General features: G+C 43.3%; 1 protein-coding gene across 1 annotated transcript; it reads left to right on the plus strand.

The window, feature by feature from the left end:
• Positions 1–34173: 34173 nt before the first annotated feature.
• Positions 34174–159612, plus strand: LOC124743682. Its single transcript, XM_047248858.1, has 8 exons — positions 34174–34327; positions 65554–65776; positions 84362–84540; positions 105347–105474; positions 106943–107118; positions 119592–119785; positions 140527–140801; positions 159424–159612. The coding sequence occupies exons 1-8, from the start codon at positions 34174–34176 to the stop codon at positions 159610–159612; spliced, it is 1518 nt and encodes a 505-aa protein (XP_047104814.1).
• Positions 159613–288358: the final 128746 nt, after the last annotated feature.

Below are 288358 nucleotides of genomic sequence, written 5' to 3' on the forward strand. Positions count from 1 at the left end.
CTGATACCAGACTCAATTTACTTCTCCATATTCAGCAAACATTCTACTCTACCGTACCTGTTGTGTTTAATAACAATGACATAGTAGTAGCGGTATTCACACCACATAATGCGACCATCATCTGGACCCATACAGTCAGTATACATTTCACTAAACACAATCAGACCACAACATGACACGCTTACAAAATATGAAGGAAATCCTCTATCTGGTACTGTTGTCTCTACTTGACGTAAAGGATTGCAACAAGCAAAGTAATTCTAGTTGTATTGGAGACAGAACACTGAGCCCGAGTTTCAGCACACGAAAGCAATTTCGCAACGACGCACACGAGTCTCCACACTCATCGGTCACAACGGCACAGCTGAGACGGTGACGCAAGTCGTGGAGCTACAGGTAATAAAATTACACTTACTTTCACTCATACATCGAGTAAATAAGTGTAGTGGAAAGTGTACGCCTGTCAACTCAGTTGCTGTCACCTCACCTCATTCCCTGTGGCCGCAGCTGACGCAGCTCGCCGCTCCCCGCCAGTCCGTGGCTCCTGCCACAACTGTCAGCGGCCCCTCTGCTTGTGAGGCGCCAGCAGGCAAACGGCACAACAGTCCGTGAGGCCGTCACTCACACTTCACTCACAAACAGTACTGACAAGGCGCAGACACAACATTGCCTTCACGAATCTTTTCAACAGTAAAATTTCTTCTCCGAGATCGTCGTTATTAACGTCTACACTGTAGCAAGATTCGTCGTTTTCCACAAGCTCTTGGACCGCAGAATCGTTTTCGCTTACGTAGTTCCACGGGAAACGGAATGTCTCCGTGTTGCATGTGGCTGCACGCGGTACAGTCAAGTTCCCTACAGCTGTGTAATAACGTGTCAAACATTTAGTTGAAAACTGTCCCTCGAGCTATGGTTTAAATCGTCCCCTGCTGCTTCATCAACAAAGCGTTTTCTTCTGCCTTGCCGTTTCTCTCCGTCATCAATCATTACATTCACTTCAGGTGATATTCTAATATTTTCTGCTACTTGGCAACTTCCTGCGTAAATACACTCCTGGAAATGGAAAAAAGAACACATTGACACCGGTGTGTCAGACCCACCATACTTGCTCCGGACACTGCGAGAGGGCTGTACAAGCAATGATCACACGCACGGCACAGCGGACACACCAGGAACCGCGGTGTTGGCCGTCGAATGGCGCTAGCTGCGCAGCATTTGTGCACCGCCGCCGTCAGTGTCAGCCAGTTTGCCGTGGCATACGGAGCTCCATCGCAGTCTTTAACACTGGTAGCATGCCGCGACAGCGTGGACGTGAACCGTATGTGCAGTTGACGGACTTTGAGCGAGGGCGTATAGTGGGCATGCGGGAGGCCGGGTGGACGTACCGCCGAATTGCTCAACACGTGGGGCGTGAGGTCTCCACAGTACATCGATGTTGTCGCCAGTGGTCGGCGGAAGGTGCACGTGCCCGTCGACCTGGGACCGGACCGCAACGACGCACGGATGCACGCCAAGACCGTAGGATCCTACGCAGTGCCGTAGGGGACCGCACCGCCACTTCCCAGCAAATTAGGGACACTGTTGCTCCTGGGGTATCGGCGAGGACCATTCGCAACCGTCTCCATGAAGCTGGGCTACGGTCCCGCACACCGTTAGGCCGTCTTCCGCTCACGACCCAACATCGTGCAGCCCGCCTCCAGTGGTGTCGCGACAAGCGTGAATGGAGGGACGAATGGAGACGTGTCGTGTTCAGCGATGAGAGTCGCTTCTGCCTTGGTGCCAATGATGGTCGTATGCGTGTTTGGCGCCGTGCAGGTGAGCGCCACAATCAGGACTGCATACGACCGAGGCACACAGGGCCAACACCCGGCATCATGGTGTGGGGAGCGATCTCCTACACTGGCCGTACACCACTGGTGATCGTCGAGGGGACACTGAATAGTGCACGGTACATCCAAACCGTCATCGAACCCATCTTTCTACCATTCCTAGACCGGCAAGGGAACTTGCTGTTCCAACAGGACAATGCACGTTCGCATGTATCCCGTGCCACCCAACGTGCTCTAGAAGGTGTAAGTCAACTACCCTGGCCAGCAAGATCTCCGGATCTGTCCCCCATTGAGCATGTTTGGGACTGGATGAAGCGTCGTCTCACGCGGTCTGCACGTCCAGCACGAACGCTGGTCCAACTGAGGCGCCAGGTGGAAATGGCATGGCAAGCCGTTCCACAGGACTACATCCAGCATCTCTACGATCGTCTCCATGGGAGAATAGCAGCCTGCATTGCTGCGAAAGGTGGATATACACTGTACTAGTGCCGACATTGTGCATGCTCTGTTGCCTGTGTCTATGTGCCTGTGGTTCTGTCAGTGTGATCATGTGATGTATCTGACCCCAGGAATGTGTCAATAAAGTTTCCCCTTCCTGGGACAATGAATTCACGGTGTTCTTATTTCAATTTCCAGGAGTGTAGTATCCCAACATTTCTCAGCTGATTTAATTCTTCAGCGTGACTCTTATTAATACTACTTGAAACATATGTTTCTCCGGTTTGAAGTACAACTTTACGTATGTTTATTGCAGCCAATAATTTCAAATACTTATGAATGCTCCTTAGTTCAGTGTGTTGCTCCCGCAGTCCAAGTTATTAGCAAGTTCAACCGCCCATTGTAATCCTGGCCAATTCTCGGCAAATGGACGCATGGCACCTACCCACACAGACCCTCTCGTTGCCGATATTTTCTTTCAAAATTGTCCGTAGCTGCCACTTTCATTTTAAATGAGTTTCTTAGAAACAGCAGTTGTACTGGAGACAGAGGAGAAACTTCATCGGGAAGTATCGCAGTTAACTCGAGTGCTTCTTTTTGCCGCGCCTTCCCCACATGTGGCACATGTAAGCTGACGTTTCGTTGCTCTGTGTGCAACTACGACTTCCACATCAGACACAATCTTACACGCCTCCGCCGTGATATTAACCGCTCTTTGTGGAGGTAACAGAGGGCCATGTTGTGCATCTCGCCGAAAGTTCGGGACGCGCCTGACGCTCTCCACCTGGTGTTGTCTGCTACTGCGGCTCACTGGAACGGCACAGCACGCTACAGCAGAGGGGAAACATCCCAGAACTCCATCCCCTTTCCTCGCATCGTCAAACACAACGGCATTCACAGCATATATGTTGTGATAAAAGTAAAGTGATATCTTTTGAAACGTGTTCGTATTTATGTAAACTCGTCTTTTAAAGTGTGTCTGGTATCTGAGTAATTGTTGAAATTTGATACCGAAATACTGTAAATCTCAATACAGTGCAACAGAACTGTATAAAAATGTATGTGAAGGACACGCTGCACGATGCGAAATCCCCTCTAGCCAGTTCATCAAACAATTTGCCTGCGAGAGAGCAGACCGTTTTGAATGTAATTTATATACGCAACTTGTCTACAAAACTAATGACTTAGATTAAAATCTTGGCCCTGGATACTGTTAATCCTTATCTATAGACATGGAAACAATGACTGTGCCAGAAATGCTTTTGTACTTATAATGCAAATGAACATAAAATTTAACACATCTGAGTTTGTGTCAAACTGCTTATAAATCGACAAATAACACCTTTCTGAAACAATTTACCGATCAGAAACGTCTGAAATGATACGATATCTTCACAGATGCATTCTGGTGTGTGGCGGAGGATACTCTGAGTACCACAGGAGTTTCAGCCTTTTCCTGTTGCAGTCGCCAATGTGTTGTACTCTCATAAAAAAGTTTGAAATCGACTGAAAAATTTCCACGTCCACAAGAGTTAACAGCTTTCACAAGTTTCAGCTCAAAGTATCATTTCCCATTACGATTAGCAGAAGTGCCGAGCGCATCCTTCACGTACTTCCGTTCAAAATTTAATTTTTGTACAGTTCTGTTGAACTGTATTGAGATTATGAAATTGCATTGTCCTCCTTTTCCAAAAAGCTGCTTCACAACTGTAGTGGACAAGGTTCATTCTGACGCTAGGCTTACTGTAACTCAGGAACCAATCGAGAATGGAGCTGAAATTATGCCGTTTCTGTTGACATGCTTCCCATGTATCAATGATTCGGAACGGAGGACTCTAGAATATTTGGTAAGTGAAATGCTGTGGCAGGCTAGCCCTCAGGGACGGTGCGAGAAATATCTTTGGACTACTCGTCTACTAAGAGCGTCCTTTGGCGACAGACCGACGTTGGGCGGCCATTGCTCCCAGAATCCACTCAACTCGTGACGTGTTTATTACAACCGATCCAGCGCCGTCACGCATGCAGCACGCTATAATCTGGATAACTTGGCCTTGAATTGTTCTCACTGTCTCAACATGGTATTAGTTAACTGCAGGAGCGTCTACGGAAAGTTCTCAGAACTAATCTCGCTTATAATCAGTAACAACGTCCACACAGCTTTAGGGACAGAAAGCTGGGTGAAACGCGACGCCAGTAGCAACGAGATTCTAAATTCCGGTCGAAACGTAGGTCGTAAAGAGAGGTCGATCGGTGCTGTTTAAAGCAGTGAAAAGTAGGATTACATTAGAGAGATCAGTGGAGATACCCAATGTAAAATGATTTGTGTCAAGACAAGCATTAAAGCTGGATCAAACGTGGTGATGGGACGCTTCTATAGACTCAGCAGCAACAGTGACGGAACAGTTTGAGGAGAACCTGGAGAATATTTCGCGTGAATTTGCTGTCCATGTTACAGTTTTAGGTGGAAACTTTATCCTGCCATCTATACAGGGAGACTGATGTGGCTAAAAATGGTGGTAGGGCCAGAGAATCATAATAAATTTATCCAAGTGCTTTATCCAAAAACTACCTCGAGCCATTTATCTGAGAAGCGACTGGTGAAGATAACATCTTAGGCCTGCCGGTAACAAAGAGACCCGAACTTTTCGAATGTGTCAGGGTAGAACTGGGAATCGGCGATCACAAGGCCGTTACAGCATCTCTGAAGACGACTGTAAACAGGAATACAAAGAAAGGTGGGAAGGTCGTTCTGCTCAGCAAGAGCGACGAGAAACAGGTTTCAGGTTACCTGAGAAGTCAGCGCTAAAATTTCCTCTGCAGCGCAAACAGCGTGGGTGTCAGTGGAAGAAGTTGAAGAGCATCGTACAGTACGCTTTAGGATCACAACGATGAGTATAAGGCACCGATTTCCATACAAGTGCGCCTCGGCGCACGCCAGAACACGAGAGAACAGTACACAAATGTCAGAGATCCGAATGTCAACATGGAACTCGAGCCAAAGAAAGAGTTCTTTGTGGGAAGCGATCCACACCTGTAACATGTTGCGTTACTCTCTACGTGACGAAAACCTGCGTAAACATTCGGTCTGGTGGTTTAGGCAAAAATGCTTACGGCACTTTTATCCACGTACAAGTAGCTTCAGGGGGCGACATTTACGCCCCGTGGAAAAAGTCGTAGGTGGGGGCGCGACGCGGAATGCGGGCAGCGAATCCGGCCGAGGGCCGCGCATGCGCAGAAGCGGCGGGCGGGGCGGGAACAGGCGGTAGGGGCGCTGCGAGCAGAGAGAGAGAGAGAGAGAGAGAGAGAGAGAGAGAGGAAAGACCGGCCACGCGACGGAGAGGCCGAAACTAAATCGGGATTATCACTTAGCATATAAAATCTGCAACACGGTTTAGCGATACGAGCTCCAGTTGCACTCGACAATTCAAAATTCAGCCATGATTGCACACACCAGCGTCCGGCTGGCAGTTAATGTCACGATATTACAAAGATATTTTCTCCCGATCTACCAGTAATTTCGCAGTTGTATCTCAGCAGCTTACATCTACCTAATGGCCGTATACGGTGTACAAACACTAAACACTATTTTGATAAGAGTTGTTTCACTTATGAGACAAAACGTTGCATTATAAAATTTCTGCTGCAAACTTCAGACATACGCAATGTCATAAAAAAAGAAAACTACACAGTTTCAAGTATGTGAAATACGGACATTTTTCCATTACTCGAAGTATGTCGGTACAAAATCCCCCTGAGCTAACGCTGTCTCCAGCACACGGCAGGCCGAGTACACAGCCAGACCGCCCGACACACACACTGCCTGCTACTGCCGTGAAAGGAAGCAACACCCGTGCTGTTGGCAACAAACCTACTACGAATATGATTACAACGATACTACAGATATTGAGTTCATTTATGAAATTCACAGGTTCATTCAGATTTGTGGCCCAGACTTCAACAAAATTGACACAGAAAATAAGACACCCTGTTTCCATTTCTCATTTAAGCGCCGACACGAGATATTTCTGCATTATGGGAATTTTCCAAAAAGCGTGAGCGTCCAGTTTAGCGGCAGTATCAACTCCTGAATCCAGTCGAGGGTGGAACGGAGTGGAGTACAGTAGAAACAGACCAGCACTTCACCACCACTTACACACGTAACTTCATTGCCGCATCCTACACATTGCAGGAAGGCCATCCTTGGATAAAATATTGCCCGGTTTCGGCCGACAGTTGTGAATTCTGTATGTCTGGAGAGACGCCCACACGGATGTACCTCTTTGAATACACCGATTCTCGTCCGCCGACCCAAGTTACGCTACTCTGGATGGCGAGCACCTGTTGGCTTTAGTCTTGTTTTTTCGCGTCCTCTCATATTTATACCCAATATTGCGATAGGAACTGCATTACACATTTCGTACCACGTCGCACGCAATCTTCCACACCGTCGCCGTGGTACTGAACACCCTGTGTAGAGGTGAGACAGCGCACTCCTGTACCCAGCTGCCGGCTGTAGCGAGGTGTGAGAGGTTACGGCAAAACACACACCGTGTCCTCCAGAACTCAAAGTAGTGCCGTTAAGTCGATCTCACGTCGTACACAATTCCCGCCACGCCCACTGCTTACACGTTTCGTCATTTATCCACAGCCACAGCTACACAACGCCCAGTAGGGAATAAATCCTTACCAGCACCTCATGAGCGTAATTCGTGTTAAAAAAATTCTTCGCATTCAGTCTCGCCACCCAGGTCATAGGGAGTGCCGTGAATGTTTCGCAGCTTGCTACGGAGATTTAGGATTGGCGCCAACTGAATGCATCAAAGTGAAACACGCATCAAAGGCAGACACCTGTAAGGACTGTGTGAAGAACAAAATTGTTGTTAACCTCCCAGATGAGCGTTTAAATAGTCCAGCATGTGGTTCGTTGGGACTGAAATGCTCGATAAAACCGACTGCTGGTTCTCCGAAGTGAAGAAATCGTAGGCAGTTACTCTCGTAAAGAAACGGCCAACCATAGTGACTTAGATGACCAGCAAATGTTTCCGAAATAAATTTAAGAGTTAAAATTTCCATGCCGCAAGTACAGAAAGTATTGGTGTATGGGATGAAAGAACGTGCTGAGAACTGGGTCGTAAGGAATGCTTACATACTGGTAGCCCTGATGGAAAGCAATCCGATGAATAGGAAGATGCAGGATAACGTGAAATCCGGTCGTTAATAATCGCGACGTTTAATGTACACAGTTTGGACCTATTGCTATGAAGCAATAGAAAAGTCAATCAGTGACAGAAACACCATCTTGCATGACATGATTTCCGATATTGCTAACGATATAAGGAGTGAAAGCATTTGTAGCTTCACCAAGTTGGACTATCCGCTCCCAAAACATCGCAGAAAATCACGTCCAGAAAGATAATAAAGAAGGTACCGAGAAGAAGGTCTTAAAAGTATATAATTCATATTTAGCTGTTGGTACGTTTTGTTTGATATGTAAAGAATAGGACCGCTGTTCACAGTGAGTCTACCGTGAACAATGAAACCAGTCTCTGAATTTGGGATAAAAGGACGCTTTCATTGAGAGGCGTGAAGAGGCGGATACAGGGTAACACACATTATCACTCTGGGTGGCTCAATGTCCATTGTTACCTGTGTCAATCGGCTGGAAAGTGCAGGACTTGTGGAAAGGTCAACGTCACCCACAAAGTAGTGATAGACTCATCGACATCTGGAAAAATGGCAACATGAGTGTTGTCACAGTTGTAATGCGTCACGCTTTCCTTCCGCTTTCACGAACCAAATCCCTTTTCTTTCTAGATTTGTGTTTAGCTGAACGGAATGAAACTAAAAAGCTACCGTCTTTCCCAACCAGAATTAATCATCGAAGTGTTGCCAGAAAACAGTTCCACTCTTCCGCTAAACAGCTACCTTGTACATTCCGCGTCATACGCTGATAAACATTAAATTAAGTTCAGCCTGTGTCACATCTGTAACGGAAAAAAGTATTTTCTATTTATGGCGACAATTTTGTGGGGCCTTTCGTCTTGCTACGGCTGCTTACGTCCGTCTGAGCAGCTGCCAGGGAGCGCCAGGAAACAGGCGTCACTGCGCACGCGCGGCGGCGACTGCGTAGCAAGCCCGAGGTTCCTGTGAGCAGTTGCCAGCGCGTTCGTGCGCATGCGCAGAGCTGAATTCGCGTATGAGCAGTGCCTTCTCCCGCTCCTGGCTGCTTGAGACGCGGCTGTTTGCCGTATGAGCAGCAGCAGCGAGCAGCCAGATGGTACCCAGAAATTTTTTTTTAATAATGCCAGATTCGCGCTTGCGCAGAGCAAGCTGAGTTACAGTGCGGGGTCATTCTCCACGTGACCCGTGTGTATGTTTCGTGATATTGCCGGTCTCTCTTCGTTTACAGCTTCCACATCAAATGAAAACAAAACGGATTTGTGTGTCTGGCAGCCATCAAGTGAATTAATATACATTCTTATGATAATGAAAGACTAAAATAAGTCAGTAGTTTCAATTTTCTGATTATATATTATTTCGACGTTATTAACAATCAACCATTAATCTCTTAATTAAGCTATTTCTGTCAGTTTTGTGGACAAATTTGCATCTATTAATTTTCCGGAAGTCTCGGAACCGAGGTGATGCTTTTAGTATATAGAACGTAATAGTAAAGATGTTAACCAGATGTAATTACTTACCGAATGAAAGAAGGACGTACTGATTTCTGTGTGTTTAAAAGCGTTCTTTCGGGCAGAGCATCTTCATTTTGCAAATAAAACACAGTTGTTGACAGAAAAAATAGTGGCAGCCAGAATAAATTCATAAATGTGCTGAAAAACAACAGGAGAACAATGCTATTAGTGCAGTTCATAAGGGAATCTGTAGACAGCATTCGAGATAGCAGAATGTAATGTTAAAAATGTAGCCACACGTAATTACTTACCAGAGTAAAGAAGGAAGTAATCAGTTCTCTACATTTGAAAGCCAGCTTTGCAGCAGCGCGTCTTCCCTTTGCAAATAAAACGCAGTCGATGGCAGAGTAAGTGGCGGTACCCATAAGATGCTCATTAACCTGCTGATAAAGAGAAGGCGAACAAAGCCATTGCTACATTTCATACAGGAATCTGTAGACAGCATTCGAGGTTCCAGGATGTAATATTAAAATCGTTAATCAGATGTAATCGCTTAGCAGATGAAAGACTGAAGTACTTATTTGCCCATTTCTCAACGCCAGTTTTCCAGTAGCTCATCTTTATTTGGAGTTAAAGCCCAGCAGGTGACAGAGTAAATGGTGGCAGCCAGAACACACAGCTTAACTTGCCGAGAAAGAGCAGGAGGACAAACCTGTCACTGGACAGGTCTACTGGGAGTCTGTTATTTGCACTTCTGGATTTTGTACCTACTACGTATGGCTAAGACGCTGAGAGACACTTCTGAGTCGCTTATTATTCGCTCGCAGTCTTTCCTCAGGGCAACTGTGTCGCTGGAAGGTGTGTTCGTTTTTATCATCGCTGCTGGGATGAAGGAAACATTTTTTTATTTGGTGGCACTGCAGTCGCGCGTAGTTAGATTCATTGTTGAATTAGACAGCCATGTGAAGGGAATTGAGATTTTTCATTAAAGATTGCTTAATTTTCACTGTAAGGGTTTTTTCATGTCTGTCAATTATTTTTCTAACAATTGTGAGAGTAAGCATTTGACATCAATGTTGTCCTTTTTCAATGTTAATGCATGTTGTAGCATAAATTTCATAGAATTAATAATGTATCAGTTAATGTAAAAACTGTTTGTCGGGGCATATTTCACCTAAGAGCATTGTCCACATCCTCAGTCCAAGTCGTTTTTATTTAAAGGAGTCTCCCACTCAGTGGTGTGTACAACACAGTTTACTTTCTGGCTGGAGCATCGGCAGTAAGCTCTCAGCAACTGCAGTCAGAACTTTGCAACTGGCACGCGCAGAGAAGCAAGCACTGCGTTTCCAAGCAATTACATTACGAGGTGACACATTTCCATTTCACGATCTGTTTGCTACGAAAATGGTCAGCGCAGAGGGGCAATTTCATGTACAACATTATTTGGCAGACCACTGAAGCACAGGGACAACTTTGTTTAATTCAAGAGATTAACAGTACAGTTCAGGATTTAATGAGTTTGCACATTTTTACAATATGAACAAAGTAACAGAACGTATCATCTCGTTGGAAGACATAAGACACACGCTATTGCAGGGCAAAGAAACAGCAACAAATGAATGTGTACCATCCGGTTATAAACGTACCAACTGACTCACATAATTTCACCGCAGCAACTGACTGTGGCTCTCCAGTTACACTGTTTTGTGATGCAGCATGTAATGAACGCAATGCCAGTAATTCTTGCTCTACGATCCCGTTACAAAAGACTAAAGTTAGAGGACACTTAAAATTTACTCTTCATGGCCACACATTTTATGCAGGGTTTTTGATCATCCCACATTTCATAACGGAAGTTATGCTGGGTATGGATTTCTTGATAGAACATGAAGCGATTTTGGGCTTTAAAGACTCTTCTATTCTACTATGCAACAATAACCAGCAAGTTGCATTAGAGTTTGAGAAGAGCATTTCCATCGAGGAATAGGAAATTAACAGATTGGAGCTTTTTTCACACACAAACAATACACAATGGTATACACAATTTTTCACCGACACATCTTTTGCTCTCGCCAATACGGGTGAAGAATCAAAGCCAAGGTAGACACTTGTGAAGCAGCAACAGACGAACCAAACAACGCACTGAATGGGACAGATATTTCAGCACAGCGTTAATAGAATTCCTAATGATTCAACTTTGCTCTCGCCACATTCAGTTTTGAAGAATAAAAATCCGCCAGACAAAATAAAAGAACTTGTTTCTCTCCGCAAGTCACAATGTTTACGTCATCGTGAATTGATTGACATTGCAATTACTAATACAAAAAAGGCAGCTGAGAAAAGGAAAATGCTAATAAAGAAGGTAAGTCACAATAGAAAATTCAAAGTTGGACAAAAAGTTTTAGTTCGAGCACACCCTTTGTCTTCTAAAGCAAAGAATAGGTGTCAAATATTTGTATTCCTCCATAACGGACGATTTCGGAGTCGACGGATCCCACTTCCGAACGTAGTACATCTTGAAACACTCAGAACGAAAGTTTCCAGAGGTTTCCATCACCTCGCCAATATAAAACCTTTCATTGTATAATTATTTGACTTTCTACTCTTCCTTGAGATGGCTACACCATACCAAAATATAACACTTATGTTCTGACAACACGTATTTCACTCTCTTATGACGTCAAGCGTTTGCAAGTAGTAGTTAAGCTTTTTCTACAGGTTTTCTTTCACTGACATGTATGTGTACATGAAAATAACAATTTTTTCTCATACGGTGCTATAAGTACAAGCCACTTTGTATGTTAATTTTCACTGTCATTATTTTTATGTAATAGATACATAGATAGATGGGTAGATCACATAACTAATGAGGAGGTACTGAATAGGATTGGGGAGAAGAGGAGTTTGTGGCACAACTTGACCAGAAGAAGGGATCGGTTGGTAGGACATGTTCTGAGGCATCAAGGGATCACCAATTTAGTATTGGAGGGCAGCGTGGAGGGTAAATATCGTAGAGGGAGACCAAGAGATGAATACACTAAGCAGATTCAGAAGGATGTAGGATGCAGTAGGTACTGGGAGACGAAGAAGCTTGCACATGATAGAGTAGCATGGAGAGCTGCATCAGACCAGTCTCAGGACTGAAGACCACAACAACAACAATAGATACAACAGAGCACATACCACGTCATGCTCTAACATAACTCACCCCGATCTTTACATTACATCATTTTACAAGCAGAGATCACTTAAAAGAAGACAGCAATGATTTTTCCCTCAGTGACAATGGCATCACAGAAGATAAAAGCAACACGAGAAGCAATAAATCGAATTTTGCGCGTCGCAAAGCATTTTCTCTTACAGGCTAACGTACAGAAGTATGCAACAACGGATTCCAGACAGTACTGATAAAACAGGTAGGGTATATATTTTTTGACACGTATAAGACGTACTGTCAGTAATCGGAGGAGATATTCAATTTAAGCGCCTTGCACTGAGATACTCAAAAGACTGAGATATAACCAGGATTTCTTCATTCACTGTCAGAATTTTATTGTAGGTGTCGTATGTGAAGCGAAGACTTAAGGCTTAATTATAGATGAAGTATGTGTAGCAATGATTTATAGATTTTTATAATGAGAATACGATGAGATAATAGGAAGTGAGAATAGCGAACTTTTTATGATTATTATGCAGACGTTTATTATTTATGACATGAAATGGCATATCGATGTTAGGGATTGTCACGGACTACGTGATGATTTTGCCCTTGTTGCATTCCTTGTTGATTATGTTTTGGTGTGTATCTCTGACGAGTAGTACTTCTAATGGTTTGAGAAAAGGTGTTGCAAAACGATAATAGAAGGCTACGAATTTACAGTAAGATAAACACATTGTTTCAAAAATATGCATTTTTTTGTGAACAGCAATGAGAAGGTTTGAAGACGCTTATTACGATGTACTTGTTTTGATGAATTTCTGACTTTGCTTTCGCTAGTGTATTTTTTTCTCATTTACAGGATAATACCATTTCTCATTCTTTTTCGCCTCTAGATAATAGACTTAACCGGAAAGAGATAAATTCTTAATTGTTTCCGTACTGCACCTTGACTTTACTTGTTCATTGATATTACGTACTCTTCCTGATAATACTTAAATTTTGCATTTGGGGCAGTTTTAAGTAATTGGCACGTGGATAGGTTAAGGTTTCTTGAACACATTTTCATTTGCTTTATGTTTCGTGGTTCACAGGCAAAAGACATTCATAATAATTTCTTTTTCTTTTCTTTACAGAAGTAAAATATTGTTCACATTTCATTCCTTCCCTTCCCTTTAGCCTGTATCCTTATGGGCATCTACTCGAGTATGTAAAAACATACACGCTGCAGAAATCAGTATGGTGCGCTTGCATAACAACACGAGTGGCAGACGCATGCTCGTGTGAAAAGTAAGAAGACAGACGGCAATGTTGGCCTATTGATACTCTCACAACGCATTGTACGTGTAGTGGTTACTGTATTTTAATGTTTCTTTTCTTTCAGAGCGTGAAACCGATTTTGATTATGATTATTCTGTCTGACATGTCACGGCCGACACAGCAGTCTATATTGTAGTTTGAATATTCGTAAGAAATGCTTGTTATCCTTTATTTTTTAATCTGAGAATTCACCATATGTAGTTTTAGATAAATGTAAAAGATTTATTTTCTTTCACTGCGTTGTAACAGGATACACGTACAGGGTGAGGCAGTGAAACGGTACGATTTTGTAAAACCACCAAAGATTTATTTACAAGTAAAATCATAATAGTTGAACATGGATCTCAAGTGCAAGAGTGGAAATTAAAGATTTAACTTAAAAACAATCATTTTTTAAATATGGTGTCAGTGAGGTGTCGTCCTTGGTTTTGCACACATTGTCTAAGCCTGAGATGAAATTGTCGCATGACGTTTCGTAGCATCTGTACTGGAATGTTGTTAATTTCCTGTCGAATTCGCTCCTTCAGGTCTTCTTTTGTTCATGGTGGATTTTCCTGGAAGACTTTGCACTTGAGGTAGCCCCAAAGAAAAAAGTCTGGTGCCGTCAGATCTGGTGAACGGGCAGGCCGGGGGAAATCGCCATTCCTGCTGATTAGACGTCGTGGAAATGCAAGTCTGAGCAATTCCATTGAGACATTAGCAGTATGGCTTGTTGCGCCATCTTGCTGGAAGAGTGTTTCAGCATCTGGATCATGTCGATCAATTCCAGGCAGACCAAAAATGGTCAACATGTCAGCATAACGTCCAGAGTTTACCGTCACTGTGTTGCCATCTTCATCTTCAAAAAAATAGGGCCCCACGATTCCACGAGATGGCATTGCGCACCAGACTGTTACTTTTTCAGAATGGAGAGGTTTTTCATGAAGTTCGTGCGGGTTATCTGAGGACCAATATCTGAAGTTTTGCTTATTTACGTACCCACTAAGATGAAAGTGGGCTTCATCACTCATCCATAAGTTATGCACTCTTTCTTCATTTCGTTCAATAACGTTAAGCATTGACTGGCAAAAGCGTATACGGTTATTGTAGTCATTAGGTTTAAGGGCTTGCACTACCTGAATTTTGTATGGATGATAGTGAAGGTCACTCTTCAAAATCCGTCTTACTGATCGATTGCTGAGACCAAGTTCTGCGCTGTGCCGTCTCGCGGATTTTCGCGGACTTCGTCCCAACGCTTCGCGCACACGATTAATGTTCTCGGGTGTCCGGATTGTTTTTGTGCTGCCGCCTGTTTTCTTTGTTGTGCTAGCAGTAGCTTCAAAGGTTTTAACCCAAAGGAGAATGGCTTTCCTTGATGGCACGGGAGCCCGTGGCGGCAGGTTGAATTCACGACGAAAGGCGCGTTGAGCACCAACCACACTATCCGCGTTTTTGTAATATGCCTTTACGGCATGTGCACGTTGCGCACTCGAGCAACGCTCCATGGCTACTGAAACTTCCACCACTCTAGACGCCCAAGGCCACTTCCCCCACTCTCGCAAACCCCCCTCCGCGCCCGACAACCACTATCGAAATCGTGCCGTTTCACTGCCTCACCCTGTACTTTGCGAAAACAGCACATTGATGGACTCGAGTTTAGTTATTCTCTGCACAGTGAGACAGTTGGACGTATTATGGACGTTTTCTTTACGACGGCATGCCACATCGATTATCGTGATTTTAGATGGCTTCACAGACATTGTGTTAAAGTGACGTGGAGGTACCTTTTGTGAGCGGTCTGGCTCTGAGTTGTCACTGGGTTCATTATGGACAGGTACAGCACCCACTGAGTCCGCCCTCAGCCGCCTCCCACACAGTCACGGTACGACGCTCTCACCTGGTCAGATATTACAGCGTTGTGAGTGCTGGAAGACACTCCAGCACGAGCTGCACAGCGTACTGTGAACACTCGTGCCAGCAGCTTCGTGTACGAAAACCACGAAACTTGTGCACACTGCCTTCAAACGGAATGTAGCGCATTCTAAATACACCTGAACACCAATGTAATTAGCATTATATTTGGAGTGCAGCTGAGCGCGAAATGTACGATGATTTTTGCAAATTAATTTATGAGCGACAGAGCACTGCTACTTACAAAACTTCTTTATAGTGCATATATGCACTTAACATGTATATATTGCATATTCTGTTATCTCTACATATTTCTTTATAGTATACTCTTCCACTTCCTAGCTTACTACTATTTTCGTGTAATATTACGTAGACGAAGTTTCCAGTACAATCTTTGGCATGTGTAAAAATCCTCCTGCAAAGTTCTGCCCAGAGAGGCTGTGAAGTAGTGAAATAGACCTACTATGAGTTTCTTCTTCTTCTTCCTCTTCTTTAGAATAACCAATTCGGAGGGTACGATGAATCAACTTTGGCTACTCTTCATTGTATTAGATTTCCTTAGTTGTCATATTTCCTTCCTCCTTTTAGAGTGTTGTTCTCTTTCTTGTTGAGTCCACTCTCGTCTAGTTGTTTTCTTTCCCTCCTGAAATTCTGCCTTTTGTGCTGACTTTCTGAAATGTGTTCTGTTTTCTGTTGTGTGTATTGTAATTCCAGTGTTTTCCATGCCCTTTCCACTCTCTATGAACCATGCGGGTTTGGATTGGTAGCTACAGAGTAATGAGATTCTACGTTTGGTTAGTCTGTTGTTATCCATTCCGAATATACCTCCAAAAAACTGTATTCTTCTCCTCCACATTACATCACTTAATTTTTCAGTTTTCAAGTACAGTAACCTGTACTCAGCATTAACGTTTCTTTTAGCTCCCAGTATTTATCCTTAAAACTCTTCTTCCGACCTTCTGTGAGTTTGTCGTTTGCATTTCAGTATTTTACACGTACTATGTGTGTCTGAGACGCTAAACGACAATCTTGAGTCTGTTATTCTTCACGGGCAGTCTTTGGCCAGAGTCTGCCTGGCAGCGAGGAGTGCGGGAGTTGTGACGTCAGAGGGGTAGCGAGGCAGGCGCCGAGCAGCGGACTCGTGGCAGAGTAGGCGTGGAGGTGGCCGTGGGTGCGTCTGAGTTAAAGTGAACTGTGTCTGGATATTGTGAGACAGGGGAGCAAGATTTGACTAGTGATTTGGAATGAAATTAGAGCAGGAAAGAGTATGAAGAGGAATGAAGGCAACATTACTTATTTAGTGACACCGCAGTCGCACGTAGCTAGATTCACTGTTGAATGAGACATCCATATGAGGCAACTTTAAATTCTTCATTAGAGATTGTGTAATATTCACTGTGAGCTGTTTTTGATGTTTATTAAATATTTCTCTAACGTTCGTGAGAGTAAGAGTTTGTTATCGGTGTCGTCCATTGCCACTGTTAATAAATGTTGTAATATGAACTACATACAAGTAATAATATATCAGATAATTTTAAAAAAAATATCGTTAAAGGCATATTTCACCTAAGAGCATTGTGCACATGCTCGGTCCAAGTCATTTTTATTTAAAGGAGTGTATCACTCAGTCATGTGTATGAAATGGTTTACTTGCTGTCTGAAGTACTGGCAGTAAGCTCGCAGCAAGTGTTCGGAAGCGTGAGGTACTTTGTCTCGGTGGTATCTACTCCGAATACAGTATAAAGACGCACACTGCGTGGAACAGAAGTTGCAACGTAATATCGAGTACGCATCTAACACACGGGTTTCCAAACGTTTCCTCTGACGGAACACTTCGGGAATGCTGGTACTTTTACGGAACGCCTTGTTCCTTTTGACTGTTAATGAAACTTTAAAAAAATGAGAAGGATTTGTTTTATTCAGTGATTACTTCAACTTAGCTCATGACTATTAACACAGGAACCATAATAAAATGAAATAAAAACTAATATCGTCAATTTTGGTAAACATTTTTGGAATACAGTGATCAATTGTTATATTTAGATTAAAGTTCAGTCTTGATCACGTTATGTCTGTTTTAATGAGTAACCGGTTTCGGTTTTTTCTATAAAACCATCATCAGACCCATTGGCTCCCTTGGGTTGGTAGGTGGAGCTCTCCTTGCTGCTGTGCAGTCAACTGCACAGCAGCAAGGAGAGCTCCACCTACCAACCCAAGGGAGCCAATGGGTCTGATGATGGTTTTATAGAAAAAACCGAAACCGGTTACTCATTAAAACAGACATAACGTGATCAAGACTGAACTTTAATCTTAATATCGTCAAGATGTTAGCGAAAAAAACGCCATGTTATAAACATTTTTTCGTGGAGCACATTTTCTGTCCTCGCGGAGCACCAATGTTCCACAGGACACAGATTAGGCAACCCTGCTCTAAGAAAATGCTCTGTGTTGAGTGCAGGGTGAAAGAGCACCGGTTAGTTTGAGACGCACTGCGAATCTGGTTGTCATCCTCAGCAAACTAACAAAACACAGTTGCACAGGTGCGTCTAATTTTGGCTTCCAGAATGAGATTTTCACTCTGCAGCGGAGTCAGCGCTGATATGAAACTTCCTGGCAGACTAAAACTGTGTGCCGGACCGACATCGAATGTCGGCACAAGTTTTAATCTCCCACGAAGTTTAATTTTGGCTTAATGAAAAAGACGCACCGTCCAAAATACAGGGGCGAAAAATTCATTAACTGGATAGAATTGGAGTAACATTTTTGCCAATACGTATACTGGGTAACATGGGACTAGTACCATCGACAGTTCGCTTAACTTTTTGTTATGACTGACAGTAAACATTGAATGACGATCGCTACGAGACTGTTTTTCCCGTCCCGGGCTACTTATCGTTACAACGCAGGAGCACTATAACAGTGTCTGTGGGTGGGTGGGGGGAGGGAGGGAGGGAGGTTTTGGTGCTCGGTTCCTGTCTGAGCTGGCTGCATAGGGTTAACTGCCTTTGGTTTACTTGGAACCGGCGGCCATTTGTGTAGCCATTCGACATCTGTCTCACTGCAGCTACGTTACAGTGTACTGTATTAAGCGAGGTTCGAACGACGACCCCGAGCTGGCGCCCAGGCAAGTTGTGCAATGCGATTAATTCGTTTTGCAAAAGATTTTAATTGGGATGAAACTAATGCACAGCTAATGACACCATTTGTAGTTGCACCGATAGCACTTTGTGTGCAATAACATGCAGATAACACGTTTATCCCGGAATTTTTTGAAACGTGCAGCTTCTGTACTTTTAACTTGCATAAATGGGTTCAAATTTTGCACGAAGGTAGGTAAATGGATAAAGTCAAAACGAGCCAAGATACTAGGTACACCCGGTTTGAATTTCCATCTCTACGTGCGCCAGTTGCTACGACGTGCTATTTTGGTCGTCCACACGCGCACCTTTACATGTGTAAGTCGACGTGCGCGACCGATACCTGCCCGTGTAAACCCCGCTTAATGTACCACTCTGTACCTCCCGAGGTCTTTAGCAAACTAAAGAGAGACAAATACGGTGTAGTTTTTTTAGTTGATGCCGATTTTTACTGCACTACACACGCTGCCTCTTGTGAAAACTGTGTTGTAAGTCATCACACACACACTACTACCGGCTCTCATCCCTTATCGTCTTCAGGAGTGCAGGTTACTGTCCGCTTGGGGCGCTGCCGTCGCTGTGCATAAGGAAAACGGGCACCAGTGTGGTGGGAGTAACCTGTTAACTCCAGACTGTGGTTAGACAACACGCAGCCGCTGCGACGCGATATACACAAATACACGTCAGGTGTGTCGTAGGATCCTCAGCGCCTTCTGGTCTTCCAGCAAACGGCCTCGCTGCAGTGGTAACACAGGTTCCCATCAGATCACCTAAGTTAAGCGCTGTCCGGCTTGTCTGGCACCTGGCTGGGTCACTGTCCGGGTCTGCAGAGTGCTGTTGGCAGGCGGGGCGCACTCAGCCCTCGTGAGGCCAGTCGAGGAGCTACTCGAGTGAGAAGCAGCGACATAGGTCGCCAGAACTGGCAACAGCCTGGAGAGCGGGGTGCTCTCCACATGCCCATCCCTACCTGCATCCAGTAATGCCTGTGAGGCTCGGATGACACGGCGGCCGGTCGGAACCGTTGTGCCTTCAAAGCGTGTTCGGGCGGAGTCCTTTTTGTTCCCGTGGTCCGCAGATAAAACATCTTGACCACAAAAAATTTATTGCGAAACCATTTCTTAGAATAGCTGAATTCGTAAGAAATCACTCATCATTATTACAAGCATGTTGTATGAACATAATGTGTTCGCTTTTCTGCATCTACGAGAAATGGTCAGATGCAGGGGTGTCACGTAAGTTGGTGTGCCAAAGAGTCGGAAAGGTCGACAAACGCGGCTCTAACAAACAGTAAATCTTATTTATTCCTTTTCGGCATTTGTCACGGATGTTCTGTAATAGACATCTGCATTAAAAGAGAATTCGAAGTTACTAGTTTTCTTTTAAAGAAATCGGTAACACGAGATTTGAATTTCAGTTCTCAGTGTGGACAAGGAAGTTTTCTCGGCGTAAAGGTAAGAATAATTCACCAGTCAGCAGGAGAGCGGAGACAGCTGTGATGGTAACCAGTCGCAGTTGCGAATTTTTGCGGTGTGAGTTACTCGCCTCCAGATCAGGTGGGAACTGAGCTGAAATGTTCGTATGTCGTTCGTGACATTTGTCTTACGCCAGTTAACATGTATGAATCACATAAGTGCTCGAAAAGCAGATAGTTTTTAGCGTTCTGTCTCTCTCTCTCTCTCTCTCTGTTTCTCCCTGTTCCACAATAGTCAGTATACATTACAATCTTCATAGGCAGACCCGATACAGTAACTATTGATTGTCTTTCACAACAAATAGAAAACTTTGATGTGTTGTCGTCAATACCATAACAGCATGCCTTTCTAGTCATATCGAATGCCTTTTGTGGCTTGGGTTTTTCTGATATGCGAATCAGGAAATACAAGGTACGAATTTGATGGCACCTACCTTGACGCTGATGACAGTTTTATCTTCATCATACTTGCGCGGCACACGAATGATCTGAATTCGAAAACGCTGTACTGAACGAATCGGTAGCTGTGGTGCTGTGGTGTCGGGTTGGTGCCAACCAGTTGGTGCAGCAGTGCCGCCAACTATATTCTATAGCCTGAAGTGACTCTGCCAGGTTACTGTTAGCGCTACAATATACCTGACAGACACAAATGCAGAAGGTGTCTCAGCAGGGACGTTCGATATTCGCGGATATTCCAGCGGCAATCATTCGAAACAAAAAAGCCTTAGCAAACGTGTGCTCTGAAGCGCATACCTTAAGAGCTGTGACCTCTTCTTCATCTTCGATACCGTGAAGCAAATCGCTTCTACTGCCAGCTCTTTACTTTCCGTATTCTGAGAGGAGCTGTAAATAGCGATCCAAAAATTTCAGTATGATGGTATTGCTGCAAACAATATGAAAGCCAGCATCACTCCGATGCTTGTATATAATCACCGACGTGTAATCAAGGGTGTAGCGTGTTGATACAAACAATTGTATTATAGTGATAAGTGGACGTTTCGTTATGCTTCCTTTCGAACTGTTACCCAATAATTGTAATGTGCTACGCCTTAATCTAACAGGTAGGTTAGAAAATTTAAAAAGGGAAATGGATAGGTTAAAGTTAGATATAGTGGGAATTAGTGAAGTTCGGTGGCAGGAGGAACAAGACTTTAGGTCAGGTGAATACAGGGTTATAAATACAAAATCAAATAGGCAGCAGGTTTAATAATGAATTAAAAAATAGGAGCGCAGGTAAGCTACTACAAACAGTACAGTGAGCACATTATTGTAGCAAAGATAGACACTAAGCCCACGCCTACCACAGTAGTACAAGTTTATATGCCGACTAGCTTCGAAGATGACGAAAAGATTGATGAAATGTATGATGAGATAGAAGAAATTATTCAGATAGTGAAGGGAGACGAAAATTTAATAGTCATAGGTGACTGGAATTCGATAGTAGGAAAAGGAAGAGAAGGGTAAGTAGTAGGTGAATATGGAATGGGTGTAAGGAATGAAAGAGGACCCCGCCTGGTAGAATTTTGCACAGAGCATAACTTAATCATATCTAACACTTGGTACAAGAGTCGTGAAAGAAAGTTGTATACATGGAAGAGGCCTGGAGACACTGGACTCCTTCAGGTAGATTATATGATGGCAAGACAGAGATTTAGGAACCAGGTTTTAAATTGTAAGACATTTCCAGGGGCAGATGTGAACTCTGACCACAATCTATTGGTTATGAACTGTAGATTAAAACTAAACAAACTGCAAAAGGGTGGGAATTTAAGGAGATGGGACCTGGATAACCTGAAAGAATCAGAGGTTGTAGAGGATTTCAGAGAGAGCGTTAGATAACAATTGACAACAATGGGAGAAAGAAATACAGTAGAAGAAGAATGGGTAGCTTTGAGAGTTGAAATAGTAAAGGCAGCAGAGGATCAAGTAGATAAAAAGACGAGGGTTAGTAGAAATCCTTGGGTAACAGAAAATATAGTGAATTTAACTGATGAAAGGAGAAAATATAAAAATACAGTAAATGAAACAGGCAAAAAGAAATACAAACGTCTCAAAAATGAGATCAACAGGAAGTGCAAAATGGCTAAGCAGGTATGGCTGGAGGACAAATGTAAGGATGTAGAGGCTTATCTCACTAAGGGGAAGATAGATACTACCTACAGTAAAATTAAAGAGAACTTTGGAGAAAAGAGAACCACTTGTATGAATATCAAGAGCTCAGATCGAAAACCAGTTCTAAGCAAAGAAGGGGATGCAGAAAAGTGGAAGGAGTATATAGAGGGTCAATACAAGGGTGATGTACTTGAGGACAATATTACGGAAATGGAAAAGGTCGTAGTTGAAGATGGAAAGGGAGACATGATACTGCGTGAAGAGTTTGACAGAGAACTAAAAGACCTAAGTCGAAACAAGGCCTGGGAGTAGACAACATTCCATTTGAACTATTGATGGCCTTGGGAGAGCAAGCCCTGACACAACTCTACCATCTGGTAATCAAGATGTATGAGACCGGCCTCCAAGACTTCAGACTTCAAGAAAAATATAATAATTCCAATCCCAAAGAAAGAATGTGTTGTCAGATGTGAAAATTACCGATCGATCAGCTTAATAAGTCATGGCTGCAAAATACTAACACGAATTCTTTACAGACGAATGGAAATACTGGTAGGAGCTGACCTCGGGGAAGATCAGTTTGGATTCCATAGAAATGTTGGAACACGTGAGGCAATTCTGACCCTACGACTTACCTGAGAAGATAGATTAAGAAAAGGCAAACATACGTTTCTAGCATTTGTAGACATAGTGAAAGCTTTTGACTATGTTGATTGGAATACTCTCTTTCAAATTCTGAAGGTGGCAGGGGTCAAATACAGGAAGCGAAATGCTATTTACAGTTTGTACAGAAACCAGATGGCAGTTATAAGAGTTATGGGGCATGAAAGGGAAGCAGTGGGTGTAAAGGGAATGAGACAGGATTGTAGCTTATCCCTGATATTATTCAATCTGTATACTGAGCAAGCAGTAAAGGAAACAAAGGAACAATTTGGTGTAGGATTTAAAATCCATGGAGAAGAAATAAAAACTTTGAGGTTTTCCGATGACATCGTAATTCTGTCAGAGATAGCAAAGTACCTGGAAGAGCATTTGAGCGGTATGGACAGTGTCTTGAAAGGAGGATATAAGATGAGCATCAACAAAAGCAGAACGAGGATAATGGAATGTAGTCGGATTAAGTCGGGTGATGCTGAGGGAATTAGATTAGGAAACGAGACACTTGAAGTAGTAAATGACTTTTGCTATCTGGGGAGCAAAATAACTGATGATGATCGAAGTATAAAAAGTAGGCTGGCAATGGCAAGGAAAGCGTCTCTGAAGAAGAGAAATTTGTTATCATCGAGTATAGATTTAAGTGTCAGGAAGTCGTTTCTGCAGGTATTTGTATGGAGTGTAGCCATGTATGGAAGTGAAACATGGACAATAAATAGTTAAGACAAGAAGAGAATAGATGCTTTCGGAATTTGGTGCTACAGAAGAATGCTGAAGATCAGATGGGCAGATCACATAAGCAATGAGGAGGTACTGAACAGAATTGTGGAGAAGAGAAATTTGTGGCACAACTTGACTAGAATAAGGAATGGGTTGGCAGGACATGTTCTGAGGCATCAAGGGATCACCAATTTAGTATTGGAGGGCAGCGTGGAGGGTAAAAATCGTAGAGGGAGACCAAGAGATGAATACACCAAGCAGATTCAGAAGGAAGTAGGTTGCAATACGTACTTGGAGATGAAGAAGTTTGCACAGGATAGCTGCATGGAGAGCTGCATCAAACCAGTCTCTGGACTGAAGATCACAACAACAACGCATAATACAATTCCTCGAGTAGAAGTGGATGAATTCAACAGCTGAACACAAACCGTACGTTTTCGGCCACGGGTTTTTGTTCAAAATATTATGTACCCACTCCCCTCTGCAAGTATTAGAAGTTTGTAACCGGAAATTCCGAACAACCTGTAGCTCAATGCCATTATCCGCGATCGCATTTATTACGGTAGTTCCAGATTTTTAGTATGTTATATTAACTTACCCCTGCTGTAAAATCTAAGGTCTCGACATTAGAGCGGACGTGTGCATGTGGTCACATTCGAAAAACCAGCCGAAATCGCGACAGAAACTTTTTCCCTATATATCTAATTTCCAGTGGAAATTTCGGTAAAAGCAGTGTCAATAGATTTTGAAGAGCATTTTTCTCCAGACTTGCATCTACGATTTTTTTCTCTCTGTTATGGGTTCCTGGATATTATGCCTTAAAAATGTGTATGAGTTAGGAGAAACACGCATTTTTCACGAATAGGTTTGATTTGTCGTGAGTAGTTCTTTTCAGGGAAATTTTGAGAAAAATTAACTGACAACAATGTAGTACAGCATAAAATATCCATAACACTTATAAGCTGCAATGTGTTAATCCTGACGCCTTGTTAGAAATACCAAAATAATGGAAAAGGAAGAAGAGCAGATAGTTTAAGTCTGAACGCCATTTTAGTTGACATGTTACAATTTCCAGTCGGTAACATCCCAAAACAACGTTAATACATTTCAACTCCTGTTTTTCTGCGAGTATTAATCCACATACGACGTTTTGCTAATCACTGCAGATAATTTTCGATAGCAGGTGTTCCAGACTTAGTGGCGTTGGAATTACTGATTAAAATTGCCTTATAAACCGCTGGTGTGTTTTGTGACCAATCACTAGCAACAACTGCTGGTGACATTGCCAGCGAGATATTGCTCATGTGTAGGCTGCTAGATGAACTCGTCGTCGGCGAACCTGTCAGATAACAGGATGCACAAGTGTGTAAGAGGTCACAGGTAAGTGATGCTCACTGCTGTACTTTACATATCACCGAAATGAAACACAGCTTTAATCAATGACGATCACAGCTCTTGAATGATATTTCCGCCTTCTGACTGTACAAACTTCCTTGTTCTATATTATTATCATGGTTTTGTTCTTAAGTCATTATCAGGTTCGGTGGGTATAATTAGACATTGTTAAGTGATGTCATCGTCAATATCTATTGAAATGGGTGTGCAGCAAGCAGAAAATCCAAAATCGTCTAAATATATGAGAAACAGGTAGCAAATATGTTTTCCAGTCATTAAACAATCGAGCCACAGAATGAACATTAGTACAGTAGTTACATGTGTAGTGAATTTGGTCTGAAAATATACTATGGAAGATACTGATTGACTAACGCCCAAAGATGAATAGCATAGGTTGTATGCCCCTGTACTGTAACACATGCTCACAGGAAGATCATAGGTACATGAAATCATACATCTTTGGAAGAACTATGTTTTCTGTGAATACACTTACAAATACATCTTTGGAAGATCAGTGTTTTCTGTGTCTACAAGGTGTAAACAGCATGTTCATAGCATGAAAATGTGACACCATGCCGAAAGGAATACCCACATCATACACAGGTTTAAATGAGAAACATGTCCATGTGTGATACGTACCATACTACAGAAAATTACGAGAATTTGCCTTTGCCAAAGTCGACAGCGAAATGAATCAAAGTATCGGCAGCTCGAATTCGTGCAGTCTCTACTATTTCAATTCTAGGGAGATGAGAAGCCAACATAACGTGACAGTATTGCACAGGTGTTAAGGATGCGAATTTCATTGGCGCAACGACGATAAAGACGCCTCATTTAATGATACACAAACGGTAAAAAAGCAGTGAATGAATTCTAGTGCCCCGTTTCACCCTCGGTTTTGACCACAGAGTGAACATTCGGATGGACGGATTTGATTTTCGGGGCGGCGTATGTCTGTCCGTAAAACGTCCCACAAAGTTGGAATGCCGCCATATCCTTAGTACCGACAGGGTCCCTTCGTATGTGCTGTGTATTTGGGACAGGTGTTTTGTAGACGCCATAACAATTTGCATTCGATACCTGGAATAAATTCTTCTCTCAGCTTAGATGAGTAAAATGAGCGGGCGTCGTCTCACTGCACCGTCACGTCAGCGTGTGTTCACACTGTCTGTTATCTCATGTAACGTCAATTCGCTTAGTCCGTGTGAGAGTATAGTATTGCAACTGAGGAAACAAAGTTGTTAATGGCCAAAGAAAACCTCATAAGGTATGTTCTTGATCAGTTTTGTTTGTGCTAAGACATGAAACAACATTTCAAAACGTCGACATTTCTGTGCTGTGGGAAAGTGAGCATCTGTTCTGTTACTGTCAAACATAAATAATTTTGTCGCTTTCGGATATCTCACACTGCTTGTGTAAAAACATCCAATGCAAAAATTTGCAAGTCGGCATGAAACATTTACAATTTGCCACGAAAATAAAGCACAATAATAAAAAGAAATATTAAGAAGATACAAAGCACAATATCCACTACTATAACACGCGTGAGTGCGGCAAAATAGGTTAACTTACGATGTTAGCAGACGATGACACTGTCAACATTTTCTTCCCGAAAATCGTTGACCTGCCGTGACGTGACGAGATGTGACGGTCTGTTGACGACTTGACTGAATGCCGCCATTTGAAATGCATTGTGCAACGTTTGGCGGGACTCAATGGCCAAGATGAACTGTTCTTAAAAAGAGTCATGCCGAGATCACGTGATGATTGCTGCTTAATGTTGACAACGTGAGCATCACGCAGTGCACACTGCAGAGATTTTTCTACTCTATGGCTTTGACCGACGTCATAGCTAAGTCACAGACGCTACATATGAAGGCAATGAGGTTTATTCCTAAAGCAAAGAATGTATGGCAGAAAAGAAAGATAATACACATACATACAATAAAATTTCATAGCAGCTCACGCGAATTAAATAGCCACAAGTTACATCGCAAAGAATTTGAGGTAAGAAAAAAGAAAGTAACAACATTGAAAACAAACAGGCATAAAATAATTCCAGAATGAGATTTTCACTCTGCAACGGAGTGTGCCCTGATATGAAACTTCCTGGCAGATTAAAACTGTGTGCCGGACCGAGACTCGAACTTTTTTTTTTTTGAACGTATATAGACTTTTATTTACAAAATAACAACTTTCGTTTTACAATTACAGTTCGCGTTTTACTTCTAAAGACGAGACAATCCAGTCTTTGCTTTTATTTTTCTGTTACTGTACTGTCCAGGTAATTATTTCATTTGGTGCTTTTTTTATATATATATATTTCGAGAGTCTGTCAGTCACATTTCGTTAGTTGTTTCTTGCACTGTTTATTGTTGCAGTTTAGCTTTTTCTGAGTCTTTGTACACTACATCTGTACGTGTGGCAGAATAGATTGGGAATAAGCATTGATTGTACGATCTAGTTATTTACAGAGAAAAATTAGCAAAAAAAAGTTATTTTATGGAAAATTTACTCATTACTAGTTATGGTATTATTATTATTGTTATTATTTTTGTAGATATTTTGAGTTGTGGATGTGCTCTATTCATTTTACAATAATGTTGAATTATTACTATCTTCTTAGAAAATCTTGTGTTAGAAAACAAGGGGGAGGCATTTCACGTTGGGTCTTGAAAACGAGACCTTAGTGGGACATGCACTAGGCAGGAATTCAGTTTGACAGAAATATTAACGAGTGTATCAATTGTCCGCTGTTGTTTGATGAGTGAACTCGGGACCTTTGCCTTTCGCGGGCAAGTGCTCTACCGACTGACCTACCCAAGCACGACTCACGCCCCCTCCTCACAGCTGCACTTCTGCCAGTACCTCGTCTCCTACCTTCCAAACTTCCTGTGTTTGCAGGAGAGCTTCTGTGAAGTTTGGAAGCTAGGAGACGAGATACTGGCAGAAGTAAAACTGTGAGGAGGGGGCGTGACCGAGCGAGGTGGCGCAGTGGTTAGCACCCTGGACTCGCATTCGGGAGGACGACGGTTCAATCCCGTCTCCAACCATCCTGATTTAGGTTTTCCGTGATTTCCCTAAATCGTTTCAGGCAAATGCCGGGATGGTTCCTTTGAAAGGGCACGGCCGATTTCCTTCCCAATCCTTCCCTAACCCGAGCTTGGGCTCCGTCTCTAATGACCTCGTTGTCGACGGGACGTTAAACACTAACCACCTACCTACCTACCGACGGGGCGTGAGTCGTGCTTGGGTAGCTCAGTTGGTAGAGCACTTGCCCGCGAAAGGCAAAGGTCCCGAGTTCGAGTCTCGGTCCGGCACACAGTTTTAATGTGCAAGGAAGTTTCATGCATTAAATTAATTATTATCACAGTTTATGCAAGCAAGTGAAAGAACCATAGACGGCCTTTTAAGTCCGTAATATCACTCGTAGTAAACCCTTAATCTATATTTACACCTACAGGGATACTTTGCAAATTACATTGACGTGCCAGGCAAAGAGTTTATCGAACCACCTTCACGATAATCCTCTATTATTCCAGTCTCAAACAGCGTGCGGAAAAAACGAACACGTATATCCTTCTGAGCGAGCTCTGATTTCCTTATTTTATGATGATAGCTTGTTCCCGTGTAGGTCGGCGTCAAAAAATATTTTCGCATTCTGAGGCGAAAGTTGGTGATCGAAATTTCGTGATAAGTTTCTGCCGCAACGAAAAACGCCTATGTTTTAATGATATCCGCCCCAAATCCTGTATCGTGTCAGTGACACTGTCTACCCTGTTTCTCGATAATGCAAAATGTGCTGCTCTTCTTTGAACACTCTCGATGTAGTCCGTTTATTCTGTCTGGTAGGGATCCCACACCGTACAGCAGCGCTCCAGAAGAGGACGGACAAGTGTGGTGCGGGCAGTCTCTCTAGTAGATCTGTGGCATCTTCAGCCAATAAAACGCAGTCTTTGGCTCACCTACCCACAACATTTCCTATGTATGGTTTCCAATTAATGTTGTTCTTAATTGTGATTCTTAGGTGTTTAGTTGAATTTACAGCCTTTAAATGTGACTGATTTATCGTCTAACCGAAGTTTCACCGATTCCGTTTAGCACTCATGTGGAGAACCTCACACTTTTCATTATTTAGGGTCAACTGCCAATTTTCGCAACATACAGATATCTTTTCTAATCGTTTTGCAAATTGGTTTTGATATTCTAATGACTTTACTAGATGGTAAATGACAGCATCATTTACAAACAAGCCGGCCGGAGTGGCAGAGCGGTTCTAGGCGCTTCAGTCTGGAAGCGCACGAGTGCTACGGTCGCAGGTTCGAATCCTGCCTCGGGCATGGATGTGTGTGCTGTCCTTAGGTTAGTTAGGTTTAAGTAGTTCTAAGTTCTAGGGGACTGATGACGTCTGAAGTTAAGTCCCATAGTGCTCATCTACAAAGAACCTCAGACGATTCATCAATTGTCTCCGAAATCGTTTATATAGATAAGGAACAGCATTACCTTGGTATCATTAAGTGCATAAGAATCACGTTGGGAAATTTATAACGGAATGCAGAGTTCAGTAAATAGTTCATTCGCATATTGCCTCACGGCATCAAAGCAGAACTCGGAGGTCGCTTCCGAGCAGAACAGGTCGAATCGCCAGACTGGCGTACAACTTAGCAGTCAGGGTGCATTGAGTAACCACGAGAGTGATCCAGCCTTCACACGAAGCCACACTGCAGACCGTAACCCCGCGTGTCTAGCAGGCAGGCGGGTCGGCTGCAGGCACTCAAGTCGCCTCCTCCTAGTCGACTCCGGCCATCACTGGCACCGAGGTGGAACCAGCCTCCACCAGGAAACACACGACACCTCCACCCTGCTGCGCTCCACTGAGTTCTCGCTTGACACCACTCAACTCTCCAATGTCGCTGGTCTGTGGGTAGTAGAATGCACGCTACAAGACATCCACCTCGGACGTGTTCTTGAAGTAACCACTTTGTAACAGCTCATTGTGTCGTTGTGGTGCCAACTACCACCTAAGCTGCAGCTGCAGATGCAGTACGGTACGCCAGAGCCATACGACAAACACAATTGTTTTCCCTCTCTGTAGTTGCACGAGGCCGTGTGGAGTCCAATCTTCTTGGGTCCGCAGTACATTGTCGTGACCGCTTGTGGCAACAATGATGTACAGTGGCAACATTCCGGCCAAGTTTTCCTGTAACGTTGCACAAGGAACACGGACCTTCTTGTAGCCCTAATACACAACCTCTTTCAGCAACAGTGATGATAACGGACGCTTTTGTCGCCTTAGAGGCGTTCTTGACAAACATCAATTCGCAAAGTCCAGTTTCAAAGATAAATGAAATGTCATGTGACTAGGGCCTCCCGTCGGGTAGACTGTTCGCCAGGCGCAAGTCTTGCGATTTGGCGCCACTTTCGCGACTTGCGCGTCGATGCGGATGAAATGATGATAATTAGGACAACACAGCACCCAGCCCCTGAGGGGAGAAAATGTCCGACCCAGCCGGGAATCGAACCCGGGCCCGTAGGATTGACATTCTGTCGCACTGACCACTCAGCTACCGGGGGCGGACAGTTTCAAAGGTAATTAACGCTCACGAACGTTGCAGAAAGTATTTAAACGAAACTTGATTTGCATCCCCATAGAGGCGCTGCTAGCCACACTCTTGTGCGACTGGCACTGCTCTTAAATCTGGATAGACATCATCATTCCGAAGCAGAAAGACGCCTCCCAACTTACGTTTCAGTTGCAGAACAGCTCCTTGGTGTTGCGATTTTCAGATCCGCCTATAGGGGTGCAGCTTTCTCCATTTCGAAGGAATCCCCCCGAGGCGTACCCCCCCTCTCCACCCCTCCCCTCACAACCACCACCTACTCTCCCCTTCCCCCCCCCCCCCCCAGCTGATGTGGCGGCTTTCTCTTTTCAACTAATATCCTAATAGCGCAGTTTTCTCGCCAATAGTAGCCATCTCGACACCTCACACTTACTACAATATATACACACACTAAGCGGTACCTGGCGGCAATCAACTTCCCGGACTGCCGTGGTGGTCATGTGTTCGCTCATTAGCGTATTTCCTGCATAACATGTTCATCAACAATCATTCTGATCAAAAAATTTATTTTTGTTACAAACGCAGTTATCGACGGGTTTATAAAACGATACGATATTGCAGTGCCTGTGTTATTCCGAATTACAACGTGAAGCTTGTTTCGACGTGCCTACATCGTAATTCGGAATAACACAGGTTCTGCAATGTCGTATTCATCATCCGACTGTAGGCAGGCGACTTTATACAGAAACGTCTCCCCTATGTTGGAATACACATAATGGAGGTAAGAGTACAGCTTACAGACACATGGTTGACAACAAAAAAGGTGTTTGCGGCTGGCCGCGGGTCTCGCTCGGATAGCCTAACGGTAAGGCGGCCACTCGCGACGAGTGGGACGTCCGGGTTCGAGTCCCGGTCCGGCACAAACTTTCACTGTCGTCACTCCACTCCACAGCTTATGGTTGTCCATATTCCCAATTTAGAATACATTTAATGCACAAAGGGCGTTCAAAAAGTTTTGCACAGCCGTCTTTGATTTTTTTTTTATTTTTTGCAGGTGGAGAATCAAATTTTTTGTGAACATACTTGGAACATTTAGCTCTACATTGAGCCTACACTATGTAGCCTCCATCAGCTGCGACGCATCTGGCCCAACGTTCTTTCCATGATGTAAATGCACTTTGGTAAAATTCTGGGGATTGACTTTCACACCATCGCGTGACACAGGAAATAAGTCCCACTATCAAATGTTTTACCGCGCAGGCGGGCCTTCTGACGATCAAAGAGGTAAAAATCAGATGGAGCCAAGTCCGCACTGTAGGGAGGATGAGGAACAATTTTCCAACCCATTGTCCTGATTTTTTTCTGAGGCATAAGAACTGTATGGGGTTTGGCATTGTCACGGTGTAGTCTGAAGAACTGACGCTGAAGCTGTGGTCTGTGGGTCTTGATGGCACACCCCAGCTTGTCCATTGACAGTAATGGTCCCGATTAACTGAGGAGCTAGGTTCCAAAAAGTCGATGAAAACGACACCACACTGATCCCAGAAGAACGAGGCCATCACCTTTCACCCTGCTGTTCGTGAACGTCTTTGTTTCTACTTCCGAGGGGAACCTGGATGGCGCCGCTCCATGGATTGGACTTTGCTCTCAGGTTCGGACAAAAACAACCATGTTTCATCCTGTGTAATGACGCCGTCAAGACACTGTTTCCACTCTTCAGTGAAGGTCTTCATGAGACCCTAGCACACATTCTTCCTCATCGTTTTCATTCCGCTTGACAGTATTGTAGGTACCCAACGTGCAGAGACTTTTCTGTACCCTAGTGACTGTACCAGTGATACCACACTACCCAATGACAACGAGTCATTTCACCAATCTGTCGTGTCGTCAAACATCTGTCATTTTGGATGATTTGATCAATGGTCTCCTTATTCACGTCACTCACTGCCGTCGATGGTCTACCGCACCGTGGATTGTCCAGTAGAGAGAAATCAACTTCTTTAAACCTCTGCAACCACCGCTGGATACTGCTGCGATTCACAGTGCCCTGCCCATTAACAGGGAGAAACTTCCTGTGAATCAATGTGGCAGAGTCATGGCCTGTTTTGAAAGGGGAACTCCATCATCGACCGTAGTCGCCACCTGACATCTACTTCACGGTCCATTATGGCTCACCTGTAAATGAAAGGAAATGCTTTTATACACCAACTTATAGCTGAATGTTCCAAGTATGTTCACAAAAAATTTAACTCTCCTCTTGCAAAAAATAAAAAAATTTGCGACCATTGTGCAAAACGTTTTGAACGCCCTTTGCAGATCTACAATGAAGCGCGAAAGAAACCGGTATAGGCATGCTTATTCAAATACAGAGATATGTAAATAAGCAGAACACGGAGCTGCGGTCGGCAGCTCCTATGTAAGACAACAAGTGTCTGGCGCAATCATTAAATTGGTTATTGCAGCTACAGTGGCAGGTTATCAACATTTAAGTGAGTTTGTACGTGGTGCTATAGTCGGCGCACGAGCGATGGGACACAGCATCTCCGAGGTAGATTATGAAGTGGGGAGTTTTCCCCATACGATCATATCGCGAGTGTGCCGTGAATATCAGGAATCGGGTAAAAGATCAAATCCCTGACATCGCTGCGGCCGGAAAAACATCCTGCAAGAACGGTACCAACGACGGTTGAAGAAAATAGTTTAACGTGACAGAAGTGCAACACTTATGCAAATTGCTGAAGATTTCAATGCTGCACCATCAACAAGTATCGGCGTGCGAACCATTCAACAAAACATGATCGATATGGTCTTTTGGAACCAAAGGCCTACTCGTCTACCCTTGATGACGGCACAACACAAAGCTTTACGCCTCGTCAGGGCCCGTCAACACCGACGTTGGACTGTTAATGTCTGGAAACATGTTACCTGGTCGGACGAGTGTCGTTTCAAGTTCTAGCGACGGATAGATGTGTACAGGTATGGAGACAACCTCATGAATCCCTGCATGTCAGTAGCGAGGGGTCAAGCTGGTGGAGGCTCTGTAAGGATGTGGGGCATGTGTACTTGGAGTGATATGGGACCTCTGATACGTCTATATACGACTCTGACGGGTGACACGTACGTAAGCACCTTGCCTGATGACCTGCATCCATTCATGTCCACTTTGCATTCGGACGGACTCGGGCAATTCCAGCAGGACAATGCGACGACCCAAACGTCGAGAATTAGTACAGAGTGGCTTCGGAAACACATTTATGGGTTTAAACACCTCCGCTGGCCACCAAACTCTGCAGACGTGAACATCACTGAGCACATCTGGTATGTGCTGCAACGTGCTACCCAGAAGATATCTCCACTCCCTTTTGCGGATTTATGGTGTTCATTCCTTCCAGCACTGCTTCAGACATTAGTCGAGCGCATGTGGCACTTCTGCGTGTTCGCTGGTGCCTTACATGATGTTAGGCAGGTGTACCAGTTTCTTTGGCACTTGAATATGCATCAGTTCCCAATTCATTATTAAAGACTGGCACGTCATGAGATTTTTGTGTCGGAATAGTAAACCAGTACGCCTGGACATCTGCTACAAGTCTCTTAGTGTAACTCGATGTCGTCGTAAGCCCACGTTGCAGGCGTATTTGTGAAACAAATACTCTTTTGTGACGAATGCGTGTCCGCAGTTGATGTCTGGTAAGGTAAAGGGAAAAATGAGCGAGTCACGGGTGGGAGACGTCACGCTTCCTGCGGTTTAACCTTCCTGCGGAAACACTTCCGCTGCACGTAGCGCACACTCAGTCAGTGCTCCCTGCGGTACGCACCGCGTGTGTTCGTTCCCACCTCTGCGTGAGTAGCTGACAATGGACCCAGCGGGCGTAGCTACTTCGCTGCTGGTTTTGCTGGCAGCAAATAACACCTCGGTGCTCGACTGTGTCTGTAACCACGTCGCCAACGTCACCGACGAAATGAGTTACGGCGATGGACTGATGTGGGAGACGTACTGCCAAGACCTCGGTGAGTACATCTTCGTACAGTGTCGACTCACTTGACGTTACGCCGTACACAGTTATTATCTGCAAACAGGCTGTTTGACTTACATGTAGTGCTGTCAAACGTTCGCAGCCCACCAGCGAAGGAGTACATCATACGTCTACATCTGTATGATCACTCTACAGTTCACATTTAAGCAGTTCATCGAACTACATTGTACCTTCAAGTTACGTGGATAGTGTTCCACTCTCGAACAGTTTCCGGGAGAAATGAACATTTAAATCTTTCCATGTGAACCCTGATTTCTCTTCGTCTTCTCTGTGTAGGTGGGCGCCAAAAAAGATATTCCCATACTCTGAGGAGAAAGCTGGTGATTGCAGTTTCATGAGAATAACCTGCCTTAACGTGAAAGGTCTTTTTTTTTCATGACAGCCACCCCAATTCCTGTATTATATCCGTTCAAGTGATTCAAATGGCTCTGAGCACTATGGGACTTCTTAGAACTACCTAAACCTAAGTAACTGAAGGACATCACACATACCCATGCCCGAGACAGGATTCGAACCTGCGACCATAGCGGTCGCGCGGTTCCAGACTGTAGCGCCTAGAACCGCTCGGCCACCCCGGCCGGCTATTATATCCGTGGCACACTCTCCCCTATTTCGTGCTAATACAGAACGAGTGCCCTTCTTTGGACATTTACGATGTCCGTCAATCCTACCTGGTAAGAATCCCACTCAATACAGCAATATTCCGGAACAGGACGGACAAGTGTAGTGTAGGCAGTCTCTCAAGTGGACCTGCTCCAGTTTTATAATCTTCTGCCAATAAATAGACGCCTTTGGTTAGCCTTCCCACACACATTACCTATGTGAGATTTCCAATTTAATTTACTCGTAATCCTAATCTCTAATTGTGTAACTCAATTATATTTCCGCAATTTATCGTGTTACTGAAATTTCGCGGACATATTTTACTGCTCATGTTAATGACTTCACACTTTCCATTATTTAGAGTCAGTTGCCACTTTTCAAATCACACAAATATCTTGACTAAATCATTTTGAAATTGTTTTTGATCATCTGATGACTTTACGACAATAATAAATTACAGCATCAGCAGCAAGTGGCTTGTAGTGAAATAGCGTGCTGACGGAATATCGTTTCAATTATGCGACTGGATTCGTGATTTCCTGTCAGAGAGGTCGCAATTCGTAGTAACTGACGGAAAGTCATCAAGTAAAATGAAGTGATTTCTAGCGTTCCCCAAGGTAGTGTTATCGGACCTTTGTTGTTCCTCATATACGTAAACTATTTGGGAGACAGTCTGAGCGCCGGCCGGTGTGGCCGTGCGGTTCTAGGCGCTTCGGTCTGGAAGCGCGTGACCGCTACGGTCGCAGGTTCGAATCCTGCCTCGTGCATGGATGTGTGTGATGTCCTTAGGTTAGTTAGGTTTAATTAGTTCTAAGTTCTAGGGGACTGATGACCTCAGAAGTTAAGTCGCATAGTGCTCAGAGCCACAGTCTGAGCAGCCGCCTTGCAGATGATGTTTATCGACTAATGAGGTTATCAGAGGATCCAAACGAATTGTAAAACGATTTAGAAAAAAATATCTGTATAGAGGGAAAATTGGTAATTGTCGCTAAATAATGAAAAGTGTGAGGTCATCCACATGAGTGCTAAAAGGAATTCGTTAAACTTCGGTTACACGATAAATCAGTCATATCTAAGCACCGTTAAGTTCAACTATATAACTAGCAATCACAATAATCAACAATTTAAATTGGAAGGAACACACAGAAAATGTTGTGAAGATGGCTGACCGAAGACTGCGTTTCATTGGCAAAACACTTGGAACAAGTAACAGGTCTACTCAAAAGACTGCCTACACTACGTTTGTCCGTCGTCTTTTAGGATACTGCTGCGCGGTGTGGGATCCCAAGGACCAGATAGGATTGCAGAGTACATCAGAAGAGTTCAAAGAAGGGCAGCACGTTTTGTATAATTGCGAAATATGGTAGAGAGTGTCACTGAAATGATACAGGATTTGGGCTGGACATCATTAAAACAAAGGCGTTTTTCGTTGCTACGGAATCTTCTGATGAGATTTCAATCAGCAACTTTCTCCTCAGAATGTGAAAATATTTTGCTTACGCTGACCTACGAAAACCATAATAAAATAAGGGAAATCAGAATTAGCACTGAAAGATATAGGTGTTCGTTTTCTCCGCGCTGTACGAGATTGGAATAATAGAGAATTATTGTCAAAGTGGTTCGATAAACCTTCTGCCAATCACTTAAATGTGATTTACCCGTGTAGATGTAGATGCAGATGAAAAAATCTTTGTGGACTGTTCAGATTGTCTCCTAAATGATTCATGTAGATCAGGAACAACAGAGGTCCTATAAATATTCCTTGGGAATTACTCGATGAGTTTCCGTCGATTACTACGAACTATGAGCTTTCCGACATGAAATCACGAATCCACTCGCGCAACTGAGACGATAATCCATACACACGTAATTTGATAATATTCCGCCTGTGAGGAACAGTGTCTAAAGCGTTCTGAAAATATAAAAATATTAAATCAATTTGACATCCCCTTTCGATAGCAGTTATTACTTCGTGAGGATAAAGAGCGTGTTGTTTCTTCACAAGAACGATATTTACTGAATATGTGTTAGTTATCTCTCGATAAAACGCCTTCTTCCAGGTGATTCATAATGTTCGAACACAGTGCATCTTCAAAATCATTCCGCAAATCGTCGTTACTGATGTGGATCTGTAATGCACAGGATTACTCCTGTTTCCGTTCTTAGTACTGGTGTGACTCGTGCAACTTTCCAGTCTTCGGGTACGGATCTTCCGTGGAGGGAGTGGCTGTATGCGACTTCTAAGTACCGAACTGTTGCATCAGCATACTTTGTAAGGAACCTGGCTGGTATACAGTCGGGACTAGAAGAGTTCCGTTTCTTAATAGATTTGAGCTGCTTCGCTACAGCGAGGACAACTACTTCTAAGTTACTCATGTTGACAACTTTATTCGAATTCTGGTATATTTACCTCGACTTCTTCGGTGAACGAATGTCGGAAAACGATGTTTAGTAACTCTTATTTACTGGCACTGTCATCAGTAACACCACCATTGTTAACGCGCAGTGAAGGTATTGATTGCGTCTTGCTGCTACTGTACTTTACATATGACCGGAATCTCTCTGTTTTCTTTCAGATTTTGAGAAAACTATTCAAGACATATCCCATCGAGGTTCCCGCTAAATTTCGAGCTTCTGTAAAACTTTGACGATCTAGGTGTTCTTTCCTTCTTTTAAAAATTTGCGTGGTTTTTTTCTGTTGCTTCTGCTACACCGTTCTGATATGTTTTGTGTATCATGGGGAAACTGTTTGATAAGCATCGCTCAACTGCGGTCCATGCCATTTCCTAGCATTCAAACCCCGTCTTGTCTGTATTTAGATATTGAGATCGAAAAGAGTGGAGACTGCGTGAAGCGGACTTTTATCTGCTTCTTTAAGTAGATGTATTTTGCATGTGCACTATGTGCTCAGAAGTATCCGGACATCCCTAAAAACATACGTGTTTCATATTTGACGCATTGTGCTGCCACCTACTGCCAGGTACTCCACATCAGCGACCTCAGTAGTCATTGGACATCGTGAGAGAGCAGAATGGGGCGCCTTGCGAAACTCACCGACCTTAAACGTGGTCAGGTGATTGGGTGTCACTTGTGTCATACGTCTGTACGCGACATTTCCACACTCCTAAACGTCCCTAGGTCCACTGTTTCCGATGCGATAGTCAAGTGGAAACGTGAAGGGGCACGCACAGTACAAAAGCGTACAGCCCGATCTCGTCTGTTGACTGGCAGAGACCCCTGACAGTTGAAGAGGGTCGTAACGTGTAATGGCCAGACATCTATCCAACCATCACACAGGAATTCCAAACTGCATCAGGATCCACTGCAGGTACTGTGGCAGTTCGGCGGGAGGTGCGAAAACTTGGAGTTCGTACTCGAGCGGCAGCTCATAAGGCACACATCACGCCGGTAAATACCAAACGACGCGTCGCTTGGTGTAAGGAGCGTCAACATTGGACGATTGAACAGTGGGAAAACGTTGTGTGGAGTGACGAATCACGGTACACAATGTGGCGATCCTATGGCAGGGTGTGGGTATGGCGAACGCCCGGTGAACGTCATCTGCCAGCGTGTGTAGTGCCAAGAGTAAAATTCGGAGGCGGTGGTGTTATTGTGTGGTCGTGTTATTCGTGAAGCGGGCTTGCACTCCTTGTTGGTTTGCGTGGCACTGTCACAGCACACGCCAACACTGATGTTTTAAGCATCTTCAAAAATGGTTCAAATGGCTCTGAGCACTACTGGACTTAACTCCTGAGTTCATCAGTCCCCAAGAACTTAGAACTACTTAAACCTAACTAACCTAAGGATATCGCACACATCCACACCCGAGGCAGGATTCGAACCTGCGACCGTAGCCGTCGCGCGGTTCCAGACTGTAGCGCCTACAACCGCTCGGCCCCTCCGGCCGGCTTTAAGCATCTTTGTACTTCCCACTGTTGAAGAGCAGTTCGGGGATGGCGATTTACGCTTAAAACACGATCGAGCACCTGTTCATAATGCACGGCCTGTGGCGGAGTGGCTACACGACAATAACATCCTTGTAATGGACTGGGCTGCACAGAGTCATGACCTGAATCCTACAGAATACCTTTGGGATGTTTTGGAACACCGACTTCGTGCCCAGCCTCACCGACTGACATCGATACCTTTCCTTAATGCAGCACTCCGTGAAGAATAGGCTGCCACGGTATTCAGTCTCGCTACAACAGCCTTGTAGTCACTAATCTGTGTATCCGCCATTGTGCTCTCTATTGGCTCACCATTATTTGTTGCTAAGAGTTAAAATATAGTTTCGCAACCATTAACACTTCGAGTGCGCTCCTGAACTAACAGTTCGAAATAGTTTTCTAAGAAAGCATTCAGTGGTATTTCGAAATAAGTTTCTTGCATGCCACCGACTGTAAACATACATTTTTTTCCAACGTATCGAGGGTAGACCGAAGTCACCATCACCTATAATTGAACGTATGGGGTGCCTGTTTGAAATGAGACTCAAGCTTCCTTTGAAGGACTACGTTTATTAGAACTGAGTTTTTTAGAGGAAACCGACACCTCAGTTTCAAGTCTACAGATCTATGGACTTTGTCTAATCTGTTTTTCAGGCGAGACGATATCTTGAAGTATTTTTGGGAAAGCCTGCAAATTACCCGTGTAGATCAATCAGAACGAAAGAAATTGCAGAAGGTTGTTGAAGATTGCGATCTTTTTGCAGGGTCAAGGAATCGGAATTCGGTGCATGCGCAGTGACAGACAAATATAAATTTCCGTGTCATAAGCGAAAATGGCGAACGGCATTCTGCGTGTTACAATTGATCCGTCTGTCATGACAGTACTGAGCAGGTATCATCAGCGACTCAGTTAAGCGCCTCCTAATGCCGACAATACGAGCATTCTCAGGCGGCATCGGCAGTCTGAATGGCAGAACGTTTGTAGAAAGAAAGAACAACCGGCCGGCGCGAAGCAGATTATCGCTAATGTGTTCTCCATGAAACCCGCACATAACACCTGTTAAGCATGAACGCTTTTTTGATGTCTTTTACACTGAAAAGCCAAAGAAATGGCACGGCAGCCAAATATCGTGTAGGGCCCCCGCAAGCAAGCACAAGCGCCGCAACACGGCGTGGCGTCGACTCGACTAGTATCTGAAGCAGTGCTGCAGGGGACTGACGCCGTGAACCCTGCAGGGCTGTCCGTAAATCCGTAAGTGTACCAGGAGACGGAGGTCTCTTCCGAACAGCACGTTGCAAGCCATCCCAGATATGCTCAGTAATGTTCATGTCTGAAGAGTTTGGCGGCCAGCGGAAGATTTTAAATTCATAAGAGTGTTCCTGGAGCCGCTCTGTAGCAATACTGGACGCGAGGGCGTCACATTGCCCTGCTGCAATTTTCAAGTCCGTCGGAACGCACAATGGACATGAATGGATGTGGGTGATCACACAGGATCCTTACGTGCGTGTCACTTGTCAGAGTCGTGTCTAGACGCATCAGTGGTCCCATATCATTCCAACTGCACATGGTCCACGTCAGTAGAGGGCCTCCACCCGCTTGAACAGTCCACTGCTGACATACAGGATCCATGGATCCGTGAGGTTGTCTCCATACTCGTACACGTTCATCCACTCGATACAATTTGAAACGAGAGTCGTCCGACCAGAAAACATGTCTCCAGTCATCAACGGCCCAATGTCGGTGTTGTCCACACCACTTTCTTTGGCGCTCCAGTGTATACTCTCTGCAATTCCTGTCGGTATGTACTGGTGTGCATTGAACAGCTACAGCCGTTTCCAACAGCTGTATTAGTTTTCCAGTGCCCTCTGTTATTTCGAGCAGTGGTTTGTACAGCTACCAGTGTTTTCCAATGGCCGGTGAACGTACTTAGCTGACATGGTGAGTCAGACTGCGTGGTGCTTACAGCAGGCCGTAGTTGTGGGGTGGAGCGGTACTTGAGAAGACCTCCTGCCTGCATACAGTCATGTAGATCGCGGATCACCCAGAGAAGGGACGCCAAACATCATCATAGTTATAATAATCTATACACACACACACACACACACGCACACATATATATATATATATATATATATATATATATATATATATATATATATTGTGGATCATAATTACTAGTGTAAACGCATGTAGTTCAAAGTACACGACACTAGAAGTAAAAAAGTCTCAGTAAACATAGCGTCGTAAATGTATACCTTAAGAGCTACGAGCAATTCTCCATCTTCGATACTGTGAAGCAGGTCTCACCTACTGCAGGCTCTTTGCTTTCCACATTTTGGGAAGTATGTCCAGTAACATTTGCTATAAAATGCAAACCTGTAAAGTTATAAGCAATTGTTCATTAGAAGAGTTGTGTTTCCAAGTAGCGAAGATGAGCACGTGTTCATAGCTCTTAAGGTGTACATTTTAGAGCCAATGTTTACTGGACACTTTTTCTTGTTTTGGTCCCTACTACTACTTCCCAAAATGTGGAAAGCAAAGAGCTTGCAGTAGAAGAAGTTTGCTTCATAGTATCGAAGATGAAAAACTGCTCGTAGTTCTTAAGGTATCCATTATCGACCCCATGTTTCCTCAGACTTTTTTGCTTCCAGTATCATGTACTTTCAACTGTATGCGTTTACACTATTAATCATGATACACGGTGTATAGTGTTCGTTTCATTGTAATTCATACAAATCTACAGTATTATTCCGATCTTCATGAAATTTTGCACACTTTACCTTCAAGGGAAGAGGAAGGTCACTGTCTGCATAATATTTCGTAATCTGACTTTAAATATATGTGTTTCTGGTACATATAGAGGAAAGGTTTTTGCGAAATAACTCTAAAAGTTCTTCGCCGATTTACTTCAAATTTCTACATGATCCCATAGTGAACGTTTGGGAGGACGTAGGCTACATATATTTTTAGCAAGAGCTGGTATTGTCATTTGGAGAGCGAAACCGGTAGATACATAATACTAACTGCGACTTGTGGCTCTTTTCAGAAACTTGTATACATACCTACACACGGCAGTGGCGGATACAGGAAAACCTCAAGGAGGGGCGCTAAAGCTATCTTGAGCTATCTTTACTTTTAGCTTAATATTAAATAATCGCCAGCCGGAGTTGCCGAGCTGTTCTAGGCGCTACAGTCTAGAACCGCGCGACCGCTACGGCCGCAGGTTCGAATCCTGCCTCGGGCATTGATGTGTGTGATGTGCTTAGGTTAGTTAGGTTCAAGCAGTTGCAAGTTCTAGGGGACTGATGACCTCAGAAGTTAAGTCCCATAGTGTTCTGAGCCATTTGAACAATTAAATAATCAAGTCACACGGAAAGTTTAAGAAAGTATCATTTGAACTGATTTATACGCATATACAACAGCATGCCATCTTACGATATAAAAAAGTTACAAATGTGGTTCTCTTCCTCAAATGAAGAATTGTATGCGCAAATTGATTAATTCGCATAACATACATTACTGGGCAACTGAAAATCCATGTTGGCTGCGGCAAGTTGCACACCAAAAACCGTGGTCGGTTACTGTACGGTGTGGGATTCTGGACAGAATTACAGGCCCCTATTTCATCGAATGAAATCCTAATGTTAGGAAGTACACCATGTTACTGGAAGAAACATTAGGTCTGTTATTGGAAGAAATACCTTTAGGAACAGAATGTAGTATCGACACTTTGCGTGTCCGACACATTTTTCGCTGATGGCCAGAAACGAGTTGCAGAGACAATTCCCAGATGGTTGGATTGGACGCGGAGGAGACGAGTCGTGGGCGGCTCGTTCGCCAGACTCGACACCCTGGAGTTTTTCTTGTGGGGATTCATAAAGGACATTGTTTATAAAGACGTTCTACTACAGCTGAAGATATGCGAGAGAGAATTGTCAGAGCATGTGGTTCGACAAGTGCCGAAGTGAGAAGGAATACCACTCAATCCATGATAAGAAGATTGCAGCACTGACTTGATACCAATGGTCATCAGTTCGAACACCTTCTGTACATGGACGTTCGTGCCGCGTTTTTGACCTTCGTTGATCTTCAAAGACCTTACTGTTACACGTTATTCGATTCGTCTCGATAGCCGCTGTGAGCTAATAAGTGCCAAACTATAGCATCCCATTTAAGAAAACGAAGTTGTCCTTCATATCTCTGACGCGACACCACCTAGCAACAAAACACCAACGTCGTATTATGGCCGCCGTTGTCCCATGCAACATCTGCCCCACAAACTTTTCAGCTACTATCGTACTTTCGGAGTTATTCTTGGTGGCAATAGTTGGTGACTCACCCTGTATATTCGTATGCGACTCTCATTTTCGATTCATCTGTATCTGTAATTTAATTAATTACTAAATCAACTTCCTGTATTTTGACTTACATAGCTGTCGATCTGTCTTTTATTGCAACTGCTTTTGTAATACTTTTCTAAAATTTTTCCTCTCATGTGACTGAAGCCCGGCAAATAGTGTCCCCTGACGATCCAACCAAAGCCCATACATTGGGGGGGGGGGGGGGGGGGAGGAGGGGGAAGCAACAGTAAGGAAGAAAAAAAAGTTGATTGCTGTTTCCCAAGCGCGGTTGCTTTCGCTGTGGGTATCAACAAGTCACAGGGCCAATCAATTTCTTGACAGATATTAAAGATCTTGGGCAACGTCGGGAACTGCAGTTACTTACAAGTATTAATGATTAATTATGTTGTAAAAAATGTCAGTCAATGTCTTTCAGTCACTGCGACGCTACTCCGATCCAGTACACTTCCAGCCTTCTCCAAACAGATGACGAGGACATTGATCAGACGAGAGGCCACGCAGTCGTACCAAACTACGCAGTGGGCTGTGCTGCGTGCGAAGTGGATTCGCTGGCTCTTAGACACAATGCAGCCAAGATCTGTGTGTCGATTAGGACCTCGAAGCTTTCTGCATTTACAAGTTTAATAATATCTCATGAACATTACTGTAAAGCTCGCACTGATTATCTGCAATGTACACACTACGATGGCATCCCGATGTTTCGGCTGTTGATGATAGCTGCCTATCAGAGGCCTCGCTTCATGAGTTTACTTCACGGCAGTGCTACCGACTGCGAGGAACATCACAACGAACAGTAACACGGAGCAGGTACGAAACAGCTTAAATGTTATCTCGCGAGATTATCTCTCAACCGAGATAAGCTTTATCGGATGGCTCCGAGGTCGCTTCTCTCGGACTCAGCGTTGTTTGCTTTCTCCTGTATTTCTTAGTCTAGGGCTCTTATTGCTCTTTCTTGGTGCTTTTCCTAAAGGGGACTTGAGTCGCCCTTTTAAAATATTCTCCTATCCTTCGTAACGGAACTAGCGGGGAGAATGTCTTTCGCGTGCTAGAATAATCTGACCATAAATTTTTAGGCAGATGAATATAATTTTTTTATTTTTTTTTTAATTTACTGTGGGTCCACTTGCTGCCATTCAATCCTCTGCTGCTTCATTTTCGGCGTGTCTCGTGTGTCAGCCACACTACTACAAATAAAGGCAGATCTTGTTGGATTATTGTTTTAACCGATCCGAAGACTGTTGAGTAATTAGCTATCATATTAGCTTACTGTCAACCGTGTAAGTGTACGCGGAAAAAATACTGTAACACTGTGACTCTCTTACACGAGCAAAAAACGAGGAATGGCAGTGCGTCAGGTAAATATACCTGAGGAGATATTTAACGTAAGCAGCTCAGCGGCGCATCACTGAAATTAAAACCACTACACTAGGGGTGTTCAATAAGTAATGCAACACACTTTATCTCGGAAAATTTTGATTGAAATTTTGTATGGTACATATTCTCGCCTATTGCCTCATGGAGCTCCGATAGTTGGTGGGGGACAATACGTAGCTTTTAAAATGGCGTCTGTAACAGAGGTGCGATCCAAGCAGTGAGAATTTCTAATTTCTATTGGCGGAACACCAGAGCGTCGCAGACACTGACAGGCGCGTGCAGAATGTCTACGGTGACGTGGCAGTGTGTAACCTCCCTACAGTAAAATAATATGAATAAGATTCACATTCAGTGTAACCCCTCAACAGTAACAGTTCCGAAACCTCCAAACAGTAAAAAACATAACCATAACATTGACATTTAGCGTAATCTACCAACACATAAATTCCGTAACCTACCAATAATAAAAATGTGACTAATCTCTCAATAAAATTGTCGCTGACTTATAACCTTTCAATATTGACTGTGAATGGAAACTGGTAAATTTTGGACGTCAGCAGTGCTGCGTCATGGCCCTGAAAATTCATTCTGAATAAATTGAAAAATCTTACCTTAATTAGGTCGCCGGATAACGCGTATATATCTGCTCCTATAAGAAATTTTTCTGGCGCAGCCAAGTGCAATTCTGGCCGATACATTTGTCACGTATAAAAAGAAACAAATGATTTTTCTTTTCAATAATCGGGATGACCAAGGATTGGAGAAGTTAGTAAATTCTTTAAATTGAAATGAATGATTGTCAACAGTTACTTTTTATGAGAAAGATTATTATTAAGAGATTTCTTTTTAAAACATTTACATGGGACTTGATATAACAATACTACAAATGCGCGAGGCTGCTTTTACCTTATACTACAACGCTCAGGCTCCGCCATCGCTCCACCACGACCGGCCCAGCCAACACGATACACCAGACTGCTAGCTAGCAACTACTTACTCCTGCTGCCACACAGTTCCTACTGCAGTCATCACTGCTCTTTGGTCTCAGATTCTCTTATAGCTTACATATCGCAGGCAGCGCGTGAGCAATCCATCGAAATTACATCTGCTCGAGTGCGCCAGCAACAAGTTCCTTAATCATGGACCTCTTACAAGTGAACGAAAGCACGGGGAGTCGTTGGGCGAGGCATCTGACGTCATCGCAACAAGGTCGCGCAAGACCTTCCGATCTGCCCGTGCCGGCCGTCCACACACAGCTGTGACTCCTGCAGTGTTGAAACGTGCGGACACTCTCATTCGAGATGATGGACGGATCACACTCAGACATCTCGCTGCAGAATTGGACGTCCGTGTTGTTAGCGCTGACACACTCGTCCACCACGTGAACTACTCAAAGGTGTGCGCCCGCTGGGTTCCTCGTCACCTAACAGAAAGAGTGTTCTAGCAGCAGTGGACACGGGAAGATCCTGAAGAAGATCCCAGCAGAGGGGTCGAAACGTCGATTATTTTAAAGGAAATATGAAGCGGCCTAATAGCCCAGAAGATTTTAACTTCACGCAAGGACCGTCTGTGCGGAAATGCTTACACATTACGTAACTGATAGTTACAATTTTTTGTTGGACATCGTCACATGCTGTGAAACTTGGATTCATCACTTCGAAACGAAAACAATACGGCTGTCCATGGAGTGGCGCCACACAACCCCACTTCTGAAGAAAAAACTGAAAGCCGTACGGTCAGTTGGTAAAATAATGGTGTCGGTCTTGTCGGATTCTGAAGGGGATATTCTGTTTGATCTTCTACCACGTGGTGCAAAGGACCAATCTGAAGCGTACTGCGCTATATTCAGCGAACTGAAGAAACGACTTCTGCATGTTTGCCATCACAAAAATGTAAACGTAATATTACATCTACGTCTAAATGGATACTCTGCAGATCACATTTAAGTGCCTGGCAGAGGGTTCATCGACCAACCTTCATAATTCTCTATTATTCCAATCTCGTGTAGCGCGCGAAAAGAACGAACAGCTATATCTTTCCGTATGAGCTCTGATTTCCATTATTTTGTCGTGGTGATCGTTCCTCCCTATGTAGGTCGGTGTCAACAAAATATTTTCGTATTCGGAGGAGAAAGTTGGTGACTGGAATTTCGTGAGAAGATTCCTCCGCAACGAAAAACGCTTTTGTTTTAATGACGCCCAGCCCAAATCCTGTATAATTTCAGTGACACTCTCTCCCCTATTTCGCGATAATACAAAACGTGCTGCCCTTCCTTCAAATTTTTCGATAAAGTCCGTCAATTCTATTTGGTAAGGATCTCAATGCGCAGCAGAATTCTGAAAGAGGACGGACAAGCGTAGTGTAGGCAGTCTCCTTAGTAGGTCTGTTACATTTTCTAAGTGTCCTGCCAATAAAACGTAACCTTTGGTTAGCCTTCCCCACAGCCTTTTCTCTGTGTTCCTTCCAATTTAAGTTGTTCGTAATTGTAATTCCTAGGTATTTAGTTGAATTTAGATTTACTGATTTACCGTGTAACCTAAGTTTACCGGATTCCTTATAGCACTCATGTGGATGGCCTCACACTTTTCGTTACTTAGGGTCAACTGCCAATAGTCACACCAATCAGAAATCTTTTCTGAATCGTTTCGCAATTTCTTTTGATATTCTGATGACTTTATTAGTCGATAAACGACAGCGACATCTGCAAACAACCTAAGACGGCTGCTCATATTGTCTCCCAAATCGTTTACGTAGATAAGGAGCACCACATGGCCTATAACACTACCTTGGGGGACTGATGACCTTCGCTGTTTAGTCCCCCTTAAACATCCCAACAACCACCACCACTACCTTGGGAACGCCAGAAATCGCTTCTGTTTTACTCGATGACTTTCCGTCAGTTACTACGATCTGTGACCTCTCTGACATGAAATCATGAATCCAGTTACATAACTGAGATGATATTCCATAGGCACGCAATTTCACTACAAGCCGCTTGTGTGGTACAGTGTCAAAAGCCTTTCGGAAATCCAGAAATGCGGAATCATTCTGAAATACCTTGCCAATAGCACTCAACATCTCGGGCGAGTAAAGATCTAGTTGTATTTCACAAGAACAGTCTTTTCTAAATCGATGTCGACTGTGTGTCAATAGGCCGTTTTCTTCGAGGTAATTCATAATGTTCGAACACAATAGGCTATATGTTCCAAAATCCTGCTCCATATCGACGTAAACGATATGGGCCTCTAATTTAGCGGATTACTCCTACTACTTTTCTTGAATATTGGTGTGACCTGTGCGACTTTGCAATCTTTGGGTACGGATCTTTCGTCGAGAGAACGGTTGTATATGATTGTTAAGTATGAAGCTAATGCATCAGCATACTCCGAAACGAACCTGATTGGTATACAGTCTGGACCAGAAGACTTGCTTTTGTTAAGTGATTTAAGTTGCTTCACTACTCCGAGGCTATTTAGTCATGTTGGCAGCTGTTCTGGATTCGAATTCTGGAATATTTACTTCGTATTCTTTCGTGAAGGCATTTCGGAAGGCTGTGTTTAGTAACTCTGCTTTGGCAGGACTGTCTTCGATAGTATCTCCGTTGCTATCACGCAGAGCACACATTGATGGTTTCTTGCCGCTAGCATACTTCACATACGACTAGAATCTCTTTGGATTTTCTGCCAGGTTTCGAGACAGTTTTGTTATGGAAACTGTTATAGGCATCTTACATTGAAGTGCGCGCCAAATTTCGAGCTTGTAAAAGATCGCCAATCTTGGGGATTTTGCGTCTGTTTAAATTTGGCATGTTTGTTTCGTTGTTTCTGCAACGGTGTTCTGACCCATTTTGTGTACCAAGGAGGATCAGCTCCGTCGTTTGTTAATTTACTTGGTATAAATATCTCAGTTGCTGCCGATACTATTTCTTTGAATTCAAGCCACATCTGGTCTACACTTATATTATTAATTTGGAATGAGTGGATATTGTCTGTCAGGTAGGCGTCAAATCAATTTTTATCTGCTTTTTTGAATAGGTATAGTTTTCGTTTATTTTTGGAAGATTTGGGTTTTACAATATTCAGTCTCGCTACGACAACCCTGTGTTCACTACTCCGTGTATCCGTTTTGATGCTCGTTAGTAACTCAGGATTATTTGCTGCTAAGAGATCAAGTGTGTTTTCACAACCGTTTAGTATTCGTGTGGGCTCATGAACTAACTGCTCGAAATAATTTTCAGGGAATGCGTTTAGCACAATTTCGGATGATGTTTTATGCGTATCTCCGGAATTAAACATGTATTTTCGCCAACATATCGAGGGTAAATTAAAGTCACCACCAACTATAATCGTATGAGTCGGGTTCATGTTTGAAATCAAACTCAAGTTTTCTTTGAATCTTTCAGCAACGGTATCTTCTGAATTGGGAGGTCGGTTAAAGGATCCAGTTATGATTGTATACCGGTTACCAACAATGACCTCCGCCCACACTAGCTCACAGGTAGCATCTACTTCAGTTTGGCGGCAAGTTGAACTACTTCTGACAGCAACAAACACGCCGCCGTCATCCATGATTGTGTAAGGCCTTAGACAAGTCTACACACCAGAAATGAGCTCACAGACCTTCCTCGTGCATACTACATCACTGAGTTCACACATTCCGATTGCCATCTGTTTGGCCCAATGAAGGGTAACCACTGCAGGAAGCAGTGCGTGGATGATGGGGGAATTATTGGTGCAGCAGGAGGCTGGCTCCGTCATCACCCAGTAGAGTGGTGCCACGAGGCCCTCCCAATGAGGCGGCGTAAGGGTGTCGCACTGAACCAACGTTGTGTTCAAAAATAGGGTTTAGGAGCCAGACAACTGGGGAATAGTATGGTGTCTTGGTACCCTGAATAAAACATAACTGTTGGCATAGAAACAGTGTTGCGTTACATACTGAACACCCCTCATATGTCCACTATAATCATCAGTATTTTTCTTTTCCTGTATGAATGTGGGCAGACAGGACATGGTGGGGGATGTAAAGAGGGTGTGATTCCGGGAGGTGAGAGCATGTTGGGAGGCAGGCGGGAAGTCGACGGCAAAGGCTGCAAGTCTGCAGAGCAGGCCGGACTCAAGCTCTGGAGTTGGCGGCACCCACCCCCGCTGGCCGCCAGCGTACAGACGAGCCAAGTCTTGGGGCTCCTGCGAGCGGCAGTTCAGGTGCCACAGGTGCAGTGCAGCGTCTCTCATGAAGCCTTGAACAGACCTCTCGCTCACTGACGTACCGGTATTTCATCTCATCCCATCAGCGCGCGCATACATCTGCCTAGCCAGCCCAGGTTCTCCAAATCGCCAATCAAATCACTGAACAATAGCTACGTTTTCGACTTGGAAAACACTCTCTGTGCTCGCATTAGATATTGCACTAGTACGAGATATTTCGGGTAACGCTGCAATTCAAACTGTGTGTAGACTGCCAGTCGAAATATCCCTGTTCCGTGCGATCTGAATCCACTACGTGAGTGGGTATTAAAATTATCTGTTTAACACTGTCCTGTATTTAGTACATACTGTGTCGAAACATCTATCAACATTTAACGCGTGTTGTCAGCCTGCCTTCATATTTCTGCAGATATTTTTCCAGTAGCACTTCGTCATATACTGATCGGCCAACACATTGTGACCACCGATCTGCTATCGATGTAACACCGTCCAGGCGACAACAGCGCCACCTGGTGGTCAGACACATGCACAGTGCATGCAGTATGAATGAGTCTGCTGTCCACGTCTAGAATGGGGAAGGCGTGCAATCTATCTGGGTCTGACCGAGGGCAGCCTGTGAAGGCCTAGAAGCCCAGCACCAGCATTTCGGAAACGGCACGACTTGTCGGGTGTTAGAGGAGTCCTGTGGTGAGTGTCTTCAAAACGTGGCGAAACCAGAGTGAAGCCACATGCAGAGGTTGGGCAGCCACCCCTCATTACGGGTGTCGGACATCGTAGGCTGGGCAGGTTGGTAAAAAGGACAGGCAGCGAACTGTGGCGGCTCTAGCATCAAACTTCCATGCTGGGTAGAAAATATATAGATACAGCAACAAGGAATATCTCAGTGGACAGTGCAGTTGAAGAGGAAAGGACGTCCCTAAAAAGGGCGATAACAAAGGTTAGGAAGGAAAACACAGGTACAAATAAGGTAACTGCGAAGAAACCAAGGGTAACATAAAAAAATATTTCAATTGATCGATGAAAGGAGGAAACAGAAAAATGTTCTGTGAAACTTAGGAATACAGAAATACAAGTCGCTGAGGAGCGAAATAAATAAGAAGTGCAGGGAAGACGAAATGGCTGCATGAAAAATGTGAAAGAATCAAAGAAGAAATTATCGTTGGCAGGACTGACTCAGCATACAAGAAAGTCAAAACAATCTTCGGTGACGTTAAAAGCAAGGGTGATAACATTAAGAGTGCAACGGGAATTCCACTGTTAAATGCAGAGGAGAGAGCGGATAGGCGGAAAGAATACAATGAAAGTCTCTGTGAGGAGGAATTTTCTGATATGATAGAAGGAGAAACAGGAGTCGATTTAGAAGAGTTAGGGGACCCAGTATTAGAGTCGGAATTTAAAAGAGCTTTGCAGGACTTAAGGTCAAATAAGGCAGAAGGGCTAGATAATATCTAATCAGAATTTTTAAAATCGATGGGGGAAGTAGCAACAAAACGACTATTTACGTTGGTGTGTAGAATGTATGAGTTTGGCGACATACCATCTGACTTTCGAAAAAATATCACCCACACAATTCCGAAGACGGCAAGAGCTAACATGAGCGAGATTTATCGCACAATCAGCTTAACAGCTCATGGATCCAACTTGCTGACAAGGATAATATACAGACGAGTGGATAAGAAAATTGAGAATGCGCTAGATAACGATCAGTTTGGCTTTAGGAAAGGTAAAGGCACGGGAGAGGCAATTCTGAAGTTACGGTTAATAGTGGAAGCAAGACTAAAGAAAAATCAAGACATGTTCACAGGATTTGTCGACCTGGAGAAAGTGTTCGACAGTTGAAAATGGTGCAAGATGTTCGAAATTCTGAGAAAAATAGGGGTAAGCTATAGGGAGACACGGGTCATATACAATATGTACAACAGCTAAAAGCGAATAATAAGAGTGGGCGACCAAAAACGAAGTGCTCGTAATAAAAAGGATGTAAGACAAGGATGTAGTCTTGCACCCCTACTGTTCAATCTCTACATCGAGGAATCAATGATGGAAATAAGGTTCAGGAGTGGAATTAAAATTCAAGGTAAAAGGATATCAATGATGCGATTCGCTGATGACATTGCTATACTGTGTGAATGTGAAGAAGAATTACACGATCTGCTGAATGGAATGGTCTGATGAGTACAGAGTATGGATTGAGAGTAAATCGAAGAAAGACGGAGGTAATGATAAGTAGTTGAAATGAGAACAGTGAGAAACTTAACATCAGGATTGATGGTCAGGAAGCAGGTACAGTTAAGAAATTCTGCTACCTAGGCAGTAAAATAACGAGTGGCGGACGGAGTTAGGAGAACATCAAAAGCAGACTAGTAATGGCAAAAAGGGCATCCCTGGCCGGTAGAAGTCTACTAATATCAAATATCGACCTTAATTTGAGGAAGAAATTTCTGAGAATGTACTTCTGGTGTATAGCACTGTATGTTAGTGAAACATGGACTGTCAGAAAACCGGAACATAAGAGAATTGAAGCATTTGAGATGTGGTGCTACAGACGAATGTTGAAAATTAGGTGGACAGATAAGGTGAGGAATGAGGAACTTCTGTGCTGAATCGGAAAGGAATATGTGGTAAAAAAGTGGTAAGGAGAAGGGACAGTATGATAGGACATTGTATAGGAAGACAGTGATAGGAATACATCCAGCAAATAATAGAGGACATAGGTTGCAAGTGCTACTCTGAGATCAAGAAGTTAGTACAGCAGAGGAATTCGTGGAGGGCCGCAACAAATCAGTCAGTAGACTGACGACCTCCCCCCCCCCCCCCCAAAAAAAAAAAAAAAGAGTACAAGTATGTCTGAACACACAGTGCACTGAACACTTCTAGCAATGTGCCTCTGTAGCCGACAACCCATGCACGTGCCAATGTTAACACCATGACATCGGCAGCTACGACTGAAATGGGTGAGAGGTGGCATGAACCTCCTCTCATATTTCTATCTTACGATTCTCCTCTCTAATTGCCTGCGGTGGAAAGTTGCTATTCCTTCACACGCGGACTTCCCACGCAGCGTCTCTCGTCACCCGGGTGGTCCAGTGACAGGCGGGCTCAGTCTGACTTTGAAAGGATAAGCCGACAGGTGTGAGGGGGTCGAGTGAATGCTTTCCAGACGCCGACATTGTCAAGAGGCACACCCACAGGGCCAGAAGTAGCGTCTGGGCTAGAGGTTCCGTTACTTCGCAGAAACGTAGCGAAAACACTTTCTGGCGGGCTACCAGCGAGGCGTGGGAATGACTTGTGTACCCAGGCAGCTGTGGCGGGAAAATTCCAGCGCTTTCTGCAAAATAGTAACTGTGATTGGCTTGCTCAGGGCATAGCTCTGTGACGTAGCAAGATCGGCGCAGAAATTGGCGCCAAGAATCTCCATTGGTGGAATGGTAGCGTTCCGGCAATGGAGTGGAATTTTCCGCCGGTTTTCGAGTTGCTGATTGGAACGTTTAACCACGGCCACTGTCGTGGGGGCGGGAATGTTCTGTGTTCGGTTTTGTACGGGTGCTCTGGTGGGTAGTTGGCTCTCGCCTTTCGGTCGAGCACGTCGAAGCAACCAGCCAACGGCTCCGGTACGGCAGATCGTGTCCTGGGAGTCAAGAAGTCGGTTTGGTAATGTATGTCCGCAGCACCGGCAGATAGGGATTTTCCTAGGTGATAATCAGAGCTCAGCAGAGCGCGCCTGTTCGTCTTTTCTAACTTGGTTCTGTCTTGGGTAGCAGCAATTACTGTTGGGTTGGCTATGTGTTTTCTCTAAGAATTGAGTTGCTAGGAATTGGCTGCACATATCACTTCGTCATAATCCTCACAATCTAGTTTAGGGCCAACTTCACATTCACAGCGTTTGTTTAAGTATCCAATTAGAGCCAGTTTGATGTATTGTTAATGTTTCATGTGGTGTTGTTTATTATTTTGTGTTTAGTCTTAATAAATCATATTGTTATTTTGGACAGAACTTTCATTCTGTTAATAGGTAGAGCAACCACATCATTCCTCACTATGTTAATGAAACCTTCGCTTAATTAACTTATTTATCAAATCAAATTATTGCAGGGGCCAAACTCTCTTCTACTCCACTGGCAGGGTTGATTAGAGTCAGTTTGCGTATATTTCTATCCTTGTGCAACAGCAAAAGTTGGAGTTAGAATAGGGGGGGCTTAGAGCATCATGTACATATGTAGATTCTACACTGCTAGCCCCGGCACCTCGCATGGGCACATGGCCACTGGCACTGGAGGTTGGCGCAGTGGCAGAGCGTTGCACGGCCTCGTGACTCCCGATACCTTCTTCATGATGCCGATGGCAGGGCGCGAATCCGTCACCTTCTGGGGACAGCTCCTTGACTTCTGTACTGTGGGACGGAGACAAGCTGGCAGCCGGTCTGTTTTGCTCTCGGGGACGTTCACGTGGGAATCTGTGGGTCCAGTGGAGCTCGGGCAAGGCACCGTGACACCCAAGGAGTATCGTAACTGGTTGCAGACCATGTACACGATCATGTTTCCCAACACTAGTGGCATTGTCCAGCAAGATAATGCTCGATGTCACAAGGCCTGGAGTGTGATTGAGTAGTGCGGGAAACAGAGTGGCGAGTTCCAGTTGATGGACTGGTCCCCATGCCACCAGATCTGAACACAATCACACACATCTGCGATGTGACCGAATGTGGAGTCAGAGCTCATCACCCCACTCCCCGGAATTTATGCGAATTAGGTGACTTGTGCGCGCAGATGTGGTGCCGACTCAGTCCAGCGACATACGAAGGCCACACTGCTTCCATGCTGCGATGTGTCGCCGCTGTTATCTTTGCCAAAGGTGGACATACCGGCTATTAGCTAGGGGATCACAGTTTCCTGGCTGATTAGTGTAGCTGACTGCATCACCTGTGCCTACTGTTAATATTTTCTGATGGGTAATCGACATACAGTTTAGACAGTAAGGTTCCTGTAATGTTCCCTAAAGATCATTCTGTTTAAGAACGTAGTGAATTCCTTTACGTCAACCACGAAAGAATCTGAAATATGTGGGACATGCATGAACAGACTAAATCTTTATATATGTGTCAACTCAAAGGCTACGACCCAGGATATCAGGTAAGGTATTTACGTATCTTAAAATAAATTCGAGTAGTCATCAAACCAAAATTTACTAAAAAGGGTTCTGTGATGGGGTATCATTCAGGCTGCAATAACGCAGCTAGGACTGAGACTAATTCGACAGATGCAGAGGTAATCAAGCGAATTACACCACAAAATAAATACGACGCACCAAGAATTATGCGAATCGGACGGAAATCGGTAGATGTGATGTACATAGAGAGACAAACATGTAGTTTAAGAAAAATTGGATGATTTATTGAAAAAAAGCTTCACAAGTTGAGCAAGTCTGTAACACGTTGATCAACCTCTGGCCTTATGCAAGCAGTTGTTTGGCTCACCTTACCACTGTCTGGGGCGCCTCCAGACACCTCTCCACTGGCCATCGGGGCCCAGTTCGAAGCAGAATTCATCAGTGAAGACGATTCTACTCCAGACACTGAGCTTTCAGACCAAAGACGTGTCTACAGACGTCCCGCGCAATGGCGGGACACCAACCAGAATGTCGCCCGCCACATGGCGCGGCACCCAGGAGTGGTCTGGGGCGACGTTTCTTTTCTCTTCGTAGCAGGAACTCTTTGGTAGGCATCTGCACCGCCTTTACTGCACAGTAGTACGTCGACGATTTCCTACGCCCACTTTTGTCGCCTTTCATGGCAGACCATCCTGGGCTTATATTTCAGCAAGATAATGCTCTCCCGCAGACGGCGAGGATTTCTGCTGCTCGTATTCCTGCTTGCCAAACTCCACCTTGGGCAGCAATGTCGCCGGATCTCTCCCCAATAAAGAACGTAAGGAGCATTGTGGAAAGAGCCCTCCCACCGTCTCGAGGCTTTGGCGATCTAATTTGCCAGCTGAGCAGAATTTCGCACGATGTCCCTCAGCAGGTCATCCAACAACTCTGTCAGTCAATGCTAAGCCGAATATCTGCCAGCATGAGGACCAGAGGTGTACAGCACGTTACTGACTTGCTCAGTTTGTGAAGCTCTTTCTCTTGAAAAAACTATCAGTTTTTTTTGCTTCACTTGTCGTCACTTGTTTGTTTATATCTGTACACCACATCTACCGATTCAGATAATTTCTTCGTGGTGCGTCGTTTCTTCTTTGTGTTAGAGTGCACTTTGAGAAATTTATGTTCGTATTGAATGTTGATTACGCAGTGGAAAATATTGATATTAACCTCCCATGGCGCAGTTATCTATAATGAAGTGCTACCCGAAAGAACCGGCACAAACATCTAACCATATGTTGAAAATCGATATGATTTCAAACTGGCACAAAGAATGGCAACTTGCATTAAACGTTCAGAAGTATAAAATCGTGCACTTCACACATAGGAATCACTCATCTCGTAGAAATAACTGGGTGTTACAACTTGTAAACATATCGGAATGATCACATGTGCTCAGTCATATGCCAAGGCGGTGGTGGACAACGGTTAACTGGTACGGTACAGGGAACGTACAACCCATACATATATTACAGATGTAAAAGTAACTCTGTATATTACATTGTCATGACTAAATCGCTGAACCAATTTGGATAAAATCTGGTATGGAGATAGCTTGGACCCCGAAGGAAAACGTGGTAAACTCAGGGAAGAAGAAAAAAAATCCTGTTAAATTGTGTAGCTGTTGAGCACCTAATGTTTCTTTGCTTCTCTAACACTATCTTTTTTTTCAGCTTCTAAAATGTTTTCAATATTATCTATTTGTAGAACATCCTTTCCATCTTTTTTTAAGCTGCGTAGTTGTATTATCTTTAGGAGTATTATTCACATTTTTAAACATGGTATACGTTAGTATCACGCAGACGACACTCCTGCAGATGTCGACGACTACAAGTGTTTATAGATTAAACCGTTACAGTGCGAAACCGAGGTCTGCTCATGCGTGCGCTTTCTGCAGTTTTAAAAATAACTGCTACACCACCTGGTGAAGCCATACGATTTTTACGGCGTAATATTGTGGAGATGCAATGATAAAATGCTAATGTAAGCCCGAGAACCATGTTTAAAACTATTACACCGGTTCAAATGGCTCTGAGCACTATGGGACTTAACATCTGAGGTCTTCAGTCCCTTAGACGTAGAACTACTTAAACCTAACTAACCTAACGACATCACACACATCCATGCCCGAGGCAGGATTCGAACCCTCGACCGTAGCGGTCGCGCGGTTCCAGACTGAAACGCCTAGAACCGCTCGGCCACCCCGCCCGGCTATTACGCTGCGAAAGCTATGAGAAACATACCACTAGCAGTGGAAAAATGGCTCCTATCGGAGCACAAAAAAATCATTTCCATAAAAGGCTCTCATTCAAAAGTGGGTTAGCAGCTACTGTCTTTGCACCTGTAAAATTTTACCCAAAAATATAGGCATGCGAACAGATTCGCTCTTTTTTTTTATTGACATGCAGACTTCAACAAGTTCCACTACCTGTAACTCGCTCACATCCAGTAGTCCTCCCCTGTAAACGGCTAATATCCACTTCCAGATGTCCTCCGTCACCCACCCATTCAGCCCATCTCATCGCTGTTATAACTTTGTGTATCTCTGTCATTCTCTCCTCCCTCACAGCCACACTCCCCTTCATTCTGTCCTACTACTACACCCTTCTGTCACTATCTCCCTCTTGATCTTTCTTATTGCTAATATACTATTTCTTCCTCCCCACTGCTTGTGTCTCTTCTTCTTTGTCATTGTCATACACTTCATTCTGTCTGTCTCTTAATATCGCTGGCTCTCATCCACTTCCCCCCCCCCCCCCGCCCCACCACCCTGGGACTGTCTCCTTCACTCATTTCAAAGAACTGTTCTGTCACTCTCATTTCTGCTCTACTGGCTCTGAGCTTCTCTGTTCCCCCCACACTGCCACTGTCTCGTTTGAATTTTCTATAGCACAACCACTTTCTACCATTTTTCAGTATTTATTACTTTTCTGTCTCTTCGCCACTGTCACTTTCTGCTTCTCTCTCAGAATAAAAGAGCGTGAGTATGTTTGCATGTCAACATCTTCAGAGGGGCTGAGGAACGTAGAGTGGGGCAGATAGCACTCAGTTTTCAGTCAAGAGTCTTTTAATTAAACAGGGACATAATCGCATTTTTTCTGTCCGATACGAACATTTCTCAGTTGTTTTCTTTCCTTTCCCTGCTGCAACAGGGCATGTAACTTATATGAAAATAAAGTTATTGGCCAATAAAATATAGATACTTCACTTACACTACGTGATCAAAAGTATCGGGACACCCGGAAACCATACGTTTTTCATATTAGGTGCATTGTGCTGCCATCTACCACCAGGTACTCCATATCAGCGACCTCAGTAGTCATTAGACATCGTGAGAGAGCAGAATGGGGCCCTCTGCGGGACTCACGGACTTTGAACGTGGTCAGGTGATTGGGGGTCACTTGTGTCATGAATCTGTACGCGAGATTTCCACACTCTTAACGTCCCTGGGTCTACTGTTTCCGATGTGCTAGTGAAGTGGAAACGGGAAGGGATACGTACAGCACAAAATCGTACAGGCCGACCTCGTCTGTTGACTGACAGAGACCGCTGACAGTTGAAGAGGCTCGTAACGTGTAACAGGCATACATCTATCCAGACCCTTACACAGGGATTCCAAACTGCATCAGGATCCACTGCAAGTACTACGAGAGTTAGGCGGGAGGATTTCATGGTCGAGAGGCTGCTCATAAACCACTCATGAGGCCGGTAAATGCCAAACGATCCTTGGATTGGTGTAAGGAGCGTAAACACTGGACGACTAAACAGCGGAAAAACGTTGTGTTTAGTGACGAATGACAGTACACAATGTGGCGACCCGATGGCAGAGTGTGGGAATGGCGAATGCCCGGTGAATGTCACCTGCCAGCGTGTGTAGTGCCGATAGTAAAATTCGGAGGCGGTGGTGTTGTGGTGCGGTCGTGTTTTTCATGAAGGGGCTTGCACCCCTTGTTGTTTTCGGTGGCACTGTCACAGCACAGGACTACACTGATGTATTAAGCACCTTCTTCCTTCCCACTGTTGAAATGTAATTCGGGAATGGCGATTGCATCTTTCAACACGATCGAGCACCTGTTCATAATGCACTGCCTGTGGCGGAGTGGTTACACGAGAATGGCATCTCTGTAATAGACTGGCCTGCACAGAGTCCTGACGTGAATCCTATAGAACACCTTTGGGATGTTTTGGAACGCCGACTTCGTGGCAGTCCTCACCAACTGACATCAATACCTCTCCTCAGTGCAGCACTCCGTGAAGAATGGGCTGCCATTCCCAAAGGCCCCTGATTAAACTTATGCCTGCGAGACTGGAAGCTGCATCAAGGCTAAGGGTGGGCCGATACCATATTGAATTCCAGCATTACCGATGGAGGGCGCGACGAACCTGTAAGTCATTTTCAACCAGGTGTCCGGAAACTTTTGTCCACATAGAGTATGTGAAACTGAAATAACGCAAAACTGAGTTTCGCCTTCAGACCTGATTTTTAGGAGCAAATGGATTGTAGTTTCACAACATGAAGTTCCCAGATGATAACGGAGACACCTTACAGCATATTTCTTCTTGTTACGTCACTTTATGTATCATGGTTTCGTCTCAAACCGGATTATAGGTGCGTATTTTGCATGTACAAGTAGGATATCTTTTAACCTCTCTGTATCTCGGAATGTAAAAAGTTATGAAAACAATTTTCAAGGTTGTTCGAGACCGGGATCTTTGGGATATTTGCTGTGCATCGCTGTCTTGGAATCCTCGGCTGGGTTCTGGTCAGCCAGTGCAGGCGAAAATATAGTAAAAAGCCTTTTTTGTATGGTTTTCCAAGGAACCGCATATAAACTAACGGTGCCTCCATCAGTTTCATCAAACACATTATAAACACTCCGTCATCAGGCCACAAGTGCCCCATCGCTACCATCCGACCGCCGTGTCATCCTCAGCTAAGGTTGCGGATAGGAAGGGCGTGTGGTCAGCACACCGCTCTCCCGGTCGTTACGAGGGTTTTATTTCACCGGAGCCGCTACTATTCGGTCGAGTAGCTCCTCAGTTGGCATCACGAGGCTGAGTGCACCCCGAAAAATGGCAACAGCGCATGGCGGCCCGTATGGTCACCCATCCAAGTGCCGGCCACGCCGGACAGTGCTTAACTTCGGTGATGTGACGGGAACTGGTGTATCCACTGCGGCAAGGCCGTTGCCCAAACACATTATAGACCACGTCAAATGCAAAAAGAGCCACCCGATTTGCTCCATTTGCCTAAGCAGGATGAAGTGTGTACTATTCGTACTTTGACCTTGTACTGTAGGATAGTGGCGCTGAGAGGATCCTTCTGCTGGGTATGCAACTGGCCTCTAGCCCAAGGTCCATCCACAACACTGGGCCCTACCTTTTTATCATAAACATAACCTCAGGTACGAGAACACTAAGGTCGTGTTTTTATACGCAGAGTTTTGGAGTATATTAGGCTGGCGTGCTGCAAGATGCACACCGATTATCGTTTATTTCATGCTACGCTTCGTTACCGTAAGTGTGATTTAGAGTATTTTTCTAAGATAGCTCTGTCTGCGAAAGTTTCTGGAACTCATCAAGCCTCGAAGCAGTCTCAGAGCCGCCGGACCTTACATGCAGAACATCACGCGGCAGCAACAGCTGCAGAGACAGACCAGTCACTAACACGCTGCATTTTAGACACTTACAGCTTCCGAGACGCTTAAACACTCTGAGCAACGGCGTTATTTAAATGCGATATAAGAAACAGAGAGACTACGTACCTTTACATGTAAAATGTGAGAAGCATTTAGTGAGTTGCATTTAATTATGAATCGTTTAACCGACTCCGTTAATCATCGATTGGTCATCTTAGGGAGGATACATCAAAAATGTAAACATCGTAACGAGTTGAAATTGTTGGAAGAAGTGGTTGGTCTGATTTGCTCTGGAGACGAGCTCTCACTTGAATTCCTAGGAAAGCCAGAGGAACCCCTAAAAACTGCTTTTTTGACGGAATGTAATGAATCAGTGTGTTGTTAAAATATAATTGGGAAATGCAATGCATGCTTTGAGACGACTTCATTTGCTACGGGTATGGAGGTAAAAATGCGAGGTTTTCACCTACTCTTACGATTCAAGGTGAAAATTGCCGTAATTGCCTCTTTGCGTCCTCCACTTAACCATCACCATCAGTCCCTACAGACAGGCATAGTGGGGAATGGAACCAATGAAGCAGCCTGTAGGGATAAATATATCCGAGGCGTGGAAAAAAGAGAATGTTGCGTGAATACAATCACCTAATTACCAATTTTAAAACTGCATTGGAGAAAATGCTAGGAGGAGATTACAAAGAAGTGATTCACCCTGTCCATGCACTGAGGGCCGAACTGTAAGATCGGTATACTGCTCCGTTACTCATCACAACATAACCACGGGTATGGGGGTACAGCTGTGTCTAACGACTAATTAGTCTACACGGGAGCTTCCTTACAAAACGGTCGTGCAACCCAGCCCTGCTTACTGGTCAAATGAATGGGATGCATACCAAAAACCATTAAGTGGGGATACCGAAGGTAGGCGAGGAGAGCAAAGGAGGGTATAAGATGAACATCAACAAAAGGAAAACGACGATAATGGAATGTAGTCGAATTAAATCAGATGGTGCTGAAGGAATTAGATTAGGAAATGAGGCACTTGAATACTAAACTAGAAATTAGTTTTGCTGTTTGGGAAGCGAAATAACTGATGATGGTCGAAGTAGAGAGGATATGAAATGCAGCCTGGCTATGGTAAGAAAAGCGTTTCTGAAGAAGAGAAATTTGTTAACATCGAGTATAGACTTAAATGTCAGGAAGTCCTTTCTGAAAGTATTTGAATGTAGCCATGTATGCAAGTGAAAAATGGCTGGTAAATAGTTTAGACAAGAAAGGAATAGAAGCTTTTGAAATGTGGTGTTACAGAAGAATGCTGAAGATTAGATGGGTAAATCATGTATCTAATGAGGAAGTACTGAATAGAAAGGGGAGAACAGAGATTTGTGATACAGTTTGACCAAAAAAAGGGATCGGTTGGTAGGACACATTCTGAGATATCAAGCGATCACCAATTTAGTATTGTAGGAAAGCATGTGGTGTAAAAACCGTAGAGGGAGATCAAGAGATGAATACAGTAAGCAGATTCAGAGGGATGTAGGTTGCAGTAGTTACTCGGAGATGAAGAGGTTTCCACAGGATAGAGTAGCATGGAGAGCTCCATCAAAACAGTCTCAGGACTGAAGACCACAATAACAACAACAACGAAGAGAGCAATTCGAATGGCCACAGGCTTCTCTGAGTCGCATAAGAGCATCAGGGGAACGCTGTAAAGGCCAAACTAGTCTCAGCTATTACTCGAAATTCTATCTATATAGGGTGACGATCCAGTAAAAAGTTTGGAATCAGAGATTAAACTAGAGCCACCTACGTATTTCATTCTTCCCGTGTACAATACGCAAAGCATTGAGGAACCCCTCGTGTGTAGTACAAGGGAAAGCAGCCTGTAACAAGCATTTCATCTACATCTACGTACGTACTGCCCCGGCCAATACACGGTGAATGCAGGAGGGTTCAGTCCGCCACTATTAGTCAGTTCCATTCCACTTGTGAATTTTATCAGCAGGTTTTCGCGAACAGAACATCGTCTTCCCTCCACGAATTCCCGTTTGACGTCACCAAGTATCTTAGTAACAATCGCGTGTCTATCGAACCTACCGGTAACAAGTCCAGGAGCACTCCTCTGATTTGCCTCGACATCTTCCTACAGTTCGACTTGGTGGACGTACCACACACGCGACCAGTACTCAAGAATGGACCGCACAATTCTTCTATACGCGGCCTCCTTTGCAGGTGAGCTACACTTTCCTGTAACCGAAGTCGACCATTCGCCTTACCTGTTACCGTCCTTACGAGCTCCCTCCATTGCCCATCGCTTTGCAGCGCTACTTCTAGGAATTTCACTGATCAGTTCTTCCGTTACTGCTTCAACATGGATACAGGTTCTCTCTCCCAAAATGTTAGCTAACCACACACATAACAATGTAGATTAGAAAAAGACGTTACGAAAATTAACATGGAAAATACCGCCAACAGTTCCCTATCCACAACAATGCCAACCACAACATCTCATTTCTTTTACACTTAAGAGACGAAGAAACTGGTACACCTGCCTAATATCGTGTAGGGCCCACGCGAGCACACAGAAGTGCCGCAACGTAACGTCGTATGGACTCGACTAATGTCTGAAGGTGTGCTGAAGGGAACTGACACCATGAATCCTGCAAGGCTGTCCATAAATCCGAAAGAGTACTACGGCGTAAAGATCTCTTCTGAACAGCAATCGTATCATCTAGACGTATCAGGGGTCCCATATCACTCCAATTGCACGCGCCCCACATTACAGAGCCTCCACCAGCTTGAACAGTCCCCTACTGACAAGCAAAGGTCCGTGGATTCATGAGGTTGTCTCCACACACTCACACGTCCATCCGATCGATACACTTTAAAACGAGGCTCGTCCGACCAGCCAACATGTTTCCAGTCATCAACAGTCCAGTGTAGGTGCTGACGGGCCCAGGCGTGGCGTCAAGCTTTGTATCGTGCGGTCACGAGGGTACACGAATGGGCGCTCTGCTCCGAAGGCCCATATCGATGACGTTTCGTTGAATGATTCGCGCACTGACACTTGTCGATGGCGCAGAACTGAAATTTGCAGCAATTTGCAGAAGGTTGGGGCTTTCGTCACGTTGAGCTATTCTCTACAGTCGTCGATGGTCCCATTCTTCCAGGATCTTTTATCGTTCGCAGCGGTGTCGGAGATTTGACTTTTACCAGATTCCAGATATTCACGGTACACTCGTGAAATGGTCGTACGGAAAAATCCCCACTTCATCGCTATCTCGGAGATGCTGTGTCCCATAGCTCGCGCGCCGACAGGAACGCCACATTCAAACTCGTCTTGATTAACTGACATTGTAGCAGCAGTAACCGACCTAACAACTGCGCGAGACACTTTTTGCTTACATAGGTCTTGCCGACCACAGCGCCGTATTCTGCCTGTTTACATATCTCTGCATTTGAATACGCATACCTATACCAGTTTCTTTGGCGGTTAAGTGTATAATGCTTCACTAAGCTGAAGCGTTATGCGTCGGAGATGAAAGGTATGGTACTGAACGTATCATTAGAGTCGACGCTGAAGAGTTTTAACGAATGACGACATTTGAGACTGTTCTTGAAAATGCTGCAGTATTGAACAAGATTTTTGTTTAAAAAAGACGAGTAATTCATGTCACACCTCAAAAACTGCAGAAAATGTGCAAAATCAGAAAAACTGGATGAAGCAGGAGTGCTAATCCCGTAAGTTTAGCAGCAGGAAAACTTCTATGAAGTACTGGCGGAGGTAAAGCTGTGAGGAGGGGTCGTGAGTCGTGCTTGGGTGGCTCAGTCCGGAGAGCAAAATGGAAAGTTTCCGAGTTCGAGTCCCAGTCCGGTTCGCAGTATCATTCCTTCAGGAAATTCCAAGTAGCTGGTTTGCTGTACATCAAAGTCGTCGCTAAATTATGGATGTAGAAGCCCACATTTGGTTACTAGAATCGTAACAGCAGAAGGTACAGAAAATAACTAAATTGTACTTTCTGTGTGTATTCTGAATACAGGCAGATTATACGATTGCGTTGTTAGCTGACTGATGACTATACAAGCTGTAGTACGCAGAGCCTCCAGTTGTGCCATCAACAGTGGCTGTCATCTGACTGGACGTTGAGTCGAACTAAAGCTTAGATGACATGTATAGTTACATTCTAGCCCTCTTCAACTCTGTACCAGAGCTCAATGGCTGGTGAGTTTTGAAGTGCCCGTTTCTTAGCAACACGTGACAAGGTGCTTTCAATGGGTGAGAGGTCTGCAGAACGTGCTGGAGGTAACAGCCCAACACTCTCTGTATCGATGTACGTTGGGACAGCATGGGTAACATAGAATGAGATTTTCACTCTGCAGTCGAGCGTGCTCTGATATGAAACTTCCTGGCAGATTAAAACTGTGTGCCTGATTGAGACTCGAACTCTGGACCTGAAACTTCCCTGCAGATAAAATCGGTGCGCCCGACTGGGACTCGAACTCGGGACCTTTGGCTTTCGTGGGCAAGTGCTCTACGAATCGAGGACTTGCCCGCGAATTCAAAGATCCCGAGTTCGTCCGGGACACGATTTTCATCTGTCAGGAACTTAATATTTTGCTGGAGACAGAATGACGCAGATCTCGAAGATAGAGAACACTGACCAGTCTTAACATGTCAGAAATTTAACGATTGTTGTGAAAGTTTCCAGCCATTTACTGTGTAGCAAATGGCTCCGCGTACGACGACACCAGGTGCCGGAGATATATGAGAGCGATCAGTTCAACCTGGCAACCTTCGGTCTCGGTGGAGTCGATTTTTTTTGTGTTGCAATTTCAATGGCTGCTAGTGACCGTCTAGGCAGTAGTAGTCAAGAAGAACCTGTGTGATCAGTCAGTGTGCCAGCCTAATGGGTACTGGAAATCGTTTCGCAGGAAATTATTATCTGTTCGAAACGTGCGAGAACCTGGAGGCGCCGTCCGTCGCGGTGCCGGCCGCCACACGGCTGGTGCCGCGCAGAGGCCACGAGGAGGACGAGGAGTGCGGCCGCGCCCTCGCGGAGGTCCGCCACCTCACGGAGGACAGCTCCAGGGAGCTCACCAGGGGCCTCATCCGCGGCGTCGCTGCCGACTGCATTCGCTCTTGCTCCGTACAAGGGTACGTACGCCACTGAAAGAACCAACCCATAGTCGTACGTGTAATCCTCTTCTCCAGTTCTCATATTTGTTCTCTGACCTATCTTTACTACCTCCATTTTCCGAGACTAATATTAGTTAGTGAGTAGACGGGACGAAACTTTGGTCACCTAGGAGACATCAAGGTAAGACCTTGTGACACCGGCTGAGAACTTGATAATGACAGCTGGAGTTCATAAGACTCTTCAGGTTTCTCATACAGAGCTGAACTTCCCTTAAAGTTACCAGTTGAGCAGGTGGGAAGGGGAATGGCAAAGGGAGATGAGAGGAAAAAGAGTAGTGAAGGGAAGGCATTGATGAAATAGAAGGCTGTGTAGAGCTGGAGTGGGAGCAGCAAGGGGGTGCGAGTGTGGAGCAAAAGGAATAGCAAAGGCTCGGCCAGGGGGCTTATGGGAAGGTAAGATAATTGCCAAAGAGTTCCCACCAGCTCAGTTAGGGAAAATCTGGTGCTGTTAGTAAGGATCCAGATGTCCCAGGCTGCGAAGCAGTCACTGAACTGAGGTCCAATGTATTGGGCAGCGTAATCAGCAACTGGGTGTCCAGCTGCCTGTTGGTCACAGTTTGTCATGCGGACTGACAGCTTGTTTTTTGTCATGTCCCCATCGTATTCCTGCGTGTTCCCACAAGCAACACTGCACCCTCCCCCACCGCTTCCATGCTATCCTTCCTCCTTCCCCACCCTCCTACTTACCACCAGCACTCACGGATTGCTTCTCCCATCAGACACAGTGGTAGTCATATGTGTGTAGGTGAGTTTACAGTTATACTCTGCAACAATACTTCTGCACTCAGTGGTCCACCGAATGGGACTTAAGTCCACAAAGTCCACATGATTTTGGATCTGCTGGTAAGTAATAACATGACACAAACCGATTTAAGCCTGTCATCATGACCAAGAGGCCACGCACGATGATATAGTCACAACATTCACCCAGTCGACAACTTGGCACCCTACATCGTCCTATTTACCAGTTTGAGTTGGGGTGATGGTGCATTTCACTGTGTTAGCTTTGCATCTTTTAAGTCTACGTAGATTGTCACAAAACGAAATATACTTCATCAACCTCAAACAGAACCACTTGCTATGAAACTGTATTTGATGACAGGTTGTTAACTGGGAATGAGCAAGAAAAGCTTATTATGCCATAGAGGTGAAACACCAGGTTGTTGCCTGTCCAGTTTCTTGTCATATCTGGCGCGTTCTCACTGAAGAACTGGTTGCCATCCTCTCTGCTCACATTTTTTGGCTGCAGTGACATCAGACAGTCCACTGTAGGACAAACAATGCTTTTCATACTATAATGGCCTAAATCGATGGCCCCACTGAAACACTCTCCTGACCATCCATTAAATAATTTTTTATACCTCCCAACGCTGACAACGTGGGAGGGACTATTTTTCCTTTCACTTCTACACTGCCTGTGACTGTTTCACCTGTTAGCACCTCAGGGGGTGTCTGTCTCTGCAAATTACACAGTATTTTTTCCCTCCACTAGTATTCTTAGGCCAACCTTCCAGATATCTTGATGCCACATGCCAAACTACTGCCATGATTGGGATTTTTGTGGGCACTGTCTTCCTCCTGCGCTTCAATGAATTCTTGTAGCTGTCGTATTCCGAAAATTAAGCAGTTAGAAACAAAATTGAAATCCCTCGTGATTCCAGGTTTGGATCATGATGTAGTTTTCGCTAACCTCTCTTTAATAAAAGTTTACATCCATCTACATACACTATGTGATCAAATGTATCCGGACACCCCGAAAAACAAACGTTTTTCATGTTAGGTGCATTATGCTGCCACCTACTGCCAGGTACTCCATATCAGCAAACTCAGTAGTAATTAGACAGCGTGAGAGAGCAGAATGGAGCGCTCTGCGGAACTCAGGGATTTGGAACGTGGTCAGGTCGTTGGGTGCCACTTGTGTCATATGTCTGCACGCGAGATTTCCACACTCCTAAACATCTCTAGGACCACTGTTTACAATTTGATAGTGAAGTGGACACGTACAGCACAAAAGCGTACAGGCCGACCTCTTCTTCTGACTGACAGAGACTGCCGACAGTTGAAGAAGGTCGTAATGTGTAATAGGCAGACATCTATCCAGACCATCACACAGGAATTCCAAACTGCATCAGGATCCACTGCAAGTACTATGACAGTTTGGCAGGAGAATTTCATGGTCGAGAGACTGCTCATAAGCCACACATCACACCAGTAAATACCAAACGACGCCTCGCTTGGTGTAAGGAGCGTAAACATTGGACAGTTGAACAATGAGAGAGACAAACCACGGTACACAATGTGGCGATCCGATGGCAGTGTGTGGGATGGCGAATGCCCAGTGAACGTCATCTGCCAGCGTGTGTAGTGCCAACAGTAAAATTCGGAGGCGTTGGTGTTATGGTGTGGTCGTGTTTTTCATGGACCGCTTGTTGTTTTGCTTGGCACTATCATAACACAGGCCTACATTGATGTTTTAAGCACCTTCTCGCTTCCCACTGTTGAAGAGCAATTCGGTGATGGCTACTGCATCTTTCAACACGATCGAGCATCTGTTCATAATGCACGGCCTGTGGCGGAGTGGTTAAACGACACTAACATCCCTGTAATGGACTGGTCTGCACAGAGTCCCGATCTGAATCCTACAGAAAACTTTTGGGATGTTTTGGAACGCCGACTTCGTCCCAGGCCTCACCGACCGACATCGATACCTCTCTGAGAGCAGCACTCCGTGAAGAATGGGCTGCCATTCCCAAAGAAACCTTCCAGCACCTGATTCAACGTATGCTTGCGAGAGTGGAAGCTGTCATAAAGGTTGGACCAACACCATGTTGAATTCCAACGTTACTGATGGAGGGCGCCACGAACTTGTCAGTCATTTTCAGCCAGGTGTCCGAATACTTTTGATCATATAGTGTAGGTTTCCTCTGCTTCCTACTCTTAACCATTATTTTAATTTGCAAACTTAATCACAGTGAATAGAACGTGTGTAGTAAGATGACACATCACTTGTCTGACATTCACTGACAGCAGCAGTTGGTGTAAGGTGTGAGACGACTCATCATTCACTCAGAGTGACAGTCGTTCTCAGTCCTGGCGGTTAGAGTCTCTTTAAGAACAGTACTGTTACGCTGACTTTTGTCGCTATGGCTGGCACATCGTTCCCTCCAGACACATGCACAATGAGCGTTGACAAACCAGTACCCTGGGTAACTTCATTCATGGTCTGTTAATGTGCTTGTCCAAAAGTGATAGATCACTTCTGCCATTCCGTAAGATCTACACGTCGACCCGCCTTAATTTACTGATCTGTCACAAGCGACCTGCACGAGCACACCACGATTACCACCCCAGTGTTGTGGCTGAAGTCAGTGGCGGGGGTCACGTGACTGCATGGTACCAGTCCTGCAATATCTGTAGCATTCCAAAGCAACACGTGTGCTCAGTTAAGCTGGTAAACAACATTTTGTCTGGTGGGTTTATGTCACGTTTTGCAAATTGTATGAGGCTTGCAAAATTTTTGAGTACACCTATTTTGGCTAATAGTGAGCATCGTGTTGGAAATCAAGAAGTGATTGCCCACTTTGTTTTTAATTTCACTCAGAAAAGTTATCAACAGGTCAGTTTCTTTCTACAAAGACCAAAGCAGATCAATGCTCAGTTTGTAGACCTGGTATAGAAGGGGTCTGTGTTCGGTTCCAAGTACTGCGAAGTATTTTACCTCGGAGGACTGGAATGGGGTGCCCTCAGCCTCGTGATGTCATTTCACGAGCTGATTGCGTCCGAAAGACCGGCTCCAGGTCCTGGATGTCGACAGTGTGCTGGAGAGCGTTGTGGCGGTCGCACACTCCTCCACGCCCCTCCCACGGCGCCACTGGCAGAAGATGACGCGGCGACCGCTCTGTCCCCACTGGGGCGCCAGGACAAGAGCGCAGAGTTTGTTAGCGTAAGTTTATTCTTACTGCTAGTGACATTCGTATATGAGTGAGGCTACGACAACTGTTCACCGAATATTTATAAATTTTGTGTCTTAGTTCCTCATTCGGACATAACTTTGCTTTAAAATCATAAAGGAAACACCTTCCTGACGTTCGGCAGCTGTTATTCGCTTAATATCAAACTGGCTTTCAGCTCCTTAACTCATCGTCAAGTGTCAACGTGACGCTGACCTACAAACTGAAAGCCGGATTGTGATTAAATAAACACCAAGAAAGTGTTTGCAGTACGATTTTCCTGTCGTGTTCTGTCAGACACTGAGTACTGTTAAGTTAATTCATTTTCTTTTCTTTCAAATGGTCTTATATCTCAACGATATTAAATCGTAGAAAACAAAGTTACCTGTCAGGTTATTAAGTGAAGAAATCAGTCTGAACTGTGAAATGTAAAGGTGTAACTTAATTAGGAAATGAGTCACTAGACGTAGCTGACGGGTTCTGATACTTGGACAGCAAAATTACTGAGCTCGGAAGAGGTAGATCTACATGTACGTGATTACTCTGCTATTCACAATAACGTGCCGGGCAGAGGGTTCAATGAACCACCTTCAAGCTGTCTCTCTACCGTCCTATTTTCGAACGGTGCGCGAGAAAAACGAGCACTTAAATTCTCCTGTGCGAGCCCTGATTTCTCTTACCTTATACTGATGATCGTTTCTCCCGATGTAGGTGGGTGACAACAGAATGTTTCCGCAATCGACGGAGGGAACTGTTGATTGAAATTTCAGGAGAAGATCCCGTCCCAGCGAAGGACGCCTTTGTTTTAATGATTGTCACTCCAATTCATGTATCATGTCTGCGGTACTATCTCCCCTATTTCGCGATAATACCAAACGAGCTGCCCTTCTTTGTACTTTTTCGATGTCATCCGTCAGTCCCACCTGATACAGATCCCACACCGCACAGCAATACTCCAGAATAGGGCGGACAAGCTGGTGTAAGCAGTATCAGTAGTAGACCTGTCGCACCTTCTAAGTATTCTGCCAATGAATAGCCGTCTTTGGTTTGCTCTACCCACAACATTATCTATGTGAGAGTTCCAGTTTAGCTTATTTGCAATTGTAGTCCCTAAGTATTTAGATGAATTTACAGCCTTCAGATATGTGTGACTTACCGCGTAATAGAAGTTCTTCAGATTTGTGTGACTTATCGCGTAATCGAAATTTAGCCGATTTCTTCTATTACTTGTGTGAATAGCTCCACACTTTTCTTTATTCAGGGTCAACTGCCACTTTTCGCACCACACAGATGTCATATCTACTTAATTTTGCAGTTCGTTTTGGTCATCTGACGACTTTAGAAGACAGGAAATGACTGCTTAATCTGCAAACACACTGAGACGGCTACTCAGATTGTCTCTATAGATCAGGAACAGTAGAGGGCCTGTAACACTTACTTTGTTCAAAAATGGCTCTGAGCACTATGGGACTTAACTACTGAGGTCATCAGTCCCCTAGAACTTAGAACTACTTAAACCTAACTAACCTAAGGACATCACACACATCCATGCCCGAGGCAGGATTCCAACCTGCGACCGTAGCGGTCACGCGGTTCCAAACTGAAGCGCTTAGAACCGCACGGCCACACCGGCCGGTAACACTTACTTGGAGAACGCCGCATATTACTTCTGTTTTACTCGATTACTTTCCGTCTGTTACTACTAACTGACCTTTCTGACAGGAAATCACGAATCCAGTTGTGTTTCACAAGAACGATATTTTCTGAAGCCGTGCTATGTGTCAATAAATCGTTTTCTTAGAGGTAATTCGTAATGTTCTAATACAGTATATGTTCCAAAACTCAACTTCAAATCGACGTTAGTGATAAGGGCCTGTATTGAGCTGATTACTCCTATTTCCCTTTTTGGGTATTGGTGCTACTTGAGCAATTTTCCAGTCTTTAGGTACGTATCTTTCTATGAGCTAAATATGGGGCTATTGTATCAGCTTACTCTGAAAGGAACCTGACTGGTATACAATCTGGCCTGGAGGCCTTGCCTTTTTTAACTGAGTTAAGCTGCTTCGTTACACCGAGGATATCTACTTCTATGTTTCTCATCTCGGCAGTTGTTCTTGATTGGAATTCAGGAATATTTACTTCGTCCTCTTTGGTGAAGGAGTTTCGGAAACTCTGCTTTAGTGGCACAGTCATCAGTGTATACACCGTTTTTATAGCGCAGTGAAGGCACTGGTTGCGTCTTGCCACTGGTGTGATTTATGTATGCCTAAAATCTCTTCGGGTTTTCTGCCAGATTCCGAGACAGAGTTTCGTTGTGGAAATTATTAAAAGCATCTCGCATTGAAGTACGCGCTATATTTCGAACTTCTGTAAAACTTTACCATTCTTGGGGATTTTGCGTTCTTTTAAATTTGGCATGCTTTTTTCGTTGCGTCTGCAACAGCGATCTGACCCGTTTTGTGTACCATGGGGGTCAGTACTATCACTTATTAATTTATGTGTTATATATCTCTCAGTTGCCGTCGATACTATGTTTGATATCATTCCACATCTTTTCTACGCTTACATGATCAGATGGGAAGGACTGGAGACTGTCTCTTCAAAAGACGTTAAGAGCTTTTTTATCAGATTTTTTTTAAATAGGTATACTTTGCGTTTCTTTTTTATGGTTGTAGGTGTTACGGTATTCAACCTAGCAGCAACTACCTTGTGGTCGCTAATCCCTGTTTCGACATGATACTATTTGTGCAGGATTTGTTGCTCACAGGTCAAGTATGCTTTCGAAACAATTTACTCTTCGAGTGGGCTCATTAACTAATTGTTCAAAATAATTATCTGAGAAAGCATTCAGTAAAATTTCGGATGATGTTTTATTCCTGCAGCAGGCTTTAATCGTATAATTTTTCCAGCATATCGAGGCTAGATTAAAGTCACCACCGAATATAATTTTATGAGTGGGGTACTTATTGGAAATGAGACTCAAGTTTTCTTTGAACTGTTCAGCAACTATATCATCTGAGTCGGGGATAGGTAAAACGATCCTATTAATAGTTTAGTCCGATTGTCAAGTACAATCTCTACCCATACTATTTCGCAGGAACTATCTACTTCAATTTCGCTACAAGGCAAACTACTTCTGACAGCGATAAATACTTCACTACCAACTGTGTTTAATCTATCCTTTTTGAAAGGTCGATTGAAAAATTTTCGGCTGAACTTATTTCCGGCTTTAGCCAGCTTTCCGTACTATTTCAGCTTCAAAGCTTTCTATTAGGGCTTTCTGGTTCTTTCCCAAAACAGCTACGACAATTCACAACTACAATACCAACTGTTACCACAATTGCCTTACTGTGTTTTACCTGACCCTTTTTAGACAAACTCCTTTTCTGTGGTTTCCTGAGACCCTCTAACCTAAAGAAGACCCTGTAACCTAAAAAAGAAGAAACAGGAGTCAGTATAGAAGAGATACGGGATCCAGTATTACTATCGGAATTTAAAGAGTTTTGGAAGACTTAAGATCAAATAAAGCAAAAGGGGATAGATAACACTCCATCGAAATTTTTGAAATCATTGGGGAAGTCAAAAGTAAACGATTATTCACGTTGGTGTGTAGACTGTATGAGTTTGAGGACATTCCATCTGACTTTTGAAGAAGCATCTTCAACATAATTCTGAAGATTGCAAGACCCGACAAGTGCGAGAATTATCGCACAATCATCTTAACATGTGATAATCCAAATTTCTGACAAGAATAATATTCAGAAGAAACAAAATTAAAATGGAGGATCCATTAGATGACTGTCACCTTGGCTTTAGGAAAGGTAAACCACTAGAGAGGCAATTCTGACGTTGCGGTTGATAATGGAAGCAAGGAAGAAAAAATCAAGACACTTTCATTGGATTTGTTGACCTGGAAAAAGCGTTCGACGAGGTCAAATGGTGTAAGATGTCCGAAATTCTGAGTAAAATAAGGGTAAGCTATAGTGAAGAGCGGGTAGTATACGACATGTACAAGGATCAACAGGGAACAATGAGAGTGGAAGACAGCGATGTACTCTTTCGCCCCTACTGCTCAATCTATTCTTCGTAAAAGCAGTGATGGAAATAAGAGAAAGGTTAAAGAGTGAAATTAAAATTAAAGGTGAACGGATATCAAAAATAACATTTGCTGATGACCTTTCTGTCTTCAGTGAAAGTGATCAAGATTTACAGGATTTTCTGAGTGGAATGAACAGTGTAATGAGTGCAGAATATGGACTGAGAGTAAATTGAAGAAAGACGAAAGTAGCAGAAATGAGAACAGCGACGAACTTAACATCAAAATTGGCGGTCAAATTAAGGAATTCTGTTACCTAGGCAGAAAAATAACCCATGACAGATGGAGCAAAAAAGGACAAAAAATGCAGACTAGCATAGGCGAAAAGAGCATTTCTTCCCAAGAGGAGTGTGTCAGTATCAGACATAGGCCCTAATTTGTGAAAGAAATTTCTGAAAATGTACGTTTGGAGCATAGGATTGTATGGTAAGTGAAACATGGACTTTCGGAAAACTGGAAAAGAAGAGTATCGAAGCATTTGAAATGTGGTGCTACAGAAGACTGCTGAAAATTAGGTTGACTGATGAGGTAAGGAATGAGGTGGTTCTCTGGTGAGTCAGTTAGGAGAGGAATATATTCGAGCACTGACAAGAAGAGGAGACAAGACTGTAGGACATCTTTTAAGATATTGGGGAATAGCTTCTGTGGTACTAGAGGGAGCTGTCGACGGAAGAAATTATAAAGAGAAGCAGAGATTGGAGTACATCCAGCAAGTAATTGAAGGCAAATGTTGGAAGTGCTACTCTGAAATGGAGAGATTAGCACAGGAGAGGAATTCATGGTGAGGTGATTCAAACTAGTCAGAAACCTGGTGGCTTAAAAAAAGTGCCTGTCGTTTAAGAATATAGTATACCACCAGACACGAGAACACACTGTGTCCTGATGCATTACTCACACCACCATTGTAGGAGTTGAATACGAGAAAAGACATGTTCATTCACAAGAAAGTGCATGTACCTGCTTTTATTTTATCAGCCTGTTCGCAATGAACCAAAAGCTACTTCCTCCTGAATATAGTTTACTACATTATTCAGTTCCTAATTCGAGTGTGTAAAGATAGTGTCTATCCCATCCACAAGAAAAACGTCTCCAGAGTCATCTGCTGCAGCTGTTACATTGTCATTAAGGTATATTAGAAAAAGAAACGGCTCTAGCATGTCAAGTTACTTAGTGACGTGTTCCATACATCATAGTCACGATAAATAAATAAATAAACGTTTTGATGATGTGAACCATCTCACAAAATAGGACACAATTTTTAAACTAAAATATTCACATGACTATGGGCTACTCAATTGAAGAATTCCACTATGTGATAAAAGGAGTTGTTAAGGAGACACATCTTGAATCTACATTGAAAAACTCTTCTATGATCTGAAATTTTTCTTCAGATGGTGTATATTTCAGTTTTTCTGTGCCAAGGTTGCATGAAGGGCAAAGCAAATCCTCCTAGTGTTATGAATATCTCTGTCACTTTCAAACTCGGATTCATTTGAATGTAACAAGTTTTAAAGTTCATAAATGAATTACGAGGCTGTGATTAATATTCTCGGGTTATTAAAGGGATACTTTCTGGACGTATGTGTGAGGACCACTCACATGATTGTAAGTAATTTCTTTGGGGAAATGAATACTTCTTGCCTCTGTGAGAAGTTAGGCAAGAATATTTTCCATTAAGACATCAGTAAATGGAAATATGGAAAGTATATCAACTTACTGACTTCTATATCCCTAGACTTGGAAATTATTCTCATTGCAACAGTAAACAAAGCTAAACATCTTAGCAAGTCTACTCGACGGGTTTTCTAGTTGAACTTTTCATCAGCATGGGCACTCAACAACTTATAACGTCTACACTGTTAACTATTTCTTGTCTGTATTTTCGGTTAATCAGTGGTAGGATGCTTTTGACAGTACAAAACTAGTCGGTGTGTGTGTGTTTCCAAATTTTAAAGGTAGCTCATTAGTGGCAACAAGTCAGTAACTTTTACAAAAGCACAATTTACTATTTTTTCTGCTGTTGATTTTTTACTAGCCTTCACAATAATGCATGTATCACCTGTGAAAATCACTGATTCTGTCTGCTGATGCCAGTAAAGTAATAGATCATTAACATGAAGCAAGAACAGTAGTGAGTACATTTATCAGTCAGTTAATTAGAGCAGAAATTGCTGTGTTCATGAACATGGGTATGTATCGAGGAATAAAAATGTCCAATAGATTGCTTAAGAAGACAAAAGAGACTATAAACGAAAATATTTACAGAGGCAGTTAATAACCACCTGTTAAGCAGTAAGTTCTATACAGTGAAGGATTATTTCATAACACAGAGGTTTCCTAACAATGTAACACAAGTAAATTATAATAACACACCACAGTCATATTACAGCACATTTTCGATCTGCATTTTGTTTTTATGGAAACTTCATCTCAAAGTTCTGTACTGGAAAATACTGACATGCCTCTGAGTCCAATATCTCACTCATTGTGGAGGGATGTTAGCTCAGTATTTTCCGGCAAGCCGATGGGAAGTTATGGTACATGAAATTAAAACCTAACATCATCGTCATACTGTTGATTGCAGTTGATATTGTGTACGTAGAGTATGCAGGTCTGTTGCTAAGAGATGAACGGACAGTACACCACCAGTCTGCTCTATTCACCACCCAGATATTCTAACGTCAGTATTCTGTTTCCCCTAAATCACTTCAGGCAAATGCCCATATGGTTTCTGCTATGAGGCCCCGGCTGACTAACTGCCCCTTCTTGTCAAAATAGATGTGCAGATATCTAAATGTCTGTCCATAAGAATCGTAAGAATTATGTTTGTTGTCCTCAAGCTGTAAAACAACGACATGTAAAACATCCTTAAAATATTGATCCACACAGGCATAAAACTACCATTCCAGCTGTTACATGAACCAGGTTGAGCATGCTTTAGACTGCTTGAAAGTGTGAGTCTACCATCACGAGAACTCTCTGCATACTCCTTCGATGGTGTCAGGAATGCCTCCATGGAAGAGTGTGGTAGGCCTGGGCAGCGATGAATCGGCCACTTTGCAGACAGCATGCCAAGAGTCACTAGCAATGTGTCCCACAGAAGCGTGTCAGGGCCCTTGTTGTTCATGTTTGGTATTAACGACCTTGGAGCATAATTTATAATAACCTCGGGCTTTATGTCAATACTTACTTACTTTACGTGTCCAGATTGCTAACTGTTCTTTAGATCTGATCAGCCAGAACATTGTGACCACCGACCTACCAGTGATATAAACCCACCCAGGCGATGGAACTGTCACACTGTGAGGAATAATTGCCAGTCGACACACGCACAGTGCATCTCTAGTTTTTTTTTTTTTTTTGGTCATCAGTCTACTGACTGGTTTGATGCGGCCCGCCACGAATTTCTATCCTGTGCTACCTCGTCATCTCAGAGTAGCACTTGCAACCTACGTCCTCAATTATTTGCTTGACGTATTCCAATCTCTGTATTCTTCTACAGTTTTTGCCCTCTACAGCTCCCATGGAAGTCATTCCCTCATGTCTTAGCAGATGTCCTATCATCCTGTCCCTTCTCCTTATCAGTGTTTTCCACATATTCCTTTCCTCTCCGATTCTGCGTAGAACCTCCTCATTCCTTACCTTATCAGTCCACCTAATTTTCAACATTCGTCTATAGCACCACATCTCAAATGCTTCGATTCTCTTCTGTTCCGGTTTTCCCACAGTCCATGTTTCGCTACCATACAATGCTGTACTCCAGACGTACATCCTCAGAAATTTCTTCCTCAAATTAAAGCCGGTATTTGATATTAGTAGACTTCTCTTGGCCACAAATGCCTTTTTTGCCATAGCGGATCTGCTTTTGATGTCCTCCTTGCTCCGTCCGTCATTGGTTATTTCACTGCCTAGGTAGCGGAATTCCTTAACTTCATTGACTTCGAGATCATCAATCCTTCATGTTAAGTTTCTCACTGTTCTCATTTCTACTACTTCTCATTACCTTCGTCTTTCTCCGATTTACTCTCAAACCATACTGTGTACTCATTAGACTGTTCATTCCGTTCAGCAGATCATTTAATTCTTCTTCACTTTCACTCAGGATAGCAATGTCATCAGCGAATCGTATCATTGATATCCTTTCACCTTGTATTTTAATTCCACTCCTGAACCTTTCTTTTATTTCCATCATTGCTTCCTCGATGTACAGATTGAAGAGTAGGGGCGAAAGGCTACAGCCTTGTCTTACACCCTTCTTAATACGAGAACTTCGTTCTTGATCGTCCACTCTTATTATTCCCTCTTGGTTGTTGTACATATTGTATATGACCCGTCTCTCCCCATAGGTTATCCCTACTTTTTTCAGAATCTCGAACAGCTTGCATCATTTTATATTGCCGAACGCTTTTTCCAGGTCGACAAATCCTATGAAAGTGTCTTGATTTTTCTTTAGCCTTGCTTCCATTATTAGCCTTAACGTCAGAATTGCCTCTCTCGTCCCTTTACTTTTCCTAAAGCCAAACTGATCGTCACCTAGCGCATTCTCAATTTTATTTTCCATTCTTCTGTATATTATTCTTGTAAGCAACTTCGATGCATGAGCTGTTAAGCTGATTGTGCGATAATTCTCGCACTTGTCGTCTTCGGAATTGTGTGGATGATGCTTTTCCGAAAGTCTGATGGTATATCGCCAGACTCATATATTCTACACACCAACGTGAATAGTCGTTTTGTTGCCACTTCCCCCAATGATATTAGAAATTCTGATGGAATGTTGTCTATCCCTTCTGCCTTATTTGACCGTAAGTCCTCCAAAGCTCTTTTAAATTCCGATTCTAATACTGGATCCCCTAGCTCTTCTAAATCGACTCCTGTTTCTTCTTCTATCACATCAGACAAATCTTCACCCTCATAGAGGCTTTCAATGTATACTTTCCACCTATCTGCTATCGCCTCCGCATTTAACAGTGGAATTCCCGTTGCACTCTTAATGTTACCACCGTTGTTTTTAATGTCACCAAAGGTTGTTTTGACTTTCCTGTATGCTGAGTCTGTCCTTCCGACAATCATATCTTTTTCGATGTCTTCACATTTTTCCTGCAGCCATTTCGTCTTAGCTTCCCTGCACTTCCTATTTATTTCATTCCTCAGCGACTTGTATTTCTGTATTCCTGATTTTCCCGGAACATGTTTGTACTTCCTCCTTTCATCAATCAACTGAAGTATTTCTTCTGTTACCCATGGTTTCTTCACAGCTACCTTCTTTGTGCCTATGTTTTCCTTCCCAACTTCTGTGATGGCCCTTTTTAGAGATGTCCATTCCTCTTCAACTGTACTGCCTACTGCGCTATTCCTTATTGCTGTATCTATAGCGTTAGAGAACTTCAAACGTATCTCGTCATTCCTTAGTACTTCCGTATCCCACTTCTTTGCGTGTTGATTCTTCCTGACTAATGTCTTGAACTTCAGCCTACTCTTCATCACCACCATATTGTGATCTGAGTCTATATCTGCTCCTGGGTACGCCTTACAATCCAGTATCTGATTTCGGAATCTCTGTCTGACCATGATGTAGTCTAATTGAAATCTTCCCGTATCTCCAGGCCTTTTCCAAGTGTACCTCCTCCTCCTCTTGTGATTCTTGGACAGGGTATTCGCTATTACTAGCTGAAACTTGTTACAGAACTCTATTAGTCTTTCTCCTCTTTCATTCCTTGTCCCAAGCCCATATTCTCCTGTAACCTTTTCGTCTACTCCTTCCCCTACAACTGCATTCCAGTCGCCCATGACTATTAGATTTTCGTCCCCCTTTACATACTGCATTACCCTTTCAATATCCTCATACACTTTCTCTATCTGTTCTTCAGCTTGCGACGTCGGCATGTATAGCTGAGCTGTCGTTGTCGGTGTTGGTCTGCTGTCGATTCTGATTCGAACAACCCGGTCACTGAACTGTTCACAGTAACACACCCTCTGCCCTACCTTCCTATTCATAACGAATCCTACACCTGTTATACCATTTTCTGCTGCTGTTGATTTTACCCGATACTCTAGTAATAGCATCTCTAGTATCAGTGAGTATTCTGTCCATGTTTATAATGTGGAAGGCACGTGATATACCTTAGTGTGACCGAGGACAGAGTGTGATGGGCCGGAGGTCCAGCACGGAAACTGCACGACTTGTCAGGTGTTCTGGGACTGCAGTGGTGAGTGTGTTCAACATGTGGCGACACGAAGGTGAAAGCACGTCCACACGTCGTGGGGTTGGGTGGCCACCCATCATTACAGATGTCGTACGTCGTAGGCTGTGCAGACTGGTAAACCAGGACGGGCAGCGGACAGTGGGGGAACTAACATCAAACTTTAGTGCTGGGCTGAGTTCAAGTGTGTCTAGACACACAGTGCACCAAACACTCCTAGTGACAGGCCTCCGCAGCTGACAGCCTGTGTCTCTGCAAATGTTAACGACGTCAGCAACTGCGACTGAAATGGCCACACTACCATCGACTCTCGAACTTGGCGTTATGGTATGTTGTGGCATTATCTGATGAATCTCGATATGCCGCTGGAAGGGCCCCAATCCGTCGTCTTCCAGGGCAACAGTTCCTTGACACGTGTACTGTGGGGTGGAGACAGGTTGGTGGTGACGGCTCCATTATGCTCCAGGGAACACTTACGTGGACATCCGTGAGTCCAATGGAGCTCGTGTAAGGCACCATGACCGCCGAGGAGAATAGTATACTGGTTTGCAGACCACATACACACCTGCATGACGACCATGTTTTCTGAAAGCTTTCTTTTCAGTTAGATAATGCACCATGTCACATGGCCAGGATAGTGATGGACTGGTTCAAGGAACACAGTGACAAGTCCCAATTGATTTGCTGGCCCTCCAACTCACCAGATCTGAACCTGGTCGAAAACATCTGGCATGTGCTTCAACGTGGCGTCGCAGCTCATGGCCCTCCTCCCCGGAATTTACGGGAATTGGGGATTTGTGTGAGCAGATGTAGTTTCAACTCTGTTCAGCGGCCTACAAAGGCCTCACTGCTTCCATACCATGATAAGGCTCCACTATTATCCATGCCAAACGTGAACGTACAGGCTATAAAGTAGGTAGTCATAATGTCCTGGCTGATAAATGAATTTCCAGTACTGAGACACATGGGTGGCTTTGTCATTTGCCATCATAATGTATGCCACTGTGATCGTTTTGCCTGTTTTTGGACATATCGTTAAGTCTTGTGTTGCAACACATTCACAGGAGTTGTTCTTCTTTCATCTCCATTTTCTCAGATTGGTATTGCAGTGTGTGACGGTAGTTCTTAAGTGGTGAAGCACCTGCCATGTCGGAAACAACAGATGATTCGCAGCAGCCAGTGGTTCTTCAGGCTTTATGAGCATCTGATCAGTACAGTTTTGCAATAAATTTTTCATCCTATTTCAGGAGGCTCGTTTACAGAATTAGTCCTTCGCATTAAACTCCACTGGGATATCAGTAGCCTGTGCTGTATTTCTTAACCGTATAAATGGTGCCGGTGATAATCGGACTGCAACTTACCATCTGTTTATGGGTCGAGCTATGTCGAAAGTTGGGTAAATTTGCCGAACTAGCGTTGAATTTAGGAGCCAGACACTACGCGCTCTTTCTCATTGTTTACCACGTCGGCATAAGTGGCAACTGCAGAATGGTACCAGGCATTTGTCGCATTCTCAGCTGCAGAGAAACATAGGACGAGAGCCGATGTTTTCAGAATTTGAGGATGAACTCCCCAATTCGGTCCGCTGAATTTTTGGATGATGTTGTTATTCGCACACACTTTTCCCTTAACGTCCAAAATGTCACATTGTTGTCAAGTCGGATACCCAAATATTTCAGCGGTTCATCGTGGTTTATTTCCTGACCCAGCCTCGCCACTTTAAATTGTATATGTGCGTCTTTATTTCTAATGTGAAAGGCACACATGAGAGTTCTACTGGGATTTAATGTGCAGAACTGTTCTCCATAGTATGTCTTTGAGAATTCACACCACAAACGATTTTCCTTGTGAGCCCATGGCAATATCGCCGATATATATATATATATATATATATATATATATATATATATATATATATATATATATATATATGTGTGTGTGTGTGTGTGTGTGTGTGTGTGTAGACCGGCCGAAGTGGCCGAGCCGTTCTTGGCGCTACAGTTTGGAACCAAGCGACTGCTACGGTCGCAGGTTCGAATCCTGCCTCGGGCAGGGATGTGTGTGATGTCCTAAGGTTAGTTAAAGTTGTTGTCCCATAATGCTCAGATCCATTTGAGCCAATTTTGTGTGTGTGTCATTTCTTCGCCTTCTCCTGTGCCTATTTCTTGTTTGTTGCGTCAAATAAACAGTCTATTTTGAAATAGACGTTCCCCTAATTTTGTCATTCGGAAGTCCTTATTATAAAATTTATCGAGCAGCCGTTGGTGACTGACAGTATCATAGCCAGCCGAGAGATCTGTAAAAGCGAGTCCCATTATCTGTTTCTGTTAGAGGCCGTCCTCTATATGTTGAATGAGACTGAGTATTTTACCGCAACCACCAAGCATAAATCCTACTGGTTCTGGTATGAATTTGGTCTCTAATGCTACAAAAAGTCTTTCAAAACGTATTTTTTCAATGGCCCCATAGAGATGACACAAATGCGACGAAGACGAGAAGTTTGAGGATCTGTAGGGTTTTTAGCAGGGCTACCACTCTAGCTTTCCTCTAGAGTTTCGGAATGTGCATGCTAGTGAGATAGCTATTCATTAACCGTACATCACATTTTAATGCTGTAGTACCAAAATGCTTTATTCCTGTATTGCAGATATGATGCAGGCCAGCAGCCCTGTGTTCCCCCAGTTCTTGGTTTGGCAAAGACGACTGTTTCATTATTCATATCTCGTTCGATTTTCAGTCTTTTTAATTTTATACTTTCCCGTTTAATTGAGGGCGATAAGATGACGTGTAGGGAGTTGCTCTGGTTTGATCAGGTGCTGGAGTTGTAGGATGTCAGGATGTGTTTCCGCCTTAGCGTCGCCTCGCATTGAAGACACTCCCGCAGCACTCCCGGAACATCCGTCGAGTCGTGCAGTTTCTGAAATGCTCGTGCCGAGCCTCTGGGCCATCACAATCCGCCCTTGGAGGAACTCAGGTGGACTGCGTGCCTTCCCATTCTACACACAGACAGCTCGCTCACTGATACCACATGAAGCGTGCGTGTGTGTGTGTGTGTGTGTGTGTGTGTGTGTGTGTGTGTGTGTGTGTGACTAGCACACGTCCCTTGCCAGGTAACGCTGCTACAGTCTGGACGGTTTCATATCGATAGTAGTTTGGTGGTCACAGTGCTTTGGTTGACCAGTGCGCTGACTGTGGCCAAACCCAAATAAAATAACTGCTTCTCTAAACATCTACTGTAGGTGTCTCCCTTATCTGTCTCTGTCATTTGTGCTGCACTTAATGAACCTGACAAAGTTTTTTCTTGAAATGAGAGGGGATTAAATGCAGATATGCTACGCAATGCCACAGCATGAAAATGTAGTGACGATTATGCACAATGAGGCCTTGAGAACCGTTAGTGGCACTGCCGGATCAAGTGCCACACAGTGGTTGCCTGTCCTATCCAACATTGCTCCTGCTTACCTGAGATCTAAACCGACCAATGTGCAAATTCTGAAGCACCGTATGAACTCAGTTCTAAATACCGTATTCCATAAATCCACTGATTGCACACCTGAAGAAAGCCACACACACCACTTTGTGTTTATTTTCGTATTTATCTTCGATGTCACCGAGATGTAGAAAGAATGTGGGAATGAACACCCAAAAGGCGCATCTTATTCAGAAACCAACGGTGAAGCGTGCAGAGTCTCATCTTCGTTGTGGTGAATGCTCATGACTCATCTGCACTCGAATGGCGCAAGGGAGATGTGGCCACCTCCTGATGAAGTGGTGGCTTTATAGTGAAAGTGTTGCATGTGGCTGTGCTGTGGAGGAACAGATACTTGTAGAGAACTGTCGACGCCATGTTTCGAAACTTAGCCTGAAAGACTTGTGTCAAGTGAGACCGAGTGCTATGGTATGATTATGAAATTTGAACATTCACCAATGAACACAATGTACATGTTTGTATGTTATATAAGGAGTACGCTAATAATGATCTATCTATAGCAGGGCCTGTACTTGTTCTATCATTGTATTGGATGAATTTGTGCAGAAGTATTCTTGTATTTCAACAAAGGCCGCTCACTTTACCAAAACGAGTCAACAGCCTCGCATACCATTCGCAATTCACGCTGGATTAACTCATTCTAATATCTTGATTCATACCTAATGACCTGGATATCAGTATCGAAGGGCGACATAAAAACTTGAGAAGTGACTGGCCGAGTTTGGTTTCATTGCTCTGTTCAAGAAAAGACGGTCTAGTATGAAAATGTAACTTGTTACAACAGGTGACCACATTTCATTGTTTAAGGTTGGATGACATTGAATGGAACCTGGAGACACTGCAAACGGATCGGCTGAGGAGTGCGACCCTCACCAAGTTACTGCACGCTGTACAGCAGATCACAAGAGCCATAAACCACAGGAATCGCCTTGTCTTGGATTATAATTGGGAATTTCTTCATAATGACCACAACATCAGCAAAACTGGTGAGTATCTCCTTTGACAGTTTGTTATCTCTGTATATGAAGGGCAATGTCCTGAGTGACTCACTTGTCACAATCCAGCCTTAACCGCCAACGATAGAAATTCGAAATTTGGAGAGTGTAAAGAAACAGTGTTTCAGCACTTACAGGAATTGAATTCCTGTGGGGGGAGAAATAGTGTGTGACTGTCTCTTTTTAAAAATAAATCTTTATTAAAGAACTGTTAAAACAGTTATTGAAGTTACATCTATGTTACTTGAATTTTTGCTTAGAAATAAAAAGAAATACCGTTTTCATCGTTTTTGGAATAAGCAGTGAAATGTTTTATGAAATTATTTCATTATGGAAGCATTTTAAAGCTAAATTAATTAAAATTTGTATTTGGGTTCTCGATTAGAAACAAGAAATACGTGTTTCGGTGTTTTTGGAAATTCAGCCCCTAAGTGAATGAACTAGTGTGTGACTCATCATTCACTAGCCCAAACTGCTAATGAGAAACTTGAACTACTAGAATGGGAGCTGGTCTTATACTGTTAACACCATTTAGTGAGGCATTGTTCGAAACTGCATCCCTAAGAGGGTCAAGTAGGGGCTGAAATCTTTTTTCAAGACATGTCACTCTTATGTTAATTGTGATGCTAGAGCTTGAAAACTGGTATTTGGTTTCTGAATCAGAAATAAAAAAAATACATGCTTCAGTATTTTTGAAAATTCAGCTACTAAGGGGTTAAAATAGTGGGTGAAAGTTTATTTTGAAAATAAATCATTATTACAGTACTAATAAACATTTTTAAAGATGTATCTCTGAAAAATGGGATAGGACTTCTTCGTTAGTAATTAAAAAGTATGTGTTTTGGTGTTTTTGGTATTTTAGTCGCTAAGGAGGTGAAACAGGCAATGAAAATTTTTATGAAAGTATTTTATTAAGTAATCCTTTTTATAGCTAAATCGAAGAAAATTTGTATTTGTGTTCTTGGTTGGAAATTTAAAAAACTAAGTGTTTCGGTGTTTCTGGAAATTCAGCTGCTAAGGAGGTAAAATTGGGAATGAAAATGGTTCTGGAAATATTTGATTACGAAAGAATTTTTCAAACAAAATGTTGAAAGTTTGTATTTGGCTTCTTGGTTAAACGTAAAAAAATTGATGTTTAAATATTTTCTGGAAATGGAACCCCTAAGGGGTTGAAATAGGGGACGTTAGTTTTTACAAAAAATTTCGTTATATTAAAACATATTTAAAGTTAAAGCTATGAAAATTGGTATTTGACTTGTAAAGAAATATGCGTTAGGGAATGAAAATTTCGATGACAGTAAATATCACCGAAATTACTCAAAAGGGTGGATTAACGAGGATCTCTGACTCCAGTTACCAGAATTGATTTCTGGTCGGAAGTGCATTCGGAAAAGACCATACTTCTACGGCCTTAATTAGCGTGAAATGCTTAGAAGATGTAGTGATTTCTGAACGACGTAAAAATCCGATGAAGAAATAACCGGTGTGGACCATACACTCCACACAAGAGAAGCGGTAGGTGCTAAGATAGTTGTTAAATGAAGCGGAATGTGCCCTTTAAGTTATGTTAGGACGTAAATCTTGTCTAAGATAAAGAACACATAGATTATGGGGCTGTGTTTACCGCAGACTCCTCGATGTGACACGAATGGTACACTACCCCTTGCCTACATGTCGGTGCTTATATACCCGCGTTAGAGTCATGCTACATTGGAGATATGCTGTAGCAAGACCTTTCAGATGGAAACTTTTTGCAAATGGAAAAATGTTTTAAAAAGTCTGATGTCAGATGTGGCTTTCAGGTTAATAACACCCTAAAACTACGAATAAAACATAAACTGAAAGGGAACTATGATAAATTTATAAATTTGATGCCTCTGGAGTATAAAGGATTGACTGCAGTAATTGTGACAAATATTATATCGGTCAAACGGGCCGCTCTTTTGAATTAAGGTTTAAAGAACTCTGACTGAAAAAAAATGGCTTTGGGACAGCATTTATCTGATACTGGTCGTTCCATAGAGAGCTGTATGCGTATTCTTCACCGATTGGGAAAAAGCCGTGCTCTTAATTTGTTAGAGTAGCAAAAAATAGAGAACCAACTCAACTGCTTAACTGGCAAAACGACTTTGCGCCTAATGCCTACTTTGCTTAATTTGACAATGTTTTACTCTAATCACTTCACGCCTCTGTTATATATAGTGTGTTGACAAGTTCACCTAGTATTGAGTGCATCACATATTTACTTCGTTTTCATACGTTTTACGCATGACTCTAGTATGTTCTTGTTCCTTCTCTATTCATTTCATAGACTACATTAATCAGATGATGTAGATCATCCACTGTTACGGACTTTTTATCGTTCTTTTCTTGCAACGGAGCACCGCTGGGTACGAGATGCCCTCTGCCGGTCACGTCCCTCCAGCCACCTCCCGCCTGTGCGGAGTTCTGTGGTTAGCGGGGCAGAGGGCGCTGATTATGTGCTGCACTATGTTTTCTTTCATTTGTGGCTTCTTTAGTGATTTGTGTTATGGTTGTTTAATATTACCCGGTGCACTATCAACGGTGTTTAATATTTATGTCATTATCTAGAATATTGGCACTAGAGCACAAGTCAACCACTGTTTCTTAACTCTTCCCCCCTTTTAGCAATATTAATTTTGTCGTGTTCTTCTTTTTATTGCTTTTTATTAATGTAATGCCTGTTATACGTTATAAGCTTATTACAGACTTCAACGTTTGTACCAGCCCTTTATTTTCGCTATTTCAATTAATTATTGAAAACTAGTGTGTGCCGACATTAGCGACATCTGGTGAACTTACAACACAAACATCTTGTGGCTACTGTACGACAACTTGTTTACACAGTAGTACTACTGACAAAATGACTCGTGCGTGTGATGTTATTTATATGTATTTGACGATGCTGGTGCTGATTCCGCATTTAACATTTGACGATGCCACTGTGGCTGCAGTACATTAGGACTTTGTTTCTATGAAATAGGTATGCCTCTTCATATTCAAAGTGCACAAATGTAAATTTTGTCAGCACTACTTTTCATTATGGTCTGTATTGTTCTTAAGCTGCATATAGTTTGCGAGTGAATTTAAGTTTTTCCCATTTTTGCTGCAGATCTAATGATGGTCATTAAAGACCGAAACCGATAATCTGTTAACAAAAAGTTTGTGACTATAGACGTAAATTAAAGGAAACTTTTTGATCGCCCCTTATATAAATCAGACATTATTTCTTCCTGTACTTGCCCTCTATTTGTCTGCAGCACCTCTTGCAACACTGCAATTATCTGCGTTTTCCTGACACATTTCCGAGAACCTCTTTTTCTCCTCAATATACACGACGTTTTATACTCTTTTTATTCAATATTGCTCCATACACCATCATTATGCTGACCCCTTTCAACATACAGGGACGTCTCCTTCATTAAGTCTTGAGTTCTTTTACGTAATACCTTATAACTACACTTAGTTGAATGTTCAGGCTTTTACTAGCTTCATATTCCATGCAACGTACATAGATATGAGATAATATGGCTCTGTGTCTCCATACACATCACGTTCTCTACTATCTAGATCAGATATAAATGTATATATATTTGTTAACGTTGTTCTCAGATGCAAACTCTCGTTTCAGATTTCTGTCTTGATTCAAAGTGGTCAGTATGAGCTAATTGTTTCAGCTGCGCCATTCTAGTCAAGATAGTCAAAAATAAAGACAAATAACACTTAATTAATAAGAACGAAAGATAAACGGAAGTATGATCCTTGAATTTGGAAATAAAGTTCCATCCAGTTCAGGCCTCTTAGTTCGCCAAACAGTGTAACTACGATGCAGAAGTACCTTCCCAACAGACTCTTAAATACTGTTATCTATAATTTTTTCCAGGGCTATAATGTTCCTGAGTCTCAATTCCTTCCAGATTTTCAGATATTCGAGAGACATTCACGTGAGGTTTCGTACAATTCTGAGTGGTTGCTTATATACCTGCATATCCATTTTAGTTTGTGCCACTCTGCTTTATTCATTACTCTTTACTAGTACCAGTTATCCTACTTTGAAATTAGATGGGGTTACAGATTTTACATCATATCACCATTTCGCATCTAACATTCTTTCCCCTATGTTTACTCTTTCTTGTGCTTGATTATTGCCTAATGAGATATCGAATAAAACAAGAAAGTCAGTCAGCTCTGGTTTATGGTTACATATTAATTTGTATGATGCAAATACTGTTGCATCAGGCTTGTGGTTGTTAATGATGGCTTCTAATTCCTTAATATTATTACCCCATGTTGAATGTTTCCTCTACATCTTCTGCAAAGTCCCCTATAACCTTATTTATCTAAGGGAAAATCCTAAGATAATTATGTATCATATCCTGACAACATTTCTTCACTTTTTTAGCATCAAACCGTTTACCGCCGACCGGAGTGGCCGAGCGTTTCTAGGCAGGTTCGAATCCTGCCTCGGGCATGTATGTGTGTGATGTCCTTAGGTTAGTTAGGTTTCAGCAGTTCTAAGTTCTAGGGGACTGATGGCCGCAACAGTTAAGCCCCATAGTGCTCAGAGCCATTTGAACCATTTTTTGGAAACCGTTTACCATTACTCACCACGACATTCTGAGGCCTACCTAACTCAACAAAATTGTTGTTACCCAGCTTTTCTGTAGGTGTTGTGGTATTAGCTCTTCTGTCTGGAAATAGCTTAATGTATTTACTGAATCCACTGAAGTAGACCAAAGCACACTCCTCTAGAACTAGGCGTAGGTCGAAAATGATAAACTGCTAATAATTCCACTGTGTTCAAGGGATTGCATATTCCCTTGCACAGTGCTATTTACTAATCTTCTATTTAACTCAAAACGCATATTTTCTAAAGTTACTCTCTCATTGAAGTTTGTAATGGATTTCTTAGTCCCTTAATGCTCTTACTCTAAATACACTTAGTCTATTAAAATGGCAGATTTTTGGAGGGGAAGCATATTATCCGTTCTGGCAAATCCATGTTCGTCCTCTTGCACCAAATTCCTTGATGGATATTGTAATATTGTGCTACTATGGGATAATTAGGGTCTCCCAAATGATGTTTTACTGATCTCCGAAGATCACCCTATTCTGTTCTCTTTCAGAGTACCGACATATTTTCTTCAAAGCAATTTCCGCTTTGATTTCATTTATAGCAAAAGTGGGTACCAAATCGTTTTTAGTTAATGTAAGTTCAGACGCCTTATATAGTTCAGCATTCTAGGCAACCTGTTGGCCGCCAAAGTACACTTTCTTCATATGTTTTTAATTTCATGATCGAACTGTTGCAGGAACATTGCTCACCTGGCATGTTTTAGCTGACAAGTTTGCAAAAATGTTAATGCTTTAAAATCATTGCATATTATTACTTGGTGATTCAACAAAGAATGCTCAGATTTCTTCATTCCAAATACGATGGACAGTGCGTCTAGCTCTGATACTCCTTTATTATGCTCCACTGATTGCAGTGATTAAGTGGTAAAAGCTATCATCTTACACACTTCAATACCCCTTCTTTTTATTTTATACACTCTTTTACCATATGCACCAGAGTTCAATAAAATAAAAGAAGTCTTCTCAAAATGTGAGTGATTCAGCAGCGGGTTATTTACGAAATGATTTTTTAGCTTTTAAAATGTGGGCTGATATTCTTTAATCTGAACCCAGGGGCTATCCTCTTTTAACATCTGATGTGTGTAAGAAGCGTAGAATGACTCCTTCTACAAAACGCCGATAAGACATAAACAAGTTAAACATGGCTTTACGTAGTTGCTTTTTCTTTGACGTTCAAACAGCTCAGTCACGGAGAACCTGGATGGTTTTGCTAAAATACGTTCTCCGTTAAACACATGGAGCAAGAAATACAATTGGTTCTTAGTGCATGCCATACTTTCTTAATTCAGTTTTGAGCCACCTTTTCCTACTTCATCACATACATTGTCCAGAAAATTAAAATACTCTTCCCAAGTAGGGCATGCAACTTCATGTTGTCTACGTAAAATGTCACTTGCCCTAATGCTTCCTGCCTCTGTAACAGCGCCATAGATCTTAAAATATTACAGACAGAGGGAAATACTCTATACCCATGAAAAAATCCATTATATATACGGGACACATAATTTCTTCATTCTTTTGCCAATGGAAAATTCCAGTAACCACAAATTATATCCAACCATTCATGTGAAACAAGTAGCTCCTCAGAATTATTGCAATAACTTCGTATATTTTGTGCTCTATCCCTCATTAAATTTTGTTTAAACTATAAGAATCCAGTACCAGCCTTACAATTCTATCGCATTTCAGTGCTACCACCAGTGGATTTTTAAAAATATGTATTGCCTGTTCCAATATTCCCCAATCTAACGTTCGTTGAATCATTTTTTAAGAGGTTCTTGGCAACTGGTCATCATTAGATATGGTTTCTTGAAAAATATTTCCAACTTCTTACATTTAAATTGCATTATTAATATGTTTCCATACATGTGAAAACACATTGTTATGCTTGACTAACACTTGCCTAAGCTCTTCTCTCTGTTTACATGAAACTAGATGCTCACACTGAATTTTATGTTCAGTACACAGTGGATCCTGATATTTGTAATTCTATTATAGGGTGGCTCAACTTATTATGAACTACACTGAAGCGCCAAAGAAACTGGTATAGGCTCACGTATTCAAATGCAGAGATATCTAAACAATCAGAATACGGCGCTCCGGTCGGCAATGCCTTCATAAGACAACAAATCTCTGGCGCAGTTGTTAAATGGGCCTTCGGAGACAATGACTGCATGACACAAAGCTTTACGCCTCGCCTGGTCCCGTCAACACCGACATTGGACTGTTGATGACTGGAAACGTGATGCCTGGTCGGAAGAGTCCTGTTTCAAATTGTATCGAGTGGATGGATGTGTTCGGATATTGTAATGTTGTTGACTGGAAAGATGTTACCTGCTCGCAAGACTCTGGTTTCAAATTGAATCGAGCGAATGGACTTGTACCTCATGAATCCATGGACCCTGCATATCAACAGGGGACTGTTCAAGCTGGTGGAGTCTCTGTAATGGTGTGGGGCGTGTGCAGTTGGAGTGGTATGACCACTAATACACCTGGATACGACTCTGACAGGTGACACGTACTTAAGCATCCTGTTTGATCACGTGCATCCACCAGGACAATGCAACATCCCACACATCCAGAATTGCTACAGAGTGGCTCCAGGAATGCTCTTCTGAGTTTAAACACTTCCGCTGACCACCAGACTACCCAGTCATGAACATTGTTGAGCATATCCGGGATGCCTTGCAACGTGCTATTCAAAAGAGATCTCCAATCTCCACCCCCTTGTAATGTTACGGATTTGTGGACAGTCCTGCAGGATATATGGTGTCAGTTTCCTCCAGCACTACTTCAGACTGTAGTCGAGTCTGTACCACGACGTGTTGTGGCACTTCTGCGTGCTCGCGGGGCCTTACATGATATTTGGCAGGTGTACCAGCTTTTCTTTACCCTTCAGGTAAAAATGGGAACCTTCATGGGTGGAGGATGGATAGCTACCGCACCATACAACTCCCTTAATTGTACTGGGACTCGTTTATGAGTTTCAGGGACACACATATTATGCACTTACTTCTCCAATACATATTGATTATAAACCACCTGCATGAGTTTTGTACTCGATAAATCATATAAATCATATATAATATCATCAACGATTTTACTTAGAAATATTGAATCATCTTTGGTGATGTGTCATCTCTCTCACCGTCCATGGTCGTGTTGGGAGTAAACAGGAAAGACGGTCTGCTTGTGTATTATAACTTACATCAAGTACATGTCTAATTAATTACATCTTCTAGTAATTCAGACTGTCTGTCTGTGAGTTTGTCTGATTAGCATGGTATTTCAGTTAAGATGTATATTCCGCGTAATGAGCCTGGTCAAGTTAGACCAAGTTAGGCCAATTTGAAATTATTTAAGCATGATTGTGGCAATGGAATTCTTACTTTAGGCTTCAAAATCTTGTTTTGGAACCAGTTTCGCCGCATATGTGTGTGTGTGTGTGTGTGTGTGTGTGTGTGTGTGTGTGTGTGTGTGTGTGTGTCTGTGTGTGTCTGTGTGTATGTGAGTGTGTGTGTGTGTGTGTGTGTGTGTGTGTGTGTGAGAGAGAGAGAGAGAGAGAGAGAGAGAGAGAGAGAGAAAGAGAGAGAGACTGAGAGACAGAGGGAGGGAGAGGGAGAGAGAGAAAGAGAGATAGTTCGAGCGTTTGTGTACAAAAATGTCTTACGTAACAAACTTTGACTTCAATGTGAAAGTTATGGAAATAATGCAGCTTGACTCCATTTTTGCGCGAGATTTACACAATAAAGTTATTAAATACAGATAAATGTGTGTGTGTGTGAACGAAATATTACTGTCAAGCAAATGATGCCTGTCTCTCACATTGGTTCCCGTTCAAGTTAATGTTACGTAATTCTTTACTGCATATCTTTGAACTTAGCGACATCATTATGCTTGATTTTAATACCACGGTGTGGCTGTTTGGAGAGGCTGATGAGACGGTGGTGGGAGGGGAGAAGGGGGGGGGGGAGGGCGTGGGTTGTAACTTGATAGACAAGGGGGCGTGGCTGCCGCTATCTTAGATTATGACGTGGGTCACATGATGTAAAGAAAGTGGTCCAGAACATATGTATAATGTAATGAAAGAGGCCCAGCATCCCCATACACTGTGCGACTTACACTTTTGTTGTTGTTGTTGTTGTGGTCTTCAGTCCTGAGACTGGTTTGATGCAGCTCTCCATGCTACACTATCCTGTGCAAGGTTTTTCATCTCCCAGTACCTACTGCAACCTACATCCTTCTGAATCTGCTTAGTGTATTCATCTCTTGGTCTCCCTCTACGATTTTTACCCTCCGCGCTGCCCTCCAATACTAAATTGGTGATCCCTTGATGCCTCAGAACATGTCCTACCAACCGATCCCTTCTTCTGGTCAAGTTGTGCCACAAACTTCTCTTCCCCCCAATCCTATTCAATACTTCCTCATTAGTTACGTGATCTACCCATCTAATCTTCAGCATTCTTCTGTAGCACCACATTTCGAAAGCTTCTATTCTCTTCTTGTCCAAACTGGTTATCGTCCATGTTTCACTTCCATACATGGCTACACTCCATAGAATACTTTCAGAAATGACTTCCTGACACTTAAATCAATACTGGATGTTAACAAATTTCTCTTCTTCAGAAACGCTTTCCTTGCCATTGCCAGCCTACATTTTATATCCTCTCTACTTCGACCATCATCAGTTATTTTGCTCCCCAAATAGCAAAACTCCTTTACTACTTTAAGTGCCTCATTTCCTAATCTAATTCCCTCAGCATCACCTGACTTAATTAGACTACATTCCATTATCCTTGTTTTGCTTTTGTTGATGTTCATCTTATATCCTCCTTTCAAGACACTGTCCATTCCATTCAACTGCTCTTCCAAGTCCTTTGCTGTCTCTGACAGAATTACAATGTCATCGGCGAACCTCAAAGTTTTTATTTCTTCTCCATGAATTTTAATACCTACTCCGAATTTTTCTTTTGTTTCCTTTACTGCTTGCTCAATATACAGATTGAACAACATCGGGGAGAGGCTACAACCCTGTCTTACTCCCTTCCCAACCACTGCTTCCCTTTCATGTCCCTCGACTCTTATAACTGCCATCTGGTTTCTGTACAAATTGTAAATAGCCTTTCGCTCCCTGTATTTTACCCCTGCCACCTTTAGAATTTGAAATAGTGTATTCCAGTCAACATTGTCAAAAGCTTTCTCTAAGTCTACAAATGCTAGAAACGTAGGTTTGCCTTTCCTTAATCTTTCTTCTAAGATAAGTCGTAAGGTTAGTATTGCCTCACGTGTTCCAATGTTTCTACGGAATCCAAACTGATCTTCCCCGAGGTTGGCCTCTACCAGTTTTTCCATTCGTCTGTAAAGAATTCGTGTTAGTATTTTGCAGCTGTGACTTATTAAGCTGATAGTTCGGTAATTTTCACATCTGTCAACACCTGCTTTCTTTGGGATTGGAATTATTATATTCTTCTTGAAGTCTGAGGGTATTTCGCCTGTTTCATACATCTTGCTCACCAGATGGTAGAGTTTTGTCAGGACTGGCTCTCCCACGGCCTTCAGTAGTTCCAATGGAATATTGTCTACTCCGGGGGCCTTGTTTCGACTCAGGTCTTTCAGTGCTCTGTCAAACTCTTCACGCAGTATCATATCTCCCATTTCATCTTCATCTACATCCTCTTCCATTTCCATAATATTGTCTTCAAGTACATTGCCCTTGTATAGGCCCTCTATATACTCCTTCCACCTTTCTGCTTTCCCTTCTTTGCTTAGAACTGGGTTTCCATCTGAGCTCTTGATATTCATACAAGTCGTTCTCTTATCTCCAAAGGTCTCTTTAATTTTCCTGTAGGCGGTATCTATCTTACCCCTAGTGAGATAGGCCTCTACATCCTTACATTTGTCCTCTAGCCATCCCTGCTTAGCCATTTTGCACTTCCTGTCGATCTCATTTTTGAGACGTTTGTATTCCTTTTTGCCTGTTTCACTTACTGCATTTTTATATTTCCTCCTTTCATCAATTAAATTCAATATTTTGTACCAAATCGAATTTACTGCAAACTAATAGAACGGCCTGGCACCAACATGGAGAGAAGCGATTAACTGATCAGTGATAGAAGGAGTTACAGTGAACGTTTCGCAGCTATGTGGACATACAGTGTCGAAAATGGAAATTGTTACCGTAAAACACCAGTAAGATTTTTGCTTAACTTTGCGCAAATGTTTATCATTAATAGGTATTAAGGTGTTAAACATTCGGTTTATTCGAGACTAGTGTCCATCATGATAAACGCTCTCCAAATGTCCTCTTGAAGAACTTATTGCCATGCTTAAAATATATGATATGGCATTTCATACGTATGTTTTGGCTGGAAGTTGGTATGAATTAATGTCATCCTATCGCATCATAGTTTTCAACTGCTGGGAAAATTAATTTTTCTTTATTTAAAATCATAGGTGTCACCACCGAATGTGGGGAGAGAGGGCGACAATGGGGACATGTGGGAAAAGGTTTCTTCAAAAGCAATTTCAAGTTTTTGAGTCTCACGAGGATAGATCCCCAGCGATGGGATCGACTTTCTGAAATCATTTACACAGTGATATACGTCAAGGTCTCAAGTTTCAGACGCTGCAGGCAGTCACCATCACAGGCATTCATTTACGAGTAATCGACGAAAAAAATTCGGAATTTCGCCTAATAATCTTCAACTTTAAAGAAGACACTTTTAAACAGACTGCTTGCACAGGCCTCACATGTAGGAAGTTAAGAGTTCAGAACTAGTCAGGTAGATAAAATTTTTTTATTTTTAAACGTTTTTTGAAACGACTTTAATCATTATTTTTGCTAAATTAATTGGGTTCTATTTCTTTATTTCCATTCCTTTGTAACATAATTTTAATCAATATATTTTTAAAATTGCTCTCACTTTTTCTGATGCGTTTTGAACTTGGAATTTATTTACATTTCATTTTATTATTTTTGTTTATTAATTCCGACTCAAATTCTTCTTCTTTATCATTCTATGTTTCTCACCATGTTATTGCATTCATTATTTCCATTCCACATTTGGCTTAGATTTCGTTTTATTTGTAATCCCTTCTTTTGTTTAAATCACCATTTTACTTAGTCCCTAGTGGAATAAGAATAAATTTTTAAAATGTTTTTATCATTTAACCATCCAAAGAAGGAACATCTTAAATAGAAATATACATTTTTGGCACAAATGCACAGCCAGTATAAAGAGACTATTTCGTCTTTTGTTGTTATACGATTCATCCGTTGTTTCAAATGTTTAAACATTATGAGTGATAAATAAAAATAATGAAAACACTTGCGAAATGATCCCAGTTGGAAAAAGAACGTAAAAAAGAAGAGAATGAGACAAATTGTAAATGTTGATGTGTTGTTGTTGTTGTGGTCTTCAGTCCAGAGACTGGTTTGATGCAGTTCTCCATGCTACCCTATCCTGCACAAGCTTCTTCATCTCCAAGTAGCTACTGCAACCTACATCCTTCAGAATCTGCTTACTGTACTTACCTCTTGGTCTCCCTCTACGATTTTTACCCTCCACCCTGCCCTCCAATACTAACTTGGTGATCCCTTGATGCCTCAGAACGTGTTCTACCAACCGATCCCTTCTTCTAGTCAACTTGCTCCACAAACTCCTCTTCTCGCCACTTCTGTTCAGTACATGATCATTAGTTACATGATCTATCCATCTAGTTTTCAGCATTATTTTGTACCACCATTTCAAAAGCCTCTTCTTGTCTAAAACATTTATCGTCCATTCTTCACTTCCATACATGGTTACACTCTGTACAAATACTTCCAGAAAAGACTTCCTGACGCTTAAATCAATGCTCGATGTTAACAAATTTCTCTTCTTCAGGAACGCATTCCTGGCCATTGTCAGTCTACATTTTATATACTTTCTATATCGACCATCATCAAATATTTCGCTAATAAAATAGCAACTCATCTATTACTTTAAGCCTCTCATTTACTAATCTAATTCCCTCAGCATCGCCTGATTTAATTATGCATTCCATTATCCTCGTTTTGCTTTTGTAGATGTTCATCTTATATCGTCCTTTCAAGACACTGTCCATTGTATTCAACTGCTCTTCCTGGTCTTCTGCTGTCTCTGACAGAATTACAATGTCATTGGCAATCATCAACCGTTTTATTTCTTCTCCATGGATTTTAATTGGTACTCCAAAGTTTTCTTTTGTTTCCTTTACTGCTTGCTCAATATACAGATTGAATAACAAAGGGGATAGGCTACAACCGTGTCTCACTCCCTTCCCAACCACTGCCTCCCTTTCATGTCCCTCGACTCTTATAACTACCATCTGGTTTTTGTACAAATTGTAAATAGCCTTTCGTTCCATGTATTTGGCCCCTGCCATCTTCAGAATTTGAAAGAGAGTATACCACCCACATTGTCAAAAGTCTTCCCTGTGCCTACAAATGCTAAAAAAGAAGGTTTGCCTTTCCTTAATCTATTTTCTAAGATAAGTCATAGGGTCAGTATTGCCTCACGTGATCTTCCCCAACGCTGGCTTCTACCAGTTTTTCCATTCGTCTGTAAAGAATTCGTGTTAGTATTTTGCAGCTGTGACTTGTTAAACTGATAGTTCGATGATTTTCACACTTGTCAACACCTGCTTTCTTTGGGATTGGAATTATTATATTTTTCTTGAAGTCTGAGGGTATTTCACCTGTCCGATACATCTTGCTCACCAGCTAGTAGAGTTTTGTCAGGGCCAGCTCTCCTAAGGCTTTCAGGAGTTAATGGAATGCTGTCTACTGCCAGGACCTTGTTTCGACTTATATCTTCTAGTGTCCTGTCAAATTCTTCACTCAGTATCAGGTCTCCCACTTCATCTTCACCTACGTCCTCTTCCATTTCCATAACATTGCCCTCCAGTACACCACACTTATATAGAGCCTCTATATACTCCTTCCATCTTTCTGCTTTCCCTGCTTTGCTTATAAGAGGTTTTCCACCTGAGCTCTTGGTTTTCATACAAGTGGTACTCTTTTCTCCAAAGGTCTCTTTAATTTTCCTTTAGGCAGCATCTATCTTATCCCTAGCAATATATGCCTCTGCATCCTTACAATTGTCCTCTAGTCATCCCTGCTTTGCCATTTTGCACTTCCCTTTGATCTCATTTTTGAGACGTTTGTATTCCTTATCGGCTGCTTCATTTACTGCATTTTCTCCTTTCATCAGTTAAAATCGATATCTCATCTGTTACCCAAGGATGTCTACTAGCCCTCGTCTTTTTACCTATCTCATCTTCTGCTGCCTACACTATTTCTTCTCTCAGAGCTACCCATTTTTTCTTGTACTGTATTTCTTTCCCCCATTCTTGTCAATCGTTCCCTAATGCTGTCTCTGAAACTCTCTACAACCTCTGGTTCTTTCAATTTATCCAGGTACCAACCTCTTAAATTTCCACCTTTTTGCTGTTTCTTCAGTTTTAATCTATAGTGCATAACTCATAGATTGTGGTCAGAGTCCACATCTGCCTCTGGAAATGTCTTACAATTAAAAACCTGGTTACTAAATCTCTCTCTTACCATTGTATAATCTATCTGAAATCCTCCAGTGTCTCCAGGCCTCTCCCACGTGTACAACCTTCTTTCATGATTCTTGAACCAAGTGTTAGCCATGATCAAGTCATACTCTGTGCAAAATTCTACCAGGCGCCTTCCTCTTTCATTCCTTCACCGTATTCCAAATTGACTTACAATATTTTTCCTTCTCTTCCTTTTCCTACTATCTAATTCTAGTCTCCCACGACTATTAAATTTTCGTGTCCCCTCACTATCTGAATGATATCTTTTACGTCATCATACATCTCTTCAATCTCTTCGTCATCTGCGGAGCTAGTTGGTATATAAACTTGTACTACTGTCGTAGGCATGGGCTTCGTGTCTATCTTGGCTACAATAATGCGTTCACTATGTTGTTCATAATAGGTTGACTGCACTCCTATTTTTTATACATTATTATTAAACCTAGTCATTACACGTATTTTATTGTATTTATAATCCTGTGTCCACCTGACCAAAAGTTCCTCCTACCACCGAACTTCACTAATTCCCACTTTATCTAACTTCAACCCATCCATTTCCCTCTTTAAATTTTATAACGTGCCTGCTCGATTAAGGGATCTGACATTCCATACTCCGATCCACAGAACGCATTTTCTTTCTTCTCATAACGACATCCTACTTAGTAGTCCCCGCCTGGAGATCCAAATGGGGGACTATTTTACCTCTGTAATATTTTATCCAAGAGGTCGCCACCATCATTTAACCATACAGGAAAGCTGCATTCACAAGGGAAAAATTACAGCTGTAGTTTTCCCTTGCTTTCAGCCGTTCGCAGTACCAGAACAGCAAGGCCATTTTCAGTAATGTTACAAGGCCAAATCAGTCAATCATCCAGACTGTTGCCCCTCCAACTACTTAATCTGTTTGATCCCAAGAAGGTTTTCCATTCAAATGTCTTACGAATTCCTATTTAAATCGAGTGAGGATAAACCATAAATACCACTTTCATGATTTTAACAACATATTTAGTGTAAAAAAATTGACGTTCCCAAAATGGAACAGCGTGAACGGGAGGGTGCAGGTACCATGCATGGTAATACTGTGAGAAACGAATGTAAATTTTTCATATTTACGTTTATTTTTCTCACTACATAGTTGATACAGCTCATTTACAGATTATCCAAAATGTGGATGTGTAACCAAATAAGGCATAAACAAAATTAAACTGTGATTTACTGAGTTCAGTTTCAACTTTAGTTTGTATGAAAGTGCTCAAAACAATTTGCATGCAAAGGAATTTTACATTTCTTACATTGTTTTGCTGTGTTCTTCTTGCACTGGCCACATCTTAGTTGTTTGCCTAATGGTACAATCAGATGATCTTGTCCATCATAGTGTACATCATTGAGCACCCTTTTATGTAAGGCTTTTGGATTTAGTACTGGATGGGCAGATGATTGTCATGAGCTGTACTTTTGAAAGTAGCTGTTGACCACATACCTTCTGAAGCCAAGAAGATTGAGTGGATTGCCCTTATACTGTATTGTTTGTCTATACAACAACCAAGCATTGTATGTTGATGCAGTTAGCAGAAAAGCAAGAAGTTGGTAGCACCATTTCTTTGTTCTGAAATTAATCCTTTAGTTTACAATATTTTCATTAAGTCTGTCCACTTGTCCCATGTAAGTGTTGTAGTTACCACCTGCAGCAGGAGTAATTATATCAATAAAGTTTTTCTCACTCCTACTGTATCATTTGGATTGTCCAGTTGGTTGAACTCCAGTTCTGTTTGACATGATGATAACAATACTGTTGTCATGGTAGCGAATCAGATTATTATCGGTTACTTGGTCATATGTTCTCCCTGGAGCGTTTTTCATTTTATGAAGTTCTTGCAGAGAAGCTCCCTCTGTTCTACTTGAGCGAATTGTTCCTGTTCCAGTGCAGCCCTTTCCTTTTAGTGCATACAAAAGTGGCAAGGAAGTATAGAGGTTATAAAAAAAGAAATCATATGTCTGTTCATTCTCAAATGGAAGTTTTGATACTAGGACTAACAGAACTGAACCACATACAACAAGCTCAGGTCTTGTGTTTCCTGTTGCAACACCCTGGTATGGTTCTGCTTGAACTAGGTACCCTAGTCTTGTATGAAGACAATAAATATTATAACCAAACCTAATCGGTTTACCTGCTATTTCTTACTTTGTTCCATGTCTACCATAATACAGAATCATAGCCTCATTAATACATAGCAGTCTTTCGTTATTGAAAGCTCTTAGCCACCTACTATACAAGAGCTTCCAAAGGGCTCTCAATTTTGAAAATCTGTCATATTTGGATAAGCTGTTGTTATCGCAGACATGTATGCATTTCACAATTTTGTCAAATCTTCCCCTTGTCATTGCTTTTGACACAGATAGATTATGGCAATCCTCGTTCATTTCTCAGTACATTCTAAAGGTAAAGGGTTGTAACCTGTCAGAAGAAATATGGCCAGTAATACTCTTATTTCTACACTTGACACACTGAATGATGTATCTCCCTGCTGATGAACGTAAATATTTGGGTAATGGGCTAGCATGTCAACAATAGTGTCATCATAAAACAGTTCAAGTAGCTGTACTGGTGACATTTCTTCCATCAAAAATTCTGTAAGTGTCCATGTCTTCATCTGCACTTCATTTATGTCATTCTGAGCCATCTCATATCAGCCCTCTTTCTTCTGCCAGTAACAGGAATAGTATTTGATGTAGAACTTTAGGGGCTGAGAACATTATCAACATGGGCAGCACCAGAAGCTGAACATGATGGCTCATTAGGCTCCCTATGACCCACCTGTAAAATAAAACATCAACTTTCTAGAAACTATAAATAATATTTAAAGTTACAGATAAATAATGTAAAAGATTGTAATAAGTGTATTTACTAATCAAAATCTTCAATTCATAGTACTGTCTAGCATTTACTTATTGGGTAACAATGTCCCATTCACAATACTTCGTAAGTTTTGCTTCTGCAACAGATTCTAGCTTTTTGCCACTATGATTTATATCAATTTCACACTCGTCACCTGAATCTTCATCTGAGCACCATGGGTCATCAGGGGGATTTATGTACAAGTCTGCATCACAAAAATCAGTATCCTATTCCAATAATGCTATAATTTCATCGGCAGTCAACCTAAAATGCAAGTGTTTTACTGTTATTTCAATGCAACCACTCAATCCTACTGTTCCAAAAATGTAACACTCAGCTGTAATGCATTATAACCCATTGTTGAGAACAGATATGAACAAATAAAACACACACAGACTATCATTATTGTATTTATACGCCATATTTAGAAAATATAATGTCGTTATCCACTGTCAAATATAGTAAAACTTATTTGCCCTTTCCTTGTAGCCATTTTTCCATAAACAGCAATTACTACAGCACTAACACTGTTTCTACACAGATGCTAGCAGCGCAGCTGGCAGTTTTGTGTAAAAGCAAGGAGCATGTAGAAGGCCAGCAGTGTAACAAACTTACCAGAAACTAAAATCACTGTACACAAAAAAATTACAAATTTTTGTTCCAGAAATGGAACAGTGGGATAAAATGGGTTAATATGCTGGTGCCCCTCTTCAGGAGGGGCCTCTCAGCAGATACCCCTCCGTTGTGGTTGCACCTATGGTGCGGCTATCTGTATGGCTGAGGCACACAAGCCTCCCCACCAACGGCAGCACTTGACGCCTGTAGCTTCACCGTTACACTGCACAGCATGTTATCACCGTACAGAAGTTTTCTGAAAGTCCATGACACCACTTGTAGACGTTTCCTTGTTAGCTGACAAAGAAAGAATGACGTCGTTGAACGAATATTTCCAAACTCTAACGAATTACACATATCGAAAGCTCTTATGCAGTGATTAGTAATGGTTTGTAGGACTGACTAACGTGTCAGTAAGAAAATTCTCTTATATTATTCAATAAAAAGAAAATATTTCGAGCTGTGTTGGTATGACTACGTGGGACGAATGATGAGGGTAGATGAACGTGAAACTGATTGGTTTTGCTGAAAGCTTTTTCGAAGGGGTGGCAAGGAGGCACCCAGCTGAATTCCATGCAACAATCATTTACAACCTGATGTTTGTATAATAATAATGTTGTAGTTAGTGCTTGTGTCAAAAGCAATTGCTATGAAGAGTGTTACAAGCAACTGATTGCTACTTCCTTTCCTGAAAGACAAGGGAGTGACTACTAAGCTTGTAGGAATTTATTTTTAAAGTGACTGAAAGACAGCGTACTGAAAATTACATTTGTACATATTATCATTCCTTGAATGTTCCCTAGAAGAAAGTTTATAATAAACTAGCGCTTTACATATCGCAGCTTCGTCCGGCTAACACAGAAAAAATATATTCTTGTAAAATAACAGGTTTTCAGCGATCTCCATGCTTTTAAAGCATAGGTCTGTACTTGAAACTATGAAGTACATTGCATTTTCTGACGGGTTATTTTCACTTTCTTAAGCTGGTTTTAATAATGAAACTAATACAGTATTTAAAAATGCGGTCTCCACCTCTTACTGTTTTACTCGACCGACTGAGACGAAATCGTGGATGAACGAATCTTTTATTTGCTTTCAGAATGGTTTCCACGTTGGTTTAGGAGGTAATACACTTTACTCATACGCACAGCCTCAAAAGTGCATATGTTAATATCATATATGTTTTTATACTAGATAATAGCAAAACAAGTTTTAATCTGGGCTTAAATTGGAGAGCTGTAGAAATTTAAAAAGCTACTGAAATAAAGTGACGGGAAAAAAAATTTCAACACAAAAAATTAATTAATGTAGACTTACTAAATTTCGGGAATACAAAAGTCTAGGCACCATATTTAGATGATTAGCGCTGGTAGATCTCAGCTTAATGTAAGCAGGGCGAAAGCCATTCCAAATGTGAAATGCTTGTACATTAATAAACGTGTAACTCCCGAAATTTAGAATGCAGGCATGCAAACGAGCATCCGTTGTGTCGTACAGGTGCCACGTTTCAGTTTGTCGGATGGAGTTCCGTGCCTATTGCACATGGTCACTCAATGCAGGGACGGTTAAAGCTTGGTGTGGATGACACTGGAATCGTCTTCTGATGACGTGTTATACGCGCTCGATCGGAAATGTGATGGTCGAACAGCCCAAGGCAACATGTCGACTGTAGAGCATGTTGGGGTCACTACAGCGAGCGATATCCTGTTGGAAAACACTCCTTAGGATGCTGTTCGTGAATGTCGGTTCAACAGGTCGAGTCATCAGACTGACGTACAAATTTGCGTCAGAGGGATGCGATAACCACGAGGGTGTTCCTGCTACTATACGAAATCGCACCTCCTACCATAACTCCAGATGTAGGCTGAATGTGTCTAGCACACAGACAAGCTGGCTGCAGGCCTCTGGGCTTCTCCTAACTGACACATGGCCGTCACTGGCACCGCGGCAGAACCAACTCTTATCAGAAAACACGACAGATCTCCACCCTGCCCCCAGCGAGCTCTCTCTTGACAGCACTGAAGTCGCAAATGGCGGTGGTTTGGGGTGAGGAGAATGCACAGTACAGGGAGTTTTGCTCGGAGCTGTCCTTGAAGTAACCAATTTGTAACAGTTCATTATGTTACTGTTGTTCCAACTGCTGCTCACATTCCTTCAGCCATCTGCTGAACACAATGGTTTTCCCTCTCCATAGAGCCACGTGGTCGTCTGGAGCCCAGTCCTCTCGAGACCGTGCATTCTCGTGCCCACCGTGGCCAGCAGTCATGTACAGTGGCTACCTACCTACCTGTCAAGTCTTTCTGCAATATCACAAAGGAACATCCAGGTTCCCATAGCCCTATTACAAACGCTGTGAGGTGTTGATAATAGCGTGTCTGTCGCCTTAAAGATATTCTTGACTAACGTCAATGTGCCACATCCAGTATCAAAGGTAACTGACCATCATAACAGTTACAGTGTGTGTTTAAATAAATGTAATTTGTATCGTCATACGCGACTGGCGCGAAATGGCATAGGCGTCATCATTAAGATGTACAAATACTCCTACTTTCGTTTATGTCACACAGTTCTTTCTTGGCGTTGCGTTTTTTTTCCGTCAGTTTATGTGGTCTGAGACCTTACCAATCCTCCAAAAAATGATTTTAGCTCCTAGTTTTTGTACTTACTTCAAGGAGATCTCCCATTTAGAGTCTTTTGTGATGTAACCCTATCTATTTGGTCCCCCTCCCCCCCCCCCCCACCCCCTATCCCCCCCTGTAATTTAGTGCTGGTGACGCCAGTGTTCAAAATGCTAAAAGTAAGCTTACATAGAGATGGCATTTCCATCTACATACGTTACAGGCGCAGATATACTACTCGTGTATCGCTTTGGTTCGAAAGAGGTGTCTATACTGTAGTGTGACTGTAGTCTGACAGTGTATACATATTTAGTAAATTTTACTTTCATACCCTCTTTATCCTTGTGAATGCAGAAAGTGAATGTTGTGCTCGCATAGAAATCTGATTCACTGACCTCTTCACCACTTTGTCGTCTGTCTTCTTGTCCAGAATTCCAGGCCGAGATACCGGTCTTCCTGGAGCACCTCTCTGACTACTGGCGGGACTCGGCGCAGCTGCTCTCACTGGGTGTCAAACATTTCTCTCAGCTGCTCGTCCCCCTCGCTTTCGAGCAAATGGTAAGTGGAGATTCTTTTCGTGTTTTATGTTATATGTACGCGGGATGAGAAAGTGATACACACAGCCACGATTACGTGGTCAGTCCTCTTAGTCTGTTTACTGGCTTACGTGGCTCACACTGTCGCTATTTCCGCCGCTCTGACTGCAATGTTAACTCACTGCAAGAGATCGGACCCCCTCTACCTTGTGCGGTTATTAGGCAAAGCAAGCACAGTGGGAACGGTTAAGGATAGCCAAGAAAATCATCCGTACCTTTCTCGTTCGTAGTTTCTCGTAACTTCCTAAACCAGCAGGAAAACTTCCTGTCAGATCTTACAGTACAAGCCCAAGCCTGATGGCTACGTATTTCTTAGGCAATGGTCCAGATGTAACTAAACCGTCCTTTATCTCACTATCTGAGAATCTGCTTATTTGGAGTCTATTACTCTGTAGGTAATACGCGGGAGAGGCGGGTCAGGGATTACGGTCTGCTATAAAGATCACCTTGCGTAATAGAATTTGACAGCCTATGTTGATTTTTTAAAGGCTTCATCGTTCAGAAATAACTTGGAGAATGTCTATCCACATATGAAGAATTTAATGGGCGCAAACTTAAGCTTATGCACCGTGGACATCATGACCAACCACTACCTACCTCACACTCCAGTATTCCTGCTCCTTCTGCGAAATTACCCTGAGGTGACAAGGCACGGGGTAACGATGTGCTCACTTACTGACGGTGGTAATGTCGCGTGCACAAGGCGTGGAAGGGCAGAGCATTGGCGCAGCTGCCGACTGCACTCAGGTGATTCATGTCTGGCGTGGTTATGATCGTACCACGGCAGTTAACAGGCTTTGTGCGCGGAGTAGTAGTTGGAGCTAGATGCACGGGCAATTCCATTTCGGGAATCGTCAGAGAATTCAGTATCCTGCTGCCTACAGTATAAAGACTGTGCCGAGAATAGCAAATTTCAGGGATTTCCTCTCACCACGGACAATGCAGTGGCTGACACCCTTCAGTTGATGATCGAGAGCAGCGGCGTTTGACTACAGCTGTCACTGCTAACAGACAACCAGCACTGCGTGAAATAACGGCAGAAATCAGTGCGGGGCGTATGACGAACGTATCCATTAGATCCATTTATAATCTGTTTAGGGAAAGTTTATCTATAACTACCCATACACATCCATAGCTAGTGTGTGTTAACGTCGAATGTAGGTGGTGGTCACATTAATTCGACTCCATTGTGTACAAATAAATGCAACTCTCTGAACTGACTTTGTAGCTTGAGAATCGTGTGTTTGATAAGACATCAACACAACCCACTTTGCATTAATGTTATAATATGTTGTACAAAACTGAATATTTAGTCATAAGCTGGCATTAACTTAAGCATTATGCAATAGTCGCACCTACACGTGTAACTTAAAGTTGGCTGCTAATTGTGAATGTTGTAAGTAATTTGAACCACCTTCTGTGTGTCTCAGGGTATCCACTCAAATGATCTGCAACGCCATGAATGGATTAACAGCATGAAACATCTGAGAGACATGCTGCACACGAAATTAAGCGGCTGGGTTCATGATGTGCAATCCGTCAGCGAGCAGATGGCGTACTACAAAGTGGAAGAACACAAGAACAGGCCTGGGACTTACATACTTAGGTAAAAGCGAGTATACTTTGTAACTTTTGTCGAACTCATTACGATTCATGAATTTTTATTCCATTCCTTCCCCTCGTACGTATTTTTTACAGTTACGTAAACAGCTGCGATAATTTAATTCAGGACTGAGCAGAAAATGTGACTACTGGACAATAGTCAAATACCGTTGCTGCCAGATACTACATAAGTTTACATAATTTATGGAAACGGTGAGAACCTCTGAAAATTTGTGGTACTTGACACATAAACCTAGTATAGAGGTCAAACAGGGCTAAAACAATTTGTCTAATCGAGGAAAGTCATGCTAATAACGTGTATTTCCACGTCTAGCCTAGATGATGGCACCAATTAGGGAAGGAAGAGCGTACAAAAGTTATATTAATCTAAGGGCTAACCAGCGATAACGATTAAACAAAAGATGAAGAGGTGTCGATAGGAGGGTGTGGGGTGGTAATTGGTCATAGTTTTCATGTCTTACACTGTGACGTGCGGTTTTAAATCCGCTCATAGCACAGTGCATAAATACTGGAAGATAGAAGTGAGAGGTACAACGTATATGCCTCTCCACCACTGGGCATGTGGGGTCAGGGAGTGGCCAGCTTGGGATTGTCGAGGATGGTGAGTGTGTCTTGGAGGTGCAGGGCGAAAAGTTTTACTATACTTGCGACGACCCCTTTGCGTGCGGGGTGGCAAAAGGCCAATGATGTTTGTGGCATTCGACTCCTCACATATTGTCTATCGTGCAACCACAATATTGACTGCCAATGGCAACAGGGGTGGGACTGGAGGTCTCCAGCTGCGAGCACAACATGAGGCTATGGAACATAACTGAACTGCTTAGTCAACGAGTAACTCGCAATAGTGTTACAATGCTAGTGGTGCTGATATGAAGCAGAGCAATGGCAACAATAAAGAAACAAACATTGCAATATATCTACAACAACACTTCACGAAGTTGATGATTCGTCAGAAAGAAACACAGGGATTTTTGCAGAGTGAGAAAGAAGTGGCAGATGAAATATTAAGACTTCTGCAAGATGATTCAGTGGGATGTGTGGCATTGTATATGTTTGACTGTACAGATGGTATAAATAACGAGCGGAATGATGATAATATGTGCATAACAAGTGAAACTGATACTGAAACGAGTCCCAGCTATGTAGTTCATCACACTTGTAGGGCAGGGAGCCAGAAATCTCGGCTCCATTGAAACGTAGTAAAGACCAATCGTTGTCCAAGGAGCTGGTATTAAACATAATAACATACATGGAAGATCATCCGCAGGATAGGAATAACGCAACTGTGAATAGATTTCGAATAATTCCACAGCAGTATGACAGTGTTCTGCATAAGAAAAAGGACAAATATTCAGGGTAGAACAAGAAGGACTTTTTACAAAAACTGATCTCCGCGCGTTTCAAGGTTTCTTGATAAAATTTATGGGATGTCCATGATAGTTACCTACTACGTTATGCACATCAAATTGTGTGTGACGTAGATTACAGTGATTTCAAGGGAAGTAGTAGACGGTAGCATAACTTGAAACAGTGCTATAGAATTGGAAGACATAAGATAACGACATTTCAAACGAAGTGTCCACTTGATATGCACAGCAAAATACGGAATCGACCCGAAAATTTGTAGATGATTATTCTATCCTTCAGTAAGGAATTTGTTTGAAGAAGAAATGCATTTAAAAGGTATCCAGGAAATTAGAGGTACTAAGAGAGTTGTGTCAAAGTCGAGTAAAATCAATGCCTCAATACATTAGTATACAATTATACCGATTGTTTAACTTGATGGTAAATCGGCTATAAAGTTATTTATTGTGCTGCGACAAGCTGAAGGTGCTCTGCTCCCTACGACTCTTTCTCGTGTGTGTGATCTTGCAAGGGCAGTAGGATATATTTATGTCACAGAAAGCAAGAATGGAATAGCGGCGTAAGAAAACAACAGCAATGGTAAGAGCAGTGGTTTGGGCCAATCGCTGGTCCATTTAACTTGCTTTTGCTTGATTCCTCGTCTCCAGATAAAAATCATGCTCCTTTAGAGCAAACTATTCCTCCCAAAAAATGTGTGACATTGCATTTCACACCACCTGGAGCCACTGCGTAAATTCGACCTCTGGATGTCTGCTTTTTGCACGTCTATAAACCATATTATAGCACTTTCTGGAGCTATGTCTTCAAAGATATCAGTTTCACAATAAGCTCTTCGGCGTGCTGTTCTGCATTAGGCTGGATGAATCACATTCCACCTGTTTTCACCACCCTATTACACCAATATGATTCTGTATGCTTTCTTTAAGAGTGAATATGCAGTTGGACGTCCTTTTCGGCTTGTAACCCCAAAGAAGTTCGCCTTGGATCTTGATGGTTGGCACCTCTTTGACGACTATGACGCACTATTTTTCATTTGGTGTTCATAGTGCAATTTCATGGTTTGCTTTTAACATGTCTTGAATATCGACGATGTCTGTCTGTGAAGTATAATGCATATGTGCCATTAGAAGTATGATCTGTGCACCTCCTGGACACATTTTCTGTCACCATCCTGATGCATATGGTGAGTCATTTGCAGCTAATGTTCTTCCTGTCAGAATTGTTAACACAACGCTTTCAAATTAGCTTTACTAAAGACTGAAGTTGCGATCTTGGACTCAAGAGGGTCCTTGTTAGACTGTCAGTCAGGGGTTGATTATTGAGAAAGAGAGGGTAATGTTGAGTGGATCATGGCTGGTAAGTCAATAGAAAGCTTGCCAGTACTTGAGTTTATAGTTGGTATACTCAGAGCTTGTCTGTCGTCAGTTCAGGCGTCTTTTTGTATGAAGTATATTGCTGTGGCATCTCTCTAATTCCTAGTGGCGAGTTAGTGTGTTCAAGACATTGGTGAGGAAGAAGGAACAGTAGTACCCATGAGATTCTTTGAATATTTCAAGAGGTCAAGGAGAATTTAAATGGGACTGATAGCTGGGATGAGTGTGTGTGTATGTGTGTGTGTGTGTGTGTGTGTGTGTGTGTGTGTGTGTGTGTGTGATAGTGACTTTCGTTGAAATTTGCTGCAGGAAGGAATTTGTATCGGATATACCTTCAGGATATGGAGAGTGACAAGGTATTTTCTGATTTGAGTCTGTACAAGCTTCCAGTAAACGTCCTAGATTTTATAGTACTATTCTAGAATTATTTTACGTGGGTTATTGTGGGTTGGATATGAGATGGAGTGAGAATAAGGGTTGACTTTTGCATGAACTCGTGATCACTTTCAATCAGATGAAGGATATGTGCAGTTATGCGTCTGAGGAGGTAGACAGACGAATCATTTCAGTGATAGGGGAGTTGAGACATGAAAGGAAGTAGATCATTTGCCCTCAGCTACGTTCAACATGGTAACTGCTGTGGATATACAGGTCCACAACGATAATGTAGGTGTCGAAGGGTTAATCAAAGTGAGCAAGGAAATAGTGTACGACAACTCAGAAAGATATGGGTGGTGACTGTTAGGTAGGGTAGATCACATAACTAAAGACGAGGTACTGAACAGAAGTGGGGAGAAGAGGAGACTGTGGCACGACTAGAAGAAGGGATCGATTGGCAGGACATGTTCTGAGGCACAAAGGGATCACCAATTTAGTACTGGAAGGAAGCGTGATGGATAAAAATCATAGAGGGAGACTAAGGGATGAATTCAGCAAGCAGATTCAGAGCGGTGTAGGTTGCAGTCGTTACTCGGGCATGAAGAGGCTTGCAAAGGATAGAATAACATGGAGAGATGCGTCAAACCAGTCTTCAGACTGAAGACCACAGCAACACCAACATGGGGAATGAGTCCTCCTACCCAATATCCTCTTACTAACTTGGGAGGTGGCGAGGCTTACCTGAACACCTACAAAATGAATTCGTTTTAAACAAGTGCCAGTTGTTTATATTACTGGATATTCTCTCACTTCCTTCCCCTTCACGTATCTTATTAATCTGTAGTCCACTGCAAGGTGTTAACGCTATTTAGTGTTCTGTTACTTTCGACTCCTTTATACACTTTAATGACCGGAACTGCCTGCTCCAGCTGGTTTCCTCCCAAGTCCTACTTTTTTGACTTATTAACGCAAATATCTACTATCCTTATAGTGTTATTCACTTACCTGTTCTTTGCCTTTTACCTTCTAATCCTTATTCTTTCACGTTTATTTCTGTATACTCATCAAACTTTAGTGTCAATTACGTCTCCATAGGGGAGTAGTGATTTTTTAGGTGCTGTGTCGTTGATACTACAGGATATATTTTGCGTGTTTCTGAGTACATCTTATCCACCCATGTGACTTTATATTTTCACATATATGCACCTGTCAAAGACTATCGTGTCACTTGATCTATTTTATGTTCATGATTTCTATGACTTCCATTTGTTTAGCATTTTTGTTATTAGGTATAGTTAAAAGAATTTAGGTTTATGCTTTAAAGATTGACACGATATTTGAAGAATGCATTGCCATACAAAAAACCTAAATGGAGAGATTACCAAACATGACCTTGAGCCCTTATGCTCCTTATCCGCATGTTCTGTATAGCTGCACAGCGCAGAGATTTTGTTTAATGCTGAGACTCAATCTATTACTCCATAATTGAGTGTCACACTTACTTCTACTTCAGTCCCATTAGATCCACGATTAAAGAGTACTCTTGATAGGAGAGTTGGCAGTAGTGCAGAATTGTGATATAAACTAGATAGCACCACCGTAGCTATGGGCCCTATAATGGTGAATTTCATAGCTGCAGAACAGTTGTGCGTCCCCTGAGGTTGCTTAGTATAGACTACAGGGATCGGTTTAAATTTTGTACTCATCACTAGTTTCTAATAAATACTTTTTCTCGTCAAATGTATCCATTTTCTCTTCATCAAGTATCAGATCGCTGTAGCTTCGACTTTACTTTTGTTTCTCGTTTGTTATTTCTTTATAATCTGATTTATACTTCTCCCTTCTCTCATAAATATCATTTTCTGAATTGCAAATGTTTAGCGACTTATCTTTCAGTGGATTCATTCTTGGCTTGTTGAAATATACCTCTTTTGCAACACAGTCACATGAGACAATACTAGTGTCCTCCCTGTCTTTAGCAGACTCCTTTATTCAATCCCCATACACGTATTTACGATGTCTATGTTCTCTTCACATGGGTGATTGGTTTCGTTTCCATATGCGTTAAACCATACTATTTTCTTGGGCCGTTTCTGTTTTACTCCCCTTGGTACCTTCAAGAATTTTACTTTGTGCAATCCCTTTGTCGTTAATGTACATGATCGGACTTCATACGAACCTGATACGTTACCCATCACCCTCCTGTCTCCATTTGTATTTCCATGTGGTGTGACGTGTGTAATTTTTGACTGAGTCAGATAAATTTAATTTCCGGTAATTGTACGTTATTCCATAAGTGCACAATGCTTCGCTTTTCAGGGTGCCTTAGATAGCTACCTAACGATGGCTGGCGAAAATAGCTATCAAATCCATATCTCTATTTCACCGCAATCTTAGATCAAAAGACAGTTCACCTGCAACCTCATTACATTTGATTTTAAATAGATCTCTTATACTAGAAAGAGATTTGCATACACTTTATCCAGTGAATCACTGCTGCTTATGTTAAATGTGACAATTCTCGTTTTTCATTTGTTTTTTAATTAACTGAATGTCATTAACTTCTAAAGCCACCAGTTTTTGGTCATTTCCTATGAAATGCTGATGCAGTGTCTACAAGACAAACTGAAATTTCTAAGTGAACTTCATTCGGTAATGACACCACATTAGATTTAAACAAGCTATTGTAGGCTTGTATGCCTCAAACACACTCTAATCTTACATAATATTTCGGGCATGTTGCACTGTCCTACTGGATTTGTCCAAGTCTGTCAGAATGCACAATGGGCATGAATGGACACAGGTGAACAGACAAGCTACTTATGTATGTGTCACCTGTCAGAGTCGTATCTAGACTCATCAGGGATCCCACATCACTCCAACTGCACATGCCCCACACCATTACAGAGCCCCCACCAGCTTGAACAGCCCTTGCTGTCATACAGGGTCCATGGATTCATTAGGTTGTCTCAGTAGTTCCTTTCACGTTACATACATTTTTTTTAAAATCGAAATTTTCTGCCTACGTTCAATAGAGTATTCCCTCTTTAATCTACATTCACTTTAATCGACATTTACTAGCAAGAAGAACAACGAGTACTACAGCAGCGACTCCCACGCCGCCTTGGTGCATGCTAACAGCTACTGCCATGCACCACCGCCACTCCTTCAGTAATGGTTATTCTTCCTATCTTACTGGCCCTGCTAATTCATACCGATAAAACGTATGTCTCAACAGGTGCCCTAATGGGCGCATAAAACCCCTATTCTAAAATTGTTTTGAATGTAAAGGAAAATAAACAGACCTTTGGTGAAGTCACTGGGCATCTCATGATTGACATGACGATCAGCTACTTTGCTCCTCTCCTAAATGGATACTGTTACTGCCGCCTTACCCCAAAATATTCCATGCATTATGTGTATAATTTGAAGGGTGTGTTGATAAGGGTAAATGTTTGCATTGGAATTTGTACTCTGAAGAGACTAAAGTCATGGGATACCTAGTAATATCGTATCAGGTCTCCATTTGCCTGAAGTAGTGCAGCAGCTACATGTGGCATTGATTCATTGGAAATCCCCTGCAGAAATATTGAATCATGCTGCCTCTGTAACCATCCATAATAGCAAAAGTGTTTCCAGTGCACGATTTTGTGCAAAAACTGACCTCACAATTATGTTAAATTAGTGTTCCATGGCACTCATGTCCTTGATTGTCCAGAATGTCCTTTGAACCAGTTGCAAATAATTATTACCTCATGACATGAGTAGTGGGACAATGGGGGTGTGGGGCCATTTTGTTACTGCAGGTTGCTTCCATCAGGGGCAGGTATGCACTCAGAGGCAATCCTATTGTTCTCCTTTGATTGACGCATACTTAACCCACTGTCCCATTGAGCGGTTTTCCAAGTCACTGCAGATAACTTATTGTCCCCCCCCCCTCCCACTCCAACTCCCCTGCCCCTTTCACTGCTACAGGTACACTTTGAAGTCTGAATTACTGGAATAGAAACTGTCACTACTATTTCACATGATGACACAAGTACAATTAGAGCTATGATGTCACAGACACACTGATTGACCTCCCATCGCAAATCCAAGATGGCTGCCGTGATGGCGCAAGTATCGTTACCCAAAATGGTCGTTGTGGGAAATTCAAAAAGAGCCATACCCCTCACAGATGGCAAATTCAAATTTTGTCAGTTTTTCGCGAGGGTAATGCTCACCTAGATTTAGAATGAGTTTTTGTGAGTGCCATACCCACCTAGACTTTGAAGGAATTAGTTAAAGCCTCCACCACGATCTTCAACTGACCACCACATCCTTGGTGGTCTAATGTGTTCTAACGTGCACTAACGTGTACTAACGTGCACAGTGCATAGCGTCATCTGAGATGGCGGCTGTGACATCAGTTGATGATGCAAGTGCCACACCCCACTGGCGGGATGTTGAAATTTCGGTGGGAAGATAGGTCAACTGGGCTACCTCCCCTAACATAACCCCCCTCCCCTCACTCCAGGCCGGCCGCGGTGGCCGTGCGATTCTGGCACTGCAGTCCGGAACTGCGGGACTGCTACGGTCGCAGGTTCGAATCCTGCCTCGGGCATGGATGTGTGTGCTGTCCTTAGGTTAGTTAGGTTTAAGTAGTTCTTAGTCTAGAGGACTGATGACCTTAGATGTTAAGTCGATCTGTCACTAACTCTGTAAACAGCACTCCTGTCGGGCAAATATGTACACTGGGAATGCAGTATCACTAACTTAGTTATGACGCTGAAGTCTATATTTTACACCCAATATGCGGCAGGAGGATGGAGTACATCACATAAATCAAAGTTCATTTACTGGGATGTGTCACGTCTCATCACACATGAGATGGAAGTCCTCTGATGACAGACAGGTTTACTGTTAACGATCGGAAATGTTATGCTGCTGCTTGAATGTGAAGGTACCATGGCTTATGTTCTGACATATGTTTGTGGGACGTAATCAAACTACTATTCACGTATAAAGAAAAAAGATTGTGTATGTCTAGTCGTAACAGAATGATGGATTGAACATGGTGAATTGTGATTTCAATGCATCGGGAAGTATATCTGTACATAGGTGGTGATAGATTCATTTCCTAAGCAGCTGCACAATATAGCAATGCAAGTGTTCATCTGGACCTGCTATAGTGTACAAACAGGACAGTCAATACAGCTGTTACAATACGTCCTCTCATCGGCACCCTGTCAGCGTACCCTAGTATTTTCCTTGTTGTCTGTCAGAAGTGATATTGATTCAGTACGCCAACCCGTGTCTGTGACGCCTTTCTTAGCATTACATCCGCGGATGGGATATTCATTACCACACAGTGCCAGGCGCCTGCCCTTCATAACACTTGTTTGAAGAATCTCGGCAGGGTGCAGCACCTTCCAGAAGTGATGATTCGACGACTTTGTCGGGTAATTTCCTAGGACTGAGGAGAATCGAGACATATAGCCAGTGTGAGTGTGGGCCTTTTTTTGGATGCTGTGCAGATACAAACGATAACTGCACTGTTTGTGCAAAATGTGTATATACTGCATTGTAAAGTTACTGTGGTTTATGGTGTGGCATGACTAGAGAAGATGACTGTGTGTCCTATCGTGTGGGACGTAAATATTAGGGACATCGATAACCACAAGCGATTTTTTACATGGTAAATTACAGTATGTGCACTGTAGATAATGAGATTCGTTCCAGAGGAAACATTAGCTGCACATCTATCGGTGTCAGACTGCAGTTGCAATCGTAATATTTAATTGTAGTTAGACTGTTAAATATTCTTTTGAGTCTTGTATGTATTTGATGATCTGTAGACAATTTTTACGGGGTTTAACTGTCAGTGCAATGTAGCGATCTGTGCAAAATAATTTTGTCTCTGAAAGTCTTGTCTGCAGGAAACAATGGCAGATGGTGCTCCCAGACCAGCAGTTTGACGGGTAAGTTCACTGGTGGACAGGATCTCCTGTTAGGAATGTGCCCTGGGAAGCATTGCAACATCTCTAGGTGGTGGACCGAACTGCAGCTATGTGTCATCACACCAGCAATGGTGCCTAGGTGAACACGTATTTCGGTAGGAATTTCTCAAGTGCAAAGTATGAAAGAGATGACAGCGTCTCATACTCACAGAGCCCAAACTATTGCGTCATAGCTTCGCTGGGAGTGACAGTGCAGCGTCAGGTGTCAGGTGGTGGGATGTGTTTTTATTGTTAGCAATCTTTTATTTAAACTACAGTCCATCTAAATATATACTCTGCTAGCCACCAAGCGGTGCGTGGTCGAGGGCACTATTCACACCAAAGTTGTATTTCCCTCCTTCTGTTCCACTCTCAGTTTGTGTGTGGGAAAAACGTCTGTCTGATCACCTCAGTATGAGCTCCAATTTCCCTTATCTTTGAATGGTGATCATTGTTCGATATGAAAGTTGGTGGTAATAATATATGCTCTGCATCCTCGGCAAAGGTAGGATTTTGAATTTAGTGAGCAGCCCTTCCATTTAGTGCGTAGTCTATCTGCAAGTGTGTTCCACTTCAAATTTTCAATGAGATTTGTAACACTCTCGTGATGGTTAAAGGTACCAGTCACGAATCTTGCTGTTCTTCTCTGAACCTTCTCAATCTCTTGAATCAGAACCAACTGGTAAGAACCCCCATACATAGAAACAATACTCAAAGACCAATAGGATGCCACAAATTACAAACAACTACACCATACATGTGAAGAATATCGATTTAATTAATTTGCATAAATTTTTTATGTCAATGTGGTATTAGCGGTACAGTAGTTAAGGGGAGGCAGTGTATGCGTGGGTGACATGGAGCAGAGCAGCAGGTTAATTGCAGCACACTAAGTTAATTTGAATACTTTTTATGTGAAACGCAGTTCAATAGTTTAAGGGGATGGGGATGACAATGAAAACCATTTAACAGAACAACAGGTTAAGTGCCGACAAAGGGCTAAACATTAGGTTAAACAACCAGAGTACAGTGCTGAACATTACGTTACACAACATGTTTTCCCCATGTAATTGATTATTACAAGACCTAGATGTTTCTAAACAGCAGAGAATGATGAGCCAGAGAAATCCAACCCCCACAAACTGAATTTCTTATAAATAAACAATATACCTTTTCCATATATTCCATAAATTTTCTTAAATGTTTAAACAATATTCCATACAGAGCAATCAAATACCCTCCAAATGATCGATCAACTGAGTCTTTTTCCTACCAATTCCTAGAAAGAGGTGTTGGTTGGGTGAATTAGGTCAGTGCAGGTGCTCTTTTTTCCTGCCATTTTCTTAGGTATGCTGCATTATCCTGTTGCAATTTGAACTTCCCACCATTTTTTTGTGGGAAGAGGATGGGTGTTAGGTTAGCAGAGGTAGCCCAATTGACCTATCTTCCCATCGAAATTCCAACTTCCCACCAGGTGGTGTGTGGCACATCTGTCATCAACTAATATCACAGACGCCATCTTAGATGACATCATGCACTGTGTACGTTAGTACATGTTAGTGCACGTTTGTACCTGTTAGCCTGCTAAGATGGGTTGGTAATGGGATGTGGCAGTTGGTTGAGGTTCGTGGTGGAGACTTTAACTATTTCCTTGCAAGTCCAAGTGAGCGTGGCCCTCGCGAAAAAATGACAAAATTTGAGTTTCCCACCTGCAAGGGGGGAATGGCACTTTTTGAATTTCCGCCGCCGCCATCTTCGGTAACGGTACGTGCGCCATCATGGCCCCCATCGTTAATTTGCGATGGGAGCCCCATCAGTATGTCTGTGACGTCACAGGTCTAATGGTACTTGTGTCATCATGTGAAATAGTAGTGACAGGGGCTATTCCAATAACTCAGACCTCAAAGTGTACCTGTAGCAGTGAGGGGGTGGGGGAGTTAGTGTGGTTGGGGAGGGGGACAATAGGTTAACTGCAGTGACATGGAAAACCACTTAACAGGACAATAGGTTAAGTACCTGTCAATCAAAGGAGAACAATAGGATTGCCTCTGAATGCATACTGCCCACGATGTAGGTAACCTGCACTAACAAAATGCGTCAGCATCCCCTTCCTGAGGGGGAAGGGGAGTGGGAGGGGCTGGAAGGGACAATAGGTTAAGTGCCGCAACATGGCAAAGCATTTAGCAGAATAATACGTTAAGTACCTGTCAAACAAAGGAGAACAATAGGTTTCCCCCTGAGTGCATACCTGCCTCTGATGTAGACAACCTGACTACCCCTCTGTCCCGCTACTGACATGGTGCATGGTGCTCTATAAAATTTCCAACTTTGTTTGGGAACATTACTGCATGAACGACTGCAAATGGTCTCCAAGTAGCCGAACGAGACCGTTTCCAGTCATTTATCAGTCCAGATGGACCAGAGGACCCTGTTCATTCCATTATGGAGCCACCATCAGCTTGCACACTGCCTTGTTGGGAACTTGGGTTCACGGCTTTATGGTGTGTGGTCTACACTCAGACCCTACCATCAGCTCCTACACAATGAAATTGGGAAGCATCTGAAAAGGCCACAGTTTCCCTTACTCTAGGGCGCAACCAATACGGTCACTAGCACAGGAGCAGTAGCAGCATCTTCTACTATCATTCCCCATTGACAACAAATTGCATTGCACTTTCCTAACGGATACGTTCGTCTTACGTCCAACACTGATTTCTGTGGTTGTTTCACACAGAATTGCTTGCCTGTTAGCACTGACAACTCTACGCAAACAGTGCTGCTCTCGGTGGTTGAGACCATCGGCCACTGTGTTGTCCGTAATGAGAAGTAATGCCGGATATTTGGTATTTTTGGCACACTCTCTTGGAACTGTCAATCTCGGAATATTGAATTCTCTAACGATTTCCAAAATGCCTATGCGTCCAGATCCAACTAGCATTCCGTGTTCAGAGTCTGGTGATACCTGTCATGCGATCGTAATCGCGTAGAAACCCTTCTCACGTGAACTGCCTGATTACAAATGACAGCTCCACCAATGCACTCCCCTTTTAAACTTCGTGTACGTGATACTGTTGCCGTTTGTGCATGTGCATATCGCTACCCCCAGACTTTTGTCACCTCCATGTATAACACTGTAATTCATCGTAATTCATCACAATAAACGACTTTTATTTGAGCAAAATGTTCTAATGACAGACCGACACACAATTTTAATTTGCCGTGAAGTTTCATACCAGTGCACCCTCCAGTGCCGAAAGTAAATACTTTGCGGATACCTCTACATCACACGTGAGCTGCACATGATCTGGCACGCTGGATTAACTTGTTTTTAACTTTTAACGTCGCAACTTTTTTTGTTACAGACGACCTCTGTTGAATCATGACCTACTGTCCTACCACGAGCGGTTCCTCTCCTTCAGGGACGACTTTACTGCACTGTGCGTCGCTCGACATCGACGGGCGTCACAAATGTTTGGTCTCGCCGACGCACTGTATTCCTTCTATTATTACAACTGGTTCTTCGACCTACAGTTTGTAGGTGACATCGAGAGTTTAGGTAAGAATAATTTTCTCAGTCAGCCGCTTCATTTTTGTGCACTGGTGACTCCCTACTGTATTCCAGGTCGAGGACTGAGCCTCGTAAACAGCTAATGATGTGTGGTTTCACATTTTCCGTAATTTCCCATGTGACCTGCGTTAACTACTGGTGTGCTTTTCATTGCTGGTTCCTCGACTGGTTGGCAACTCTCCCCTTAGTTCTATTGCAAGCTGATTACTCCAGTTCGACGTATCTATAGACTCCTGCCCAATAGGATGTAAAAACCTACATATAGCAAATATTACAGTGTTTGGAAGAGATAAAAAGAATCACTTTAAATGTTACAGAAACGTCACTGGAGCGTCGGTTCCCCACTAGGCATCCGTGAATTTCGCGACGCTAGTGATATTCACAGACGTTGTTAACACTGCTGCTTGACTAGTATGGTTTTAGAGACGTTGCTGAAAACGTCGCGCTATTACATTTACCCATTGCTGCCATCGCCATAGCAGTGCCCAATTCCATCAAAACAACCAACTGACTCGTGTTCACTAATGCGCCAAAGGAACTGGCATAGGTATGTGTATTCAAATGCAGGGATATGTAAACAGGCAGAATACGGCGCTGCGGTCGGCAACGCCTATATAAGACTACAAGTGTCTGGAGAAGTTGTTAGATCGGTTACTTGTGCTGCAATGACAGATTATCAAGATTTAAGTGAGTTTTAAAGTGGTGTTACAGTCGGAACAATGGACACAGCATTTCCAAGGTAGGGCTCAAGAGAGGATTTTCCGATACGAGCATTTCAGTGTACCGTGAATATTAGGAATCTTGTAAAACATCAAATCTCCGACATAGCTGCGGCCCAAAAAGATCCTGCAAGAACGTACCAACATCGACTGAAGACAATCGTTCAACGTGACGGAAGTGCAACCCTTCCGCAATTTGCTACATATTTCAATGCTGGGCCATCACCAAGTGCCTGCGTGCGAACCATTCAATGAAACCTCATCGATATGGGCTTCTGGAGCCGAGGCCCCACTCATGTACCCTTGATGAATGCACGACACAAAGCTTTATGCCTAGCCTAGGCCTGTCTATAACGACATTTGAGTCTTGATGACTGCAAATATGTCGCCTGGTCAGACGAGCGGATGGACGTGTACGGGTATGGTGAGAACCTCATGAATCGGTGGACACTGCATGGTCGCAGCGGTCTGTTGAAGCTGGTGTAGGCTCTGTAATTGTGTGGAGCGTGTGCAGTTGGAGTGATGTGGGACCCCTAATACGTCTAGATTCTTTAACCAAATGAAAAATCAACTCTTCTGGAGTGTCTATCGTTGCCCCATACACCGAAGGCTTCATGTCCCTCAGTACGAGATCAGCAGCATCCTGAAAACAATATTCATCACACAGCCATCTGAACATGGTCTCTGAACACAGATTACATCAAAACTTCATGGACAGCTAGCGGGATAACGGTACGTCTGTGAGAGTTCTGTCACATGAGAGAAACTTTTCTTATCATCTTCGCTGAACAGTGTAAAGCTTTGCATACACAGTTCTTTTGAGACCGAACAAAAGGCCGGTTTTAAATGTGTTTGTTTTCTGTAGCTCAACAGCTACAGATATAAATTTTTTGCTAAGCAGTGAACTGCTGTGGACGAGCTAAATCGTCGTGTTCCGCTGCACCACAGTTACTGAGTGTGGAGTCTTGTACCGCAAGGAAGCAAGGGAGCAGACGTTGTTATGGATGGTTGGTATCCTCTTTCTACACAACAAATGCACGCGTGGACTAATATGGTTCTTTATTTACATGAACAGACTTTTACTTAATTTCAATAGAGTTCATGTGTTTTGGTACAAGTTCATCAGTAATAGTCCTCTTGCACGCAATATCGGTAACCTTGATATTACAAACTTTAGTGTCATTGCTAGTCCCACTATAGTTAACAATCTGGTCACAATGTACTGTCATAGGCTGCGATGTGCTCTGCAAACGTACTGACAGATGCCAAACAGGAGTTTGAGTTCGTGAGTGAGGCCTAGAGGGCGTTGGCGACATCTTGCTTGCGGGTGTGTCTCTGGCCTCTCTCGTGACAGGCGCGCTTGATTCAGCGTGCGGGCGTTCTCAATAAAAATGTGATGATGTGAATGGATGGCCCTCAACTATGTACCCTACGACAGAGTTGCAATATGAAAAGTTTTGGCTGGTTTCGTTGTCTAGGGGCTGGGATACGTAGTTGTCGCATTACAGGCCAAATACAGCTGAGTCTACAGTATACAATATGGATGTACACATGAATCGAATGGTCGAAGCTTCCTATGACTCAACAACTGCGAATTTAGGACGTAAAAAAAACGTTTATAAATGAAGCATTGCAATTAAATAAATCTGCAGATTATCTTAACGACTTTAAATGATGAGTACGACAGTAGAAGTACTTTTGACAGTGTGGTATATATTTCTGGAGAACACTTATTGGTGTCGATGGTCCAATAATTAAATAAAATATAAGTTGAATAACAGGAAAACAATAGATTCCTACTGCACGTAATTAGTTATGAACGACAACATAGCTCGCGAGATATTCACTTCTACAGGCACACTACGTCTTCACTGTAGAAGCCACGGAAATCTCACAAGTGCAAACGTCGGCATTCCGAAGTATTTCTATCTGTGGCGACCAGGCGCAAACCGCTGCCCACTCTCCAAGTCTCTGCCTCGACTGCCGCGTCAAGCACCTCCCCCGTGTCCTCTGCCGTACCCCTCTCCCACTTCCATCGAGTCTCCCCATTCACGAGCGCTGTGATTGGCTAGAGCGCTCCCGCCATGTCTTCAAGCCAAAGTACGCTCACAAACATCAAACACTCTCGAAATACTGGATTTACATCTAAATAACTTGAAATTAAATAAATATTCCTACGGCTGGACTATAAACAATCTCTAACATCCATTATTAAATACGTCAACAAATTATATAAACATATATCAAAGGAATAGCGAGCCAAAGTAACCCAGTAGCCTAATGTCTCCGTGCTTTCTAAAACACGGTAAATAATTGACCATTTTCTTCACGAATAGCATATATCGGATTTAAACAAAGACATAGATGAATAAATATATTTATAAGCATGCTGTGGAGTACTTATGGCCTGACGCTATCTATAGTAATCGGCTATTTTCACCTCCAATAACTCGTGTACTATTGACGTTAGATGCCTGTAATTCATACCACTTTAGGTTTAATCTAATAGCTTTCCAAAGACACGTCGATCGACGAAATCGAATGAAGTGTTTAAATTTTGGAAATTCATTGCTGGGTGTTACTTGTACAATTTACCCGCAGATACTAAACTTTAAACTAATAAAGATATTGAAAATCTGATTACAGCATCAGAATCGTCGTGCAAATGATAGTAATTTACATGTTTCTTTTTGAGGTATCATGATTCATCTGGCTAGTATTAACATCTATACAAACTGCGAAATGTCTGCCACGATGGTTTCAGAAAGTCCGCCACCTTTGGCACTCTCGGCGTGCAAGCCTCTTTCACTGACGCAGCCTCGCCGTGGAACTGCCAGCCTCGTGGCCGGGCTGCAGCCCTCTTGCTTCGGCCAACGTCCGGCACCACGTGGTCGGCCTGCCGAGCGGTCCACGCGACCATGACAACTCCGAACTTGGAATACTTTCAGGGCGCCACAATCCGCCTTTCAGAGGCGTCTACTATTGAACTTTGCATATCATCTTTGCCAATTGCTGTGCTGGCGACAGCTTACACCAGCACACTGAGGGCACGTGCAAGTGCGCTCCCTGGGATTTCCTAAAGCACTGTTGACGTATTTATGTGTCCCACTCTGCCGACCTCTCCCTGCTCCATAGCAGCTACTTCATCTCGATTAACAGAAAAGTTTCGATTATTCATCATACAAACAATGTACGTCTTTGAGTGCTGTCATTTGCGTAAACCTTGTTTCACTATCTCGAACGGTTTATGAAATATTATGTTGATTACGATCACATCACTATGATGCACAGGGACGGAAATGAACGCATTTCACGGAAGTGTCCAACAGATATTAAAATCAATAACTGGAGGACGGAATGAGATAACGATCTGTTCTAAGTTTGAAATAAAATTTCCATATTTTATCTACATTTCCAATAATGCAACGAATGAAGTGAAATTAAACATACACACGGTTAATGCAATGTGTTATTAGTTATGGAAACTCTTCCATATTTCGTGCAATGTTTTACTTAAGTTGACGTAGTGAAATATGACAAGAAGGAAATGAAATTCTGTACCTTAAGATGTCAGACAGTAGTATGTGCAAAGACGAAACTTCTTCACGCAATACTTTTCCAAAGATCGGATGATAAGTATTTCATGACAGCACAGGTATAATAATTTGGCCAGCAGTATCCACATTACACCCAGCACGTCTGAGGCAGTGAAAGTGTTAATATTGTAAATGCTGCAGTTATTTTAACGTTTCGTATATGATCTAAGTATAATATTTCTTATAATTTTCTATTTTTCATTAATGATTAATATTTTTATTTAAAATTGAATAGTTAATTATGGAATATAAATTGTTAATAATTTTCTTATAAATGTTGATTCTGTGAATCCTAATAATACTGAGAAAACTTTGTATGAATGATGTGTATAAACAGTAGTGTTGGTTGAAAAAATCATTTTAAAAGGTCAGTGTTACTGCGTTCTGCGCAAGGAAAGTACTGGATTGTACAGTATGATATGTTCATGATGAAAGAGGTGTTATGGTCGTTCTGACCGTTAGAAACTTAGTACCAGACAAGGGTTGCATGTATAACTAACTGATCACTGGCCTAAGGAGGAAGTGCAGTCGGATGTAAGTATGCCAATTCATACATGACTAGCTGCAAACTTTGCTGTGACATTCTGCTAATGCAGCACCTGCATAGTACCTCTAGGACAGTGATAAACATGAGTAATCATTAATATTAATATTGATATAATATACCTACAAAATATGTATAAGCCAATATTACCACCTAACTAGTGTATATGAAATCATATCAAAAGTGCTATCCTGACAGGGACACAAAATAAGACATAACTATTACTTTCACTTTACTGGAAATGAGATTTCTTGACAGGATCCAACTGTCTATCAAAAGATTCTGGCAGTGTCAATTAAATAAAATGTAAGGACTTACTGGAGACAGACCTGAGTGCCTGCCAAAATGTTGTACCAAGGTTTATCAAATAAAACGTAACCATTGAACTGAATGACTCGGTTTATGAACTATGACAATAAGAGATTTTCGAGTATCGTCAGTTATATCCAACAGGCTAGTTGTGGTGGTTCAAATGCAAGTTCACTAGCATTGTAATGGGACACCATTAATGAGATTAATGCTCAATGGATTTAAAAGTGCCAATGGCAAACAATTTACCCACTGACTTCTTGTAGATAAGTGTAATCAAACTGAGTGCCTTTGGTCGCCACTGGCCAATACCAGCTGAAGTAATATTCTTTTCAAACAACGCATAGCAATTAGGATCAGTATTTAAAGTAAAATCTTGATACTGATAGCTGTAGGAGTAGATTTCTAAGGAATTTCACACAAGATTTATTAAACCATAGATGAGTGGGTAACGTTAAACAAAAAAGCAAAGATAATTATGTAATTCAGGTTCATCCTCACATGGAATGAATTAATTAACTGTTCATTAGTACTCAGTGCTTCCACCTATTAGTGATGCTAAATTATTCAGAGCACCACACAGCATCATGGATTTTAGGATAGGCATGTGGTAACCTATGATATTGACGCACAGCAGAACAAGACTCACATGTGTGTACAATCTACAAACACAGCTATAAATGAGTTTCCCTTCCGAAAATCAGCGTTATAATAACACTACAGTGTTCTTGGCATAGTAGGTGGATTGCATTAGCAGACAGGTGCCAAGCCATGAGAGGTTTCATTAACTGGATAATCAAGGACTTGAACTGAACTGAGTAGTGATTTATTATTTATTATTTACTATTATTTGGTTATTATTTATCTTCACAGATCATGCACTCCCACAATGTGTGTTCTGGTGTGCCTGCACTGTCCCAGGAACAGCTATCATGTATCTATCTTCTAATTTTGTATAGATACTTAGCATAAGGGCCATAACAGTCAGCTAATGAATCAGTCCACTCGACGGGTTAAGAAACCTCGTTTTTACTCCCTCCCACTCGTTTTGCCACAGTTGTAATATGTAATCTTTTATTTATTACTTTTTAGGATTGGCCTCAGTTCCAGGCACCCTTCATACTTTCATTTGATTGCCTTTCTGTAGCCAGTAAAAGACCAGTTTTTTTTATTTTCCAACTATAGTGAGCATATTCCTAGAATTACTGACAAAGCATCCTATGGGGCAGTTCAATAGACACCCATTAATTTTGGCAGCACTCCTGACTGAACTCTCCTCACTAATGCAGCTGTCTCAACTAGCTCCAACCTATGAGCCCAAAGTCTCACACGATATCCTGTAATTGATGCTAATATAGATTGATGGTAAACTCTGATTGTTGTTGCCTGTTAGCTACGGTTATAACTTTATTCATCACATTTATACCTTTTCTGCCAGTTTTCTCTATTTGTAGTTCAAAGTTACGATGTTCGTCCAGAAGCATACTCAGCTATAGGGATAGATTTATTTAGAATCAGGAGTGATTTATTTATCGCTATCATGGGCGCCTCCAATGGACACTTGAATCGATATGGCCAAACTGTGAAAACAATGCTAATTCCATCTACCATATTTAGGAGGACAACGGTTCCATCCCGTGTCCGCCCATCCTGATTTAGGTTTTCCATGATTTCCTTGAATCGCTTCAGGCAAATGCCGGGATGGTTCCTTTGAAAGGGCACGGCCGACTTCCTTCCTCATCCTTCCCTAATCTGATGACACCGATGACCTTGCGGTTTGGTCTCTTCCCCCAAAATCAACCCAATCCTGTTCGTTCCCCTCAGTCCCTGATCTGACCCCCATATACCATAACTGATTAAAAATTGGCCAAGTTTACAGAGTAGATTCAGGAGGTTGAAACCTATTTCTTTAGCAAGGTATTTGCAGCCTACGTTAACTTTGGTGCACATGTGGGAGGGTATGACACTAACAGCCTACACATGTGGTATCTATTTACCAAATTTGGTTTACTATGCACTATGCCCCAATTGAACAAATTGTCCTGTCATGGGAAAAGTCATGTGTAACACTATACTGCACCATTTAGTATATAGATATAATATTTATAGCCAATTTTGGTATGTAGATGCAGTATAATGTGAGAATTTTTGCAAAATTTAACCATGAAATGCCTAGAGCATTTTGCTTATTGGAGCCGGCTGCGGTGGTCTAGCGGTTCTAGGCGCTCAATCCGGAACCGCGGGACTGCTATGGTCGCAGGTTCGAATCCTGCCTCGGGCATGGATGTGTGTGATGTCCTTAGGTTAGTTAAGTTTCAGTAGTTCTAAGTTCTAGGGGACTGACGACCACAGCAGTTAAGTCCCATAGTGCTCAGAGCCATTTGAACCATTTTTTGAACCACTTGAACCATTTTTTGCTTATTGGACTTGAAATGAAAGATACATAAAAACACAGAAAGTGTCAGATCCAATTTAGATAAAGTTTTAATTACTCAAACGTACTCAAATGAAATAGAATACGGTCGCCAGACTAATTAGGCATAGAAATGCGAAACATTTCTTTTAAAGAAAAAGTAGCCAGTTTTAGTGGAAAAACTCAGTCTATACTTGTTTCCTACGAAAATGCAGTGAAACCAATCACAAGCAAAAAAGTGGTAAAGTGGATACTAGCAGTTATTGTAAAACATGATTGGCCTCTGAAACACAAAAGACATTGGTACACTCATCAATTTTAAATACTTTGTCAAACCTGAGTAACTTAATCAGCACAACAATTGCAAGCCTACACTAACTGGAGATTGGACACAAGTCTAGTTTCATTTTGTGATATTTTCAACACAGCACGAATTCAATTAAATTTCACTTGCATTAAGATTCACTCTATTCTTTAAAAGCAAAAAAGTAACTGTTTTCATGGATAATGGCATTCATAGTAACCTTACCTTCAGTCAGAATAAAACAGCAAATGGGTGCTCATAAACTGAAATTGGACCTTTTAACACACAATGTGCACAAAACTCAACATAAATTTCAAAAGCCGTTAGAACTTACTACTATCATGTAACTTTGTGCATTTTGTGCAACTTTCAATGGGGAATCCCCTAATCTTTACTACTACAATAAAACAAACTATCCCACTTTCATGAATAATTTAAAGAATGCCAACTTTTGGAATTCTCTTTTTGAAATATTGATTCACCTTTTATGCATTTTTATAACTGATTTTACAGTGAATATTTTTACTAGGTACTGGTTTTCAAACCATTCATTAAGAACATTAACTTTAAAGTGACCACAAAATGGCTTGTTGTCTGTTGTCATCTCAGTTGTCTACATTTGAAACCAGAAGTTAAGCAAGTAATTTAAGAGATCACAAAACTTTAGAGTGAAGAAGTTCAATTACTGGGAGGTTTTCACAAAGCTACACTTACATCCTCTTCAACTTTACCAAAATCTACATTACTTTTAGATAACCTATTTCACTCAATTTTGAACAAATTTAACCAGTTAATCGTCTTTCTTTTTTTTATAATCATTTCTAACAATCTGGACACTCAGAAATCATTGTTCAAGCAGAGAGGATCCTGAGAGATATTTAGGTGAGGAACAGAATCAAGTTATGTACATAAATTTTGGTATGAGTTAACTTGTATTTGCACATACTAATTGTGCTGATCCATCACTTCATAATTCCTCCTCTCTGTTAATGTGATTGCGCAATATTGGTGGCGAGTATATGATGGCAGAGGGACTTGCCATTCGAATCAAATACTCTGTTATTTCTTCATGGAGGTCATCACGTTGTATAATACTTACAGGCCACAGAGCATCATATTAAATCCATTCATCCACCCAAGGCTTTGGCATAAGAAATCCAAGCACTAAAAGCGTAACTCGACACCTGCACAGTTAACTTCCCAACCACTAGCTGCCAACTGTACAGTAGCTAGCCTCCAACTGACTCTCATGAAAAGATTTCACTCACACAAATCACATTTTGTACGTGCTAAATAACTTCTGTTTAGAGGGGAACCACTCCATATTTTACCATAACATGAACCAAGAGAGCTAAATTTGGATCAGCAGTTACAAGTATCAAGTTGTAGTGTACTCTTCTCCTCGGGGTTCTGCCGTGAAAAATATAAAATAGAAAATCTGATTGGGTTTGGAATTTTGGTGGTTTCAGTTACAGATAAGGTGGACTTCGTATTATTGATTGAGATAGTGCTGTAATTTGACCGTGCATGGCAGACCGGGTTGGCAACACTACAAAAAGCGACTGTACGGAAATAGCATCAGAAACTAATTGAAATTTATCTTATAATCTTGTTAGGTACGCAGTATTAATTACAATGTAGTCTTCATGGCTATCCTCCTAATTTCTCTTGTAGGACGACCCGTCTTTCACTTTTCTCCGTCTGTTGAAAACTTCTTCAAGTTGTCGCTGTCAAGATCAATTTACATATTTGATGATAACCACCTCGAGTCACTATTGAAACAACCTCGCTTTGTAATGTAATTTTAATTTCCACCCAAAAGCTCATTCAACACATCGCCGAAAAATACACGTCTTTAGTATGAAGACAAGAGAGAGAGTCTAATCAATTAGTTGTTAAAAACAAAAACCTACGCAAAAGTAAAAAAAAAAACGAACAAAATTATTTATAAAAATCGGTCGCTGGCGCAGCGCTCTTCTGCGTGCGCGATCGTAAATTATATCTTTGTATTGGCGGAGGCGCAGTAGTCAAAGTACCATTACAAAGTAAACATTTTTAAGTAAACATTGCATTTACCCGTATTAACAAATCAATACAAAATTACTTAACCAAAATCATCCATTTCCAAATACAACCAAAGCTATTAGTCAATGAAGAGAAAACATAGTACAACATATCAAGAGCACATACCAAAGAAAATACACTTTATGTAAAGCATAATAATCAGAAGAACAACAATACATAAGATCTTACTATGGTGTTACACATGCCCCATGGTTCAGTGAGGTTTCCCAAACATCTATATCACTCAAGTAGTACTGGCTAAAAAAAAAATTATTCCATCCAACTTTCGTTGGGTAAGAGAAAACATGTTACATACATACAGTAAATACACTAAGAAGAATCATACATTTCTTCCAAAAGATTGTTCAAAAAGAAGCATATATATCATTTACTTTAAGAATAACAGGTTTATCGTAAAACAGGACATCATTACCCATTATCATCTCATACACAGACTGTCCAAATATTTTCTTTACTACAGAGAAAGTCATTTTAACATTATTATAAACAGACAAAAAAAATCCATCGTTAAACAGAACATCCTTAATCATCTTCATCTCATACATATATTATCCATTAACAGACAACCAGTTCATAAAACAACCTACACATTTATAAAACAAGTATAGCATTCTGTAGAAAAGCAAATATACATAAACTAAGACATACATTAACCAAACACAAAAGCATCCTACATTGCACATTTAATTAATAGCAATTCAAAACTTTTGTTCTAGAGAAGCACATAAACACTCCAATATATTTATTTAGAACCTAGCTTTAATTTCCACTGCCCTCATGTTACAACCACACAGTCCATTTTTGGTTGATTGCACAGACATACCTATAGTTACATTAGATTTAATATTGTTTTTCACTGACTTCTATAGAAATAGTCAGTCCATTTTTGCAACTCATAATTAAAACATACACAACATTAATCCAGAAAATTCAGCTTATTTTGTTGCCTGCAATAGCACTTGGCAAACCATGTCTGTAAACATTTAGGTACACAGAAACACGTACAAATTTCCTTTAAAAAGGAAATATTTTAACTGTATTCTTGCCCTGGTTGGCAAGTCTTTGTTATTGCCTGCTGCAATTGGCAGTCCTCTGTCATTAACTCTATTGTATTCTCTTTACTATTTTGGTTTGTTCCCCGACAACACATTTTTGGCATTTTATTTTATTTTATACTGCAGAAATTTTATCCTTGCAGTCCCTATTACATCATCTCCAGTAAATATTACACATTTGGTTCAATATATCTTTTTATGTTATACAGAATGTGAAACTTAAACACATATATTAGACACTGGTAACAAAAAACATTTCTTTTCAAATGACTACATCATAAACCTGTGAATTTAAATGTCATATGCAGGATTAAGTCAAGAATGAGATTTTTTCTATTCATTTGTCATTGCTTTTTCACACGCTTCTAGGTCATTACACATATCAACTCAGGAAATCATCTTATATTTTATTGCAAGTGATTTCCGTCAACTCCTGTGGTTTAGAAAAAGGAACATCTCACTTCTAACTCATACACATATAGTAGATACTTTTCCCTTGTTTTTGACAAACTTTTTCATCACCATTTTTATACAAAAACTTTTAGACATTAATCATACTAGAGTATCCATTGAAACTCTACTTTTACTTATTCTTGAACACCTTTCTTCCAAGAACTTTAGTCATTCATTTGCATTGTGTGCTTCTACTTCTTATTACAGTACCCACTTTACTTACAACATGTTTAGTCATTTTCTAGTGCACGTGTATTACTTATTTACTTCTTTATCCACAAACAATTACTGTATTTTGCATGGATTTATCACATCCCTTTAGCATACACACATCTATTTATTCTGATATCTATTCTGATAGGGAAGAAGGAAAGATGATAGTAGAAGTTCTGAATGCTAGAAGAGGAAGATTGACAACAGGAAAAGAAAAGGAAATAGTATTGTCAATAACTTGAGTACCTGTTGTTTGCCAGACACCTAGCATCGCATAGAGTGCAGTGCCCTCTGAGGGTTTTGATTTCATTCATTATTTGTTTCTGTGGACATACTATTTTAGGTTAACAATGTTTGTAACTCCCAAAGGTTTTCTTAATCTAGGGTATAGAAGAAAATAAGCACTGGCATGTGGAGCTCCTTGCACTTCAAATGGTCCATTGTAAATGTATTTAAATTTAGAAATTTCATCATTAATTTCACTAGATTTTTCATGTGCTTTCACCAGAACGTAGTCACCAAGTTTAAATTTAGTTGTTTTGAGGCACTTATTATGCCTTTTCGATCTAACAGCCACTTTCATTTCATTCTCCTCCTAACTAGTTCTTTTTGCTCATGCAAGTTAATCCCTAAAACAGGTGGAAATTTCAAGATCTCTTCAATAACTCTTTTGCTTTTATGGTTCAACAGAATTTATTTGGGTGTAAACCCCATTGTCTCATGGTAGAGAGTGCTCATGGCGTTTTCAAAATCTGTCACAAATCTGCCCCAGGCCTTGTGATTATGGTGGCAATAGGTTCTACCTAATCTTCCGAATGTCCACACATACCTTTCGACAGGGTTACTTGCAGGGTGGTAGGTAAAACTATATTTCACTTGTATACCATGTTGTCTCATACCTTCTTTCCATATTTTAGAAATAAACTGAGGTCCATTATCAGATAGGACTGCTCTGGGTTTACCAATGGTGTTAAAATATTCATTCATTTTACTAAAGATTGCTTTTGCAGTAGCTTTTCTGATAGGGTAAAACTTAATAAATCTAGAGAAAACTCCTAAAAATACCACAATATAAGACCTACTTCCTTATGTTTTAGGGAGAGGACCATACAAATCTACTGATAACAATTCCAAGATGTCTTTTGGCACTGTGTTTTGCATGTACCCTGGTTGGTCTGGTTAGCAACTTGTGCCCTATGACACACATCACAAGATTTAATTCTGTCAGCAATTTGCTCGGTGGCACCCACATTAATCACAATTACATCAGTTAATTTCTCAATACACTTTTTAGACCACAGTGCCCTAAGGCAAAATGGAAATAATCAATAACTTCATTTTCAAACTGCATAGGCCAATAAACTTTCCATTCCTGAGTACTTGCATCTTCCTCCTATACAATATTCCATTAAATATCTTATAAAATTAACTGATTTGTGGGAAGTTGGGGTTAATGAAATTTGTTTTAACAGATTTCCAGACCGCATACTCTTACAAATCTGTTCAGTTCTTTTTCTACCTGGAACGTCTTTGATACATCTCATGTGAAACTTACCACCTTTATTACATTCTTTCAGTAGGTTATTCATATCCTCTGGCAATGGAGATGAAGCATCGGCCACATGACATTCACTGCCTTTGATATACAAAATTTCATAATCAAACTGTTGTAAGTACAGAGCTCATTAACTTAACCTGCCAGTAAACAATCGACAGTCTTTCAAAAAAGTTAAAGCTCTATGGTCAGTATGAACAATAGTTTTGTGCCCCATAAGTAATTTCTAAATTTCTTTAAGCCCCAAATTATGGTTGAAGCTTCTTTCTTTGAAATAGTGTTATTTTTCTCATATTTAGTTAGATCTCTACTAGCAAAAGCTATAGTTCTATGTTTTGCTTCTGCAGATTCTGTGCTTTCTTGAAAGATTTCAATACTAATCCCCTATGCGCTACTGTCTGTCATCATGTGGAATGGTTCACTTAAAATAGGATGATGTAAAATAGTTTCTCTTATTAACTCAGTTTTCAAGTCTCTGAAGTCTTTCTGACATTCTGACGTCCAAATATATGCACTGTTTTTCTTTAGCAAACTGTTCAAATATGGGCTATTAAAAGCTTACCCCTTCGCAAATTTGCGATAAAAACCACAAAGACCAAGAAATGCTTTCAGTTGTTTTCTGTTCTTAGGTGGAGAACACTTTTCAATTGCATTTAGCTTCTCTGGGTCCTTGCCAATCCCAGCTGTAGTTACGATGTGTCCTAAAAACTTAATCTCCTGTTTTACAAATTCACATTTCTTCAATTTCAAAGTCATTCCTCCTGCTTGACGAGCAACGAGAGTTTTGTTCAATAGTTCACAATGTTCTTCCCAACTTTCAGTAGCAATCAACAAATCATCTATACAAACAGTTAATCTGGCACAAAGTTCTTTTTCTAACACAGTATCTAATGCTCTTATAAAAACTGAAACAGAAGTATTTAAACCAAAAGGTACAACTTTATACTGATAGCATTTCCCTGCAAACACGAATGCTGTATGTTTCTGGGAATCTTTGTGTAATGATTATTTGCCAATATCCCACAGTGAGGTCAAGACTAGTTAAGTACATTACATTATGGAATTTTTGCAACAGATCACCCACGTTTTCTGACCTGTCTACCTCTCTCCTGACAATCTTGTTCAGTGTTCATGCATGAATAACAACTTCCATGCCACTGTATTCCTTATTTACTATAATAAGTGGACTATTATATTTACTGTTGCTTCTTTCAATCACTCCCCATTCTAACATTCTGTGAGTTTCCGCCTGTACCACTTCTTTCTTAGCTATTGGCACTGGATAGGGTCTTACACAGAATGGTTCATGTTCAGCTGCATCGATATGGTATTCAAAGTTCGTGACAACACCTGGATTATCAGAGAGTACTTCCCTGTTGTTATTTAAAACAGCAAATAGTTCATCTTTCTGTTCACACAAGAGTTCTTGGATAGCATCAACAATTTCCTTAAAATTGTCAATTTTTTATTCATTCAGTATTAAATTTTTCACATGGTAGATTTCATATAAGTGGGACAAACCATCATTTTCAGATTCTATCTCTAGCATTATGGATTCTACATTAGCGCCATGTACAGTGTCATCTTCTCTAAATTTAATTTCTAATGTATTAGGCTCCCTATTAATTTTAACAATTCCATTACGACAATCTAAAAACACTTTTTCTTTGTCCAGTCAATCAATACCCGAAATCATCTCAGCACTTAATTCAGGTACCATAAAATGTCATGTTCAAATTTCTGTCCTTGCATTTTAAATTCAATCAGTACATTTTTCCAAATGGGTTTGCTGGACTTGCCAGTAGCTCCTACAATCTTCACTCCACTCACAGACATTATTACTAACCCTGGCTTACTTGAAATATGTTCAAAAAATGATTCTGATACAGCACTAATTTGTGATCCTATACCCAAAAATACTTGCAACTCAATATTATAAACGTTACTGGTGATAATGGTTTTGTTTAACAGTTCTAGAGTCTTTCACCTCCTGTTCTTCCCACAATAAATTATGTTCAACCATTATGTCCTTCCAGGAAATGTTACCTGCTTATTTCTGTTGTATACTGGGTGGCTTTTTCGGTTTCTTGATCTCTATATCTCTAGCGATCTTTAACAGTTCTCGTCCCTCTATGATTTCATCAGGTAGTTCTTCTGGTTCCTGCAATTCAAATTCTTTCATGAGATTAATTAAAGCATGCCCCAGCATAGTATCACCAGTGGCTCTTTCGGTTTTGCTTCACATTCTGGATTTTGTTTGGAAAGATTGTCACTCATTCTTTTGTATCGTCTTTCGGTAAATGTGTACTCACTTTCCTCTACCTCCGAGAATTCATTCTCATCTAAATCTATTCATTTCTAGTTTCTTGTCCATTTTAGTTAATATTATATTCAGATATCTTTCACTTTCAATCTTAGATAACTTTCTGCTATTTACTCTTTCAAATTGGCTGCAAGTTCGTGCAGCTGGACGTTTTATGCTCACTTTACTTTTGTAAAACACGTAATACTGCAAAGCTGTAAAATCAACAACGTCCTGTCACTGGAGGCCACATATAACATTAACTGCCTACTCGTGTGCTATCTACTTACTAAATTTGGTTTACTATACCCTATCCATTTGCACACTGAGACTGTCACAGACCTTATGAAAGAGCCCTTCCAATCATTCTTCCTACTTGGAGACTTTAATGTCCTAAATATCTTGTGCAGATCAATCTCTACTTGTCCTCACCGTCGCGTTTCGGAGAGCTTTCTGATGTCTCACGAGCTGCATATCCTCAACACAGGCACTCCCACTCCTTTCTGTGCTGCCACTGGGTCACTGTGAGCCAGCTACCTCTCTTTCTGCTCTCCAGGCTTCGCAGACCAGGTTCAGTGGGCAGTCACTGATGATCTTCACTCAGTGACCGCATCACAGTCTGTATTCATCTACTGGATGGAGCATTACCTGCACAGAAGCCACCAAAATTGTTGGTCAGTAGGGCTAACTGGATGCTTTTCGTCCATCTGGCTGTGTCTGAAGACTGCAACAGTGTCAACGAATGGGTGGACCACATCACACGATAGATCCATCACACCACTGACTTATCAATCCCAAGGTCCTGTTGCTTGTTGGACTGGTGTGTGTCGCTCAGCAATCCAGGACAGGCGTACAGTTAGCTCTTCAACTATTTAAGTACAGCCCAGCAACACACAATCTCACAGCCTTTCAGGTCACGAGAGCCAATACTTGACACATCATTAAGGAGAGCAAGAAAACGGCGTACCAAGCGTTTCTGGACTTTGTCAACCATTCCACTTCTTCTACAAAAGTACTGGAACCCATTATGAGGGTTTCTGGCAAACACAGTCGTCTACCAATAACACCAGTGCTGAAACAGAAGTGTCTCCAAACTACACCCAGAAACATCACTCAAACTCTGGCAGATCATTTTGCAGCGACTACTGCTGATGCCAGCCTTCACAAGCTGTGAAGGGAAGACCCTTGAGCGAATAGTTAACCGTCGTTTGGTCTGGCTGTTACAAACAAGGCAACTGCTTAACCACTCTCAGTGTGGATTCTGGAGGTTTCGATCCACTGTTGTCAACCTGACTCTACTAGAGGTGGCTATTCAGCAGGCCTTACTATGTAGACAGCAGTAGCACTGTCTTGGCATATTCTCTGATATCGGTAAGGTGTACAACGCTATGTTTCCGGGCTTCAGTTTTAACTCCAAATTTTCGTGGTTGCCACACCTGTCAGACCTGAAAGCCAGAAACCAGAAGGCACAGTATTCTCGTGCAACTCCACGAATGGGGCTTTCATGGTCATCTCACCATCTTCATATGGTCCCTCATGTCTAAGCGCTTTTTTAGGTCTTGATTTCGTAACACGCTGTTGGAATGTTTTGAGCAAGGGAATGGTGTTCCTAGAGCAATGTTTTGAGTTTTAACCTCTTTTTTTTTGCGATAAATAGTATCACATATACAGAAAGGAGCCTTGTACAGTGCTTCTTAACTGTGGACAATTTTGCTGTTTCATGTTCCTCCTCCAGAAGTGCTACGGCGACCCACCAGTTGCACTTAGAGTGCGGAAGTTAGGGAGGTGGGCTGCAAAGACAGGTTTTCAGTTTTCTGCAGATAAGAATTTTAATTATTCTCATTGTAATTTTAATTTACCTGACTTGCATGTGAGGGATACAAGTCGACATTTTTAAGACTCAATCAAGTTTCTGGTCCTCAGTTTGAACTCCAAATTTTCGTGGTTGCCACACCTGTGAGACCTGAAAGCCAGAACCCAGAAGGCACTGAAAACTGTAAAGTGCTTTGACCTAAGGTCTAGGGGATGAGACAGGGTGTGTCTGCTCCAGTTTTATAGGGCTCTTGTGTGTTCGTGGCTAGACTATGGATGAACAGTGCACAGGTCAACGAGGTCTTTTTACCTCAAGATTATTGACGCATAAGGATATTAGGATGCGCTTACAGAACCAGCCCCATACCCAGTCTCTGTGCTGAGGTTGGGAAACCGCCATTCACCATCTAGCGACACCTCCTCATGGTGAATCAGGCATGTAAGTTTCTTGTAGCTCCAACTTCACCTACACACCATACCATTGCTCCTCCACTTCTGGGGGACTGATGACCTCAGAGGTTTAGTCCCATAGCGCTCAGAGCCCCCCCCCCCCCCTCCACTTCTGGAATGCCTTTTCTCCATGAGCAACATGGACATATGGACACTAGGTAGGGCATGTGCTGTAGTCACTTGGTGTGGAACAAGTGCAACCCCAGATGCAGTGTTTTAACAGTCTGCTACCCTGACTACTGTAGAGGTCCAGAGTAACTTTAGATTTAGTGTAGTATAGCAGATGTAGCACTCCAAAGGACTTTTTTAATGGTCACCAAACCTTTAGAACTGTCTTTATGGATGGGTCGAAACAGGGGGACACTGTTGGTTGCACTATTGTTTTCTCTGTTTGTATACTCAATGTCTGACTGCCTTGCAAGTTTTTTGTCTTTGATGCAGATTGACATGCGACCTTGCAGGCACTGTAGCAGACGAGATGTGCTTAACGTGATAAATTTCTTGTCTTGTCTGATTCGCTAAGTGTTCTTCACTCTCTACAACGTTTGTACCCAGTAGCTAAAGTAGTGCACAATATCCAGGACGTCCTCCTCCAACTACAACGGCAGGGGAAGGAGAAGTCAGTCTGCTGAGTGCCAGGGCATGTGGATATTGCTGGAAACGAAAGGGCAGGTCTAGCAAGCAGGGAGGCGTGCCGTGCTGCTGAGTTAGCGCGGTGTGCCATCCACCTGCCTGCTGTCTCCTTGCTTTTGGGTCGGTGGGAGGATGAGCGGCTCCCCAGTCGTCTTCACACAGGCCACAGCCCTATGACACATGGCTTCTTGCTCCGGTGAGGACTCTGTCCATTGTGTAGTACTTGTGGCATACAGATCATAGTGTGCCAGATTTTATCAGACTGTGTTTTATTCTCCGACCAGTGGGCAGCGACTGATTTGCTGATAGATCTGCCCTCCGTTTTAATTAACGTTCAAACGAATGTGATGAGAGTCTTATGGTTTTGTGATTTGTCAACTATGTTTCCGAAAATTTTAGGGAGATGATTTTAACGTATTAATTGTGTGCCCAGCTAACCTATCTTTTTCGTATGTGGTCAGCCAATCAGATTTCTTAGAGTCTCTTTTTTTAGCTCACCTGTCCTTTTATTTCCGTTTTAATCCCAGATATAGCACCTTTCACCCTTTATCCGTTGCCTTAACTGGTGCGAGACAGAGTGCTTGTGTGGTCAACGCGAGTGAGGTGGCAGAGAGAGGATGAGCGTCACTTTAAAGGTTTCCTCCTCACTGTGTGATACCATTTTCTTAGTTTTATCCACATTTGTTTCTTTTAATGTGAGTAAGGGTGCTGATAATCTCGCTGTTGACCGACTGTAAGCTCCAGACACACACACACACACACACACACACACACACACAAACACACACACACGCACACCTGCAGCAGTTACTGAGATTAGCGTTCACATGTAGACAGGTAAACGTGCCATGGTAATCGCATGGTTTTCACTCAGGCAAGGACTTTAATTTATCAAAGCTCAGGAAGTTTGCACTAAAAATTTACAGATGATATACAAAAACCTATTTCGTGAACCTGTCTCTCTGTTAGTGGAAATTGCGCCAAAATCTCTACAGTAGAGCCTGAGATTAGGCTTCGCTTCAGACTCCAAAATACGGCTAGAGACTATAAAAAATAATACTTGTTGTTAACACTCTTGGGCGAGACACGGCAGGTCGCAACTAGTCGCTCCAAGCAGCAGTCAGATACTTTATTCATTAACTTCGGCCTAAATCCTTTCATTATCAAATATTTTTTAATGTGGTCATATGTTGGTGACCACAATGTTTGAATGTGAGCAACTCTTGCGAAAGGATTTCATTCCAGACTGCTCGGCCAGTTGAGGAAACACGCTTTCATTTGTATTTTTTACGTCCAGCACGCTACCAGCCTTCGATACATAACCAGCTTATTGCGCTCAAACAAGCAGAGCTGCTTTACGATTTGCACCATGGCAAATACTCTCATAATGTTTTTCGTTGTTTGCCCTCTCTGTGGACCTTCGTGCATCCATACACGCGCCACTAAACGCTCCTTTACAGTGTAACTGTTTCAACACGAATTCACAACTGAAATGGTGCTGTAGTGAAACAAAAGAGTATAGTAATTACACCAACGCTTTTCGTCAGCTTCAAAGGAGGGATACCGAGCAAACGAATGTATGTCCTCAATGATTGCACAAAGTCACCCACCATGTTAACCGAGAGCACAAATGCGCTGCTTCCTGGACTAGGGTAGGCGCGCCGGCCCCAGATCGAATCCGCCTGGTGGATTACCAACGAGCGTCGGTGTGCCAGCCAGCCTGGATGTGGTTTTTAGGCGGTTTTCCACATCCCACTAGGTGAATACCGGGCGGTCCCCACGTCCCGTCTCCATTACACGACTCACAGACATCTGAACACGTTCACACTATTCCATTGCTTTCACTAGACGCAGACAGCTGGGTCTACACTAATTCCATCTTGGGGGGGGGGGGGGGGCGAGGTTATGGGGTGGGGATAGGAAGGGGATCTGGATGCCCTCTACACTAACAATGGCAAATCCATAGTAACAACGCCGACCCTGCGTTGACGTGGGAAAAAGGCGCAAGGAAATGATGAAGAGTTACTGTAGATAGTCAAGAGGGTTTGGGGGACTTCCTGGATACTCTGTAGATGAAAACGAATTGCGTACTCTTCTCTCGATTCAACTCTGGTATATATCTTTCCAAATACAAAAAATTTTGTTGACATTATTTATCATCGATGATGTAGTTAAAATACACCTGGTCTTGTGATCCAGAGGAGCCTCTGGGATCAGATGTGTACATCTGCTTCTGCATACATTTGGTGTGTGAGCACCACTCAACTCGCAGTGAATCTTTTGCAGATGAGGAGTGGCAGAGGGAGGACAGAAGCAACGCCATGGTCTCCGTGGACACTGACTGCGTGCAGCTGTTGGCGAACGCCCTCGACCACCCCACGTGTCCGCTGGAAGACCTGCCACCGGAAACCAAAAACCTGCGCGAGCGGTGCCGCGTGCAGCTGTGGGACGACGTGGTGCAGAGGTCGCCCCACGTACCCGTCACCAGCTACCTGGCCTACACGCAGAGGATAAACGTCAACCTCTGCCTGCTGGCCTGGATGACAGCCAACTCGTTCAGCGTTTGTCAGGACGTCCCGTTTAGTATGCTACAATCCGTACATGATGCTCGCTGCTATTTCGACAGCCCTGACGATCAGTCCTGCCTGCAGTCGAACGCTACAGACGCCATCTGCTCTGTTTCCAGAGCAGTCCTGTTGCTGATGTGTGGCGACTTTTCTTTCCACAAGTCTTTCGATTTATGCGGCGTCAGTTTCTACACAAACGGATCGCACTTCACGACGTACAATTTAACATGGGAAAGAGAGTTCTACAAAGGGTATGTGAGGCCAACAGAAAGGGCTCTTAAGTACAAAGACAGCTTGAACAGTGCCACCTTGAAATACAAAGATTTCAAAATCGACAGCTTAAAACCTTTAGAAATGTCATTTATAGCCTTAAATATTATTTTCCGCTTTTTGACCACTGTTGTATACATGTACCTGCCCCAGTTACGTAATGTCCCGGGAAAGATATTCTTGTCCATTCAGATCACGGGTATAACGCAGATCTTGTGTTCTGAGGTCATTTATCGTATGACAGGTGTCCCCGACCTATCTACGATGGTCCACATTGATAGTGCCCTCACTCTTCTAAGATGTATCTGGCTAAACTTATTCTGCTACCAAATGTACGCGTGTGTCCGTCATCTTAGGCTCCCTGACGACCTGCCACCTGCTGAAGCCAGAAGGGTATTCCGTGGTCAAGCGCTGTACGCACTAATACCGTGGAGTGTGGTGTGCATAGCAACTATTGCTTTCGAAAAGATGAACAAACATTACCTGATGCACAGTCGGATAATATTCCTTGCGGGGATTTCTCTATCGATAACTTTCAATTTGGTTTGTCTTGGGTCGGTGGGATACATGTACTTACATGCTCGGAACTCCATGCGGCAACTCAAAATTTTTAGTAACGATAAATTTGCCTCTAAGAAACAATATGTTTTTATGTCAGTCAAGGGTGTTATTTTGAGCGGGATAGGTATAATTATTAGAATTGGGTTCCACCAGGCACAAGGCATAGCGCAGTTTGTGTACTACGTACACATAGCCACGATGGTGCAGGGACCACTGCAGTTCGTTTTCTTCATTTGTAATGGAACGACGCTGCCTCTGCTCAAGAACAGAGTGCTGTCGTGGTGGAATCCGGATATCATCCGCCCAGGACTGGAGCTCTGTTCAACAGCTGAGAGAAATCTGGAAAGGAGGAGAAATGAACGGTCTCTCCTTGCGCAATCCTCGTTGTAAGTTACATGGATATTGTTTCCAAAGGGCTGTCTCGACTGTAGGCAGGACTAAAGCCAGTGACCAGTCATAATGATTGAATCCAGCTGACAACACAAAATTAACTCCTACTGCTAACGCAAAACCAGTGTATTTTTCTCACTTGTTCTAAATTATTCTACATGTCTGTGTTTGTCTAGTTAATTTAATGAATTGACTTTAAGTAACTACTATTAAAATGTAATTTGCTACAAGATAATAAGAATTTCTTGCTCTATTTCTTCCAACCCACCCTGTGATAACATGTTAACTTGGTCTCCGAAATTTTCACAAAAATATTTTGTTACCCATAGCATATGATAAAAACGAAAATACTGCAAGAATTTCTTCCATATGAAAAAAATATTTCAACCACTGGGCAGTGAAGGGAACAGAATATACTCTTGCAATGTCTTTACAGGAATGTTTGCCTTTCCCATTTATTCCTACAAAGCTTCAAAATGATGTCTACGTTACCCTTCTTATCTTGCAAATAACTGCAGAACTGTGCTTCGTCTTTTGTCTCACACTAGATCGCTCAACCCAAAATTCTGTCTCCGACTAGTACTAGGAATTTTTTAATGACAATTTACATGACTTTCACCTCTGGCAACGCATTGTGTATCTGAAAATTATTCCCTTGTACCATATTTAACTTCAGCTTGATACAGAATTTTTTTGCGAATTTATTTACTTATCTACATTGTTCCATGACAGTATTTATTTTTTGGAAATATGCAAGTCTTAAGAATTGTATGTGTGTATTACGTGTATGTTCAGTACTGTGCCAAGAAAAATTAGTATCAGTGTCAAACCAGAGGAGCAGGAAGATGGAGATAACTCAACTGTGTGGTAGAACATGTAATGGTGTTCGTAGCGCTGATTAGTGTTCTGATTGGTCAGAGGGGCACAAAATGTTGTAGTATGAGACAGTAACAAACAAGTGTCGTTGTGACATGTTGTTTGAAGTGAATGCATAGTGTTAAAGGACAATTGCACAGGACACAGGAATAAGAGCAGTTGTTGTACAGGATGTTGACATACTGATTGAGAAATACAGTAAGGTATTAAAGAAAACGTTAAAAATTAATGTATATACGGCGTAGCACTTGTAAAGAAGAAACCATGTTGTTTAAAAGTGTATTTTTACAATTAATGTAGTGCAAGGGAAAAAAATGTGTCAGAAGTTAATGTGAAAGAACATATGTCTGGCAAGAGTTATACAGTAAGGGCGTAGTACCTCGAATTTAGTGTGATTTGTGATCAACAGATGATGGCCAATTTGTTCGAATAAAAACAGAGTGAGCGAACAGTGCAAATGAAACCGATCCCTGTGTGAATTTAATATACTCTCCTACTGAGCATCACTGCCATAGACGGTGTTACATAGAGCCATTTTTGCAGAGACTGTCAAGTTACAGCGAACCTTACGGTGAATTTAATGGAGGAAGGATTGCTATTTTGAAACTAGAGATTGCAGCATCCCTCGCCATCTTCGTATGACACGAGGTAGGTGTGACGTGCAGCTCAGCCTACCTACATACCTATTTGATCACATACACACTCACTCACTCTCAAACACACACACACACACACACACACACACACACACACACACACACACACAGGTGCGCGCGCGCGAGCACGCTGCAGAACCGAAACAAAGTGATGAACTCCTTCCGTCGTTTCTTCGGAACCCCTGCAGCGTCGCGAAAACACAATCGCGGTTTGCCCCGCGTCAGCCGGCCGGAGTGGCCGAGCGGTTCTAGGCGCTCCAGTCTAGAACCGCGAGACCGCTACTGTCGCAGGTTCGAATCCTGCCTCGGGAATGGGTGTGTATGATGTCCTTAGGTTTAAGTAGTTCTAAGTTTTAGGGGAGTGATGACCTCAGATATTAAGTCCCCGCGCCAAACACATCACGTGACGCTCTACTCCGCGTGTTTAGTTGCAAGTAGTTTACTGGCGGACCCGGATAAATTCCCTACACTAGCAAAACCGCTCTAAATTTGACGTCGTCATCTTCGCTTTGATCAGCGAGGCATAGTTAAGCTTCACCAATCTAAGTCCAGCATCGGCAATTACCAGCACTGTTCGTACACTGAGGAGCCAAAGAAACCTGTATACCTGCCTAATATCGTGTAGCGCCCCCGCGAGCCCGCAGAAGTGCCGCAACGCGACGTGGCGTGGACTCGACTAATGTCTGGAGTAGTGCTGGAGGGAACTGACACCATGAATCATGCAGGGCTGTCCATAAATCCGTGAGAGTACGAGGGGTGGAGATCTCTTCTGAACAGCACATTACATCCCAGATCTGCTCAATAATGTTCATATCTGGGGAGTTTGGTGGCCAGCGGAAGTGTTAGAAAAGTGTCTCTGGAGCCACTCTGTAGCAATTCTGGACGTGTGGGGTGTCACATTGTCCTGCTGGATTTACCAAAGTCCGTCGAAATGCACGATGGACATGAATGGATGCAGGTGATCGGCCAGGATAGTTGCATACGTGTCAGCTGTCAGAGTCGTATCCAGATGTATCAGGGGCCCCATATCACTGCACTCCATTACAGAGCCTCCACCAGCTTGAACAGTCCCCTGCTGACGTGCAGGTTCCATGGATTCATGAGGTTGTCTCGGTACTGATTCACGTCGATCCGCTCGATACAATATGAAACGAGACGCGTCGGACCAGACAAAATGTTTCCAGCCATCAGCAGCCCAATGTCGGTGCTGACGCCCAGGCGAGGCGTAAAGCTCTGTGTCGTGCAGTCATCAAGGGTACAGGGGTGGGCGTTCGGCTCAGAGAGCCCATATCGATTATGTTTCGTCGAATGGTTCACACACTGAAACTTGTTGATGGCGCAGCATTGAAATCTGCAGCAATTTGCGGAACGGTTGCACTTCTGTCACGTTGAACGATTCTCTTCAGTCGTCGTTGGTCCTGTTCTTGCAGGATCTTTTTCCGGCCGCTGCGGTGTCGGTGATTTGATGTTTCATCGGATTCCTGATATTCACAGTACACTCGCGAAATCGTCGTACGGGAAAGTCCCCAGTTCATCGTTACCTCGGAAATGCTGTTTTTTTTTCTTGGCGTTTCAGTGTAGTAACGTTACTACTATCGAGTAAGGTTCCAAAGATGAGACCGCAGGACTGGGGAGATAACCATCTAAGTTGAATAAATGACCTTGAATTGGCTGCATGCAATATAAAATTCAAAGCCAGCAGGAAAACGGTGACTTAGAAAACATCACTCTCAGATCTGCACGGGAAAAGTTCAGTTTATGCCTGTGAATTCACCCTAGCCACGCCAGTCACTTTCTACCTAACCGCTGGTTCCAGCTACTTAACATGTCCAAGTTTCCTCTGAGCTCACCGACAATAACGCTCCTGTCTACAGGAAACCATACAGGCTTCCAGAACACCTACAGCCAATAACGGAAGAATTTCTCCATCAGAAATTGTCTGAGGGGACTATTGAAGAGGTGTAGATGCTTTAAGTGTTCCCAAAAAAGTTGTCGGATGGCACAAGAATGTACAGATTATGCTGTGACTACAGATACCTCAACACAAGGACTATCACTGGTGCACGTCCAACATTGAATGCAAAAGAAATTTTGGACAACTTGGGTCAGTGTAAATACATTTTTACGATGGACTTAAGAGCGGTCCAGAACATCCACACAGGGAACAACAGGGCCGCGCGGGGTAGCCGCACGGTCTAGCGCTCCTTGCCACAATTCGCGCGGCTCCCCCCGTCAGAGGTTCGAGTCCTCCCCCGGACATGGGAGTGTTTGTTGTCCTTAACGTAAGTTAGTTTAAGTTAGATCAAGTAGTGTGTAAGCCTAGGGACCGATGACCCCAGCAGTTTAGTCCCATAGGAACTTACCACAAATTTCCAGATTTTCCAAATCACAGGGAAGTATGTCAGAGGCAATAGACGCCCAGCACACGGGAACACACTTTCTAATACTTTGACGTAACTCCGTTAATCGTGCAGGATCACTCCCTCCAGAAGACCGATGTAGTAATCATGTCAAACACAAACTGCGCCTCAGTGGGACCCGCGACTTAACACATCCATTCCAAGAGAACTGACAGCCGACTTGCCGACTTCGCGAGCTCTAAACTTCTCCACGATAACATCCAGCACACAGCCCATTCAGCCTGTCGGAATAAGCAGCCGACTGGAAACCACATCACTGGCCACTCCTTGCTGCTGCTTGCTGGCTCTCCTGTAAGGTGATTCCTTGTGGCAGGACGTTCAGAACCTTACCTGCAGCGGCGGTTGTGTGGGAATTAGCCTCCCAGTAAGCCCATCAAGTAGGCTACCACTGACCCATCTAAGACAATTGGCGAAAATCCCCTCCAACATGCAGCAATAAATTGGTTCAAACGACGAGAAAGGCGAATAAGCTGGCACACATGGATAGCCACAAATGATTGTGTGCACCTAGAGTCTAGAAACATTAACATTTTGAACTAGTACACATACGCAGCTCAAAAAAAAGGTTTACATCACCTAGGTTCCGAGATTTCCGGAACCTGTACAGAAAATTGGAATACAGATCAACATAAACATCATTTCCGCCCTTTTTACTGCTCATGAAAATAACATATTGCATGTTGTACCACCATACAGCGAGACCTTCAGAGGTGGTTGTCCAGATTGCTATACACACCGGTACCTCTAATACCTGGAAGCACGTCCTCTTTCATTGATGCATGCCTGTATTCGTCGTGGCATACTATCCACAAGTTCTTCAAGGCACTGTAGGTTCAGACTGTCCCACTCCTCAACGGCGATTCCACATAGATCCCTGAGAGTGGTTGGTGGGTCATGTCATCCATAAACAACCCTTTTCAATCTGTCCCAGACATGTGAGACCTTATCTTTTTTCGGCGAATCGAATGTTCAAAGAACTTACGGGTTTGGTGCCTGGTGACGTCGTCGACCACAGCCGATATTTCGAGAGGAGCACACCCTGCCATTCTCAAGGCACAACTGCAAGGAGGAAGCAATGTGCAAGGGAATTTAATACCTCGGTTCACAGGGGAGAAACAAGGAAGATACCACACACGAACAAGCCGGCCGGTGTGGCCGAAAGGTTCTAGGCACTTCAGTCCGGAACGGCGCGACTGCTACGGTCGCAGGTTCAAATCCTGCCTCGGGCATGGATGTGTGTGATCTCCTTAGGTTAGTTAGGTTTAAGTAGTTCTAAGTTCTAGGGGACTGATGACCTCAGATATTAAGTCCCATAATGCTCAGAGCCATTTGAACGCACATAACAAGTAACCGCAGAGTCAACACACAACCAAGGACAACCAACATCAGAAATATCGATAGTGACTATTAATCAACAGGTGAGGTAGAAATAATTCTGTCCCTCTGTTTTTTGATGAGAGACAGAGCCGGATTCCAAGCAGCATTTAAACCAAATCCACCACCTCTGTTTGCTTGATAGTTTGATTTCAACGGCTTCCTTAATAACACTATCCCAAAAGCTGGACGTGCAAGCCAGAATATCCGTGTTGTTGTATTCCACAGGATGGCCGGTGTCAAGGCAACGTTCTCCAATAGCGGATTCGCTCGGCTGTTGTAAGCGTGTGTGACGCTTATGTTGAATACACAGTCCTGATTGACCAATATATGACATGCCACAAGTGCAAGGAATGCGATAGACACCAGCCATACGCAAACCAAGATGATCCTCTACCGACGCCAACAGGACCTTAGACGGTGGTCGGAAAACACATATCACATCATATTTCCGCAAAATACGGCCAATCCTGTTGGAAATGCTTCCTGCGTAAGGCAAAAAGGCCGTAGACTTGGGTGCCACTTCGTTGCTATCGTCACTCACCCGTTGCACAGAAGGCTGATAGCGCAACGCAGGTTTGATCTGCCTCTCACTATAACCATTCTGACGAAAGGTGACTTCGAGATGTGAAGCTCAGCTGCCAAACTTACAGGGTCTGAGATAACGAGGGCCCTGTGAACCAAGGTTATTAAGGAAGCTGTTGACATCAGACTATCAAGCGACCTTATAAACAGAGATGGTGGATTTTGTTTAAATGCTGCTTCGGCTCTGTCTCTCATCAAAAAAACAGAGGAAGAGAATTAGTGCTACCTCACCTGTTGATTAATAGTCACTATCGATATTTCTGATGTTGGCTATTCTTGGTTGTGTGTTGTCTCTGCGGTTACTTGTTCTGTGTGTGGTCTCTTCCTTCTTTCTTCTCTGTGAACCGAGGTGTTAAATTGTCTTCTACCTTGTTTCCTCCTTGCAGTTGTGCCTTGAGAATGGCAGGGTGTGCTCCTCTCGAAATATCGGCGGTGGTCGACGACGCCACCCAGCAGCAAACCCGGAAGTTATTTGAATGTCCCAGGCATGTTAGATAGGGTTCATTTCTGGAGAACATGGTGGCCGCTCTAGTCGAAGTCATTCACAGGATGTGTTAGATGAGGGCGCAAATGTCGTCCAGGAAACAGAAAGCCTCGCCAATATGCTGCCAATATGTTTGCACTATCGGTTGGAGGATGACATCGTACAGCCGTTACGGCGCCTTCCATCACCACCAGCGGCGTACGTCGATCCCACATAATGCCACCCCAAAACACCTGGGACCCCCACCTTGCTGCACTCTCTGGACAGTGTGTCAAAGGCGTTCAGCCTTACCGGGTTGCCTCCAAACACGTCTCCGACAATTGTCTGGTTGAAGGGATATGCGACACTCGTCAGCGAAGAAAACGTGAAGCCATTCCCGAGCGGTCCATTCGGCGTTTTGTCGGGCCCATCTGTACCGCGCTACATGTTGTCTTGGTTGCAAAGATGTACCTCGACATGGATGTCGACAGTGAAGTTGCGAATCATGCAGCCTATTGCGCACAGCTTGAGTCGTAACACGACGTCCTGTGGCTGCACGAAAAACATTATTCAACATGGTGGCACGCCCGTCAGGGTTCCTCCGAACCATAATCCGTCGTTAGCGGTGATCCACTGCAGTAGCAGCTCTTGGGTGGCCTGAGCGAGGCATGTCATCGACACTTCCTGTCTCTCTCTATCTCCTAACAACATAGCTTTGGTTCACTCCGAAAAAAAAAAAAAAATGGTTCAAATGGCTGTGAGCACTATGGGACTTAACTTCAACGGTCATCAGTCCCCTAGAACTTAGAAATACTTAAACCTAACTAACCTAAGGACAGCACACAACACCCAGTCATCACAAGGCAGAGAAAATCTCTGACCCCGCCGGGAATCGAACCCGGGAACCCGGGCGTGGGAAGCGAGAACGCTACCGCACGACCACGAGCTGCGGAGGGTTCACTCCGAGACTCCTCGACACTTCCCGTGTTGAGAGTCCCTCCTGGCACAAAGTAACAATGCGGACGCGTTGGCCCCGCGGTATTGACTGTCTAGGCGCGGTTGAACTCAGACAACGCGAGCCTTCCTGGTGGAATGACTGTAACTGATCCGCTGTGGGACCCCCTCCGTCTAATACGCGCTGCTCATGCACGGTTGTTTACATCTTTGGGCGGGTTTAGTGATATCTCTGAACTGTCAAAGGGACTGTGTCTGTGATAGAATATCCACAGTCAAGGTCTCACTTCAGGAGTTCTGGGAACCGGAGTGAAGCAATACTTTTTTTATGTGTGTATTAAAAACTTTCCTATTATACTGAACAAAACGAAACTATTTTAGGAGCGCTCTGGCAGAGAAAACACTTAACTGCTGTTATACTCTGTGGAAAAAGATTAGTGCACCCATTTAGAGGTTTCCAGTTCACTCACGATTTATTGCTGGCACTGTGCAAATGGAGTACATGAAATTGTTACGTTTACAGATCAGTAGCACCAGCGGTTCTGATGTAGCACGTATCGGCCCCTGCTGAAACACACGTATTAGTATACGGCGTAGCTTCCACAGGTGGTAATGCAGGCACTGACTCTGGTATCCAGTCGATCGCACACATGTAGAATACTGCGATACATTATGCCATCCCTGCTCGACCGGTTCACACAGTTGTGTAAGAGTTGTTGGTTGTCGAGTCGCACAAGTCACTTCTCGTTCCATCGTATCCCACATTTGCTCGGTTGCAGACAAGTCCAGGGACATTGCTCGCCAGGGAGTTCGCTGCACATCTTGCAGAGCACGTTGAGTTCCACAGGCAGCGTGTGGGGGAGGATTGTCCTGTTGGAACAACACATTACCTTCCTGTTACAAGAGCGGCATTGAACAGGTCTAACAATATTCTGCACATATCAGCTGCATGTTAAAGTCCCGTCCAGAAGGAGCAAAAATGAAAGGGAGCTGTAGTGGCTGGGACCAGTGTGTCTTGTCTACGAGACAGCACTTACCAGGTCTGCGTCGTACGAGCAAACTACCATCACTTGCGTGGAGGCAGAATCTGCTTTCGTCGCTGAAGACCACGGTACGCCAATCCAAGTGATCCTCTGATGACGCCAGTCGAGTGGTGCACGGCGATGCTGTGGCGTGAGGGGGACACAGGCTACAGCTTCGCCTGCCCACAGCATCACTCCTAATAACAGGTTCGCAAAAGTTCGCGTGGACGCGTCTGGGCTCAGAGTCCCTCTCACCTGTGCTGTGCTGGCTGTACAACCTACCACTGCTGCCCTGACAATACAGAGACATGGGCCGGTGTCTCTGCTACTTGGGCGTCCAGAACCTCGTCTATGCTCTTGAGAATGTTCACGTGACCACTGATAGCAGCATCATTGCACAACTGACACAGCAGCGCCCTCTTGAGTGGCAGTTGTCCGAAAGGACCATCCCGCCACAGTTTTACCGTGGCATGGTTGCCTGCTTGCTTCAGACCTGAGCCTTCATGGTATATATCGTCGTCGGATCAAAATAGACGTCGTCTTTCCAGATGTAAAAATTTTTGTTTTGATAATGTTTCTATTGGGTCTTTAGCATATATTTCACTCAGAGAAACTTGCTGCCAACTTCATTGTGGGCATCATATGCCACTCTTGTTATGTGCAAGACTGTGTAATTAGGCTGTTTAGGTTTTTTTTATTGGTAACGCCACCTCTGTATAAAAATCACTGGCTGTGCTGTGTGAAGTCTGTGTCTAGTTTGCATTGTTGTCTGCCATTGTAGTGTTGGGCAGCAGCAGCTGGATGTGAACAGCGCATAGCGTTGCGCAGTTGGAGGTGAGCCGCCAGCAGTGGTGGATGTGGGGAGAGAGATGGCGGAGTTTTGAAATTTGTCATGAACTGCTATATATATATATATAATGATATTAAGGTAAATACATTGTTTGTTCTCTATTAATATCTTTCATTTGCTAACTATCCCTATCAGTAGTTAGTGCCTTCCATAGTTTGAATCTTTTATTTAGCTGGCAGTAGTGGCGCTAGCTGTATTGCAGTAGTTCGAGTTGCCAAGATTTTTGTGAGGTAAGCGATTTGTGAAACGCATAGGTTAATGTTAGTCAGGGCCATTTTTTTTGTAGGGATTTTTGAAAGTCAGATTGCGTTGCGCTAAAAAAATATTGTGTATCAGTTTAAGCACAGTCATGTATAATTCTTCAAAGGGGACGTTTCAACTGTGTTGTTCATTGTCAGGACACTACAGATTAGGACAGTTAGAGTTAGTGACGGGTAGTGAGGGCCACCGGCTGTTGGCTGCTGAGGTAAGGATGTAACTCAGGGCTGAGGGCACGGGTTCATGAGCAGGGCGTGGAAAGTCTACATTGTCCTGTTCCCAACACGCAACAACAACGTGCAACACACCAAAACGAGACAACAAACTTCACCCACAACAAAGCGTGATCGACGCGCCTGCCGCCGCTCGTCGACTGCACGACACCAAATAATGCAAGTCGCTAGCGACGCTACGGCGGTGTAGACGCCCACACTGTTGTAACATGCCGACCACCAGCCAGCAATTGTAGGCAGGAGCAGCCGGAGAGGATAAAGATCCCCTCTCGGCGCTGCAGACCCAGATAAATCAAGCAGCAGACAGATGATCTGCAAATGGCTTCTCCGCAATCTAACGTTGCTAAGCAAGTGCTAGTGGAGGAACAGCCGAAGCAGGTGACTCCACCACTGACTAGTGCTGGATCACCTGTGGCTGTGGTGCAGAGCTTTCCAGCAGTAGCGATTATTCCGGCGTTCGCTGGAAAGTCGCACGAGAATATTGGAACGCTTGTCCAGAATGTCCAGGAAATCGGAAAGCTTTGCGGTTGGCCAGATGAATTTCTCTTAAACGTGATGAAAACGAAGCTCACCGGCGAAGCGCGGAACTACGTGAAGTCGGTCGAGAGCTCGAAAAATGCCCCTACCGTCCAGTCCCTTGCAACAGGGTCGACTGAAAGGTATACAGACAAACGTGGTACTAGTTACTATCGCGACTTGCTTTCCACCCTTAAGCAAAAAACGGGTGAGGATTTAGAAGCATTCGCGGACAGGATTAGAAGCGTAGAAGGTGTAAGTAGGCTGTTTATGTTTTCTTATTGGCAACGTTACGTAGCGCTCTATATGAAAATCACTGGCTGTGCTATGTGCAGTCTGTGGCTAGTTTGCATTGTTGTCTGCCATTGTAGTGTTGGGCAGCGGCAGCTGGATGTGAACAGCGCGTAGCGTTGCGCAGTTAGAGGTGAGCCACCAGCAGTGGTGGATGTGGGGAGAGAGATGGCGGAAGTTTCGAAGTTTGTAATACTGGATATCATATATTATGACTATTAAGGTAAATACAGTGTTTGTTCTCTATTAAAATCTTCCATTTGCTAACTATCCCTATCAGTAGTTAGTGCCTTCGGTAGTTTGAATCTTTTATTTAGCTGGCAGTAGTGGCGCTCGCTGTATTGCAGTAGTTCGAGTAATGAAGATTTTGGTGAGGTAAGTGATTTGTGAAAGGTACAGGTTAATGTTAGTTAGGGCCATTCCTTTGTAGGGATTTCTGAAAGTCAGATTGCGTTGCGCTAAAAAAATATTGTGTGTCAGTTTAAGCACAGTCGTGTATAATTGTTCTAAGGGGACGTTTCAAAGGTTGTTTTGACTTTCCTGTATGCTGAGTCTGTCCTTCCGGCAATCATATCTTTTTCGATGTCTTCACATTTTTCCTGCAGCCGTTTCGTCTTAGCTTCCCTGCACTTCCTATTTATTTCATTCCTCAGCGAGTTGTAGTTCTGTATTCCTGATTTTCCCGGAACATGTTTGTACTTCCTTCTTTCATCAATCAACTGAAGTACTTCTTCTGTTACCCATGGTTTCTTCGCAGCTACCTTCTTTGTACCTTTGTTTTCCTTTCCAACTTCTGTGATGGCCCTTTTTAGAGATGTCCATTCCTCTTCAACTGTACTGCCTACTGCGCTATTCCTTATTGCTGTATCTATAGCGTTAGAGAACTTCAAACGTATCTCGTCATTCCTTAGTACTTCCGTATCCCACTTCTTTGCGTATTGATTCTTCCTGACTAATGTCTTGAACTTCAGCCTACTCTTCATCACTACTATATTGTGATCTGAGTCTATATCTGCTCCTGGGTACGCCTTACAATCCAGTATCTGATTTCGGAATCTCTGTCTGACCATTATGTTCTCTAATTGAAATCTTCCCGTATCTTCCGGCCTTTTCCAAGTATACCTCCTCCTCTTGTGATTCTTGAACAGGGTATTCGCTATTACTGGCTGAAACTTGTTACAGAACTCAATTAGTCTTTCTCCTCTTTCATTTCTTATCCCAATCCCATATTCTCCTGTAACCTTTTCTTCTATTCCTTCCCCTGCAACTGCATTCCAGTCGCCCATGACTATTAGATTTTCGTCCCCTTTTATATACTGCATTACCCTTTCAATATCCTCATACACTTTCTCTATCTGTTCATCTTCAGCTTGCGACGTCGGCATCTATACCTGAACTATCGTTGTCGGTGTTGGTCTGCTGTCGGTTCTGATTAGAACAACCCGGTCACTGAACTGTTCACAGTAACACACCGTCTGCCCTACCTTCCTATTCATAACGAATCCTACACCTGTTATACCATTTTCTGCTGCTGTTGATATTACCCGATACTCATCTGACCAGAAATCCTTGTCTTCCTTCCACTTCACTTCACTGACCCCTACTATATCTAGATTGAGCCTTTGCATTTCCCTTTTCAGATTTTCTAGTTTTCCTACCACGTTCAAGCTTCTGACATTCCACGCCCCAACTCGTAGAACGTTATCCTTTGATATTCAATCTTTTTCCCATGGTAACCTCCCCCTTGGCAGTCCCGGAGATCCGAATGGGGGACTATTCCGGACTCTTTTGCCAATGGAGAGATCATCATGACACTTCTTCAATTACAGGCCACATGTCCTGTGGATACACGTTACGTGTCTTTAATGCAGAGGTTTCCATTGCCTTCTGCATCCTCATGTCGTTGATCATTGCCGATTCTTCCGCCTTTAGGGGCAATTTCCCACCCCTAGGACAAGAGAGTGCCCTGAACCTCTATCCGCTCCTCCGCCCTCTTTGACAAGGCCATTGGCTGAATGAGGCTGACTTCTTATGCCGGAAGTCTTCGGCCGCCAATGCTGATTATTTATCAAAATTTAGGCAGTGGCGGGGATCGAACCCGTGTCCGAAGACGTTTGATTATGAATCAAAGACGCTACCCCTAGACCACGGGTAGGGGGCGAAATCAAGGTAGCTTCACCCCGCACTTTACATGCAGCCGTGCGGTTAGCACTCTTGAGAGAGGAGGCGAGCCGATTTGTGGCCGTCTCCGCGCGGCAAAGCGAGCCCCGACGTGTCTTTTCGAACCACACTAAGTGTGGGCGCTGTAGTAGACAAGGACATGTGGTAGAGCAGTGTCGCGTCCCATATTGTCATCGGTGCAGGAACATGGGTCACCAAAGCGTGCATTGTCCTGCAAATTCCAGGTGAAACGGAAACCAACCACAGAATTCGGGAAACGGCCGCGGGGCAGGAAGTGCCACGCCTCCAGGGCCCCGTTAAAAGTAGTCACCCTACCAGCTTATGAGGGAATCACGCAGGTGGCGAGCGTGGTTGTCGACCGTGTTGGAGGCCGGAAACCAATACGCGTGCTAATTCACACAGGCGCACAGATCAGCTTGGCATTTTTATCGAAGAGAGGTAAAAGAACATTGCAACCGCCGCGGTACCATATCAGTGGTATTGGTCCCGGCATAGGGAAACCTGATGGCAGCTGTTGCGTTGAGTTCATGTTGGACTACACAGAATATGCTTTTACGATGGAGGTTGTACGGAACAAGCGCACGGATTACGACATCATCCTGGGAAGTGACTTTCTGTGTCATTTCCAGCGGGTTATTGACTGTAGGTTCAATAACGTCCAATTAGGCGACAACGTGCGCCGTTTTGGACGTGACTGCACGTTGCGGGCGAGCGAAGCTGGGAAAAAAAGGATCCGTTTCCCAAGTTTCGGAGTCTTCCGTAACCGTGCTAAAAGCCGATAATCCCGTGGAGATACCAGAAGGCACAGGAAAGATCCTTCGGGTGCCTGTCGGGATACGTGAATCTGAAGAGGTTCATTTCTTGGTAGATCCACTCTGCCAGAATGAAACTCTTGACCAGATGCAGGTCCACGTAAAACGTAGCCTGTGCAAAGCGCAGCAAGTACAGAAAGAAAATTGCGTACCCGTGTGTTTAGACAAGTTTAGTCACAAGCAAGCTTTAGCACCGCGTGGTACAGTATTAGCCAGCTTACAGGTTATCGCAGAAGATGAGTTGCCAATGAAAGCCCCTTCTCTGAAAAAGAAAAATATTGCTGCCGCCTCTCAACACCATTGGAAAATCACGTCACATCTGACAGATAAGTTTAAAGCTAAGCTTAGTCACCTCCCATTGCGTGAACAAAAGCTAATAAATGAAGTATTGAATGAGTATTCATGGTTGTTTGAAGACAGGAAATATTTACCAGCAACAGATCTAATCCAACATGAGATTCCAACCGGAAATGCTAGGCCAACAGCTCAAAAAGGGTACCGACTTTCCTACCATCTTCAGTCAGTGGTAGAGGAAACTATACAACAGCAACTAGAAGCAGGAATAATACAACCCTCTTCTAGAGCGTGGTCTAGCCCAGTTGTAGTCGTTCCAAAGAAATCTATAGACCGGAGAAAAATCCTATCGCCTCTGTGTAGACATGCGAGCAGTAAACAAGGTTACTACCCCAGATCATTATCCATTACCCCGGATAGATGAAACACTCGATCGTCTGGTACTTCACAACATCAGACATGCGCAGTGGGTATCATCAAATTCCAGTTGCTCCTCAAGATCGAGCTAAGACAGCTTTTGTAGTTCCTGGTGGCTTATATGAATTCTTAAGGATGCCTTTCGGGCTTCGCAACGCGCCAGCAACCTTTCAGCGATTTGCAGATCTGCTATTACGTGGGTTGAAACCTACTATGTGCCTTGTGTATCCATTGCTGAACATGCTGAACGTCTACGCAGTGTACTTTTGCGATTGCAAAATGCTAATTTAAGCTTAAAATTAGAAAAATGTTCTTTTGCTCAATCACAAGCGCAGTGTTTAGGTCACGTCATCAGTTCCAGCGGAGTCAAGCCAGATCCACGATTAACTGAAGCAGTAGACACTTTTTTCCTATTCCAACAAATTTAACGGAATTGCATTCCTTCCTTGGTCTTGCAAATTATTACCGCCGTTTTATTAAAGATTATGCTACTATTACCAAACCTCTTACTAAATTGTTGAAAAAGGGTACTCCTTTTGTGTGGAAGGATGAATGTTCGACCGCCTTTCAAACAGTGAAAACTATTTTAACTAGTTCACCTCTACTTGTTTACCCAGACTTCACTGAACCTTTTATTTTATCTTGTGACGTACCTAATTTTGCTGTAGGATGTGTCCTACGCCAAATGCAAGATGGTGAGGAAAAATCCGTTGTGTATGCCTCTCGTCAACTGAATAAAGCAGAAACTAATTACAGTACTACAGAAATGGAATTGCTTGCCCTTCTTTTTGGAATTAATTATTTTAGATGTTACCTTTATGGTCGCAAGTTTACAGTTCTTACCGATCACTGTGCTCTGCAGTGGTTATTGGATCTTAAAGACCCTAGCAGCAAACTTATGCGCTGGGCCATGAAACTGTCAGAATATGATTTTGAAGTTCGGCACAAGCCTGGACGGTTGCATCAAAATGCTGATGCGTCAAGTAGAAAAGTGCGTGTCATTCAATCAGATGAGGTATCAATTCAAGAGTTAAAAGAAGCACAGCAGGTGGACGTTCAGTGTCACAGATACGCCACCTTGCCAAAATTTGAAGTAATAGATGACCTTTTGTATCGAAAAACTCCCCATGGAAATCATTTGGTAATACCGAAATGCTTGCAGCAGCGTATAATACGGCAATGCCACGATACAATGCAAGCGTGTCACAGCGGAAAACGCGCTACGAACGCTCGAACTGCGACACGTTATTGGTGGCAATACGGACAACGTGGCGTGGACAGGTGTGTAAGATGTTGCCTGCCGTGTGCACAACGAGCGCAAAATAGGCAGCCGCGAGTGCCGCTGCAAACACTTCCTCAGGCACCTTCACCCTTCGGAATTCTTGCTTTAGATTTCCAAGGTCCTCTTCCACAGTCGCAACAAGGTAACAAATACATTTTGTCTGTTATTGATGACTTTTCACGTTATCTAATTTTAGTTCCCCTCGCCGACATGACATCTCAAACTGTGGCGAGAGAGTTTGTAAATCGTGTGATACTACCTTTTGGAAGTCCTGATGCCATTTTAACGGATCAAGGAACCAATTTCATGTCTGCTTTATTTGTACACGTTTGTAAACTGCTAACAATCAAAAAATGGCGTACAGCTCCCTTCCATCGCAAAGCCAACGGTCGCGTTGAAAGCGTACACCGTACAATTTGTAAAATGTTATCCTATTATGTTGCAAAAACGCACGCTGATTGGGACAGATATGTACCGTATATTTCTTCTGCATACAACACCCGAATACATGAATCCACGGGCTATACCCCTTACGAAGCTGTGTTTGGACGGCCGATGAATTCGCCGTTCGAAATAGACAAACTACCTCAAGGTGTAGAATTAAAGGAAGTAAAAGGCTTAGCCCGCCGGCTGAAAGCGATGTGGTATAAGGTAAAGAGGAATAATATCAAAGCCACTAATAAACAGTTGCACAGGCAGAACAAAAATGCTGTTTTATCGACTTATCAAACAGGTGATTTAGTGTTACTACGAAACCCGGCAATCAAAAAGGGACGAACTAAAAAGTTCTCTCCCCGCTCTGAAGACCCGTATCGGATTGTACGGTTGACCTCACCAGTCAATGCAGAACTGCAATTAACCGATCGTACGGTGATAGTGCACTTTGACCGCCTGCAACCTTACCACGGTAGGGCTGTGTCACCACAACAGGTCGCAGCCCCCCATCCGCCTGTGTCACCTCCACCTCAAGTGGAACAAAGACGAAGGAGAAAACGGAGGAGATTACCTCCACAGGGTTGTAGATACCCTCTGCGGAATCGACACCCTTATGGGTTGAGGTCGCGTGATTAATCACGCCTAGTTAGAGTTTTATGTTATGTTTTATTGCAGCTTAGGTTAAGTCATTTTCTCCAGGGACTTGGAAGCAAGACGTGCCTGGCCACCACGGAGTTCCCAGTCCCGTCATGTATTTTTGCTCATTTTCATACGTATGATTATGTTTTATGTTTTGCAAGCAATGCCACGCATTACACGTCGCGCAACTGACTTGCTTCAAATGCAACCATTACACTTGGTGTTGGCAGTACCGCGGCTGCTAACTCCGAATAATATTCTTCAATGTCCTCTATTGCCATCTATTTGGCAAACCAGTACATGTGGAGTATTTTTACTCCGAGCTTTTCTTAATACTTGTTACGTTGACGTCTAGTGTATTGTACTATATGTCGTAGTTCTGTATCTGCTGCAGCTGATCGTAAGTAATCGGAACAGATAAAGCCAGGACTTGAAATGCATACGCCTCGTTCGCTTTGTTTACGGGACCAGCCGTTGGCGGGACAACACATCAGCCGTCGCCTCCCCTCCTCTTCAGCGCTGTCCCTTCTCCTCGCCAAGAACTGGCCGGCGGCCATCATTTTTTCTCAGCCAGTAAGAGCGCTCCGCGCGATGACGTATCTTATCAGCACGTGCGCTGCCGCCTCCAGCGTCTCGACACGCGGCGCGTCCGACTAGTTACAAAAACAAACCGCAAATTACTGCCCTATCCCCCGTGTATGACAGACTACAATGCATTTACCATCATTTTATATAACTAACAGCCTTTTTAAAAAACTCTTATGCTAGATAATAAGCAATTTCTAATTGGTCGTTATTTCTGGTACACGCTAAGCGCGTGTTTACTCGTCGCTGCAGCAGCGGCCGGCCTCCAGCGGCTGCACGCCGTCCCACGTGACCGCTGACGTGCCGCTGCCTGCTCCGCAGCTACGCGTGCGCTGCGCGCTCGCTGACAGCTCCGAGCTGGTTTCTTTCATGCAGCCGGAAGACACGGCAAACAAAATTCATTCAAACATCCCAATAAATCTTAACATAAATATTAAGTAGGTGTGATTCATTGCTTAAATTCTTTTCCTCGTTTTGTTTCACATTAGCTGGATAAATCACACGAAGTTCTTAACGATTTACATTCTTCTGCATACCTTAGTCTGCCAATCCTATACGTGAAGTTTCACTACTGCTTTGATTCACTGTATAAGCTACAAACTACAGCCCTAACCCTCTTACACATCGAACTATGAGGACATTTAACGTTATCTTCCTTGGACAAGGCCAGATATGGGCAAACCAATGCAATGCCACGGGTTTTTCACGCCACTGACGAGGCACAAACGACCAATCGTCCGGGCTGCCGTATATCGGTGGGCGATTGTTCCTTGGTTGCTACGCAGTTATTTTTGCCCTCCCCATTTATTTTACTCTACCGCCGTGGTCATTGTTCTATCCTGTTTTCCTTCTTCTGTCGATGGGGAGGCCCCTACAACATGTTAGGTACCCTCTTCCGACAGTACCGGTCTTTTAATCTTACCGCCCTTTTACACCGAGATATTGCTCTCCCTTGTGGCAGTCTTGCCCCAATATATCGGCCGATGATCCACTGTGAGATACGTACTTTGCCTCTAATTAGCCGGTGATGTAAGCGCTACGGGAACTGTGCCTAGTTGTCCTTTCAGTTCAATTTCTTATCGTCAGTTTTAAAGCAAACACACACGCAGCCTAGCAGCCAGCCCCAGGTGGCCAGTGTTACATGTTAACGTTGAGCGTTCCGACTACTTGCAGCGTTATTATTATACATCATTGTGTTTAATTATGTCATTATGCTAGCGCTAGTGATTTATAGTTCATGAGTTTCATTTTATGTAGTGTTATGTATTGCGCGCACAAAAAGTGACGCTATTTATGCATGTATGCTATTCTAGCTTAAGAGCTATTTTTATTGCTTGAACAGTCGACATTTTCCTAGTACAGCAGGTCGCTAATAACGCCGCTCATACCTTTGTTCCATGTATCGTAGGAAACCCACGTGCCTACAACAATTATTTATTAAGTCAGACGGACGCCCTTAGGCCCTCTGAACCACGGTATCGCAGATAGCTCCAATGCACTGCCTACCCCTCAATTATTAGACAGGTTGCCTTAGCACTGTCCGCAGGTTGCTCCACTGCCGCGCAAATTATATAATCATCAATTCAAGTCAGCAGATTGCACTAATGCACTGCTGAACTTAATAGTCGAGTCACTCGCAGGTAGCTAATTCGCACCGCGAACTTGTACTCACACGTCACCGAATCGTAGGCTCCTCGGTTGACCACAAAACAATTCATACATCAATTACCGTGAGACAATTTGCGCTCACACTACGCCCTTGGCACTCAACCACAAATGAACTGAGCCCCAGACGCTCTTTTATTACATTTTATACAACGCCACTTTCTTCTACATGTCAATTCCATCGCAAAATCGTCGGATTCTGCCAAAGATTCAGACACCGTTCCCCAAATGACAGCCTTTTCCGTTGCTGAACGGATTCGTTGCTTTTCACCATCTGACAGTGCAAACTGCACTTTTAAGAACAATGTTGTTATATACACACACTGTCGGATTCTACTGACGTAGTCCCTTATGCACTTCGTCAACCGACTAAAAAAACAACATCCCCTGACGGATTTCGTATCCGATTCGGAAGTTTATGTTCGGGAAATATTCCCTTTATTTTATTTCTTGTCAATTATAATTACTTCAGTGTCATGTCTTATTGTTATCAATTTATAGTTATGATTAATGTTAGTACACTTTATGGCTATACGTTATCTTTGTGTCATATTCGGTATTCCCTTTTAATTTTCATTGTTTCTCGACTGGAAGTATCTCTGATAGCACCTATTGGCCTTCAATTCGTATCCGCCATCAGCTACCATTAGTCACACATTTACACAACACTTCATACGCCCAAAAACAACTAACAACACACTCACACTGTTCATATCCACACTACCTTGGTGTAACTTGTTGATGTTACCAGACCTCTATTGTCATATACTAAGTACATGAACAAGGCTCTTATCGGTTATGCCCTCCGCTCTTCGGAAGGGGAAAGGGAAGTACGTACGTATGTACGTTATGTTCAGTAGCAGTTTCTTTTAATCAACGACGTAATCAATTTACCTGTTGAACACTTAAGTTCTGTTAAAATGGAATCAAACGTCTTTGTGACATCAGCTATTCGTTTATTATTGCTTTGCAATAAACTGTTACTCTTAAGTTGCACTTACAATGTCTTGGTCTCGGACGCAGAGCCACTAACGCTCTCCGACGCTGTTACCTGAGCTCAGCACTCTGCCGGCTCAGCGCTGATAGAGCTGCGCTGCGCCGCCTCCACTGCTTCACGCCCAGCCTCTGTATTCACGAGCAACAGACTCGCTCTCGCTAACATTCATTTCCGACTTCAGTACAGTTAATCTCTCTATTGACCACTTTTGTAAGTAAAGATCCTATGATTATTGAGTTAGCTTGAGGTGTCCTACCCTCATTCGGGTTTTCTACAGCTGAAAAACCACTCAATATTATTTCTGAAATTTATGAAGTACTTCACCTGTCTCGCCGTGTCGAGCGTTAGTGGGGTGGGTGCCCCTGCGTAGTGGCCAATGCGTGGGAGTTGCCTAGGCTGTGCAGGTTTGCACCGCGATCACAGGATTCCTTCTCATTTTATTCATTAAAAAAAAAAACTTTCTTCGTACAAAATCTCAAATTAATTAACGACACTTGGCCTTCGTTCCATAGCAGGTTGAGAAATTTTTTCCAGCGAGTTACGCTTAGTCTGCACTGCGTAGTACTGCCTCCGCGTTCAGCGTCTTCTTTGCTGACGCGTGATTGATCAGCGGATACTCAGTGTTGAATCACACCATTGTCTTACCGCCTTGCTACCCCCACGGCTGCCAAACTGTTGCCTGCCTGCCGTGATTCTACTTCGTGGCCTTCTTCATCAGTAAGCGTGACTGAACTGGTCCATCGTCGCTACTTGCCACGTAACTATTGCTACAACGTTGTACCCCTCTCTCATCTCTGAATTACTCATCAAGTAAGCCAGGAAATTTTTACTTGTAGGGGCACTAACACTTTCTCTCGCAGTCGACCGTTATCAACATTGGAAGCTGAAAGCAACCTCCCTTCAAATGGCTGTCAATTTATCATCCGCAATGGGAAGAATGTTAATCTCAATGGTTGTCGTCGTCGCCGTTAAGGCGCCTCCATTTCACGTCTACCCTTCCACGTCTGGCGTGCTTTTTGGCCGTCGTCATAATCTGGTGCATACTCCACATTATGTTATTGTGTCAGCTAATGTTAACTTAACATTATTAGAAGAGGAAGACCGTGCTTTATATGATACAGCTCAGCAATTGTCAAAATATGAAACCTTCTTGACGCAGACGAAGGAAGATGAGTTTCTCCGATCGTTGTGGGAAGTGACTAGAATTATTTCAACCCTTCGAAGTCAATTGAACAGTATTAGGGATGCAGTACCACTGCCTCGTTTCAAACGAGCCTGGTTGCCCGTTGGAGGTACATTATTAAAATCTGTCTTTGGGACTCCTGACGAAACAGACGCAAAACGCTGGGATTTGGACACACAGCAAGCGCTTTCGGAAACACAAGTTAATCACGAAGTGTTGGTACATCAACAGGTGCGCCTGACACATCTTGAGAATAACCTGTTAGCCACAACTAGACAAATACAAGTTGTAGCCGACAGATTAACACGACACTTTGGTGCACTTGAACAATCCTTTAACCAAGAGTGGACTCATCTTCGCTCGGGATTACGTAATCTAACTATCACATTGGACATTATGAAGACCACGCAGATTCTTTTATTTAATATACACACAGCACAGTTACACGTGCACATGTTACACTCGGCCATTCAACTCGGACTGCAAGGAAAGCTCAGTCCACACCTGTTACCCCCAGAGCCCTTCTTGCACATCCTACACAATGTGTCGTCGCAAATTTTGGCCCCTAAACAAATGCTTTATGCCGTGCGGGAAAGCAACTTCCCCTTTTACTATGCTGCGTTGGAGGTCCGACTTACCCGTAATTCTGACGGTATTCGGATGCGAATGAGGTTTGCCAATCACGTGCGCAAATTGCGAATACGAGTGCCATCAAATATACACTTTTCCAGTCTGTTGGGCCACCCTTCACCACCATGTTGTTTGGCAGACTCAAGAATTTTTAATAGTTAGTCGGGATCGACAAACTCACGCCACTCTCTCTCGCGCTGAGCTACTCAGTTGCACCCACACAACACATTACTTATGCTCCACGCTAATTTTACACACTAACACTACTGACTGCGAGATGGCACTGTTTTTAGCTGAAACTACTACACCTCCATGTCCTCGTGTTCTAGTCTCACTTCGTCAACCAATAATTCAGCCTGTTGGCAACAGTTTTCTGTTCGCTGTTCCACAGACTGTCACCGCCACCGTTCAATGTCAGAGACTGAATCGTACCGGGTAACACTGAATAATAGTGGCCTAGTGTATAATAGTTCAAGATGTGACGTATACGCTGCTTCTATGAGGATATCAGCTCAATTGCACTCCACCTTTCATGTCACCATTCCCACATTTACCTTATACCTTCCTGAACTCTCTTTTAAAATCCATCACCATGAGAAGCTGAAGAATTAACCGAATACCAATGATTCAGATCTACTCCAATCGATCAATCATCTCCTTACCCAGGAACACAACCAAGTTGCTCTTGACCGAGTGGCCTCACATATTGCTGATTGGCACCAAACCAAGCGATTAACCACCGCTGTATTACCCAGCGCTGGTTCGGTAATCATCACTGTAATGATTCTGATTATAGTATCCTGGATACTCTGTAAAAGAGGGTTTTGCAAATGTTTCACTTCCTTCCGAGAAGTAGTACCGCCCCCACAACCTGAATATCACACCTGAAACTACCTGCCAACCTTGGTGCATGCGATCAGGCATGACCCCCCCCCCCCCTTAGAATTAAGTTGTAGTCTAGGTGTCAGGTCAATGAGCTAATTTTGTAATGGATTTGTATTTCTATGTAAAGTCTATGGAATCACAATTTAACTGTCGAGTCTTAACCCTCATGTAAGTCATTTTGTTTTCTCTTTAACTTTTTGTCATTTTCTAATGTTCTCATTCAGCCACTCGGGCAATTACCATTGTAATCCTAGATTTAAGAACTCAAAGTAACATTACGGGGGAAACCCCCCTTGTGACTGTTAAGCCTGGGAGCGTTCTCTCACCCCCACGAGGGTGGAGTGTTTCAGTGTGCTGTGCTCCGGTGCCCCTCACCATCGCCTCGGTACCCACCACCACTCACACCGCCGACACACACTCACAGCACGGCGCCGCCCCACTGCCGTCGCACCAACTTCACAAGTTTGTTATTCAAGAGCCTTCCTTCAGGCCACTCTGTAACTTTTGCACATATTGATATCACTATGTTATGGATGTTAATTTCTGGGACCCTTCATAATGATCATATATATTTTTAAATGGAATAATCAATTAGAATAAGCTCCATTTTCATCCAGAGAGCCTTCTTCGGAAGGGGAAAGGATGTGCAGGGAGGAGACGCCCCAAGAGGGATCACTGCCGACAAAATTTTATTAAATAAAATTTTCCATGCATAATGTTCGGCCGTAGCTTGTGGCATACTGTGGTGGAAGGTGCTGGCCGGAAGACCACGGTCGGCACATTCCTGCCACGTGCTCCTCGGTCAGACTCAAGTCCCACGGGTCGGTTGCGCTGACGGGGGTACGCTACTAGCAAGGCGCGTTGGCGGAATCAATCCTCCAATCAGAGGCTAATCGTGTGATCACGTGGGGACGCGGCCGGGAGCGGCGAGGGCGGCTCGGAAACAGCTCCGCGCTCTCTTAGCTTCTGACCTCGACCCCGAGTAGTCGCCCCTCCGGCCTCTGCCTCTCTGATGAGCAGACGGCAACCCCTCTTGGGGCTGCTCAGCCCTACGTAGGCACCACTGTATCATCGTTACAGGAATAAACTGGGTCCACTCCACTTCATTACTTTTCGTTTTACAACGCCCTCCGCTCCTGACCTCTATCATGACGAACACTACAAACTCATTATGAAACGCTTCGTGTCAGAACTAAAAATGATAAATGCATTAGTTTTTACCGGAATTGTGGAGATGCACAAAACAACATTTCCCAAGTCGTTTGTGCGTACAGGGGTGTGGCAGCTCACGCAGTAAGGAACACGGGTGACGTCACCAGTTCTTCCTTAAGGTTTACGATTGTGTCAGCCATGAAGACTGTAACCTCCCCACCGTAATTTTTTAAAGAAAATGGCAATACTTAATACAAATGGGAGCCGAGTGTAACCTCCCCACAAAAATTTTAAAAGAAAGAAATATGACAATATTTAATTATGAATGCTAATGGACATTGTGCTAAGCGTAACCTGCCCACAATCAAATGTACTGACAATGGCAACAAAAATGTGAAATTCGCAATCTGACTCAAATGTAAATTCTTCACAAAAATTAAAGTCCATTCAGTGATAAGAAAATTCAATTAAACCGAAACATCGGTCTTTGGCCCTGTGTAAAACAATCAGAATTAGATTCTTACCTCAGTATAACTGGATGTCAAATTTCTGCTCTTATCTTTGCGCACGGCTTGGAGGAACTGCATTGCAAATAATAATATTCCTTTTTTCTGTGATTTTACTGAAAATTTTCTTTAAAAGAAGTGGAATGAAATGGGAAGTGCAACGAAATTTTTAGTTCAATAAAAATTAAAATTTTGAAAAAATGCTTTTGAAATAAAATTATTATTGGGGCACTTGTTCGAGAATAATTACAATAAATAAATTTTTACATTATCTAATGATTATATTAATTATCAGTATACCTCATTCAGCATCTTGACCAGTGTTACCGACCGCCTACATCACACAACCGCACTGGGCTGCTACTACTGACCGACCGCTCTGCATGACGACTATTAGCGTACTGCACTGCACGACTACTACTGACCGACCGCTCGCAACTAAACCGAGCTACCGACTGCCACGACTACAGACAGAGTACTGCCCTCAACTAGACAGAGCTACAGACTCGCAACGACTGACTGACAGACTGAGAACCGCTCGCAACACTCGCGCGGTCAAGCGCATACTCTCTGGTCACAGATGCTACAATGCCTCGCCATCGCTGCTATGTTACATACGTGTTTCATAACCCTCCACTGGGGGGGGCAAAAATTTGGCAGCGATGGTGAGTCATTTGGACTTGCCAATCGCGGCAAAATTTTTAATTAACTAATAAACTTCTACAATTTACAGAATAATTAGATGTAGTACATAAAGTAAATGTTGTGCACACGCACTAAGTACAAGATATATCAGACAAAGACAAAATGTGAGTACAAAACATAGTAGCAAATCAGAAAAATGTATATACAAATTATTTGACAGAAAACAAAGTGCTGAGGCACTGAAAAAATTCATTGGCATATTCAGAACAAATAAACAGACTGGCAAAAAATATTATGTTGACAAGTGACATGAGTGTACTCGCACTGGAGTTGAGAACATATCAGTAAATGATGAAATGTATATACAATTAGTAACAAATGACATAAGTGCATACGCATTGAAGTATTGAATATACAGAATAGTACAAATCATATTGAAAAATGAGAAAAGTGCACAGGCACTGAAGTTCAATAGAAAACATATTAACGCCTAACATAAGTGCACATGCACTGTAGTTCAGAACATATCATTAAAATAAAAATGTATATACAATATAAAAGACAAGAGTGCACATACTGTACTTGAGAACAAATCGAAGAATGTCTTTAGCATTTTGACGATAAATAAATAATCATAATGGCAAAAAAATCATGTCGACCAGTGCCATAAGTGTACTCGCACTGGAGTTCAACAAATCGAAAAAATGTATAACCTATGAACATAAATGATGTTACCAAAAAAAAATTTTTTTTTTATGTGACAAGAATCAGGATAGGAAAGGGAAGGATTGCATCATGGTTGTAGCACTTTAGATTGCACACAGCTGCTCTGAAAGTCCATATCTTTCCACAGAAGTACAACACCAAGTGACACAACTTGAAGTTCTTTTCCCATCAGAATTTATCAGCGTAGCCAAGACACTGAATTGTCGTAGTAATATTTCATGTTTTCATTTTGGCAGTACATTAGGTACGCCAAACAGTGCGACCATAATAACGTCTTCATTGCTCACGGTGGTGGACAGCATGTCGTGTCAACACCACGCTCTTACAAGGCGCACCAACGTAGAATTAGTGCAAAACCAAATATAGTGCTCCATGATCACTAGGATAAACAGGACAAATGGACATTGCAGTAATTCAGGGTAGTCAGCTTATGAGGTGAAGGACATCAAGTCACATAATATTGACAATTACAGACTTAATTAGCAGTCTGTGGCATTCATAGCCCAGTTATTGAACATTTCTGTACCAAGTATGTAGTATTACAGAAAAATGTTCATTAATTGTTTTACATAGAATCAGTAGCCTTCTTTTCCTGGTTACAAAGCATTATGAAATAATCGCATTCTTTTCAGTTACAGAGTATAATTAAGAATCATTAACCTTCTCCTAATTACAGTTAATTAATCATTTGTCATTCCAATAATAATCATTAGCCTTTTCCTAATTACAGTTAATTAATCATTTGTCGTTAATTAATCATTTGTCTAATTACAGTTAATTAATCATTTGTCGTTAATTAATCATTTGTCATTCCAATAATAATCATTAGTCTTCTCCTAATTACAAAGCATTATTAAACAGTAATTAAGATTCATTAGCCTTCTAATTACAAAGCATAGCATCATTTGTCATTTCAATATAGTAAGAATCATATTCTTTTCCGGTTACAAAATATAGCATAGTTAATTAATTATGTGTCAGTTAATTAATCATTTGTCATTTCAATAGTAATCATTATTAGTTTTTTTCTAAATACAGTTAACTAATCATTTGTCATTCCAATCTAGTAAGCATCATTAGCCTTCTTCTAATTACAAAGCATTATTAAACAGTCACATTCATTTCCAATTACAAAGTATGAACATTGAAAACAAGAGCTAATTAATGGCATAATTAATAACAATTCATCAAGTGACATTAATTATTGGCACTCAGTGGCCAGCAAGTATTGAATAGAATCATCATTCAGTATTATTCAGATTATTACGAAGTCATTATTAAAAATCAGTTAATTACAGTCATAGCATTAATAATCATGGGCATTACAAGTACTCATTACAATAAACAGTGTTCCTCATTCAGTAGTATTCAGATCATTACAAAGTCATTATTAAAATCAGTTAATTACAGTCATAGCATTAATAATCACGGGCATTATAAGTAGTCTCATTACAATAAACAGTGGCAGTTATTAACTAGTGACAAAGCATTATTTTATATACATACCTTCTTTTTTTTTTGTCTCATTAAGAAGTCATTACTGCAAATGAGGATAGGTAACGTCATTCGTCATGAGTCAGCTGTAGCAAGGTTATGTAACAAGGCAGTACATGTGATCACATTTATAAATGATAAACACAAATGGGTAAAAAATAAAAATGCAAGTACTAGAACAGGTATAATAACAAACAGGTTTAGTAAGTATCATGAAAAGCTTCTCCTGAAAAAAAATATACAAAATGGTTTATTGAGCTGAAAGAAGAAACGCACACTATGCTGAAAAGTAGTGAACTTCGAATTAACAGGTAGTGAAATGTGTATAAAATGTGTTCCATAGCTGTCCTTTCCAAAACTTTCCGTCATCCTACTATGCAATGTAACACCTGCTGTCAAAGCAAACTGCAACAAATACTTAAATAACTACATAGCATAAATACATAACTTCAACATTATCCTCATCTGTAAAAAAAAAAAAAAAAAAAAAAAAACTTCATTATCCATATTATCATAACTTCATTATTATCATCACCTGTAAAGAAAAACTTCATTATTCATAACAGCATATCCTTCATCATTATTCATCAGTATCCATTATCATCTGCAAAAAATCACTTCATTACTCATTATACAACTATTCCTTATCCCTAGCATATTTCATCACTAAAACTAAGATGTGTAATTCAGTCTGACAGCCTGCATCAATCACCTTGTATTCTGAAAGAAAAAATTAGTTAAGACTGCTATTCTACGATGAATATAGTATATTCTTGTTAATGCTTGTTAATCCTGATCCATTTACTCTTCCTCATAAAGTTATCGCATCTTCTTTCGTTTATTCCGTAGGTGAAATTCCATTTCTGTTGAATTTATTTCTTACACGCATCATTTCTTTCTGAAATTGATGAACAAAGATTAATGTCTTGCATTTAAATCATATACCCACTAAATAATGACTGGTTTATGGTGACATAATTAAGCATACAGCCTAACATGACAGAAAACGTAACGTGTCAAAGACATTGACAGTGTTCAGATGCAAAAATGTACACAGAATAATACAATGCAGCAGCAAAAAATGTAAAACAGTCACGATGTTGAGATGTCATAAAGCAAAAAACGTCAAAGTCAACTGGTGTGTGTTATATCCTAACTATTTCACAGTGCATACTAACAAAACTGGAATACAATCGTACATAAAAAGACAAATGTGACGTTCGTTGTGTTCAGCTTGTGTGTAGTGTAGTTAATAGAGGCGAGAATTAAAGACTTTAATGAAGAGAGAATTTGATAAAATTAATACGTCATTACATAGAATTGCATAATTATTCATAAAATACGTAAGTTCATCTGGAAAAATATGCACGGTCTGATGTGTAACGACAAGAAAAGCGACCTGCTAACCTTACCTTGCCGGGCACTTGCCAAGAAAAAATACGATAATCATCAGTAATTAGTCAGGTGAAATAATTCCATTAGTAATTGGCATCATAGTGTGTTGAATCATACAGTGGTTTCACTCAATAAACGGTTTAATGTTTGAGATATGGTGATTGCCTTTCGATTTTCTGGTTTTCAAAGTTTCGACGTGTACAACATTGGGGTGAGGAATGCTGCGAATCCGATATGGACCTGCGTATAGAAGTTCAAATTTACTGCACTTACCTTTTAATTTGCTGGATAAATAGTGTGTACGTATTAGTATCTTCTGTCCAACGTGAAAGTCGCGGCGTGTACAAACCTGTTTTTGCTGTCTTCTCCGGCGCTCTGCGGCACGTTTGATGTTGTTCAGCGCAATGTTAATTATTTCGTGGTGTCGTAGGCGACGACTTTTGGGGAATTCTATTAATTCTTTAATTTTGTTTGGCGGTTCAACGTTTTTCATTATAACAAACGGAGAGAGCATAGTGGATTCATTTGGTATGGAATTAATTACGTCTTGGAATGAGAGTATGTGTATATCCCAATCAATATGTCTTTTGTGGCAGTATATTCTACACAGTTTACCAATTTCTTTCATTAACCTTTCACAGGGGTTCGAAGAAGCGTGGTACTTGGATATATAGATCGGAGAAATGTTTCTGGCTCGTAACATGCGTGTCCATACGCTACTACGAAATTGTGATCCATTGTCAGAAATTACTTTCATTACATGCCCTACATGAGATAGAAAATGTTTTACAAATGCTTTCGAAACAGTTTTGGCAGTAGCTTTTCGTAATGGAGTGAAAGTAACAAATTTTGAAGTGAGCTCAACAGCGACAAAAATGTAGCAAAAACCTCTGTTAGTTCTCGGAATCGGACCAAAAATGTCTACTGCGGCCATGTGTCTTAATTTAACAGGTATAATGGGATATAAAGGAGGAATATGTGAAGTGGTGTCTGATTTAGCTTTCTGACAAATTTTACAAGACACTAAAACTCGTCGTATACGTTTCTCCATGTTAGTAAAATAACAGTTCTGTCTCAGTATAAGAAAACATTTTCGTGCTCCGTAATGTGCGTAACTTAAATGAGTGTACCAAATTAATTTGTTGACCAGTTCGTCAGGAATGCATAATAACCAATTGTTGCTGTCAGGATGAGAGCGGCGAAACAGAATGTCATTGCGCACAGTGTAGTGGTTCCTAATCGTAACATTATTCTTATCTTCCCAAAGGTGTCTAATTTCTTTCCACACATTGTCTTTATTTTGTTCTCGTGCTATGTCCTGTAATGATGATGAAATAAAGTTTTCAAATGCAACTTGTTGAATGTACATGACACTGAAATTTGCTTTGCAGAAGTGGGTTGCTACGTCTTGCTGATTGTTGCCGAGAGAACGCGATAGTGCGTCTGCTATAACATTTTGTGTGCCGGGAATGTGAACTATTGTAAAATTAAATTCCTGTAAATAAAGTTTCCATCTGCTCAATCTGTCGTGAGTGAATTTAGCCGAAAGTAAAAATTGTATCGCTCTGTGGTCTGTGTAAACGGTGGTATGTCTGCCATAAAGAAAGTGCCGAAATCTCGTAAAAGCCCATACAACACATAATGTTTCAAGTTCTGTAACAGAATAATTTCGTTCAGCAGGTGACAGAATGCGACTTGCAAATGCGATGTTTTTAATTACTGTAGAACCATCTTCTTCAATTTCCTGGAAAATATGTACGCCTAAAGCGGTATTGGAACTGTCAGTGGCAATGGAAAAATTTCTGGTAAGATCTGGGTGCGATAAAAGTGGTGCATTCAACAGAGCATGTTTCAGGTTCATGAATTCAGAATGAGCTTGCTTATCCCAAGACCAAATAGTGTTTTTACCTGTTAATTGGCATAATCTGGGTGTGTCTAAAGCAGTGTGTTGAATAAATTTACGAAAAAAGTTAATTAAGCCCAAAAAACTGCGTAATTGCTTTTTTGTTGTAGGAACAGTAATGTCACGTAGACCCTGAAGTTTTTCCGGATCAGGTGCAATGCCTTCTGCTGAAATCACGTGTCCAAGAAATTTTATAGAAGTTTTGCCAAAGTGCGATTTACTAAGATTAACTGTAAGTCCTTGTGCATGAAAAGTTTGTAACAGTTGTTCAAGAATCAGATTGTGTTCAGACCAGTTAGCTTCTGCGATAAGAATGTCGTCTACATACGTCGTAATTCTGTCTTTAAGTTCTGTCGGAAGTATTGTGTTCAAACCGCGAATAAAAGCTGCAGAAGAAATAGTTAAGCCGAACGGTAATTTGCGAAATTGATAACAGTCGCCGAAACAGAGAAAAGCTGTATATTTTCTGCAATTTGGATGAAGTTGAATTTGCCAAAATCCCGATTTCAAATCTAGTGTAGAATAAATAGCTGTACCGTGAAATTTCTGTAGAAGTTCCTCTAATGTCTGTGGTCGATCTGTTTCATTAATAATAATGTCATTAATGTGACGTGAATCAAGTACAAGGCGAAGTGAGCCATCTTTCTTCTTAACAATATGTAGCGGGTTTATGTACGGACTAACTGCTGGTTCAATAATTCCTTGGTCGAGCATATCCTGTAATTCTTTTTTAACTTGTTCTCTATGAATATACGGAATAGGATAATGCTTAGCTTTAAATGTATCGTGCTGTTTGACTTGAAATTCATACATAAATCCGGACATAGTACCAGGAATGTTGTCGAAAACTGGAGCTTGCTGTAAAAGAATTTTGTGTAATTGCGTTCGTTCGTCGTCTGTAGTTGCACTGCTTTATCTAACTTTATCGGAAATCATTTGTATTACGTCGTAGTCAGCTTCGTCTGGAGTATTATAGTTGTGTACGTACGTATCCGTGAACAATGTGGGATTACAGTCTATGTTACGTGTTGCGGAAATGACCTCTGTGCGGTTAATTGTTTGTTCTTCCGCAGATAAAGAGTGCTGAAATTCTAAAGCCAGTTGTACATTTTCATCCTTTAACATTAAATAAGAATTCTGAAAATCGATAACTGCGTCGTGTTGTACCAGAAAATTCGTGCCAAAAATAATGTCTGTTGTCAATAAAGGAACAATCCAAAAATTAGAGTGGAAAGTATGACCTCCAATACAAAATGATAAATGCGTCTGTAATTTAACATCTACACCTTTACTCGATACTGCTCCTTTCACTTTTGTTTTGCCTAAAGGTAATGTCGGATAGGTATTCTCTTTGTTGCACTCATTAAAAGTCTCCTCATTTATTACTGATATTGGTGATCCGGAATCAATTACTGCTGAGAATTTCGATGAACCAATTTTAATTTCGATAACAGGATGTGAAATGGTTTTCTGAATAACTGGTCTTTCCTGCAAGAGAGTGTCTCTCATATCGTCAAAAGTAATTACATTTTCGTGAACAACATTTTGCGTGTCTAAGGTAGTGCTTGTATTATTGGAAGATGCGTCCTGTACATTATCTAGTCAGATTCTATCTGACGTGTTATTATTATTAGGAGGATTCTGTGGCATTTCGACTATTTGAACTGTCCTATTACTTCTTCCAGACGTGTTACGCTCTGGATGGTACCTACTGTCGGGTTCATTCATGACAATATGTTCTTGCGTATGATTTTGCTGTTGGTGAGACCGACTGTTATTATATGTACGCGGGTAATTGTGCTCATCGTTTTTACGTCTGTCGTAATAGTCATTCCTATACGGTGTATTGCGATGGGAATTGAAATACTGTCTTCTTTGTACATAGTTGTTTCTCTGCTCCCGTGCGTTACTATTTGTTGGACCAGGGGCTATACGTCCACGCGGCGAAACATTAAAGCCTGGTTGACCTTGTGTATTCCATTGTTGGTTAGGTATGCTAACCGGCTGGTTTTGATGTTGTTGTTGTGAGATACCTCTAATGTTACTAAAGTGTTGTTCCTGTTGCTGAAAATTTTGACGGTATTGATAATTAGAATTTTGCCTGTTATTAAAGTTTTGGTAGTTGTCGTTCCTAAAACGTCTGTTATCTTTCCGATTGGAATTACGTCCCTGATCATAATTGCAGTACTGTTGTTGACCTTGGTTGTTACTCAAAAAGTTTTTGTTTACAAAAGAATAATCAGATTGCTGTACTTCCAAGAGCTGTAAAAGATCTCTGAATGCTGAAATGTTTTCTTTTTGCTGGCCCGTTAGAAGTGACACTCGTAATGACCGTGGTAATTTAGAGATGCATAGTTGTATAAGTGCGGATTCACTGTACGGTTCACTTAGGTACTGGTTTTGTTGTACCATGTGCTCAAAAAATTGCGTTACACTGGGAAAATTTGAGTTTTCATAGTTTGGCAAACTAATTAACTGATCTTTAATTCCGCGCTGTGTCGTCTTCGACCAGTACGCTGACAGAAAAGCATTCTGAAATTCCTCTACCGAATAGCATTGTCTCGCGATCGGTCTCATACGAGTTGCCGGTTCGCCTTCCAAAAAACTGCAAATAAATTCAAGTTTATGTGTTACAGGCCAAGTCGGTGGAAGAGCAAAGCTAAACTGTTGAATCCAATCCAGTGGGTGAATCTGCGTTCTATCGTTTTTAAAAACTTTAAACTTTCTCACTGACAGAAAATGTTTGTAGTCGAAATTATCATCTCTGTGTGATGGAACAGGTTCAGGATCGTAAGAGAATCTATTGAACTGTGGTTGATCGGAATCTAAGTCCCGTACTCTCTGTAGATTACCCAAATTATACGCGCTGCGCGAGTCTGACACATGTTCATAAAGTGGCGTCTGTTGTGGCATGTTATTAACTGAAATGTTTTTCATCTCTGTTACTTCTTGTTGTAAATTTGATAACTTCCTACGTAACGTGTTGTTAGATGAATCGATCTCATTAATTGCCTGCTGTAAATTTTGAAATTCAGGTGTTTGGATAAATGAAACCGGTGCAGTATCGTCTGATTTATTGTCATTAGTATTTTCGATAACATCAATACGACTGGCCAATTCATCATATTTTTCAGTCAGTATTTTAACCTGATCATCGGTTTTAGAATCAGACGCATTAATCTGTTTTTGCAACTTGCGCGTAGTTTCGCTCAGTTTTTTAACATCAGCTTTGATAACATCACAATCCTGTGTTAGATCTAATTGTTCGAATCTATCTGTCACTGTTTGAATATTTACTGTGTGTGTATCTGTTTTTAATTTAAGATCAGAAATTTCATCCCGTAATTCCGCGTTCAACTGTTCTATGGTGTTAATTTTGTCGGACACTGTAGTAATATTATTGTCTACATACGTCTTCGCTTTCGCGAATATTTTACGTTTGTCCTCTTGTCTTTGTGCAGTGATTGTTTCCATGACTTGTCGTTTTACTTTGTTTTGATCCTGAATAAATCTGCGGAAACGCGTATCACTGTTCTGTATGTGCTGATTAAAGCGCTCGTTAATCTGAGTGTTCTGCTGTTCGAATTTCGCGTCTATCTTTGCGTCCATAGTGCGCGAAAGTTCTACCGTCATTGCTCTAAACTCGTCCCGTAATTGTGCAGCTTTTTCAGAGCATTGTTTAGCGACTCCGCTAATTTCGTCTCTGAGTGTTTCTGTTGCGACTGTTTGCATTTCTCTTAATTCTTGCGCAACAGATTTAATTTCTACGCTATTTTTTTGTGAACACGCCTCAATTTCCGTGCGCAACTGTTCCTTAGTGTCATGACACTGCGCGGCAACGGCTCTAATTTGTTCACTAAGCTGTCTCGAATTGTCGTCAAATTTTTCATTTTGTTGTCTGACCTGTTCACTAAGTTGCTTGAGGTTTTCATTCTGTTGTTTGTTATCTTCCCTAAGTTGTCTAAAATTTTCATCATTATTGTCAAGTTTTTCATTAATTTTATTAAATTTTTTATCCTGTTCACAAAATTGTTGTTTGAGCAATCTTGCCATAATTTGTTCAAAACCAAAGTTAGCGTTTATACTCTCTGTGCTGTTTAGTGGTGGATCTGGAACTCTCTCGCTTACTGTAACCATTTGGTTATTCTGTATTTTAGAAAAAGGTTTGCCAGTTAGACATACACTGTCAGACATTATTTCGGAATTAAATAAATCCGTCGTACTTTCACTACACTGACCATTTTCATTGGAAAAATTTGTCTGTACATTACTTGGATTTTCTAAATCGGGTGTGTTAAGTTCGGCAGCGCTCATTACTATAGAGCGTTCTGCGTCACCAATTGTCGTCAAATTAACAGACGAGACAATTGAGTTCGTTTGTTCATTATCAAGGTAAAAGTCATCATTAGTGGTTGTAATGCACTGATTGTTAGTGAACGCAGGATTGTCATCATTACACTGCGTGTCACATGTCCTATCGGTAAAGATGTTTAAATCGGTAGTTTCGTTCGTAATACCTCGCGATACACTATTCACAGTCTTTCGCGGCATTTTTACAGTAGTCACAATTATTCAAAAACAAATAAGCACAAATGCAAAAACAACACACAAATACAACAAAGCAACAAATTGCCGTTGACCTGTAGAGAGAAAGTCACAATATTATTAAAAGCGTAGCGCCAAATCCTAATTATATCTAAGCAAATAAGAGCAGATATCTGACTGTTGCTCAAAAGACTCTCAACGAAATTCGATCCTGGACTGGGTGTCGCCAAGTGTAACCTCCCTACAAAAATTTAAATGAATGACAATATTATTTAAGAATACTAATGGACATTGCGCTAAGCGTAACCTGCCCACAATGAAATGTACTGACAATGGCAACAAAAAATGTGAAATTCGCAATCTGACTCAAATATAAATTCCTCATGAAAAATTAAAGTCCATTCAGTGATAAGAAAATTTAATTAAAACGAAATATCGGTCTTTGGCCCTGTGTAAAACAATCAGAATTAAAGTCTTACCTCAGAATAAATGGATGTCACATTTCTGCTCTTGTTGTTGCGCACCGCTTGGAGGAACTGCATTGCAAATAATAATATTCTCTTTTTTTGTGATTTTAGTGAAATTTTTCTTCAAAGGAAGTGGAATGAAATGGGAAGTGCAACGAAATCTTTACTTCAATAAAAAATTAAATTTTTGAAAAAATGCTTTTGAAATAAAAATTATTATTGGGGGACTTGTTGGAGAATAATTACAATAAATAAACTTTTACATTATCTAATGATTATATTAATTAATTGGTATACCTTATTCACCATCTTGACCAGTGTTGCCGACCGCCTACATCACACAACCGCACTGGGCTGCTACTACTGACCGACCGCTCTGCATGACGACTATTAGCGTACAGCACGCGACGACTACTGACAGAGTACTGCTCTCAACTAGACAGAGCTACAGACTCGCAACGACTAACTGACAGACTGAGAACCGCTCGCAACACTCGCGCGGTCAAGCGCAAACTCTCTGGTCACAGATGCTACAATGCCTCGGCATCGCTGTTATATTACATACGTGTTTCAACTGGTGTTTCGGTGTGAGACCTAGCACACACGAGAAGTCTAACAGTATGATATTTACAAGAAATTGTGTACAGAGGTAGAGTCCTTGCATTGTAACTTGCCAAGTCTGCCGTGTTGTTTTTTTTTTGTGTGTGTGTAAATTTTCCACCGTAAGTTTGTGTACATCCAGTTCCATGTCAGATGAGTAGCGACCGACTCAGCGATCGGCCACGCCAGAGACAGCAACATCCACCGAGTTGTCTCAGCGGGGCAGGACGGGGGAGTATGTATGGTAAACGGGTGTAGCCGATAAGTTGCATACAGTATTTTTATTAATTTCCATTACTAAGGCGATTGCAGCTAATTATATCTCGTCTAATATGTGTTCATTGTTTATTTGTGTGCGTCCGCTATGTCTTGAGCAGTTTCAGGGATCGATCGAGGCCTCTGGGATCCGAGACGGCGAGGGACGTGCAGTGGCGCCTGTAGATAGCGTAGTTAGTGAAGTTAAAGAGTCATCAGTAGTTGTGAGCATGCTCCAGTGACGGGTATGTCATAGGTGGGATTACGTACAGTATTTTAGAGTTATGGGTGGAGTACTTGAGCCTCTCTGTATCTCAATGAGTCGTACCCTGGTATTAACAATGGGCGCATAGGTTAAGTCACTATTCTTTACAATAAGCATTAATTATAAAGTCTCTCAGCAGAGTATAAGAGTTTTGTGTTGTATTAGGGTAACAGTTCTATTCATGTAAATATTCGCCTCTATTAATTTGTTTTATGGAATGTAGAAAATACGATCTTTACAAATTCTGAATGCTGTTTTAGTAAAAAGTTTTGAGGAGGCACTCTTTATGAAAGGTCGTAAGTATTGCGCAGGTACTGCGAACAGCGAGTGACTGCTGGACGAGAAGTGACGCTGCACGGTGGTCGGTGTGGAGTAAATGGAGGCCGAGCGGCTGGGAGACGCCCGAGCGAGGCGGCTGTCAGTCACGACACGCCCCTGCAGTTTGTCGTGATTATGTTCTCTCCTACAGAGAGCAGTTCCGAGCAATCGGCCACGTTGATCGATCTGCTACCCTGGTTTCAGCCTCCATCAGATGAATCCACGAGTGTTGCAGTCACTCTAGGAGTAGAATCCCGTATTGCAATTTTTCGGTCTAGAGAAGACCGAGTGTTACTGTCTTAGGACGTCCAACTACCTGTCCCGATTCTTGCGGTCCTCAGTACAATCAGAGGCCGTACGTGTGCTGGCCACCGTACCGCGCTGTGCTGCACATCAACAATAGGCTGTCGCACCACCCCACGAGATTCTTGTCGATGGACAGTGCCGCCACAGAGAGTGGAGGACGACTGGAGCAACTCCCGGATGCCGCGCCTGGCTCCCAGAAACATTAGATTGCTGGCCCACACCACCAGTCGCACTGCTTCCAGCTGGCGCCGCTTTCTCCACGCCAGGAACCACCATCCCGCTCCACAGGCGAGTGTCGCAGTATTCGTGTGTTGAGTGATTCGTTGTGTGACGTTAGCATGCGAAGGACGTTACGGTCAACTGTTTTTTTTTCTTTTCTTGCTCAGGCAACTGCGTGAACAGAGTAACATTTGTGCTTTTAGTGAAAATATTGTTTGTTTTGCCCCCCTCCCCCCAAACTTTATTTCAGACACTAGAGATTGGAAATTCAATGTCAAATACATGTATATTTTTCTGCTTTATAGCTTTCAGTCTTCTTTTTTTATGTGCACATGTTCATGTTAAAGATATCCTGGTTCCCTATCATCATGTCAGTTTGGAACAATTTTTTTTTTGGTGATGCACACTATGTTACATGATCTTCGATCGCACAGGTACACTTACGAAATTTCTGTCTTTTTATGTACACTATATCTCTCTATCTGACTTACGTTCATGCCTGTCAATTGTAACTATGTGTACAAATTTCAATAGTTACAAAATGTTATACACAATAATATGCTACTGTTACACGAGAGTATTTTTGTTTGTCTATGTGAGCGGAATATCTGTGGTTACAATTCTGGTTAATGGTGAATGGACCATCAGCCAATCGATCACTGTAAAATACACTCCTGGAAATGGAAAAAAGAACACATTGACACCGGTGTGTCAGACCCGCCATACTTGCTCCGGACACTGCGAGAGGGCTGTACAAGCAATGATCACACGCACGGCACAGCGGACACACCAGGAACCGCGGTGTTGGCCTTCGAATGGCGCTAGCTGCGCAGCATTTGTGCACCGCCGCCGTCAGTGTCAGCCAGTTTGCCGTGGCATACGGAGCTCCATCGCAGTCTTTAACACTGGTAGCATGCCGCGACAGCGTGGACGTGAACCGTATGTGCAGTTGACGGACTTTGAGCGAGGGCGTATAGTGGGCATGCGGGAGGCCGGGTGGACGTACCGCCGAATTGCTCAACACGTGGGGCGTGAGGTCTCCACAGTACATCGATGTTGTCGCCAGTGGTCGGCGGAAGGTGCACGTGCCCGTCGACCTGGGACTGGACCGCAGCGACGCACGGATGCACGCCAAGACCGTAGGATCCTACGCAGTGCCGTAGGGGACCGCACCGCCACTTCCCAGCAAATTAGGGACACTGTTGCTCCTGGGTTATCGACGAGGACCATTCGCAACCGTCTCCATGAAGCTGGGCTACGGTCCCGCACACCGTTAGGCCGTCTTCCGCTCACGCCCCAACATCGTGCAGCCCGCCTCCAGTGGTGTCGCGACAGGCGTGAATGGAGGGACGAATGGAGACGTGTCGTCTTCAGCGATGAGAGTCGCTTCTGCCTTGGTGCCAATGATGGTCGTATGCGTGTTTGGCGCCGTTCAGGTGAGCTCCACAATCAGGACTGCATACGACCGAGGCACACAGGGCCAACACCCGGCATCATGGTGTCGGGAGCGATCTCCTACACTGGCCGTACACCACTGGTGATCGTCGAGGGGACACTGAATAGTGCACGGTACATCCAAACCGTCATCGAACCCATCGTTCTACCATTCCTAGACCGGCAAGGGAACTTGCTGTTCCAACAGGACAATGCACATCCGCATGTATCCCGTGCCACCCAACGTGCTCTAGAAGGTGTACGTCAACTACCCTGGCCAGCAAGATCTCCGGATCTGTCCCCCATTGAGCATGTTTGGGACTGGATGAAGCGTCGTCTCACGCGGTCTGCACGTCCAGCACGAACGCTGGTCCAACTGAGGCGCCAGGTGGAAATGGCATGGCAAGCCGTTCCACAGGACTACATCCAGCATCTCTACGATTGTCTCCATGGGAGAATAGCAGCCTGCATTGCTGCGAAAGGTGGATATACACTGTACTAGTGCCGACATTGTGCATGCTCTGTTGCCTGTGTCTATGTGCCTGTGGTTCTGTCAGTGTGATCATGTGATGTATATGACCCCAGGAATGTGTCAATAAAGTTTCCCCTTCCTGGGACAATGAATTCACGGTGTTCTTATTTCAATTTCCAGGAGTGTATTTATCATCCTTTCTGTTCAGGGAAACGGCGTGAGAGTGGTTAAACGTCTCAACCGTGAAGCATAGAGATATCGTTTGTCTTTTTGGCTTCATGCAGAAGTATGTGTGTGTTTGAGGTGGGCACCAGTAGCTAATTCTCAAATGTTACTTTAATGAGAAGCTTGCAGGTCCATTAGGTCAACATTTTACTGCAGCTTCGAACTTAGCCTTCTGGCATGTGTTCAACATTTGTATGACTGTGTGAGTGTGTCCATGTATGACAGTGGGCTCGCTGAGGGTGAATCTGTGTTGCGTGTGACTTATTCGTCAATGTGAGTAAGATGTTGGCGAAGCCATAAGAAAAATTCCACCTTTTATTTTATCATCAATTTCCAATTTAATGTGCCAGTTCGTTGTGACATTTTGGAAACTGTTTGGACCGATTCTTTCTGAGTGATTGACACACCACATTTGTCAAGTGAGTCATCCACTACCAAAAATAATCTAAATTGACTGGGGGTGGGGAATGAGAGATTCTGTGTCCTCTTTTGCGTGTCTCCTCTCATTTTAATCAATTTTATTAGTGTTCTATGTCATTGCACGGTAGTAACAGACCGAATAAGGTTATTGTAGTGAGAGTATTTGTACTGAGTGCTCAAAAAATAATGTTCACTTGATTCCTATACATGTTGGGTTACTTCCCTGGGTGGCTTGTGCGAGCCAACCATCGGAGGACGTGGCACATGGCATTTCCGGTTGGGGGCTGCACTTCCCTGAATCTGAGGGGTTCGTACAACAGGCTTAAGCCCCTGGTGGAACGACCTGCGAGACGTCTGAGTGTCGCCGCAGTTTATGTGTTTACCATTCCGGCGCGTCCGGAACGGAGATTCCTGGCACCGACTGACTGCATTCTCCTCTTGATTCTGACAATACTTGTGTCCACAAGTCTGGGTGCGACTGTCTGGCGCCAGATGGCCCGCGGTCTAGGCAGGTTGTTTTCGTAGCCAGTGAAACGGCAAGTTCAGTGGCCTCAGCTGAACAGCAGAGGCATGACTGGTCAACTTAAACTGAGGCTGGTTGACGTCATAAAGCCCTGCTCGGAATTGCAGGGAACGGCCGTTATTGGCGCGAATGATGTTCCGAGACAGTGTGGGGGAATTTTGGAATCAGCGGTTTCCGAGGAGAGTAGAGAGCTGGCTCCGCTCTTGCTTAGAATTGTCAGACAGCCTCCGCTGCCAGGCGTTGACACAGAGTTGCTGCACGGCACAAGTCGGCCCCTGCATCACCAGGACGCTGCCTGCCGACGGCGCGCTGCAGATTTCAGTACCGGTACAGCATTGTGCGGCTCCAGCATTGTAGGTCCTTATCAATACTGAATCACTCAGCAGCAAGCATGCTCACATTGTTACAAGTCCACCTTGTCTGTTTCTCCATGTGATCCCCTCTCACTGCTAATTGCGATACTGCTGTATAGTCGGGAGATTAATATTTGATTCATTAGGACCTACAGTCATTATCGTCAGTCTATTGCATCACAGACAGTAGGAGCCCCTTGTTCTCGAGACAACTCTTATTCTCATAATATTTCAGTAACCCTACTCTTTAACGAAGTGTCTGTGTCGATAATCATGTGAATTTATGTTCTGATGTATAATAAATCTCATTCTCATATTTAATCCGTATATCTTGTCGTACAGATATGCAGAATCCCATTTCCTGTTGTTTAATATGATAAAGTTCTCTTTTTTTCTGAGTAGATTACTATTCTTATTAAATTATTGTGAGTGTGCACTCCTTATTTAACTAACTAGCAGGGGCCACCATCATTTTCCTCCATTACCATTGTGCGCATAATTAATTAGCTGGTAGATAAGGAGGGGTTCGGGTGCATCTCTCGTTCTCATACAAAATTCGTCACAATTAAAGAGGTACAAACTCTTCTCCACCCCGGCACCTCGCAAGATTTCATTAATGACTTAGCTGTCACGACAACCCTATGATGGCAGACATCTGTAGCTAAATCTCTCTCTTTCGTGCTTGTTTATCGTTGTTGCCGAGAAAATTGCAGCATTCATGCACATAATGCAGTAAGTAATTCGGCTCGCCGTTTACTAAGTATTCAGTTTATAAGGTTAGTCGCAACAGGAGTGTCTCGGACTGGAGCAGTTGCTTCCTGGACAATTACATGACAGACGTAAGACTGCTATATCGTGTGAGCATTTTGCTCAGTCTTTACCTAAGAAAAATACCAGAACAGGAACATTAATGGTCAGCTTCGCCATGAATTACAGGCATAGTTTAGTTCATAAGAAGTAGTCTGATTCAATTGTGTGTAAAATAAAATGTGCCAACGACGATAACTTTAGTGAGTTTGTCTCTGCAGTGCGTAGCTTTAAATCTGGGTTTACGTAATAGCCGTTAACTCAGTCCAACTACGTAATTTATCGTTTAAATTCGTCATCGCATTAAACTACCAGAAACGTGCTGCTTGACTGCTAGATGCCGCGTTCTTTACTTCTTTCTGTTTTTATTCCTTTAATAGAATCACAACTTAACTGCCATCGTTCCGTGGCGCCAACACCAGTAATCGACCGCTGATGCAGCGACAGAGCTCTCTGGTCTGCAGGAGACGGAGAACAAACGGAAAGATAAACTCAGCTTCTACATTACTATGATCTGCATTTGCGATCAATGTCTGAGGTTGCTCACAATCAGTACAGTGTCACTATGAGAATCTGATGCTGCGTTCATGATTTTGAGGCTCGCGCGCTGGCTTTCCAGTGTGGTGGCGGAATACAGGCGGACGAATGGGCTGGGAGTCATTCAGTGAGCTGTGTGTAGCGTGCGTAAAAAGTGAATTATTTGAACAGGGCTGGTTGAGACAGGTTTGTTATCCAGCGCCGTTATACTGGGCACGGAAAAAGTGCAGGGGGAAAGATAGCATGAGACATAGTATTTTGTGTATGGCCACTAAGGGTCGTAGCTGCACATTTCCTGGGCTACAGGAACGTAATTGAAATCTGACATACGAATGTCTTCACTCAAATGACTGGTAATTTACAGAAAATGTATACGTAAACACAATATTTGGACTAACCAATCGTCGCAATGAGAAAAAGGTAAATTTAAATTATCACTTTCACCTGTATCAGATTTAGCTGACGCACACTAGACAGCATTGTTCCAGAAATGAAGAAATAACATGTCCATGTTTCATTTTTCAATACGCCTTAAAAGGGCCAAAAGGAACGAAAAATAAGCCACCAGTTAATTAACAAAATTATGTGGAGCAAATGTTCCAACTGACCACGGTTCACGCTGGCATAGCGCCTTAAATACTCAACTGCGACCTCTACATTCCTTCACTTGATGCTTTGGCTTTTGGTCAAATTCTCGTTCCGCACCCTGTATATGCCAGACAATGCGTGACAGAATGTTGGTCGAATGCTCAGGAGTCAAGTACACCTAACCTTTGGTGGAGAGTGCTAACAAAGGCAAAATGACGGTTGCGTCGGTAGCGATCAGTAACTTTAAAATTCAGAGGACAATAAGTATGATACGTTTGACAAAGGCGCTAAGAAAATAGATGTATAATACAAAAAGTCCTCTAGTAAAGTAGTAAATGTGTAAACGTCGTGACATGAGCGTCAGTCACGCTGTTATGGGGCAACACATGAGACCCTACGGAATCGGTATTATTGATAGCAAAGACTGTGCACCGCTGGTCGATTGCCAAAGCATCGAAAACGAAACAAAACTTTGGTGACATCGATCCTATCACCATGCGTAAAGACGGTATTTTTTAATATCGTCTGTGATTCAGTAGTGATGAACGAGAGACTGTTCAATACGGTGATATTAATTTCTTTTTGTATCTGTATATGTACCTAAAACATATGGGCAATGACCTAAGGTACCACGCAGACGTCGGCGAGAATTCAATATTTGCTGTGATTTTCCACGTAGCCTATTTACTGAGCAGGCAAGGTGAACGGTACGACAGATTCGACGTTTACACCGAACACAACATTCAGAAGGCGAAAATTTCGGAAACCGTTTTTCTCTACTTATGTTTACATATTAAACCTTGACAGGTTTTGCTAGTCCTTATTACGAGATTCATAATTTTTACGTGTATCGTCTCTGCAATGCAACTGTCCTTGGTACAGCGAACTTATCGGTGTTTTCCTAATATGGAGAGGAGACATTAACAATTATTGGAGGGTATGGATTTCTTACGTACGCCAGTGAAAATATAAGGAAGAGGGGAAGGAGGAGATTGCACGTAATGAGATGGTCAAAAGTACTATCCACGTCCGTTAAAGTGTTGGAAGGTGCTATATTGAGCGTCCAAAGTTAAGCTTACTGGTGCATTAAGTGCAGATATAAGTTGCGCAGCTATTTGTTTTGCGGCTTTGTGGTATAGACTATTCAAACACGATGGAGAATGGACGGCATACTTGACAAGAGGTTACAAAAATCATAACTCTACGTGTTTCCACATTGTCAACAAGCCAAGTACGGGCCTGTTTTTATATACGACCGGAATGTGCAGGAGACCACAGCACCATATCGGGAAAGAAGACGTCACAGCGATGTAAACATATCGTCCACCCGGCTCAAGCGATCCTTTTGCTGAATCAGGAGACAGAGCGATTAATAATTATATAGTTGGTAGCTGTAACCAGGAGAGCTAAGACCAGGCGGAAAGATGTCCGCCGTTTGCGTTTTCAAGGTGTATTAGGCGTAAACTAGAGCAAAAATGGAAAAAAATGCTTCTTTAGTAGGGTCACTCGATTACTGGGTTGGCGCGTTTGTCAGGGCAGGATCGCTCGTAATGAGTGAGTCGCGAGTGTCGATGTTATGACGTCACGATAGTGTCAGCGATAGACGCCCACCCGAGATCTCAATATATGTAACACCACTGAAGCGAAGGGAACAGTTGATTCTGGGAAGCCCGCCATATTTCCAACATTTTCCCTCGTTTGATACTTGCCTAATCTGAGCGTAATATTTCGCTAAGCGTTGTACGGAAAACTATTTGGAGCACTGTTAAAACGAAATATCGAGGAATACACAGATTCCTTTCTATAAGAAAAGGGCTTTACTTTTTCTGTCATCATAGAGGCCGCACAGATCAGATTTCGCAAACATGATTTCAACCTGTACAGCGGCTGTTCTGCAGAGCACTTCGTCGAATCATCTGCTTCCCGACTTTGGGGAACAGCGTGGCAGACGTCGACACCTTGTCTGGCAGCACGGCGATAGTGATGCGGAGATGAAAAAAAAAGGCGATGGACCTATCTGAATTAATCCTGAAGTGCTACTAAAGTTCATCTCGACAAGAGCACGGACCTGGCACAAGAAACACGAGACGACGCCGCCACTCGGCTGATAACCCGAGGAGAGTTCGTCGAGTGACCCCTCGGTTTCCGGGCGCGCGCCCCTCCGCCAGGCCCACCAGACTCAACTGTCTCAGCAAGCTGGAGAGAGCCTTTAATCTCCCCTGCACAGCCGACACAGCTGTAAGACTAGGCGACAGTGGTAAATGGGAGAATGGCGATGTTGAACAGCTGAAAAACTTTTTTTTTGTCGTAGCCCCTTTCATGGTTTCAGACCACTCTTTCTCACTTCTCTTTCGCGCTGCATCCGTCATTTCCTCACTGACGCAAAATTTCCGCTCTAGTTTCCTGTTGCACTTTCTCGGGCCCGCTCTTTGGCCGGCTTGTGTCCTGATTCATTCACAGGACTGCAGAGTTTTACTTCTGATCATTCCAAGATGAGGTGCCACTCCCCCTTGCGCAGTACTCATTTATGCCCTTATTTATCTAAGATTGCTGTAATTTTTCAGGGAATCCAGCGTAACTGGACTGTCTGTGCATATTTCTCGTGAGTCGTCCTGAGCTTCTGTGCCTATATCTGGAACAAGCAGCATTTTCTAAAATATATTTTCCAGTTCCTAAAATTATTCTCTGTTCCATGGCTCGAAATGCCTCGATAATGCCCACGCGTAGCTCATACATGTGAACAGTCACAGTTACTTTCATCATTTCCACCGGAGGATAGCGATGGATTTGCAGGTATGTGTGCAAACTGAGGAAGTAACTTAATGAACCATGATCGCTGCACCTCAGAACTCTGACGATGCTGAAATGACGGTCGAGTGGAGGATGCTTAAACTTTGCTATCAGCACACGAGTAACTGGCCTTTTCCACTACTATAGACATATTCGTAAGGTACAAAGAACGAAATACAAAAGGACTGACACGTCAAAAAGAGTGAGAGGTAAACTATTTAGTGCTCGTTCCACAGTATCGAACGTGAAAAAGTGCTCATAGCTCATAAGGTATGCATTTTAGAACTTAGTTCACTGGACCGTTTCTCTCTCTGATCGCCCTTTATAGAAGTGTCCTTCTTATTCTACTGAACTGGATAATGCGCTGTATTGCAGTATCAGTAGCTTCAGAGACATTTAAGCTTGCCTCTCCATTACTTAGTACTTACGTATTCCACTTTCTTCCGTATCGTTTCTTCCTGACTAATGTTTCAAACTCAGTCTACTCTTCACCACTATTAAATTGTGAGCTGAGTCTATAACTACTCCCTGGGTATGCGTTACAATCCAAAACCTGATTTCGGAACCTCTGCCTGACTATAACGTAATGTAACTGGAATCCTCCTGTATCTCTCGGCCAGCATGCTCTCCAGACATAAGCCCTATCGAACATGGCTGGGACAGATTGAAAAGGGCTGTTAATGTGCGACGTGACACACCAACCACTCTGAGGGATCTACGCCGAATCGCTGTTGAGGAGTGGGACAATCTGGACCAACAGCGCCTTGATGAACTTGTGGATAGCATGCCACGATGAATACAGGCATGCATCATTGCAAGAGGACGTGCTACTGCGTATTAGAGATACCGTTGTGCACAGCAATCTAGACCACCACCTCTGAAGGTCTCGCTGTATGGTGGAACAATATGCAATGTGTCGTTTTCATGACCAATAAAAAGGGCGGAAATGATGTTTACCGAGTCTATTCCAGGTTTCTGTACCGGTTCTGGATCTCTCGGAACCGATGTGATGTAATACATTTTGATGTGTGTTTCTACAGGCAGATAGGATTTGCAAACCTTTTTAGCATCAAATGCTAAGCATTGTCCTAAGAGAAAGCCTGAAAGTAGTACTATTGGACCTGCTCTTACAAAGTCAATACCGTCTTCAGTTGCTCATATCTCTGTTTTAAGTATGTGGGTATTTGCAAGTAACTTGAACCCTTCTTAAGCTGTTTTAAATGTGTGTTTATATCGTCGAAATTTTTTGACACTGTACCATACTGGCTCTATTCACTCAATGAGTGAATATATTTACTGTATGTATGATTGAGGGTTTGCAGAATAGTATGACGTATTTATCATATCTGTAAATATCTTGCATAATATTTGTTTTGCACTGGTGCTCTTTCAATGAAAGACAAATACACATTTTAAATAACTTTGTTTATTAACGTTTTATACATGCACAAAATAAAAAAACAATTGTTGACTCATTTCTTAATATTCGCTCTGTCTTATATCCCTACATTATTCTTTAAATAACTGGTTTTTTTATGCTATAAATTCTGCTTCCATTGTGTTCAATGCAACAGGAGCGACGTCGTATCTCCGTCGTCTGTCTGTAAACCAGGCTGTACAGTTTCAATGTTTATAGGATTATAGTAGCAGCCCTTGGTGCTGCAACCATACATATGTTTACATATTGTTGTAAATCATCTTGTATGCAACATTCACTTACATAACATACAACATCGTTTAGTAACGCTTTCACATATACTTGCCACCGTATTTGTCTGTTGCAATCCGTAGTGCACTGCATAACCAATACAACTACACGACACTTTTATACAGGTCGATGATGGTTGCCTTATTGCTACAGATGTTCATGTGAAGAGGAAGTTGAAAAGGATCGTAGTCTGTTGTCATCAACTTCTCAGTGTGCTTCATCGGCTAACAATGCTCCCCCTAACTCGTATCTGTAAATTGTGTTTTACATTACGACGGACATCCTCAGCTTCTACTATAACTTCACACTCACGATCTCATGCTAATCCTACATATACATGTTTTGAACCATAAGCTAACATGTATGTACTGGTAAATAGTAGCATTCTGAAATGAACTGATAATATCATAGAGCTGTATGGTTTATATACCTCTCTGCAGTATAGATGACCTCGAAATCCCAAGACTTAATGCAATAACATGCAAAAATTATATAGCACGACGACAGGGCAGTTAACACACTTTCTAAGCAGTGGAGACATAGTGAAAATGACACTGTGCCGCGACTCTCGTCGGTAAGTACTATTTCAGTATCCACAGTCCAGTTCACTTCAGGATACAGAGACCAAGACCATGGGAGAAGCATAACTGATTAATCATATGTAATTATTTGATGAAATTATGACATACACCTCAGGATCCAGAAGACAGCCCCTGGGTAATTACATATCCTGATGATTAAGCATGTAAATAATCGAATCAGCACATGTGAGGGTAAAGAGATCTCTGGAATTAGGACGATTTGATCATGTGACGTCACAGCAGCGGGCAGGACGTGCAGCTGCCTCAAGCATGTTGCAACATGTGACCCTGTTTCTGTTATCATAATACTGAGGCCATTGAAACTGGAATATTTAGAAAGCGACATTGAATTGTCTGTAAAAAGAGCACTCACCCCATGCTTGAGATAAGCACATCAGCCTTCTCCACTGCTAATCCATTTCAAGATCCTCTACTGATGTCTGGGGAGATCGAATCCTGTCTTCATGAATGGGTCCTTGACTAGATGCTTGTTGACTATTGGTGACGGATTCCACTGAATTTCCCGTAAATGGTTGACAATCAAAGAGAACACAACGAGGTTTTCTGCTGTGCATGATGAGGGTTTCCTTGATTTCAAGTGTTGATGTTCTGCCTGTGGAGCATCTCAATGACTGGCCGGCTGAGGATTTCTTCAGAATGTTCTTCCAGACCTTTAGGAGAGCTGGTTTCTTAGAGCTGGGGGTGGGATGATGCTGAGAACAGGAAGTGTTAGAGCGATTGTACTTTGAATACATCCCGTAATACCTGATTCAGTTGGACATCTATCTTCTTAGTATGAGCACTATTGATTCTGGTCGAGCAGTAAGCTTCAGCAACAGAGCACCTATGATAGGGTTAGAGCTATGGATCTCAAAACACGAGCATTAGCTCCCCATAAGATACCACCAAATTTTTAAGACTGTTGTTTCTCGTTTTGAGTTCAGGTGCTACTTGTAAGTCAAGAGTTCTATCTAGCGCTGTTCCTATGTATTATCGTGTAATGCAGTACAACGAGACTTGGTCTCTGAATCTGTCTTCTGGTGTGCACTCTGACTGTCTTCTGCATAGATGTGATGTAGATACAATTATTTTCTGTGGATTTAGGTGGAGCCACTATTTCTTGATGTATACATCTAAGACTTCCATATCAGTGGATAAAGAGGTTTCAGCATCATAAACGTTGAGGCTCTGGGCCACCAAGCAAATGTCATCAGTATAAATCAATTTTTTTGAAGACCTTTGGTAAGCTGTGCATGTACAGACCAAAGTGGTAGTGGACTCAGAACAGTCATTTGAAGTAAACTATCATTTGCTTTAATTACCCTGCATCTGTCATTGTGAGAATTGATATGAAATGCTCTATTGTTTAGCATGTTGTTAAGTAAGTCCTTAAATTTACTACACAATCGTGAATTTCTAAAGAAGTGCTTCTCACCAAGCAGTGTCGAGAACAGCTGATAGGGCCAAAAAGGCAGCTACACTTACTGATTTCTGCTCATACTCATTTCCGATATAAGTAACTAGAGAGAGTGTCTCTTCCGTAAATTACTTTCGCTTTTTAAGCTGGGCTAGCGCATTTATTCTTAACGAAAGAGTGTGTTTCAATTGTTACTATATGTTGAGAGTTGCACTCTGTAACTTCGTTGGTGTAACCAATAGTCTATGGAAAATGTGGTTTATTAGTCAGCATGGGATGTTTTCATTATTTCTATTTGCTTAATTCTTTAATATCTGAAAACAGTTTACTATTCACATTCACCCGATAGGTAGTTTCCAATTACTTACACAGTTCCAAGATATGCTATTAGATGATGGCGTTCAAGCCTACAGAATTCATAGCCACATTGCATTTACCATGATTGGCATATCATTACGCAATACTACGTAACTTCCTTAAATTTGGTTAAATCTAAGGCAATTCCCTGTTTATTGTTTCTTTTACAAGCTAACAATAGTTGATTGGCAACCAAAACGTGTAATGATTGGTAAAGCAATGTGGTTTTGCGAACAAGAAAATTGAAAGGTTTCGTAATTAAGTTTTAATGTTTCAGAAATACATAAGATCACTTATCTGCAGCACCTGATAAGTCAGGTCTTAATAACATGTCATTAATGTCAAGATCATTCGTCGACTACTTCAGATTGACTTTGTTAAAGAATGTCTGTTTCTCAATTGCTGATCCCAATTACAGTCACTGTTGACAGGGGAGAGGTGAAAATGAAAATGTTTAAGTTTAGTACAAGCAGCAATGTGCCTTACCAAACGTGTTACTCTTTGAACGGAAATGCACTTAAAGACGTGGTGACGGTGTTCATCTTTAATCTGACGCTCTTCTTTGGTTTTGACGCAGCGTGTAATCCTGGCGGATTGGAGAACGATGTTATTCTTACAGCTGAGTCCTAGCATTCGCCTTATGAGTGGGTTAAAACCTTACTTTAAAAAAGCAGCACCTGCGTTTATTTGTCCATCGTTAAGGCATTTTGTTTCCTGTTACATTGTATTGGTAGTCTTTAAGACAAATGCTTAGGAACTAAACTCTAGTATGATACGAAGGGATTTGTAAGATAACTTTGTAGGTCGGAGGTAAGTGCTATGTTATGTGGGAGAAACTGCTGTCTGAATGGTGTAGTGATCTATGTCTTTGTATAGTCAATATCATAGCTACATCATATTTAGAATTTCTGCTGTCATGACATTACATAGGTTTTGTTTTCAGCAAATGTAGTTATGTCAGTTATATCTCACTGAAGGTAATATTACAGATGGGGAAGTGGTCATGGATGTAAATGAGGTGGGAGATGTAACTGTACGAGATCAAATTTGACAGTGTTCTGAGATATCTAAGTCGAAACGAGGCCCAGGGAGTAAACAGTCTTGTGGCAGGATTACAGGCAGCCTCGGGAGAGCCGGCCACGGCGGAGCTCTCCCACCTGTTGTGCCAGGCGTATGAGACAGGCGAAGAATGTAATGTTATCAATTCCAAAGAAAGCAGTTGCTGGTAGGTGTGAAAATTACTGAACTATCGGTTTAATAATTCGTCGTTGTAAAATACTAACACAAATTCTTTACAGAAGAATGAAAAAACTGGTAGACGCCGACCTCAGGGAAGATAAGTTTGGATTCCCGAGAAACGTGGGAACATGCGAGGCGCAACCTGACCAAATGGAGGGGCGGTTGGTAGGACACGTTCCGAGACGTCGACAGGTAACCAATTTAGTTTTGAAGTGAAGTGTGGGTGAAAATCGTAGAGTAAGACCAGGTGGTGGATACAGTAAGGAGATTGGGATGGATGTGGGCTGCAGTATGTACTTGAAGAGGCCTGCAAGTTATACAGTAGAATGGAGAGCTATTTTTAAAACCAGTCTTCACACTGAGGGGCGGAACAACATCTCTCTGTTATAACAGCTTATTTTCCAGTTGGTGTATTTCTTCATTGTTTGTAACTGACTGTCAGAGTACCTCTGAAGATGACGTGAGGAATATATATTTATTTAAAGTAGGGATAGTTGAATATCACGGGTTGGTGATGAAGGATAGATTTCGTTGATCCACTGTATTTTAATCTACTCGACTTGCTTAGCGATGATTCCTGCTTGTTTTTGAAGGGGCTGACCTGCTCGTTAATTCTGCCGCATGTTGGGGCGCGACAACAGTACGCAGTGTCGTCTGTGTACAGGGCTGTTGTTTCGATCCTCGACCTTTAGCGATGTCAGCCGTGTTGTTGGTGTGTAGCACTGGAGACGTGACTGTCCCACGTGGCGTCTCTGCGGCTGGCGTAATACTTGTCGAATGGTGATCACCAAGCAGCGCTTGTACTTACCTGTTTCCAGCAACATTTTTAGTAATCTGCACACTTTGGCATGCGAAGTTCAAAAGTAACGTTTCAAAGAGCAGCCCAGCATGCCACAACCAATGCAAGGCGCGTTCGCCGTCCACGAGAAAGCGTGCCGGCGTCGCGCCTGCCGTGTTGCGTTCAGCCTGCGTCGCTCTGCTGCTCAGTCCTGGGACCGGGTCGCCTGTGCTGTGGTTGCCGCTGAACCCGGCTTGTTCTTGTGCCATTATGTTGCTCTATTCCTTGAATAACTTTGGTCTGTCTCGAAAGCTTTCCCTGTCACTGAGAGCACGGTAACCTGTGATTTGATGTTGTTTGTAGGTCTTTCGGGTTGGGAAATCATCTTGATTTTAGCTTGCTTCTATTTTAGAGAGACTATTTTCAGTTTCATGGCCGCGATGAAGAAACGTCTGATGTGTTTGAGGCAGGTGTCTTGTGAAAGGAGTGATTTATTTTGTTATCTTCCAGTGCCTCCAGTCTCTGATCTGCTTTCTTTCCATTTCATATTCGTCAATCTTATAAAGTAGTGGATGTTAAGCGGTTGCATTCGGATTTTCGAATATTATTTCCTCGTCGGTTTCATCGAATTTTGGATACCACGGATGACCGTGAATGTTTTTGTAGCACTTTGAGGAACTTTTTTGAGGTCGTCAGTAATCAATGACATTCTCATCTGCTATTAAGGATGGTTGTTCGCAAATGGTGTGCTATGACCTGTTGGAACTTTTTTCCAAAAACTACTGCTATTGTGGGACCTAATTCTTGTGATTACCTCGCGCATCATTTGGTGGGTTTCTCTTCTTATTAGGTCATTGAAAACGTTGAAGCCAATCGTAGCATATCCATTTGGTTAGTGCCGTATGGTCTACAGAATTTCCCTACTGTTTAATTTTGTTTCTTATGTACGTCAGGAGTCTTAAGGAGTGGTCTGAATAGTTGATTGGTTAGGTTTTGTGTTAAAACGTATCAATCTGATTTTTTCGACTATCCGATTTCGTGAGTTTATGATCGTTTTAAGTTTTTTCCTAGTTTTTGTGATTCACAGCATAATAAATGATAGGTATTCGTTAGCTATGCAGTCGCCAAATTCAGTGTAGCTTCAGAATCTGGGTAGCTATGTTGTACGTGGTATATGTTCTAAGATAGAAGTGCCATAGTGATTGATAAAAGGCGGCGAGTCATTTCTGAGTCTAGTGTGATTCAAAATGGCTACATCAAGTTTAATATCTTTCTTGTTCAATTTTTCAGCAAATATCGCAGATCTAACACTGAGTCTCCTGTTCCTTTAGCTGGGCACAATGAGGGTATATAATTAACGAGATCAGTTGGCGGTTCCTCGGCAGGATACATCATTGGTGTGTTTTATATGAAAGACTATGAAGCATCTATCTCAGTTTCTACTACGGTCTGTTTTGCGTGACAGATACAGCTATCTAGATTGATTTCTCTACCTGCTCATGAGGTACGTGCTGCGACTATAATACCAACTTCTTTTTCTCTTGCTATGCCTTTAGGGAGTTTGTTTTTAGAGCAGAAACCCAGTGTGTTGACAATGCAGATAGTGGCAATATCTTTCTTAGGCTTGAATGTGAAGGTTAATTCTTGTTTCCTGGTGTCTCAGGCCAGGTTGGGCATTGGCCTCCTTGTCTATCAATATGGCGATATAGACGTGGATCCGTGTTCCCCAAAGAACGTAGTAGGAGCTTTTTAGAAACTGCTGTTATTGTTTCCCTTCTTTCAAATATCATGTTGGGAAGGGCTGTAGTGAAGACTCAGAGTATGTTTTCGTGTCATTCTTGGACGAAGACCGTGATTATTTTGATCAATGCGCTTAATGTGTTCAGATTTGTTGGCTGAGACAGACTGTTTTGGTCTTTCTTTGCAACTCTCATCACTATTAACGTTATCAGTGTTGCAGCTCCTGCATTTTGATGCTTCTTGTTTCGGGTCTGTTTTGCCATTAAAAATTCGATGCGCTCGACTCCGTTCTTCACATTTCTCTTTATATCGCAGCTTATTGGAAAGTGTTGCAATATGGACGTAGCTGTTATTGAGGAGGTAGTCTTTAAATAGTCCAACCTTGTGAGGTACACAGTGCATTCTGATATGGTGAACAAGTAGCTTGTTAGTTGGTTCTTTGTAACTATAGATGACTGGAAGGAATAGCGGGGAATTTTGATTTAGTTTCCCGGTACCTTTAGGTCCCCTTCAGTTTTTTCGTTTGTTGTATCACGGTCAAAATTGGTTATCACAAAGGCGAGCGTGAGTCTGTGTGGTTTCTCTTTTGCTTACTGTTTGGCGTGCGGTGTGATTTCTGTTACTGTTGCTTCAGATCGGTAAGTAACTCAAACTGTTCTCTCGGGTTTCGATATCTGATGGGTGTGTTGTGATGTTGGCAAATTTTTTCGGATTTTTTTGTGAACGACTTGGTGGCCCAGGCAACTGTTTTAGTGCAGGTTACAACGATTTGGCGGTTTCTTTGCCACCTTCTTAGTTTATAGTTTATTGTAGGGTTTGCTAAAGTGCCATAAGTTGTGTTAGATGTGCGTTAATTCCATCTGCATCCAACCAGTTGTAAACCTTGTTCTTCGTGAGATGTATTTGGATGAGTGTAAAGTTTTTGTAATTGGAGTATCGTGTTTGTGGCGGCTTTGCCTGTTTACTTCGGGTTTCTTGTCCGGGTTTTCGGCTAGTTCGCGTAGCGTTGCGTTTCTGGAGATCTGGTGGAGACAGAGTTCCCTGCTTCAGTCTGGTGCGCTGAAAACTGTTGTTGCATATCGGAAACAGGACGATCCATAGTCCCCCCGCTCTGCTTGAGAGCGCTCGCAGTCAGCTTCGAGTCCTGTGCCTTTAGCCTCGGCAGATGCGAGCTGGTCGTCCCTGTGTCAAAGTGTGGCGGTTGTGCAGACTGCCGATCCCAAGTCTGAGTCGCTCTGACAATGCTGCGTTTGACGGCAGTGGCGCGAGTTACGCATGATGCACTTTGCAGCGGACATCGTCTGAGTAACACGTGTGCTGTCGAACATCTACGTACATGTAACAACAGTTCAAGCAGTTTCGGCTGCGAGAATGCTTGTCTCCAGATATATCAGAGGAAAGCCCTTAGTAGGTATATCGGTTGCAGAAGTTAATGCTTGATACCCCACGAGTGAAAGGGTTGTAACAGCTGATTCCCTGACCACCCATATCTGCTCGCTGGTTCGCCTTTTTGAAGACCAGAACGTGACAGCAGCGGCTGTAAGCAGCAGCAGGTAGTGGCCAGTGGTGGGGCTTGCAGTCCGCTGCTGCTCCTGATTGGCTGAAAGGTCCACGTGTAGAAGGATTTCGTGGAAAGGCTCGGAGCTCGGGGAATCGAAAGCTGGCCGTCGGCGCCCGTGTGGCCGACGTGGCGGGTCGCGGGCGCTCTGGAGCGGAGTTCTGTGTCGCGACGCACAGCGTTCTCGAGTTTCCAAACGCCTTCTCGTTTGCGCGCATCCATTACCGCTTAAGAACTTTCCTGTCGTTATCTGCGAATGTCGCATAGTAATTAGTGTGGGCGTTTACGGCGAATTGTAGCTCAGGGAAAACTCGGTGATGTTAGCTAAGTGGCAGTGGTGCTCCGACTCAAATGACTGACTTGGCTGGGGTAATTGGATAGCGATAATCTCAGTTTGTTATCCAAATCTGGGAGTAATGTTTTTTGAGTGACCGTCTTCCTGTTGAGTTTGAACTGTGTATTTCGTACAGCCAGTCGAAAGTAATTTCCCGGGCTCGGCTGTGAATGTTCCCAGTACTGCGGTCGTAACTCGGGATGTTGCCTGGGGGTAAGTAGGTAGCACGAGGGCCGTTAACTACTGGCTTTCGAGCGATGAGGTTCGATACTTTCCAGCGGGTCGAGGCTCGGCTGGCGACCACTGTGTCGGACCGACTTTACGCGTGTCCCGGTGGTGCAGGACGCTTGTCTGGGTGCGCCCCGTGTCGGCTCTGGCCGCCACCACCTAAAGAGAACGCCGCGGCGCGCTCTCGTGACGTCACGCAGAGCGGGCCAGGGTTGGCTTGGCGCTGCGCTGACAGAATCGAGGCGCACGGCCTGCAAATCTCCGTCAAACGGTTTTACAGAACGTGTTGAGCTGCCGGCGCCCCCCTGCGGCCTGGCGGGCTGCACCCGGCACCTGCCTCCCTCGTGGCGCTGCGGCCTCTGGTTCCACTGCGTCCAGCACGGAAATCGCGGTTAACACTGCGGGTGCCTGCTAAGTGCGAAATTCACGAAAATCACTCCACGTAGTACTATTTATCACAGGATTTTCAGTTGGGCTGGATACTAAATTCACACAGACACTCCTTTACTTTGCTCACTCAGGTTTTATTTGAACAAATGGGAGATCGTCTATTGATTACGAATCACAACAATTTCGGCGTACTGTGCGCTTCTAGTGAAGCTACTATGGCACATGTTTTCCAGGACTCACAGTACTGGCACAAGTTTATCCTTCCACAGTACTGTTTCTGTAAATACGCCTTTAAGTAATGTTCTTCCTTGCCCAAGAGTGGCACATGGAACATTAACTTTTAACATCTGCCATAGTACCCTTACAAACCTCTAGCTTAACAAATCACCGTCTTGTCTCACAAACCCAATAATGCTAATCTCATATAACTCTGCCATTCGACATTTTGCGTTCACTTCAAGCCACATTGCGCACAACAAGTCATGTGTTACTTTCTTACCATACCTGTTTGAGCCACTCTATGTAATCAAACCACTAATAAGCTCAACAAACCCATTTACACTTTCATGCACACACCACTTCAGTCATTGGCCCCTCTCTTTTGATTTTATAAGTATCTGAATGTCTCTTGTCATGGTACTTGAATTACAAATCATGTAAAAGTACATCTTTCACACAAATATGGAAAATTTCTCTGTTTCAGACATAATATGATATATACTAATATCATACATTATACATTAATAAAGTCGACAAACTGCAAAGAGAGATCCTCGACGGCAAACGGAGAAAAAACGTCATACGAACATGTGTCCAGAAATTCACCATCGCCACGGTAGATGACACTGACGAACGGGAATTCCTCCGACAACGTGCTGCGTTTTCCTTGTATATAACAGGCCGTGTGATTAACGCAGCCTATTGTATACACGAAGCATTTCCCAACAATTTTAGTGAGTAGTCTCAGTGCATTAGAATAGGTAGACAGAGGCTACCACTCACAAATAAGCACACAGCTATAAATGAAGGAGACGTTAGGAAAGAGAAGTACTGGCTGTACGATATCAGATTTAATGACATTTAATATTGTCATACCAGGTAGAGTCCATTTTATTGCTGGGTTTAATGCAGTGTAGTGTGGAGACAGTTATTTGCGAAAAATGCTGAAGGAGGCTACAGCGAGGATTCTGAAAAGGGAGACTGTTCATTGTTTCTCCTGGCCAGATTCCTCTCGGCTGCCGAACACAGCTCTAGACCTGCAGGGATGTTGGTTGGGTTCCACCAAAGAAGTATCCTGTTCTTCAGTATGGGGAGCGTCGTTCCATTGCAAACGAAACAGACGAAGAGCACTGGTCCTTGCACCATCGTAACTAGATGCATATAGTACACTACCTGCGCTATTCCCTGAGCCTGGTGGAACCCAATTCTAATAATAATTCCTGTTCCACTTAATATAATGGCCTTAACTGACATAAAAAGACATTCCTTCTTTGAGGCAAATTTCTTGTTATCAACAATTTCGAGTCGCCGCATGGAGCACCGATTACGTAGGTACATGTATCCAAGCAGTCCGAGACAAACCAAATTGAATGCCACAGACACTGAAATCCCTGCAAGGACTACCATGCGACTGTAGATCAGGTAATATTTACTCGTCTTTTCCAAAGCAACAGCTGCCACACATACTATACTCCACGGTATAAGCACACACAGCACCTCACGACGGAATAACTGGCTTACTTCAGCAGGTAGTAGCTGGTTAGGAAGCCTGAGATGGCGAACACAAGAATACATGTGGTAGCAGAATGAGTTCAGCCAGATACAGCTGAGAAGTGTGAGGGCGCTGTCTATCAGCACTGCTGTAGGTAAGTCAGGGACGCCTGCCATACGATACACGACCTCAGAACACAGGATCTGGGTTATGCACGTGATCTGAAAGGACAAGAGTATCTTTCCAGGCAAGTTGCGTAACTGGGGAAGGTACATGTATACTCCGGCAGTCGAAAAACGGAAAATGATATTTATCATTATAAATGAGATTTCTAAAGGCTTCAAGCTGTCGATTTTAAAATCCTTGTATTTCAAGGTGGCGTTGGTTAAACTGTTTTTGTAGTTCAGTGTTTGTTCTGTTAGCTTTTGATCCAGTATACTACTCCTCCTATAGCGCCATCGAGATCCCAACGGAGTGAACGTACAATTATGGGAAGTCTTAATGGAGGAAAAGTCGCGACACTTTAGCAACAGAATAGCTCTGGAAACAGAGCAGATGGCGTCTGTAGCGTTCGACTGCAGACATGATTGATCGTCGGGAGTATCGAAATAGCAGCGAGCATCGTGCACGGACTGTATCATACTAAACGGGACGTCCTGACAAATGCCGTACGAGTTGACCGCCATCCAGGCCAGCAGACAGAGGTTGACGTTTATCCTCTGCGTGTAGGCCAGGTAGCTGGTGACGGGTATGTGGGGCGACCTCTGCACCACGTCGTCCCACAGCTGCTCGCGGCACCGCTCGCGCTGCTTCACGGCTTCCAGTGGCAGGTCTTCCAGCGGACACGTGGGGTGGTCCAGGGCGTTCACCAACAGCTGCACGCAGTCAGTGTCCACGGAGAGCGTATCGTGGCTTCTGTCCTCCAGCTGCCACTCCTCGTCTGCAAGAAAACGACAGCAAGTAGGTGGTGGCCGTACACTGCAGGCAGCTGAATCCAAAGTCTTCTCTGGGTGACGAGCCTGGGCGTTGTTTACCCGCATTACCCTGGTTCAGTTACCCAGAACTATGTGAGGCGGCATGTCAACACAAAGTAAGAGTATTAACAAAGACAGGTATCATTGTTACTATGCACGTCTATTTCATCTACAGGGTGCCCAAGAAGTCCCTGCATCGCTCTTGACATAGTAAAAATAAGGAAGTAAATAGGTTTTATTGATAGTCCTGCATGGAAAAAAACAACGTTATCAGAATTATATTTTTGTTTCAGCACTGCAGTCTTTGAGTTCCGAATCCATCTTGTAAAGGAGGGATTAGTGGAGGATTCGTGGGTTCATGAACGTCCGCAGATAGGAAAAACTATGTAACGCATGATGAGACCATTTGCCTCAGTCCCCCTCGTAAAGTAGCCATGCCTGATTGAGATAAATGTCCTGTATTTTCAGGCTGTCTCAAAGACAGGCCACGTATTGGAAGCAATAAAAAGTGACAGGAAACGTGTGTCACCCACTCTTAATCAGATGAGCAGTCTCCAATGAAAATCATTTGCAAAAGAGTAGTTGGACTTCAAGCATCTTCTTTAACAATACACGACCACACTGAAAAAATATGAATACGAAAGGATTTAAGCCCATGTTTGTTACTGAATTATCTGACAATGGTGTGGAGCAACGATTTGTAACCTACCGTACTTTGTTGTGGTGACTTCTGCCATGTCTCGCTCAAGAGTGTTGTTTACGTATAAATGTGCCATATACCACTGTTTGATCAGGAAAAAATTGTTTTCTTGTCTAAGGAAAGTACCCATATTACCAAGAGTTGGAAAGGAACCTACCTCACCTTATGTGGGCCATTGTGTGATCAGAATACCTGTTAGGACCACATTCTTTTGAAGCTTACATGAATGGGAACTTCCATTTCTCTGTACAACAGAAGTTTTCAGTATCTCAGCTCCATGACAAGGCAATCACGGATCTTGTGTGGTTGTAGAAGGAAGGAGCTTGAGTCTCGTTTTGTTGTTCAGATGTGCTTGTTTCTTAATGAACAACTTATTCTCGGATTATTTGGTTCTGCAGCATTTAAAGCCACATTAAAGTGGTTACCACGAAATCCCAACATTACCACCTCAACAACCTTTTGAAATCGTCATGACAAACTTTTGATCTTACCACGCAAATAACTGAATATGAAGAATAATAAAGCCGCATGTGGCTCAACGTTGAAAGATTAATGGAAAATTGACACAAGTGTTGAAGTAGTCTTTCTAAGCAGAATTACTAGAACGATCCGCAATAAAGCAAAGGGGACAGCGAGACACATAGATATCTGAGGAAGGTGTGATCGTCCATACACTGATCCGTTGGATACGTATTTTTTTTTATATCTAACTACGTCCATATAGAATATACTCTTTTGACATAACTCCATAGGCGTCCTGTACAAAGAAATAGGATGCAGGCTGAATTCTCGTCTTTGTGATATTTCACTTTCCTCCGTGAACTTAGTGACCCCATCACGCAGCGTAAAAAAAAGTGATGGAGCATATTTGTCACCAGTTTGTTTCGTTAGCACGAGATTGTCGAGAAAAAGCACAACAAAATACATTAACTGACGATTTTGGGAGTTCCTTTACCACAATGAACGATTTACTGTTAATACTCTGTTTGCATACATTCAAAAACACGCAAAAAATGTAATTACTTTGTCTCATTCGTAACTTGTGTAGTGATAATGATGCAGCAATAAATGCAATTGGGACATATATGCCTCAGCTGCTGAGTGGATGAATGTGGGATTACAACTCCAGAGATTTGGGATTCAGGCATTGCTCCCGAGATTCCTTCTGTCACTTATCTCTTCTTTCACCTCTGACATTGATTTATGGAAATCGAAAATGTTGGAACTGTAGAATTGTTCGGAGACCCAATAATTAACTGTGTCCCACAATTATTAACTGGGTAAGTTAGTTCAGAAGTAGGAAGACGGCGAGTGACGACAACCTGCAGTAGGACAATGGCTCGCGAAGCACTGTGGTGACCAAACCAGGCCTCAGCTTGATGACGGCTTTACCTACTGCATTCTGAGAAGTCCTGATGGTCGTTGTCCTCGAGCACTATTCCTGTTCAGAGTACAAATCAAAGGAGAGTGATACTGATATGCTACACGTCATCCAATGTATACCTCATTGGCGTGTTGAGCGCAAATGTATACCCAGTAAGACGAATTAGTTCTGAAAGATTCTTATACACAGGCACAGTCTGTGAAAAGCCGAATGCACGACTTTGTCGTAAACACACCATTTTCTTTGTTATTCATTCCACTCCCACCACATTATCGTGTGGTGCGCAAGGTTCGGACACTTTGCTGCTTTTTGGGGAGAATGAATAAAATGATAGGTTTCAAAAAAATAAAAGCCATAGCGTCTCTACATAAACACATGTACATTGAAGTTGATGATGGTGCTATGGGGAAGATAAGGCTGTTGCTTCTGGCAAGTCACTGGCAGTCAGTTCCCAATAACTACTACGAGTGTAATACAGTATGATGCAGGTGCCGGCCAGAAAGGGTGTATGTATTCAAGGTGTTGGAGTGGGCTGGGAAGTATGATTGACAAGTTGATGTGGGTAGAGAGAGATGTGAGGGAGGGATGACAGTGGTCAGGAGGCTGGAAGCGGGATCATCTACATATTGAAGAGGCGTAGACGCTAGGATTATAGCTAGTTGGAGGAGTAAGTGTCTACATACTATTCTGGAACAGGAAGAACCAGCCAGCTGAAGTTCCGCTCGAATAGGATACAGAAGGGGCGGGCAAGTGGAGGATGGGTATGACATGTTGGTATAGGCGCACCAGAAGCCTAGGTATCCAGAGGATAGGCGAGAAAAATTGTTTTTGTTTCCCACGTTTATGGAACGTTTACAGTTTTTGACAAAGTCTGATGAACGTCAGAAGAGAGGGCAATCTAATCAGCTGGTAGAGGTTGCGTCTGAGACGGGAAAGATGATACAGAGTGCAAGGTGTTCTAAGACTGTAAGGAATGGTAAATTTTTGAGAGTGCTGAGATCCAAGCTATATTGGCGGAAGTAACACTGGGGAAATTAAGGTTTTTGGAAAGACGAAGGAAGAAACAAGATCAGGGGTTAACGTCCTGTTGGTGAAACAGCTATTAGAGCATAACCCAGAATTGGGAAGAACGGGGAAGCAGGACAGCTGCGTCCATCCATAGGAACCGTCGTGTCATTCACCCTACGCTGAGTAGGGACATCGCAGAGAAACTAAATTTGGTCGAAAATCAAGTTTGTAGTCACCAGCTTACCACAGCGTCGCCTCGTTCAGTGGGTTTTTTCCAAGTACAGAGGATGGCTGGATGATGGAATCCCCACATTGTAGAGTTTGCTGTTTTCTTAATTTGAGTTTGTTGTAGGCTGGGGTTCCGTGATTATTCCAAGATATAAGAAAGTGAGAGTCCTCTGCCCATGTCAGCAGAGAGGAATGGAGCAGCAAGTCCACCGCCTTACTGCAAGCGCTTATCTTCCTCCACGTAATTGGGCACTGTCCTTGCATTGTGAGAGAACTGTGACTCGAAGTTATCTGTTGAGTGTACATGACTATAATGGATGCGTTAAGAGCTTAACATCCACTTCCGACACACATGTTGTTGTGTCATGGTTTTAATAAATTTACAAGTACATAAATGAAACAGTCAATGGAAAGAACGCCTTGTTGTTTGGAAAGCGATAAACTTATTTTTAACTCCTCGCGGCTGTGACTGCGGGAGCACGTGTGGTATTAATTGGGGTTCAAATACACAGGAGCTGCTGAAAACACTGAGCGGCATTACAGTGCAAGTCTGCAGATGATGAGCACTGAACGTTTACTACAACTGTGCCAAATATGTGTCTGTTGTTGGCCCTCGACTCTCTGTACGTGCATGCTTGGCCTAGGCTTGACTGAGTGACGTTACGCCGACACTACACTCTGAAGGCAGAAAATTCGTCGCTTCTCTGCAGTCGTCATGGAACTGTTGATACCCTCGTAGACAGAACAGAACTCAGGCTGGACTCTGGCAGAACTCGTACCAGGCACTGGTAGAGCTGGAAATACTTGTCGTGTGTGGCGCCTCGAAGCTACAGGAGGAGTGGCTTACTACTTCTTTCTCATAGGCGGTGGCGACGCTGCTTAGGTGTACAGCATCTCTGCGGTGGTCGATTGTCGATTTGCTGCAGGCGAGTATCGTCGACACCACATGTGTCACCTTCAACAGTGTCACAGGCATCAGTGTATCATGATACACTAAGGAGAGGTAATGTAATGCAGAACACTGACACGAGGTCTGGTGATGAGAAACTTTATGCTTCAATTCCCCCTCCCATTACTGGGGAAATACCAGCAATGCAAATTTCTTCCATCACCTGAATTCGAACCAGCTTACCTTTGAAGAGAGTACCACCACACAGTCATGTTTATGTGTGCCATGGTGGAAGTTAGGGAGAGAGAAATGATTGGTGGTATTTATTGTAATAATTCCTTGGGTTTTCAACATAATTGATTTTGAGGTAGTAGAGGTTACACCAAGAGGTGAAGTTATCGAGGCAGATGAAGATATGCTGCTGAGTAATATTTACAGTGACAAAAGAAGCGTGATGTGTCAGACAAGGAACTATACAGCGAACATTATTCATTGGGACACCTGGCCCTTGGCAGTTTGCTCCCAGAGATCAGAATGGGCGACTAGTGCGGAACGTTTCGCCGATGGAGCAGTCATCATACCACTTTTCAATTATAGGCCACATGTCCTGTGGACAGACACCAGTGGTTCCCTTTACCTTCTGCATTCTCATGCCTTTGAGCACTGCTGACTCTTCAGGGTTTTAGGAGCAGGGGAAAGAGTACCTTGAAGCTGTATCCGCCCATCCATCATTACTGATGATTTTTATTCTAAATTTAAGCAGTAGTGAGGTTTGAACCTGGGTCCCATGACGTTTTGATTAGTATACAAAGACACTACCCTTAAATCATATGTGAGCCGTGGGATATAAACTTGCATACAGTATGACATCACACAACTTGGCTACAGCTAGTAGGAAATAAGAGTTTTTTTTTGTTTTGTTTTGTTTAAAGATGGTTGAAAGTAATGGAGTCATGAGCTGCCTCTCATCAGCATTTTATGGAACATGTCGTTTATAGTCTTGTGTTGTAAATGCTACATTTAATTCGTTTTGTGGCGTTATGGACAGTTATTTTAAACTGGGAGCAAGAGAAGGGGTGGTCGTATTTGTGCGACATTGTATGTACCGAATTGTCGAGCAGTCATTAGGTACAGTGAGGATATCTTGAAGACATGAGGCACTGAGTTTGGCTTTTTGAGGTTGTTTGGCAACGTGTGGTTGTTATGCACGAGAGGAGAATGAATCCTTTTAAATAAATTGTTGAGTTTATGGAAAACGTGGCAGTGTTTTTGTTCATGTGTGTCACCAATCCCAGGGATTTTGGTCTGTAGAATGAGGCGCTGGTCTCAGGATGTCTCAGAAGCACCCATTGGCAATACCATCTGATTGTATGTTGTAGCAATTATCTGTGCTTTGTAGAGTGTAGAGTGACTGGTACTGTATTATGTGCATGTAACAATTTTCGTTAAGGTATAGTGGTAGTATTGAGATAACATGTAAGTGATGCAGATCTCGTTGGAGTTGATGGAGCTGACGTATGGATGGAATGCTATGCTGCTGCTTTGTCTTGGCGTTTTATGTGGCGAAACAAGTATATGTTTTAAGCTGATGTTTTGATGTGGCTGAAGAAAAAGTGGGATTGCTTTTTGGAATAGGTGACTTGGATGTTAAAATGGAAGGTAATGGGGCTGTTATCGTCATATGTTCGACGATATGTGGACGTTGAAAGAGAGTGAATGTTGTGCAAAAATGTGGTTCTAAACTGGATGTCTTTCATGTTAGGGATGCGAGACAAGAAACTGTTGGGATGATGAAGGTGAGTTCGACTGATGGTGTGGAAAACTGTGGGTCTGTACTCAATATCTTTGATGGTGAGATTGCAGCGCATGGAGTTGTTGCGATGGGGAATGTAAGTTTAGTGTAGTGAATAATGCGTTTACTTTATATTTATTAGATCATTCGAGTTGAGGCTGTGTAGATGATGCAGTTGTGCAAGGATTGTACATTTGGACACAGTTAACATGGGTGTTTTTACGAACTTCCAGTATGATGCAGTAGTTTGGGTCAGCAACTTCTGGTAATCAGTGAACGAAAAACCGTTCCAAGTTTTTGTTCATTCGATGAGTTATCTGTATGCGCTGTAAATATTCGTTGCACGTTATTGACATCTTCGGAAATGCCATTTTCGACTATGTTATGGTGATTTGAAAATGGGTCTCGGTCCGAAACAAGTCATCCAATGAATAAAAAATAAAAATTTGCAACTTGGACTGGTCTTGTTTGTAATTGGGATAGGCCAGGTGGTTCTGCGATACTGGGTCAGATAGTCCTCACACAGGAAGTATTGTTGACATCTGTAGCCTCGGATTTGCGATTTAGTTGATTTTACACAATGGCAGCGACAGCAAATCAGGACTCAGTTCCTGATACGTTGGTCTGTTGTGGGCAAGCATCTAGTTCTGCTGGAAAGTGATGCGTAAAACAGCCGAAAGTAAAGGACCACGGTTTTAATAGTGGCGAGGGCAACTCCTTCAGACAGGGCCGTTGTAGCAGCCTGCTGGATGTCGCAAGCCGTCTCCAACATCGCCACGTGCTCAGAAGAGATTCGCACCCGTTTCTTCCCCCCCCCCCCCCCCCCCCCACCCCTCCCTATCTCGACCGAACTGCCACGATCTCTCCGATCTCTCTGGATTATCACGACAACTTTCCCCTGAAGATATCTTCAATGTCGGGCTTAAAGTTAGCTTCCAGATAAACGGCTAGTTGTCCACAACTCTGTAAGCTCTTGTCGCTGCTCATTCTTTAATATCTTGTCGCAACTCGCGAGGAATTGAAACGTCAACTACAGCTCACACGTTTGTTCTCGGTGTCCATTACAGTTTCAGTCATACTTATAGACTTGCTGCCGAGTGCAGCTGAGTCTAGAAACAGATGGGGTAAGAGTCTGCTTGTTTAGTAACTTGCTAACAATGCGTATTTCCGTTTATGTGCCACTATTATTCTTATGAGTGTCTGCAGTAAATTATCGGCTGCAGCCGAAATTTTGTAAAGGCCGTTCTTCGCAGTATTACAGTCCCTGGTTCTAATATACGCATATTCTTATGATAACTTACTTCTTTATGTGTTGTAACCCTTTTCGACCATCTTAGTTTCTTAATTAGTCGGTTTACTACCAATTAAAACCCTGCAAGTTCGATTGCCTGAAGCGGTCAAGAGTGACAACGGCAGGCATAAATAATTTTTCCGCTGAGGGAGCACAAGCTCACTGTCTCCCCTTCCTCTCATTTTAGTGGAGTTACCCCCTACCGAACAAGAAGCTATCAGCGAGTTACAAAGAAATGAATGGACGATTACAGCTCGTTTCATGTCTGGTGGACGATAGATAGATGATCGAGTAAGAGATAAAGTCCAGCAACGAGAATAAAATAATAAATTTAAAGAATATAGTGATTCGAACAAATAGGGTTGTTTAGCAGACAGGTGCGATAGCTGAAAATACAGTGTTTCCTCAGTCCTACTACAGTTCATAGTATTAACACTTGTAAGGATAATATTAACAGTGTATTTCGTACAATTAACTGTTCAGTTACAAATGGAAATGTTATTCGTCAAAGAAAATTAGTAAATACGAACAGTATCATGCCAGGATCATAGATGAGAAATGTAGAACACTACACGTTACAGTATTGATTAAACATTAGCTTGTCTGAAGCCGTTAAGTTGCAGAAACCATTCGCCATTTTTAAAACAAGCCTTAGACTAGGTCTGAAAAAAAAAACTACGTGTACAGAAGTTTAGAGCGTTTATAGAAGATAAGAAGGAACACTTTTTTATGTGAGGCACGTGTCGCACATGTATGAAGGTCTTATCTGCACTGGCGTTCAGAGACAGAGTTCAAAGTGCTGTGGGATGGGCCCTGTTTTAGAGGTGTTGCGGGCCTCCTACGGGAGGGAGACGAGTTGTTCAGTGTACAGACACTGGCAGACTCCCCAGGTGAGGTGGTCGCCTGTTAGGCTGAGGCTGCAAACATTATTTGTGAGACACCCACTTGTTTCGAGTGTGTTGCACTATCATTAGCAGCCAGCTGGCACCTGAGTAACGTCTCCAAAACATCACACAGCCTCTGTACATCGCTGGCGCCGAAACCTTCACGGGCCACGAGCAGGTGGAGGGTACACCTATGACCTATGTGTCACATAAACTTTGTTTTTTTTTAATCTTCTCTAAACGCTCCAAAATTTTGTGTACGTAGTCTTTTTTTAGTCCTTCCATAACGAAGAAGTCAATAATACATCGAAATGAAGTAGTTAGCTTGTCATAGATCCAGACGGAGAGTTGCCGAGGAATCTGAACACTGACTTTGGAAAGAGCACCAGAGATTATCTTGCGTGGCATGCAAAATCACGCAAGAGCTAAAACTACATGTTCAGAAGGGTGTTTGAATCTCATTCCTCGAACAACTGAACAGTTGTCAGCGCATAACTGTGAAGTGGCCGGGTCCCAGTATTAAACTTACCTACAATCTTGACGTCATCTTCGTAGAATGCATTGATGTACTCAGCTGTAGTGTACCAGTAGACACGATAAAGGGCGTACAGTTCTTCAGCGAGACTGAACATTTGCGACGCCTCTGGCTGCCGCTCCTTGCACAGCGCACTGAAGTCGTCGTCAAAGGAGGGGCTCCACGGCTGATTGCGCAGCAGGCTTTCACTCAACAGCGGCCGCCTGTAGCACACAAGCTGCCAGGTTAAAAGTTGAAAACCTAGCATGTATAGTTTATGCAAGAACGTACAAGTATTCAGAACGGATTTCCACTCAGCAGTGGATTAGAAACTTCCTGACAGATCAGTACTGTGTTTGAGACTGGGACACAAACCTGGAACTTTCTCATTCTTTAAAGGATGCATAGTAACACAGCAAACAATCGCAAATCCATTGGTCTTCTTAGCATTTTAGCGCATCGAGATTTCATCTTTAGATTTCAGAGCACTTGACTGAGATACCGATTGTAAGTATTTCTTGCAGATCATCCAGTCCGTTCTGTGCTGCTATATCGTTTTAACTGGTTTCAGGCACATCAAACAGCAGAACTGCAGCGCTTGCCGCAGAATACCTCTTTTCTTTAAAGAAGAATTTCGTATGCATTGCAAGAGAGTGAACATGTGATATTTATGTTAAGGATATGAATGACTTGTTCGAATTTATTATAGATGATTTTAGACGCTGACATGTACACATGTCTGTCATCAGCTGAAGAAAAATCGTCCTCAGTACCACTTGAAAATGGCTCAAAAGGACGAAACTGCAATTGTAAAACAATTTTTATAGTCAATGGCGAAAATAGACTTAGAGCTGGGCAGGCAGGAACCGAGAGCCGCCGTCACAGCCTTACTTCCGCCAGTAGCTCAGCCGCTGCCTTCCAGCCGTCACAGAAGCTCCCCTGCACGGCCGGCGGGACCAGCGCTCCCGGAAGGATGGGCACTGCAGTGACCAGAGACCTCGGGAGTTGCTTCCTGGGCGAATCCTCACTCTGCAGTGGAGAGTGCAGTCACTTGAAACGTCGGGGATCCGACTCACGGCTCTGACTGCCAGGGAGTTTCCTATATGCTTTAGGTGATGTGGCATCTGCGATAATTTTCCGTAAAGACTGTATGACAGCTGAAAGCAGAACTCCCACAGGAAGAAGAGCTCTATGGACGGACGTGAATGTACCGTCGAGCAGGTCCACTGACTCAGTCCCTTTCAGCCAATCCAACGGCTAAGGACAGCGCGATACGATGACTTACACTATTTCAAATCCGTCTTTGCAAATACCAAACATGTGTTTTCATTTCTCAATAGGTCTTTCGTTTTACTCATTATACCCTTATCAGTTGTGGCATTTTTATAATGTTTCCGCTTACATCCGGCAGTGTGCATCCCACCATCTCACACTGTTATGCTTGACGTGCAGAAGTACATGTCTGCTGACGTAAAACTTGCCAAAATGACGCTTTACTACTGCATAAAAATGTTTGTTTACTTGGCTCTGAAGCATTCGCTCCGTCTCGCTTCGTGATTGGTTGGTGCGGGTCTCTCGTTTGGCAGTTAAAATTATCATATAGAAATTATTGGCCGTAAAACTTTGTCCTAAGGTCAGTGTTCCGTACATCGATTCGATACATATGTGTCAGGTACATGTTGTGATGAGAATGGAGCCCTCAGAATCGGGTGTGAGACAATTTTTTCCTGATTAATCTACGACTGCATTCCCTATAGCCCATCAACGATGGAAAGTTTCCATACAATGCAGAACAATCCGTACTCCCTGTACACCTTGTAGTATGGTCCTGTTACTTGACAACGACGTTTCCAATTAAAACATGAAGCTGCATCATAATGAGTTCCGTGTGATGTCTGGGTCCCCAGTTTGACTGGAAAGCAGTCCCTCCCATAAGACATGTGGTGCCATGGTGCTAAGACTCGCAAATCATTTCCACGCGACGTACAGCAGCACGCTGTTCTGCTTGGAGGTACAGTACCACACCTACTCCACTGACAAGCTGGGACTCAGAACCCGTGCCGTGATGAAAATCATCATTTCTACGCCCCAGATGGAGGATGTACGTGCACACTGACAATGATCTGAATAAACATTATACGGAGATTTGGTTGGGGAAGAATTTCGGGAAAGGGCTGTTTTTAACATAATGGAGCCGTTCATTCCATAAGGCAGCGAAAGAACGGATTTAAATGCAGCAAGGAAGTGAAAAAACAATACCCAGTGAAACAAGCTCTAAAGAAAATCTCGAAACTTCTGGACAGTTGCGAATGTACTACACAGCTATAATGATACAACACTGACTGCCATATTCAGTTTAGGAGCAAGTGCGTTGCAACACAAATTGCCAAATCAACAGAGGTCGCAATAAATACTCGCCACATCGAGCTGGAGTGTCGACAAGCGGGGCAGACCGCTGCCACGGAAGGCAATCGTCGACAATTTGCGTGCAGAGGCAGGGTCTGTGTGCTATAGGCGGCTTTGGCCTGTAGTGCTGGAGCCATTACTGAAGGTATCATGCGAGTCCAGTAATGAAGTGGATTGGAGGAATTTAGAAATGACCGACTGTAAATGGCGATACGTGAACTACAGAAGAGGCACGAAATGGTGCGCTGCCTGAACTAGGAGGGCGGTACCGAAGTTCCACCACTGCCGCTGGAGCTCTGTGGCCCCTCATGCGTCTTTGGTTATCGCCTTTGTACTGACATCCAACAGAAGGTAAACACGCTGGGTCGTATGAATAAACAAGACGACGTTCTCTAGAGAAGATTCTCGGAGCAAAAGGAAAATCTCTGAGAAAGCTCTTACGGGCAAAACATTCGAAGCCATAATCTGTCACGAGAGGGTTCCTTTTTCTCACTACCTCTGCTCCCTGCTGAGTTCTCGGTGTGTGTGGTCTGCCGTGTCCGGCACAGAAAGCACGTGCAGTGTCACGTGTCATTCAGCTCCCTCAAACGGGCGACCTGTCTGGAACCGGCACCAGTGTGTTGCACTACGTTTCATTTTGTTTATTTTATGTGCGCCAACAAATTATTAAGACAATTACGTACAGCTTACGAAAATGCATTTTCTTGAGATGTTACCGAATTTACAACATGCGGAAAACTTTTCAGTTATAGAAGTTAGGCGAACATTATGCGAACGAAATCTTAAGATTACATGACTTTTTATCTACTCCAAGCCGGAACTCTGTCAGAGTTCTCTAACACGAGATAATTTTGGTTACCATGGTGAACATCTGGAAGTGTCAGTGACATCGTTGTTTGGTGTAGGCCTACACCGAAGTTTTCTCGTACGTTAGTCTGAAAACTTAGGCCTACTAAAAAGCAGCAAGAATGTTTTAATTTTTACTTCTTTTGAAAGGTCGTCCCCTCTTCTTTGGTGATTTTCTGGAGGGAAGTTCACCAGGCAAGTAATGTTCTTATTGTGAAACCCATATAAACTTCTACAGTGTCTCTGTTCAGCATTTTGTTGGGCTACATATATCTTTCATTGCCTTCGAAGCAGCATGAATTCTGCCATTACTGTCAAAAAGTATGTAAAACTTAACCTGAACAGAACTTACTCAGCTCAAAGAATGCTAAAGAGCTCGTTTCAATGTTTTCCGATTGTGAGAAGCTCCTCTAGTTTTATTCATACGTAATCGGAGAACATTCTTTGTCTTAAGCAACATCCCTCACCTTTTTACTCGCGATGAGCACGTTCACGGGTGGAGTATATTCTCTGACTCGCTTTACTCATGTTAACCTCAAAATGTCCTCCCAAAATTTCCAGTACGAAGTATATCCTCCGTTTTACTGACACGCCCCACTACACTTCGCCAGCACCTCAGCTCTCACATGGACTCTCCCAGTGGTTCTTCGCCGATCATCTCCCACCCTTCGTCGTCGTCTTCATTGCTTCACCACTCACAGAGAGCCGTAGTCCGGCAGCTCCTTCGCCACTGCCTCCGTCAAATGCTCCACCACCGTCGCCGCCACCTGCGCCACCGTCGACTCCCTCTCCAGCAGCCTCTGCCGCTGGCTCTGTCGCCGACACCGTCGCCAGCCCCAAACCGCGGCCCGCCCCATCGCCCCCACCACTGCCGGTGCCAGAAGTTCCAACCACATCCACCACCACTGTAGCTTCGTCACCGCCGTCATAAACTCCTGTCAATGTCCTTATCTACACACAACTGGGGCCACCTATTACACCACAACCCTCATGCATGCAGTCACAAGACTCAAACAAATGAAATAGAATAGATAAAACCTCACGATTCCAAATGAAACCAAGCCAAAAATGATTTCACTAAATTTACGGACATGAAACCAATAATTCCTCTCAACTATCGTCTTTTGTATCTACATCTACATACATAATCCGCAAGCCACCGTGCGGTGCGTGGCGGAGGGTACCCTGTTCCACAACTAGTCGTTGCCTCTCCTGTTCCGCTCGCTGACAGAGCGAGGACAGACGCCTGTCTATATGCCTCCTTAGGAGCCGTAATTCCTCGTATCTTGTCTTCGTGGTCCCTACCAGAAATGTATGCTGGCGTCATTAGGATCGTTCTGCAGCCAGGTTCTCTACACTTGTTTTCTTCGAAATGAGTGTCTTCTTCCCTGCCGCTGCTCACATCTATTACTTTCCCCTCTTTGGGGAAGTGTGAGGGAGAGTTTGTAGCCTTTCGGCTTTTACTCCCCTGTGAACGTGTGTGTCTGATTTTTCTATAGTTTTTTGGTGTCTGTGACTTGTTGTGAGTGAGTCTGGTACTTGCCTGAGGTAGGCGAAGAGATTGGCGTTATATGGGAAGGAACTGGATTAGGGATTGGGTATTGGGATTTTCTCTTCGATTTAATCGTCGAAGATCGTCATAGGGCGCTTATGCTTATCGCGGGACATGTCATACCGACCTAGGGAGTGGATGAGTGCGTTTCCGGATCTGGAAGATCCCTCATAGAATCTGCTGCTGAGCTCCAGGAGCATATACGTAACACTTGCATGCTGATCGAACCTCCGGTAAGAAATCTACCTGCTCCCCCTGAATTGTTTCGATGTCTTCTTTCTATCCGACCTGGTGCAGATCCCAAGCACTCGAGCAATGCTGAACGAGAAGTCGCTCTGGCGTCCTACACGGGATCTCCCTTACATACGAACCACACTTTCACAAAACTCTCCCAATAAACCCAAGTCGACCGTTCGCCTTTCCTACCAGAATCCTCACACGTTTATTCAATTTCACCTCGCTTCGCAACATTACGTCCAGATATTTCAACGAAGTGACTGTGGTAAGCAGGGCACTTGGAGTGCCGTATCCGGATATTACGGGTTCGTTTTTGCTACTCATCCGCTTTCTTCTACAGCAAGAGCCACCTGCCATTCGTCACACCAACAACAAATTTTGTCGACGTCATCTTGTGTCAACCTGCAGTCACTCAACTTATTCCAATTGCTCGTTCTTCCGTTAGCACCCCGCAATGGGACACCGTGTCAAATGCTTTCGAGAAATCTAGAGATATGGAATCTGTCTGTGGCCCTTCATCCATAGCTCTCATGCGAGAAAAGGAAAAGGTGAGTTTCACAGAAGCGATGCTTACCAAAACCGTGTTGATTTGTGCACATAAGCTCCTTAGTCTGAAGAAAGTTGATTATGTTCGAACTGAGAATATGTTCAAGGGTTCTGCAGGAAACAGGGATATTGATCTGCACTTTTTTCCATTCGCTTGGTTCTTAGCGCTGATCGCAAGATTCGCGGTAAATGCAAACTAAGTAAGGGGCCAATGCCGTACACTACTCTTAGTAAAACCAAACTTGCATTCCACCTAGGCATTGCCACTTATTTATTTTCAGCTGTTTCAGCTGTTTCTCTACGCCAGGGGTACTCATTACTATGATTTCCATACGGGACTCTGTGCGATGGTCAAACGACGGCACGTTTGTACCATTCTCCTGCGTGAACGATTTCTTAAACGAGGAATTTTTAACTTCGGCCTTCCCTTTGGAATATTCTACCGTCAAAGCAGACTGGTCAACGTGTGACTGAATAGAAGCGTTAGATCCGCTTAACGATTTTGCAGAGGACCAAAACTTTTTCCGGTTCTCCGGTGGTAGCTGTTGTATGATTCGCGCAGAGATCTTTTCACAGACGCACGAATATCTACAAATCTTGCTGTCCTCATTTGCGCGTTCTCTTTTGAACCGAGAATGTAACAGCCTTTCGTTCCTCAGCATTTTCCGAATTTTGATATTAAAGCACGATGAGTCTTTTCCGCCCTTCATCCACTTAGTAGGCGCATACTTTTCCGGATCACGATTTACAATCTCTTTAAACTTTAGCCATAATTCCTCTATGACCATAATTCTGGAATTAAATGATTGTATTTTATTGTCTAAGTGAGACGCTGACAACTGCATATCAACTCTCCTAGCGTTCTTGACTGATTTACTGACTTTCGTAACCATAGTCGCTATGATGACATCATGTTCACTAATCCCCATCTCTATGCTGACGCCATCGATAAGGTCCTGCCTGTTTGTGCTGGCTGACGAACTAGCTGCTCAACACAGTTTTCGGAAAATGTATTCAAAAGTCCTTCACAAGACTGTCTGTCTGCACGACCTGCAGTGAATCCATAGACGTCCCAGTCTATACTCGGTAGGTTAAGGTCACCGCCAGCTTGTGTCGCGTGATCTGGATATTTATGCAGTGCTGACTATTTACCTTCATTGAATGGCTCCAGCGGAGTCGGGTGGGTAGTAAAAACATCCAACAACTAATATGGTTTCACCTAGTCCTGTTATGTGCGACCACGTAACTTCACTATTGCACACAAATTCAACCTCAGTAAAGAGAATATTTTTTGTCAACTGCAATGAACACTTCCCCTCCTACCGCGTCGAATATGTCTTTCCGATAAACATTCCAAGACTCGCTAAATATCTCAGAGTTTTTTACTTTGGGTCTTAGCCAGATCTCAATTCCAGAATAATTTGAGGCTGAGAACGTTCATGGAGGAGACCAAATTTGGGAACTATGTTACAAATACTTCGACAGTTGACTGACAAAAGTTTCAGAGTCGAACTAACTTTACTCTGAAAGCTATCTGATTTCCCTAAAGGTGTACCAACTGGTGAGTGTTCATGAGAGTACCTCAAGCTACTGGATAGCCTGAAACCCACCACGTGCACTCCACAAGTACTCTGCTATCCTATTAGCTGCTTCCTTTGTGTAGTGCACCCCTGTCTTCAAAACTACCCATCTCCGATTTTCAGTTCACCTTCCCAACCACTGTTACCTTCATTCCCACTGCCTGACACAATATCGATGGTTTTATCCCGTCACACTATCTGCATGTCTCCGTACACAGTGAACCGGTAACCCACTCACAGTTCTGATGACAGATGTGGAGTAGCAAACCAAAAATCCCCACACAATAAACATTGTGGAGTAACAATACGGTTCCTCAAAAACAGCTCCAGTTGGCTGCAAATCATGTTCAATCATCCTGCATAATACTTTATCCTGAGTGCGTATTGTACCACCCTGACCGTGATCTGTGCTACTGCCTGTCTCTGTCATCATCCTATAGCACATAATTTCGTTCCTCACACTGACCACTGCCTCTCCACAGCTGTTTGCCCACATCAATTCTCATGATGAACTTAATTGTGGATGTCGGTTGATCACCTTCGTTTCAGAAGACCTAGTCCATTTCCCAGACACACTCATCCCAAAGTGACTCCCCTATCGACCTCTACAGATATAACTGCAGAAGTCTTTCATCCTATTGACAGTAATCACGACTTAGTCTAATTGTCCATCGTAATCCACGTTCTCCACCTCCATAGCTATCCCACAATAAGCCACCTGAAAGAATCCAACAACACCGCCTCAAGACCTGGGATGCCGGATGCCTGCTGGGAGCTTGCCCATTCCCACATAGGAGGCCACCTGGTCACCCTCCATAGTGCCAACGTATCTCCTACAACACTCCATTCCACGGCCCCATATGTCAACCACTCGAGAGACTATTCCGCTTTCCTCCCGCTCGCAACCTCCAGTATTTACGCTCTATGCTACGGACTGATTTAAACACACCAACCACAGGACAAAATATAAGAACGATGGCTGTCCGCTTCCTGCCCTCTGCTGACATCTTCCCATCTTCCCTCATCGCTGCTTAGATTTTTCCTCCATGTATTGAGATGAACATGACTTGTGGCCTCTTTTCCTCACCGACTGGATGCCAGTATCTGGACTAGAGTCGCTACTACATGGTATTACCGTAATTTCTCCCGAAGTGTTTTTTTCTTTTTTTTGTCCCGAATAAGACGAGGACAGGCTCACTTTTCGTGTCAGGTTCCACATCATTGTTTCCACAAATTATGAAAACTTCGGAAGTATCTGTAACCATCAATACTTCCTCTAGTAAATGCAGTAGCATCGTTTTTTGTGTCAGTTTTCTCCGCTGGTCTGTTACGTAATACGTGGCACATTTTAAGACACAATGCGAATCAAAAAATCGAAGGCTAAACGGAGTCAAAAACCTTTGTAAATCACGAGTTTCTGTAACCATGTCCTTCACTACTGTCTATTAATGCTAGTTCTTTACTCCATTTTGAATTATATGATCCCTGTGTTTTCTATAACTTTAATGAATACTTTAATGGATAAAAGTGAGATAAACTCCAATAAACCATAGTGAGTGCGACAGACATTTGAGTGTACACTGGTCTATACCTGATTATCACGTGCCCTGGCCCGTCCTTATCTTCTTCCACCTCGTAGTGCTCCACCTGTTTGCTGACTAACTGTATGTCATGTAACCATGCGGTTACTTTCGTGCGCAGCATGTCTTTCACACGTTCCATGTCCTTAATCCAACCGTGGAGTTGCTGATCACTTGCGTGGTTACCCTGAGAAACACAGAAAATAGTTCAAATTACTTTCATAACATCCACAAGCAGCAGCCTGTCTTAGTATACAGTTACATGTAGCACTATTACATGACACTGAAATTACTGCCAGCACATGACTGTAGTACATTCAGTTTTGTACAGGCATAAAAACATTAATGCACAGCAGATGCCTAGTGGGGTTTTATTAAATAAATACATTTCTCAAACTGTGACATCCGATAAGAGAGGTGCAGATATTTCTTGGTAGTTGACATTACAGACGTCTGAATGTATCAATGTATACTCCCGTGACGATGTATCCAACTGAAATGTTCTGGAGCTGCCAGCAGCGTCGAGTTCCTACGTGTAAAGCCACATGGCGTGGCTGGAGCTCTGACGAGATTCTATTCAAACTTTTGAACGATTTTCGAAAATAGAATGGCCAGACTGTTGATAAATCTGTGAAAATCCTACTCGTTACCAACGCTGTGAGAAACCTGAACACATGTTATGACCTTCTACAAACGCAACGATAGACATCAGCTGCTCTATAACTGAACCATTATCTCAGTTAATTGTGCACACACGAAATGTCAGTTCGACTCAAAATTTTGTAGCGTTTGTCTGTCGTCTGGCTGATCGCTTTTGCCGAAAATTTGCGTTTGTAGCTCGTCATCTAACACGATGTCGTCTGTATCTGAACACGTCTCGAATATTGCAGATTTGATGGTATGTATTGACTGTCCAAGTGTTAAAATCATTTTTTTTCTGGACCATTTTCGGGTACGAAGTTCACATTTATGTCCCATATTAAGGTCTGTGCTCCTTTGGCGTTGTACAAATTGTAGGCTTCTAAGTCAATGCAGTAAAGATATGGCCATTTAATTACACATTTTCATACTTGAAAAGTCACTCACAAAAATCTATAAGGCGCTCCCTGTTGATTTAGAATCATGACATTTTGGAAGAAGCCAGATTTCACAGTGCAAATAAAGGAAAAAAATCTTAAAATCCATAATTGGTAACTATTTAACCCTAGAAAATACTTTTCGTATTATTTTTTATCAGTCTGTCTATTTATCTGTCCATCTGCTGGGAATCTTTTTCTCTGGATCAGTTCTGGGTATCATGTTCAAATTATGTCACATACAAAGGTATCGGACCCTTGGCGGCGTAAAAATTGTAAGCTTATAGCTGACTCCAGTCAACAGATACGGGCGGCCGTTTATGTCTCGTGTTTTGATAATCGAAAACTCACTCATCGAAACCTGTAGGGCGCTCTCCATTGACTTGGAATCATGAGATTTGGCTACAACTAAGTTTTCCGGTACAAGTAAAGCAAAAAATCTGAAACTTGTTAACTTGTAATTATATCACATAAAAATGTTTTCGATTTGGACATACATTGTATTCATCACGAAAGTATAACATACGAACATTATTGCATGCAAAAATTAATTGTATGTTGTATTCATGATTTAGTACGTAAACAGAAATGTGTTATTAAATCTTCTCTCCCTACATACATAAACTAAAGTCCTCTGCTTGCTTGTTCTTGATTGTTTGGGCTGGGCTGAGGAAATAACGTAGAATTTTTGAACCGATCTTGGTATTCCTGGGACCAGAATCTTGCTAGTAAAGTTAAAAAAGTGTCGATAACAGGCAAAAATTATTGGGAATCTTGATTCCCAGGATGGAGAGTTTGTACAGAACACTGAAACAGGTGACAGTAGTTCCACAATAGATTATATTGAGATAGGGAACCAACACTCGAAAGTGCATATTTATTGTGTTAAGGACATACACAGCATACACCACCTAACAACAATGCAGCTCATAGTAATTCTTCAGAGCAACGACTGTCAGTCTGAATCAATGCATGTATTGCAATGATGCCGGATGTTCTTCACACTCTGGCAAAGATCTCGGGTGTCCGTTGTGCACTCGAACAGTAGCAGCTGATAAACAGTGTAGACACCTGACCACCAAACGGACCTACTGTACACAACTAGACTCGCAGCACTCAAGCATCGCAGTGGCGCATTTAACTGTGCCCCAAGCACACCACTGACCCTGCTGTCAGCTGTCCATTGCATCAGATAGCTTGTGTCGTGTTCATGGTGAGGTGTGTTGCTGTGTACAGTGCACAATGAGTAATCAAAGATGAAATGTGCAAGCACTGCGACGAACGGATTTTGAGCCCTATGTCTGCTTGTGTCAATCCAGTATCGTTCACAGCGCTGTATTGTCCAACTTCATACAGTTTGTATTGTTTGTGGATGAGGCCTCATTCATCCGTGATGTTGTTTTCAAAAGCCAAACAGGCAGATCTAGAATGAGGACAACACCCACGCCACCCATATCGGAGGCCAACAGCAAAGATTCTCAGTCAAGGTATTTTAGGGCATTATCCAAGATCATTCCACTTTGATGTTAATGTTTGCAAGCACCTGAAGAATACTCACACTCATTGTAGGACTGGAAAGGGGGGGGGGGGGTCCTCTCTGATGGCCATTGCGATCACTGGATCTTACAACGCTCGACTTCATTCTCTGAGGTTATGCCAAGATGTAGGTGTACGAAACACCTGTAGATACAGCTGAAGACCTTCTTGCCAGGGTCCAAGCTGCCCGCCTCCTGGTACAACATTGTTGCTCACGGGCGAGGCCTCCACGACGAGTGCGGCCGCCTCATGTTTAAAGATGATTAAAGATGTAGCTGTTATCACACACATCGACTCAGTCAGTGTTTCGACAAGTTTCTACACAGTTGTCACTTCTGCCGAGCTGCTCAGAACAACGAAGTGTTACATGTCTTGGAAGACAGTAGCGTGATTGACTCGCTTCCACTATCGCAGTAGCAGCCACGATACAGGAATGACCTGTGAGGATATGCTGACATCACTCCGAAACTGTGATCACAGAGAGAGCGTCATGCACGTCAAAGGTCGTGAGGTGGTGGCAAGAATGTGGGAAATTTTCAAGAACACTGCCATCCTGAATTTGGAATCATTCAACTGTATGTCAGTCAGACACCTTAGGCAAGTGCACGGTGGTGGAGAGAATAACGGATTTACTTGTGTTGCAGATATGTGCAAATATTATTTTCTTAATAAAATTTTTGTACTTATTTAGATACTCCCGAGCTCATTTCTTACAGTTCTTTTGTCAGCTATGTTTATTTACCGGGTGACATCTACACTCTTTTTGGAGAACTGTCGAGACGATTTCCCAAGTTTCTGCAATGTGTTTCTCAAGACGTAGCCGATCTGCAGCTACTTGCCGCCAGCATATTCCATTTCGTGCGTTTCTGTCACAGCACTATCCCACTCGTTTAATATGTGGAAGTTCTTCTTCTTACGAGAAATAAACCCGTTTGTGCTGCCTTGCGTCCACGCTTGGTAAGTAATGAGAGTAGTAGCAAGTTGAGAGAGGCATGTTCAAATCTGTACCAACACGCTGGGCACTGTCGCAATGCGCTATGTGTAAGTAATGTTAGTGGGGAGAGGAGAAGCGTGATGGACTGCGACTTGAATTGCTGATCAGCGCACGCTGCGTGGCTGAAGGGGTTTGTAAACAGCCCTGCGGAGGGCGACCCGAGTCTTTCTCTCTCTCCGACTGCCAGCCAGCCCTGATATCGGAGTCAAGCGCTCGTGCGGTATCCGTGACGACGATGGTGACTGCAGTCATGGCCACGCACGTTGGATAACAATGATGACGCCGCACTGCTGTCACTGTTTACCGTCGACGGTGTGACGTCATTCATCATGGTCACCTTGGCTGAGGATGAAAGCAACTATACATATTTTCTACAGTGTTTTTGTTTATACACTACTGGCCCACAGGAAGAAGATCCAGTGATACGCAAATGATTAGCTTTTCAGAGCATTCACACAATGCTGGCGCCGGTGGCGACACCTACAACGTGCTGACATGAGGAAAGTTTCCAACCGATTTCTCATACACAAACAGCAGTTGACTGGCGTTGCCTGGTGAAACGTTGTTATGATGCCTCGTGTAAGGAGGAGAAATGCGCACCATCACGTTTCCGACTTTGATAAAGGTCAGATTGTAGCCTATCGCGATTGCGGTTTATCGTACCGCGACATTGCTGCTCGCGTTGGTCGAGATCCAATGACTGTTAGCAGAATACGGAACGCCGTGCTGGATCCCAACGGTCTCGTATCACTAGCAGTCGAGATGACAGGCATCCTATCGGTATGGCTGTAATGGATCGTGCAGCCATGTCCAGATGGGGACGTTGCAAGACAACAATCATCTGCACGAACATTTCGATGACGTTTGCAGCATCACGGACTATCAGCTCGGACACCGTGGCTGCGGTTACCCTTGACGCTGCATCACAGACAGGAGCGCCTGCTATGGTGTACTCAACGACCAACCTGGGTGCACGAATGGCAAAACGTCATTTTTCCGGATGAATCCAGGTTCTGTTTACAGCATCATGATGGTCGCATTCGTGTTTGGCGACATCGCGGTGAACGCACATTGGAAGCGCGTATTCGCCATCGCCATACTGGCGTATCACCCGGCGTGACGGTATTGGGTGCCATTGGTTACACGTCTCGGGCACCTCTTGTTCGCAATGACGGCACTTTGAACAGTGGACGTTACATTGCAGATGTCTTACGACCCGTGGCTTCACCTTCATTCGATCCCTGCGAAATCCTACATTTCAGCAGGACAATTCCTGACCGCATGCTGCAGGTCCTGTACGGGCCTTTGTGGATACAGAAAATGTTCGACTGCTGCCCTGGCCAGCACATTCTCCAGATCTCTCACCAACTGAAAACGTCTGGTCAATGGTGGCCGAGCAACTGGCTCGTCACAATACGCCAGTCACTACTCTTGATGAACTGTGGTATCGTGTTGAAGCTGCATGGGCAGCTGCACCTGTACACGCCATCAAAGCTCTTTTTGAGTCAATGCCCAGACGTGTCAAGGCCGTTATTACGGCAAGAGGTGGTTGTTCTGGATACTGATTTCTCAGGATCTACGCACCGAAATTCCATGAAAATGTAATCACTGTCAGTTCTAGAATAATATATTTGTCCAATGAATACCCGTTTATCATCTGCATTTCTTCTTGGTGTAGCAATTTTAATGGCTAGTAGTGTAAGTGATTCTTATGGGTTCTAATTCTTCTTTTCTAGGTGCGAGCAGGCGTTACTCGCTGTGGGATCTGAACCCAGCAGCTGATAATGATGATGACGATGATGATGATCTCTGGGGAACGACTTCGATCGTTCAGAGGCAGATATCGCGTACTCTACAGTATTAAATTTTTTGTTTGTTATTTTTGAGATGCTCTAGTTTGTACCCAATGCGATTATCGCTGTTTTGACGCGACCACCAGCTACTAGTTCTTTTGCACCTGTGTTTTCGTTTGGGCTTGTCCATATTCTTTCAGACACATTCCCCTGCCCACGTCATAGAGCTCCTCTAGTACCCATGCTGGATATGCCCTTTATGACAAACATGCCCACTGATGATGAGTTGCTGGAAGTGTAATCCAGTAATGAACACAACAACAGTTTTACTTGTAAGTACTCAGAATTTATTATTATTATTATACGAATACGGATTTTTATTTCTCCTCCCTTAGATACTAATCAACTGCGTTTGTTTCTCCTTCACGTGTGCAGAGCTATTAGGAGTTCGACGTGTCGTTGAGGGGAAGGGCATTGTCCAAGTTAGGAGGAGAGCTGTCGTGACATCATGGGGTGAGTCGATACCAGAGCGGTCATACTGAGTCACTTTTCTGAGGTGCAGGAAAGGGAGTCCTGTAAGACACTCAGCTGTATACCCTACCTTGATTTATGTTCATAAGATTTTGATCAACTTATTGTGGGGTTCAGTTACATCTCTGTTCAAAAGTATATACTGCAAACAAAAAGCATGTCCTAATGCCCGGAATAATGATGAGAGGAATTTAAATAGATTTCCATGGTTGCTTCTCGCTAGCGATAGAAATTACCCTAAAAATACAGGGCATACAGATACACAACAAACACCAGATGTCCACTAACGTTCTAATTTCTCATTTATGACCCGAATGTAGGAAAGCCATAAGAAGAAGACAAACATTAACACGCTGTGTGGTACATCGACAAAGAAGTCGAGCGTAAATTAGGCGGTCCCCTCTTCTTGTCCATATTAGCCGAGAAACATCCAAAAAGTGTAGCCCTGCTGCTAATCTCTGAAGACGATAAGCAACACAACGTATGGATAAAATGCATGTCCCACCGACGTTCCTCTGAAATGAACACAAAAAAGGTGCAAGATATTTTTGCTGTAGATGGCTCAAGTCGTTTACTAAGAGCATGTTTCTTGAAAGACACCTGATTGCCTGCTAGAGCCAGGAAACAATAGGTGTGGAAATGCTTATCAAGGATAAACGGTTCCCGAAGTTTAAGAATGCCTGTCACCAACACTTCTTATCTCGATGATGTAGAGTTTCAAGAGTTTCAGCTTGTGACGGAGAAGGGGTCTTTCCATATGAATATCTGGATTCTCTAGTAAACTAAGAGGCATTTCCATAATGAATGGAAAGAACGGGCACTTGGTGAATGAACAGCAGGACTTCGGCATCTCTGATTTATCAGAACATGTAAAATGATGAACACGAATGTACATCTGACCGGAAACATCTTCGAGAGGTTCTGTAGCATATGGCTGAGATTTCGTGGGATGCCATGTTAAGAAAGACACAAGCCAGCAGCGAATTCTTGACCAATGTTGAGATGCATGTCTTCCTGGAACATGCGGTCCACGAGTGACTTTGCCAATGTGTGCGCAGGTATGCCAAGGCAAATAACTTGTAAATAATCGAGTGGGAGTACAGGTTGTCTGACGACTTCAGTTTCATCCTTTACCTGGATGTAAACTGTCTCTCAAAGCAAACCATGCAACAAAGTCTCCCTTTTCAAGGGCTCTCATGGATGTCCAAAGCGGAAATCACCAGACTGAGGAAAGAGATCAAATATGTGGCCGCTGATGCTGTTGAGGGATATGTCCTAGAGGTAGAGCTGGACTATCCCACAAGTCTGCATGACAGACACGGTGATTTGCACAGCCTGAAAGACTTTCACGTTCAGGGACTTCAACAGGTGCCTCCTCTAGGGCACTGGCGCTGCGCCACAAATGCTTATCCGGAGACCTTTCGATTGAGGTTATATACTGAGGTATATACTGCAATTCCAGCTGGAAGCAGGGGTGTCCTACCACGATCACAAGTGGTTCATCGGGGGGCATAGGTGTGGAAATCTGCTGCACCCAGACTATTTACTGACGTGTCTGGGTGGGTTTATTTGTTAGTAAAAAGGTAAAAAGGTGCTCCACGTGACTGGGTATGTGTGGAATAGTTTGATGAGCTGTTTCTCACAGTTCTGACTGCATGTTTCAGATTATGAATGTTTCATTGCACACTGCGTGCGTCCATGTGTGTGTGTGTGTGTGTGTGTGTGCGTGTGTGTGTGTGTGTGTGTGTGTGTGTGTGTGAGAGAGAGAGAGAGAGAGAGAGAGAGAGAGAGAGACAGAGTATACATTTCGTGTGGAACATGTACAATATGCATCCGTGTAAAGAAAGTATTTTATATCTTTATGGTGCGTGTGTGTGTGTGTGTGTGTGTGTGTGTGTGTGTGTGTGTGTGTATTGTTTTTGAGCTGCCATTGCTGTTGCTGTTCTAAGTATGTACACACTGAAAACTTCTCTCTGTCTCTCTCTCTCTCTCTCTGAGTTACTAATAAGTGTTTAATAGACATTGGAAATTGAAAAATTTCCTTATTCACAAAAGAATGTGTATATTGTAATGAATCAATTATGAAATAACAAAACTGTTACGTATATCACAAATACGAGAAAAAATGGAAATTAAAAAGCTTTCAGTTGTTTTCACAATACAGTTGTTCTTCTTTTTCATATTTTTTGAATGAAATACCTCCTTTATAAGTTTTATATTGATGGCAGGTGTCAGAGAAAAAAGAAATCCTTTTCGAATACAATATTTTTTAAATTTACATACATACATACATGGCCGACCGGTTCAAGGCGGGATCGCGATTTATCGCCTCCAATTCGTATTTGCGTCAGTAGAGCTTTGCGGATGTGCGCCAGGAAAACCGCACGCGTTTACGTGTGTGTGTGTGTGTGTGTGTGTGTGTGTGTGTGTGGGACGTGTGTCACGTCCTCGCTGTGACAGCGTGCGGTTAGCGGGCAGCGGGCAGCTAACACCCCGATTGTGGTCTGAGCCGCTTCGCGCTTCCGCCAGCCCGGCTGTGGGCGTCACAGCAACACAGGGCGAGGGAGGCCAGCGAGCGACACGGGCCGAGTCCACACAGTAGGGGGCCCGGCGCACGGCCCAACCCAAACTCACAGTAGTGGTGACACGTGGCTGCAGTCGACTCTTACCCGTACGTCGATAAGCAGTACAGAAAACGAGAAATAAAATTCAGAATTTCCCTCGTTGTGCAGGACCAGTGAATTGGAAGGTGGTGCACACTTTTGAATCGGCACCTTCCAATACGTTGAATCCGTCGTCCTTGCCATGGCGCCACTGCGATTTCTGCCATCTAGACCTAATCTATGCCGGCCGGTGTGGCCGAGCGGTTCTAAACGCTTCAGTCTGGAACCGCGCGACTGCTACGGTCGCAGGTTCGAATCCTGCCTCTGGCATGGATGTGTGTGATGTCCTTAGGTTGGTTAGGTTTAAGTAGTTCTAAGCTCTAGGGGACTGATGACCTCAGAAGTTAAGTCCCATAGTGCTCAGAGCCATTTGAACTATTCTCACCATACATACATACATATTTGTACACAGTATTATGTGAGAGCCCAGTTACCAGGGGCACAGGGTCAAAATCGTGAGCTGCGTCGCTACCTGGGCCACAGCACGCTTTGCCGAACTACTCTGCAGGGCTGTAGTGAAGAACCACGAGAGGAATTATCTCGAATACGAATACCTCAAGACTGCTGCAGCTGTCTGAAGACTTAAGTGTCACTGAGAAAGCAAAGTGTGTCTTTCAATGGAATCTATCTGTACAACAATGGTTTCACTGAATAACTTTTCGCAATTACACTTTTCCTAAGTAGGTGCAGTGTATCATCAACGAAGCGTAGCTGCACCGCAAATGTAATAAAGAAGTCGTCCTTTAAATGTTCTCGCAAGCTGTGAGGTACTAACTCTACAAAATATTGGATACGTATCAGGTAAATTGCCTTTGCTGCAGTGAAATGCATGGATGATGGTAACGAAAACAAGATGCAATGACAGGACGTGATACGATGTCGGCGGAAACCATTCTTAAATACGGAACCCGCTACTATCAATCGTTGAAATTACCATCCAGCAAACATCTGTAGTAATTATAGCAAAAAGGTTTAATCTACCCAGAACCTTTTCACTTCACTAAAACAGGTATCGCCTATTTCTCTTCTCAAAGGATCCAAAATGAGGCTCGCACGATACTTTAGGGACTGGCACGTTGCTACATACGCCACAAAAAGTTACACAAAGACACGGATCATACTGCGTCCTTTTGCTTTCCATGTATACTACTGTCAGAATCCAAACAGTCATAATGCACAGTGGCCATTCTATGTGTTAAGGTTGGGTTGCTTAGGGAAGGAGACCAGACAGCGAGGTCATCGGTCTCATCGGATTAGGGAAGGATGGCGAAGGAAGTCGGCCGTGCCCTAAATCAGAATGGCCGGACACGGGATTGAACCGTCGTCCTCCCGAATGCGAGTCCAGTGTATGTGTTGAGACCACATAGCTTTTATTCTCGGTAGTGGGAAAATCACTGGTGGTAGTGTTCATAAATCATAGACAGAGAATTCAGACTCGATAATGGTTCGAGTTAGGCCACGAGACACGTGCAGAAAGGCTAACGACTAAGATGGATGCTCTCAGAATGCAGCATCCGGTTTCAGGTTAGTCTGACAGAGATTTTCATTGGCCTTGACATATTCATAAAATGTTCTGGTTGTGACTGTAGTAGCACAGTGCCTTTAATAAAGCCACTCGCAGACGCAACACGCGCTAACTGGTGGACCCCAGCTGCAGGGTTTCGTTATTGACGCGCGTCCTCTGTGGCTGCGGCAGCTGGGGCATTGCCGTGTCACACGGACAGTGCTGGCTGGCAGTGGTGAGCACAGGGGGCCACCAATGGCGTCGAGCCACAGGTGTCAGCTGCGCTATCGTCTTGTCATGGAGTCGTGGGAAATGGTCACGTGAATGTTAAGGTGGGAAGACGTTGAACAGTTGTGTCGAAATGTATGAATTATGTGGTATGTATACAGGTTCATTACGAGATTTGAAGTTGGCGAACCTCCATGTTGAGAGAAGTAATTTTATAGGCCTTCCATATGGAGTAGAGATTCTTAGGAAGAGAAGATGCTGATGGAGACTTGAAATGCCACACTGAGACTCTAGACCACTCTCCATTAAATATGAAGCTAACATGCTTCAGCTTGTAAAGCAGGATTGGATGCAAAGTTAATCTGTTAAAGAAGTACCTAGCAAATACGAGAAAAGAAAGATACAGACGATTTTCTTCGATCTCTAACCATTCCGAGCTTAGCCTCCCTGTATCATAGCCCCAAAAGGCTCACAGAAGTAGAGGTTGGCTCAGAATTCTTCCTGAAGGTTAGTATTAGAACTGTAGAGCCAAAGATAGCTACAGTGTGAAGAAGGTAAACTGGGAAACACTCTCCAAGAACTGGCCAGGTGGTGTGTGCCATTTTCTCACCCCCTGTACGTATAATACAGTTTATAAGAGGAGGAAAAAACTCCACTTACCATTCGTTCGAATGCGAGGGGAACCAACAGCTGTGAGGCGTGCGTCGCACCGAGTGAGAGCAGCTGCGCCAAGTCCCGCCAGTAGCTGGAGAGGCGTTCCCGGAAAACAGCCGCCTGGGCCTGGAGTTCTGCACAAGACGGGAGACGACGGACTGGTGAACAAGCTAGTGCATCAGACTTCTGTAGGAAGCACAGCTTTCACTTTCTGCCCCCACAAAGTGTATGCAGGTAGCATTTACCTTTTGAAACTAGATCAATATACAATGTCAGTAATCGTATGAGTTATAGCACGGACACCTTGACCGGACGTTACAAAGCTCATATTCCAGCGACAAATTTAAAGAGCACATCAAGGAAACAGAGAGGAGTACCATCACCTAACGTAGATCCAGTAATAAAAATTAACCTAATGGTAGAAGTATCAAAATCCTGAAGAAGTGGAAATATACAACTACACTCCTGGAAATTGAAATAAGAACACCGTGAATTCATTGTCCCAGGAAGGGGAAACTTTATTGACACATTCCTGGGGTCAGATACATCACATGATCACACTGACAGAACCACAGGCACATAGACACAGGCAACAGAGCATGCACAATGTCGGCACTAGTACAGTGTATATCCACCTTTCGCAGCAATGCAGGCTGCTATTCTCCCATGGAGACGATCGTAGAGATGCTGGATGTAGTCCTGTGGAACGGCTTGCCATGCCATTTCCACCTGGCGCCTCAGTTGGACCAGCGTTCGTGCTGGACGTGCAGACCGCGTGAGACGACGCTTCATCCAGTCCCAAACATGCTCAATGGGGGACAGATCCGGAGATCTTGCTGGCCAGGGTAGTTGACTTACACCTTCTAGAGCACGTTGGGTGGCACGGGATACATGCGGACGTGCATTGTCCTGTTGGAACAGCAAGTTCCCTTGCCGGTCTAGGAATGGTAGAACGATGGGTTCGATGACGGTTTGGATGTACCGTGCACTATTCAGTGTCCCCTCGACGATCACCAGTGGTGTACGGCCAGTGTAGGAGATCGCTCCCCACACCATGATGCCGGGTGTTGGCCCTGTGTGCCTCGGTCGTATGCAGTCCTGATTGTGGCGCTCACCTGCACGGCGCCAAACACGCATACGACCATCATTGGCATCAAGGCAGAAGCGACTCTCATCGCTGAAGACGACAGGTCTCCATTCGTCTCTCCATTCACGCCTGTCGCGACACCACTGGAGGCGGGCTGCACGATGTTGGGGCGTGAGCGGAAGACGGCCTAACGGTGTGCGGGACCGTAGCCCAGCTTCATGGAGACGGTTGCGAATGGTCCTCGCCGATACCCCAGGAGCAACAGTGTCCCTAATTTGCTGGGAAGTGGCGGTGCGGTCCCCTATGGCACTGCGTTGGATCCTACGGTCTTGGCGCGTATCCGTGCGTCGCTGCGGTCCGGTCCCATGTCGACGAGCACGTGCACCTTCCGCCGACCACTGGCGACAACATCGATGTACTGTGGATACCTCACGCCCCACGTGTTGAGCAATTCGGCGGTACGTCCACCCGGCCTCCCGCATGCCCACTATACGCCCTCGCTCAAAGTCCGTCAACTGCACATACGGTTCACGTCCACGCTGTCGCGGCATGCTACCAGTGTTAAAGACTGCGATGGAGCTCCGTATGCCACGGCAAACTGGCCGACACTGACGGCGGCGGTGCACAAATGCTGCGCAGCTAGCGCCATTCGACGGCCAACACCGCGGTTCTTGGTGTGTCCGCTGTGCCGTGCGTGTGATCATTGCTTGTACAGCCCTCTCGCAGTGTCCGGAGCAAGTATGGTGGGTCTGACACACCGGTGTCAATGTGTTCTTTTTTCCATTTCCAGGAGTGTATTTCAATAATCACCCACACAGCTTGCCCAACAATAAGACAGATTTAAGAAATAAGAGACCTCGAGATAAATTCCAGTCAGTTTTATGTGCTAATAACAGAAAGTAACATAAATGAGAATGTATAGTTTGGCTATTTGACTTTGACTTACTGACAAGCATAGGACGTAACGATTTGCGCAGAATCGTGTATATGCTGGTTTTATAATATGAGTAGTCTTTACGACGTTTCCCGTGAGTTGTATATGTATGGAAATGAGGAAGAATTATGTCCACTCATAAACGTTTTTATATTTAGGATGTATTTATTTTAACATAAGTAATATATTTTAGTAATTCAGTAAAAAATTGAATAAGGTGTTTTGCAAGTGTACCTGAAAAAGCCATTCTCGGCCTAAACTTTCTAAGGACCATGGAAATGTATGACTACATTTGTACTGGTACAGCACCTTGAATATTAACAGTACATTTTACAATTACATGATGATACACATAATGTTCTGTAATTTGTGACAAGTATCCCATCACATGTTTCTATCTCACTTTTTCTTTTTATTTGTCCACCGGATCAATTCATGAACGAAAGTTGTTGTGAATGCGATTTATACCTTTGTGATGTTAATGTGGTACAAAGAATACACATGTAAAATTATATATATATATATATATATATATATATATATATATATATATATATATGATTATTACTGCCATGTTTTTATGAGCAGCCAAGCTACTGTAAGCCTTTGACGATGGATACCATATGTACTATTACGCACTATCACAATAAAGAAATGTCTTATCTTATTTCTTTACACCAAATGCTTGTATCGTAAACAGAATGCCAAATTTTATTAACAAATGTAAACACGATATTAAGATACTCTGGTATAAAACGTTTACTGTGGCATGTACAATCACTGCTAAGGGCAAAGAAGAAACGACTTGTGAATATGTTCCCCACGAACCGCCTCAGTTGTCGTATAAACAACATGAACAGTGATTTGAGGAGATTCATGTTAGTGATGTTAACATCAGTAACAATAAATTTACCTTATGCCATTGCTATGATCCTTGAGCTCATCTAATGTTGATGTACTCTCGGAGTTAGGAGACTCAACATACAGAGACAGCAGTGAGATATACACACGTCAGAAGATTTGTAAATTTTGACACCCCCAGTGGCCCGATGCAAGTGATGTGCTGTTTTTAGCATTTTTTGTAATATAACTGCCTCATGTATGCGAGGATAGTGGCGTTCTATACATGCCATGTGCACTTCACTTTTCGGTTATTGCTGTATACCAGTATAAAGGGCATAGGATCGAAAATGTAGTCGTGAAAACAAATAATGTTACAGTTAATGGCAGACACAACGTCTTTAAGAAAAATACTGCATTGGAATTACTCAGCGCAAATCGCAAAAGAGAAAGTCCAAAGAACGTGCATCATTATGTCTCTGTAAAAAAACCAATCATCGGCATGCGGGACTTGAGAGCATCGTACCGACACATTACACTGGCATCTGGCTGTAGGGCAACGACTCCCAGAATGTATAGCCACGGGTTGGGAGAAGTTCACCAGCCATCACAGACAGACCGATGTAACCTGGGTTGAGATCTGTGGCTACCACTGACACCACACCACAAGCAGCATAGTGTAGGGCGTTCTGTGGTGTTCAGCGGCGGGAGTCGCTTTTGCCTGTGGCGGTCAGGTCGACGCTGCTCTGTCCTCAGGTGGCCTCGTGAGACGTCACGGGAAGCAGCGGCCGTCGAGGTGCCTACCTTTCCAGCCACAGAAACAAACAGGGGTCAGGAAGACTCGCGATCAAATCATGTGGAAATTGTTCAGAAATTTGGAAGCCAAATTATTATTCGAACTGGTTCTCCAGATAAACAATCAGTATCTCTTGAAAATATCATTCACATAGTTCTGTATGTTCAAGGACACATAAGTGCGAGGACATCCGCACAATTACCTAAAGAGCTCTCACACTCAAGTTGCTGACAAGAATACGAAAAAGTAGATTGAGGAAGTGCAAGATGACGATCAATTTGGTTTTAGGAAAGATAAAGGCATCAGCGAAGGACTTCTCAGTTGGCGATTGATGATTAAAGCGAGGCTTAAGGAAAATCTATGCATGTCCGTAGGATTTGTAGTTAGATATAAATCGTACGATAATTTAAAATGTTGCAGGATTTCCGAAACTCTAAGGAAAATGGGTGTAACCTCTAGGGAAAGAAGGGTTACGTGCAATTTGTATATCAAACAAGAGGATAAAGTAGGAAGACCAATAACAAACAGATTAGGTTAGGAAAGGTAAAAGACATACATCTAATCGCCCCTACGATTCAATCTTTACATCGAAGAAGCAATGACGGAATTAAAAATGGGGTTCAGAAATGGAATTAAAATTCATGTTGAAAGGTTATCAGTGACAGGAATAGCTGTTGTCATTACTGTTCTCAATGGAAGTCAGAGGTAATAGTAGGAGATGTTGAGTAGAATGAACAATCTAATGGGTAGACTCTATGAATTAAGACTAAACCAAAGAAAGATTAAATTAATGATGTCTAGCAGAAATCAGATCAGTGTTCAACTTGTCAGAATTGTAGACGAGGATCAAGACGAACTGAAAGAATTCTGCTACCTTGAGGACAAAGTAGCCGGCTGAAGTGGCCGTGCGGTTCTAGGCGGTGCAGTCTGGAACCGTGAGACTGCTACGGTCGCAGGTTCGAATCCTGCCTCGGGCATGGATGTGTGTGATGTCCTTAGGTTAGTTAGGTTTAACTAGTTCTAAGTTCTAGGGGACTAATGACCTCAGAAGTTGAGTCCCATAGTGCTGAGAGCCACTTTAACCAAGGACAAACTAACTCATAATGGAAAAATGAAAGAGAACATAAAGAGTAGAGAAGAACATTTAAAGAGGATGTTCACGGCCAAACGAAGTCAACTAACATCAACTGTCAGTTTTGTAACAACGAAATCAAACAATCATTGATAAAATTATTTAATAGGATAGATAAAAGAATCGACTCACGAAGCAGCGGCAGAGCACACATAGAAACTGTTGTGATTGGCAAGCTTTCGGAGCCAGTGGCTCCTTCTGCAGGTAAAAGGGTTGAAACGGAAGGAAGAAGGGTTAAGGAGAAGGACTGGACAGGTCTAGGAAAAGGGGGAAAAGGGGTAGATTTTGGGAAAGTCACCCAGAACCGCGGGTCAGAGGAGACTTACCGTACAAGATGAGAAGGAATGTTGGGGACCGCATCCAGGGAGCTTAAAGGTGTAAGATAGGTTAATATACAAGACAGAGGTTACTGCTAAAACATTGATCTCGAGTTAACAAGAGTGTGTCCTCCTATAATAGCCCTGTAACTGGCAAAACATATTCTATCAAAGGGAGAGCCAGCTGCGAAAAGATACAAGTCATATTCCAGCTACTGTGTAAACACTGTTTAGCCTTCAACATAGGCATGACTACCATCACATTATCAATTAGGATGAATGGGCATAGGCTGAGGGTATATACTGGTAACTCACAATATCCTGTTGCAGAGCATGGTCTACGACGTGACATTCGTGACACCAGCGCCTGTTTCACCACCTGGATTTCTCCCCCAGACACCAGTATCTCAAGACTCCGTAGATGAGAACTAACTCTACAACGTGTTCTTGGTTCTCGCCATCCAGCTTTTTATCACTGTAACTACTCTTTGATTCACTCCGTTTCAGTTTCCTGCATCTTTCAATGTCATTCCCATCTATTTTTCACCGCCCCATCCCACCTCTGTTATGTACAATGTGCTTACCTTCTCACTCTTAATAACTTGTGATCAATGTTTTAGCAGTAATCTCTGTCGTGCATATCACCTTGTCTTAAGCCCTTAGGTTTTCAAATCTCGTCCGATGCAGTCCTCAACAATTAGTCTTCCCTTCTCATCTCGTACAGTAAGTTTCCCCTGACCCACAGTTCTGGGCGACTTTCCCAAAATCTACCCCTTAAGTTTTGAGCACAGTATTCTATGAAAGTGAAACATGGACAGTGGGAAAACCGGGACGGAAGAGAATCGAAGCGTTTGAGATGTGGTGCTAGAGAAGAATGTAGAAAATTAGATGGACTCATAAAAGAAAAAATGATGAGGTTCTCAGCAGAATCGGTGAAGAATGGAACATACCAAACGCTTTGGTAGGAAGATGGGACAGTATTTTGTTCTTGGTCATGCAACCTTATTGTTTCCTCTTGGTTCTTGTACGTATTACCCGTCTTTCTTTGCAACTTACTCTTATTTTTCTCAATATTCCGAACATTTTGCAAAATTTTACATTTCCGGATGCTTTTCCTTTCAGGGCCTATGAATGTGTCCATTTTATTTTCCAAGTTTTGCTTCCCGCATCAGTTACAATGTCAGACGTGCCGCCCTCTTGTGCTATTAGCCTTCTGACAGTCAAAATGATCGTCATCTATCATATCCTCTATTATCTTTTCCATTCCTCTGTATATATTATTCCTGTCAACAAATTCCATACATGAGGTGTTATGCTCATTGTGCGGTAGGCCTCGCAAGTATCTGCTTATATCTTCAGGGTTGTATCTAATGCTATAGCGCCATTCTCGTATATTCTAGACGCCAACTTCAATAATTCTTGGTTGACACTTTCGCCAATGATTTGCTGATCAATTGCTGTGTTTTTTTCTGTTTCCCAAGGTTTCTTTTCCGTTAGCTCCTTATATCTATCTTTGTTTGTCCAATTTCTACGATGCCCTTTTCATAGGTGTCCATTTCTGTTCAAATGAACTGCCTGTGTGGTATTCATCAACGTAATATCTACAGCCCAAGAGAAATTCAAATGAAGTTCGTGATTGCTTTGCACTTTAGTGTCCCACTCCTTTCCGCATTTTGTTCTTCCAGACCATTCTCTTAAACTTCAATCCACTCTTCATCGCAATTCAACTGACATCTGAGCTTATGTCTGGCCCTAGGTGTGCCACACAATCGAAGAGCAGGATTTAGAAAACGATAGATTTCGACTTCTAGACATAGATAATCGGACAAGTCTTCCCATAAATACAGATGTACGAGTATTAACAAGAGCCTCACCAGGACGTAACCTCACATGGAACTTTCCTGTGCCTCCATCCTTTTCGAAGCATACCTCCCGTGGGGAAGCGAGAGTTTTCTATAGCTACCGACGGTTGCGAGTTAAAGCAAAGAGCGACAGAGGGAGAGAGAAAGGGACTCCCCCCTCTTCCACTCCGCTCCAAGGCCAAACGTCGTGTGCAATCATGACTGTTTGTACTGAAGCAATAATGTCATGTAATTGCAGTACGTAAAGTTTTGATATATTTATCATTATGTAATTTGTTAAAAGAAAGGCGATCAAACATGTAAAAGTAATGCATCCACAGTTTGAAACAGTTACACTGCTTTACATCTAAGTCAACTTAAAGATGCAGAGCTACAATTTCGTAGTATGTGTATTCTGATATAAAGCACAACATGTGGAATTTATGAAACCCCATACATTAATTTCTGTCATCAGTGATAATACCTGCTACAGTTGCAAAATTGTACATCAGCAGCTGATTTTATCACTGGGATGTGTATCAACAGATGTGGATGTCGCATCAAGAGAAACGTGTGTTCTTATGTGTCTCCATTGTTGTTGTTGTTGTTATTAGCAGAAGTAGTATAGTTATCACTACCGTCTGCTGCTTGTGTACTTCGCATGCCGTAATGTTGACTCATTGAGATGTCAGGTTATATGTAAGAGAGTGCACGAATGCCTTAATTTTATCAGGTGGAATAAACGCATAAAGAAGTAAGTAAATGTACACAATGTGAAAATTCCGCTACTTTTTATAACGCACTTTACACTATTGCTAAGGACACGGGCTCTGTCGTTTCTTGCGACTCTTAGTGTCTGTTCTGCTGGGGTTGGCATCGTGTAGTGGATCCCCGTACGCTCTGTAGCTATGGCGTTAAAGGTCTAAAAATTTCGGAAAAGTTACAGTACCTTCCTGCACTGTCACTTTTATCGCAACGACAATGAACGGGAGTCTTAAAACGTCACGTGTCAGAGATCTGTGCTGAAGTTTAGTGAGCGAGCAGTCTAGATCGCATCACATCGCATAGTGATTTTTTAATCGGGACCTGTGCGCTACCTTCATGCTGAGTGCCCTGGGGACGCTCCCAAGACAGCAGCCGTGTTCACAGGGCCACGTGGACACGCTCCTGGCTGGACGGCCGAACACTCAGCCGCCCTGCCGCATCCCGACATGCCCGCTAAGCCATCCGGTCTCAGCCTCACAGCAAATGTCTGCGACCAGCGTGTGGGCAGCGGCGGTCTCAACGTCCCTGCGGTCTGGCGGCTCTACGGGACCTGTTGAGTGACGTCAGCTGAACACGACACAACTGGAGAGACTCGTGGACTCTCTGTGTCGGCCAACTCAGGCCCTTGTCGAGGCTAGAGGCGGTGTGCTCTACTCCTGTGTCAGCATGACCTCTCTTTATCTGACATCGAATGAAATCTGTCCTCAACCTTCATGTTTACTACTTGTAACCTTCCACATAAACATAACTAACTGGACCTTGTGTTGTAAGGAGAAAAACGTACACTTGCGAGATCTCAACCCTAGATGCCAAACACCCGCCCTCTCTTAAAATAAATGGCCATACTTAAGATAATACTCATTTTAGACGTCTTGAATGCAGAGTTTTTAAAGTTCTGTAGGTGCAGGTTGCCTGCCACTGGCTCCGCCCCACCGCAGCTGCCTGATGCACGAGTGCAGAGTACTGTGCAGCGGGGAGACGTCCAGAGCCCTCAGACCCGCTTCACGTCGCAAGTGTGGGAAGACGTGCGTGGAGCCGGTCACGTCTGCCCCATGTGTTTCGAAACTTTGTTCTTCAAGTATAACACATGTTATTTAACATGAGAAACGGGTAAGCAATATGAGCAGATAATATTTCAATGCCATGCGCATATATGGTCAACACTGTTAAGCAATATTTTAGGACATATTCTGCAGCAGTTTTTTATAAAACACACGCACACACACACACACACACACACACACACACACACACACACACACACACACAGATATCTGTTACAAAGGCAAGGTGAAATCTGACAATATTACTTCTTCAAAGCAAGCTTCCTAAACAGTCAGTTGGTGATTTTACGTCTCCGTCGCGTTGTGCCAATGAAGTTGTTTGACGACAATGATCGTGGTGAAAGGGTTTCGTCATCATTGTCACCACCATCCTCTCATAAAGAATAGTCTAGCGTCAATCAACTATTCTTCTCTCCATTTAACGGGTCTTCTCTATGACTGCCGCAACTAAATCGCAAGGTACAAATAGTAGCACAAAGAAACGCTCATAGAGTTTCTTTTGCCTCGTGTAAGAGTTAGTCGAATAGCCACATATAACGACGCTTACCGGTCACAACTGTCGCGAGCTTTGACGTTTAAACGTGGCAATTTGACCGTCACTGTATACTGCTCCTGGACGTGCCACACTGTCGCTTGTCGGTTCACCGGCACTATAAACGCGAACCTCTTACTCACCGTACCGTACAGTAGTTCGAGCTCCGACAATGGGCGAACGCAGCGGAGCGTGCCAGAAACAAGTGGTACACGAGCGTTAAAAACCTATGTGGTCAGAAGGTCTTAACTGCATACAGTCATAATCGTGGCCCAAATCTCCGCGCGACATACACAGCTGGGGCTCACACCTTGCAAGTGTGCGTTTTGTATGTGACACCAGGTTGGTCATCTTCTCTTGTTAGATGCAATCGGTTGTGATTAGAGAACAGTTTCTTTTCTCCAGTGTGATTATTATTTACTTCTGATGTTTTTATTTCTGTGCACTGTTATTAGGACTGAATTTTCAAATGTGGTGCAACTCCATCATCGTGTGTTCATAAGCATCGACGAGAGTTTTTATAGAATACCTAAATGAGCACATTACACTTTATTTAACAATAACGAACTTCTAAATAATATACTCACCAGGGTTATTCCTCCACTCAAACTGAAAAATACGCCACCACCCACATCTCATCCTGCCGGCCGTGGCTCTTGCGATGCGCCGAACAGCACGCGCTGACTGGGACAGGATATGATGCCTCAGATCAGCCGCTTGCAGCGCTGTCACGTTCCATTCCATGTTGTTCAACCTTTCAAAATAAAATGGAGTCAGCTTATGTGACAGATGATATTCTGAAACTTGACTGTATTTTGTAGACTAGAATAGTGAAAACTAAACTGAACTTGCCCTTCTCCAGCTTTTACGTTTCCCATTGATAGAGGTCGCCAGCCCATTAGAGACGAATCGAGGTGTTAGACAGGAATTGTTGCGTACATTACGACTGGTATCGAGTCTGCTAACATATTATGGCGAACTGATCATTTCTGATGAAATACAAGAATTCACATACAAACATGCAGCCAGAACTATGATTGGACAAGCACGGCAGACGGCCTTCAAAGGCATGGAGTGGCCGCTCCCCCACAACATGGCTCACCGTCTGCTCCTGGGCGCCATAGTCACGAGCAGCACTTCCACTGTAATACCACGTTTTCAGGACGTTGCCATGTCTCTCTTGTGCCATTTGGATGAGGTTGAATCTTGATCTTTCGTGACAAGAAAGACCATACTGCACTACCTTACTCAGTTGGACTGAATTCTTATAGCACTCTGTCTTAGGAATTAGCACCTTGGCATCCTTGATTGTGAGATTAGCAGGGACAAAATTGGACAGAACATGCAACCCCTAAGTGGGAGCTGTTGTAGCAATGTCATTAAGAGTCAACATGGCTCCTTACATCTTAACTGTATGAGTGCCATTCTCCCACGCTTTAGCACAATATGCGACAGCTCAATAACCAACAGAAATTGCAGCGTTGTTTTGTTTGTCTACATTTGCTCCCCAGTTTTTTTGCAGGAATGTAGTGCAGTTGATTTAGAATAGAACCAAACGACTTTCACAGGTCCGCGCAGTGCTGCATAAATGACAGTGACAGGGAGACACCAAGGTAATTCAGGAAGTAGCTGCAGAAAATTTTGGTCCTATTCAGGGGCACATATGACTGCCTGTGTGCCTCTGTATCATGGAGGTAGAACTCTGTCGTCTCAGTTCCGCTTGTGTTTTGCTCGAGTCTCTATCTGTAAAAGTACTCCCTCAGTTTGGTGTCAACTCGGAGGCTCGTCGGCACAATCAGTAAGTAGCCAGTTTCACTCGATGAATTTGGTCACTAGGCGACCACTACGAACAACAATAACAAACTACCTGGGACCTTGGAGTGCGAAGAAATTGCCTAAGGGGACACGTGAAACGGAACCTGGATCAGTGGAGTGGGCTTGTGTTCACCGGCGAGTACAGGTTTCGAGCGTCGACTGGGGATCCGCGTACAAGGCTGTGTAGGTGACCAGGCACCGGTGCAGGTCTCTCTCTATCCACGGGTTCTGCTGCGGGGCGGGATGGTCGTATTTTGGCCTGCTTTTATGGTAATATCAACAGTAGCAGAAAACAGTATAACGGGAGTCGGATTCTTTAGGAAGGTAGAGCAGAGAGTGTGTTACAGTGAACAGTTCAGTGATACAGTTACGCTTATCACAATCGACAGCAAACCAACACCGACAACGATAGTTCAGATACTACATCCGGCCCTACGAGAGCGACAGCCAGGCGTCCGTCTTGTATCCTCAGGTTCTTCGCTTCATACAACTTCTTGGAATGTTGTGAGTAGGTATTCATCTTGAGGTGATTTCTCGACATGAAATCTCACTTTTTATCTCGTCTTTGATTTAAGAACAAAAATTTGAAAAGATTCAACCTTGAACAAACACGGTTTCTTCCCTTCTTACCGATACGTATTTCGGCCATATTACATTATCACCAGCGGGTTTCCTTTATTCTTTTGCAGAGTAAACTATCGCATTGGGATACGCATATTTTTGGGAATGTGTTATTTTTGCTCAGAACGTTATAACAGACATGTAAACCATAGTAACACATGTACGTCATCTGCAATACCGAGATACCAACCAAACTGGAAATAGCAGACAGGGACATCAGCAACAGCTTGTGCCATTAACGCATACATCTTTCTGAGAGCGTTTTGAATGCAAATGTACAATTCTAAAATTATACGTTTCCCATTGTAACAATATATTCTTTCTAGTATGAAATTTTCTCTCTACAGCGGAGTGTGCGCTGATATGAAACTTCCTGGCAGATTAAAACTGTGTGCCGCACCGAGACTCGATCTCAAGACTTTTTCCTTTTGCGGGCAAGAGCTCTACCAACTTTTTTTATTTTCTTTTTTCATGAAGAGGAAAAGAATTTTTCGCATCCACCCACGCGCGAACCCATGAGCTTCCGTATCCTATTCCCGCGCGCTAACTACTTCCTTTTTTTTTTTTTAAGGAAGGTCACAGGGCGTGGTGCACGCCGCACTAGCAGTGGGGTCTCTTCACGGCACTCCTCCCACCCCTTTTCTCATGTCCCCAGTTGGGTCATAGCACTAAGTGTGCAGAAATCTTAACAGAAAATTCCCATTCTCCGATGTAAGAAACACAAAGCAACCTCTTCTCTGAGTAGAAACTGAACACTTATAAAAACTTAACAATTCTTCTTGAATCACACAAATACTTTGGAAGTCGAACACGAGTAATTCTGAACAAAATGTTTTGAGAAAACTCTTCGTGTAACATAGAAGATTCGGAAGCAAGGTAATAGTAAATAATAATAACACAACTGACTTTTAATTTTCTTCTGTTCGTTCTCGTCCAAGGTGTTGTAGTTCCACATATTTAACCGACACCCATTCTTTCAAAAATGATCTCCAGCATGTTGCCGTAGTGCTTCTTGTGGTTGCGATACGTGCTGATTTCTGCGTATTCACACTCCATGTAAACGCGGAATTCTATCTCGTTGTCCGACCCAAGTTTGTTGATGACATAACTAACATATTTTCCCGGTAAGCAGCTAATGGCGTTGGTTTTTAATTTCGGAAAGTATGTCATGTCTGGTCTCAGGAGGAGCGATTGCGTTATATATTCGGCCAAGGATTTGGCGACAAAGGCGATTTGTTGCCTGATCCAATTCCTGTTATTCACACTGCCGCCACAGGTGAATCTGTGGACGAGTGTATCCGCCAGATTGCGTTTTCCACAAAGGTGTGAGTGGTTTAAACAGATCCCATATAGTCTCTCGTTGGTGCTGATGACATTGTTAACTGTTTTGTACCATGCGGAAATAGCGTCTGCAGATAGCCCGGCATAGTTGATGTTCCGCCATACAGCTTTCCAGTCACAATTAGGGAATTTCTTTTCAGTTTTGTTTCTGCCCTCATTTAACTTCCTTTCAAGTATGATGTCGCGCGTTGTGATACATGTGTTGCTTCTGATTTCGTCACTAAGGTAACTTGCTTCGAGGAAAAAGTTCCTCACATACTGCAGACGGGCATTAATCCTTCGCACATCAATCGGTGCTTGCAGGCTATGGGGTGTCACAGCCTCAAAGAGCTTTGCGGTTATACATTGTGTAAGTTCTCGGAGTACATGGAAAGTCCGTTTGAGGAACAGAGCAGACGCTTTATTTCGAATGTCCTCCAAACCGAGGCCCCCGTTTCTGACATCCAGTATAACGGTAGTCGCACCGAGCCTGAATATATCTCCTCGCCATAAATAATTGGTAACAGTGGACATGATCCCTTTCGATACTAGTTTGGGGATTGGAAATACCTGTGCAGTGAAATACGTTTTAGACAAAATGCAGGAGTTTATGAATCTGACTTTTCGCACCTGGTCCATAGTTCGATGGAAGTTCTCCATTACAGCACCATGAACTTTCCTCCTAGCTTCCGTCCAGTTAAAAGCAGCCATCCTCATCGGACATGCCATTAAGGTTATTCCCAAAGTTTTGTGTTTGTTGTCTTATTTTGCCCATGACAGTCGGAGGTGATCTAGGCCCCGCAGATTCAATATTTTACTTTTGTTTTCATTGGTTGTCGCTCCCGACGCTAGACAATACTTTTGGATTTCTCTTTCCAGTGTAACTGTCTCCTCCTTATTCCTTATTACAACACCCACGTCATCAGCATAAGCTCGTATGACGGTTTTCTCACCACTCAATGTTATGCCTGTTAGTCTTGCGTGGACACTGCGGAGAAAGGACTCTAAACGTACGGAAAATAAAAACATAGATAAGGGACTGCCCTGTGGAACCCCTCGCCTTATCTGTATGGGTTTAGATGTTTGGCCATTGATTGCTATTTTCGCATTTATACCTGTTGCAATATTTCTTAGCATGTTGACAATCTGAGGGTGGAAAGCCATTCTTGACAGCGTCGCAAAGAGGTATCTATGACTAACGCGGTCAAAAGCTTTGTTGAAACCTATAAAGATTAAAGCACATTTTATACTTACCACTGACTTAATTGCAATGACGTCTCTGTATGCAGATAGACTTTCGAATATCGTTCTGGTTGGAGAACAAGATTAATGATGACTCAATATTTTGTTGGAAAAGGCAGGGAATCTTTTGTTGATAATACGCGAAATTATTTTGTAATTAGAATTTAGTAGCGAAAGCGGCCGAAAATTGTTTAAGTTGGTTTTGCCTTTACTCTTAGGAATCAGTACTACTTTACTTTCCTTAAACTCTGCAGGGACCGCTTTTCCGGTCAGGACCACATTCGCCATGGAAGTGATCTTGTCCCCAATTACAGACCAGTAGCGGGCATAAAAATCCACAGGGAGGCCATCAAGTCCCGGAGATTTTTTGAGAGGTGAGTTACGCACTGCCTCATGCACTTCATCTGTAGTAATAGGTGACAGGATGTCAGCGTTTCCTGTTCCCGACAACTGTGGACCTAAAATAGTGAGAAAGTCGTCCAGAGCTGCATCGTCCACTGTGGTAGGGGCATATAAGTTGTCATAGTACCTGTGGACTTGGTCCAGTATTTCTTTCTGGTATGTGAACCTTGTACCAGTGTGCGTCTGGACTTCATCAATAAAAGTTTGACGTCTGTTTTCAGCATGCCGCACCAAGTGATACAGAGAAGCAGTTTCACCAGCTGCTACTGATGTGGCTTTCTATTTAATTTTTAGTCCCTCCATCTGTTGCTGTTTAATGCTTAATAACTTGGCTTTTGTTTTTTGATATCATTCAGACGAATTACGTCATCATTTGCCTCTTGATAAAAGTCTCTTAAAACTTTATAATAAAACTCCATTGTATTCCTCAACTCCCTGCACCTCGCTACACTATACTGCACGACAACTTTCAGCAGCCTTGGTTTAGCCCTCCTAGTCCACCAGTCAGTGACTGTTGGGTGCTTGTCTGCTGTGCGGAGGCACATAGTCCACGCTACTCTTATTTTCTGTTCCAGTTCTTCGTCAGTTAAAACAGACATACTCAAATTCCATTGCCCTCTGAATCGACGGGTTGGCTGTACACTTAAATTAAAGCAAGTTAAAAGTGTACTGTGATCGCTAAAATACACGGGAACAGTTTCAACGTTTAATAAAAAATTTTGCAAATTTGGTGACACGTAAATTCTATCTAGTCTGCTGCGGGAGTGTCTGGTTATATACGTGAACTCGACTGATGTCGGGTGCTGAAGTTCCTATACATCTTTGAGTTGTAGATCACTTACTAACTTTTTTGACTGTGGCGAGTAGTTGAAATTGGGTTGTTGATCTTTCTGGTTTAAAACACAGTTAATATGTCCACCTAATATAAGAGAACACGGATTTTTCCTCAATAAATAAATTAGTTCATCTTAAAAAGCATCGCACCATCCAATTTATGGGAATTTCCTGATGGGGCGTAAAGGTTAAGCACGGTCATATCGAAAATTTTTATGCCTACGGCTCTTCCTGATTCTAGTCGTTCGATTTCAGTCACCGGAATGCCTTCCCTTATAAGAACGGCTGTACCGATATGGCTTCCGTAGAAACACTAACAATTCCAAAAAAGCCTGGGATCCGAAATGCCGTCATCGCAACTTCTTGTAGCAACGCGATATCTGTCCCAGACTAGTACAAGAATTCTTCTGATATTGCCAATTTGAAGGGTGACTGTATTTATTAATGTTAATAGTAGTAGTGCTATAAACTTGCATCACAGACATACCAGAAGAAGCTATTTGGGATGAGGATCGGTATGATTATAGCAGCAACGACCTTCTCTACAAGTCACGATCCTTAGAAGCTGTGTGCCCATTACATGCACTAACTTCATAGAAAAAAATTTACTGCTTTTAAACAAAGTGCTTGAAAAGAAAATTATCCTGAAATCCTGACAATGCATTGCTATAAGTCACTGTGGTCTTTCTCTTTCTCCTCATCAGTGGTGGCCCTGATGACTTCATATTTATTATTCTTTTTCTTGACGTCTTTCTTCTGTGGTGTGGTTTTCGCTCGATGACGCGTGACAGCAAGACCTTGTTTCGGTCGCAGCCTCCGACGGTGGCCGTCTTGCGCAACGGCGGTGGCTTGCGAGTCGTCAATATTTGGCTCCGGGGTGTTGTCAGTTGCGTTGTCTTGCTGGCGAGGCGGTGATGCTTGTTTATTTCCTCCTTCGGCGCGGTGTTGCGCTTCGGAGCCAGCAGGTTGTTTACTTGGTACTTCCTCGTACTGTTGGCACTGTATGGGCTGTGCACTCGATGCAGTTATTGCAGCTGTGACCTCAGGCTCAGGGTCACATTTCCGTGAAAGGCCACTACCAGCTGCGTCACTATCTGCTCGTGGCGGTATAACTCCTTGTGCGGAAGTGGGAGCCAAATCGACCTGCATTTCATCTCCTTTTACCACTTCCAACAGGACTTGGCTTCGGCTTCCTGGCAACGGGTGTTTCACAGGAAGAGTCCTCATCAACATTTTTTTCAGTGTCCTCTAGAGGACGCTATTTAGTGGGAGTCTCGCTGTCACGGGACGGAATTTCAGCAGTTAATGCAGGTTTTGAAGGCGGAAAGTCATTAACATTAAGTGCAACATTTTCAGAGGTAGTAACAGGATCCACGACAGCCGTCGCCTCTGTTGTATTACTGGCTGGCAACAAATCGTTGAGTGTCAATTTCCGGCGTTGCGTAAGGTTATTTGTTAGCACAAATACACGGCGAGGGCAGTCCTGACGGAGGTGACCAGACTCGTTACATACATGACATGTAGGGGTTTGCCCGGAGTACATAACATGCGCCTTGTGCCCGTCAACAACGATGTGGGAGGGAATGTTTGCCTTCACTTCCATCTCCACGGAGCGAATGCCGTTAAAGCACTGCAGCTTGAAATGCGAAGCCCACCTTTCGTTGACTATTTGCCTGACAACCCTACACTTTCAAAGGACATCTTTAATTTTCGAGTTGTCTACTTCTACCGGAATATTCAAAACCCTAACATTTCTAATTACAAACTCGGAATTCCTGAGTTTTACAGTACTTGTAGTACCATCACGGTGTATAAATTCCGTTTCATAACCAAATTTTTCCAGAAAGCGGTCTACACTCACGGAATCGTTAAACTTTACAAACATGCAGTATTCATCAGAGTCTAGCTGCATGGTATGAGCAGATTCAGGATGAAGCCCAAATACCTCGGTAATCTAGTCGTGTATTTCCAGTGCAGAGGGTGTACTCGACGGGTGTACTTGTCGAAGGTGAAAATCACGGTGTTTTTTCTCACGGAGTTTGCCACGGTGTTCTGCAGCGAAGAAATTTCGGACAACGCCGAAATCCCAACAGAACTACGTAGAAAGACAACATGAACGAAGACCAATAGCCAATAAACAGTCACGAAACACGAAAACACTGGTGTAAACACTGAACGTTCACGGAGCAAACTCGAGGAGCGTGCGACCGCGGCGACAGCTAAAGCCAGACTGCTGGCTTACACGATCTGTTGGTCTACCAATGTGGACTGTCCAAGTATCTGCAACGAATGGTGAACCACTAGTAGTGATGTGAAGCAGTGGCGTAAAAAGATTCTAGCTGACAGGGCTGTTGACGAGTGTCACTCCAAGTGACTGGCGATCGGTTTCAAACCAGACGCAAATTGCCGATGCCTGGCAAAGCAGCTCCATCTGAACCAGCTGCCTAGCAATCGTTCGGAAGGCGGCTGCACAGACTCGACATTTGGAGTCGGCGGCCGTCGTTCACACAGACACACACAGCTGCGAGTCTTGAGTGGGCCAAACCACACAGAGACGGACAGTGGCTGGGTGGAGGTGCGTCACACGAGTCGCGCGATTTCGCCTCTTCTGAAATTATGGAGGTGGCGATGGGACCGACGGCCTATAGAGGATGCAGTTCAAGCCACTGGTGGTTGCATGGTGTCATAGGGGTGTTTCTGTCGCCGTGACTTGGATTCAGTCACCAACGTTAATGTGAACCTGAACCAGCACGTTTATTTCAACATTGTCGGTGACGAAGTGTTGCCCGATTCTCTGGACACTTGCGTTGTAGAAGATGACACACACAGTCGTGTTCCCAGGGCTGCGTGCATACACTCCCGGTTTCACGAACACTCGGGCGCCCTGCAGCACCTCGAGGCGACCACTAGACAACCCGGTCTCAGAGCCGCAGACGTTGTACGGTACTGCCTGGAACAGCGGCTGAGACGTGGCAGCCGACATCCCCACACACTGGTAGCTCTGCGGGATCAGATGCGTCAGTGGGAGGCCTCGGGCAGATGCTACGTATCTGAAGAAACTTCCGGAACTCTCTTCCCCGCCGAGTTGACGAAGTCTTCGAGGGTACAGGCGGTAATACCGTGATGCCATTTCATGATCCTTGAAGCAAAAGTTGGCTTGAATGTGACTGTCTTACTATAAGTTAATGACGTACGGAAAGAATGGGAATCATGCACCAGCTAGTTGTACTTGACAAGTTTATTCGAATCCTTACCTAGGTTTAAACAGATATAAGCCTTTCTTCCTTGGAAGAAGTAGTAACGTGTGTAAACTTATTGTGTGAAAAGAGAAAACAGGTCATAAAGCTCAGTCAACACTAAAATGACCCATATAAATGCTAACGTATAGCCAGATGGCTTAATGAACAGTAAAGCAAGGTAAAAGAGTGAATAAACATCTGACGTGCCACTGGTTGGCTGTTCGATTCCTATGGCTTCCATAGTTTTACTGTTTCTGACTGCTGCCATGTTAGAGATTTTAACTACGTATGTACAGCAAATGTTGTGGAGTATTACTGTAATCTGGTGGTGCAGGGTGTCGGCTCTATAATTCCTTCTTTCGAAAAGTAATTAATTTAGCCACTTGCAGTGTTTATTGTTCACTTTTGAACTAATTTACAACTAACAACGATACCGAGCTACAGCTGTTGTCATCTCAAACGACGCTGTACTTTTATTGATTTTTGATAATACGGTTCGGAAATAGGAATATAAATTCAATTTTAGTAAGGCAAGCAGTCTCGATGAAAAGCTTTTTTTGTTCGTTACCGCTTTCAGTCTGTGACTGTCATCATCAGATCATTTACTGTCTGCTGTAGCGACATGCGGAGACAGAGAGCGGAGAGAGACGTGTGCCACGAGGCACATTCCATTGACTGCTCGGTGGAAAGTGTCAACAGAAGAGGCGGCGGCAGAAGGTAATAGCGCGCTTCGTCTTTGGGTCTCATAAATGTGCCCTTATTGACAGATAGTCAGTATCGCAAAATAGGAAAAGTAGGTGACAGCATTGAGAATAAATTTAAAGAAAGAATTAGTTGTACGGTCAGTAGTAATGGCGTCGAGTGGTCTACATACCTCGGTACAGAGCAGGAGTCGATACAGTCGTCAGCAATTTGGCACTCGAGCTCCTCGAAGAGTTCCACGGCTTCGCCCCACGTGAGGCGGCGGAGCTGCGCCAGGACGCCGGCGCACCCCCCTCCCTCCGCCGCTCCAGCTGCCGGCGGCGGCGGCAGTCCGGAGTCCCTGAGGCGGTCTGCCAGGCGCTGCGCAGCTGAGAGCGCGGGGGGCTGCTCCGGGCTGTCGCACGTTGAGAACCGCGGTGGCCAATCTGCAAAACGCTCTTCAGTCACCTCGAGGTCTGCACTCTGACTCACGAGCTTCCACGGGCTACTCATATGCTCATCAGTACCAGCAGCTACTGAAAGTGAAACACTGAGAGAGCTGCAGCCAACGATAGACGACACGGCGTGAGGTGTGCTGCACACTTCTACAAGCAAAAGGTCAACAAGTCAGCCGACTGTCAGCACGGCGGCCACTGCTGCGGCTCCCCTTGGCGAGGGAGCGGGCAGAGCTGCGCCGACATTACAACACTGGACACTGTGCCGTCATTCCGTATGAGCCCAAGTTCTGACTGCAGCATCGGTGTGGGCGGTCCGTGCATCGACGCCCTGAGCAGAGCGGAGAATGCCACGTTGCACTCTCGCCCATCTCACGGGGAGCCACTCGGTATACAGTACGTGATTGGTTACACTGATCGCAGCTTTTACGTTTCTGAGTCCTTGAGACAGCTCGCTTGCGATACTTTCGACACCCTTTCAACAAAATAATTTAATGTCGCATGTCAGCCATGCTGTTATGCCCCAGCTTGACAGAGTTAGCACCGCTACCACAGGAACGTGCGATGTACCTGGCTAGGCGCAGACAGTAATATTTAAGTCAAAATCACACTTATCGTTAACTGGTTTGATTGGCGAGATTGGGAATAAGACATATGGTCTGACGTTGGTGTCAGAGCTGGCAGTGCGGGGCTGGAGAGGAGACTCCAGGCTGGCCGAGAGGCAGCTGGGCTGCAGGCGGCAGGGCGCTCCAGACTGGAGCGGCAGCCGGTGGGAGCCTTTCCTGGCGACTTCAGATCTCCAGTCCAGGCTGGGCCGTGAATGACGACCCCCGGGCATTCTGTACTCTCATCTCCTGGAGCGCCGCACACTTGGCCTGTCTCGTCACAGTCTACCCGTCAAGTACTGCGTCACAGTCAAGTAACTGCAGCCTGAAAAGCTGGAATTCCCAATGATGTAATCGGCACACCACTCTCCTCTCGCTTTAATCTCTGGGATCCGCCTCTGAGCTGTATTTTCCTCTTAGCTGTAGCAGTGTCTATCCAGGGTATCTCGTTAGGTAAGTACCAGAGGCGCTGCCATTCGTTGTTCTGTACACTTCCGAGGCAGTAGTTGCGAACGTTCAGCGCTTACGGAGCAGGGAGAAAACAAATGTTATATCTAAGTACTCATCAAATGTTGAGATCATGTTAGAAATAATCGTACTTAAATTATCGACCGATATGCGAATGCGGTTGACATACGGTTCCTCGCCGCAAATAAAGCAACAATGAAGGCACTGAGTGGCAGAGAGTGGCTTTGCACTAAAAAGCGCTGATCTGTTCTCACTTGCCAGAAAGTTTACGGCAGAATCTCTGGACACACAAAAGATATTCTGCCTGCTCATTCCCTCACGAGGGACTCACGTCTTTTTCAGCAAATGCGTGACAAAACCCTCGCAGTGAGTTAGACTGCAAAATGAAGCAAAAGGAAAGAAGAAAGCGTAATGTCTCTGTGAAGGAACAGACGGTTAGCCCGCGCAGCTTCACTCGTCAGACCCGCTTCGCTTAGGCAGTCCAGCTGAGGCTACCTCGGCGGTGAGCTGACCTCGCCGGTAAACATTCTGAAAGTTCCGTACCCGCCCAGTGAGACTGCTAATTCTGATCACGTCTCTCGCTGTCGGTGTGGCTACCGGGCTGTAAACATACAAACAGTCGCTTCTGATGGGACTGTGGGCAGCTGCTACTGTTAACCGAAAAATCGGGATGCCATTGCTGTATGTCTATTGTAATTAACCACTGCGCTCTCCGTAACCTGCGATGTATTCTCGCGAGAGCTTGTCCCCGTCAACTGCGTAACGATACTTGAAGCTTCCCGTACTGGAATAATGCCTCAGTTACGGCCAATGCCTCAGGGACTTTCCCCGACAATCACGGTAACCAAAGGGAACTACCCCTGTTACCATTAAGTGTCTTTACGGCCGACTGGCGCGCCTCCTCCACGTACTCCCCGACCTGCGTGTCTGGCTGCAGGCAGGCCGGCCTCCCACGCAGCGGGCCACGGCCCCCACCCCCGCGCTGGGCGACTCGCGTTCTCCGGCCGTGGGAACACACTCCAGCCACAGCCAGGAACCTCTAAAGTCTGGAAACTCTACATGCCCCAGAAAAGAGCTGGTTGTGCAGATTATAAATATATGTAATGAAACAATCGTACTTCGATTATGCCTCGTACGTGATCATTTTTTCTTCATCTTTAGTTTTTATCGTGTGATATTTTATCTTGTTCAAATAGCAAGTGTATGACTGAAACCATTACGCGGGGACTGTTAAGGTTCACTTTGTCTTCTCAACCTCCGCGAGGAAGTTTATGGGCATTCCTACAGCAGACAGGAGTGATGGGAAAGATCGCCAGTAATATACTGGCGGAAAAGAATAGCAGCGCAAAAAATATAATTAGTGTGAAGTAATGAAATTGCGGGAGTACACATCTCTAGATGAAACACCTTAAAGCTTCGAAGGGAATTATGAAATTCAGAGGCCGCCGCCTCAGCTCGAGTTAAGGCAACCGTAAACAAGCCGAGGTAAGGCATCCTCCAGGCGTGTTAATGTACGTAAATGGACGTAAAAGCAACATTTGCATTGCCTGCTTCACTCCTACCCATAGCCCATTTTGTTTTCCGTGTTTGCTGTTAGCTAAGGGTAAAGGCACGAGCTGTACATGCGTTGGCATGTCAGATCTAACGTCATTCGACGCCCCACATTTTGCCTCCCGTGCTAACACAACACTGGCTGCAGATGCCAACAAAGGGAGGGACTGGAGCTGTCAAATGATGTCGACAGCACGAGGCTACGGAGCGTAGCTGAACTGCTTTGTTGACGAGTAAGTCACGGTAGTGCTACAGTGCTAATGGTGTTGATACAAAGCAGAGCAATGGCAACGATAAACAAAGCAAACATTGCGTTATATCTCCAGTAACAGTAGCCCAAGTTGAGATTCCGTCAGAAAGAAACCCAAGAAATTTCGCTGAGTGAGAAAGAGGTGCCGGATGAGGGATTTGCCTTTCTGCAAATGAGTCAGTGGAATAGGTGGTGTTGTGCGAACAATGTACAAAAGGCGTATAGTGTTGATGATACGTGCACGGCAATAGAAAGAAAGTGTTACTGAAACAGGTGTGGCGCACTTCATCGACGCTGTCGGACAGGGAGCCCCAGTTGCCGTTTCCAGTGAAACGTACTGAAGGACAGTCGCTGTCCTAGGAGTTGGTACTAAACGTAATCTTGTATTTGGACAATCATCCGTGGCATACGAAAACAACAATCACGAATATACACTACTGGCCATTAAAATTGCTACACCAAGAAGAAATGCAGATGATAAACGGGTATTCACTGGACAAATAGATTATACTAGAACTGACAGTGATTACATTTTCACGGAATCTCTGTGCATAGATCCTGAGAAATCAGTACCCAGAAAAACCACCTCTGGCCGTAATAACGGCCTCGATACGCCTGGGCATTGAGTCAAACAGAGCGTGGATGGCGTGTACAGGTACAGCTGCCCATGCAGCTTTCACACGATACCACAGTTCATCGAGAGTAGTGACTGGCGTATTGTGACGAGCCAGTTGCTCGGCCACCATTCACCAGACGTTTTCAATTGGTGAGAGATCAGGAGAATGTGCTGGCCAGGGCAGCAGTCGAACATTTTTTGTATCCAGAAAGGCCCATATGGGACCAGCAACATATGGTCGTGCATTATCCTGCTGAAATGTAGAGTTTCGCAGGCATCGAATGAAGGGTAGAGCCACGGGTCGTAACACATCTCAAATGTAACGTCCACTTTTCAAACTGCCGTCAATGCGAACAAGAGGTGACTGAGACGTGTAACCAATGGCAGCCCATACCATCACGCCGGGTGATACGCCAGTATCGTCATGACGAATACACACTTCCAGTGTGCGTTCAGCGCGATGTCGCCAAACACGTATGCGACCATCATGATGCTGTAAACAGAACCTGGATTCATCCGTAAAGATTACGTTTTGCCATTCGTGCACCCTGGTTCGTCGTCGAGTACACCATCGCAGATGCTCCTGTCTGTGATGCAGCGTCAAGGGTAACCGCAGCCACGGTCTCCGAGCTGATAGTCCATGCTGCTGCAAACGACGTCGATTTGTTCGTGCATATGGTTGTTGTATTGCAAACGTCCCCACCTGTTGTCTCAGGGATGGAGACGTGGTTGCACGATCCGTTACAGCCATGCCTGTCATCTCGACTGCTAGTGATTCGAGGCCGTTGGGATCCAGCACGGCGTTCCGTATAACCCTCCGGAACCCACCGATTCCATATTCTGCTAACAGTCATTGGATCTCTACCAACGCGAGCAACAATGTCGCGATACGATAAACCGCAATTGCGATAGGCTACAATCCGACCTTTATCAAAGTTGGAAACGTGATGGTACGCATTTCTCCTCCTTACACGAGGCATCATAACAACGTTTCACCAGGCAACTCCAGTCAACTGCTGTTTGTGTATGAAAATCGGTTGGAATCTTTCCTCATGTCAGCACGTTGTGGGTGTCGCCACCGGCGCCAACCTTGTGTGAATGCTCTGAAAAGCTAATCATTTGCATATCACAGCATCTTCTTCCTGTCGGTTAAATTTAGCGTCTGTAGCACGCCATCTTCGCTGTGTAGCAATTTTAATGGCCAGTAGTGTATTTTGAAGAAGTTCGCAGAAATATGACCGTTAGTGCATAAGAAAAACTACGGTTATTGAACAGACAAGACGCACTTGTCAGAAAAACTGATGTTTTCGCGTTTCAAGGATGCTCGATACAATTTACGGGATGAAGATGCTGGTGACCTACTACGTCATCCACATCAAACTGCGCGCGACATACATATAGTGATTTCAAGAGAAGCAGTGGATGCTTGCTTAACGTCAAACTGTGCTACAGAATTGTAGGACAATGAAATTTCAAACGAAACTTGACGATGCACAGCATACTACGGAATCGGCCCAGAAATTTGTAGGGGCGTATTCAAACTTACCCTATCGTTGAGTAAGGAATTTGTTTTCAACTGCAACCAATCTGCATTTGAAGAGGAAACACATATGAAAGGGACCCTGGAAATTAAAGGTATCAAGAGAATTCTGTCAAGATCATGGAATATCAATTCGTATACAATTAACTGACTCTTTAACCGGATGGTATATATGCTGGAACGCTATTCATTGCTCTGCAAGAACTAAGAGTTGCTTTGCGCCCCTCGATTCTTTCTCATGTGAGTGACTTTGGTAAGGGCAGTAGGGGATATTTACATCATAGCAAGCAAGAGTGGGAGAACGGGCGTTAGATAACTGCAACTATAGTATGAACACTGCATTTGGCTAATAGCTCGTCAAAATAAGTTGCTTTTGTTTCATTCGTAGTCTGCGTATAAAAGTCATACTCCTAAAGAACAAACTATCGCTCCTGGAAAGTGTGTCACATTGCAGTTCATACCACCTGGAACCACCAGATTAATTCAACCTCCACATGTTTGTCTTTTCTGTGCGTACAAATTATTGCACTATCTGCATCAACGCCTTAAAGGACAGCCAGTTTCACGGTAAGCTGTTTCGCATTCGGTTGCACGCCATCACTTTCCATCAGTTCTCGTCACCCTGTTACTCCAATGTGATTTCTGAATGCATTCTTCAAGAGTGGATGCCTTGCACGCTTCGTAGCTGCCAAGGAGCTCGTCTTTGATCTCGATGGTGCGAACCTTTGTGATCATTGAGACGCGCCATTTTTATTCGGTTTCCATGGTCCAAGTTAATGGTTTCTCTCTAACATTTCTTGGATGTCGACGATGTCCATTTTGTGAGGTGTAATACATGCACCCCATAGAAGGTTGATCTCTGCGCATCCCAGACTCTCGTTTTCTGTGGACATGGTGCGTCATCACCAGTTAATATTTTTCTGGTCATAATTTTCACTTTCGAATAAGCCTTACTAAAGACTGTTCCTGCGACGTCGGACTTAACAGTTTCCTTGTAAGTCATCTAACAGAGAAGGTTAAGAAGCGTGGGGAATCTACTGGACATAAGAATGCTTTTTTAGCATTATCAGTCGTTGGAAAAACACAAATTATGCAACATCCTAGCTGTCAGGCAAAATACAGAAAGACAGAACGGCGATATAAGACAAACTCGCTATGTTCTTTCCAAGATAAAGTTCTGCAGTGAGTCTGAACTTGCGCTACGTGTACATGATGAAACAGTAGAATCTAACAGTCCTAGAATACTTAGGGAACGGGTAAATTTCACTTCCGCGTCAGCTGCGGATGTGAAAGAGCACGTGAACAATTCTGCTGTCTTTTAGGTGCACCCAGGGGTATACAGAAGAATTTATTGGACTGTACGTTACATGTGTGTCAGGACGAAGACAGATTTTGTGTCTCTGTTAGCAGATGAAACATCTGATGTAGCTTCTAAATTTCAGTTACTGGTAGTATTTCGTTTTCTGTTATCTGCTGAAGAGCCGGTTGAAAGATTTTGCATGTTTTCAAATCAATCGCGTATCAGTGGTACCTCCTTGGCTGATTCAATTAAAGATGTATTCGCCCATGTTGTCCAAGAAACGAAAGAAAACGTAATATCTGAAATTTATGATGGCGCCAGCGTCATGCATGACCATCATACAGAAATACAATCAACTGTAATATAAGGACATAATTTCGTGTATTACGTACATTGTTATGAACACTCACTGAACTTAATTTTTGCGCAAGTGACAAGTCGAAACAAAAAAATGAAACCGTTTTTCAGAACTACTGCGGAGGTAGCAATACTTTTCTGTCATTCACCTCGAAAAGTGGCTGTTCCAGATGCAGTTGTGAAACAAAGAATCCCACATGGATCAGCCATTACATAGAACTTTAAATCGTGAAAAGTGCTCACAGTTAATGTGAATAGAGAGGACACTCCAGAATGTCTTAAACACGTTGAAGATACCAGCAGCCAGACAACAAATGTAAATCAAAGATGTCGTCTAAGGATAAAACTCTATAACACAAAAATTTCCTTTCGGTTAGGGATATCTTATAAAAATAAATAGCTGACAAACCCAGCAATGTACAGCTATTCATTTGGCAATTTTCTATGAGAAATGAAAACAAAAATTGAACTGCGTTTTTCTGTAATATCGAAAAAAATTCATTTATATGTATTCATGAAAACACTTAAAATTACGAAACGAAATATGCATAATTTCCAGAAGTGTAAGCACAGCTTATTTTCATGTCTGGACCGCGATTCTGTAAACGTCTGCATAGACTCTTCACAGCCCTACAGGTGGCTGTTTTCGCCTACAGCCGTTTGCGCTTCGCAGCTGAAAGATGATGAAATCTCTGCCAGGTATCGGGGATTTCTCTTAAGTGGACTCGACTCTGTGTGTGTCTCAGCTCTAACGAATAAATGTATTAAAAATTCATACATGACGCCACATCTCCTGATCCTTGCGTCATGCAATGGCATGACTTTGCAGGTACATTCCCTGGTGTACGACGGTACTGTGTGCAGAATGTGCTGCGAACAGAGGTGGTAGGGGAGAAGCAGTAAATTTAGACGTCATGCACTGTGAGGCAATCTGTCGTGCATCTCTCTGTTTACGACGTTATGTGTCCTGAACTATGATAGGTGAGTAGTTATTACGCCCACAGCAATTCATTGCTGGCAGTAAGAGATGTATGTAGCAAGTTTGGTTGAAATCGGTTCAGGAGCGGATGTGGTACATCTGCAAACCACACACACACACACACATCCATTTTTATAATATGTATGTATGCCCTACGTGAACATCTAGTACAGCCAATTCCAAAAATATACCACTGGTCGCGTCTCAATAAAGCAAGCAGCAGCATCATTCCGAAACGAAATTTTTAAAATCAGAAACAATGTTAATGATATCACAGAAGAAACAGAGGTTTGAATTCTGCAGCCACTTGTTGCCCTCTAATTTACTCAAACACCGCTTCTTTCTTTCATTGAAAAATTAGTGTCCTGAAAATGTGCTATCTGCTGTTACGCAGTCCTATCAATTATTTAAGTAAAGCTGAGTTAAAAACAGAGCTACAGACCATTTATTCTCGAAATAGGTTTCAAGAAAAAAAAAGCGCAGGAGCCCTTATAAAGTTTGTCATTGAAAACAATCTGCAAGAACCTTTTGGCGACGTCAGGAATCTGCTGAAATTAGCGGCTGCTGTCCCGTGAGAAGCTGTGAAGCAGAGACGTGTTTCCGCACGTTGTCGCGGATCAAACAGTTTCTTAGAAGTACCAGAGATGAAGATAGGCTGTCTCATCTTGCCATGCTATCTATTGCAAAGAAAACGATTCACACGTTTCCAAATTTCAACGACAGAGTCATAGATCCATCACGAAAAAGGAAAGGAGGATGGTCTTTTTCTATACGTCTACAGGCGATTCAACCCTACGAACGTTGTCAGGCTCATTGTAAGGTAATTTTACAACTACAAAAATATTTTACTTAATTTAGGAAATTAAACATTGCAGTGAAGGTAGTGAACTCCGTCCCAGCCACTTCAGGCGTCAGCCACCGATGTCTGTGCTGTACCGCTAAGGATACGTCCTCTGCACCGCGATGATACAATGGCGAATGTTAATTTCTGAAGCGCAGAATGCAGCCCACCATTTTCTCTTATCACTCGGAACTTTCCACTCCTCATTGTGCTTAGCAACGATCGAAATTTTGTTCTTAGTTTGTATTTCATTTTCTTTCTTATCGATGTATCGCTGTACGTTAAGTAGTTAAGATCCGTTTGACATCACTATATTCATTGTGAATTGTTTTTTATTGTAATATCAATGTCCACGATTATGTAGAATACAGAACTATGGAAAATACGTAAAGGGTGCTATTATGACGAGGTACGTCAGAAATTATGCGAGAAGGTGCTTTGGTTTTAAAGAATCTACTCGTTGTATTTCACAACATCTTACTTCTATCTATTCTCACACATATGAAAAACGTTTTGGGCTCAATTCGCAAATATAGATGCTTAATTTACCGTCTTTCCAAATCGTACTTTATGATATTTTTCACATGCAGAAGGTTATTACAAAGTACATTGACCGAAAAGGGTGAAAATGAAGTGCAATTTGTCCCCAAGGCGGTCCTTCACTGTCAGGGAGAAAACGTATAACCTTTGATAAGAGCATATCAAAGCCAAGGCGCCTGTGTGTGAGTGAAAACTGCCCTGTGCATAACATCTTGTCAGTCTGTACTGCACGAAAAAGCACTTACATTTATCAGCACAGTAGTCCCATCGCACCAAATCTTCAGCGGGGCTCAATTGATAGATTCTGCCAGAGTCAGTAACATTGGTGAGGTGCCAGCAGAGGCAATCCAGCACCGATGTCGCATTTCCTGCAAGCAGAGCTGCCACTGTGGCAACTACGCCCGCCGGCTGCATTGTCCGCTGTCGCATACAGAAGCAGTGCGCGCCGCAGGGAGCGCGCGCTCAATATGACGGTGGGCGCAGCGGAAGTCTGCCGCAGGACGGCCAAACCACGGGAAGCGTGACGTGACGCCTCTCCTCCGGATGACCGCCGTATTCCTGTTTGCCTGGTGAGAGTTCGCGAAAGTCGTCGAGTAAAACAAGGAAGTGTTGTAGTCATTGTGCTGTTCCTAATCTATAAAAACGATTTAGGGGGCAATCTGAGCAGCCATTGTTTGCAGGTGATGCTGTCTTTTAGCATCTAGTAGCGTCATCGGAAGATCAGACGCAATGGCAAAATGATATAGAGAGGTTACCGGCGGGGTCCGTTAAGTGGCAGTTGGTTCTAAATAATGAAAATTGTTACGTCATCCACAGGAGAACTAGAAGGAACCCGTTATATTTCTTTTACTCGACGAGTCACACAAATCGAAAGGGTGCCGTTTCACCTAAATGCCAAGGTATTACAATTAGGACCAACTTAAATAGGAACGATCAAATAGAAAATCTGCTAGGGAAGACGAGCCAAACACTTTGTTTTGTTTGCACAACACGTAGACGATGCGGCAAGCCCAGTAAAGAGACTGTCACTTGGCGATGCTTGAAGAACCTTCCGCCACACACCGCCAGGTGGCATGCTGAGTACTGGTACATATGCATCTACATACATATTCTATAAGTCACAATATGGTGCATGGCGGAAGTTGCCTTGCACCACCGCCAGTCATTTCCTTTCGTATGACGCTCGTATATACAGCGACTATATGTATGCCTCCACAGACACCCTAATTCGTCTATCTTAGTGCTCCTTATAGCAAATGGACTTTGACGCCAGTGAAATCGTACTGCAGTCAGCTTCGAATGTCGCTTCTCTAAATTTGCTCAGTAGTGTTCCTCCAAAATAACATCGTCTTCCCTGCAGGGGTTCCTATTTGGGCTCCCAAACCACCTTCATAACACTAGCATGGAGTTCGAACCTAGAGGTAACAAATCTGGCTGCACAGTTCTCGATTGCTCCGACGTCTTGCTTGAATACGGCCTTGTGTAGATCCAAAACACCCAAACAGTACTCAGGAATGGGTTCTACTAGTGTCCTATGTCTTCTACACATTCACCGTACTTTCCTATCATTCCCCCAATCGAAGCCGAGCATTCACCTTCTGTGCTGTACCCTTACATGCTCATTCCATTCCATATCGCTTTGCAACGTCACAGCTAGACATGTAATCGACGTGACTGTCAAGTAGCGCGCGGCTACTGCTGTATTTGAATGTTTCTACATTTAGGCCTAACTACCATTCATCTTACCAACAAATTTTGCTTAAGTCAACTTGCACTCTCCTACAGTAATTCAACAATTACATCTCCCTGTACACCACAGCATCATCAGCTCATCCTGTGTGTCAGATTATGTTCTGGGGCACTCCTGGCGATATGTCTGTCTCTCGTGAACACTCAACAATGTAAGGGGTTTTGTTATTAAGAAATTTTCCAACCACTCACATATCTAGAAACCTATTCTGTATGCTTGTTCGTTCGTTAACAGACTGCAGAGAGGGACCATACCACGGGATCACTGTGGCCTGCGAGCAAATCGTTGCCTCACGATCTGTCAATTTTTTTTTTTTTTTGTTTTACAGCAGACACAGTTGCTTATGTCGCCTTCCATCCGCTCACCCCTCCCTCCCCACTCCAATACCCCTCCATTCCCCTCCCAACACTGCTTTCGCCCAATAAGTATCATTTCAGGTCAGTATAGAGTAGTGAAAAGAACGTCGCAAAGTGCTGTCACCAGGGATGGGCCAAAAAACAGATATATTGGATTATACCTATGTATTTTTACACCAGGCCAATGAACTCCAGCTGAAATGCAGCAGCAAGCCACGGCCTACCTTCCACATTTATCAGACCTGCAGTCTTTCTACTTTTAGACATCAGAGCTTCCTCAAGGCGGCAAGTGTCAGTTAAGTGTACTGCTTATCACCAAGACATATAATTTTACTGTTAGTCTACTCAAATGCGTGAATGTAGGTCCAGAACGCGACAGTGAGTTTGGGATGGCTACAGACAGACAGACGTGGTGCGTAGCATGATGGAGTGTACCCAGAAGTAGATGACAACATATGAAGTTGCATTTCAATCACCAACCGACATTAAAATGTATGGGAGGAGGGTTTCAACAGTGCATATGTACAGGGAAGCTATGACTGAATGAACTTCAGGGGATATGCGCATTTAAATAAAACATTCGAGTGTGGAGAATTTGGATGATTTATACTGCATCTTAGCGACTGCTACAGACTGACAGACGTGCTGCTATCTGAGCTTAAGAGGAGCAGTGTATGAATGCATGTATTGTCGCTGTGCCAGGGGAGTCTATTAGTATGAGGTGTATTCGAGCAGAATTTAGGTATTGTATGTCTACTCATATATGTGTTGAGGCACTTGTTGGACAGAATACTATACAAGCTGAATTTAAGGCTCATATGAAGCAACTTCTCGAAAAACATTGCCCTACACAACGAGTATGGTTCAAACGACTCTAGCACTATGGGGCTTAACTTCTAAGGTCATCAGTCCCCTAGAACTTAGAACTACTTAAACCTAACTAACCTAAGGGCATCACACACGTCCGTGCCCGAGGCAGGATTCGAACCTGCGACCGTAGCGGTCGCGCGGTTCCAGACTGTAGCGCCAGAACCGCTTGGCAACCCCAGCCAGCCACAATGAGTATAAAACGTGCATATGTAAATAAAGAAAATGCAGAATAAATTGTTCTTCCAGCCTCACTGCGTACCAATCCGCACCATTGTACTGCACACAAACGTGCCATGAGACAGTGCTTACTCGGGAGTCTGCAGCAGTGTGCGCGAGACGGGGCAGCGGCGCACGTGTCGGCCGGGCAGTGCTGTGGCGAGCTGCCGCCGCGGGCCCCACGTGGCCACTGGCTGGGCGGGGAGCCGCCAGCCCGCCTCCAGAGGCGGGGCCGCAGCCAGCAGCCAGCAGCCAGCAGCCGGGTCCCCACCCAGCCAGCCAGCCAGCCACGGCCTCCACAGCTGGTGAGGGCAGCCAGAGGGGTGGCACGCCCCAGCAGTCAGCACTTCCAAGTTAATGCTGAATTATATACAGTTACTGTAACTCAGGGGTAATGTTTTGCGAAGCTGCTGTGACTGTACATATTTCTCTTAGTTCCTATTGTTTTACCTTGAAGTTTACTTTGTGCTGATATGTAAGGTGTCTATTTTTGAAAAAAAAAAAAAAGACATGTGTAATGCAGCACACTGTAAATAACAAGCCACATGTTACAGTACTGATTTAAGGAAATCCTCCTTTTACATCATTTACATCTGGCTAGTCATTTGTAGTGATTAGATTCTTTTCTATGGAATAACAACGATATTGTTAAGAATCTTTTTTTGTAAAAAAAATGATCGATGTGTATTTTTTAATATATTCATATTCTATACCATTTAAGCCAGCCGGTGTGGCCGAGCGGTTCTGGCGCTTCAGTCTGAAACCGGGCGACCGCTATGGTCGCAGGTTCGAATCCTGCCTCGGGCATGGATGTGGGTGATGTCCTTAGGTTAGTTAGGTTTAGGTAGTTCTAGGGCATGATGACCTCAGAAGTTAAGTCCCATAGTGCTCAGAGCGATTTGAACCATTTATACCATTTAATCACATATATAATTTCACGTTTAATTCCATATACATTTTTAAATTAATAAACTACCTGGTTTTTCCGTTTAATTATGTGCCATATTTGCATTTGATTCCATGTACAAATTAAAAACTAATAATAAGCACTCTGTTTTCCCAGTCAACCACTTTTTCGTTTCTAATTTGTTTTTGCCTGTACATAATATGCGTAGGTGAAAAAAGAACCACACATATACACGTGCACACATGTAGGCACTGAAGAGTAAAAGAAATTGGTTCATGTGGCACAGACTTGACTAATGTCTGAAGTAGTGCTGGAGGGAGCTGACACCTTCAATCCTGCAGGACTGTCCATAAATCCGTAAGAGAACCAGAGGGTGGACATCTCTTCTGAACAGCACGTTGCAAGGCGTCCAAGATATGCTCAATAATGCTCACGTCTGGGGAGTTTGGTGGCTAGCGGCAGTTTTTAAATTCAGAAGAAAGTTCCTGGAGTTACTCTGTAATAATTCTGGACATGTGGGTTGCCGCATTGCCCCGCTGGAATTGCCCGAATCAGTCGGACTTTACAATGGACATGAATGGATGCAGATGATGAAACAGGATGCTTATGTACGTGTCAGCTATCAGAATTGTATATAGACATATCAGGAGTCCCGTGTCACTGCAACCGAAAACGCTCCACACCATTCCTGAGCCTCCAGCCCCTCAAACGGTCGGTCCCCTGCTGACATGGATTCATAAGGCTGTCTCCATACCCTTAAATAGTTTTGTTTGAGGCACAGGTCAATGTCCTAATGGATTATGAGAAGAAATTATATAACTTTTGGCGCCAAAGGTAGCTGCATGTTTATGTCTCGTTTATAATCGATCTCTAGAAATTGGCCATGGAAAATCGCGGAGGTAGTTGTAATCAAGGAAGTCCGATAGATCTATTTGCTTCCTGGATGTTCTGTAAAAAGCCTTTGAAAAGCTGGTTGGCGCCAAACTGCCGACTCACCGGCTTCTGAGCGGTACGAGCTACTGGCAGCTCGCTTTCGGTGCAGGGAAGGCCACTAAGAATGCCGCAAATGCAGTACTGCAACTTGTCTGTGTGAAAACACGTAGTGGGAGCCTCGGAGGCTGACGGCAGCTGACGGTGGCGGCCGGCGCTGTCCTCTCACGCAGTGGGGGCTGAGCGCTCACTGCCGAGGTAGCCGCCACGGCTGCGGCATCGTGCTAAGCGTCCTGGAATACCGGCGCGAGTTAACCGAGCTATCAGTGACTGCAGCAAAGGCTGCACTTTCTTTCTTTTCCGAGCCCGCATTTGCACAGACAGGGTCCGCCGTCTGATAACTTTCTGCGGACCTCAGTGCTCCACTCACAAGGGGAGGCCACCAATTGTGAAATTCAAATTCGATTCATACTGCGCATAATAAAAGCTCATGGCCAGAGGTGTAATGTGGCAAAGCACCAAGATGCACTTCTCAGCCGTTGTCGAGAAAATCGACAGTTAAAAGAAACCGTTGCGGTGAAATACTCTCTTCGATTCGTAACGTTCTAGAGCGTCGTGGCGCAGCGGTAGGTGCTGAGGTTCGTAATCCGAAGGTCTCCGGATCGAATCTCGTGCCATGGAAAATTTTTTTATTATTAGTTTTTGGTAATTCAAATATACACACACACACACACACACACACGCACACACACACACACACACACACACACACACACACACACACACACACACACACACACAATATGTATATATATATATATATATATATATGTATATATATATAAACACACACACATAAACTATTAATGAATTGCTTATGCATGTTGGTGAAGGCGGATCGCTCTCCAATTGTACCGCCTCCATTTTTGCGTTTGTTTAACAGGATGTACCAAAGCTCTCACGTCCGCACTGATTTTCGACGATGTTATAAGTTGCGCTAGGGACCGCATCCACCTTCCTTCGAAGTTAGCAGGCAACTACGCTGTTATGCGGCGGCTCGTTTCGGCCCATTCAACATCTGTCCTTCAAGTGTAACGAGCGAGTAACGGAGTTTATATTTCATACTTGCCACAGCAAGTTTGTGTTCGTGGGGTTTCTGTTCTAATTCGAACGTTTGACTTACGCTATACGTACTCGTTTCGGAATATCCTTTCTACGTCTTCCGTTAACTATACGTGGTTAACATTATGAAACAATTAATAACGTTTGTGAAATACAACTTTGTTTTTCCACGACAAACGACTTTCAACAATTTATTATATGCACAATTGTTGCAACTGAGTGTGTGTGTGTCTGTGTGTGTATACACACATTTGAATTACAAAAAACAAATACTAAAAAAAAGGTTGTATGGCTCGAGATTCGATCCGGCGACCTTCGGATTACGAACCCGAGCGCTAACCGCTGTGCCACAACGCTGTAGAACATTACTAATCTTAGAGAGTATTTCACCGGAACGGTTTCTTTTAACTGTCGATTTTCTCGACAACTGCTGAGAAGTGCATCTTGGTGCTTTGCCACATTACACCTCTGGCCATGAGCTTTTATTATGCGCAGTATGAATCGAATCTGAATTTCACAATTGGCGGCCTCCCCTTGTCAGTGCACTCGGCCCCCGCCTCACCGCGGTGTCTGGCTGCGCAGCTGACGTCACGGGCAGCGCTGCCCGTGCACTGCCGCGTGGAGGTCTTTTGTCATTTTTTGTGTAAGATACAGCTGTAATCACTTCTCGAAATTACAATACATGAAATTTCCAAATCGAAAATTATAACATTTTTAACTTTTGAGAAGAGAAAAAAAGCAAAGTAGGAATGATTGGTAATTGTGGCCTCAACAACGCTGGTGAGGAACGCGGTCTCAGATCGTGTCCTCGAGCCCAACCTCCCTGGGCGGCGCCTCCCATTATAAGTTTACCGCATGAGATATTTCGCAAAATGTCACGAGACCAGTCATCTCTGGCATAGCTGTTCTAAAGTCTAAATGTAGTCCAAGGAAGGACAGAAAAGACGATAGAAAGAAGCACAGAATGTGGCAAGGTATCCAAAATTACTTACCCTCCAAGGTCGGCTTGATGGTATTACTTGCAGTAATTACCATCCACCAATTTACCCATTGCTCACAAGCCACACTGGAGAACGTAGTTCATGTTCTCCAGTTGGACTTATCACACAGCAATACACAAACTTTGGCACAGCCAACAACTCCCACTTGTTCTGCAGGGTGTAAATAAACCAAAGAGTGTGGCTGAGGCTAAGGTTCAAAGATGTTGCATTTGGACGGAGCTTATTTTGGTCAACAGTAGGATTCTGGAAAACTGCGTACTGATGACGCTAAAAATAAAGAGTGTGTCAAAAAGGACTTTGTAGCTTTCGAAATACAGAAATACATTGAGATATCTTGCAGAGTCGATTGACGTGTTAGTTTGTAGCAAAGAACCTCAAGCTTCACCTAAAAGTCTCATTTCGTTTCGATGTGAATACCATCTATGATGCGGGACACATCCCACTGGTAGTCGACTTCCCCTTCCCACATTCACTGTAGCAAAAATTACGAAACTTGTGCAACAGCAGCGTAGATTCGATTTTCGGGTCGGCCGAATTGTTTGCTACGGGAGGAACATACGCGCGGTCTTTAATGAAACCACCGAACAGTTTTTGCAGAGTTCGTTTCATGGTACCAGGACACACAGCGGGCACGCTCCACACCAGTGAAAGCAGCCATCTTAACTGTGCACAACGCTGGCGTTCCTGGTGGTGGAATGGGGCACTGATGGACTGAAGTACATGCAGGTTGTTTGCTGCATAATCATACACCTACCGATTCTATAAGTTATCTCAATACATCTCTATATCATTCTAAAGTAGCAAATTCCTTTTTGACTCGCACTGTAGATCTCTGTTTGGATTACATTCGTTATAATTCAAGTCACATCTATTGGATTACGTGGCACAGAGAGAGTCTTGTAGCTTTAAATGATGAAGTGTTCTGATTCGAAAACTTTATTTGCCGAAATCACAATTGATGGTACAGTGATGACTAGTTTCAGCAAATCTGAACTGCCACTTTCTAAATATTCTTCCTTAATACATATTTATTATAACCTAGACGTCTGAGCTTGTAACCCCACACCCTGTTTGAGTTGCAAACCATTGTCGCCACATCAGTAGTAGAGCTATAACAAGCCTACAGGGCTTCCACGGACATTTCTGTGTGAAGTTATTTTAACTACAAGTTACTCGTGATTTAATGTGTATGGCGAGCGTGGACTAGAGGTGGAAGATCGACGCTGATGATCTCATAGTATAGGATTATTGTCTGCAAATGTTGCCGCTCATGGTTGCTAATACACTGGCAGAAAAAAAATGGTGCTTTTGGAGGTTAATAGGTCACTCAAGATTTATTGTTGCAATGGTGCATATGCAGTACGTGAAGTGGTAACACATACGGACGAATAGCACACGCGGTTGGACGAACCAGGCATCGACCCAACCTGAGACATCCATACTAGCACGTGGCGTAGCCACCACGGGCGGCAACACAGGCGCTGACTCTGTGATCCAGTGGGTCGTACAGCTGGCGAATACAGCCCTGGGATACCTGATGTCACGTCGTTGTGTAAGAGTCCTCGCTTGACACGTCGCACCTGTCACTTGTCGTCCCATCATAGCCCACAACTGCTGGACTGCAGAGGAGTCCAGAGATCTTGCCAGCCAGGGAAGTTGCCACACGTCTTGCAGGGCCATTGAGTTTGATGAGCAGTATGTGGACGAGCATTATCCTCTTGGAACAACACACCATCTTCCTGTTACAAGAAAAGGAAAAGAGCAGGTTTAACAACATTCTGCATGTCCTCTCCAGGAACGGCACAGTAAGGCCAGTGTGTTCACTCTTTGAGGTAGCACTCACCAGCTCTTCGTCGTATGCACAAACGGCCGTCGCTTGGATGCAGGCAGTATCTGCTGCCGTCGCTGAAGACCAGGGCGCGCCATTCCTTCTTCGAGGCGAAGGAAGCCCTGGCGGCAGCAGTCGACCTCTCCACGTCGATGCTGTGGTGTGTGTGGGAGGGGGGGAGGGGAAAGGAGCTAGAAGTGTGGGTGCCCACAGTCTCACTGCTAAAAGGTGGTTCGCAACAGTTTGTGTCTGGTCTCACGAGCTGTGTTACCTGTGCTGTGGTAGCTGTACGCCCTGTCGCCGCTGCCCCTGGAATAAGACGATTCTGGCGGGCGTCAGGGCTGCGTGGACGTGCAGGAGCTCGTCTGCGAGTGCGAGAGTGATCACGTGACCACTGACAGCCGCACAGAGTGGCGCAGCACGTGCAGCTTATGCGGCAGTTCTGTGAAAGGACGACAATTTGACCCCTTCCAGGTGTACTAATATATGAAATAGTTATGAACATGATTGGGGATAAATTGAGTTTTGTGAAAAGAATATAAGATTTTTGGTTGGTTAATATTACGAAACATCCTGGTCTGGTAAAAAAAAGCAAGAGATAGTCAACAGACAGTCAGGCAGAAATTATCTAGCTGACTAGTTAGATTCAAGGCTGACTGTAGAGGAAATATTTGGACTCCACAACGAAAATATTTGACCTTGATTTGTTCTATGAACATTCTAATGAAAATATTCGTTTTGATTACTTGAAGAGCATTAGTCTGTCCTTTCTGTCTTTCATAGGTACTGAATTCGGTGTTGAGTAAGTTTCATCAAGTGAACAGCGTCGATACAATCTTGCAAAGTTTAAAAGTACGTGGCGGAAGGGCATTTATGTCTGACTGATTCTAAGTTCCAAAAGGAAAGAAATGATAGCTGTTCAGATATTTAGTCCCAATACGGGGTTGATGCCTCAATTCAGTATTATTTTCACCTTATTTCCTTACTGTATTAGTGAAGGAAGCAGTACAGAAAACGAAAAATGGAATTCAGAATTTCCATCGTTGTGCAGGAGCAGTGAATTGGAAGGTGCTGCACACTTTTGAATCGGCACCTTCCAAAACGCGGAATCCGTCGTCCTTGCCATGCCGCCACTGCGCTCTCTGCCATCTAGACCTAACGGTGTCGCCGAGCGGCTCTAGGCGCTTCAGTCTGGAACTGCGCGACTGCTGCGGTCGCAGGTTCGAATCCTGTCTCGGGCATGGATGTGTGTGATGTCCTTAGGTTAGTTACGTTTAAGTAGTTCTAAGTTCTACGGGACTGATGACCTCAGATGTTAAGTGCCATAGTGCTCAGAGCGATTTTGAACCTAAATGTATGGCGTGACACGCTTTGTCACTTACATGATGTGAGTCTCTCCATGGGCATCATGCCAAACACCAACAAATAATCTAAAATAAATTTCGTCTGTTCCGAATAGCTACACCCATTGGTAACCGCTTCATTAGGTTTTAACTGTATATCTACAGATATAAATAACTGATTTATAAATTTTATATAAGACTATAAGGAGAAGATTAAATCGATTAAGTAGACATATAGATACAAGAGTAGCAAATTTTACCTGTTGATTATCAGTGCAACGGAGAATACAGAGAATCTGTGGTACCCTCATGTCGTTTATGTACGAAGTAAAATATTCGACAATGTACACTAAATTACTCCAATGCCTCCTCCGCCTACACTGTTTGGCGGAAAGACCCTCGCCGCCCTGGGGTGGCGTGCGTGCCTCAGTGATGCACACAGCCGTACTGCAGATCCAACAACGCGGAAGGGGCGTCTGTGCAGGAGCCAGACCAACATATGGTTCCCGTAGAGCGGCAGCAGCCTATACAGAATAATGCTGAAGGTATGATGGGTAAATTCAGTTCTTAACGAAAAGTTACATAATCGAATGGATGAAACATACAGAAGGAATCGACTGACTGCAAACGTCTTCAAGTATCGAGGAATCGTTGGTCAGGTAACGGAACAAAGTGCGCGGTAGGACAGAAAAAGCAAACAACCTAACAGTGAATGGTTGGAGCTATCAGGAATTCTTTACGTCATTAGCTACAATTGAAAACATTACTTACAGATATTAGCATCCCTAAGTTTAGTACTGACTCGCAGGGCAATTTGAGACACATTGCCCATGATATCCACTCGTGTACATTACGAACGACTGTGCAAAGAGTATTACTAAAATAATGGTCAAAGTTTTGCTTCGGGACAGAGATTTTCTTCGGTCAGTCCCCTACTATTCTACCTGTGTTCTTCAGAAGTACAGTGCAATGTTCTTTCGGACATGCATACATATATGCACGCTTGCATGTCCGAAGAAACATTGCGTCGTATTTCTGAACAACACAGGCACTGCAGCATCGCATTCATCCGCCGATACCGGGCAAGCGACTGTCAGTTAACACGTCTCCAAATCAAATGGCTCTGAGCACTATGGGACTTAACTTCTAAGGTCATCAGTCCCCTAGAACTTAGAACTACTTAAACCTAACTAACCTAAGGACATCACACACATCCGTGTCCGAGGCAGGATTCGACCCTGCGACCGTAGCTATCGCGCGGTTCCAGACTGTAGCGCCTAGAACCGCTCGGCCACCCCGACCGGCAACATGTCTCCCCTGTACGGGAATATACATAATGTATCTAAGAGTGCAGGGGTAGCAGACACGTGGTTGACGACATGTGGAAATCGTGGTCTGGTCTTGAAGAAATGCAGGTGAATTTACGCTAATGCGCATGAATTTATGCGCCATCTCGCCACATAAGTCTTCTAATGTCAATTATGTAGGTGGTACAACACTTGCATTTTTTCCTGGGTTTGTTGGAGAGCTAAAGTTTTCATTTTCTTCATTTCTTTCCCCGAGCGACCAGCTCGTACTTCCTGTTCCACTTTCTGCTGAACGTGAATGTGGCGTTCCACGTTCGTTCGAAAAACTAAAGGCAGGTACACACTCTCAGATGAGAACAGCAGACAGTAGAGCGGTGTACCATCCGCAGTTAGATAGAAACACAACACATTGACAAAGAAAGAAATAAAGAACTATTTACCCATTGTGTGATAATGCAATGACTGCTGTAGCGATGAAAATTAATACATTGCGCTGGGTGAGAGCAGTAACAAGCGGTAGTGTTCTGTCTATACCAGTGGTATGGGCACCAGTCCATGCCCCTGTGTATACAAACACTCACACACACACACACACACACACACACACACACACATAGTCAGAAGGTTAAGAGCTGCAAAGACAACGAATTTGTTCTTATTGAGGTAGTGGATAAGTTGCAGAACATAGTCGATGAAGCAGAAGTTCCAAGTGAACCCCACTCTTATTGACAAGAAGATGTACTGGTTATGGAAACATTAAATGCAGCCGTGTTCAGAGGTCCATTCCCTCCAATGTGTTGACCACCCCACCTCAATCATGTGCAAACAGACACACCTTGACTCTAGCCATTCCTAGACCCACGCAATTGTATAAAACAAACAACCACTTTTCAAACTCGTAACTACAGCCTTAAGAAACCATCCTATCCAATTTACTAACTTATTAAAATACCCAAGACTAACCTTAGACTGTACACTAATGTGAAAGCTGCACATACAGACTATACAAGGAAAGTGTACAACATAAGAATACTTCTGTAGCTACTTACTGATCAAACACGAGAATTGCATCCTTCTACTGTACTCCACAACTACAAACCTGGGAATTGACTTGTCTCATTTTCCAGAGCCTGGAGTGTCGCTGGTATGTTCTATGACGCCCCCTGTGGACATCAAATGAATGACTACTGTCGATTGCCTAGCGCCGTGAGACGAGGCTCCAACCCACTGCAACTACATTTTCGTGATATTGACAGAGAACAGGCGAGTAGCGAATTACTATAGAATGCATCAGACGTAAATTAACGGTTAAGACGGAGGTGAACGTTGTTGGATACGAATGCATTTTAACGAAAATGAGATCGTCGTTAGCATCAGCTAACATGTCTGCACACACACATACATAACCTAGGGTTTTGTGAATGTAGTCTCTGCACGTGCCCTAACTGATATACGGATCACTGTCTGTTGCTTTTTCAGCAAAACCGTACTGAACATCCAAGTTTTCGCAGGAAGCGGCGAGTTCTGCTCTCGAGGAATAGGAGGAATGTTTAAAGTTTCAACTCCTCTTGACGTCGAGACCATTCGAGTAGGGACATGTACTCTCACTAAAGAAGAATGAGGGCAGAAATCAACAGTACCCGTATTCAAGGGAAGGCCGCACTGGTTTCTGCAGTGGTTTGGCGAAACCACAAAAAACCTAAATCTGGGAAGATGGACCGTGATTTGATCGTTACCTCTGTACCACAGCTTTTCCTGTACATTTTTGGTTTCTGCTGGCGTTCCGTGTATGGCCACAGCGTGGGGATGTCAGGCACTCCAGCTGTACACATCACGTGGAACACGCACACAAATGCGCACAAAGTGAGTATCTGTCGAATAATGTTCAGAGAAATTTGTTGCCAAAGCATTCGTCTGCCGCATTCTATAGACAAGTTGCGTAATCAGTCACTCAGGAATTCCTGTTCCAATGGAGCGTAGTGCCCGGCGGGATCTGAGTTGGAAGTGTGACGTCATAAGGTATAGATTCTTCTACGATATTTCTGCAGCCGTGGTCCAGGGGTAGTCCCGCATCGAGCGCCGGATGGGAGGGTCGCCAGTTTGCTGCCTCACCACAGTACGCGCATGCCTGGACAGCTTTCCCTCAGTGTTTTCGTGGCCTCGTGTGTAACACATCGTCTTGGCCAGAAGAGTTTACTTTGGTCTCTTAGAGTGATGTGACGGGTATACGATGTGAACGCCATTCCACTCAATACCCTTCGCAGACTTAGGATCCGTTCAGTGGAGATGGTAGTAAAATACAACACTCCTTCCCATCTACAGTTTTGTGTGTACCGCATTCATACATCATATTATGAGGAACTAGCGACGTGCTTTCTCATCAGCTAAAGTGGCCACCTATTAACTAATTGCTAGTGGAGGATATTTGTGTTGGTCTCGTTTCTACTGCTCACGAGACTGTTGCCACGTCTTGGCCAGGTGCAATGGAACAACAGAGGGAAGCGCATCTACCTGCTCCTGACTTTTCAGTTTGATCTCAGTTGCAGGGTCGTGAAGCTGTTGTTAGCAGACTCGCTGCGTCCGGCTGTTAGAGGCGGCATGGCTCAGTACTTCTGGAGGGGACTTCCAATGACTTGCTGAGGCCATGCCACATAAAGTCGCTGTACTACACTGGCAAAAGCAGGCCCCACACGGTGTAATGAGGTATCCCACCTCATTGTGTATCTCGCGTTTGTAGAATGAGGATAAGATGAGAGAGGTTAGTCTGCGTATGGTGGCTTACGGACAGTCATTTTTACGTGAATGAGGTATGGAAGGAGATAAATAGTACAGGCACGACTTTCCCTACACCATGCACTGCCTTACTCAGTAATTATTACGTGTAGATGTAGGGAATGTCGCCCAGAAGAAAGTAAATCAGCTAAACAGTTGGTTCCCACCTACCATTAGTAACAGTAATACACTGACGTGACAAAAGTAATGGGGCACCTCCTAATATCGTGCCGGACCTCCTCTTGCCTGGCGTAGTCCAACGAGTCGACGTGGCGGGACTCAACAGGACGTAGGAAGCCCCTGCACTGCTACTGAGCCATGGTGTCCCTGTAACCGCCCGTAACGGTGGAAGTGTTCCCAGCACAGGATTTTGTGCACGAAGTGATTTCGTCCCATAAATGTTGGGCGGGACGCCTGTCGGGCTGTGCGGGTGGCCAAATCATGCTCTAACTGTCCAGGTTGTTCTTCAAATCCGTAGCGAGCAATTGTGTCCTGGTGACATGGCGCATTGTTGTTTGGGAAGATAGTCCATGAATGGCTGCAAATACCCGAGCATAACCATCTCTAGCCAATGATTGATTCAGCTGGGCCAGAGGACCCAGTCTGTTCCATGGAAGACAGCCCACACCAAGATGGAGCCACCATTTCTATTGTTGGACGGCCGAAATGCCACTCAGCTGCTCTGTTTCCATGTTCTTCTGCATACGATATTACTTTCAGTTTATAGCCCACATCATATGAATACCTTTTATTTTTTCCATTAAGAAACTATCTGAACACCTGGCTGAAAATGATTCACAATTTCGTGGCACCCTCCATCGGTAATACTGGAATTCAACATGGTATTAGCCCTTCCTTAGCCTTGATGACACCTCTAGCAGGCATACGTTCAATCAGGTTCTGGAACGTTTCTTGGGGAATGGTAGCCCATTCTTCACGGAGTGCTGCACTGAGGAGAGGTATCGATGTTGGTCGTTGAGGCCTGGCACGGGCTCCAAAACATCCCAAAGGTGTTCCATATAAGTTAGGTCAGGAATCTGTGCAGGCCTGTCCGTTACATGGATGATTTTTTAGTCCAAACACTCCGCCAAAGGCCGTGCATTATGAACAGGTGCTCGATCGTGTTGAAAGATGCGATCACTATCCCCGAATTGCTCTTCAATATTGGGAAGCAAGCAGGTGCTTAAAAGATTAATGTAGGCCTGTGCTATGATAGTACCAGGCAAAAGAAGAAGACGTGGAAGCCCCACTCATGGAAAACACGACCGCACCATAACACTACTGCCTCCGAATTTTACTGTCGGCACTACACACACCGGCCTATGACGTTCACCGGGCATACGCCATGCCCACGCCCTACCATCGGATCGCCACATTCTGTACCGTGATTCGTCACTCCATACAGCGTGTTTCCACCGTTCAATCATCCAGTGTTTACTTGACAGCATTCGTGGCAGAACAGTCTTCTCTTGATTGTAGTAAATCAGCTGGAGGACGTAGTCGAGAGTTGTTTCCCTGATTCTAAAATTTCAGATGCTACTCAACTGCGTTGAACTGAATCTTTCCAGATCGTAAACAATGTGATAGGAGAGAGCCATAAAAACGCAGAACCAATTTTCAAGAAAACTGAGACACACTGAATTCAGTGTTCTCACTGATGAGTCAACAGATGTAGAATATGTTAAAACCTCGTGTGTTTTGGTTTGATATTTTGATAAGGACACAAATAAAACTGACGTAATTTTCGGAACGTTTGTGAAATTTTAAAACATGGCGAATATGATAAGGTGCAACAAGTAAAAATCTTTATAATAATATAATGCTTCCATTTTCTGAGTACAATGTTTCTCGAAACAATCTTATAAGATTTACTTGTGCTGATTGCAATTATATGATGCGATCAAGAAACACTGGTGCTGCTCGCTTAACTGAACAATATCCTGGACTAATTATAGTCAAATGCATATTTCACATTTTCACATATGTGTCAGTGAAGCTGGTAAATGACTTTCCAAACCTAGCTAGGAATATTCATAACAATTTTAAAGCTAGTGTTACGTGTCAGGATGTGCTACACGCAGGCTTCCATACAGTATAGACGCACTTGCCTTTTAAGGACATGTTTATCCTTTAGTGGGAAGCCACTGACGCAGGAACGCATATTTGCGTAACGAGATCATTGCGGATGTGCGCCAGGAATACTCCAGCTTCTTACTTGAGTGTGTGTGGGAAGAGCAGGCAAGAGTGCTGGCGTCATATCCCGGCTGTGACCGCAGGCGGCTAGCGGTTTGCGGTCAGCTGAAATCCTGTTTGTGCTCCAAACTGAGTCCCGGTTGCGACAGCGCGGCTGTGGGCGTTACAATGCAGGGCGTGCGAGGCCGGCGACACGGACCGAGACCGTACAGTTTGGGGCCCACCGTACGGGCCAACCCAAAATCACTACAGCGGTGACACGTGACTGCAGCTAACACTTACCAGTACATTGATAAGCATTACAGAGAATGTAAAATTAACTTCAGAAGCCGCTGCACACTTTAGAATCCCAAAACGTTGAATCCGTCGTCCTTGCCATGACGGCACTGCGTTACTTGCCCGCTAGAGATCTGGCCCTCACACCAACTCATTTCTTTTCCAGGGGTTATGTGAAATACCTATGTCTAAAACCATTACACAACACAAATCGCTCATTTCTGATGCGACAGTTCATCCACAGACGCATCTAAATCTATGATACGAAATGTTCTCGCTTAAATACTGTCTGTGTCGACAAGGGCTTCACACAAAATACCTATAAAGAATCTAAATTTGCTCCGTACGGAATATCTACAGCCACTGGTAATCGATTCATTCTGTTTTATCTGTATACCTAGAGATACAAATACGTAATTTATAAATTTTACATAAGAATATGAAGAAAGACTCAGAAGACTAAAAGGATTCAGTAGACGTCTAGACAATCTTACCCGGCGATTATCAGTGCAAGGGACAATATAGAGGGCCTGTGATACCCTCATGTCATTTACGAACCAAGGAAAATATTGGACAGCGTAGGCTACAATACTCCAGTCCCACCTCCACCTCCACTGTTTAGCAGCAAGGCTATGCAAGGCTGGGGTGGTCTGCGTGCCTCAGTGATGCAGACAGCCGTACTGCAGGTGCAACAACGTGGAAGGGGCGTCTATAGAGCAGCAAGACCAACATGTGGTTCCCGAACAGGAGGGCAGCCTGTTCTTTAGTTAGAGGGGACCAGTCCAGATGAGTGTCAGAAGGTCTGGCCCTGCAACATTAGCCCACACGCCCTCCATACGTTGGTGTTATGGGCGGATGATGGCAAGCAGAAAATACAACTGTCATGCTCCCATCGTAGCAAAATCTGAAATGTGATACAGAATAATTCTGAAGATAAGATGACGAAATAGAATATATAATGAAGAGGTACAGGATCAAACTGATAGGAAACGATAGAGGCGCTGTCCGACTAATAGAAGGAATCGATTGCCAGGATACATTCTCAGATATCAAGGAATCGTTAAGTAGGTAACCGAAGGAAGTGTGAGGTAATGCAAAAAAATCGGAAAAGCAAGCAATGAATGGTTGGAGGTATCAGAAATTCCTTACGTCACTAGGTACACCTAAAAGCATTAGATACAGATATTAGCATCCAAACGTTACATCCTGGTGCGCAAGTCAATTTGCGACACATTGTTCCAAATTTCCAGTCCTGCTGACGACAAAGAACTATACAGACTTTCCCTCAGACCACAACTCAAACATGTCCTACGGACGTAAACAAACTAGAGAGTGTGACTAAAATTTTGGTCAATATTTTTGCTTCGCACGAGAGCTTTTCGTGGGCCAGTACTATACTGCTCTACCTGTGTTCTTCAGAAGTATACTGTAATGTCCTTTCGGACATGCATGCAAATACGGACGCGTGCATGTCCGAGGAAACATTCCATCGTATTTATGAACAACACAGGAATTGCAGTATTGCATTTATCCGCCAATACCGGGCAATTGATTGTCAATTAACATGTCTCACCTGTTGGGGAATATATTTAGTCTAAGTACGAGTGCAAGGGGTTGCAGACATAAGGTTGACGACATATGGAAATCATGCTCTGGTCTTGAAGAAAAGCAAGTGAATTTACGCTAGTGGACAAGATTTTATGCGCCATATCTTTCATAACTATTTGAATGTCAATTAAACAGTTGGTAGAACACTGGCATTTATTCCTGTGTTTGTTTGTGACTGAAGCTTCACATTTTTTTCATTTCTTTCCCTGTGCGACTAGCTCGTACTTCCTGTTCCACTCACACACACACATAGTCAGAAGGTTAAGAGCTGCAAAGACGACAAATTTGTTCTTATTGAGGTAGTGGATAAGTTGCAGAACATAGTCAATGAAGGAGAAGTTCCAAGTGAACCCTACTCTTATTGACAAGAAGATGTACTGTTTATGGAAACATTAGGAGCGGCCGGGTTCAGACATCCTGTCCATTTCCTCCAATGTGTTGACCATCACACCTCAACCATGCTAACCAGACACACCTTGAATCTAGCCATTCCAAAAGCCAGGCAATTGTATAAGACAAACAACCACTCTTCATCCTCATAACTACTGCCTCATGGAAATATGCTGTCCAAATTACTAACTCACTAAAATACACAGAGCCGGCCGGTGTGGCCGTGTGGTTCTAGGTGCTTCAGTCTGGAACCGCGTGACCGCTACGGTCGCAGGTTCGAATCCTGCCTCGGACATGGTTGTATGTGATGTCCTTAGGTTAGTTAGGTTTAAGTAGTTCTAAGTTCTAGGGGACTGATGACCACAGATGTTAAGTCCCATAGTGCTCAGAGCCATTTGAACCATTTTTTTAAAATACACAGAACTACGCCTCGACTGTAAAGAAACGTGAAAACTGCAAGTACAAATCATACAAGAAAAGAGTACAACAGAAGGATACTTCTGTAGCTACTTACTGACCAAACATGGGAACTGTATCCCTCTACTGTACTCCACACCTTCAAACCTGGGAATTGACTTGTCTCGTTTTCCAGAGCTCGTATTTCCTATGAACGCCCCCTGTGAACATCAAATGAATGACTACTGTCGAATAATGTTCAGAGAAATTTGTTGCCAACGCATTCGTCTGCCGCATTCTATAGGCAAGTTGCGTAAATAGTCACTCAGAAATTCGTGAACAGTTCCAATGCAACACATTGACCAGAGAAATCTGATTTGCAAATACGACATCATAAGGTATTCATTCTTCTATGATATTTCTGCAGCCGTGGTCCAAGGGTATTTCGCATCGAGCACCAGGTGGGAGGGTCGCCAGTTTACTGCCTCACCACAGAACGTGCATACCTGGACAGCTTCCTCTCAGCGTTTTCGTGTCCTTGTGTGTAACAACAGTTTACTTTGGTCTCTTAGAGTGATGTGAGGGGTATACGACGTGAACGCTAGTCCACTCAATATCCTTCACAGAGTTACAGTAGGATCTGTTCAGTGGAGATGGTAGTAAAGAACAACACTCCTTCCCATCTACAGTTTTGTGAGTTCCGCATTCATACATCACGTTATGAGGAACTAGCGACGTGCTTTCTCATCAGCTAAAGTGGCCACCTCTGATATAATATGCTAGTGGGGGATATTTGTGTTGAAGTCCTCCTTGGAACAGCGTCGAAATTGTCGTTAGGTGATCTCGTTTCTACTGCCCGCGAGATTGTTGCCACATCTTAGCCAGGTGGAATGGAGCAACAGATGAATGCACATCTACCTGCTCCTGACTTTTCAGTTTGAACTTCGTTGCAGGGTCGTGAAACTGTTATTAGTAAACTAGCTGTGTCCACAGTGCAACACAAGAGATGCCGTATACAGGACAGAGAGGAGTTGGATACACCTACTCCTCACACAGCGCCCCCTGAAGTGAGTCTGTTGGTTGTTATACACCGTAGTGCTGACTCCTGCTCTACTGGTGGGATCGATGGTGCGAAAAAGAAAGTTGAGATAGCTGGTGTGTGTCCTAGCATCTTCCAGAAACATACAGGCGTGGGGGAGTCTTTGGGATTTCTGGTTTAATGATTAACAAAAGAAAAACTGAGACACCTCTAAATGTGTCTGTTCCTTTTAAGTCACCCTTTCCGATGACCTCTTAACGACCTTCTCCTGTTACTGCCATTAAGCCGATTGGTGGCCAAGATGTCCTACCTATTTATCCAGATGTGATGCCTGATTCCTCTCATGCGTGCCGGTCAGAATTGCCTCTGGTTCTAATTGTTTTTCAGATAATCTGGCTAACGTTCAAGAACAACCTACGTACCTAACAGCAGTCGCTCTATTGTCTCATAGTCGTTATAAGCAACGCATCTATCCTGAGCGGGTGGCCACTCGTAAAAGGAAGATAATGCGTCCTGGCTCGAAACTAGCTATCAAGTGAATAAAAAAGTGAAATATCCCACATTGTCTGGTTTTTCATTTTACTGATATTTTGTTTCAGCCAGTATGTTGCTAAAAACGTCCTTAATTTAAGTCTTTTTGTCAGGGTCCTCCAGGAAGCCGAAGAATACCTCGCATCTAATGACTTAACTAGTGTCATAAACTTAGTATTATCAACTAAAGAAAATGAAAGGTAAGGGTTGTATCGAGTGGATGGACGTGTACGGGTATAGAGGCAACCTCATGAATCCGAGGACTCTGCATGTCAGCAGGGGACTGTTCATGCTGGTGGAGGCTCTGTAATGGTGTTGGGTGTGTGCAGTTATTGGCTGATATGGGACCCCTGATACGTCTAGATTCGACTCTGACAGGTGACACGTACATACGAATCCTATATGATCACCTCATTCACGTCCATTGTGCATTCCGACGGATTTGGACAATTCCAGCAGGACAATGCAACACCCTACACGTCCACAATTGCTACAGAGTGGTTCCAGGAACACTCTTCTGAGTTTAAACACCTCCGCTGGCCCAAAAATCTCACGAACATTATTGAGAATATGTGGTGCGCCTTGCAACGTGTTGTTCAGAAGAGATCTCCAGCCGCTCGTACCCTCACAGATTTATGGACAGCCCTGCAGGATTCATGGTGTTATTTCTCCCCAGAACTCATTCAGACATGAGTCGTGTTGCGGCACTTCTGTGAGCTCACGGGGGCCCTACATGATATTAGGCCGGTGTAGCAGTTTCTTTGGCTCTTCAGTGTATAACGTAACAATTCAGAAATGTAATGGGGATGATACACAAATGCACGACGTTTCAATGTATAGATATGCTGATTTTAAACGACATGAAGAACCTGAACTTACGCCGACCTAAATATGAAGAAGCGCTGTTTCTTCCATGCACTATACTTGATTGAAATAACAGAGAATTGTGAAGGTGGTTCCATGAACCCTCTGACAGGCACTTAAATGGGATTTGCAGAGTATCCATGTAACTATAGATGTCGATGTAGACTTCTGCTGGAGGCCTGGTCAAGTCGGCATGACAGCGGGTATGGAGCAAGATCAAAAGAAGTGCTAGGACTGAGCATACGCAGAAGTAACAGAGGTCGTGGTGGAATTCAAACCGCAGTGTTTGGAAGAAGGACGAAGTTGTTTTCGTGAAATTCTCAAAAAAATGGTTCAAATGGCCCTCAGCACTATGGGACAACATCTGAGGTCATCAGTCCCCTAGACTGAGAACTATTTAAACCTAACTAACGTAAGGACATCACACACATCCATGCCCGAGACAGGATTAGAACCTGCGACCGTAGCAGCACCGCGGTTCCGGGCTGAAGTGGCTAGAACAGCTCGGCCACAGCGGCTGGCGTGAAATTCTATTAGGTAAATTTACAGAAAAGGAATTCGAGGCAAAATGTGCTACATTTACGTTGAAACTATTGCACGTCTCAAGTAGGAACCTCGAGAACGAAGTAAGAGAGATTAATGTGCGTACAATGCTATCTATTCTGTCACATACACTCGGTAAATATGGCAAAGAAACAGTGGATACTTTCGTTAAAGTTGTTACCAAGTACCATTAACCATGCTCTATTATTCATTGATCAATCATCAGTGATTGTTTGCTTAATGGTTCCTCTAAAACATGATACTCAAAAGTGAGGTTGAATGTCACTGCCAGGGGAGCTGATGGACTTCAGAACAACTTGTGCCACTTATCGCAGAAAGCGACGGAAAGGGCGGTGTTCTTTTTGAACATCGTCTCCTACTCACCCAGCAGAGGCAGGACAGCACTCTAGACACCTGCAGAGTTCAGTAAATCCTCAGACACACGAGGATCGTTTCATGTTAAAGTTCCCCAAGACACGAGACTGAGAGTGTATCTGATTTGTCACTTCCGAGGGAACTGTGGTACGTAATGGAGAGTAGTGAAAGTGTATAAATGTCTTGTCCTGTTGAAAGATCACCCCCAAAAGTAGCACAGTAGTACAGCTTGGAGGAATCCAGCACAGTTTAGTGTTCCCTCACAGAACAACGTGGGTTATTTTAAGTTACAGTTGGCCACAAAGGATATTTAGAAACTGATCCTTTAACCAGTGACACAGGATATGAGAAACATCTCCGTTAGAGTGGCTGTGTGATTCAAAAAGTTAGTCAGTAAGCGCTGTCCTGTTGAAACAACACATCCCAGTATAGTTGTCCAAAAGACAGTAGACCAGGCTTGTTGTATCTAGCAAATTCTGCGATTCCCTACCAAACACCACTGGTTATTTTGGGTTATGATTCTGTCCAGCATGAAACGCCAATATATCAGTATGTCTGGGTCAGGTGAACTCCTTGGAGAGCAGATCTGTGAAACACAATAACTGAGCAGATGGGTGTCGTCCTGTTCAAAGACTAAGTCAGCTGGTTTTGTAGGAATGGAGTTGGAACAGGTCTGGTGTAACCTGCTCCCTTCTGGGTGCCCTGAACAAGCCTCATGGGTACCTGTGGCTACAACTGAACAAGACACGCTACCTGGATTAGCTCTTAGGTTTGCTGAGATACTTCAGCGCGACTGGGCCTATCAGTGAAGCACATTGTCGTGCTGGTAGATACCAGTGTGGCAGGGTCAGTACAGGCTAACGCTTCTTATGTTCTCCACAATTCAGCCTCTTCTTAATAAACACCAAGCTTCGTTTGACCTTACATTTCCGCACAGCATGATATATTAAAGTGGTCTTGCATGTCTTCAGGGTGGGGCATAATGAGCATTACGTTGGCTGTATCACTGCGACAGAGTATGGGAGATGCGGTAAGGCTGATAATGTACCAACGGCCACAGGGCTGGCTGGATGCTCCTACTAACTTCCGTTTTACCTCAACAACCACGATATGTGACTGTCGGTTACAGATACACTCAGTAAGGTTCCTGCCGTCTCATCCACAATCAGTACGTATACATTTTATATTAAGAGGTGCTGACTATTTGATTCCAAAGACTGATCTTTTATCTCTGTGCCATAAAATCTTACAAAATTGTGGGAGGGAGAATCAGTTTCAAGCAGTATGTTAGTAAAAGCGCGTCGTCTTATTGAAAGTAAACGTGTTGCAGAATCTTCAGCAGAACCGACAGCATGTATACAGCACACTACTGTGTCACTTCAGCATTCGACTGGTGCAATTTTAGGTTGTGATTTCGCACAGCACAGTACTCAGTCTTGGTCGGGTATGTCATCGCCTGCCGAAGTAATGAACACTTGTGAGAGCAGAGCGTGGAAAGCAGTGAGTACAGTCGCGGTGTCTTGCTGGAAGCACACGTTCCAGCGACGACGTAGTGGATGAGGAAACAGAATGCACCATAAGGATCCCTCAACAGACGATAAGGCTTGTTTTGGGTTACGTTTGCTTGTGGTGTCCCCTCTATGTTTTGTACATGGTCCAGGAAACTGAATAACCAGTGGAAGGTTGGAGCTGTGTGACATGTTCAGTGAGTGATCGAGCGTTGTGCTGCTGGAAGAACACGTGCCACTTGTGACGCAACACCACAGTATGTAACACAATAATACAGCATTACAAGTGAAATATTTAATTTTGTTCTTTCTTGCCAATATGATTTTTTTTGTTATATATAATCAGTACCATATGAAGTTACATACACGTGTGTGTTCTATAGATGTTTGCATTTTTCGCCATTTGGGTACTGCATGAATATAGTGGGTCGATTATTTTTTGATATAATAGAATGAATTTGTAATGCATATCACTTAATTTTTATGGTTTCAGAGTATATATTACAATAACAAACATCGTAACAGCTTTTCTTGACGTTTTGGTTCGACGATTTGTGCCGAAATTGCCGAAAATGAATAATTTCGCGAGTTTTATTACAACCTGTAAACTTCACACTTGGCTCCAGCACCACAGTTCTGCACAGTGGGTGTCAGTAGAAATTAATATCCCAGGGGATTATAATTGACGTGCATCTGCTCATGGAGGCGAGTACTGGCTGTAATTATTCCATGGCAGCGAAATTTGGTAGATATGCTAATGCATTAATGCGGAAACCACTCTTTTCATGCAAGATGGGACAACAACTCAAGTCGTTGAACCCATGAAAGATCTGCTTAACGCTGCCTCCGGAATTCCGATTTTGCCCACCCGGTGCAAATCAGCTTTACATTGTTTGTATGAGGCTAATATATCAACGTAAGAGTGGAAATGTCAAACCACTGTCATCTCTATTAACATTTTATTTTCATCATGTTGACATCATTTATTACCTTATTAAAACAGTTGCAGTTAAAACAGTTCACTAACGACGCAATATGGACGTCACGTTAATCTAGACGCACTTGAAAATGCGACAGAGTCGAAACAGTCTATCGTAAATAAAGATTACTCATTATAAGCAGCTATTCGGTGCATCTGCTCTAATAATCATGTCGTTATCACACATTCATTATGCTGCTGGCCCTAAAGAAAATAAAAGAAAAACTTCTATCCTTCTTTCTAGCATTCACAGCACCAGAGCTGCACCTGATGGCCAAAACTGGAACTACTTTTTTTTTGCCAGTGTAAATCATTTCTGTGTTAAGGCATTAGAATGTCTGCCAACTTTCGTGACCATACGGTAATTACGGCCCACTGGACCTCTACGAGTAATTGCACTGTAGTTATAACCACGCTTTACGTTCGTACAGACTATCAGACCAACTGTGTGTCTGGACTGAAGAGTTTCTAGCAAACAGAACACAACATGACACTCTAAACACAGAGAATTCGTCAGACGTTAAAGCAATTTCGAGTATGGTCCAAAAGAGTGCTAAATAACTTATTTTTTATCACATAAATGACCTAGTAGATAACGTCAGAATTTCCATGAGATTTCCAAGGATGATGCTGTTGTATACAGAGAAGTCGCGAATTCAAACAATTACTGCGAAATGCTGGAAGACCTGGAGAGGATCGACGTCTGGTGCAGGGAGTGGCAGCTGACGCTCAACATAAACGAATGTAGTGTACTGGCAATACGTAAACAGAAAGACTCTTTATTGTATGACGACATGAGCGCGAAACAATCACCGGAAGCAGTTATTTCCGAACATATCTAGGAGTTATGTTTATGGAGTGATTTGAAGTGGAACAACACACAAAATAGTTTTCGGGTGAGGGAGACGCCAGAGTGAGACTGGCTGGAAGCCAACGTACTGTTTCCTCCTACATACATCTCGCGAAAAGACCACGAAGATAAAAGTAGAGAGATCTTAGCACAGAAGGAGGGTAACTAGTGGTCGCTCTTCCTGCGAATCATACACGGCTGGAACAGAAAAGGGGAAGGTGACAGCGTTGTGCAAAGTACCCTCCGCCACACAGCGCAAGCCGGCTTCTGCAGTATAGATGTAGATGTAGTTGTAGATGTCACCACATTTCGCTAACCTTACTAATTTTTCCTGAATATGCAAATCAGTTATATCCAAGACTTAAGGTCTAATTAGTACTTTAAAATACACCATGCCCGGTTTCTTGATACTTAAATAAATAAGGCGATAACTAGCGCTATTACCTGAACTATTCCTTGTTTCTCCCACAGAAAATTTATATCGATTACATCCCCCAGGTTTCAGTTCTAAAGGTCGTGCTTTACTACTGTCTCTAGCTCCCTCTCCACAGCCCTGGATATATTACTTGCCATTAGCATCACGCCGTATCTGAGCTCACTTTTAATGTGCCACAGAAGCCTGCACTTTTAATAATGACAATTATAATAAAATACGCTACCTGACAAAAAAACATTAAATGTCGAGAAGGGGAGGAGAAAACGAATTGAAACTTCAGTAGTAGAGGGAGATAATCGGTGTAACTTCCGTAATTGCAAGATCGAGTCAAATTCACAGAGATGTGGGCATATGAGCCCAGTTATCAGCGTGACGTCCCACCGCGTCTGCTGGGATGGGTGTCATGGAGTCGCTCTGTCCCCACCTGGGGCCAGCAGGTGCACAGCTGTTGATGCTTACACTGGGACGAAGCCGGCGTCCGAGGCTGCCCCACACACATTCCGTCGGGGTCAGGGAATACTTCAACACGACACTGCCCGTTCAGAGGGACACTTGCAACATGTGGGCGAGCATTGTCCTGCTGGAAAACAGCACCACGATACTGTCACACAAAAGGTCACGCATGAGGACGCAAGTTCTTTCCATTCAATAAGTAAACAGAAGTAAAATTTGTTTCATTTCCTTTATCCAATAGCAGTACTGCCCTTGATCTGACAGTAAAATTAAAAAAGAAACTAATAATATTCACTCTCACCTTTAAAGTTATATCAGACTCTTGCAACGAATATTGTCAATAATCTCGCACACAATAGGAAAAGTACGGCAAGTAACATATCTGTGGCTGGGATGGGGGTAGACCGAGTAATACGGTGTGACTTCCAGAACTGGAACCTGGGGGAAGAAATCGACATAAAATTGCGGTCTCCATATGTCCTTCTCTCAATCACTGGCCGTGAATTTCCAGCTGTTCCATCTCACTTCATCCTCAGGCCGCTAGTTAACGTCATTTGCATTCCTGTCTGCGTATCATACGTGAAATGCTAGCAGGCGCAGTAATACACAGGCAGGTGCAAATTAAAATAGCAAGGACAAATGGATGCGATTGGACGTGAATGTGTAAACATAAAAACCCCCACAAGATTTCGGGATTGCAGCCGGATCTCATCGACTTCTTTCCACGTTTGACACAAACACTCGCCTGAAGATGGCTGTAAGGTTGTCAGCCGAAATATCGTGGAAAGAAGTCGATGAGATCCGGCTGCAATCCCGAAATCTTGTGGAACATTCGATACGCCGGGAAAACTTCAAGAGTCACATAAAAACACCCTGTGACGTATATGCCGGCCACGTGATCCAGACCAGTTAAGAGCGCAGTGCGAGCTGGGTCAGTGCGAGTGGAGCAGTGCAGAAGAGACGACGGTGCTCACAGAAGAGCAGCTGGTGTCCGTTGTGGAAAGTTACGTGACAAAATAGGCGGTGGAATGGTGTGGTCAGTGGTTTGTCGAGAACTTTAATAGTGTCAAAGTACCAGCAAGAAACGCCACGCTAAGCATAGTCCAAAAATGGCGTCAGACAGTAACAAAAACATTCTGAAAGATGCCCGGACACCTGGAAATGTGATTTTAATGCGCCAGAAAATACTTTAATGGTCTACCAAATTAATCCGGCGTCTGTTGCAAGAGACTGGAATGACACATCGAGCATGCTGACGAATATTCTACCTGCCTCGGCACATGCATCCTTACTGAGCATCTGTTTCTCGCGCATGATAACCAGCACTCGTTCCTTAGTGCCTCCAGTTTTGTGACTGGATGAGATAACAATGAACGGCTTGGACATGGATCCGTTCTTTATGTCTGACGAAGCCGAGTTTCACTCGAATGGTTATGTCAACTCACAGAATCACAGGTTCTAGGCAGCAGAGAATCCGTACAATTTCCACAAAACACAGCTGCATCATCACAACGATGGGGTTAGGTGTGCAGTGTCCGCACGCCACGTTATGGCCCCATCTGCTTTCATCAGAGTCTGACTTCGGGGCGTTACATTGCCAACATTTTGAAATCATTTCAGGCAGCACTAACGTAGGAGGTAAAAACCCACAGTTTGTTTCAACAGGATGGAGCAGCTGCCCATACAGCCATCCAGCTCTAGGAGTCACGTGTGAAAGAGTTGTTAGCGCAGGTCAGCCATTTCACCTGATCTAGGGTGTGTTGCAACAACCGTCATAGTCTTCAAGAACTGCAGCAGAGCATTTGGGATGATACTGCAGCAATCCCATCGGTCCAGCTTCGGTCCACCTTCAGCAGCTGAATGACCAGAACCCACAAGTGCCAAGAGGTGGACGGTGGCCACTCGTGGTATCTGCCACAGTCTGGTTAGTGCTGTATTTCCTTTCCCCTGCTGTGTTTCTTTTTACCCTGGAACTCCGTTCTGTGGACCACTTTTATTTGTCTCACCATATAAGCTGCCGAACTATCTTGGAGGCTAAATTCTGCATCAAGTCTCATCGTTACGACATTTATCCTCAGATCACTAGTTTGTAGGTCGACAGCATGACATACCTAACAATTAAAGTGATGGAAAGTTGATGATGTGCCATGAAAACTGCTCTGGGTCTCAAACTCCGTTACAACGTGCAACTAAGTTCCTGACGATGACGTTCTTGTGTCATACGTTCTCGACATTTCGTCCATGTTCATTTTTGAAAAAAAAAGTTCCAGTTCACAAGAAATATCTCCATCGTCGTTTTCAGAAGCAACTGACTACCACTGTGCTACCAGACGAGGGATCGGTGGCTGCCCCACTCTGTACATTGCCGACCTATCTCGAATGCTGTTTCCACAAGTTGTGATGTTAATAATTTGGCTCAAAAATGGTTTAAATAACTCTGAGCATTAATGGACTTAACATCTGAGGTCATCAGTCCCCTACAACTTATAACTACTTAAACCTTACTAACCTAAAGACATCACACACATCCTTGCCCGAGGCAGAATTCGAATCTGCGACCGTAGCGGTCACGCGGTTCCAAACTTAAGCGCATAGAACCGGTCGGCCAAAGCGGCCGGCAATAATTTGGCGAATTCCTTTATCGTCTCCTAGGAATAAGATAATAACCGTCATTCTGGTGAAAGTTATTGCTTTACATTCTGATGTCTATAGCCTCTTACACAGCAGAGAATGTAAGACATGAATGGTGTGTCGCATTTATTTTTATGTAGAACATCTACGTCCGTTTTCTGAGAATTACCTGTTCCTTTCTCTTCATCTGTATTAAATACATTTTAGTTTTGTAACGTTCTTTACTTTTTCCTAGTGTATTTCTGTGGATTGCAAACAGCTGCATCATACACATATTTTTATACTCAGAGGAGAAAGTTGGTGACTGAAATTTTATGAGAAGTTCTCGCCATAAGAAAAATCATCTTTGTACAAATTACTGGCATCCCAACTCGTAGATCATATCCATGACACTCTCTACTATTTTTCGACAGTACAACACTAACTGCCCTTCATTGAACTTTTACGATGTCTTCCACCAAGTCAGTCAGCAGATGGTCCCATACCGCAGAGCAAAATTTCAGGAGATATCAAGGAAGGATGTAAAACTCCCGTCATGGTGGGACGTTAAGCGCCCCCAACCTGAGGCGAAAGCAAAGGGTGCGTGATGGAGGGGAAGCTGCGTTACGAGAGGCACACCTACTGTCTCTCCTGAGCAGAGCGCGGCAGTTGGGCGAGGCTATGAGGGTAAGTCTAACGACGATTCCGGAACCCCGCGGCCTGGCTGCTGCCGTTCCTCACGTCCTGGACGACGTTAAGAGTGTCCCAACCCAAGGCGAAAGCAAAGGATCCGTGGCACTGGGGGAGCGGCGCAAAAGGGACACAACATCTGTCACTTCTGGGTTCTGGGCTGAGTGGCAGCGTAGGGCCGGTGCGGCACGTTGCTGGCCTTGGCTGCGGCGTGCTGCGCCCGCCCGGCGCTGCTGCTCCCCAGTACACAGGGATGTGCCACCATCTGTGTCTCTGCTGCTGGTGGCCTGGTTTGCTGTCGTGAAATCTTACCCCAAGTCGGCAAGTGTGCCTTGCCACTCCTC

Source organism: Schistocerca piceifrons, unplaced genomic scaffold, assembly GCF_021461385.2.
Source record: "Schistocerca piceifrons isolate TAMUIC-IGC-003096 unplaced genomic scaffold, iqSchPice1.1 HiC_scaffold_2510, whole genome shotgun sequence".
Lineage (NCBI taxonomy): Eukaryota > Metazoa > Arthropoda > Insecta > Orthoptera > Acrididae > Schistocerca > Schistocerca piceifrons.

What these genes read in the sequence shown, in the direction of transcription:
- LOC124743682 (XM_047248858.1), top strand. Translation starts at nt 34,174, where the DNA reads ATGGACCCAGCGGGCGTAGCTACTTCGCTGCTGGTTTTGCTGGCAGCA. An exon ending in GACGTACTGCCAAGACCTCG is followed by an intron (nt 34,328 to 65,553) that starts GTGAGTACATCT and finishes ATCGTTTCGCAG; the next exon opens with GAAATTATTATCTGTTCGAA. An exon ending in CCCTCGCTTTCGAGCAAATG is followed by an intron (nt 105,475 to 106,942) that starts GTAAGTGGAGAT and finishes TGTGTGTCTCAG; the next exon opens with GGTATCCACTCAAATGATCT.